The 251019-nt window shown below is 39.1% G+C and overlaps 2 protein-coding genes across 2 annotated transcripts in view; both read right to left on the bottom strand.

The window, feature by feature from the left end:
- Positions 1-9278: 9278 nt before the first annotated feature.
- On the bottom strand, positions 9279-170264 carry LOC128640482 (RRP12-like protein; the record flags this gene model as incomplete). Its single annotated transcript, XM_053692960.1, is given in 29 exon segments — positions 9279-9378; positions 11469-11638; positions 12189-12350; positions 14974-15065; positions 19118-19275; positions 33074-33181; positions 34605-34710; positions 36473-36553; positions 54687-54845; positions 54942-55035; positions 70552-70619; positions 98201-98355; positions 102692-102854; positions 103178-103242; positions 124507-124628; positions 127504-127646; positions 127766-127880; positions 129319-129419; positions 131329-131440; positions 144426-144517; positions 148074-148162; positions 149441-149605; positions 151787-151925; positions 152047-152163; positions 154646-154751; positions 155207-155283; positions 163217-163300; positions 164750-164982; positions 170087-170264. Coding segments are annotated over 29 exon segments (3515 nt in total), but the record flags the coding sequence as incomplete, so codon positions are not given.
- Positions 170265-250520: 80256 nt separating this feature from the next.
- The window catches only part of LOC128640481 (zinc finger B-box domain-containing protein 1-like), a 2421-nt gene continuing 1922 nt past the window's right edge, over positions 250521-251019 (bottom strand). The window contains exon 2 of the mRNA XM_053692959.1: positions 250521-251019. This exon is cut by the window's right edge and continues 518 nt beyond it. Coding sequence (XP_053548934.1) covers positions 250521-251019 — 499 coding nt within the window.

Below are 251019 nucleotides of genomic sequence, written 5' to 3'. Positions count from 1 at the left end.
ACGCGAAGACGCGCAATCCTGTAACGAAAGGCACAACACTCCCCAAGGCGGAAGGCCTGGGACAATAGGGCACGAGCACATTTTCAAATAAACGTCTGGACTCTGCAGACGAAAAATCGCCAACATCATGTGGAAGCGAAAATGTGCTGCAACCTCTGGGGGAGGGGACGCCACCCTGTATGGAGGAATGAGAAACTGGGTTACCCGCATGTGCAGAAGTATGAATTGGTAGGGAACTCGCCTCTCGGAGGACAGGACCCCAGAGGCGGATGGCTCAGCTGTCCCTTGATTCCCTCGAGCCCGAGGAACAAGGCACCCTAAAATGGCATACGGAACAAAACTGGTAGACGTGCCAACGAAGCCAGTCCGGATTAGTCACCGGACACAGAATCTGAAATCAAAATAGTTTCAGTATCAGAATCCTCCATAACTAAATCTGAAATTAGCACAGTCTCAGCATCAGAATCCTCCATAACTGGTAGAGGATATATAAATATGGACTAAAGTAGTAAAACAAAAATAGCACCTGACACCCACAATGGCTGGGGCACTCACCACCTCCTATGACTAGACCCCTGCGGACTAGAATATTTCCTAGTCCAAAAAAGCGCGCCCAACCAAAAGGCTGCGTCACATCCAAAGGCCTCAATGTTCCAACCCCAGAGCCTATAAACATCACACATAAGCAGGTTAAATCACATAAACATGATTATAAACCCCCTTGTTCAATAACCCCCCTCAGGAGATATTAACCCTCGATTACAAGATACTAAAAGAGACTCACTGAGACCCTTGTAATAAGATAGACCCACAAGGTGGTAGCCTCTCGGGAAAACATTCACATTACAGTACATTGAAAAATAAAGTAAAATGAAACTATCTTACTGGAATCTACGCCATGGAACAGGAACACGGCCTTGCCTCCGCCATGGACGAAAGCAGACAGCAGAGCGAAGTTAGACAAAGCCGATTGCTTGAGAAGCTGTTAACATGAGCCGGGATAGTTTCGGACTCCAAGCCCTCACTGAGAGACTGACAGGACTACTTAAAACCGTCCCATGCCAAGTACTACTCTCTATAAGAGACACAAAACTAAAATAAAAATTCTGCCACTTCTCTGCCATCCTCCTGGGACGAAAGGCAAAGAATGACTGGGGGATGAGGGGAGTGGGAGGAGTATTTAAGCCTTTGGCTGGGGTGTCTTTGCCTCCTCCTGGTGGTCAGGTTCTTATTTCCAAAAAGTAATGAATGCAGCTGTGGACTCTTTCCATTTAAGAAGAAAACAAAGTAATTTTAGGAATACTTCTTAGGTTGTTACAAGTAATAATAGAATTAAATTACTCAAAGCCAGTTTCAGATGAAACAAACTAAACTAAAAAAAACAGAATTTATGTTTACCTGATAAATTACTTTCTCCAACGGTGTGTCCGGTCCACGGCGTCATCCTTACTTGTGGGATATTCTCTTCCCCAACAGGAAATGGCAAAGAGCCCAGCAAAGCTGGTCACATGATCCCTCCTAGGCTCCGCCTACCCCAGTCATTCGACCGACGTTAAGGAGGAATATTTGCATAGGAGAAACCATATGGTACCGTGGTGACTGTAGTTAAAAAAAAAATAAATTATCAGACCTGATTAAAAAACCAGGGCGGGCCGTGGACCGGACACACCGTTGGAGAAAGTAATTTATCAGGTAAACATAAATTCTGTTTTCTCCAACATAGGTGTGTCCGGTCCACGGCGTCATCCTTACTTGTGGGAACCAATACCAAAGCTTTAGGACACGGATGAAGGGAGGGAGCAAATCAGGTCACCTAAATGGAAGGCACCACGGCTTGCAAAACCTTTCTCCCAAAAATAGCCTCAGAAGAAGCAAAAGTATCAAACTTGTAAAATTTGGTAAAAGTGTGCAGTGAAGACCAAGTCGCTGCCCTACATATCTGATCAACAGAAGCCTCGTTCTTGAAGGCCCATGTGGAAGCCACAGCCCTAGTGGAATGAGCTGTGATTCTTTCGGGAGGCTGCCGTCCGGCAGTCTCGTAAGCCAATCTGATGATGCTTTTAATCCAAAAAGAGAGAGAGGTAGAAGTTGCTTTTTGACCTCTCCTTTTACCGGAATAAACAACAAACAAGGAAGATGTTTGTCTAAAATCCTTTGTAGCATCTAAATAGAATTTTAGAGCGCGAATAACATCCAAATTGTGCAACAAACGTTCCTTCTTTGAAACTGGTTTCGGACACAGAGAAGGTACGATAATCTCCTGGTTAATGTTTTTGTTAGAAACAACTTTTGGAAGAAAACCAGGTTTAGTACGTAAAACCACCTTATCTGCATGGAACACCAGATAAGGAGGAGAACACTGCAGAGCAGATAATTCTGAAACTCTTCTGCCAGAAGAAATTGCAACTAAAAACAAAACTTTCCAAGATAATAACTTAATATCAACGGAATGCAAGGGTTCAAACGGAACCCCCTGAAGAACTGAAAGAACTAAATTGAGACTCCAAGGAGGAGTCAAAGGTTTGTAAACAGGCTTAATTCTAACCAGAGCCTGAACAAAGGCTTGAACATCTGGCACAGCAGCCAGTTTTTTGTGAAGTAACACTGACAAGGCAGAAATCTGTCCCTTCAGGGAACTTGCAGATAATCCTTTTTCCAATCCTTCTTGAAGGAAGGATAGAATCCTAGGAATCTTAACCTTGTCCCAAGGGAATCCTTTAGATTCACACCAACAGATATATTTTTTCCAAATTTTGTGGTAAATCTTTCTAGTTACCGGCTTTCTGGCCTGAACAAGAGTATCGATAACAGAATCTGAGAACCCTCGCTTCGATAAAATCAAGCGTTCAATCTCCAAGCAGTCAGCTGGAGTGAAACCAGATTCGGATGTTCGAACGGAACCTGAACAAGAAGGTCTCGTCTCAAAGGTAGCTTCCAAGGTGGAGCCGATGACATATTCACCAGATCTGCATACCAAGTCCTGCGTGGCCACGCAGGAGCTATCAAGATCACCGACGCCCTCTCCTGATTGATCCTGGCTACCAGCCTGGGGATGAGAGGAAACGGCGGGAACACATAGGCTAGTTTGAAGGTCCAAGGTGCTACTAGTGCATCCACTAGAGCCGCCTTGGGATCCCTGGATCTGGACCCGTAGCAAGGAACTTTGAAGTTCTGACGAGAGGCCATCAGATCCATGTCTGGAATGCCCCACAGCTGAGTGACTTGGGCAAAGATTTCCGGATGGAGTTCCCACTCCCCCGGATGCAATGTCTGACGACTCAGAAAATCCGCTTCCCAATTTTCCACTCCTGGGATGTGGATAGCAGACAGGTGGCAGGAGTGAGACTCCGCCCATAGAATGATTTTGGTCACTTCTTCCATCGCTAGGGAACTCCTTGTTCCCCCCTGATGGTTGATGTACGCAACAGTTGTCATGTTGTCTGATTGAAACCGTATGAACTTGGCCCTCGCTAGCTGAGGCCAAGCCTTGAGAGCATTGAATATCGCTCTCAGTTCCAGAATATTTATCGGTAGAAGAGATTCTTCCCGAGACCAAAGACCCTGAGCTTTCAGGGATCCCCAGACCGCGCCCCAGCCCATCAGACTGGCGTCGGTCGTGACAATGACCCACTCTGGTCTGCGGAATGTCATCCCTTGTGACAGGTTGTCCAGGGACAGCCACCAACGGAGTGAGTCTCTGGTCCTCTGATTTACTTGTATCTTCGGAGACAAGTCTGTATAGTCCCCATTCCACTGACTGAGCATGCACAGTTGTAATGGTCTTAGATGAATGCGCGCAAAAGGAACTATGTCCATTGCCGCTACCATCAACCCGATCACTTCCATGCACTGAGCTATGGAAGGAAGAGGAACAGAATGAAGTATTCGACAAGAGTCTAGAAGTTTTGTTTTTCTGGCCTCTGTCAGAAAAATCCTCATTTCTAAGGAGTCTATTATTGTTCCCAAGAAGGGAACCCTTGTTGACGGGGATAGAGAACTCTTTTCCACGTTCACTTTCCATCCGTGAGATCTGAGAAAGGCCAGGACAATGTCCGTGTGAGCCTTTGCTTGAGGAAGGGACGACGCTTGAATCAGAATGTCGTCCAAGTAAGGTACTACAGCAATGCCCCTTGGTCTTAGCACAGCTAGAAGGGACCCTAGTACCTTTGTGAAAATCCTTGGAGCAGTGGCTAATCCGAAAGGAAGCGCCACGAACTGGTAATGTTTGTCCAGGAATGCGAACCTTAGGAACCGATGATGTTCCTTGTGGATAGGAATATGTAGATACGCATCCTTTAAATCCACCGTGGTCATGAATTGACCTTCCTGGATGGAAGGAAGAATAGTTCGAATGGTTTCCATCTTGAACGATGGAACCTTGAGAAACTTGTTTAAGATCTTGAGATCTAAGATTGGTCTGAACGTTCCCTCTTTTTTGGGAACTATGAACAGATTGGAGTAGAACCCCATCCCTTGTTCTCTTAATGGAACAGGATGAATCACTCCCATTTTTGACAGGTCTTCTACACAATGTAAGAATGCCTGTCTTTTTATGTGGTCTGAAGACAACTGAGACCTGTGGAACCTCCCCCTTGGGGGAAGTCCCTTGAATTCCAGAAGATAACCTTGGGAGACTATTTCTAGCGCCCAAGGATCCAGAACATCTCTTGCCCAAGCCTGAGCGAAGAGAGAGAGTCTGCCCCCCACCAGATCCGGTCCCGGATCGGGGGCCAACATTTCATGCAGTCTTGGTAGCAGTGGCAGGTTTCTTGGCCTGCTTTCCCTTGTTCCAGCCTTGCATTGGTCTCCAAGCTGGCTTGGCTTGAGAAGTATTACCCTCTTGCTTAGAGGACGTAGCACCTTGGGCTGGTCCGTTTCTACGAAAGGGACGAAAATTAGGTTTATTTTTTGCCTTGAAAGGCCGATCCTGAGGAAGGGCGTGGCCCTTACCCCCAGTGATATCAGAGATAATCTCTTTCAAGTCAGGGCCAAACAGCGTTTTCCCCTTGAAAGGAATGTTAAGTAGCTTGTTCTTGGAAGACGCATCAGCCGACCAAGATTTCAACCAAAGCGCTCTGCGCGCCACAATAGCAAACCCAGAATTCTTAGCCGCTAACCTAGCCAATTGCAAAGTGGCGTCTAGGGTGAAAGAATTAGCCAATTTGAGAGCATTGATTCTGTCCATAATCTCCTCAAAAGGAGGAGAATCACTATCGACCGCTTTTATCAGATCATCGAACCAGAAACATGCGGCTGTAGCGACAGGGACAATGCATGAAATTGGTTGTAGAAGGTAACCTTGCTGAACAAACATCTTTTTAAGCAAACCTTCTAATTTTTTATCCATAGGATCTTTGAAAGCACAACTATCCTCTATGGGTATAGTGGTGCGTTTGTTTAAAGTGGAAACCGCTCCCTCGACCTTGGGGACTGTCTGCCATAAGTCCTTTCTGGGGTCGACCATAGGAAACAATTTTTTAAATATGGGGGGAGGGACGAAAGGAATACCGGGCCTTTCCCATTCTTTATTAACAATGTCCGCCACCCGCTTGGGTATAGGAAAAGCTTCTGGGAGCCCCGGCACCTCTAGGAACTTGTCCATTTTACATAGTTTCTCTGGGATGACCAACTTGTCACAATCATCCAGAGTGGATAATACCTCCTTAAGCAGAATGCGGAGATGTTCCAACTTAAATTTAAATGCAATCACATCAGGTTCAGCCTGTTGAGAAATGTTCCCTGAATCAGTAATTTCTCCCTCAGACAAAACCTCCCTGGCCCCATCAGACTGGGTTAGGGGCCCTTCAGAAATATTAATATCAGCGTCGTCATGCTCTTCAGTATCTAAAACAGAGCAGCCGCGCTTACGCTGACAAGTGTTCATTTTGGCTAAAATGTTTTTGACAGAATTATCCATTACAGCCGTTAATTGTTGCATAGTAAGGAGTATTGGCGCGCTAGATGTACTAGGGGCCTCCTGAGTGGGCAAGACTCGTGTAGACGAAGGAGGGAATGATGCAGTACCATGCTTACTCCCCTCACTTGAGGAATCATCTTGGGCATCATTGTCATTATCACATAAATCACATTTATTTAAATGAATAGGAATTCTGGCTTCCCCACATTCAGAACACAGTCTATCTGGTAGTTCAGACATGTTAAACAGGCATAAACTTGATAACAAAGTACAAAAACGTTTTAAAATAAAACCGTTACTGTCACTTTAAATTTTAAACTGAACACACTTTATTACTGCAATTGCGAAAAAACATGAAGGAATTGTTCAAAATTCACCCAATTTTCACCACAGTGTCTTAAAGCCTTAAAAGTATTGCACACCAAATTTGGAAGCTTTAACCCTTAAAATAACGGAACCGGAGCCGTTTTAAACTTTAACCCCTTTACAGTCCCTGGTATCTGCTTTGCTGAGACCCAACCAAGCCCAAAGGGGAATACGATACCAAATGACGCCTTCAGAAAGTCTTTTCTAAGTATCAGAGCTCCTCTCACATGCGACTGCATGCCATGCCTCTCAAAAACAAGTGCGCCACACCGGCGCGAAAATGAGGCTCTGCTTATGCTTTGGGAAAGCCCCTAAGGAATAAGGTGTCTAATACAGTGCCTGCCGATATTATTATATCAAAATACCCAGATAAAATGATTCCTCAAGGCTAAATATGTGTTAATAATGAATCGATTTAGCCCAGAAAAAGTCTACAGTCTTAATAAGCCCTTGTGAAGCCCTTATTTACAATCGTAATAAACATGGCTTACCGGATCCCATAGGGAAAATGACAGCTTCCAGCCTTACATCGTCTTGTTAGAATGTGTCATACCTCAAGCAGCAAGAGGCTGCACACTGTTCCCCCAACTGAAGTTAATTGCTCTCAACAGTCCTGTGTGGAACAGCCATGGATTTTAGTTACGGTTGCTAAAATCATTTTCCTCATACAAACAGAAATCTTCATCTCTTTTCTGTTTCTGAGTAAATAGTACATACCAGCACTATTTCAAAATAACAAACTCTTGATTGAATAATAAAAACTACAGTTAAACACTAAAAAACTCTAAGCCATCTCCGTGGAGATGTTGCCTGTACAACGGCAAAGAGAATGACTGGGGTAGGCGGAGCCTAGGAGGGATCATGTGACCAGCTTTGCTGGGCTCTTTGCCATTTCCTGTTGGGGAAGAGAATATCCCACAAGTAAGGATGACGCCGTGGACCGGACACACCTATGTTGGAGAAAGTTATATTAGTACAAAAATTTTAAAGGAACATTTTAAAGCAAAAATAAAATGATCTTAATTCATCAGAGTATGCAATTTACACAGAAGTCAAACACATAGGCAAAGACATGCTTAGGATCTGTAAGCAGTCAGTGAGCTATAATCAAATCCCAATTTTCTGCCAATACTCAGTCATGTCCTGCTACTCTTAAGGCTCTTTATCTATGTGCTTATTGCAGAGGTCAAAACATAGTGAGCTAGAGTAAGACAAAATTATATGTTCTAAATTAGAGCATGTATTTTTTTGTTGCAGCATTAAGCAAGTTTGGTTAAAGGGACATGAAACCAAAAAATTTTCTTTCATGATTCAGATAGAGAATACAATTCTAAACAACTTTCTTATTTACTTCTATTATCTAATTTGTTTCATTCTCTTGGTATCATTTGTTGAAGGAGCAGCAATGCACTACTGTTTTCTAACTGAACACATGGATGAGCCAATGACAATTAGTATATATATATGCAGCCACCAATCAGCAGCTAGAACCTAGGTTCTTTACTGCTCATGAGCTTGCCTACATAAACCTTTCAGCAAAGGATAACAAGAGAATGAAGCAAATTAAATAATAGAAGTAAATTGGAAAGTTGTTTAAAACTGTGCATGTACTGAACATCAATGCACTACTAGGAGCTAGCTCAATACATATCTGGTGAGCAAATGACAAGAGGCATATATGTGCATACACCAATCATCAGTTGTCAGTAGTGCATTGCTACACCTCAGCCTCCCTAGATATTCTTTTCAACAAAGAATTACAAGAGAATGAAGCAAATTAGATAACAGAAGTAAATTGGAAAGTTGTTTAAAATGGTATGTTCTGTCTGAATCATGAAAAAAAATAAAAAATCTGGGTTTCATACCCATTCAAGTAGCTACTAACATCAGAATGTTGTTCTGTTTTAACAGATATGTTAATATTCTACAGGTGGGTCTTTATTCCTACAAACTTTTCTACATAAAATGTATGTTTAATTAATACATTTTATTTGACAGCATTGGTTTTGAATCCAAAATCCTTAAAGGGACACTAAACCCATTTTTTTTCTTTCAGGATTCAGATAGAGCTTGACATTTTAAGCAACTTTCTAATTTACTCCTATTATCAATTTTTCTTCATTCTCTTGCCATCATTACTTGAAAAAGCAGGAATCAAAGCTTAGGAGCCGCCCAATTTTTGTTTCAGCACCTGGGCTGCACTTGATGATTGGTGGCTACATATATCCACCAATCAGCAAGCACTACCCAATGTGCTGAACCAAAAATAGGCCGGCTCCGAAGCTTAGATTGCTGCTTTTCAAATAAAGATACCAAGAGACTGAAGAAAAATTGATAAGAGTAAATAAGAAAGTTGCTTAAAATGTCAAGCTCTATCTGAATCATTAAAGAAAAAAAATGGGTTTAGTGTCCCTTTAAGTAAAATTGATAGTAGTACAATATAAAAAAAACAAATTGAAGAATTTATGTAAATAATATTTTTTTACATTGTTGGATCTGGTTTATGTAATTCACAGAACATCACACAAACTAATGCTAGTTTGAAGCTCAAAAGCTATAACAGCTGTTAACATATAGCGGTAGATTTATCAAAGGCTTTCGCCAACCTTTAAGCCCCTACGGCTGCAGATTTTCACAAGAGAACCTGCTCGCCGTATTTAACAAGCAGCAGTCATGAGACCATTGCTTTCCTAATCTTTCGCCACCTCTGAGATGGCGAAATTCAATCTCTACGGTCTAGTCTGACCGGGGAGATTGACAGCTCCTGCCCGCGCACAGCCAATCACGCGTGGGACTGAACGTGAGCACAAAATAGCACTCATGTGCAATGGTAAATTCCTTCGGGGAAATTCACCCGCCAGAGGCGAGCTGCGGCGGACAGGGGAGCGTATATGCGCCCCTGTGCGCCTCAACTTGATAAATCTAGCCCATAGTGTTAGAGCTGGCATTGCTGTCTGTACATTATCACAAACGTTTGCCAATGATACCTTTTGACTTCTTTTCTTCTGCATCATCATCTGGAATAATAAGACGGCCATCTGATGAGGTTTTGAAGTCGTGCTTTAGTTTTGCGTTCTTTAGGCCGGGTTTTGTGGCTGTGAAACAAAAACAACATCTCAGTATATTTCTATACCAGTTTCATAAATCAACTCTGGTTAGTAGAAGAATGTGAAAAATTACATAAATAGCGACAGCTAATCGTTGAGGCCCAACTGATAAATTTGTGTTTTAAAGGAATCACTGATCTGCTGTATTCTAGCTATTTAATGCTTTGGACTTACTCACCATGTCCTGTAAAGGGACATTTTTTATTATGCCATTAAAAAAGTGTCAAGTAAAATATTAAAAGAACACTAAAGTCAAAATGAATCTTAAAGAGACAGTTTACCCTAAAGTTTTCTCCCATTTAATTTGTTCCCAATGATCCATTGCTGGAGTACATAAAATGGTTTAGAAATAGCACCTTTTACTTTATGTCAGCATTTGAAATAGCTGATTTTGCTTGTGGTATCCCTACCTATACTGAAAGTATTTATATTTAAGTATAGGCAAAAGAAAAGCTGCGTTAACAGAGCTAGCTGAACAAATTACACTCCCAGTGGGTGGTAAAAAAAGATTAAGATGTTCTCTTCAACTACTGGGCTTTGGTATACAGAATATAAAGAAGCATGTTCACGTACACAAAGTGATTAATTAAATCTGATTTGCCTGCAAGCTCAATCCAATTTAATAGGTTGTGGTTTCAAAGAAAATCCCCCCCCAGCTATTTCATAAGCAAAGATAAACTAAATAAGCAATGTCTCACATGTTATACGCTGCAGCTGGTGTAACAAGTCATTTAAACACATTAAGGACACGGTCCCTTTAAACAAAAGCACAAAAACATGTGACTGGTGTCTGAGTAAGCTCATTTACTGCCTTTATTTACAATAATGTGTGTGCTATACTACTCTATGTAGAGTAAAACATTAATATGTAATGAGTCAGATACAGCATGCCATTTTTAAACACTTTCCAGGATCAAAATGTGCAAAATCTTTTTATATGCATATTTTCTGAGGCACCAGCTTATGCTGAGCATGTGCAGGAGTCCAAAGTGTGTGTGTGTGTGTGTGTGTGTGTGTGTGTATATATATATATATTATATATATATACACACATACATGAGTGTGTGATTCGCTGAGGTCTGTCACATGATACAGGGGATGGGAAAACTAAAGGAAATTTCAATATGTTGAAATATGTCAGAAAAAAAAAATCTACTGCTCATTTAAAATCCAGAATAAATGCTCTTTAATTGTCTTTTATATTATACACCATATTCTATTGTTCTAATCTTTTAATGAAGAAAGTTTCATCAAAGTCAAAGTGATCAACAAGGAAAGTAACAGGAAACACATTTGTGTACAACACACACTTCGGTCTCAACTGACCTCATATGGAAAACTAGTTTAATATATGGACAGGGACATAGACATGAACAAAATATTCATCATCTGTTTAAAGAAATACAGACAATACCTCATTGTTTAGATAAAAGAAGAAAATGTCCCTCTAAAATTGACACATTAGTTAAGTTACCAGAAAAGCCAAAAAACAATAAAATGACAGAATTCCGCTGGGGTAATCTTAGTGCCTGCAAGTGTCATAAAAAGGGACAGTTTACCTAAAATCTTTCTCCTCTTTATTTTGTTCTCCATGATCCATTTTAACTGAGTGTATGAAATTGTTTACAGGTAACTTATCTACCTTTATTTCAGCATAAGAAATATAGCCGATTTAGCCTGAGGTATCCCTACCTATACTGAAAACTGTTATACTTAAGCATAGGCTATTGAAAAGCTTTGTAGACACAGCTAGCAGAAGAAATTACACTCGCAGTAGGGTGTAGAGATAACATTTTAATTTTCCAAAGTATTGGCTTTGGTTTACAGATAGGTTCTAAGACAAGAAAGCATGTTTGTGTAAAAGTGATAAAACAAATATTTGATTTTACCTGCAAGCTCAATCTATTTTAATAGGTTGTGGGTTCAAAGCACAAGACTAGCTATTTCATATACACAAATAAAGCCATTTATCATACATGTTATACTGTGCAGCTGATATAACAAATCATTCTAAATACATTAAAGGAAAAACAAATTTTACTGTATACTGTCCCTTTAAACAAATTACAGGGTCTTACCTAGGACTCTCTGAGCTGCATTTGAATCCAGGAAGTTCAGGGGCTCATCTTCCTCGCCTTCCTTAAGCCATGCGTGACTTTTCCGCTTGGCTTGCTTCTTCTGCTGTTTAGTTTTCTTTACATCTTCTTCACTATCTTCATCATCGGTATCAGCTAGGATGTCATCGATACTAAAAACAAATTTAAAAGAAAACAAAAAAGGTCTGGACATTTGTATCATGGACTAAAATAGAGAATACAGATTTAGAAGTCCTTAATTACATTTTAAACTAAAAAGTTATTAAAGGGACAGTCTACTACATAATTGTTATTGTTTAAAAAGAAAGATAATCCCTTTATTACATATTCCCCAGTTTTGCATTTTAGCCAATTAGTGCTGTGTTGTGCCAACTCTTAAATAACTGCACGGGTGTGAGCACAATGTTATCTATATGGCTCACATTAACTAGCACTCTCCTGTTATGGAAAGCTAATAAAAAAGCATGTGATAAGAGGCTGTCTGAAATTTAGAGGTTTAAAGGTTATAAAGTATATTAATATAACCATGTTAGTTGTGCAAAGCTGGGGAATGGGTAGTAAGGGCATTGTCTATCTTTTTAAACAATAACAATTTTGGTGCTTACTGTCCCTTTAATGAAATAAAAATATATATCTGTAATAAAAAATAAGAAGAAAGAAAATCAAACAAGGAAGTGTCAGCAAGTAAAATAGAGATGTTACCTATCACCCTTAGGCTTTGTAATATCCTCGTCATCTTCAACTTCACCCTCATCTGCTGCTTGTTTCAGAGCCTTCTGTTTTTTGGTTCTGGACTCTGCCTTACGGATATTGATCAGGACCTTATGGTACTCCTCAGGTAGCATGTTTTTCACCACATCAAACCTAGGGATAGAGTAGAAAACAAGATTTTATACTCACTACCCAATCCCCTTCTTTACACGAGGGCCAGCGAATAAAGCAGGAGGTGATTCAAAACTAATATGTTAAAGGGATACTTTTCTCTTTCATGATTCAGATAGATCATGCAATTTTAAGCAACTTTTTAATTTACTCCAATTTTTTCTTAGTTTTTTTTATATCTTTATTTTAAAAGCAGGAATGCAAGCTAAGGAGCCAGCTCATTATTGGTACAGCACCTGGGTTATGTTTGCTTAATGGTGGCTTCATTCAGCCGCCAATCAACAAGTTATATCCAGTGTTCTGAACCCAAAATGGGCTTTCAATCCAGCTTTTTCAAATAAAGATACCAACAGAACAAAGAAAAATGAATAGGCGTAAATTAGAAAGCATCCCTTTAAGAATAGAGAAGAGAGACTTTAAAACAAATTTACACTGGAATCTCTCTTCATCTCACCTATTTCCAGCTTCCTCTAGTGTTTACATTTAAGGGAGGATCAGAGGTGAAGGGAAATGAAAGACAGACCAGAAATGCAAAGATATTGAGGTTCTTTATGTGCCGTCACTCAGAATGTGTTTTCTCCCAAGTTTATAGTGATGGCCCATGAAGCAGTTGGTGATTCACAACAGGTTTGTACAAAAGTATGAATCACCTGCTATGGATAGAAACTAACGTGTGCCTGCTAGATCAAATGATAAATGTTCTTCCAAAATCTGAAGGTCTGAGAAAAATAATAACAAAAACAAGGTGAGAAACCATGTAAAACAAGCACCCAAATAGGAACAAAATAAATGTGAGTGGATAACAAATAAAAAGGAGTACAATAACATTTTCTCCAGAAAATGCCTTAAAAAGTTAGGTCCTCCAGGAGGTAAAATTACCTAAAGATGGAACCAAAGAAGAGGCATAAAGAGTGAATTACTGTCAGGTAGACAGTTCAATGTTGGAAAACAAACCTCACCCCATATATGATGTGATGGGGATAATAAATTATAATTTATTTATTATTTTTTTGAAAAAGATGAGAAGTGAAGCTATATCAAAAACATAAAGCTGACCCTGTGAATCCATATAGTCTCAAAACACTCAAGGATACAGAGATCTCCAGTTAGAGAAGACATTGAAGCTGTCTACCCCATGTGTGCCAGTGTCTCGAGACATCACTCTAAAAATGCCCGGGAAGTAACAAAAAACCTCTGATATCTAATGGAGGCAACTGCAGTTGTTTTACCTCACTGCAATAGTACAATGTGGCCAGCTATTGGGTCTTGCCAATATAATAGCTCAACCAAAGTGCATGCCATCTGCATTAACAAAAATCCAACTAATGAACTTAGCTTGGAGGTCTAGTGCAAACTATATATTATGGCACCACTATACAAAGGATGCAAGGTTTTCTAGAGGAGCAAGTAGCTAATGGAAGCCAAGTTAAGATCCATCCCATTACTTCAAATGGGATAGAAAGAGCTGTCTTAGCAATGAGCTTAATGGTCCTCTGAATAACGTGAGCAAAAGTAGGCCAGAAAAAAAACAGCATGTGAACCAGAGGGAGAAATGTTTGCAAAAGGTGAAGAATTCCTGAATCTGGAAAAGTCAAATGGTAGTGGAAATAAACATATATGGCAATAGATAAGGAGGCAGAAAAAAGTTACACAGATGCCCTCATTGGTGTGGTGGCTAGTTTGCAAATCCAGGCAAAACATCAGGGGAAAAAAAAAAAGAGGAATGTGCTGGACATGAAAAGTTGCAAAAGGCAAAAAGGGAGTGGGAGTGAGAGACACACTTACAGAGACAGTGTCGTAAGGGCTGCACTGTCTTATGCCCATGGACAAAAGGACCCATGCCCATCCACCACCTGGGATATATGAGGTAGTTATAGTATTTGTACTTAAAAAGCATTATTCAGTAGTCTTAGATAAAGTATTCAACATGTGTTGATTGATAAGGCTGAAAATCTAGTTACATGTGTATTATATTCATTGTGACAATGCTGACTGTATTTTCTGACTGCAAATTATCTGTATTTACAGTGCCTAGAAGAGAGTCTGTAGAGACATCATGGGTTTTGTAACGTGGTATGGGCAAGGAACCAGTATGAAAACCTGCAAAGCCAGAATCTTTTGAGCATCCATATGAGATATATAGGGGGCACTTATTGGTATCTTGGGGACTGTAAACCTGGGTGCCAGGGCCTAATTTTAAGGCTCAAGTGGCTCCCTGGTGCCCTGGGTTTTGTGAGCCCTGTATTAAACACTAAAAACATTTCATACATCTCCCTCTAATTGTGGGTGCCACCATTTTGAAACTTAGGTTACACTGCAGGTATACAAAGGAGAGTTGCTGAAAATGTGCAAACATGTCCGCTCTGTAATGCAATGAAAGCTAGATTTGAACAAACAGAAGCACCTATTACTAAAGGGGGGCAGGGGATAACCTCAATACTCTGCTTTTAAAATGTATTCAGTATATAATGTCCCTTTTATTAAGTTCTACTATATCATCAAACTTACAAGAATAAAGTTAATAAATAACCACGCACGCATTAGGTTTCATCTTTTAGAATAACAGTATTTCCCAGTTACCAGCAAGATAAGTAGTTTCTCTTACCCAAACTTTCTTATTAACTTTGTGAAGATAGTTCTGAGCTTCATCCGGAAGTGTCGCCTCATATCACCGTTTATATTTCCTATTGATTCCACCTAAAAGAAGGGGAAAAAATAAAAAATAATAATAATAAAGAACTGTAAAATAAAAAAGCCCAAGATCCATTTGGAAATGTGATTGCAAACATTTTAGCTTTACTTTCATACAGGATGTGAATTTTGATGCCTTTGAATTCATGGCTATAAAAATACACATTCTACATGACAGCAATGATATACATTAAGATTTAACAGGTAGAGACTGACTCCAGATTGCGTAGTTTAGAAAACAAATATTTGTGGGGAAAAACAGGGTAAACATTTGTCAATAAAGATTGCAGGAACAAAAACAGACTCTTCATTGAGCTTTTTTGACAGTGAGACACTACTATTAGGCGCATCACCAATGCATATTTTGCTTACTCTGTACTAATCATGAGAATTAAAGGGGGAAAAGAAAATGTCTGTTGTAGGCCTTATTGGTTTCTATGGTATCTGCATTACTTAAATATATTCTTATTGTGACTAAAAGTATGATCCTGTGCCTTTAAAATGGTTTCTTTAATACCTTACAGGGCACATCAGTTGTTAAGGTGTTAAACATAACCAGTGCCACCATTAAATGAAATAATCTAGAACGGAGCATTATTTCAAAGGTGTATGATGTCTGACATGTTTAACAACTATTAATTAAGATTATGTCTAGTTTGCACTTTTTCATACTCTAATAGTCTTCTGCTGGTTTATCTCTATGATTAAGTGCCTGTGAGGCATAAAACGCATCAGGATGCAACGGCTGTCTCTGATTTTATGAAACTGAAATAAAAGCCAAGTTTTATTTTTGAAAGGTGCATTTTGTGCTGTTTTTTTTTTTTCAAATTGCCTGTGTTGTGTTTACGGCTTACTCGTCCGGTTTCTGGAGTGCACCCCTCACAGCTGTGTAAGGACGCTGTTATTACCCTTGAGTTTCCAGCTACACTCCGAGGATCAGTAAGGCTCTGCAGCAGCAATTTCCTTGTTCTGCTAACTTATTACCTTATCATGAAGAAAATCTTTTATACTACCTAAAGCCAATGTTATGGTGCAGGAAATATGTGTGCGTATAACACATGTGCAAATTTTAAAGTTATGTCTATTTCCACTTCACCTGTATCATGTGACAGGCATCAGCCAATCACAAATGCATATACATATATTCTGTAAATTCTTGCACATGCTCAGTAGAAGCTGGTGACTCAAGAAGTGTAAATCTAAAAAGACTGTGCACATTTTCTTAATGGAAGTAAATTGGAAAGTTGTTTAAAATTGCATGATCTATCTGAATCATTAAAGTTTAATTTTGACTAAAGTGTCCCTTTAAGACGGAAGCTATTTAATGATACTTAACTATTACTTTATCACCAACAGTGATGACATTGACACACCACATGTCTTTATCAACATGTGTTCTATTATTCTATTTTAATAGAAACAAGCATCCAACGAAAAACACAAGCACAAGAAATTAAAAATATTATATAATGGGAGGCTAGGACAGTGTTCTTCAACCCCAGACTTAAAGGGATATGAAACCCAAAAATGTTCTTTTGTGAATCAGACAATTTTAAAAAACTTTCCAGTTTACTTATATTATCTAATTTGCTTCATTCTCTTGTTAACTTTTGTTGAAGAAGCAGCAATGCATTACTGTGAGCTAGTTAACATATTGGGTGAGACAATAAGATGATGCATATATTTGCAGCCACCAATAAGCAGCTCTTGAGCCTAAGTATCCTATTCAACAAATGATAAAAGGAACAAAGAAAATTAGATACTAGAAGTAAACTGGAAGGTTGTTTAAAATCACATGCTCTATCTCAATCATGAAAGAAAAACATTTCGGTTTAATGTCCCTTTAAGGGCACACTAACAAAACAAATTTTCATGATATCTGAATTAGAGCACAAGAGAAAATCAGCTGATGGGTGAGTGCAGGTTAGTAACCATGGTTACTGATTAGCTAATTTCCACCTTTGCTCTAGTTCAGATATCATGTAAATCTGGGTTGTTAGAGTACCTGCTTATTGGTGGCTGCAAATATATGCATCATCTTATTGTCTCACCCAATATGTTAACTAGCTGAAGTTGAAAAACACTTGTCTGGGGGGGGGGGTAGTCATAGCCCAAGCTTCTCTGTAGTGGCAGTAAAATAGATATAAAAACGGTTACACGTATATTTGGCCTAGATACTTAAAGGGACAGTCTAGTCCAAAATAAACTTTCATGATTCAGATAGGGAATGTAATCTTAAACAACTTTCCAATTTACTTTTATCACCAATTTTGCTTTGTTCTCTTGGTATTCTTAGAGGAAAGCTAAACCTAGGAGGTTCATAAGCTAATTTCTTAGACATTGAAGGCCGCCTCTTATCTGAAGGCATTTACAGTTTATTACTACTAGAGGGTGTTAGTTCATGTGTGCCATATAGATACGACTATGCTAGTGCAGAGAGTTACCAAGGAGTCAGCACTAACTGGCTAAAATGCAAGTCTATCAAAAGAACTGAAATAAGGGGGCAGTTTGCAGAGGATTAGATACAAGGTAATCAAAGAGGTAAAAAAGTGTATTAAAGGGACATTAAACACTTGACTGCAAAAAATCATTTAAACTAACTTCTACTGAATAATAATAAAAAACCGAGTACAGCTCTTTATGCTGTAGCTTCAGCTTACACAAAACATTTCAAGAAAATTTTTTCTAATAGTATACATATCCAGGGCTTGATGCAGCTATGTATGCCGCCATATTTTACCAGCACAGGAGTCACATGACACGCTTTTCATACTGTATCTCCCTATAATGTACGCATAAAAAAAGCACAGCAGCAGCACTCAATATTATGCAGACAGAGCTTGTGCTGCAGTTTAGTTACTGAAATAAAACATTTTATTATTATGCTTTTCTATGTAAAAAAAAGCTTACTTTTCAAACATTACCACTCTGACATTCCTAAGTGTGCATGAATGCACGGCACTCAGCAGGGTTATAAATATAAATCTGACAAGCTCCGGTCTGGAGAGGGAGGGGCCGAGGGGGGAGAGAGAGCAGAGAGACTCCAGTCCATGGGAGAAAAGACTGAATAACTCATGCTGTAAATACTTTTTCCTGGAGATTTGTTCAATACAATTTTTAGTTTTATTTTCATACATCTACATTACAAATATACATATATTACTGTATATTTGTAATGTAGATGTATGAAAATAAAATATTGTATTGAACAAATCTCCAGGAAAAAGTATTTGCCTCATGAGTTATTCAGTCTTTTCTCCCACGGACTGGAGTCTCTCTGCCCTCTCTCCCCCCTCGGCCCCTCCCTCTCCAGACCGGAGACCGGAGCTTGTCAGATTTACATTTATAACCCTGCCGAGTGCCGTGCATTCACAGTGCACACTTAGGAATGTCAGAGTGGTAATGTTTGAAAAGTAAGCTTTTTTTTTTATACATAGAAAAGCATAATAATAAAATGTTTTATTTCAGTAACTAAACTGCAGCACAAGCTCTGTCTGCATAATATTGAGTGCTGCTGCTGCTGTGTTTCCTATATGCATGCATACATTATAAGGAGATATGAAGTGCGTGCCATGTGACTCTGCATTGAGTCACATGACTGTTGTGCCCCAGTGTAACGTGCGTTCTAATATGGCACCTTACATGGGACAATCAAGCACCTTATTAGCATTCATCTACAAATCAATTATTTTCAACACTTTGGTAGTGGTTACTTGATTTGAATTCATAAGAAAACATTCTTTTTAATTATTTTTATCAGGTGTTAAGTGTCCCTTTAATATAACAGTGTTGGTTATGCAAAACTAGGGAATGGGTAAAAAAAATTGATCATCTTAAAACAATAAAAAATGTTGTGTAGACTGTCCCTTTAAAAAGAGTATCGCAAATAGGAGATAACAGAACACTAAGATACAAAAAAGGTTTCCTATGCTCACTAAACCGAATTGTTCCTTCTATAGAAAACAAAGTATTCATTTCAACCAGGTTTAGCAAAGACAGCTCTATCTTACAAAGGCAAATTTCTCAATGTTTTTACAGTTACAAGTTATGTTTCTTACCATTAATTGCAGATGTTTGGAAAGGACCTTCATGTCCATAATGAAGAGGATAACTTTAATGAAGCCCAGCCCTGCTTTCACAATTTCTCGTGTTCTGGCGGTCAATAGAAGGCAGACATTTTCCAGCAGCGGCTCAATCACTTCCACGCCCATTTGATCTGGTAAAATAAAAATTAATATTAAGCGGCCATGGAATTAAAGGGACACAAGCAATATTTTCTATTGAATGTTAAGGGACATTTAAAAAAATCTCTTTCATGATGCAGATAGAACATACAATTTAAAAAAAACTTTCCTATTTATTTTCATTATCAAACTTGTTTAATTTTCTTGGTAAAGGTTTTTAAGGAGCAGCAATGCATCATTGAGAGCTAGCTGAATACATTAGGTGAGCCAATAAAAAGAAGCCACCAATAAACAGCTAGCTCCCAGTAGTGCATTGCTGCTTCTAAGCCTACCTAGGTATGCTTTTCAGCAAAGGACACCATGAGAACCAGACAAAATACGTAAACTGGGAAATTGTTTAGAAACTGGAAACTCTATTTGAATCATGAAAGAAAAATTGTGTGTTTCATTCCACATTACTCAATATTGTCTTATCTGACAAACGCAGAACTGCTCTGAGCCCCTAAATATGCAGCCAGTAAAGACCCCCAATAAAGGATTAATCCACAGAAATGCTCTTCCGGATGTTAGTGGAAACTAGCTTTGGCGCTGTAAAAAAATCAGTATTTGTTTTTTTTCCAAAAAGTATCTTCTCTTTATAAAAATGCCAGGTTTTACATTCGGTTACACTTTTTATTATACCGTTTATATTGCTGCTCGCCTGCTACATTTTTCCATGAGAATGTACAAGTAATCATTCGCTTCTCAAGACTAGGGGAAATAAAAATCACATTCAACAAATGGCTTTTCACAATAAAGAGTAATGTTTTTGCTAATAACCTGGCTGCATCCACCCCATAAAGGGGATTGCGGTGTTTAACCCCTCAATGACTACGTATGCTGGGGTTAAAACAGTACTTGGAAGCAAAAAGCGTGAAATATTGTATAACTAGTTTGCATATATTACCCAGAGTTCCCTGATGCATTGCTAACAGTGTATACAGAGCACTCTGGGGAAAAGCAAGTGGGGATACTAGTCTAGATTTGCTAATTTCCTATAAAATAATTATATGTCCCTTGCTAGTAAAGAAACGTGAAAACAAATCTATGGTTGAAGATGTTAATTTTGAACTTGAATATTCTGGATGAAAATACAAAAACAAAGTCATGCAAGTTATAAAATTATCGGATTTTATAGATTTCTGCCTTCATTTCCAAAGCATTACCTCATATGATCTAATTGTATTAGTAAGTAAATAAACCCTTTGAATTATTAAAGGGATGCTGAACCCAATTTTTTTCTTTCATAAGCAACTTTCTCATTTTCTCCTATTATCAATTGTTCTTCGTTCTCTTGCTATCTTTATTTGAAAAAGAAGACATCCAAGCTAAGAAGCCAGACAATTTTTGGTTCAGGCCCTGGACAGCACTTTATTGGTGGGTGAATTTATCCACCAATCAGCAAAGACAACCCAGGTTGTTCACAAAAAAATGGACCGGCATCTAAACTTACATTCTTGCTTTTCAAACAAAGATACCAAGAGAATGAAGAAAATTTGATAATAGGAGTAAATACGAAAGTTGCTTAAAATTGCATGCTCTATCTGAATCACGAAAGAAAAAATCTGGGTTCAGTGTCCCTTTAAGAGGCAGTTATTTAGATTAGCATTTATTTCAAAGAAAACAGAATTTATGCTTACCTGATAAATTACTTTCTCCAACGGTGTGTCCGGTCCACGGCGTCATCCATTACTTGTGGGATATTCTCCTCCCCTACAGGGAAAGGCAAGGAGAGCACACAGCAGAGCTGTCCATATAGCTCCCCCTCTAGCTCCGCCCCCAGTCATTCGACCGACGGTTAGGAGAAAAAGGAGAAACTATAGGGTGCCGTGGTGACTGTAGTGTATAAAGATAAAAAAAATTTCAACCTGATTAGGAAAACCAGGGCGGGCCGTGGACCGGACACACCGTTGGAGAAAGTAATTTATCAGGTAAGCATAAATTCTGTTTTCTCCAACATTGGTGTGTCCGGTCCACGGCGTCATCCATTACTTGTGGGAACCAATACCAAAGCTTTAGGACACGGATGAAGGGAGGGAGCAAATCAGGTTACCTAAATGGAAGGCACCACGGCTTGCAAAACCTTTCTCCCAAAAATAGCCTCCGAAGAAGCATAAGTATCAAATTTGTAGAATTTGGCAAAAGTGTGCAGAGAATACCAAGTCGCTGCCTTACATATCTGATCAACAGAAGCCTCGTTCTTGTAGGCCCATGTGGAAGCCACAGCCCTAGTAGAGTGAGCTGTGATTCGGTCAGGAGGCTGTCGTCCGGCAGTCTCATAAGCCAAGCGGATAATGCTTTTTAGCCAGAAAGAGAGAGAGGTAGCAGTAGCTTTTTGATCTCTCCTCTTACCAGAGTAAACGACAAACAAAGATGAGGTTTGTCTAAAATCTTTTGTTGCTTCTAAATAGAACTTTAAAGCACGAACAACATCTAAATTGTGTAATAAACGTTCCTTCTTTGAAACTGGTTTCGGACACAGAGAAGGAACAACTATTTCCTGGTTAATATTCTTGTTGGAAACAACTTTTGGAAGAAAACCAGGCTTAGTACGCAAAACAACCTTATCTGAATGGAAAACCAGATAGGGTGGATTACACTGCAAAGCAGATAATTCAGAAACTCTTCTAGCAGAAGAAATAGCACCCAAAAACAGTACTTTCCAAGATAATAACTTAATATTTATGGAATGTAAAGGTTCAAACGGAACCCCTTGAAGAACTGAAAGAACTAAATTTAGACTCCAAGGAGGAGTCATGGTTCTGTAAACAGGCTTGATTCTAACCAAAGCCTAAACAAAAGCTTGTACATCTGGCACAGCTGCCAGTCGTTTGTGTAACAAGACAGATAAAGCAGAAATCTGTCCCTTTAGAGAACTAGCGGACAACCCTTTATCCAAACCTTCTTGGAGAAAGGAGAGAATCCTTGGAATTTTTATTTTACTCCAGGAGAATCCCTTGGATTCACACCAACAGATATATTTACGCCATATTTTATGGTAAATCTTTCTAGTCACAGGTTTTCTGGCTTGGACCAGAGTATCTGTCACAGAATTCGAAAACCCACGTTTGGATAAAATCAAGCGTTCAATTTCCAAGCAGTCAGCTGCAGAGAAACTAGATTTGGATGTTCGAATGGACCTTGTACTAGAAGATCCTGTCTCAAAGGTAGCTTCCATGGTGGAGCCGATGACATATTCACCAGGTCTGCATACCAAGTCCTGCGTGGCCACGCAGGAGCTATCAGAATCACCGAGGCCTTTTCCTGTTTGATCCTGGCTATGAGCCTGGGAAGGAGAGGAAACGGTGGAAACACATACGCTAGGTTGAACGACCAAGGCGCCACTAATGCATCCACTAGAATCGCCTTGGGATCCCTGGATCTGGACCCGTAACAAGGAATCTTGAAGTTCTGACGGGACGCCATTAGATCCATGTCTGGAATGCCCCATAATTGGGTTAACTGAGCAAAGACCTCCGGGTGGAGTTCCTACTCCCCCGGATGGAAAGTCTGACGACTCAAATAGTCCGCCTCCCAGTTGTCTACTCCTGGGATGTGAATAGCAGATAGATGGCAGGAGTGATTCTCTGCCCATTGGATTATCTTGGTTACTTCCTTCATCGCTAGGGAACTCTTTGTTCCCCCCTGATGATTGATGTACGCAACAGTCGTTATGTTGTCCGACTGAAATCTTATGAACCTGGCTTTCGCTAGCTGAGGTCAAGCCAGGAGCGCATTGAATATTGCTCTTAGTTCCAAAATGTTTATCGGGAGAAGCGACTCTTCCCGAGACCATAGGCCCTGAGCTTTCAGGGAGTCCCAGACCGCGCCCCACCCCAAGAGGCTGGCGTCGGTCGTGACAATGACCCACTCCGGTCTGCGGAAACTCATTCCCTGAGACAGGTGATCCTGGGTCAACCACCAGAGAAGTGAGTCCCTGGTTACCTGGTCTACTTGAATTTGGGGAGACAAGTCTGTATAGTCCCCATTCCACTGATTGAGCATGCACAGCTGTAATGGTCTTAGATGAATTCGAGCAAAAGGAACCACGTCCATTGCTGCGACCATTAGTCCTATTACTTCCATGCACCGAGCTATGGAGGGTTGAGGAATAGAATGAAGAACTTGACAAGCGTTTAGAAGCTTTAACTTTCTGACTTCTGTCAGGAAGATCTTCATTTCCATTGAATCTATTATTGTTCCCAGAAATGGAACCCTTGTGGACGGTGACAGTGAACTCTTTTCTATGTTCACCTTCCACCCGTGAGATCTGAGAAAAGCCAACACAATGTCTGTGTGGGCCCTCGCTTTGGAAAGAAATGACGCTTGGATTAGGATGTCGTCTAGATAAGGTGCTACAGCGATGCCCCTCGGCCTTAGGACCGCTAGAAGGGACCCTAGCACCTTTGAGAAAATTCTGGGAGCGGTGGCTAAACCGAATGGAAGAGCCACGTGAAGGATGGAACTCTGAGGAAATTGTTTAATATCTTTAAATCCAGGATTGGCCTGAAAGTTCCCTCTTTTTTGGGAACCACAAACAGGTTTGAGTAAAAACCTAGACCTTGTTCCCCGGAGGGGACTGGGTTTATCACTCCCATCTTTGATAGGTCTCTTACACAATGTAAGAATGCCTGTTTCTTTATCTGGTCTGAAGATAAGTGAGACAGGTGGAATATTCCCTTTGGAGGAAGTCCCTTGAACTCTAGCAGGTATCCCTTGGAGACTATTTCTAGTACCCAGGGATCCGGAACATCTCTTGCCCAAGCCTGAGCGAAGAGAGATAGTCTGCCCCCTACCAGATCCGGTCCCGGATCGGGGGCTACCCCTTCATGCTGTCTTGGTAGCAGCAGCAGGTTTCTTGGTCTGTTTACCCTTGTTCCAGCCTTGCATGGGCTTCCAAGCGGGTTTGGGCTGGGCCGCGTTACCTTCTTGTCTAGCGGCAGTGGAGTTATTAGCCGGTCCGTTCCTGAAATTGTGAAAGGAACGAAAATTAGACTTGTCCTTAGCCTTAAAAGGCCTATCCTGTGGGAGGGCATGGCCCTTACCCCCAGTGATGTCTGAAATAATTTCCTTCAATTCCGGCCCAAAAAGGGTCTTACCCTTGAAAGGAATATTAAGTAACTTAGTCTTGGACGACACATCTGCCGACCAGGATTTTAGCCAAAGCGCCCTCCGCGCTACTATAGCAAAACCTGAGTTTTTCGCCGCCAATTTCGTTATTTGAAAAGCGGCATCCAATATAAAGGAATTAGCTAACTTTAATGCGTGAATTCTGTCCATGACTTCTTCATAGGAAGTCTCTTTCTGGAGCGACCTTTCTAGTTCCTCGAACCAAAAGGACGCCGCTGAAGTGACAGTAATAACACACGTAGCTGGTTGAAGGATGAACCCTTGTTGAACAAAAATCTTTTTTAAGCAATCCTTCCAATTTTTATCCATAGGATCTTTGAAAGCGCAACTGTCCTCTATAGGAATAGTTGTGCGCTTCGCTAGTGTTGAAACAGCTCCCTCAACCTTCGGGACCGTCTGCCATGCGTCCCTTCTAGGGTCTACTATGGGAAACATTTTCTTAAATATAGGAGGTGGGGCAAAGGGTACACCTGGCTTCTCCCACTCCTTATCCACTATGCTCGCTACCCTCTTGGGTATTGGAAAGCGTCTTCGTGCACTGGGACCTCTAAAAATTTGTCCAATTTGCACAACTTCTCTGGTACTACTACAGAATCACAGTCATCCAGAGTAGCTAATACCTCCTTAAGCAAAGCGCGGAGATGTTCTAGCTTAAATTTAAATGCTACTATATCAGGTTCTGCCTGTTGAGAAATTTTTCCTGAGTCTGAAATTTCACCCTCAGACAGCCCTTCCCTCACAGCCAATTCCGATTGATGTGAGGGTAAAATAGATAAGGCATCGTCAGCGTCTGATTGTTCATCCTTTTTTTATCTGTATTTAAAACTGAACAATCACGCTTTCTCTGAAATGCTGGCAGTTTGGATAAAAGATTTGCTATAGAATTATCCACTACTGCTGTTAATTGTTGCATAGACATAAGCACTGGCGCGCTAGGTGTCGCCTGCGCGGGCAAAGCTGGTGTAGACACAGAAGGAGAGGATGTAGAATTATCCTCACTACCTTCATTAGATAAATTATCTTGGGCAACATTATGAAATGTAACAGAGCTGTCCTTATTTTGTTTGGACGCTATGGCACAATTATCACAAACACTCAAAGGGGGAACACATTTGTCTCTACACACACAGAACATAGGTTATCTGATGGCATAGACATGTTAAACAGATTTAGGCCTAGATTTAGAGTTCGGCGGTAAAAGGGCTGTTAACGCTCCGCGGGTTTTTTTCTGGCCGCACCATAAATTTAACTCTGGTATCGAGAGTTCAAACAAATGCTGCGTTAGGCTCCAAAAAAGGAGCGTAGAGCATTTTTACCGCAAATGCAACTCTCGATACCAGAGCTGCTTACGGACGCGGCCGGCATCAAAAACGTGCTCGTGCACGATTCTCCCATAGGAAACAATGGGGCTGTTTGAGCTGAAAAAAAACCTAACACCTGCAAAAAAGCAGCGTTCAGCTCCTAACGCAGCCCCATTGTTTCCTATGGGGAAACACTTCCTACGTCTGCACCTAACACTCTAACATGTACCCCGAGTCTAAACACCCCTAACCTTACACTTATTAACCCCTAATCTGCCGCCCCCGCTATCGCCGACCCCTGCATATTATTATTAACCCCTAATCTGCCGCTCCGTAAAACGCCGCCACCTACGTTATCCCTATGTACCCCTAATCTGCTGCCCTAACATCGCCGACCCCTATATTATATTTATTAACCCCTAATCTGCCCCCCACAACGTCGCCGACACCTGCCTACACTTATTAACCCCTAATCTGCCGAGCGGACCTGAGCGCTACTATAATAAAGTTATTAACCCCTAATCCGCCTCACTAACCCTATCATAAATAGTATTAACCCCTAATCTGCCCTCCCTAACATCGCCGACACCTACCTTCAATTATTAACCCCTAAACTTCCGATCGGAGCTCACCGCTATTCTAATAAATGGATTAACCCCTAAAGCTAAGTCTAACCCTAACACTAACACCCCCCTAAGTTAAATATAATTTTTATCTAACGAAATAAATTAACTCTTATTAAATAACTTATTCCTATTTAAAGCTAAATACTTACCTGTAAAATAAATCCTAATATAGCTACAATATAAATTATAATTATATTGTAGCTATTTTAGGATTAATATTTATTTTACAGGCAACTTTGTAATTATTTTAACCAGGTACAATAGCTATTAAATAGTTAAGAACTATTTAATAGTTACCTAGTTAAAATAATAACAAATTTACCTGTAAAATAAATCCTAACCTAAGTTATAATTAAACCTAACACTACCCTATCAATAAAATAATTAAATAAACTACCTACAATTACCTACAATTAACCTAACACTACACTATCAATAAATTAATTAAACACAATTGCTACAAATAAATACAATTAAATAAACTAGCTAAAGTACAAAAAATAAAAAAGAACTAAGTTACAGAAAATAAAAAAATATTTACAAACATAAGAAAAATATTACCACAATTTTAAACTAATTACACCTACTCTAAGCCCCCTAATAAAATAACAAAGCCCCCCAAAATAAAAAATTCCCTACCCTATTCTAAATTAAAAAAGTTACAAGCTCTTTTACCTTACCAGCCCTGAACAGGGCCCTTTGCGGGGCATGCCCCAAGAATTTCAGCTCTTTTGCCTGTAAAAGAATAAATACAATACCCCCCCCCCCCCAACATTACAACCCACCACCCACATACCCCTAATCTAACCCAAACCCCCCTTAAATAAACCTAACACTAAGCCCCTGAAGATCTTCCTACCTTGTCTTCACCATCCAGGTATCACCGATCCGTCCTGGCTCCAAGATCTTCATCCAACCCAAGCGGGGGTTGGCGATCCATAATCCGGTGCTCCAAAGTCTTCCTCCTATCCGGCAAGAAGAGGACATCCGGACCGGCAAACATCTTCTCCAAGCGGAATCTTCGATCTTCTTCCATCCGGTGCGGAGCGGGTCCATCTTGAAGCAGGCGACGCGGATCCATCCTCTTCTTCCGATGTCTCCCGACTAATGACGGTTCCTTTAAGGGACGTCATCCAAGATGGCGTCCCTCGAATTCCGATTGGCTGATAGGATTCTATCAGCCAATCGGAATTAAGGTAGGAATTTTCTGATTGGCTGATGGAATCAGCCAATCAGAATCAAGTTCAATCCGATTGGCCGATCCCATCAGCCAATCAGATTGAGCTCGCATTCTATTGGCTGATCGGAACAGCCAATAGAATGCGAGCTCAATCTGATTGGCTGATTGGATCAGCCAATCGGATTGAACTTGATTCTGATTGGCTGATTCCATCAGCCAATCAGAAAATTCCTACCTTAATTCCGATTGGCTGATAGAATCCTATCAGCCAATCGGAATTCAAGGGACGCCATCTTGGATGACGTCCCTTAAAGGAACCGTCATTAGTCGGGAGACATCGGAAGAAGAGGATGGATCCGCGTCGCCTGCTTCAAGATGGACCCGCTCCGCACCGGATGGAAGAAGATCGAAGATGCCGCTTGGAGAAGATGTTTGCCGGTCCGGATGTCCTCTTCTTGCCGGATAGGAGGAAGACTTTGGAGCACCGGATTATGGATCGCCAACCCCCGCTTGGGTTGGATGAAGATCTTGGAGCCAGGACGGATCGGTGATACCTGGATGGTGAAGACAAGGTAGGAAGATCTTCAGGGGCTTAGTGTTAGGTTTATTTAAGGGGGGTTTGGGTTAGATTAGGGGTATGTGGGTGGTGGGTTGTAATGTTGGGGGGGGGGGGGGTATTGTATTTATTCTTTTACAGGCAAAAGAGCTGAAATTCTTGGGGCATGCCCCGCAAAGGGCCCTGTTCAGGGCTGGTAAGGTAAAAGAGCTTGTAACTTTTTTAATTTAGAATAGGGTAGGGAATTTTTTATTTTGGGGGGCTTTGTTATTTTATTAGGGGGCTTAGAGTAGGTGTAATTAGTTTAAAATTGTGGTAATATTTTTCTTATGTTTGTAAATATTTTTTTATTTTCTGTAACTTAGCTCTTTTTTTATTTTTTGTACTTTAGCTAGTTTATTTAATTGTATTTATTTGTAGCAATTGTGTTTAATTTATTTATTGATAGTGTAGTGTTAGGTTAATTGTAGGTAATTGTAGGTAGTTTATTTAATTATTTTATTGATAGGGTAGTGTTAGGTTTAATTATAACTTAGGTTAGGATTTATTTTACAGGTAAATTTGTTATTATTTTAACTAGGTAACTATTAAATAGTTCTTAACTATTTAATAGCTATTGTACCTGGTTAAAATAATTACAAAGTTGCCTGTAAAATAAATATTAATCCTAAAATAGCTATAATATAATTATAATTTATATTGTAGCTATATTAGGATTTATTTTACAGGTAAGTATTTAGCTTTAAATAGGAATAAGTTATTTAATAAGAGTTAATTTATTTCGTTAGATAAAAATTATATTTAACTTAGGGGGGTGTTAGTGTTAGGGTTAGACTTAGCTTTAGGGGTTAATCCATTTATTAGAATAGCGGTGAGCTCCGATCGGAAGTTTAGGGGTTAATAATTGAAGGTAGGTGTCGGCGATGTTAGGGAGGGCAGATTAGGGGTTAATACTATTTATGATAGGGTTAGTGAGGCGGATTAGGGGTTAATAACTTTATTATAGTAGCGCTCAGGTCCGCTCGGCAGATTAGGGGTTAATAAGTGTAGGCAGGTGTCGGCGACGTTGAGGGGGGCAGATTAGGGGTTAATAAATATAATATAGGGGTCGGCGGTGTTAGGGGCAGCAGATTAGGGGTACATAGGGATAACGTAGGTGGCGGCGATTTGCGGTCGGAAGATTAGGGGTTAATTATTGTAAGTAGCTGGCGGCGACGTTGTGGGGGGCAGGTTAGAGGTTAATAAATGTAATACAGGGGTCGGCGGGGTTAGGGGCAGCAGATTAGGGGTACATAAATATAACGTAGGTGGCGGTCGGCAGATTAGGGGTTAAAAATTTTAATCGAGTGGCGGCGGTGTGGGGGGACCTCGGTTTAGGGGTACATAGGTAGTTTATGGGTGTTAGTGTACTTTAGGGTACAGTAGTTAAGAGCTTTATAAACCGGCGTTAGCCAGAAAGCTCTTAACTCCTGCTATTTTCAGGAGGCTGGAATCTTGTCGTTAGAGCTCTAACGCTCACTGCAGAAACGACTCTAAATACCGGCGTTAGAAAGATCCCATTGAAAAGATAGGATACGCAAATGGCGTAGGGGGATCTGCGGTATGGAAGAGTCGCGGCTGAAAAGTGAGCGTTAGACCCTTTAATCACTGACTCCAAATACCAGCGGGCGCCCAAAACCAGCGTTAGGAGCCTCTAACGCTGGTTTTGACGGCTACCGCCGAACTCTAAATCTAGGCCTTAGGCAGGCAAACAATGCAATAAAAACGATTTTAAACAAAAACGTTACTGTCTCTTTAAATAATAACATTACACACTTTATTTCTGAATGTTCAAAAAACTATGAAGGCAATATCCGATTTTTATGAAATTTGGACCCCAGTGTCTTAATGCTTAGAAAGTATTGCACAGCAAATATGGAGACTCTAGCTCTTAAAACAAGCAAACCAGAGCTAATTGTTGGATTTAACCGTTTTTATACACTACAATCCCTGCTACAGTATTGCTGCAGCATTTTACCTTCCTTAGGGGTCAATCATCCACAGAAATAAACCTTCTGGAGTCACTTTCTGAGTCACAGGACCCTCTCACATGAAAACTGCATGCACTGCCTTGAAATAAACTGCACAGCTGAGGCTTCCTCCCTCAGCACACTAGAGTGAAGGGGCCTTCCTGACTAGATTTAGGTGTCTAAAACATGCCAGATCAATAAAAAACGTCCCCAAGTGTATATGAGCTTATAAAACAGTTCAAATGCCATGATATTGTAATAAAAACCAATCGATTTTGCCCCTAACAGTGTCTACCAGCATAAAAATCAAAAAGGGGAAGCCTGTTATCTTTTTTGCTGAGGTGAAAGAAAAATGGCTTACCATTTTCCCTGAGGGGAAAAATTACTGTCATCTAGCATTAGCCTGTGTTGTTAGAAGGAGACTAGTCATACCTGAAGCAGATGAGTCTGCAAACTGTTACCCCCAACTGAAGTTCTCTTGTTTCAACAGTCCTGCGTGGTAACAGCAATGGATTCTAGTTACTTGTGCTAAAATCATATTCCTCTTAACAGAAATCTTCATCACTTTTCTGTTGTAGAGTAAATAGTACAAGCCAGCACTATTTTAAAATAACAAACTCTTGATAGAAGATATAAAAAACTACAACTAACACCACAAACTCCTCACCATCCCCGAGGAGATGCTACTTGTTCAGAGCGGCAAGGAGAATGACTGGGGGGCGGAGCTAGAGGGGGAGCTATATGGACAGCTCTGCTGTGTGCTCTCCTTGCCTTTCCCTGTAGGGGAGGAGAATATCCCACAAGTAATGGATGACGCCGTGGACCGGACACACCAATGTTGGAGAAATACATAATAAAAATAATTATATAACAAGGTAGTTACTGAATTAAATATCTTAATGAATAAAAATAAGTTGTTGTACCACCTCATTAACACTTATTCCTTGATACTTAAAGGGATACTAAACCCAATTTTTTTCTTTCATGATGATTCAGATAGAGCATGCAATTTTAAGCAACTTTCTAATTTACTTCTATTAATTTTTCTTCATTCTCTTGGTATCTTTATTTGAAAAAGCAAGAATCTAAGCTAAGGAGCCGACCCATTTTTTATTCAGCACCCTGGATAGTGCCTACTAATTGGTGGTTACAACCCAGCGCAACCCAGGTGCTGAACCAAAAATGGGCAAGCTCCAAAGCTTACATTCTTGCTTTTCAAATAAAGATAGCAAGAGAACAAATAAAAATTAATAGGAGTTAATTAGAAAGTTGCATGCTTTATCTGAATCATGAAAAATAATTTGATTTTAGTATCCCTTTAAGCAGCATTAGACAATGAATGATAAAAGGAACAGTAAACACCTTGAGATTTGGTATAGTTATGCATAATGATAAAACTTTGCCATGTATTTTTATTATGTATTTTGCCCCCTTTTCGTGTAGTTTAACACTGATTTTTTTTTTCTTTTATGAGATAGAGAATACAATATTAAATAACTTTCCAATTTACTTCTATTATCTTATCTGCTACTATGTGTTTAATATCCCTTTAAATTTTATTTATGCATAATAAAAAAAATTGCAATAAACATTCATTTTTTATTTCACTTGGGTTTCCTGTAACTTAAAAGGACACTAAAACCAAATTTGTTCTTTCATGATTCAGATAGAGCAAACAATTTTAAGCAACTTTCTCATTTACTCCTATTATCAATTTTTCTTTGTTCTCTTGGTATCTTTATTTGAAAAAGCAGTAGTCTAAGCTAAGGAGCAGGCCCATTTTTGGTTCAGCACCTGGGTAGCGCTTGCTAATTGGTGGCTACATTTTGCACAGATCCCAGCATGCTGCACTTTAACAAGCATAAACGTGGCTCTGAAAAGAGCAGAATGCTGCTGGCAGCCGCTGCCTTCCTGATTCGTATTATCACAAACTGCACAAATGTACATACCTTATAGATAATCCCTTTATTACCCATTTCCCAGGTTTGCATAACCAACACGGTTATATAAATATACTTTTTACCTCTATGATTACCTGTAACTAAGCCTCTGCAGACTGCCCCTCACCTCAGTGCTATTTTACAACATTGCATTTTAGCCAATTAGTGCTGGTGCTTGTATAACCATTATTCTCCACAGAGTGAGCACAATGTTATCTACATGGTACACATGAACTGGCACTGTCTGGCTGTAAAAAGCTAATAAAAGGCACTGAGATAAGAGGTGACATGCAGGAGTTTAGAAACAGGCAGAGGTTTAATTAATCAGTTGTAATTAAAATGCACTTTAACCTACTTGTTGCATTAAAATTCTAATACCCCATGCTCCGGCCGCCCATGTCAAAAGCATATTTTTTGGGGGGAGCTAATGGTTCACCATTTGGCGTTCTAGCCATACAGCACTTACACAATTTTTTATTTTTTAGCTAGAGGGTCGATAGGAGAACAGATAAAACCGTTCGCTCACAAAAAAAAAAAATTACTTGTGAAATGGGTAAACGAAGCGCAAGATATTAGTATTGCAGCTCTACATTAAAAAGGAATTTAAAGTGCATCTTTATTACAACTAATTAAAATCTTTCTAAAATATCGCTAAGATTCCAAACTGTTAATACAAAGGGGAAAGTTTACCATCACTAACTCTGAATACTGTAGTGATTCCACTCCCCTTAAAGGCTGAAGTGTATTCCATGGAATTCAGAACCTTTACACACCAAAATGACACAGTGACTGACTAATATAGGCAGGAGCTCATTTATACTCCCTTCTAATTGGACACAGCGAAGGAACATAAACAAGATTCAAAATTTACTTTAATGTCCCTTTAAGAACATTCTTCCAATTTTCCCCTATGTATTTTTCCCAGAATTTATTTTAATAATCTGCACAATTCAGATTTTAAACAGGTTTCAGTGAATTAGATTGTAGTGATGTCATAGAAAGAGGGTTCACTGATGACCTTAAAAAAAATACAAAAAGGTTTAATTTACCTTTGAATTCAAATAGGAGCCTTGTAAGTGCCAAAACGGTACAGCTGATCATAGTGACTGAGCCTGTCAGTCCAGCAAACACCACAGCAAGGTAACACTGCATGGCCTCTGTGAAAGCAACATAAAAACACCATGAGAACATGCTGCAGGGAATCAAGTGTACCGTTAATACAGAAATATTACACGGGCAGTAACACCATGAGAACATGCTGCAGGGAATCAAGTGTACAGTTAATACAGAAATATTACACGGGCAGTAACACCATGAGAACATGCTGCAGGGAATCAAGTGTACAGTTAATACAGAAATATTACATGGGCAGTAACACCATGAGAACATGCTGCAGGGAATCAAGTGTACAGTTAATACAGAAATATTACAAGGGCAGTAACACCATGAGAACATGCTGCAGGGAATCAAGTGTACAGTTAATACAGAACTATTACACGGGCAGTAACACCATGAGAACATGCTGCAGGGAATCAAATGTACAGTAAATACAGAAATATTACACGGCAGTAACACCATGAGAACATGCTGCAGGGAATCAAGTGTACAGTAAATACAGAAATATTACACGGCAGTAACACCATGAGAACATGCTGCAGGGAATCAAGTGTACAGTAAATACAGAAATATTACACGGCAGTAACACCATGAGAACATGCTGCAGGGAATCAAGTGTACAGTAAATACAGAAATATTACACGGCAGTAACACCATGAGAACATGCTGCAGGGAATCAAGTGTACAGTAAATACAGAAATATTACACGGCAGTAACACCATGAGAGCATGCTGCAGGGAATCAAGTGTACAGTTAATACAGAAATATTACACGGCAGTAACACCATGAGAACATGCTGCAGGGAATCAAGTGTACAGTAAATACAGAAATATTACACGGGCAGTAACACCATGAGAACATGCTGCAGGGAATCAAGTGTACAGTAAATACAGAAATATTATGCAGGCAGTAGTAGAACCAATGCAGCAAAACGCAAGACGTTTTAAATGAAGTTGCACAAGCTCCCATAACTAACATTGTTTCACACTTTAATTATCTGATTAAATCGGCCTAAAGTAAAGGTGTATTTTAACATGAAATAGATGTATTTTCTGCAATAATTCCAGTAGCTAAAATGCTTCTTGCAAAAGTTACTACTGGTTTTCTGCGGCATACTCACATATCCTACGAGGGCTTGTGCACTAGTATTCAAATACCTCACCTGCTCAGAGGGTCCGCAGTAGCTTGTATAACACAAATTACATCTTCACAGAAGCAATACACACCAGTGCCAGCTCTCTGAGCTTAAATACAAGTGCACAGGCCCGTACAGGATATATGCGTATACCAAAGAAAAACAGTAATTACTTATTAGAAGCATTTTTGCTAACGGAAGTATATTGCAAAACATGCTTTTTTTTTAAATACAGATGCATTTATGCACATTTCAATTTTGACCTTTTTATCCCTTTAAAGGGGAAAAAAAAACATTTTTTCCTTCAGAACTGAAACAGTCTGGCTTACCTTTCTTATCTTCATTAAAGCGCAGAAAATAATGTCCAATCTCTGCAATTAGGGTATATGCATTCTTTCTTGCTCCAACAGACACCTCCTTGGTGCATATTACAACCTACAATTTTAAAGATTTGAAGAGAAATATATTATACAAGATTAGTATTTGTTTTAATACATTCACATTTAAAAATGTCTAGCTTGCTAATGTAAACTCAAAGAATGAATTAACGGGACTCTCTTATGAATAAATCCACCACCTAGGTGTTAAATACAAAGGTAAAAGTACCACATGGAGATGTAAGCATTGGTAATGCTTGTGCATGACACGGCCAAAAAGCCAATCATAACTGGATGTCGCACAACCCACCAACCACAAGCCATGTTCAGAATGGGAACTGTGATGCTCAATGCCCCTGTGTGTGACTTTACTTATGTTTTTAACCATTTTACAGGGGTTAAAGACAGTTATGTAGGTGAAGTCATGCAAAAAACATGCTCTGACAAACAGAACATGAAATGCAAAAATCTCCTGTTCTAAGAGCTTTAGCTTTTAGTTAACAAATCTGTATAATAATAATAAAACATTTTTTTAAAAGTATGAAAAAGTGCATATAAAATATACATTTGTGTTCTTTAATGTGGAATCAAGTTATTAAAATTAGAGACACAAATGGGGAAAATTAATTACACTAAATGTCTACCTATAACTTCATTTTAAAATGTATGTCAATAAGCAACTCCTTAAAGGGACGTTAAACAGTAAATACAGGCTATACATAATGATGTATTCAAAGCAAAAATTAGTCTTAGAATAATATCTAGATGCATTTTTACAATTATATTAGTTGTCTAAATATAGAAAATAAGCAAATTTTCGTTTCTATAAATTACTTTAGTTTCTGTTCAGTAATGGACGCTGTCATGTTTGAACTACTTTTCTCTCTCTATTTGTGCAAACAAAGCTGTGTGGAATCCCTTTTAGGACAGTCTAATTGCCTGTTTATATCTGTTCCTATTTTTCTTCAGCAGGAGAAAAAGATAAGCGACACATTAAAGGGACATGAAACCCAAAAAATTTCTTTAATAATTTGGATAGAACATACAATTTGAAACAACTTTCCAGTTTACTTCTATTATCAAATTTGCTTCATTCTCTTGGTATCATTTGTTGAAGGAGCAGCAATGCACTAGTGGTTTCTAACTGAAAACATGGATGAGCCAATGACAATGGGTATATATGCAGCCACCAATCAGCAGCTAGAACCTATGGTCTTTGCTGCTCCTGAGCTTACCTAGATAAACCTTTTAGCAAAGGATAACAGAAAGAAGCAAATTGGGAAGTTGTTTAAAATTGTATGCTTCCTCTAAATTATAAATGTCTAATTATGACTTTTCTGTCCCTTTAAGTTCAAACATGGCGCCACCCGTTACTTTATAGAAACTGTGGAATTAAGAAAACCATCAATTTTCAGAATTAAATTACAGGAAAGGGGAACAAAATAAATAATGAAAGTATATTGCAAAGTTGTTGTGTGTTTTTACTACACAGAATTATATTTTTTATATTACAATCTCATACTGGTTTAATATCCCTTTAAGATCCAGTTTTTAAAATACCAACAGGAGACTGGCAAAACATACATTTAACAGAGAACAGTATAGCACAAATATATTCCTGGAAGATCGATCTGATAAATGTATTTCTGCAGAGCACATACTATTTATTCCTAAAAGACTCTGTACCTTTGAAAAGCAATCTGAGGAGGTGAGGGATAAATGCACCCGTATGGTATACACTGGAGATTACTAACAGAAAGGAACTGGTGAACTGGGGCCGCATATAGGTACCAATACATCAAAGCACAAGAAGCTCTCACCTCAGGAATAATGGCGGTTATGAATTCTTCATGATGGGCCGCAAGCTGCTGCACAATGTGGATCAGACATTTCAAACGTGGCTGTCAAGGGAACAAAAGAACAAAAGGTTGGACAATCTCATTCTGCAGTCAACCAACAAGTTCCATTAACTAAATGGCAGATTAGAATTTCTTTGTAAAACATAAAGAGGTCATGAACTTAACATCCATACAGCATCTATGGATTAAATATTTTTTTATTACTTAATATGCAATCTTAAACTCTACACTGAATGCAGTTAATTTAGAATGTAGAAGAAAAAAAAATAGAAGTAAATGATATCAAACACAAAAAAACGTCAAAATACCATTAAAACAGTAATACTGAATACTGGTAGAGAGTGTCAAATAAACATGTCCAATAAGAGTGGGTACCCAAAAATGCCAAAGCTTGTATCATTTCCAATTTACCTTTTGTTAGTAAAATGTGCATGGTATGGCGACTATGGATAAACCCCATTAAACCATCTTTAGTATCTTTCCTGTGGCTGTTTTAGTGCCTGAAAAATGCCCACCTGCAAATTAGTTCCTGCAATATTCTTAGCAATTACTTTGTACCATGTTGCAGTCAGTTAAAAACTATATGAACCTGCAGTATTGAAGTGTCCTCTATAAGGTGAAAAGGCAGATTTAATGGACAATTAAAAAAAATAGTTATTAACATTTATTTTGTATGCAGATCTTTTGTAATGCAGATCCTAAACTCTGACATATATCAGCTGCTTAAAAGGACATTAAACCTAAACATTTTCTTTCATGATTCAGATAGAGAATAAAATTTTAAACATAATTACAATTTACTTCTATTATATAATTTGCTTTATTCTTTAGATATCCTTTGTTGAAGAAATAGCAAGTGAGCCAATCACACAAGGCATCTAAGTGCAGCCACCAATCAGCAGCTACTGAGCCAATCTATATATGATTTCCAGCGAAGAATATCAAGAGAATGAAGCAAATTAGATAATAGAAGTAAATAAAAAAGTGGATTAAAATTGAATTTTATTTCAAAATCGTGAAAGATTTTTTTTTATTTCATGTCCCTTTAAAGTGATCAAAACAAAAATGAATAAACAGTTTGACCAGAGAAGCCCAGTGTAATTGATTTTATGAAGTTTAGCTATTACATTTAAATTTAATGGAATTTGAGCAAAGGTCATTTTTATCAATGAATCATGAAGGAAGGAAAACAATGATGTAGAGAGCTAATTAAAAACTTCTTTACACACATTTAAATATTGACTTCACTAGCAAACATTTATTTAAAGTGCGCAGAGGGGATTGTAAAATAACAATTTATGTAAGAACTTACCTGATAAATTCATTTCTTTCATATTAGCAAGAGTCCATGAGCTAGTGACGTATGGGATATACATTCCTACCAGGAGGGGCAAAGTTTCCCAAACCTCAAAATGCCTAGAAATACACCCTTCACCACACCCACAAATCAGTTTAACGAATAGCCAAGAAGTGGGGTGATAAGAAAGGAGCGAAAGCATTAAAAATAAGGAATTGGAATAATTGTGCTTTATACAAAAAAATCATAACCACCACAAAAAGGGTGGGCCTCATGGACTCTTGCTAATATGAAAGAAATGAATTTATCAGGTAAGTTCTTACATAAATTATGTTTTCTTTCATGTAATTAGCAAGAGTCCATGAGCTAATGACGTATGGGATAGCAGATACCCAAGATGTGGAACTTCCATGCAAGAGTCACTAGAGAGGGAGGGATAAAATAAAGACAGCCAATTCCGCTGAGAAAATAATTCACAACCCAAATCAAAAAGTTTTAATCACATAATGGAAAAAAACTGAAATTATAAGCAGAAGAATCGAACTGAAACAGCTGCCTGAAGTACTTTTCTACCAAAAACTGCTTCAGAAGAAGAAAAAACATCAAAATGGTAGAATTTAGTAAAAGTATGCAAAGAAGACCAAGTTGCTGCTTTGCAAATTTGATCAACAGAAGCTTCATTCCTAAAAGCCCAGGAAGTAGAAACTGACCTAGTAGAATGAGCCATAATCCTTTGAGGCAGGGACTTACCCGACTCTACATAAGCATGATGAATCAAGGACTTTAACCAAGATGCCAAGGAAATAGCAGAAGCCTTCTGACCTTTCCTGGAACCAGAAAAGATAACAAATAGACTAGAAGTCTTTCTAAAACATTTAGTAGCTTCAACATATTTCAACGCTCTTGCTGGACTTCCTGTTGGAGGCGGGACATGCAGGTGGCTGCAGGTAGCTGCAGGTGCTGAGGACGCTCCGTGCCTCTGAGAGAGGCCCAAATCAACTTCCAACATATGCATTGGTCTCCCTTGGCCATATTCAGGCTTGGGAATATGGACTGTGATCCAGCATGGGAAGTCCGAGTTGCAGCCTAAAGTGCACGGTGGCTGGTGCACACCATTTCTATAAATATTCCCAACCATCAAGCAATCATTATTTCAAGATTTCAAGATAAGCCCTTTGGTATATGCAGGCCAGTATCTGACAACCCCTCTACCTATTATACTTGTCACCTGAAAGGTGTTTGTAGAGAGGGTCTAAACGTATTCGCTCAAGACCTGTCTTATCGACCGAGTAGATCCACGCTGAGATACCCTGATATACAGGGCACGGATCAAGGATCCTGACACTCACCTGGTTGAGTGGACTGTGCGCTGGGTGACGGCCTCTCCGCTCGTTGGCGGTGTTGTATGCGGCAAGTGGCAATTGGAGTTCCGGTGTAGGCGAGGAGGGAGCCTCTTTACAGGGTTGAGAGTGGAGCGGTGGCGGCTTGGAGACCGCCGCAAGGAATTTCGGGCCCCCTGGTTGGGCATACAGTGTAGCTGATTCCGCCCCCTTCAACCTGAGTCATCCGGAGGCGACGCAGCACATCGGCCCTGGTTGCTGTGTGCCTTGACCCCCCCTCGCCGAAGGCCGGCACCGCAGCTGAGAGGGAGGTGTGGCAAAGGCACACGCTGGTCTGGCCGCAAGTTCCCACTGGCGTGGGCGCACTGAACCCCCCTCGCAGAGGATCGCCTGCTTGGGAAACCTTGGGGGTTTGTTTTGAGCCCAGGGCTTCGAAAGGGCTGGAATCCAATAGCGGCAAGGTACTGTGCGTTATTATTTCTATACATGCTGGTCCGGATTAATCTTTTCTGGGTTCATCGGCCATAGCTACACAGCCTGATTAAGTACTTTTAAACTTTTTGATTTCGCCACATTAGGCCATATGGTTGGAGCTATAGAGCAATTTGGCAGCTCAAGATCGTTTGAACAGGCTGACTGTAAAAGCAGTAAAGACTTGGCTGCAAAAATATTACTATTTGAACTGAAGTGCATTATATGAAAAGTTATTTTTTTTACTGTGTGGACTGTATGTATATGCTTCCTTAACACAAAGCTTTTTCTACCTAGGTGTTTTGGTGTTACCTATATATACCCTGTAGTAATAACAATTTCCCTCTGGTTTCATGTTGCCGTTTTCTTTTTTTTTATTACAAGTTGTGGGGGGATACTATGGGCAAGTAAGGGTGACTGCTGAAGGTTTAATAGATAATAGACTGTAATGGCGGCTATATGAAATGCTTTCTTAGTGACCAGCAGATGATTGTGTTTTCTTTTTTTTTTTTTTTTTTTTTTTTCAAACAGAGACATAAATGTCTGAGACACACAATATAGAGTAAGTTCCGAGTTGAACTCATGGTGATAGATTTATACCACTAAGGCTCCTATAGGTGTATCTTTGACGAATCTATAGTCCTAAATAATAGACATCGGTCTATATCTCATCAAATTAAGTCTAGAATTATATATTGGAGTGTCCATACATACACATGTTATATTTGGTATCACCCACTGTGTTGTTCTAGGTCTGAAGCTGAGTTCTTACATTGATACATTTATTTTTTTGTTGTTTCTTTTTCTTTACACTAAGCTCGGGTAAAAATAAGGTACTATCACTGATCTCTTACCTATCTGTTTTTGCTTCATTAAACTAAAAGGTCTAGAAATAAGGAATAATTCCTCCACATGTTGGAATAGACCAAAACACAGAGTTTTGAAGATTAGTAGGGACTCTTGAATTAAAATATTGTATCACTTTCTGGTGAATAAAGTGCTGTAATTTATACGAAAAGCTAGTATTCAAAGTAGGGCTTCACAAAGAGTTTCACTTAAAGATAATCCAGTAAGATATTATCAGGTAATTTTTATTTTTTTTTCTCTTCCCTCTCCCGTGCTAAATCCTTCAGATAAATATCTAGTGTTTCTTAGATAAACACTAGCTTGGCCCTGTTCATGGATAAGTACATGCAGCAAAGGTCTTCTCCTTCCAATATGCCTCCCAAAAAAAAAAAAAAAAGGGAGCAGCAGGAACTTGGACTCCAGTGCGGTATCCCCGCTGGATAAAAGTGTCTCCAATCCTTCCCCCAATAATTTCACGGAATTTGCAGCTGAAGTAGCTAAAATATTGACGCCGCAATTTGATATGATCAAACAGGAGATCAGAAATGAGATATCAAGCCTCACTTTGGAGGTTAGACAGTTTTCAACCAGACTAGATGAAATAGAAAATCGAATCTCAGATTTGGAAGATAGACTTAATGTTAGTGATCAGATAATGGATACACATAACAAATCAATTCTCGCGTTGCAAGCCAAGGTTGAAGATCTTGAGGATCGATCGAGGCGTAATAACCTCAAAGTAATTGGCTTGCCTGAGTCTCCTGAGTTTCAAGATTTGATGAATTTTGTCACTGTTACATTACCACAAGCCTTGCAGATCCCAGTTCCTGCTGCTCCCTTCCTGATTGAAAGGGCTCACAGGATAGGTCAAAGGCGTGAACAGAGTGGGCTATCGAGACCTAGGCCAGTAATTTTTAAATTTGTCAATTTTCAGGACAAATTAACATTCCTTATTCATTATAGGAAATGTGGTTCTCTCTCTCTGGGCTCACATAAATTACTATTGTTCCAGGATTTCTCTTCGGAAACATTAACTAAAAGAAGAGATATGTCCTTTTTTATGGGAGGCTACAGAGAGAGAACTACAATATTAGGTTAATTTACCCAGCAAAACTAATAGTGCAGAAAGATGGCAGGACACAGACACTTAACAATGTTATGGAGGCTGAGAACTTTTGTAGAGAGGCAGGGGTTCCATGATTATGTCCCTACCACAATGAGTAGATGGTTTCGAAGTCAGAAGCTGAATATTTTTTTAGAGAGAACGAAATGGGTAATATGTTTTTGAATTTAAGAATAGGATAGTTTTAGAAATTGTGTTTTTTATGTGTGTCACAGGGGGGGTGGGGGGTGTCCCTTTTTCTTTTTTTCTTCTCTCCCCTTTTTTCTCTCTCTCTCCCCCCTTCATCCTCGCTCCCCGGGTCTTTGCTATGGTCCATTATGAGGACGGGTCTCCATTGCTTTGTGATGAAAATTAGTGTGAATCCTTTTTACTCCCCTTGATGGATATTAGATTAGCAAAATGAATAGTACTGATGATGTTTAATCTTAGTTTTTTGTCTTGGAATATAGGGGGCATCAACTCACCTATTAAAAGGAAATCTGTAATAAAACATTTGGGTAAATTCAATCCGGATATAGTCTTCCTACAAGAATTACATCTTGATGCTAGGGAAATACCCAAACTGAAATCTAAGTGGGTGGGGGAAGTAGTGGCGGCTCCATTTACCTCTAGGAAGAGGGGGTGGCAATATTATTGAATCGTAAATTAGAATACAGGATAGGTAATGTTGAACTTGACTCCAAAGGGAGGTTTTTAATATTGGAGTTGGCAATTAAAGGTATTAAATATACACTCTGCAATATATATGGCCCTAACCAAGTTGACCAAAATTTTTGGTCTGTCCTATTGGTAAAACTACACAGTTTCATAGGAACAAATTTAATTATCGCAGGTGATTTTAACTTACTAGCAGACCCCTGTCTGGATACTTCTAATAATAAGATGTTAAACAGTAGAGGTAGAAAAATGAGAATATTTCAGAGATTATGTTTCCATCTGGGGATGGTTGATTTATGGCGAGTTCAAAATCCGGATGTCCGCTCTTATACGTGCATTTCTCATGCGCAGAGATCTTTCTCTAGATTAGACTATTTTTTGATTTCAGAAACCATGCTAACGCAGAACTGGATAACCAGAATCGAAGATATAGTTATTTCTGACCATGCGGTTATTATATTGGGACTTAGGGCCGCAGGTAGACGGCTGGGTCAGAACTATATTTCCTTCCCTAGATATCTGTGTAATAATATAAAATTTCAGAACCATCTCCGATTGAAATGGGCTGAATATGTTAATAATAATCATAATTATATAGACAAGGTTGAGATATTTTGGGAGGCCTCTAAAGCTGTCTTGCGCGGAGAGATTAAGTCCTATACATTATACTTGTCAAAAAGCAGTAGTTTAGGGGCCAGACAATTAGCCAACCGTGTGAGGAATACATATAGAGCGTATATTGCCTTGCGCACGAAAGAATGTTGGGATGCCTATGTTACAGCGAAGACACTCCGGGACTCATTTCTGAAACAGATTAGTGCTCAGGAAGAACTCAGAATGAAAGCAAGGTATGGAGGGTTTACGGGTAGATCTGCAAAGTTCCTAGCTAGGCTAGCTAAAGCTTCTCCTAGATACGCAATTACCTCTATTAAACAAGGAACCTTGAGATACACAAACCATACTAATATAGAAAAAGTATTTTTTGACTTTTATCAGGATCTATATACCCAAGAGCCTATTAACCTACAGAAAAAAAGAGACATTTTGGGACAAGATTAAAACCCCACGTATATCCATAGAAGCCAGAGATGCCATCAATGCTCCGATCACGGAAGAGGAAATAATAGGGGCAATTAAGAACGCGAAATCCAATAAGGCAGCTGGTCCAGATGCTCTCCCCATAGAATATTAGAGAACCCTCCAACCCCAGTTGCTTCCTGTATTAGTCGTAATTTAATTTTTATTTTTCAGAAAACATGAGTTGTTCCTCATCTTTTACAGCCGCAAATATTTCACTGATCCTTAAAAAAGGGAAAGATCCCGAATTACCAAGTTCCTATAGACTTATTTCGGTATTAAATACCGACTATAAGCTGCTTGCATCTATCATAGCCTCACGATTAAAACCTTATATGGGCGATTTAATTCATGAGAATCAATCTGGCTTTATGCATGGTCGTAAATCGACAAGGAACATAAGGAAATTACTTATCCTGATTGAATCCTTCTGGAATATATATAAATCTAAGGAATCCTACAGAAGTATTGATAAGGCTATTTTAACGGTTGATGCGGAAAAGGCTTTCGACAGGGTCAGTTGGAATCATTTGTTTTCTACGCTAGATGAATTCGGGTTTTCGGGCTCTTTTAACAATTATATACGTTTAATTTACAGCACTCCCTCCTCCGCGGTAATTATTAATAACACCTCCACCCAGAGATTCAATCTATTTAGAGGGACTAGACAGGGTTGCCCACTTTCCCCCTTCTTGTTTAATCTCAGTATAGAACCTCTGGCCATTCTAATACGGCAAGAATTGGAGGGGATCTCATTAGCGAGGGAGAAGCTGATTCTCCTTCTCTATGCGGATGATCTCCTCCTATTCCTATCTAATCTAACAGTGTCATTACCTATCCTACAGAGCATTAACCAAGAGTTTGGGGATATCTCAGGGTTCAAGATTAATATAGCTAAATCTGAGCTTATGTGGATAGATAAAAATCCTGCATTGCACCTGGACCACCCCTTCAGGGAGGTCCTGCAGATTACATACCTGGGCTTACGACTATCTAGAAACCCGGAGGAATGGTATGGTCTAAATTATAGGTCTATAATGGACTCCTGTAAGAGTAAACTAGAGGAATGGACCAGGCTTCCTATCTCATTAACAGCTCGGGTGACTTTGATTAAAACAATCATCTTCCCAAAGCTTCTTTATATTATGCAAAACATCCCATGGTTCCTACATAAGAGAGATATCACCATATACAATAAGGCTTGTTCCAAATTTTTATGGAATGGCAAAAGACCGCGGATTGCCGCAGGTAGGCTCATGAATTCTAAGACATCAGAAGGTTTGGCACTCCCCGATATTCAGACATATAATCTGGTTATAATAGCTAGATTTGCATTCGACTGGTTAACGGGGAAGGAGCAAATTACATCATTTATGTGGGAATCACAGCTGGTGGCCCCATTTAAACTGAAAGCCCTGTTACATTGCCCTCTTACCTCACTTCCCTCTAATATATTCTATCTAGATACTCTGAAGAATGTCATTATCGCCTGGCAAAGACTCTGTACAGACATGGGCAACTCGCCCTATGTTTCACAATATCTACCTATAGTGGGTAATCCAGAATTTAGTCCTGGTCTCTCGAATCGGATATTCATAGATTGGGAAGCTAAAGGTCTTCGAACCTTATCTCAGATGCGTGATATGGGAGGGCATATATTATTATTCCAAGAAATTGTATCTCGGTTTGGTATAGGGCAACGACATATGGGAATGACTGGTCACTGGGTGAGCTGCAGACTAGGATCTCAATGTACGCACCAGGAATATATGCAATTTCCCCCCTATATGCACTACTAAAACAGAAATCATCAAAAGCACAAGCAGACGAGATGGTAGTTAGATGGGCTATCCCATTCCCGAACATAGATGAGCAGATTATCACAGAGAGCTTTAAAATAACGCAACAGTCCTGGGTCCCGACATCTTGGAGGGAGTCCCAGATAAAAATCGGGCTACAGAGATATCTTACGCCGGCTGTGTTAGCCAAATGGTATAAAACCAAAGCTCTTTGCCCTAGATGTTCAAATACTGGTGCTGACCTCTTACATTGTCTATGGAGTTGCCCTAAGGTATCGCAATATTGGGGGAAAATCATATTTTGGATGACAGTTGTCTTGAAGGTGGACTATAAAATATCCCCTATTGAGATCTTTTTTCTGGTAAAATATAGGCACACAATTAAGAATCATAATCTGATAAATACCATCATATTAACTGCACGGAATCTCATTTTTAAGACATGGAAAGCGACAGCTTCACCCACAATGGCACAATTCAAAAGGGCTTTGACTGATCAGTTCATAATAGAACAGATTAACCTACCTTACCCCACAAGAAAAACATCTAGTAGTATTTTTCAAGAAATGGGAAATATTTTTAAGATCATTACCCCTATTGCTTCAAAAAAAGTTAATTAATTAAACCATTTAGTAACTCGGAATATCTGCAGATGAATATATTGGCAGGTCATTTCCCTGGCGAATGGGCAATGGACGAGTGAGTGCTTGGGGGTGAGGGGGGGTGGGGGACGGAGAGGAGCGTTTCCTTTTTTTTTTTTTTTTTGTTTGTTTGTGTTTTGTGGTGTCATGTTTGGGGTTGGGGGGGCTGGATCCTGGCTATACTGCATATTGGGTATTGTTCATACAATGCGGGGATAGAATATGAGAAATTATCTGAATCGAAGAAAGTATAGCTAGTCCACTTAGGGCCAGCAGGTTACATTACACAATTTTACCTAAAGCTGAATGTTCACTTTACAAGATGGCAGTAAGATCTGTCTTCAATTAGTCACAGACACTATCGGCGCACTGGTCTGGTTCACCTTGATTGTATCTAATTATGTGTGGATTTGTGTATAATCACTGTTTCTCATTACCTTTAGTTTAAGAATGAAGATAATTTTTTTTTTTCTTTTAATTACAAATGTTTTCTCATATTTTAATATATAGACATATAGGTCTTTGCATAAGGGGTTTTTAGTGGATGTTTACACAGCACATTATTTATTATTCCCCACAGAGGATTTATGACGATTATGTCTTTTCTTGGTTTTTCAAATTGTATAGCTTAGGATGCACTATATTAACTCGAATATTGTATGTATGGTTTTTTTCTTTTTCCTGTGTCATTGTATTTGGACAAAGTATCTGTTTGTAATTTTTTTCTGTGCAACCTCAATAAAAAAGAAAAAGAATTTTTCCAAGAAAGTAATTTAATATCCAGAGAATGCATAGGCTCAAACGGAGGAGCCTGTAAAGCCCTCAAAACCAAATTAAGACTCCAAGGAGGAGAGATTGACTTAAAGACAGACTTGATGCGAACCAAAGCCTGTACAAAACAACGAATATCAGGATGATTAGCAATCTTTCTGTGAAAAAGAACAGAAAGAGCAGAGATTTGACCTTTCAAAGAGCTTGCAGACAAACCCTTATCCAAACCATCCTGAAGAAACTGCAAAATTCTAGGAATTCTAAAAGAATGCCAAGAGAATTTATGAGAAGAACACCAAGAAATGAAAGTCTTCCAGACTCAGTAATAAATCTTTCTAGACACAGATTTACGAGCCTGAATCATAGTATTAATCACTGAGTCAGAGAAACCTCTATGACTAAGAATCAGGCGTTCAATCTCCATACCTTCAAATTTAATGATTTGAGATCCTGATGGAAAAATGGGCCTTGAGATAGAAGGTCTGGCCTTAACGGAAGTGTCCAAGGTTGGCAACTTGCCATCCAAACGAGATCCGCATACCAAAACCTGTGAGGCCATGCTGGAGCCACCAGCAATACAAACGAACGTTCCATTAGAATTTTGGAAATCACTTTTGGAAGAAGAACTAGAGGCGGAAAGATATAAGCAGGTTGATAATTCCAAGGAAGCGACAACGCGTCCACTGCTTCCGCCTGAGGATCCCTGGATCTGGACAGATACCTGGGAAGTTTCTTGTTTAGATGAGAGGCCATCAGATCTATTTCTGGAAGTCCCCAGATTTGAACAATCTGAAGAAAAACCTCTGGGTGAAGAGACCATTCGCCCGGATGCAACGTCTGGCGACTGAGATAATCCGCTTCCCAATTGTCTACACCTGGGATGTGAACCGCAGAGATTAGACAGGAGCTGGCTTCCGCCCATACAAGTATCCGAGATACTTCTTTCATAGCCTGAGGACTGTGAGTCCCACCTTGATGACTGACATACGCCACGGTTGTGACATTGTCTGTCTGAAAACAAATAAACGATTCTCTCTTCAGAAGAGGCCAGAACTGAAGAGCTCTGAAAATCGCACAGAGTTCCAAAATGTTGATTGGTAATTTCGCCTCCTGAAATTCCCAAACCCCCTGCGCTGTCAGAGATCCCCATACAGCTCCCCAACCTGAAAGACTCGCATCTGTTGAGATCACAGTCCAGATTGGACGAACAAAAGAGGCCCCTTGAATTAGACGATGGTGATTCAACCACCAAGTCAGAGAAGATCGAACATCGGGATTTAAGGATATTAATTGTGATATCTTTGTATAATCCCTGCACCACTGGTTCAGCATACAAAGCTGGAGAGGTCTCATGTGAAAGCGAGCAAAGGGGATAGCGTCCGATGCAGCAGTCATGAGACCTAGAATTTCCATGCACAAAGCTACCGAAGGGAATGATTGAGACTGAAGGATTCGACAAGCTGAAACCAACTTCAGACGTCTCTTTTCTGTTAGAGACAAAGTCATGGACACTGAATCTATTTGAAAACCCAAAAAGGTTACCTTTGTCTGAGGAATCAAGGAACTCTTTGGTAAATTGATCCTCCAACCTCCTGTCTTTGAAGAAACAACACAAGTTGATTCGTATGAGATTCTGCAGAATGTAAAGACTGAGCAAGTACCAAGATATCGTCCAAATAAGGAAATACCGCAATACCCTGTTCTCTGATTACAGAGAGAAGGGCACCGAGAACCTTTGAAAAGATCCTTGGAGCTGTTCCTAGGCCAAACGGAAGGGCCACAAACTGGTAATGCTTGTCTAGAAAAGAGAATCTCAGGAACTGATAGTGATCTGGATGAATTGGAATATGAAGATATGCATCCTGTAAGTCTATTGTAGACATATAATGCCCTTGCTGAACAAAAGGCAGAATAGTCCTTATAGTCACCATTTTGAATGTTGGTATCCTTACATAACGATTCAATATTTTTAGATCCAGAACTGGTCTGAAGGAATTCTCCTTCTTTGGTACAATGAATAGATTCGAGTAAAACCCCAGACCCCGTTCCAGAACTGGAACTGGCACAATTACCCCAGCCAACTCTAGGTCTGAAACACATTTCAGAAACGCCTGAGCCTTCACTGGGTTTACTGAAATGCGTGAAAGAAAAAATCTTCTCACAGACGGCCTTACCTTGAAACCTATTCTGTACCCTTGTGAAACAATGTTCTGAATCCAAAGACTGTGAATCGAATTGATCCAAATATCTTTGAAAAATCGTAACCTGCCCCCTACCAGCTGTGCTGGAACGAGGGCCGCACCTTCATGCGGATTTGGGAGCTGGTTTTGACTTTCTAAAATGCTTGGATTTATTCCAGACTGGAGAAGGTTTCCAAACGGGTCAGGCTTCTGTTCCTTATTCTGACGAAAGGAACGAAAACGATTAGCAGCCCTGTATTTAACTTTAGATTTTTTGTCCTGAGGCAAAAAGGTTCCTTTCCCCCCAGTAACAGTTGAAATAATAGAATCCAACTGTGAACCAAATAATTTATTACCTTGGAAAGAAAGAGAAAGCAAAGTTGACTTAGAAGTCATATCTGCATTCCAAGATTAAAGCCATAAAGCTCTTCTAACTAAAATAGCTAAAGACATATACCTGACATCAATTCTAATGATATCAAAAATGGCATCACAAATAAAGTTATTAGCATGTTGAAGAAGTTTAACAATGCTATAAGCATTATGGTCTGACACTTGTTGCGCTAAAGCCTCCAACCAGAATGTTGAAGCTGCAGCAACATCAGCCAAAGAAATAGCAGGTCTAAGAAGATTACCTGAACATAAATAAGCTCTCCTTAGAAAGGATTCAAGCTTCCTATCTAAAGGACCCTTAAAGGAAGTACTATCCGCTGTAGGAATAGTAGTACGTTTAGCAAGAGTAGAAATAGCCCCATCAACTTAAGGGATTTTGTCCCAAAATTCTAATCTATCAGATGGCACAGGGTACAATTTCTTAAACCTTGGAGAAGGAGTAAATGAAGCACCCAGACTATTCCATTCCCTAGAAATTACTTCTGAAATAGCATCAGGAACTGGAAAAACTTCTGGAATAACTACATGAGGTTTAAAAACCGAATTTAAACGCTTAGTAGATTTAGTATCAAGAGGACTAGACTCCTCCATATCTAATGCAATCAACACTTCTTTAAGTAAAGAACGAATAAACTCCATCTTAAATAAATATGAAGATTTATCAGTGTCAATATCTGAGGCCGAATCTTCTGAACCAGATAGATCCTCATCAGAAACAGATAAGTCAGAATGATGGCGGTCACTTCAAAATTCATCTGAAATATGAGAAGTTTTAAAAGACCTTTTACGCTTACTGGAAGGAGGAATAACAGACAGAGCCTTCCTAATAGAATTAGAAACAAATTATTTTACATTAACAGGGACATCCTGAACATTAGATGTTGAAGGAAAAACAACAGGTAAAAGATTATTACTAATGGAGACACTATCTGCGTTAGAAAGTTTATCATGACAACTAACACAAACTACAGCCGGAGGAACAGATACCAAAAGTTTACAACAAATGCACTTAACTTTGGTAGAACCAGCATCAGGGAGCGTCTTTCCAGAAGTAGATTCTGATCCAGGGTCAGGTTGAGACATCTTGCAATATGTAATAGAAAAAACAACATATAAAGCAAAATTATCAAATTCCTTAAATGACAGTTTCAGGAATGGGAATAAATGCCAAATAAACAAGCCTCTAGCAACCAGAAGCAATGAAAAAGTGAGACTTAAATAATGTGAAAAAAAGGTGGAGACAAGAATGGCGCCCACATTTTTTGGCGCCAAGTATGATGCCCACATTATTGGCGCCAAGAACAACTCCAATATTTTTTGGCGCCAAGTATGACGCCACATCCTCTGACGCCAAAAAAACGACGCCCACATTTTTTGGCGCAAAAAACGTCTGTAACACATATACGTCAAAAATGACGCAACCACGAACAAACATCCGGCGTCAATTAGAGCGCCGGAAATGACAAAATTTTGCGCCAAAAAAGTTCGCGCCAAGGATGACGCAATAAATTGAAGCATTTTCAGCCCCCGCGAGCCTAACAGCCCACAGGGAAAAAAGTCAATTGAAAATTTTTAAGGTAAGAAAAAATATTTATTCATATGCATTATCCCAAGTAATGAAACGGACAGTCTGAATGAAGGAATACTGATTATCCTGAATCATGGAAAATATAAGTTTAAACACATATATTTAGAACTTTACATATAAAGTGCCCAACCATAGCTTAGAGTGTCATAAATAAAATAAGACTTACTTACCCTAAGACACTCATCTGCATATAGTAGATAGCCAAACCAGTACTGAAACGAGAATCAGTAGCGGTAATGGTATATAAGAGTATATCGTCGATCTGAAAAGGGAGGTAGGAGAAGATATCTCTACGACCGATAACAGAGAACCTATGAAATAGATCCCCTAGAGGAAGACCATTGTATTCAAATAGGCAATACTCTCTTCACATCCCTCTGACATTCACTGCACTCTGAGAGGAAAACCGGGCTCCAGCCTGCTGCGAAGCGCATATCAACGTAGAATCTAGCACAAACTTACTTCACCACCTCCATGGGAGGCAAAGTTTGTAAAACTGAATTGTGGGTGTGGTGAGGGGTGTATTTATAGGCATTTTGAGGTTTGGGAAACTCTGCCCCTCCTGGTAGGAATGTATATCCCATACGTCACTAGCTCATGGACTCTTGCTTATTACATGAAAGAAATATTATTTTGCTAAAAAGCTCACTAGCATCCATGATCTGATCATCTGCTAGCTCTGAACAACTAAAAAAAGAAAAAACTAAATTTATGCTTACCTGATAAATTAATTTCTTTTACAATATGACGAGTCCACGGATTTCATCCTTACTTGTGGGATATTAACCTCCTGCTAACAGGAAGTGGCAAAGAGCACCACAGCAGAGCTGTATATATAGCCCCTTCCCCTCCACCCTCAGTCATTCGGCCGAAGGTATAGGAAGAGAAAAAGGAAAGGCTAAAAGTTGCAGAGGTGACTGAAGTTTACAAAAAATATAAAGAAAAACTGTCTTAAAAAGAACAGGGTGGGCCATGGACTCGTCATATCGTAAAAGAAATTAATTTATCAGGTAAACAAATTTACTTTTCTTTTACAAAGATATGACGAGTCCACGGATTTCATCCTTACTTGTGGGAAACCAATACCAAAGCAAAAGTACACGGATGAAAGGGAGGGACAAGACAGGAACCTTAACAGAAGGCACCACTGCTTGAAGAACCTTTCTCCCAAAAATAGCCTCAGAAGAAGCAAAAGTATCAAATTTGTAAAATTTGGAAAAAGTGTGAAGGGACGACCAAGTCGCAGCCTTACAAATCTGTTCAACAGATGCATCGTTTTTAAAAGCCCATGAGGAAGCAACAGCCGTAGTAGAATGAGCCGTAATTCTTTCAGGAGGCTGCTGTCCAGCAGTCTCATGTGCCAGGCGGATGATACTTCTCAACCGAAAAGAGAGGTAGCCGTAGCTTTCTGACCCCTACGCTTTCCAGAATAAACAATGAATAATGAAGATGATTGACGGAAATCCTTAGTTGCCTGTAAGTAAAACTGTAAGGCACGTACCACATCCAAACTATGCAACATACGCTCCTTCTTAGAAGAAGGGTTAGGACATAAGGAAGGAACAACAATTTCCTGATTAATATTCTTATTTGAAACAACCTTAGGAAGAAATCCAGGTTTGGTACGTAAAACCACCTTATCAGAATGAAAAATGAGATAAGGAGAATCGCACTGTATAGCTGAAAGCTCAGAAATTCTTTGAGCAGAAGAAATAGCAACTAAAAATAGAACTTTCCAAGATAACAATTTGATATCCATGGAATGCATGGGTTCAAACGGAACCCATTGAAGAACTAAATTCAAACTACAGGGAGGAGTAATGGGTCTAAATACAGGCTTAATTCTAGATAGAGCCTGACAAAAAGACTGAACATCTGGCACATTTGCCAAACGTTTGTGAAACAGAATTGACAAAGCTGAAATTTGTCCCTTTAAGGAACTTGCTGATAACCCTTTCTCCAATCCTTCTTGGAGAAAAGACAGAATCCTAACTTTACTCCATGAGTAACCCTTGAATTCACACCAATAAAGATATTTACGCCATATCTTATGAAAGATCTTTCTAGTGACAGGCTTTCTAGCCTGTATCAAAGAATTGATGACCAAATCAGAGAATCCTCGCTTCGATAAAATCAAGCGTTCAATCTCCACGCAGTCAGCTGCAGAGAAATAAGATTTGGATGTTGGAAAGGACCTTGAATGAGAAGGTCCTGTCTCAATGGAAGTTTCCACGGTGGCAGAGAGGACATGTCCACTAGATCCGCATACCAAGTCCTGCGTGGCCACGCAGGCGCTATCAGGATCACTGAAGCTCTCTCCTGTTTGATTCGAGCAATCACGCGTGGGAGGAGAGGAAACGGTGGAAACACAAACTAGGTTGAACAACCAAGGCACTGCCAAGGCATCTATCAGTTCGGCCTGAGGATCCCTTGACTGGGGGATCCTTATCTTGGAAGCTTGGCATTTTGTCGAGATGCCATAAGATCCCATTCCGGTCTGCCCCATCTGAGAATCAATGAGGCAAATACCTCCGGGTGAAGTTCCCACTCCCCCGGATGAAAAGTCTGTCGACTTAGAAAATCCGCTTCCCAGTTCTCTACTCCTGGGATGTAGATCGCTGACAGATGACGAGTGGGCCTCCGCCCAACGGATTATCTTAGATACTTCTATCATCGCTAAGGAACTCCTTGTTCCCCCCCTGATGATATATGCCACAGTCATGATGTTGTCCGACTGGAATCTGATGAATTTGGCCGAAGCCAACTGAGGCCACGCCTGAAGCGCATTGAATATTGCACCTCGCCACAGCACTGCTGTGGCACCTACCTGCCCCCAGGGTACTTCGAAACGAACAGCCAACACTCCAAGCCAGAGACTACTGTCCAGGAGCAACCGGAGTTACTGCTTGCTGCTCCTGTCAGAAGGAAGTGCGCATCTGAGCATGCGAAGACAAGCCCCGCCCCTTATGGCCGAAGTTGGAGTAGGCCCAAACACAACCGCATGGGAAGCGGTTTATCATAAAACTAAGTGGAACACAAAACACACCCCAAACACATCCAGCAAGTCATGCTGGATACATAATAAAAAATAGCTCAATCGTTTAACTGCTTAACGATCTAAAGCCCTTATGCCTCTCCCTGAGTGTCATATCATGCCCTTATGTCAGAAATACAAAATAATAAAAGGGATTCCAGTAACATCCTTCTGTGAAACAGGTCTACTGCTTACCCCCTTCCCATATAGGGAAATAAATGCCAGCCAGTTCTGATATATCAAGTTTCTTCAGAAATAAAAGGCTGCACATACCTTAATGCTGCTTGTAGCATAAAACCGGTCTCCCCACTGAAGGTGTCTCATGTGTTACCTTCAGAAGTCTTGTGGGAACAAGCGTCGATCTTAGTTACAACTGCTAAGATCATCAACCTCAGGGCAGAAATCTTCTTCCATAACCCCCTGAGGAAAATAGTACACATCGGTACCATTTAAAATAAAAAAACTTCTTGATTGAAGAAACTAAAACTAACACCTCACTTTACCTCTTCCTAGTATAACACAGGCAAATAGAATGACTGAGGGTGGAGGGGAAGGGGAGGCGCTATATATACAGCTCTGCTGTGGTGCTCTTTGCCACTTCCTGTTAGCAGGAGGTTAATATCCCACAAGTAAGGATGAAATCCGTGGACTCGTCATATCTTTGTAAAAGAAAACAGTAATAACTTTCACTAGAAGCATTTATGGAAGTATATTGAAAAAAAAAGGTTATTTTTCAAATTGAAATACATCCATAAACATATTTTTGACCTATCACTTTAAGTTGTGATTATTTTATATTTGCCTCTTCTGTGTTAAACAACATTTTTCACCAGTTACAGTTAACATATATGCTGTCAAATAACCTGCTTGCCACACATGACAGCTGTTCTTGATTGGCACAAAATTATCCCTAGGAAGAGTAAGATCTTGCATGATTTAACATGTCTAGGTAACTCACCTTTTTGGCAGGTGAAGATGCACTTTTTAAAGAACGCAGCAGAGTTGTTTTCAGTTCCTCTAAGTTCTTATCCACAAACTCTTTACAGGGAGTTCTCTCCCCCCCACATATTTCTTCCAGCACTCTGTATGCTTTCTTCTGCAAACTATGATTTTTTTCCTACAAAAGTAAGAGTCCTAATTATTCCGGAAAAACAAACAACAAATTAAACAAAAAGAGTGAAATTAGTTTTATTAATTCTTATTGTCAACTCACCTCCAAGTAAGGCAGAATAGTTTGATAAATCTTGGTCATAGAAGGCTCATCTGCATAAGGAGCCATGGCTATTATCAGATCCAGCATTGCCAACCTATACAACATAAAAGGCACAGTTTAACATAAAAAAAGGTAAAAAGTTAAAATAAAAGCTAAACAAAACAACTAACAATGGTTAAAAAATAAGAAAAACATATTTGAAGAGTAGTAGAATAATGAGCTATTCATGATAGATTCTTGTTCAACCATGGGGGATGTTAAAATAGATGGCAATTTAGGGAAAATCAATAGAGAATAATGAGTGTACGTAAACTGCCAAAGCAGGTTGTTAAAGTATCCTTTTCTGAAAACAGACAATTGTGATTTAAATTATACCTAATACAATATATAGATATATAAAAATATATATAAAATGAAATTGTACTATAACTTGTTTAATTATGTGTAGCAAACACAACAACTTTGCATTATACTTTATTTATTAAGACCCCTCTCACATGATTTAATGTAATTTGGAATTATACACTGCAGACGTTATAGGCCTAACATTGCTACACACATCTATACCCAAAATAACACGTTATACAAATCTTGGAATTACAAGGTTTTTATATATTAATTTACAAAACTACTGAAAAAAAATATATATTTATGTATAAAACAGAAATAAGGAATATTTTTTTTAATGATTTAAACAGTCTGTACAATTAAAAAAATTGTATATACACACACACACACATATACACACACACACCTACCTGCTTATATAAAGTAATTATAACGATGCTGATTGTGTATGCTTAATAGAAAGAAAACATTTATGCTTAGCAGATAAATTCCTTTCCTTCCGGATAGGGAGAGTCCACGGCTTCATTCCTTACTGTTGGGAAATACAACACCTGGCCACCAGGAGGAGGCAAAGACACCCCAGCCAAAGTCTTAAATATCCTTCTCACTCCCTCACTACCCCAGTCATTCTGCCGAGGGAACAAGGAAAAGTAGGAGAAACATTAGGGTATAAATAGTGCCAGAAGAATAAAAATAAATAGGGGATTGCCCATTAACGAGAAAATACATGCGGGGGGGCGTGGACTCTCACTAAACCAAAAGGAAAGGAATTTAATCTGGTAAGCATAAATTATGTTTTCCTTCCTAAGATAGGGAGAGTCCACGGCTTCATTCCTTACTGTTGGGAAAACTATACCCAAGCTCCAGAGGACACAATGAATAACAGGAGGAAATAAAAAGGAAGAGGCGGACCCTATTCTGAGGGCACCACAGCCTGCAAAACTTTTCTTCCGAAAGCTGCTTCAGTCGAAGCAAAAACAACAAACTTGTAAAATTTTGAAAAAGTATGTAAGGACCACCATGTAGCCGCCTTACAAATCTGATCCATAGAGGCCTCGTTCTTAAAGACCCAAGTGGAAGCCACCGCTCTAGTGGAATGAGCCGTTATCCTCTCAGGAGGACGATGTCCCGCTGTCCAGTAAGCTAAGCGGATAACATTACTTAACCAAAGAGATAGGGAAATCGAAGTAGCCTTCTGCCCCTTACACTTCCCCGAATAGACAACAAAGAGTAAGATTGTCTAATCTCCTTAGTAGCCTGAAGACAGAACTTCAAGGCTCGAACCACATCCAAATTGTGAAGTAAGTGTTCCTTCGATGAAGAAGGATTAAAACACAAGGTAGGAACCACAATCTCCTAATTGATGTTGTGATCTGACACAAACTTAGGAAGAAAACCCAATTTAGTACATAAAACTGCCTAATCTGCATGAAAAATCAGATAAGGGGGCTCACATTGCAAAGCAGAGATCTCAGAAACTCTGCGCGCAGAGGCAATAGCCAATAAAAAGAGAACCTTCCAAGATAACAATTTAATGTTGACGGAATGCAGAGACTCAAATGGAACCTGTTGCAAAACCTGAAGAAGATGATTTAGGCTCCAAGGAGCCCCAGATCTAAACACAGGTATGATCCTAATCAGAGCCTTAACAAAGGAATGCACGTCTGGAAGCTCAGTCAGTCTCTTGTGCAATAAAACCGACAGGGCTGAAATCTGTCCCCTCAGGGAACTAGCAAAAAGGCCCTTCTTCAGCCCACGGATCTCATCCTTACTTGTAGGATATTCACCTCCTGGTCAGCAGGAGGCGGCAAAGAGCACCACAGGAGAGCTGCTACATATAGCTCCTCCCTTCCCTCCCACTCCAGTCATTCAACCGAAGTTAGGAAGAGAAAGGAAAAAGCCAAGGTGCAGAGGTGTCTGAAGTTTATAAAAATTAATAACCTCCACCACGCAATCTATGTTTGGGCTGCCAGGTTATAATACTTCTCTTTGTCATATAGGATGCCTTGTCATTATTAAGCTGATGACCTGTTTCTGATGTTTTTTTTTATGTCTTACTTTTGTAGCCTACTAGAGCTTGCAATGTGCTGGAAGGAAGGGGTCTACTGGGAGGTACGTGACAGTGTGAAGACTTTTTATTTTATTCTATCTTATCTATTTTATGTCGTTTGGTTTCATGTTATTTTATGTTTAATCCCTCTCCCTCCCTCTTTTTTTTTTTTCCCCTCCTCTCTCTCCCTGTCTCTCACAAGGTGTCCTATCTAAGACTATAATTTAATATATACACTTGGAACGTGGGGGGTGTCCATTCCCCTATTAAGAGAAAAACAATACTAACTCAGTTGAGGAAAACAAAGGCTGACATAGCGTTTCTGCAAGAGACGCACCTCTCTGATACTGAACATGCTAAGCTGGAAAGGGATTGGGTGGGGAGAGTGGAATTTGTTTCATACAAGAGTGCCAGTAGAGGAGTGGCAATCCTTTTTGGGAAGAAGTTAGAACTCTCAGACACTATAGTGACGAAAGACACAGACGGACGGTACATTATAGTACAGACTACGATAGCCAACAAGAAGTACGTTCTATGTAACATTTACGCCCCGAATCAAAAAGACAGGACCTTCTGGGAAAATCTGACTGACGTTCTGACCCCCTTTTTGGGCTCTGCTCTCATTATTGGAGGAGACTTTAATCTGGCCCCCGACACAAAACGGGACAGGCTTAGAGATACATCAGGGGTCAAGTCTGGAATGCAGGTTAAATCCGAGGGTAAATTTGAATCTGAGATGTTCCAGGCTCTGACCTCATCGTTAGATGTAGTTGATATTTGGTGCAAGCTAAATCCGAATGGCAAGGACTATACCTGTGTCTCCCGGGCTTTGCCCACGATGTCCCGCATTGATTTGTTCCTTACCTCTAACTCCTTGATCCCAAGGATCATTGATTCCAAGATAGGAGAAGTGGTAGTATCCGATCATGCCCCTATGGGGCTTTTCCTTGATGCCCTGGACCCACCTAGGGATCGGCGGACCTTTAGGTTCCCACTGTACTTAGTTACATCCCAAGAGTTTCAACAATATATGGTCACTAGTTGGGATGACTTTTGCTGTACCAACGCGCAACACCTCGCAACCCCTGAACTCTTCTGGCAAACTGCGAAGGTGGTACTTGCGGGGAACATTTTGGCCTTCCTATCCTGCAAAAAAAAAATGCATGCAGAAAGACTGGAAAAGCTCAGAAAAGAGCTAAATGCCTCTTATTTAAAATATTGTAATAGGCCCACAAGATTACACCACCAAACATACATATCTACCAAAAAAGAATATGATGCGCTTCTGGCTTATCAGGCGTCTCAGACTCTTTTAAGGAGTAGGGGAAAATACTAAAGATATGGAGATAAATCAGGTAGGCTCTTGGCCTCCCTGGTCAATCTTAAGACCTCAAGGCGCTTTGTACCTGCGCTCAGGGATGGGGACAGAGTGGTCAGAGATCCCAAGCCTGCTCTGACGAGACCCTAGAAGATTTCTGGGGCTCTATTAAATTACCACAGATCTCGGAAGAACAATTGAATAAATTGAACGCTCCTATCTCTAAAGAAGAGGTAGACAGGACGATTTCGTCTTTGGCACTGGGCAAAGCGGCTGGTCCTGATGGGCTGCCCATTGAATTCTATAGAATGTTAAAACCTCAGGTTGTTCCAGTGTTAACTGATCTGTTCACGAAATACTTCTCAGCAGCAGACAAACCAGCCAGTTCGTTTTCAGCGGCATACATTACTCTTATCCCTAAAGCGGGAAAGGATACTCTTTTCCCTGAGTCTTATAGGCCGATATCGCTGCTAAATGCGGACTATAAGATTCTGACAAAACTTCTGGAGGAGCGTCTTAAATTTATTTTACCGGAGCTAATCCACGAGGACCAGACTGGCTTCATGTTTGCGAGGTCATCGGTGGTTAAGATCCGCCGAGTATTGCATCTGACGCAATACTTCTGGAGTAGAAATCAGGCGGGTTCGAATAGGCCACTTCCGGAGGCCTTCCTGCTGTCCTTGGACGCAGAGAAGGCCTTCGACCGAGTGGAGTGGAGTCACTTGTTCCACACTATGACACAGTTCAACATTTCGAGCCCCTTCATGTCCTTTCTTAAAAGCTTGTATTCCTCCCCCGCCGCCAACATTTGTGTAAATAACATGTTCTCTAGTACTGTGACTCTTGGGCGAGGCACCAGACAAGGCTGCCCCTTATCCCCGCTGCTATTTAATCTGGCACTGGAACCACTGGCGACAAAGTTACGCCAAGTCTTCCCTGGTATTGATATAGCAGGTGACCCCCAACAGTTGGCACTTTATGCAGACGACATGATGTTGTTTGTACAAGATCCGAGCATACATATCCCGTCCATTTTACGAACGCTCCACGACTTTGGCTCCTTTTCGGGGTACAAGGTCAATATGCAGAAATCGGAAATCTTGTGGTTGAATAAAAAAAAAGGAATCATGCATGACTACCCGTTTGCAACAGCCTCCCAGAGTTTAACCTACCTGGGAATCCATATTCCTGTCAACCCTAACAAGATATACTCTATGAACCTAACTCCCCTATGTGTCAAGCTCTGTAGCTTGATGAGAAGCTGGAGGTCTCTCCCTGTGTCGTTGTCAGGTAGGATCAGCCTGGTGAAGATGGTGATCCTCCCGCGTCTCCTATACCCATTACTCATGCTACCTTTGTTGCTGACTAAAGCGGATGTGAAGATGCTAAATGCGGCAACCAGATGCTTTGTCTGGAGAGGGGGCAAACCCCGAATATCTGCAGACAAGCTATCCATGCCTTATCTAAAGGGGGGCTTCTCCTTGCCAAACTTCAAGCTTTACAACTGGGCGGCGTTGATACTATTGGTGGTGGACTGGCAGGTGGGCACACGACACTTTTATAAATCCAGCTTGGAAAATGCTGCTTTGGGGGAAATCTCCTTAGCTTATTTTCCACATATGGCAAAGACGGGAGCGGCTAAGTCAGTAGGTTTAAACTTCCTATATCGTGACCCCCTAAGAGCCTGGCAGTTTCTGAAGAAGAGCTGCCATAGCTCTGCCTTTCTTCCGTTTCATCATAATCCAGATTTCCCAGCAGGAGCTGATATGAAGCCCTTTGACCACTGGGACAAACTGGGTTTGCACTCAGTGGGGTCTTTGTTGGAACCTTTGACCAGATCCATCAAATTCTTTTCCATGCTGCAAAGGGAGTTTAATCTCCCGAAGGTTCACTTTTATGCCTACCTGCAGGTGCGCCATTATGTGGATACGCTGCTTAGAAACAATCCGAACTTCTGGGACGGATCCCCTTTTCGATTAACGCAGTCACTTTTTAAGATGGGTAGATTTTCTCTGTCAGAAATATACCAAGTATTCCTACAGGACAGACTGCTGAAAGTGCAGTCTTCGGCCATAAAGGGATGGGAGAGGGAGGGAGTCACAGGGATTACGGTGGATGGAGCCCGGGGGGCACTGGAAAAAGTCAGAAAGACCACTCTCTCGGCAATTCTCAGAGAAACACAAACAAAATTCCTGCATAAGACCTATTTGACCCCTGATAGACTGGCTAAGTGGGTACCAGATCACCCTAATAAATGCTCTAAATGTTCAGTGGAGGCCTCCGGCCTACTGCACTGTATATGGGAGTGCACGGTGATAAGGCAATTCTGGCAGCAATTACAGTATTGGATTAACAAAAAAAATGAAAGTCCCAATTTCTCTTAAGCCCACTGATATCCTTTTTCTGGCCTGGGATGCCCAGTACAATCAATGTGACCTGGAACTGACCATGATTATTTTACTCGCACGAAAATGTATTCTAAATCACTGGACTAAAAAGACAAGACCTACTATAGCATACTTTCGCAATCTTTTGAAAGCACAACTATTTATAGAACAGACACACACTAGGGTAGCTGTTGGTAACAGGCTTAACTTGTTCCTAAAGAAATGGCGAAGACTGATACTGACCTTTGAGCTGCAGATTCAGAGGCAGATATTACTGCCGTTTCGACACACCAAGGTATTTTTGGAAGGCTCTTTGAGGGGTGAATGGACACGCATATTTCCCTTCAATGACTCCTAAAATCCAGTAGGAAGGGGAGGGGAGACGGGGGGAGAGAGAGGGGAAAACTTCTCCACTCCCCCCCCTTTTTTTTTTTCTCTCTCGTCACACTGTGCACCAACAGGAGACTCAATAGATTACTCTAGTAGGGCCTTAGGATCTAAGTTGTAGGATGGGGGAGGGATTTGGGATTTGTTATTTCAAGTTGGTAGAGTTGGGAGGGGGGTCTTGGGAAGGTTTATAAAAATTCAAAATTCAAGAGTTAACTCCTGGTGAATACTACTTGTTCCATATGTATTTGAAAGACATTTGGGCTACTGTAATGATGAGAGATATTGGATGATAATGTTCCCAACTGCGTTTGGGCTTGACCCGTACTCAACAGATGTAAATGTTGCTTTTCACCTATGTTACTCTTAATAAAAAGATTTAAAAAAAAAAAATTAATAACCTGTCTCAGAGAACAGGGCGGGCCGTGGACTCATTGTGTCTAAAAAGAAACAAATTTATCAGGTAAGCATAAATTTTCTTTTCTTTTTAAAGACACGATGAGTCCATGGATTTCATCCTTACTTGTGGGATACAATACCAAAGCTAGAATACACGGATGATAAGGGAGGGACAAGACAGGGAACCTAAACGGAAGGCACCACTGCTTAAAGAACCTTTCTCCCAAAAACAGCCTCAGCCGAGACAAAAAATTAACAAATTTAGAAAAAGTGTGAAAAAAAGGACCAAGTTGCAGCCTTGCAAAGCTGGTCTACAGAAGCTTCATTTATGAAAGCCCATGAAGGAGCAACAGCCCTAGTGGAATGAGTCGTAACTCAGGAGGCTGCTCTCCAGCAGTCCCATAAGCAGAACGGATGATACTCTTCAGTTAAAAAGAAAGAGGTAGCCGCAGCTCTCTGACCATTACGTTTCCCACAGAAAACGACAAAGAAAACGACAAAGAAAACGACAAAGAAAACGACTGACGAAATCCCTTAGTCGCTTGTAAATAAAATTGCAAAGCACGGACCACGTCCAAATTGTGCAAAAGACGTTCCTTTGGAGAAGAAGGATTAAGACACAAGGAAGGAACCACAATTTCCTGATTAATGTTCCCTGTTTGAACAACCTTAGAAAGGAACCCTAAGTTAGCACGTAAATCTACCTTATCCGATGAAAAATAAGGTAAGGAGAATCGTATTGTAATGTCGAAAGTTCAGACACTCATCGAGCTGAAGAAAAGGCAATAAGAAATAAAAAACTTTCCAAGATAACAACTCAATATCTAAGTAATGCAGAGGCTCAAACGGAACCTCTTGAAGAACTTTGAGAACTAAATTCAGACTCCATGGGAGGAGTAATTGGTTCAAACACAGGCCTGATTCTGACCAAGCCTGACAAAAGGATTGAACATCTGGGACATCCGCCAGACGTTTATGTAACAAAATAGACAAGGCAGAGATCTGACCCCTTAGGGAACTTGCCGATAAACCCTTCTCCAATCATTCTTGGAGAAAAGACAAAATTCTAGGAATCTTACTTAACTCTATGAGTAGCCCTTGGATTCACAACAAAGAAGATATCTACGCCATATCTTATGGAAAATCTTTCTAGTAACAGGCTTACGAGCCTGGATCATGGTCTCTATGACCGAATCTGAAAACCCCTGCTTGGATAGGATTAAACGTTCAATCTCCAAGCTTTCAGCTTCAGAGAAACTAGAGTTGGGCGAAGGAAGGACCCTTGAATGAGAAGGTCTTTCCTCAACGGAAGTTTCCAAGGTGGCAGTGATGACATTTCCACCAGGTCTGCATACCAAATCCTGCGAGGCCACGCAGGAGCAATGAGGATCACAGATGCCCTCTCCCGTTTGATTCGAGCAATGACTCGAGGAAGAAGCGCAAACGGAGGAAAAAGGTATGCAAGATTGAAGGTTCAAGGAACCGCCAGAGCATCTATCAGTTCTGCCTGGGGATCTCTAGACCTCGCCCCGTATCTCGAAAGCTTGGCATTCTGGCGAGATGCCATGAGATCCAACTCCAGCCGACCCCATTTGAGAATCAGGTTGGAGAATACTTCCGGATGGAGTTCCCACTCACCCGGATGAAAAGTCTGTCTGCTCAGAAAATCCGCCTCCCAATTGTCCACCCCTGGGATATTAGCGCTGCGGAATCTGTTGGCGCTCTACAAATAACCGATAATAATAATATGGATCGCTGACAGATGGCAAGAATGGGCCTCCGCCCACTGGATTATCTTGCCTACCTCGGTCATCGCTAAGGAACCCCTCGTTCCTCCTTGTCGATTGATGTAAGCCACTATCGTTATGTTATCCGTCTGAAATCTGATGAACTGGGGCTAAAGCCAACTGAGGCCAGACCAGAAGAGCATTGAAGATCGCTCATAGTTCCAGGATGTTGATAGGAAGAACAGACTCCACCTGAGTCCACACTCCCTGAACCCTTATGGAACCCCAGACAGCTCCCCACCCTAGAAGGCTGACATACCCAGGATGGTCTGTGAAAGCATGTTCCCTGGAATAGATGATCCAGAAACAACCACCAAGAACAGAGTCCCTTGTCTCCGGATCCAGAGGGATTTGAGGAGACAAGTCCGTATATTCTCCATTCCACTGCCTGAGCATGTCTAACTGCAGAGGTCTGAGATGAAACCAAGCAAACGGAATGATGTCCATTGCCGCCACCATCAGTCCGAATACTTCCATACACTGGGCCACTGACGGCCGAGGATTGGACTAAAGGTCTCGACAGGTATCTAGAATATTTGATTTCCTGACTTCTGTCAGAAAAATCTTTATAGATATAGAATCGATTAGAGTCCTTAAGAACGTCACCCTTGTCTTTGGGACTAAGGAACTCTTTTCCAGATTTACCTTCCACCCTTGAGTTCTCAGGAACTATAGTACAATGTCGGGATGAGACCTTGCTTGTTAACAAGACGGCGCCTGGATTAGAATATCGTCCAGAGAAGGCGCCACCGCAACGCCCCAAGGTCTTAGAACCGCCAGCAAAGACCCCAGAACCTTTGTGAAAATTCTGGTAACCGTGGCCAGCCCGAAAGGAAGAGCCACAAACTGGAAGTGTTTGTCCAGAAAACCAAACCTGGAAGAATGGTACAAATAGTTTCCATCTAGTTTCCATCTAGAACGACGGAACTCTGAGAAACTTGTATAGAACCTTGAGGCCTAGGATAGGTCTGAAAGTTCCCTCCTTTCTGGGAACTACAAACAGATTTGAATAAAACCCCTGCCTGTGTTCTTGTGCAGGAACGGGACAATCACACCCAGGGAGGAGAAGTTTCTTATACAATGTAAGAACGCCTCTTTTTATCTGGGCTGCAGATAATTTTGAAAGAAGAAATCTTCCTCAGGGAAGAAAATTTTTGAATTTCAGTTTGTATCCCTGGGTAACTAATCTATAGCCCAGGAATTCTGAACATCTTGAACCCGAGCAAAGAAGAAAAATCTGCCCCCTACAAGATCCGGTCCTGGATTAGTGGCATGACCTTCATGCATGCTGTGTTTGAGTCAATAGCAGGCTATCTGGGTTCTCTTTTTTTTTTTTTAATCTCTAGAAACTTCAGAAGAGAATATATCCGTCAAGCCAGATCCCAACAAGGTCCTTCCCTTGTAAGAAATCGCTAGAAGGTTAAACTTAGAGCACACATCCGTAGAACAAGGCTCCCACCATAATGGCTTGTGAGCTGGATGCTCCCAACTGAAAAATCTGAAATAAAGGAATTAGCCAACTTTAAAAGCTTTAGACCTAATCTGGATTTCATCCAGGGGAGTTTCCAATTTATTATCATCAGACAACACAAGCAATATGCCGTTGCACTAGCGACTGTATCAAGGTACACAGCTGGTTTCCATTGTAAGCCCTGGTGTACATCCCCCTTCTATTCTTTGTCCATAGGACCTTTGAGAACCCAACCATCCAAATGGGTATAATAGTTCTCTTAGTTAAGCCGGCAACTACTACCTCCACCCTAGAGAATGAGTGCCCCGCCTCCATAGCTGAGTCGGCTATGGGAAACATGTGAATGCTGTCCAAAGTAATGGAACACAGTTCATTGACCTCAAAAGCCAAAGGGCTGCATCAACCCTGCCGGATATGAAACTTTTGTAGTCAGGACCGGTACCAACTAAACTACCTCACCGGATCCTTATAAGTTGCTGATGAAGGATGGAACAACAAGTTTTATTTAAATATTTTCTGCTGTTTATCTAACAGCCAAAATACCATACTGTCACTTTAAATGTTAAAACTTTAACTTTTTTACGGTTGCAGAAAAAAATATGACGGCCCACAAATAGACAACCTCAGAGAAATCTCGCTGAGGTGCCCTAATACACGTTCACCGTGAAAACAAATCCGGAGCGCAGTTGTAGCGCTATCCAGACTCACAGAGATGAAGAGTAATGCGTCAGCAAAGGAAACCGCTCTCTTCCAAGAAAGCGGGTGCAGCCTAAATCGGCCCCAAGCTCCGCCCCTCATGGGCGTGAGAACACATCCAAGCATACAGATATTTTAATTGCGCTGCTGAGAAAAATGGGCACCAAACATAACCCCGCCCTTCGTGGGCGTAATATACACACTCTCCCGGTCGCCATATTTATATCATATACAAACCAACGGGAGTTAACTGACCCCCTTTGACAAAAAGTATGAAGGAGCCTTACACATAAAATTATACAGCAGTCAGAATGAAAGGATAAAAAGTGAACATCATTCAGATTAACCTTCTCTGTATAATGGGCATATAACCTGAACCCTATTAAATCCGTTCAGTGCAAATGCCCCCAGAAGCCCCACTCCTGAGCCCACGTGCATGCACCCAGAAGCCACACTCCTGAGCCCACGTGCCTGCCATTACCATGCTGTCGTAGAATCCTCCTTTATGTATATAAAAAGAGATATTTGTCCCAGAAAAGTGCTACAATTCCTCTGTCCTGAATCTTTCCTTGTTGCTTCAGACCCAGAATAAAAATGTCAGTGCTTACCTTAGTATTCTGTCCGACAGCAGGGCAGCACATCAGGTTTAGGAGGTCCTCTCCCTCCCATAGCTCTGTGGAATAAGATAAGCCTGAGTTAACTGTGCTTAGGCTATCCAGATTAGGGAAGCATAAATGTATAGGAGGCGCAGTGAGAACTATGTCCCACCAGTTCCTATTGCTTTAAAGCCACCAATAGCTCTACTACAGAGACTAATATGGACTACAGCTACACCCTAGAACAAAGCAGCACACTCTGGCACTACTTTAAAAATAATAAACTCTTGATTGAAAAATCTATACTAACACCTCACTTTACCCCTTCCTATCGCTAACGTAGGCAAAGAGAATGACTGGAGTGGGAGGGAAGGGAGGAGCTATATATAGCAGCTCTGCTGTGGTGCTCTTTGCCTCCTCCTGCTGACCAGGAGGTGAATATCCCACAAAATGAAATCCGTGGACTCATCGTGTCTTTTAAAAGAAAGATAAGATCTTGGCAACCTTAACTCTGTGCCAGGAAAAACAATGCTCTTCACACGAGAGTAAGTAGGTCCTCCACACCTTGTGGTAGATACGCTGAGTAACTGGTTTACGAGCTTGAATAAGAGTATCAATGACACTCTCAGAGAAACCTCTCTTGGCCAAGATTAAGCGTTCCATCTCCACGCAGTCAGCCTCAGAGAATATAGATTTTGATGAACAAAATGGACCTTGTATCAGCAGGTCTCTGCGACAAGGTAACTTCCAAGCAGGAGATGAGGACATCCCCACTAGATCCGGAAACTACGTCCTTCGCGACCACAAAGGAGCAATCAGGATTACGGATACCCGCTTCTGCTTAATGGGGGCCACCACTCAAGGAAGAAGCGGTAATGGAGGAAAAAGATATATGAGCTTGAACCTCCAGGGCACTGCTAGTGCATCTATTAGAGTCGCTTGGGGATTCCTCGCCCCGTATCTGGGTAGGTGGTATTGAGACGGGACGGCATGAGATCTATTTCCGGCGTTCCCCCATTTGCTGCATATCTCTGCAAACACCTCGGGATGGAGAGACCATTCCCCTGGATGGAAGGATTGCCTGTTGAGTAAATCTGCCTCCCAGTTGTCCACATCCGGAATGTGGATCGCTGACAGCGAACAGCTATGGGCCTCCGCCCACTCCAGAATCTGAAATACTGCCTTCATCACCAAGGAACTTCTCGTTCCCCCTTGATAGTTGATGTAAGCCACCGAAGTTATATTGTCTGATTGGAATCTGATAGACTGGGACGAACACAGAAGTGGCCAAGCCTTCAATGCCTTGAAGATTGCCTGTAGTTCCAAAATATCGATCGGGAGGGAGGACTCCTAAATCTTCAACCCCTGTGCCTTCCTGGCACCCCAAAAAGCTCCCCATCCGGATAGGCTTGCGTCCCAATCTCCCAGGATGGTCAGGAGGGCAAGACATGCCGAAGTTAGCTTGCAACGTCTCTGGTCTGTTAGAAATATCCTCATGGATAAGGAGTCTATTATAGTACCAATGAATTCCACCCTGGTACTTGGGATAAATTAACTCTTTTCCAAGTTTATCTTCCATCCATGTGATCGAAGAAGACTGAGAAGGGACTTTGAGAAATCTTCCGCAAGACGAAAGGATGGTGCTTGCACTAGAATATCGTCCAAGTATGGGGCTACTGCAATACCCTGAGTTCTGGCAATGGCTAGAAGAGCCCCCAGAACCATCGTAAAGATTCTTGGAGCAGTAGCTAGGCAAAACGGAAGAGCAATGAACTGGAAGTGCTGGTCCAGGAATCCGAACCTCAGGAACTGAAAAAGTGTTCCCTGTAAATTGGAACATGAAGGTAAGCGTCCTTCAGATCTATAGTGGTCATAAACTGGCCTTCCTGAATTAAAGGAAAGATGGACCTTATCTCCATCTTGAAGGGACACAGAAATTTGTTTAAGCACTTTAGGTCCAGAATTGGGCGGAAAGTTCCCTCCTCCTTTGGGGCAATGAAAAGGTTTGAATAAAACCCCAAACCTCTTTCTTCGATAGGCACCGGGACAACTCCTCCTAAGGAGGATAGATCCACAACGCACCCTAGAAAGGTCTTTTCTGGTCTGGTAGACAGATTCGAGAGAAGGAATCTGCCCCTTGGCGGATGAGATTTGAAGCCCTTTTGTATCCCTGAGATACCACCTCCAAGACCCATGGATCCAGTACGTCCTTGAACCAGGCATCTGAAAAAAAAGAGAGAGTCTCCCCCCTACATGCCGATTTGTTTTTGGCAGGCTTCTTATTCTGCTTGGATTTATTCCAGGACTGAGCCGGATTCCAAGTACTCTTGGGTGGCTCTGGCTTGGAGGAGGATTGTTGTCGTTGAGATTTGTCAGAACCAAAGGAACGAAAATTAGAAGCTTGTCGTCCCTTAGACGACTTCTTATCTTGTGGTAGGAAGGCACCCTTGCCTCCGGTAACCATAGAAATAATGGGAGTCCAGGCCTAGACCAAATAAAATCTTTCCCTTGAAGGGAAGAGAAAGGATTATGGACTTAGAAGTCATATCCGCAGACCAAGACTTTAACCAGAGCGCACAGCAGGCTAGGACCACAAAGCCAGAGGTCATTGCATTTAGGCGAATCATTTGCATGTTCGCATCACAGATAAAAGAGTTAGCAATTCTAAGAGCTTTAATTCTGTCTTGAATATCCTTGAGGGGAGACTCCACCTCAATGAGTACCGACAAAGAGTCGCACCAGTAGGTAGCTGCTCCGGCAACCGTGGCAACTGCAGCAGCCAGTTGAAACAAAAAAAAACGTATGTTGAAACATCTTTCTCAGAAAGGTTTCCATTTTCTTATCCATCAGCTCTCTGAACGAAGAACTATCCTCAAGAGGTATAGTTGTATGTTTAGCAAGTGCAGAGATAGCACCATCCACTTTAGAAATGGAGTCTCTGAATCTTCTGACACTTATCTGCCACCTCCTAACATGACGAAAGGCAAAGAATGATTGGGGTAGTGAGGAAGTGGGAGGGATATTTAAAGTGAAGGTAAACTTTGGTGAATTAAAGACCGTTTTTTAAAAATACTATTAAAAACAGGGGCACTTTCACTCATCAATGTTTACAAAGCAGCCGTTTTGATTAAAAACATACCTTTTTTTATTTTCATTGCTACAGCAGCTTCCCCCTCCTGGAAATCCTCTCTTTACAAGTCAGCAATGACTAATCCGGCTTCCTCCAATCACAGCATGGCCTCAGGCAATGACTACCCTGGGGGGAAGCCGTGATTGGAGGAAGCCGGATTAGTCATTGCTGACGTGTGAAGAGAGGATTTCCAGGAGGTGGAAGCTGCTCTGGCTGTGAAAAGAATAAAAGGTTTTTAATCAAAACGGCTGCTTTGTAAACTTTGGTGAATGAAAGAGCCCCTGTTTTTAATAGTATTTTTAAAAAATGGGCTTTCATTCACCAAAGTTTACCTTCACTTTAAGCCTTTGGCTGGGGTGTCTTTGCCTCCTCCTGGTGGCCAGGTGTTGTATTTCCCAACTGTAAGGAATGAAGCTGTGGACTCTCCCTATCTTAGGAAAAAGGGGGGAAAAAAGCAAAATATATTGTAATTTCTGTACTTCTAACAGATGGGCACAGAGTTCAATTAAAAAAAAAAGGGGGGGGGCGACACTGAGAATATGTTTTGACTTTTTATAAGAGTAACTGGCTTTTTATGGTTACATTCCTGTTAAACACGACCACTAAACACAGCAGAACTGCATAATCAATAAATGCATAATAAAGATACAATGCAAAAGCACTGTTTGAAATTCAAAGAAGTAGAATATTTTTTTCTGATAAATATCAGTTACATTTTCCTTCATAATGCATCATGTGACAGTCATCAGCCAATCACAAAATACATATATGTATATACTATGAATTCTTGCACATGCTCAGTCAGAGCTGGTGCATCAGAAAGTTTGTATATAAAAAGATTGAGCACATTTAGATAATGTAAGTGAACTGAAAAGTTGTTTAGAATTGCATGATCTATGTAAATCATAAAAGTTTAATTTTGACTCAACTGTACCTTTAATTCTACAGTGACAATTTGTAAAATTAAATCTTGAACACATTCATGAAGTTAGTTTCAAGAAAAAAAAATACATAGTTCAAGTACTGAAGATGCAAGCTTACCTCATATACTCAGAGCTCTCCGCTTCTCTCAGTTTGTCACTCGCTTTGTCTAAGAAACTGCTGACCATCTGCATATAATCAAATTGACAAGAGTTGTAACTAATGTGCAATTTGTAAATGAGTACTTTAAAAAAATAAAAATCAATACTACTGCCCTTTACAGGTAAGCAAAGCAAAAGTGGATTGAAGTGTTCCATATTATTTTTTTTCTTTAATTTGACGGTAAAGATTATTGAAAGAGGATTGGGAAGAGTATGACATTTAAACAGCTTTGCAATTTACTTCTGTTATCAATATTGCTTAGTTCTCTTGGTATCCTTTGTTAAAGAGTAATCCTAGGTGAGCTCAGGAGCGTGCATGTGTCTTTAGCCATATGCTACTAGTGTCTAACAATTTATAGCAATATTATACAGCTGCAAACACTGCTGTCATAGACTGCTTTAGACATGTGCACGAACCTGAGCTCCAATTAGCCTACCTAGGTTTTCTCTTCAACAAAGGATATCAAAGGAACAAAGCTCATTTTATATTAAGAATAAATTAGGAAGATGCTTAAACTGCATGCTCTATCTAAATCATGAACATATTTGGACTTTACCATCCCTTTAAAATGAGACACCCTAAGGCATACTTACTTATGTAATGTTATATTTATTGCCTAACAGTCTAGTTATAATCCAATACCCAATTAATGGGACATTAAAGTTAGGTTTTAAAAAAAAAAACAACAAAATAATATTCCTATGGAAAAAAAAAGTGTTTATAGGGACAAATTAGGAATATGAAACTCAATTTTTTTCCTTTCATGATTCAGATAGAGCAATTTTAATCAACTTCTTCATTTTCTCCTGCATTTAGCCACCAATCAGCAAGCACTACCCAGGTACTGAACCAAAAATGGGCCGGCTCCTAAGCTTACATTCCTGCTTTTCAAATAAAGATACCAAGAGAACAAAGAAAAATTGATAAGAGGAGTAAATTAGAAAGTTGCTTAAAATTGCCTGCTCTATCTGAATCGTGAAATGGAATGAAAATGGGTTTCATATCCCTTTAACTTCAAACCATGATTTCCAGGAAGCCTATTTAAAAGAAAACTAAATACAGTAGAATTGGATATTTAAAAAATACACAATAAAAAGACAATGCGCAATAGCTCTTCGCATTTCAAAATCGGCACTAGAATATTTTCAGGTAAATTACAAAGTTAAAAGGGATAGTAAAGTCCAAATTAAACTTTCATTATTCAGATAGGGCATTTCATTTTAAACAACTTTCTAATTTACTTGTATCATCAAATGTGCTTTGTTCTCTTAGTATTCTTGGTTGAAAGTTAAACCTAGGTAGGCTCATATGATAATTTCTAAGCCCTTGAAGGCAGCCTCAAATTAATGCATTTGACATTTTTTTTCCACAGCTAGAGGGCGCTAATTCATGTGATTCATATAGATAATGTGCTCATGCACGTGACGTTATTTAAGAGTCAGCATTAATTGCCTGAAATGCAAATCTGTCAAAAGATCTGTGGAGTGAGTTAGCAGAAGCTTAGATACAAGGTAATCACAGAGGTAAAAGGGATTATCTATCTTTTTAAACAATAACATTTTTGGTGTTTACTATCCCTTTAATTCCATTTTTCCTTCCCCTGTATAATGTGATAGCGATCAGCCAATTACAAAATGTATATGAGTGTATACTGTGCACTTAGGCACATTCTAAGTAGGAGCTGGATCTTTAGAAAGTGTGCACATAAAAATGTGCACTTTATTAATAATGGAAGTATATATATTTTTAAATTGTTTGCTTAATCATTAAAACTTAAATTTTTACTTTAGAGTCCCTTTAAATAAAGCACTCTCCAAAAGAAGTGTAAAACAATCTGAAAGGAGAAGAGACTGTTCATATCATATGCAGCATAGAAACTCGCCTAAGTACATCCGAAATGGCAGTAACTTGTAAGTATACAAAATACGAAGTGTAAGTTTCAACAGCTTTCACATAAAGCAAACAAAATATGTCTTTATCCTCTATCCAGGTTAACAAAACAAAATGTATGCTTACCTGATAAATGTCTTTCTTTCCAGGCATGGAGACAAAAATCATTCCAATTACTAGTGGGATATTCACTCCTTGCCAGCAGGAGGCGGCAAAGAGCACCCCAGAAAAGCTGTTAAGTGTCACTTCCCTTACCCATAATCCCCAGTCATTCGGCCAAAGGAAAATGGAAAAAGAAGATAAGGGTATAGAGGTGCCTGAGGTTTATACCAAAAACTATGCCGTCTTAAAATAAGGGCGAATTGTGGACTCTCCATGCCTGGAAAGAAAGAAATTAATCAGGTAAGCATAAATTTTGTTTTCTTTCCTATGGCATGGAGAGTCCACGAAATCATTCCAATTTCTAGTTGGAACTAATACCCAAGCTAGAGGACACAGAATGAAAGGGAGGGAGAACAAGACTGGCAGACCTAAACAAAAGGCACCACTGCTTGAAGAACTTTCTCCCAAAGATGCCTCAGCCGAGGCAAAAGTATCAAATTTGGAACATTTGGAAAAAATATGCAATGAGGACAAAGTGGCCTCCTGGCAGATTTGCTCCACAGATGTTTCATTTTTGAAAGCCCAAGAAGAGACAGCCCTAGTGGAATGAGCCGTAAGTCTCTCAGGAGGCTGAAGTCCAGCAGACTCCTATGCTAAGCTGATAACACTTCTCAACCAGTGAGAAAGAGAAGTAGAAGTAGCCTGCTGACCCTTACACTTGCCAGCGAAAACAAAAGGGCAGAAGACTGCCGAAAAACTTTAGATGCTTGTAGAAAAAAATTGAGCACCCACAACATTCAGGTTATATAACAGACTTTTATTCTGAAAAAAGGATAGGGACAAAAAGGAAGGAAGAACAATTTCTTGATTGTTACGTTCCAATACCACCTTGTGAAGAAATCCCAAATAAGTATGAAGGACCGCCTTATCTGCATGAAAACTAAGATAAGGGGAATCACACTGCAGAGCCGAAAGATCGGAAACTCTATGATCAGATGAAAAAGCAAGTAGAAATAAAACTTTCCACAATAATTTAATATCAACCGAATGCATAGGCTCAAACGGAGCCTGTTTCAAGTTTAAAGAACAAGGTAAAGGCTCCAAGGAGGAGCAACAGATTGAAACACAGGCCTGAATCTGACCAAGGCCCGAACAAAAGATTGAACATCTGGCAGATCTGCCAGACAATTGAGCAAAACAATAGACAGTGCAGAAATGTGACCCTTCAGAGTTCTGACTGACAAACCCATCTCCAGGCCCTCCTGAAGAAAGGAAAGAATGCGAGGAACCCTCACTCGACTCCCATAGAAAATTCTCCGATTCACACCAATACAGGTAATTACGCCATACCTTATGATAACAAGTAACTAGCTTACGAACCTGAAACATATAGTCTCAATGACTCTCTCAGAAAGCCCACGCCTAGCCAAGACTAGACATTCAATCTCCAAGCAGTCAGCTTCAGAGAATATAGATTTTGGAGGAATGGACCCTGAATTAGACGGTCCCTCACCAGAGTCAACCACCAAGGGTTAAGAGATGACATCTTCACCAGATACGCGAACCAGATCCTGCGAGGCCAGGCATGAGCTATTAGGAGCACAGACGCCCTCTCCTATTTGATACAAGCAATAACTCGAAGGAGAGCAAACGGGGAAAACAGGTACGCCAGACTGAAGTTCCAAGGCACCGCCAGAGCGTTTATCAGTGTGACTAGAGGATCTCGTGATCTTGAACCGCACTTTGGAAGCGTGGCATTCAGACAAGACTATCATTGTGAAAACCTCAGGGTGGAGAGCGGACTCCCCATAATGAAAGGTCTGCCTGCTCAGAAAATCCGCTTCCCAGTTGACCACCCCTGGGATGTGGATGGCAGAGAAGAGGCAGTCGTGAGACTGCACCCACTCTAGAATGCAAGACACCTCCTTCATTGCTAAGGAGCTCCACGTTCCACCCTGGTGATTGATGTACGCCACCGAGGAGATATAGTCCGATTGGAACCTGATAAACCGGACTAAAGCTAGTTGAGGCCAAGTTATGAAGGCATAGTAAATAGCTCTAAATTCTAAAATGTTTATGGGAAGAGAAGACTCCTCCCAAGAACAAAGACCCTGAGGCTTTAGTGTACCCCAAACCGCTCCTCAGCCTAAAAGGCTTGCGTCTGTGGTCACAAACACCCAGGAAGGTCCCAGGAAGCATGTACCCCGAGACAGATGGTCCTGTGAGATCCACCAAGATAGAGAGTCTCTAGATAAGGGATTCAGAGTTATCCTCTGAGATAGGTCCAAGTGTTCTCCGTTCCATTGTCTGAGCATGCATAACTGCAGAGGTCTCAGATGGAACCGAGCAGATGGAATGATGTCCATAAAAGCAACCATCAGACCAATTACTGTCATACACTGAGCCACAGATGGACGTGTAGAGGACTGAAGAGAAAGGCAAGAATCCAGAAATGTGGATGTTCTGACCTCCGTCAGAAAAATCGTCATGGACAGAGAATCTATAATCGTTCCCAAGGGAAAGAAGGACAGACAACTCTGAATGAGATTTTGCAAATTTAAAAGATGGCACTTGAACCAAGATGTTGTCCAGAAAAGGCGCCACCGCTATTACTTGAGATCGACCACCGCCAAAAAAAAGGGCCCCCTAGGACCTTGGTAAAGATTTGAGGAGCTGTGGCAAGACCAAAGGGATGAGCACCCAACTGGAAATGTTTGTCTTGAAAGGCAAACCGAAGGAATAAATGATGTTCCCAGAAATGGGAACATGCAGACACGCATCCTTCAGAACAATGTTTGTCATGAACTAACCTCCCAGTACCAAGGTTAGGATGGAACGAATAGTTTCCATCTTGAAGGACGTAACCTTGAGGAATTTGTTGAGACACTCTAGGTCTAGAATGGGATGAAAAATTACCTCTTCTTTTGGGAACCACAACAAAATTTGTATAGAATCCTTGACCCTGTAGCCCTACGGGAACTGGAACAATCACTCCCAGGGAAGATAGTTCCTTTACGCAGTTTAAGAAGACCTCTCTCTTTACCTGGTTAACAGATAACCTTGACAGGATAAATCTGCCCCTGGGGAGACAAGACAGGAACCCTAACTTGTTTCCATGGAATACAATTTCCACGGCCCAAGGATCATGTACAACGCGGATCCAAGCCTGTAGGAAAAAAGAACAGTCAGCCCCTACATGATCCAAGACTGCTTGCCTCTGGAAGAACAAATTTAGATCCCAAATCGCATCCCTGGGAGACTACATCCACTGCACAAGGATCAGAACATCGCAAAACCACCCACAGAAGGAATTAAATCCTGCCCTACTAGATCCGAGATTGGACTGGTGCGTATTCATGGTGATTGTTCTCAGAGGAAAAAAAACTTGGATTGCAACTCCTGTTCCAGGGCTGAGACCTCCCAAGGGATAGGACTCCTTACCACCTGGAAAAAAAAAATGTAGCCAGACCGGGACACCTATAAAAGAAAAGGTCCCTAAGACAACATAGGATAACAATTAAGAACCTATGAAGATGAAAGCTAACAGCAATCTGAAGGAGAAAATAATATTGTATTTCTATAATAAAAAAAGAGATAAATACAATATGGATATAAAAACACCAACTAGGAGACATGAACTATACATGTCTCAGATGCAGCAAGTATCCCTCAAAAAGAGGGAGATAAAAATGCACGTTATAAATAAAACCTAGAAATAGATTATGATACATGAAATAATCTATAATGAAAAAGGAATTCCCCAGAAATAAAATAGATATATTAAAAGGACATTAAATTCCCCTCAATATGAGGGCGATTAATACATGGAGCCCCCCCAGACAGGGTAACATAATATGTATTAATATATATGCTAAGATGAAAAAAAAATTGCAAATACAGGATGCAATAGTAAAACTTTGACATGCAACCAATAGCACATCAATCTCCATATGAAAGAGATGCAATGCAAAAGGAATACACAAAAAACATTTAAAAATGTGATTGATCCTTTACTGAACTGCCACCAGATGGCGGCAATGTATCACGAGAGTTATAAAAGTCATATTATATTCCTTCATGCCGTGTAATATACTAATACATGTGGGCAAAAAATATAAAGGAGGGAAAACTGGCATTTAGTAGTTACCAGCCCCCATTGACATAAAGACTCATTTTGAAGATCGATAAGATTATAGGGACACTGAACCTAATTTTTTTCTTTCATGTTTCAGATAGAACATTCCATTTCAAGCCACTTTCTAATTTACTTCTATTAATTTCTCTTCGTTCTCTTGCTATCTTTAATTGAAAAAGAAGGCATCTAAGCTAAGGAGCCAGCAAATTTCTGGTTTAGGACCATGGACAGCACTGGTTTATTGGTGCTGTCCAATCAGCACGGACAACTCAGGTTGTTCACCAAAAATGGGCATCTAAACTTACATTCTAGCTTTTCAAATAAACATACCAAGAGAATGAAGAAAATTTGATAATAGGAGTAAATTAGAAAGTTGCTTAAAAATGCATGCTCTGGTTCCGGTGGAGGAGGAGCATGTAACTTCTGCTGTGCTCTCTGCTCCAGTCCCTTCAGCTGTTGGCGGTAAACCCTGCGCGCCTCACCCCAATTACTGGGGCTGCTACTTGGACAGTTAGAAACACCGCTCTTGGAACCCAACAGTGCCCTTACATCGCACTGTTTCTACTACAAGCCTTGCTGGCTTGGACTTTGCCACCCTGATTAACTTTTTGTCACTCACCACAAATTCCCAGTGACTATAATTTAATTCCTTCAGCCCCCCCCTGGACGTCTCTATTTTCTCCAGTAATTTTGAGAGACACTTTATTTTTTCTAAAAGTTCCTGCCTCTGTTCCCTCTTCTCCCTTGGTACTCTTCACCTTCCCGGTCTTAAAATCCCCCACTGCCTAGCCGCACCTGTTACTGCTGAAAGAGATTGTCTTTGCCTAACGGAGATGTTGATCACTCACTCTCCGGCTGAATCTGCTGACACCTTGTTCCCGGCTTCCCGCTGAGCCCCGGCTGTGCACCTGTGCTTGAATTCCCCATCTCCCACCGGTGCTGCGAGAGAGGGGGTGAGATCGAAGCCTTCTGTTATCCCGAGGTAACGCGGGAACACCGACACACTTGCACACTCTGCTCCACCTACCAAGCCGCTTTCTACAACCGGCAGCCTGTGTCTGTCCCTCCTCTCCCACCGGTGCTGCGAGAGAGGGGGTGAGAACGAAGCCTGCTGCTATCCCGAGGGAACGCGGGAACACCGACATACCTGTACACTCTGCACCACCTACCAAGCCGCTCTCTACAACCGGCGGCCTGTGTCTGTCCCTCCTCTCCCACTGGTGCTGCGAGAGAGGAGGTGGTATTGATTTTGACGAGCGGAGACCATTCCACGGAGGAGAAAGACAAGGCAAAGGCATCCGTATCGCAGAATTCCTTGTACTTGGAAGTTCCAGCATATACTCGGTGGCAGTGGGGAAGAAGCGGCCGGTGCAAGGTGAGCTGATTGGGACTGTGTTTTGAGCTTGGTGGTTGGAGAAGAGGGGTTAAAAGTGGACTAAGCCCTTAAAAATTTGTTTCAAGGGGACAGAATCATAGAACTCTTCCTCACTTGTTGTATAAACATTGACTCTACATAACTTTTATTCTCGCTTCTTCTTCCCCCTACAACACTAACTGCAATATTACACTCAATGCCAAATAATATATTTTGCTGTAACAGCAGGTTGTAATACAGAAACGCAGGACAGAAAGATATAGGAGGGAAAAAAGGAAACACCTAAGAAGACAAAACCTGCTTACACAACAAGGAATGTACAGAAAGCATAAAACAGTTAAAAGGTTCGAAGAAATAGGAGGGAATAGAGCTAGGGGGAAGAAGAAATAGAGAAGAGGGGAAGAAGAAACTGAAGCAACAAGAAATACAAGTCCTAGAACTTTTCAATTCTTTTTTTTTATATAAAACTTATTCTTTATTTGATTGAACTATACTTGCTTGCATTGTGGTCAACAAAGTAATATAAAAACTAACATTATCTCTTAGATGTATTAATCTAAGCTAGTAACATCCTAGGGGGAATGTAGCCCCTCACCCCTTCTTCTTATAGGGATCATTTCTCTCTGCTCCCTTTTTCCTGCTGCCTCCTTAAAAAGTGTATTCCCTTTCACTCCCTAGGCAAATCTACTCATTTTTCTTTTAGGCCATTCTATCATTAGGTTTAATTGTCTCAACTCTTAAAATTAAATTATTATTAGGTTAACTTTATGCAAGTTTTTTGAGTAATACATATACAGTGCCTTGCTAAAATTTGTAACTTTCCCTCTTTAATGATCTCTGTCCTTATTATTGTGGCTGTTTTTTGTTTTTTTTTTCTCTCCAGGCTTAATTAATCAGCCTTTTTCCCCTCTGATGGTAAGAGAGGGATTAAGAAAATTGTTACAATTCTCTAGAACATATAGTAACATAAAAACTAACATTATCTCTTAGATGTATTAATCTAAAGTTGTAACATTCTAGGGGGAATTTAGTCCTTTACCCCTTCTTTTTTATAGGGACCATTTCTCTCTGCTTCCTTTTTTCTGCTGCCTCCTTAATATTAGGTTTAACTGTCTCAACTTTTAAAATTAAGTCATTATATTTTAAAAGGTTAACTTAATGCAAGTTTTTTGAGTAATACATATACAGTGCCTTGCTAAAATTTGTAACTCTCCCTCCTTAATGATCTCTGTCCTTATTATTGTAGCTGTTTTTTTCCCCTGGGCTTGACTGATCAGCCTTTTTCCCCTCTGATGGTAAGAGGGGGAATGGGAGGATCAGTTTAGCTTAGAAACGCTAATTGAAAGGGAAGGAAATAGAAATAGGAAGGTGGGGTAGGGAGAGGAAGAAGGGGAGATAGTAAATCCGAGTCCCTCTTTCTCTGACACATCTCTAGATACCCTTGGGAGGCTATTGTAAAAAAGGGGAAGAGGAAGAGAAAAAGGCTAGAAGGGAGAGGGAGAAAAAGGAGAGGAAATAGTTCTGCTGGAAGAATTAGGCTTTGTTAGAAAAATTCCTCCCCCTTAGAGGAACATTCCCCACTCAGACTTTGGATGTTCCCTGCTTCTGGATAAAATAAAGCTACCTCAATATTTCATCTCATAGATATTAAGGTCACCTGAACCCAACCTCTTTCCCTCTGCCAGGTCTAAGGAGAATTTTTATAAACCTTGCACTGGTCCACACAGCTCTTTTTCACGCTTCCTCCCTCTTCACTTCCTCACGTCACAAAAGGGGGTAGTCTCCCCCCAACCCTTCCTTGAGTGTTACTTTTTCCCTTTTTTTTCTTATAATTATAACATCCCCTATTGGGTACTCACTAACCCTCTTAAGTAATAACTAACCTACACTTAACTTTCTTCACCTCACCCCACAATCGGATATTCACCCGGTAATCGTTAAATCACGTCACCTTATATGGATAAATTCCTACACGGGCACCACAAGACTTCTCCTGCGACCATGACAGGGAGACAGAGAGATAAGAAGAACAAAACTGCTCCTGAAACTCTACCTGATACAGGTATGTCTGTATCACCTCGGCCAGCTACCCCAGAACAGTTAGATATACACTCACTAGTCTCTAAAATTTCAGAAGCACTAACCCCAAAATTCGACCTGCTGGAAAAAGAGATTAGACAAGATATTGCCTCTTTATCCAATGAGGTAAAACAGTTCGCCTTTAGAATATCTGAGGCTGAACAAAGAATTTCTGATCTGGAGGATCTAACCTCTGATTATAAAGATAATCTTGAATCCACAAATAATATCATTTTGAAAATGCAAAGTAAAATCGAAGATCTAGAGGATAGATCAAGAAGGAATAACCTTCGGATTATAGGGGTTCCCGAAGCAGGGCAATCTGAAGACCTCGAGAAACTAATAACCATAACCTTGCCTAGGTTACTGCAGATACCAGAATCTCACTCACCTATTATCATAGAAAGGGCCCATAGGATAGGCCCAATTGACACATATAGAAATAGTACCCGGCCAAGGCCTATTATAGTAAAATTTTTAAATTTTCAGCATAAGGTTATGTTATCTCAGGCATTTCGCAAACAGCAACCCATCTTTTTAGGTGAGGCAAAAATCTACCTATTCCAAGACTATTCTGCAGGTACAGCCGCCAAAAGGAGGGACCTCGCCCCTCATTGCACAAATTTTTATTAATAAAGGCATCCAAGCAACCCTGCTGTACCCGGCCAGGTTGAAACTCCTAATTGATGGTCAAGTACATTTTTTTTGAAACTGCACAAGATGCAGCCAAATTCTATGCTGAATCCTTTCCTCAGAATAAAAACTGAAAGGAGTTAACTAATTTATCAAGATTTAACCCCATAATTGGACACTTATGAGTAGACTCATAGTGTATGGTCGAGGATCGGGAGGCAAGCCCAAACTTTTTAAGTTGCTTGTTCTAAATGGGCTTACAGGGTTAAAAATTTTATTTAGGGTTTTTGTTTTTTTTTTCTCATTCTCTCTCTTCTCTCTTTCTCTCCTTTTTTCCTTCTCTCTTTTCGAGAGCTCTGTGAAAAATGGCTGGGGAGGGTAACCTAAAATTGACCTCCTGGAATATAGGTGGTCTAACCTCGCCTATAAAACGAAAGGCAATACTTTCCCAGTTAAGAAAAGACAACACTGACATCGCATTTTTACAAGAGACGCATTTGAAACCTGAAGAAGTATTAAAACTTAAGACCTCTTGGGTTAAAGAAGTTTTATTCTCTTCTACCACAAAAAGAAAAAGTGGAGTAGCAATCCTCTTGGGGAAGAAACTCTCTTACGAGGTTATTCAGGTGGATACGGATCAAGAGGGGAGATATCTGATGGCTAAAATCAAAGTTTTAAAAACGTTATACACATTTTGTAACGTATATGCCCCCAACGTTTTCAGCCTTCCCTTCTGGGAAACGTTACAAAATAAACTTCTTTTATTTTCAGAAGGGTACTTAATACTTGGAGGTGATTTCAACATGGCCTCTCAATATCCGGCTGATAGGCTTAGGCAAAGCTCTGTTCCCTATAAAACCAAAAGAGACAATCTAGAGTCAAAACTGTTCACTAAATTGTTTAGTAATTTGAAACTTTGCGACATCTGGAGGATCCAAAACCCTGATCATAGGGAGTTTACATGTCACTCCAGAGCACATAAAACCCTTTCAAGAATAGATCTAATTCTGCTAGATGAAAGAGCCTGCAAAACGAAGATGGTGGCTGGGATCTTACCCATCACCATCTCAGATCACGCCACGATCACCCTTGATATTCAATTAAACTCTCCAAGTATCAGGAATTCCGGTTTCTTCTTTCCACATTTCCTAGCAACTGACCTCAAATTCAAAAACTGGCTTATCTCTAGGTTCCGTGAATATGTATCTTTTAACAAAGAACATATTCCTCAGCCCGATTTATTTTGGGAGACTGCTAAGGCAGTTCTCCGTGGGGAAATTATAGCTTATTCCATCTCCAGATCCAAAAAACTTAAAAGAAGGGAAAGCGAAGTATTAAAGGCAGTTATGAATGCATATAACCGTTATATTTTTCAAAAAACCTCTGAAAACTGGTCCAGGTACATTAAGGCACTAGCTGTCAGGGACTCTTTTACTTTATAAATCGACCCAGAAAGACCTTAGGCTACGTGCCAAATTATACAGATATGGTAACAAGACCGGGAAGCTCTTGGCAAACTTGGTTAAGGCTGATAGATCTTCCTCCACAATAAAGTCTATTACCCAGGGTACTAAATCTCTTACCTCCTCAGAAGAAATATGCAAGGAATTTGAAGAATATTATAAGACATTATATTCCCATAAGGTTTCCAATATTATTCAGAGGGAAAGTTTCTGGAATAAAATAGTGGTACCAACTTTAACCCCCGACTTAATAGAAACTTTACAATCCCCAATTTCTGAAATAGAAATCTCTACAGCAATCCAAAGGCTAGCCCTTAACAAAGCTCCGGGACCGGATGCGCTCCCGAATGAATTCTATAAAATATTGGCACCAGAAATTACATGTTATCTAACTTCACTCTTTAACGATATTTATATCACTGGTAGAAGCCCCACTAAAGAATTTGTCGCATCATATACAACTCTCATACTCAAGCAGGGGAAAGAACCAAACAAAAAGGAATCATACAGGCCCATTGCACTTCTAAACACAGATTACAAGCTTTTCACAGCCATCCTCGCACACAGACTTCAATCATTCCTTCCCACTATCATACATAAAGATCAAGCTGGTTTTATCTTGAAGCGAAACTCTTCAGCTAAGATAAGAGAGGTTTTCTTGACCATAGAATATTTTAGGAAGATGGAGGAATCAGGAGGGCTGGGGGGGGAGGACACCTCTGATAGGGCAATCATCTCTATAGATGCTGAAAAGGCATTTGACTCGGTACATCATGATCATTTGTCCTTTACACTACAGCAGTTTGGTATAGGAGGTAATATGCTCCGTTTATTCAATAACTTATACAGGAATGCCTCCACAAAAATCTTAGTAAATGGTGATATGACTCAAGATATAAGACTCGAGAGGGGAACCAGGCAGGGGTGTCCTCTCTCTCCTCTTCGATATGGCCATTGAGCCTCTTGCTATACAGATTCGACATCAATTGCAAGGGATTAAAATAAAAAAAAAAGAACTGCAAATCGCATTATACGCAGATGACGTATTGGTATATATATCGGATACAGCTAGAAACATCCCTAAACTTCTTGAAATTGTGGAGCAGTTTGGCTCATTTTCTGGCTATAAGGTGAACATCTTAAAGTCTGAGTTATGCTGGCTTAAACAAACTAAAGACTCTTGTCAAAATATTCCGTTTTCTATAGTTCAGAATGCATTCAGATACTTAGGTATCTTGGATCTCTCCTAATCCTAATGCCTGGTATGACTTAAATATTGCACCCGTTCTAAATAAAGTTAAACAAGCTTTTAAAAACTGGCAGAATCTCCCTCTGTCTCTATCAGGACGAATAGCACTTTATAAAATGTCTCTGTTACCTAAAACCTTATATGTCCTCCAGAACACTCCACTTGTCTTGAAAATAAAAGATATACTATCTTTTAACTCCGCTCTTCACTCTCATCTGGCAGAACAGGAAACCAAGGATCTCACTGTCTAAGTTAGTGCTTCCCGTAGAATTTGGGGGACTCTCTTTACCAGATATTAGGCTATACAATGCAGTGTTTCAGGCCAGAGTAGCTATGGATTGGCTAGCTAACTCTAATTATGTAACAAGTTTTGATCTGGAAAGTAACATAGCCTCTCCATGCTCCCTGATAGCCTTATTACACTGTAATAATAATATACTACCGCCTGAAATAAAAAAGATAAAATCTATCTATAATCCAATTCAGATGTGGAAGAAGCTATGTTCTTTGTTACACATTGAATTTAGGATCTCAAGGTATTTACCACTTTCAAACAACCCACAATTTCAACCTGGGATACAATCTGCTCTCTTCACCAAGTGGAAATCGCTCGGTCTTATAAATATTTCTCAGCTGTTAGACTTCGAAAGAAGGTGCATTAAAACATTTAACTCTCTTAAAGAGGAATATCACCTAACAAAATTTTTTATGCTTATCTCCAAGCGAGACACTATGCTCTTCAATTAACAAATGACTTTGGCTGGGATTGGTCTTTAGGTCTCCTTGAAAACTGGCTTACGTTAGTTAAAAGTGGTATAACTTCGATATCATACATCTATCAAAAACTTATCTCACTTAAAGGTCCAGATATAATAGAAAAGTTGCAGGCCAAGTGGGCAGCAGCTCTACCGGAAACTTCATTGCAGGCAAATGTTGTAACCTCATCATGTCAAGCAGTCTTGCGAGCTATTCTCTCTGCCTCATGGCGTGAGGCACATGTAAAATTGCTCCACATGACATATTTTACTCCAGAAAAAGGGACTAAATGCCGAAATCCCAGCTTTAACAAATGCCCAAAATGTTCATATATATCGGCTAGCCTTATTCATATGTTTTGGCATTGTCCAAAAATTAGAAACTTTTGGCTAAAGATACAGTACTGGTTAAGAAACATGGTGGGTGTCCCCTCCTTGATATTATCTCCTCCAAACATAATCTTTCCTCTCACAGATCTAGGCCTGCCTCAGGATAAACTCAAAACAGTCACCTTGGTAATACTTGCGGTTAGATATTTAATCTTGAAAAAATGGAAGCTGAAAGCAACCCCGAGTATTTCAGAGGTAAAAAATTGTTTAAAAAAGCAATGCATTATCGAACAAATTGATACCGATCTACATAGTGACATAGACGTGAAGAGTTTCTTCTCTAAGTGGTCGAATTTTATTAAAGCTTTATCCCCTAGCGAGATTGAATACTTAATATATCCATTCAAAGATACGGAACTGGTCCTTTTGGGATTATGGTGACCCTCCTCAGCCAAAAGCTATAGTCATGGAGGGGGAGGGAGAATAGAGAAATAATTTCTTTTTTTTTTTTTTTTTTTGTGTTTATTTAAATTTATGAGTGTTCAATTGGGTTTGTTTTTTTTATTTAAAATTAGAAAAATCCCAACTAGATGTACAAATACTTCATATAAGGGAATTAGTAATTTGGTATGTGAAATGTGAAATTTTCAATTTAAAATTGTCTTGCTTTGCAATATATTATGTTTTACCTGGCCCTGCGAGGCATAAGAGGTTGAATTTATTTGATTGTACACCTTGTTGGCTATAAATAAATAATTAAAAAAAAAAAATGCATGCTCTATCTGAATCGCAAAAGAAAAAATTTGGGTTCAGTGTCCCTTTAAGCGACCATTTCACTTTGCACTCTAGTGTGAACTGATAAAGTCCACTAGACACATCATAGTGTAAAAACATTTTCTCAGCTGTTCTAATACAGATAGGGTAAAAGCAAAGTCTCAACCTAAGAGAGTTGCAAGGAGTGACAACACATGGCGCTAAAAAGCGATTAAATGACACTGCAACACAAGCCGCCATAACTACAGCCTAGCTGTCAACATGAGAAACTGGCACCGCCATTTTTAACATAAAAGCGCATTCGAAAGAAAACATTTTTTCCTCATACTGCCTTTCTGAAAACCGTTATGCTATTGCTCAGTTACCAATAAGCATACGGACAAAAACTCATGTAAAGAGTAGCTATACACTTTTCGGTCTGCGCTGTCGTCCTGTGAGGTATACAGTCGAGTTAAGGCCCTACAGAGTGGAATAGACAAATGGCGCCAATCTATTCTCAGCTGCGTAACTATCTGCCGTTCACGCAGAGAAAAGTTACATACTGAGAAAAGATCGCTAAATAGGAAAATACATTATCAAAATAAGGTGGATAAAACAGTAACGGCTGCTTTCCACGCCAATAAAGGCTCTACAAGGAGGGATATGTATAAATGAACCCACACTAGGAGTATAGCATAAAACACCCCTAAAACAAAATTTCCGAGATCACACGCTCCATTTCCTCACATAACATGGAATGCATAACAGTCAGCGGCAGTGTCCTGTCATATTATAGCCGGAGGTGCCACTGCTGCAAAAGAGGAACAGAAAGAAAAATGTAATGGAGGTAATTGTAGATACTCCATAATAAGTATCCCCACATAATAAAAAGGCTGACTCTAATGGGGGAACCGGATCCTGCTAAGGAGATGCCGGATAGATAAAAGCTCCTCTTTAATCACCGATATCCCCAGCCGGGGATATAACCAAGTTTCCAGATCCATATTATAGGGCAATGGATGTGCCAGCTGGTCACCGTTAAATGTCCACCCTGTCTCTGATGACAGTAACACTTATCTGCCAAGGGAAGGATTTAAATAAGAAATATAAAAGGACTTACCCTCCAGGGTCTTCTGCTGTGGAGCAGAAAACAGCACCTCCAGGTGTAGCCAGCTTCATCAGCTCACTGACAGGGACCTGGGTAGAAAAGAAAAAACAGAGTAACCAACCCTGGTTTTCTAATTAGGGGTAGCATACTTATTGGAAGGTAAGCAAAGACTGCCTCGCCGTCTTCCAACTGCTAAAAGCCACCATTACTCTTACTAAAGAGATGACATGGACACAGCATAGCCCCAATCCTTGCTTGCAGGGAAAAGTACTTGTAAAAGGATTAAATATCTTCAGACACCTTCTTCGCACATCCTCCCTTGACAGAGGCAAAGAGAATGACTGGGGGTTATGGGTAAGGGAAATGACACTTAACAGTTTTGCTGGGGTGCTCTTTGCCGCCTCCTTCTGGCCTGAAGTGAAAAACAAAATTTATGCTTACCTGATAAATGTATTTCTCTTGTGGTGTATCCAGTCCACGGATCATCCATTACTTGTGGGATATTCTCCTTCCCAACAGGAAGCTGCAAGAGGATCATCCACAGCAGAGCTGTCTATATAGCTCCTCCCCTAACTGCCACCTCCAGTCATTCAACCGAAGACAAGCAAGAGAAAGGAGAAACTATAGGGTGCAGTGGTGACTGTAGTTTAAAAATAAATAAAAAACACCTGCCTTAAAATGACAGGGCGGGCCATGGACTGGATACACCACAAGAGAAATAAATTTATCAGGTAAGAATAAATTTTGTTTTCTCTTGTAAGGTGTATCCAGTCCACGGATCATCCATTACTTGTGGGATACCAATACCAAAGCTATATGACACGGATGAAGGGAGGGACAAGGCAGGAGCTTAAACGGAAGGCACCACTGCCTGTAAGACCTTTCTCCCAAAAATAGCCTCCGAAGAAGCAAAAGTATCAAATTTGTAGAATTTAGAAAAAGTATGAAGCGAAGACCAAGTCGCCGCCTTACAAATCTGTTCAACAGAAGCCTCATTCTTAAAAGCCCATGTGGAAGCTAACGCTCTAGTAGAATGAGCTGTAATTCTTTCAGGAGGCTGCTGGCCAGCAGTCTCATAAGCTAAGCGGATTATACTTCTTAGCCAAAAAGAAAGAGAAGTTGCCGAAGTCTTTTGGCCTCTCCTCTGTCCAGAGTAGACAACAAACAATGCAGATGTTTGACGAAAATCTTTAGTAGCTTGTAAATAAAACTTTAAAGCACGAACCACGTCAAGATTGTGTAATAGACGTTCCTTCTTTGAAGAAGGATTAGGACACAGTGATGGAACAACAATCTCCTGATTGATATTCTTATTAGATACCACCTTAGGTAGAAAACCAGGTTTGGTACGTAACACTACCTTATCTACGTGGAAAACGAGATAAGGGGAATCACATTGTAAAGCAGATAACTCCGAAACTCTTCGAGCCGAGGAGATAGCTACTAAAAACAGAACTTTCCAAGATAAGAGCTTAATATCTATGGAATGCAAAGGTTCAAACGGAACCCCTTGAAGAACTTTAAGAACTAAATTTAAACTCCATGGCGGAGCAACAGGTTTAAACACAGGCTTGATTCTAACCAAAGCCTGACAGAACGCCTGAACATCTGGAACCTCAGCCAGACGTTTGTGCAAAAGAATAGACAGAGCAGAAATCTGTCCCTTTAAGGAACTAGCTGACAAACCCTTCTCCAATCCTTCTTGTAAAAAGGATAATATCCTAGGAATCCTGACTTTACTCCATGAGTAACCCTTGGATTCACACCAATGAAGATATTTACACCATATCTTATGATAGATTTTCCTGGTTACAGGCTTTCGCGCCTGTATTAAGGTATCAATGACCGACTCGGAGAAACCACGCTTTGATAAAATCAAGCGTTCAATCTCCAAGCAGTCAGACGCAGAGAAATTAGATTTGGATGGTTGAAAGGACCCTGAAGTAGAAGGTCCTGTCTCAGCGGCAGAGTCCATGGTGGAAAGGTTGACATGTCCACCAGATCTGCATACCAAGTCCTGCGTGGCCACGCAGGTGCTATCAAAATCACCGAAGCTCTCTCCTGCTTGATCTTGGCAATCAGACGAGGGAGCAGAGGAAACGGTAGAAACACATAAGCCAGGTTGAAGGACCAAGGCGCTGCTAGAGCATCTATCGGTGCTGCCTTGGGATCCCTGGACCTGGATCCGTAACAAGGAAGCTTGGCGTTCTGACGAGACGCCATGAGATCCAGTTCTGGTTTGCCCCAAAGTTGAATCAACTGCGCAAACACCTCCGGATGGAGTTCCCACTCCCACGGATGAAAAAGTCTGTCGACTTAGAAAATGCGCCTCCCAGTTCTCTACTCCTGGGATATGGATAGCTGATAGAAGGCAAGAGTGAACCTCTGCCCATAGAATTATTTTTGAAACCTCCAACATTGCTAGGGAACTCCTTGTTCCCCCTTGATGGTTGATGTAGGCTACAGTCGTGATATTGTCTGACTGAAATCTGATGAACCTGACTGCAGCAAGCTGAGGCCAAGCCTGAAGAGCATTGAATATCGCTCTTAATTCCAGAATGTTTATCGGAAGAAGTGCCTCCTCCTGAGTCCATGAGCCTTCAGGGAGTTCCAGACTGCACCCCAGCCCAAAAGGCTGGCATCTGTCGTTACTATTGTCCAATCTGGCCTGCGGAAGGTCATACCCTTGGACAGATTGACCCGAGATAGCCACCAGAGAAGAGAATCCCTGGTCTCTTGATCCAGATTTAGTAGAGGGGACAAATCTGTGTAATCCCCATTCCACTGACTGAGCATGCAGAGTTGCAGCGGTCTGAGATGTAGGTGGGCAAACGGCACTATGTCCATTGCCGCTACCATTAAGACGATTACTTCCATACACTGAGCCACTGAAGGGCGAGAAGTAGAATAAAGAACACGGCAGAAATTTAGAAGTTTTGACAAACTGGCCTCTGTCAGGTAAATCTTCATTTCTACAGAATCTATTAGAGTTCCTAGGAAGGAAACTCTTGTGAGAGGGGAAAGAGAACTCTTTTCTTCTTAGTTCACTTTCCACCAATGAGACCTCAAGAATGCCAGAACAATGTCCGTATGGGACTTGGCCATTTGAAAAATCGACGCCTGTATCAGAATGTCGTCTAGGTAAGGGGCTACTGCTATAGCCCGCGGCCTTAGGACCGACAGGAGTGACCCCAGAACCTTCGTAAAGATTCTTGGTGCCGTAGCTAACCCAAAGGGAAGAGCCACAAACTGGTAATGCCTGTCTAGGAAGGCGAACCTGAGAAACCGTTGATGATCTCTGTGTATCGGAATATGAAGATAAGCATCCTTTAAGTCCACGGTAGTCATATATTGACCCTCCTGGATCATAGGTAGGATTGTTTCGAATAGTCTCCATCTTGAAGGATGGGACCCTGAGAAATTTGTTTAGGATCTTGAGATCTAAGATTGGTCTGAAGGTTCCCTCTTTCTTGGGAACTACAAACAGATTTGAATAGAAGCCTTGCCCCTGTTCCTCCTTTGGAACTGGGTGGATCACTCCCATAACTAGGAGGTCTTGAACACAATGTAAGAATGCCTCTATCTTTATCTGGTTTGCAGATAATTGTGAGAGATGAAATCTTCCTTTTGGGGAAGAAGCTTTGAAGTCCAGAAGATATCCCTAGGACACAATTTCCAACACCCAGGGATCCTGGACATCCGTTGCCGGATCGGGGGCTGATCTTTCATGCTGTCTTAGAGGCAGCAGCAGGTTTTTTGGCCTGCTTTCCTTTGTTCCAAGCCTGGTTAGGTCTCCAGACCGGCTTGGACTGGGCAAAATTTCCCTCTTGTTTTGTATTAGAGGAAGTTGAAGCTGCGCCACTCTTGAAGTTTCGAAAGGCACGAAAATTAGTCTGTTTGGTCCTTAATTTGTTGGACCTATCCTGAGGAAGGGCGTGACCTTTTCCTCCAGTAATATCAGAAATGATCTCCTTCAGTCCAGGCCCGAATAGGGTCTGCCCCTTGAAGGGAATGTTGAGAAGCTTAGACTTTGAAGTAACGTCAGCTGACCAGGATTTAAGCCATAACGCCCTACGCGCCTGAATAGCAAAACCTGAGTTCTTAGCCGTTAGTTTGGTTAAATGAACAACGGCGTCAGAAACAAATGAATTGGCTAGCTTAAGAGATTTTAGCTTGTCAAGGATATCATCCAATGGGGTTTCTACCTGTAGAGCCTCTTCTAGAGACTCAAACCAGAAGGCCGCAGCAGCAGTGACAGGGGCAATGTATGCAAGGGGCTGGAGAATAAAACCTTGTTGAATTAACATTTTCTTAAGGTAACCCTCTAATTTTTCATCCATTGGATCTAGAAAAGCACAACTGTCCTCGACGGGGATAGTTGTACGCTTAGCTAGGGTAGAGACTGCTCCCTCCACCTTAGGGACCGTTTGCCACAAGTCCCGTGTAGCGGCATCTATGGGAAAAATCTTTTTAAAAACAGGAGAGGGAGAGAACGGTACACCTGGTCTATCCCATTCCTTAGTAATAATTTCTGAAAACCTCTTAGGTATTGAAAAAACATCAGTGTAAACAGGCACTGCATAGTATTTATCCAATCTACACAATTTCTCTGGGACTATAATGGCGTCACAGTCATCCAGAGTTGCTAAAACCTCCCTGAGCAACACGCGGAGGTGTTCAAGCTTAAATTTAAATGTAGACATATCAGAATCAGGTTGAAGTGTCTTCCCTGAGTCAGAAAAATCACCCACAGATAGAAGCTCTCCTGCCTCAGCTTCTGCAATTTGTGAGGGTATATCAGACATAGCTACTAAAGCGTCAGAGAGCTCTGTAATTTTCTTAGCCCCAGAGCTGTCTCGCTTTCCTTGTAAACCTGGCAGTTTGGACAATACCGCTGTAAGGGTATGATCCATAACTGCCGCCATGTCTTGTAAGGTAAACGCTATGGGCGCGCTAGATGTACTTGGCGTCCCTTGAGCGGGAGTTATAGGTTCTGACACGTGGGGAGAGTTAGTCGGCATAACTTCCCCCTTGTCAATTTCCTCTGGTGATAAATCTTTTAAAGCCAGAATATGGTCTTTATAACTTATAGTAAGATCAGTGCATTTGGTACACATTCTAAGAGGGGGATCCACAATGGCTTCTAAACATAATGAACAAGGAGTTTCCTCTATGTCAGACATGTTTAACAGACTAGTAATGAGACCAGCAAGCTTTGAAAACACTTTAATGTGAAAAAGCAGAATATAAAAAACGGTACTGTGCCTTTAAGGGAAAAAAAAAAAATCACATAAACTGCAAAACAGTGAAAAAACAGAATTTAGGCTTACCTGATAAATTACTTTCTCTTGTGATGTATCCAGTCCACGGATTCATCCTTTACTTGTGGGATATTCTTCCTAACAGGAAGTGGCAAAGAGAGCACACATCAGAGCTGTCCATATAGCTCCCCCTCTAGCTCCACCCCCCAGTCATTCGACCGGAGGTTAGGAAGAAAAAAGGAGAAACCATAGGGTGCAGTGGTGACTGTAGTTTAAACAAAAAAATCTACCTGACTTAATAGCCAGGGCACCACAAGAGAAAGTAATTTATCAGGTAAGCATAAATTCTGTTTTCTCATGTAAGGTGTATCCAGTCCACAGATTCATCCTTTACTTGTGGGATACCAATACCAAAGCTTTAGGACACGGATGAAGGGAGGGAACAAGACAGGTACCTTAAACGGAAGGCACCACTGCTTGTAAAACCTTTCTCCCAAAAATAGCCTCCGAAGAAGCAAAAGTATCGAATTTGTAAAATTTGGAAAAAATATGCAGCGAAGACCAAGTCGCTGCCTTACAAATCTGTTCAACAGAAGCCTCATTTTTAAAAGCCCATGTGGAAGCCACTGCTCTGGTAGAGTGAGCAGTAATTGTTTCAGGAGGCTGCTGGCCAGCAGTCTCATAGGCCAAACGGATGATGCTTTTCAGCCAAAAGGAAAGAGAGGTAGCAGTCGCCTTCTGACCTCTCCTCTTACCAGAATAGATAACAAACAATGAAGTTGTTTGTCTGAAATCCTTAGTTGCTTGTAAATAGAACTTTAAAGCACGAACCACATCAAGATTGTGTAACAGACGTTCCTTCTTCGAAGAAGGATTAGGACACAGAGAAGGAACAACAATTTCATGATTAATATTCTTATTAGACACAACTTTAGGAAGAAAACCGGGTTTGGTACGCAAAACTACCTTATCTGCGTGGAACACCAAGTAAGGTGAGTCACACTGCAAAGCAGATAACTCAAACTCTTCAAGCAGAAGAGATAGCTACCAAAAACAAAACTTTCCAAGATAAAAGTTTAATATCTATGGAATGTAAAGGTTCAAACGGAACCCCTTGCAGAACTGAAAGAACTAAATTCAGACTCCATGGCGGAGCCACAGGTCTATAAACAGGCTTGATCCTGACTAAACGCTTGAACGTCTGGTACCTCTGCCAGACGTTTGTGTAAAAGAATAGACAAAGCAGATATCTGTCCTTTTAAGGAACTAGCTGATAATCCTTTCTCCAATCCTTTTTGGAGAAAGGACAATATCCTAGGAATCCTAATCTTACTCCATGAGTAACCCTTGGATTCGCACCAACAAAGATTTTCGCAAAATCTTACGGTAGATTTTCCTGGTGACAGGCTTTCTAGCCTGAATCAGGGTATTGATAACCGACTCAGAGAAACCACGCTTAGATAGAATTAGGCGTTCAATCTCCAAGCAGTCAGACGCAGAGAAATTAGATTTGGATGTTTGAAAGGACCTTGAAGTAGAAGGTCCTGCCTCATTGGCAGAGTCCATGGTGGAACGGATGACATTTCCACTAGGTCTGCATACCAAGTCCTGCGTGGCCACGCAGGCGCTATTAGAATCACAGACGCCCTCTCCTGCTTGATTCTGGCAACCAGACGAGGAAGGAGAGGAAACGGTGGAGACACATAGGCCAGATTGGAGGACCAAGACGCTGCTAGAGTATCTATCAACACCGCCAGGGGATCCCGGGACCTGGACCCGTAAAGAGGAAGTTTCGCATTCTGACGGGACGCCATCAGATCCAATTCTGGAGTGCCCCATAGCTGAGTCAGCTGGTCAAATACCTCCGGGTGGAGTTCCCACTCCCCCGGATGAAAAGTCTGACGACTTAAAAAATCTGCTTCCCAGTTGTCTACTCCTGGGATGTGAATTGCTGAGGTGGCAAGAGTGATCCTCTACCCACCTGATTATTTTGGTTACTTCCATCATTGCTAGGGGACTCCTCGTTCCCCCTTGATGGTTGATGTAAGCTACAGTCGTGATGCTGTCCGACTGAAATCTGATGAATTTGGCCGCAGCTAGCTGAGGCCATGCCTGAAGAGCGTTGAATATCGCCCTCAGTTCCAGAATGTTTATCGGGAGAAGAGCTTCTTCCCGAGACCATAAGCCCTGAGGTTTCAGGGAGTCCCAGACAGCACCCCAGCCCAACAGACTGGCGTCTGTCGTTACGATGATCCACTCTGGTCTGCGGAAACACATTCCCTGAGACAGGTGATCCTGAGACAACCACCAGCCAAGAGAATCTCTGGTCCCCTGGTCCAAATGTATTTGAGGAGACAAATCTGCATAATCCCCATTACACTGTTTGAGCATGCATAGTTGCAGTGGTCTGAGGTGTATCCGTGCAAAAGGGACTATGTCCATTGCCGCTACCATTAGTCCGATTGTCTCCATGCACTGAGCTACAGACGGCCGAGGAATGGAATGAAGAGCTCGGCAAGTAGTTAGGAGTTTTAACTTTCTGACCTCCATCAGAAATATTTTCATTTCTACCGAGTCTATTAGTGTTCCTAGGAAGGAAACTCTTGTGAGGGGGGAGAGAGAACTCTTTTTGATGCTCACTTTCCACCCGTGAGACCTCAGAAAGGCCACTACGATTTCCGTGTGAGACTTGGCTCTTTGGAAAGTTGACGCCTAAATTAAGATGTCGTCTAGATAAGGCGCCACTGCTATGCCCCGCGGTCTTAGCACCGCCAGGAGGGACCCTAGCACCTTTGTGAAAATTCTGGGAGCAGTGGCCAACCCGAAATCGAGAGCCACAAACTGAAAATGCTTGTCCAAGGCAAACCTGAGAAACTGGTGATGATCTTTATGGATAGGAATGTGTAGATACGCATCCTTTAGATCCACGGTAGTCATATATTGACCCTCCTGGATCATTGGTAAGATTGTCCGAATGGTCTCAATCTTAAATGATGGGACTCTGAGGAATTTGTTTAGAATTTTGAGATCCAGGATTGGTCTGAAAGTTCCTTCTTTTTTGGGAACCACAAACAGGTTTGAGTAAAATCCCAGCCCTTGTTCCGCAATTGGAACTGGGTGGATCACTCCCATTGGATGTAGGTTTTCTACACAGCGTAAGAACGCCTCTTTGTCGTGTCTGTAGACAGACGAGAAATATGGAACCTTCCCCTTGGAGGGGAGTCCTTGAATTCTAGAAGATATCCCTGGGATACAATCTCTAAGGCCCAGGGATCGTGTACGTCCCTTGCCCAGGCCTGAGCGAAGAGAGAGTCTGCCCCCTACTAGATCCGGTCCCTGATCGGGGGCTACCCCTTCATGCTGTCTTGGAGGCAGCTGCAGTCTTCTTGGCCTGTTTACCCTTGTTCCAGCCCTGGTAAGGTTTCCAGGCTGCCCTGGGTTGTGAAGTGTTACCCTCTTGCTTTGCAGCAGGGGAGGATGAAGCGAGACCGCTCCTGAAATTTCGAAAGGAACGAAAATTATTTTGTTTGTTCTTTGTCTTAAAGGACTTGTCCTGAGGGAGAGCATGGCCTTTTCCCCCAGTGATTTCTGAGATAATCTCTTTCAAACAGGCTTAGAAATCACATTAATCAAGCAAAAACACACTTTGCAAAAAAACGTTACTGTGCCGTTAAGAAATAAAAAAGGCACACAATTTTCCAAAACAGTGATAAATGCACCAAACTTTCTGAAATTTTCACAGTATGTACCTAAGGCATTGGTAAGATTGCACAACTAGCAAAAAAATAACAGACCGGTTAAAACAAATTTAGCACCTTGCCACAGCTCTGCTGTGGCCCTACCTTCCCTCAGGAGTCGGATTTATGGGGAAAAAAGCTTCTTATGGGTCCTCAAACTGTAGCAGGAGCCACCATGTGAACACAGCCTGAAGATCTAGTCAATCTAAATGCGCATCTGAGGCGCGAAAATAGGCCCCTCCCACCTTACTCCGGTGCTGTGAGGCCTAAAGAAACACTCCTAGGAGTTATAAAATTAGCCATGTGGGTAACAACCCCTGAAAGAAACCCAAAGGGACCTTCTAAGTGTCTCAAAAACAATGTTTATAAGTAAAAACCGTTTGCCATAAAAAAGTGTCAACCCATAAAAAAGTGTCAACCAGCATAAATTAGCCCTGTTATGTAAGCTTGTAATTCCATACTTAGTCTCTGAATAAAGCTTACCCTTCCCTCATGGGGATCTTATCAGTCCTTTTCTAGCATTATCACAGTCTTGTCTAGAAATAAATGACTGAACATACCTTATTGCAGCCTAATCTACAAACCGTTCCCCCCAACTGAAGTTTTCTTGTACTCCTCAGTCCTGTGCGGGAACAGCAGTGGATTTTAGTTACAACATGCTAAAATCATCTTCCTCTCTGCAGCAATCTTCATCCTTTTCTGCTGGAGAGTAAATAGTACAAACCGGTACCATTTAAAAATAACAAACTTTTGCTTGTAGAACAAAAACTACAAATCTAACACCACATTCACTTTACCCTTCCGAGAGAGACCCTATTGCTTAGAGCCGGCAAAGAGAATGACTGGGGGGTGGAGCTAGAGGGGGAGCTATATGGACAGCTCTGCTGTGTGCTCTCTTTGCCACTTCCTGTTAGGAAGGAGAATATCCCACAAGTAAAGGATGAATCCGTGGACTGGATACACCTTACAAGAGAAAAGCAGTTAACTATGAAATTTTTACAGTGTATATACTAGACTAAAATAGCATTGCACCCACTTGCAAATGGATGATTAACCCCTCAGGCTAAAAAATAAAGCAAAAAAACGATAAAGCCGTTATAACAGTCACAAGCAAACTGCCACAGCTCTACTGTGGCTCCTACCTTCCCATAAAACGACTTTTGTAGTCACAAAAACACTTTACAGAGGTCCAATATGTCAGGGGACTCCTTCAGGGAAGCTGGATGTCTCAGAATGTAAAAATAACTGCGCAATTAGAGCGCGAAAATAGGCCCCTCCCACCATGCACTCAAAGTCAGAGGGCCTTAAAAACTACTCCTAAGAGTAAAATAACAGCCATGTGGAAAACTAGGCCCCCAAATAAATATTTATCACCCTTAGTAAAAAACGTTCTTTATAAATCTTGTAAACGTTTAACATACTAAGCCATAAGAGAAAGGAACATGAATATTACCCTTTACTGAAAGCATGATGCCAGTCGTTTATTAAATCACTGCAATCAGGCTTACCTTAAATATATCAGGCACTGTCAGCATTTTCTAGACTTCTTATCTCTCTAGAAAAAAATATACTGAACATACCTCAGGGCAGTTAATTCTGCCAGCCGTTCCCCCAGCTGAAGTTTTCCCATACTCTTCAGTTATGTGTGAGAACAGCAGTGGATCTTAGTTACAACCTGCTAAGATCATCGAAAACCTCAGGCAAAACTCTTCTTCTAATTTCTGCCTGAGGTAAAAACAGTACAACGCCGGTACCATTTAAAAATAAACTTTTGATTGAAGATAAACTACACTAAGTCACCACATATCTCTAGCTACTTCCCTTTCGAGAGCTGCAAGAGAATGACTGGAGGTGGCAGCTAGGGGAGGAGCTATATAGACAGCTTTGCTGTGGTTGATCCTCTTGCAGCTTCCTGTTGGGAAGGAGAATATCCCACAAGTAATGGATGATCCGTGGACTGGATACACCTTACAAGAGAAATCCAACTAGTAATTGGAATGATTTTGTGGACTCTCCATGCCATAGGAAAGAAACACTACAAAGATCACAGACCATCTTATAGAAGTCAAAACAGTAATTTAATTTCTTTAGACATTAAAATTATTTTAAAATATTTTTACAACAAAAGGAAAATGTTAGATTAATTGTATTAATCAGATTCCTTTTTAAATAGGAGCATTAAACTCCATTGTATTCCTCATACAATTTTTATTGATACATAAATAAATAATTTTTTAAAATCTTTGCAATGCAGTTTCATAGTTCATTTTGCCTGCTTTTTCTGTAATTTAACTCTATTTTAGCATTTCCAATACCCCGCTAAAGTGCATTATCTGGAATGCAGACACTCTAACATGCTGCCCAGGAACTGGCCGATATGTGCAGCAGCGCGTTTATATCGGTTTCTAACTGCCTACAGTAACGTAAGTCAGATAAACATCCAAGACGCATTTCAAAGGGTGTGTCCTGAGACTACAAAGCAGTGGAACCTTTTCTAACAAAATCCATTAAAAATATTAATTTTCTTTGCAGACCTAATGCAATGCAGTGAAATTTTCTGCTGCAAAATTAAATAAAAAGCTAACTTTAATATCCCTTTAATATACACAAATTGAAAATGTCATAAAAACAAACATTTTATCGCTGATCATGTAAAAAACAAACAAACAAAAAAATCACAAAAAAAACAGCTGTGGGAAAAAATAAAGTTATCAGCGTCAATAATGAAATAATTCACCTGTTCATCAGTGATTGTGAGATAGGACTTGACAGTGTCCAACACTGGAAACTTGGAAGCAGCTCCCTCTCCTGGTGCTGGCTGCTGACTGTACAAGTTGAACAGGATTGGAAGGAAGTTCTTAGAAAAGCGGCTTACTTCAGCTTTGTCAGCTTCTATAGCAGGAAGAAAAAACACACATGTCGAGGATTATGCTAAATGAGCAACAAATCATTCTATTCCGCATAACCTTTAATCCCAAAGAATTAAAGCAAGAAAGGGATTTGAATAAATTCTGCTTTGATTACCACCTCAGCTAAAGCTTATAAAGGGAAAAAACATATTTATGCTTTGATTACCAACTTAGCTAAAGCTTATAAAGGGAAAAAACATATTTATGCTAAAATGACAACCTACTGTTCATTGGTCTATAGGAAATAGTTTGAAAAGAAATTGTGATGATAGAGCTATAGGACAAAAGGAAATACGCAAGAACATAAATGACGCAGGAAATATGTTGCGCCAATGCAAAATATCTGTACCCAGAACAATACTGCTGAGATAATGTTTAATCTGCAATAATATCACCAGCTCAAAAGTTACATGGTTAAACTTTTGGTTGCCAGAGAAAAAGCTGCAACATGTTGCAATCAAGGAGAAAGCACAACTTGCTTCACCCACATTATTTTCAGCAATATTCATAGTGGCAATGATGCTAAGCTGCTCGTTTTTATTCTTTTCTTGATACAACCAGGGATTAACAGAACAGAATAAGGACCATGGCAAGGTTTCTACAGGGCACCAAATCAGTTGAAGGATGATTGCTTGATGCAGTTCTAATTTAGTAAGTATACGAGACTTTGTGCTCTCTCTGGTGATGGATATGCGTCCAGGAACATTATCAAGTATATAAAAACATTTTGAAATAGTTTAAAACTTTATTTGCATGAAACAAGCATTAAGCTAATACTGTTTAGTTTGATTCTGAAACTAAACAAATGCATGTGTGCATATATCTTGTCTGAGATAGAAGCTCATTTGCTGATCAGGAAGACTGCCACAGCTATATTAGTGAACACATATAGCATAACCCCTTAACAACCAGCAACATACCCTGTACATCTCTGTACGTCTTTCTAAATGGCTTGTTTAGAAAAATCAAGTTTAGTAAAGACCGTAGCTCCCTTGAGGCGGTCAAAGAGTTCTGTAATGAGCGGAATAGGGTAAGCATTCTTAATGGTAAGACGATTAAGACCCCTATAAATCGATGCATGGTCTTAACTCGCCACCCTTTTTTTTCACAAAGAAGAAGCCAGTCCCTGCAGGAGAGCAGGATATGCGGATTATCCCCCGCGACAGAGCATCGGCAACATACTCCTCCATAGCACAATTCTCCGCAACAGACAGAATGTAAACCCGGCCCAAGGAGGAATGGCTCCGGGTTGCAGGTCTATGGCACAATGGTAAGACCGGTGAGGAGGCAACGTACCGGCACGCACCTTGTCAAAAATGTCTAGGAACTCTCGGTACTCCTCTGGCAAATGAGATAACGAAGAAGTGCACAAGACTAACTGTTTTCTGAAGACAAGTGGAAATACATTGCGGAGACCACGACAAAATTTCGGACCTATGCCAGTCGAGACTGGGATTGTGCTTTTGGAGCCAGCGATAACCCAGAACAACCGGAAAATGTGGAGAGTTTATCACCTGGAACTGGAGGGTTTCAAAATGGAGAGCCCCAACCGCCATGGATAACGGAGCAGTTTCGTGAGTAACGAGTGCGGGCTGAAGGGACCTGCCATCAATGGTCTCAATAGCAAGCGGAATGGACCGAGGTAAAACAGGAATGGAGTGCTTTGATACAAAAGCACTGTCAATGAAATAGCCCGCATCGGAGTCAACAAGAGCCTGGGTGACTATGGAGGAGTCCACCCAGGAAAGGACAACCGTAACCAAAGGTTTCTCCTTTAGCGGTTCCGGGGACGAGGACAAACCACCTAAGGTCTGCCCCGACAGGACCTTAGGTGTGAGCGTTTCCCGGCCGTATAGGACAAGACTTCAAAAGGTGGCCCTGTAACCCAAAATAGAGGCAGAGCCCCTCCCTCCTCCTAAAGGCCCTCTCCGCCGCGGAGAGACGTGTGAATCCCAAATGCATTGGCTCAGCAGTACCTGGTGACTCGGGCCAGGAAGCATGGGAGGAGAGGGAGGCATGGGTGGGAACGAAAACGTAGGAGACAACGGAATAGGAGGCTTCCGCAAGCAATCCTTGAAAGAGCTGTGTCAGAGTAACGAGATGAGAAATCCCACCATATAGCTCTGTCAGAGGGAAAAGCCTGTGGTACCATCTCAAAGTAAATGCCCACCTGGTTCAAAAACCCTCTGCACTGATTAGGATTGCCTCCATAACGCTGAGGTAGAGGTGCAGAAGCGTACATGCTCCTGGTAGAACTAGGTGCAGCAGCGGAAACAGGAGCAGCCATAACGTGCAGGACACTTTGGTCCAAATGTGCAGTGCGAGTCAGCAGGGTTTGCAGGGCTAGTGCAAATTGATCCAAGCAGTGATCCTGTTCATCCATCCTGGAAATTATGGCAGGTAAATGAGGATTATTAGCACCATCAGGATTCATGGCCCTTGCATAATGTCAGGGTGCCAGGAAACAGACTGAGACAAGAAGTGCAAAAATAATCACACCTTTATTAAAAGCAAAACATAATAAAAAGTCCACAAGTCAAATAAGCCAGGAATCAAAACCAGAGCTGGTAGTCAGACGAGCCGAGTAAGGAGCCAAAGCGAATAGTCAGACAAGACGGAATCAGGAACAAGGAGAACAGCAGAGTCAGGAACAAGCCAGGGATCAGGAACCAGGAGGGACGTCAGACAGCCAGGTAATACACAGGAGCTCTCACAAACAGGTCTGAGACAACGCAAGGGCAAAGCATACTGAACAGAGGCCCTTTAAATAATAAGTGATGACATCACAATTCTGAGACTGCATCCTGTCTCACACGGATGATGTACACCAGTCTGGCCATAAAAGGAAGTGCAGGAAATGAGCAGCATCACACAGTATGCACCAGAGTCAGCAAAAGAGTCGAGTAAAATGGCTGCCAGCAGCACATGGCAAACCAAGCAGGAAAAAACCCTGACACTAATTTACTACTGCACGGGATGCAAACAAGACAAAAAATGAAAAATTACAAAAATTAAACTATTATTTCACGATTACTTGTGTATAACTGTGTTTAGCCCCTGCAAATGCGTTTTAAACATATAGTTAAAAGGGAAACTCAAGTCAAAATTAAACTTTCATGATTCATAAAGAGCACACAATTTAAAGAATCTTTCTAATTTACATCCATTACCAAATTTTGTATACACACTTTTTTAAGCACCACCTCCTACTGAGCATGTGCACAAGCTCACAGGGTATTACCTATATTGGTCTGTGATTGGCTGACATCTGTCACATGGTACAGTGGGCCAGAAAATGGAAGAAAAAATAAATGTATCCACTTGTTATAATTATGCAATCCTACTGTATTTAGTGGTCCTTTAAAGTGAATTCCAGAGCAGCAACACACTACTATGACAGAACTGAACAAATCTAGGGAGTCAATGACAAGAGGCATGTGTTTAATCACCAGCAAGTTCACAGTAATGCACTGCTGCTTCTTAGCTTACTTAGGTTTGCTTTTCAAAAAAAGCATAACAAGAGAACAAAAGTATTTGATAACAGAAGTAAAATTGAAAAGGGTCTTAAAATGTCATGTTCTATCTATATCATGAAAGTTTGTTTGATTGTTTCCACTTTAAATAAGGACTTTACTAGCTAATCAGTAAATGATAAATTCAAAGCTGACATTTAATAAAATTAAAATATATGTAATTTTTGTTTAGTGATTAGTAATCACTAGATATGAGATAACAAACTACATCAGGTGTTTATTTTGCATTTAAAGTTACAGTATACATCAAAATTGTTATGGTTTAAAAAGATAGATAATTCCTTTACTACCCATTCCACAGCTTTGCACAACCAACATTGTTATGTTAAGATACTTTATAACCTTTAAACCTATACATTTCTTCCTGTTTCTAAGCCACTACAGACAGCTCTTATCACATGCTTTTTTATTAGCTTTTAACAAGAGGAGACGGCTAGTTCATGTGTGCCATATAGATAACATTGTGCTCTCTCCCATGGAGTTGTGCATGATACAGTATTAATTGGCTAAAATGTAAGTCAATAAATAATAGTCATGTGATAAGGGGGCTATCAGACGATGATTAGATACAAGGTAATACGAGGTAAAAAGAAAAATTAATATAACCATATTGACTGTGCAAAACCAGGTAACAAAGATTATCTATTTTTTTTAAATAAAAAAAGAAAATTGGAGTAGACTGTCCCTTTAAGACAGAGGCAGGAACTAGTCAACACAATTACAGCACATTAACAATTCTGAAAACAAAATATAATTGGTAACGAAATCCCAAACCAGTCTCAGTACCTGCTTCGCATCCCTTGCTAATCAGAGTTCGAAGAGCCTGGCACACAGTGAGTCTTATGTCAGGACGGTCACTGATTGCCATTCCCAATGTACGTGCAATACCCTTAAAAGAGGCAGCTGTGTCTGTGGGATTAGTGCAGAACCCAGGTAACATGGTCCAGATCTGAAAAGTAAAAAAAAAAAAAAAGGAACACATATTCAAAACTTTATTTATAAACTGTGTGTGTGTATTGTACAGACAGAATCATTAAGATGAAAACATGTAAACCCAGGTTACACAAGAATAAGGAAAACATTTTCGCCAAACCATAATGTATTAAGAGAAACAAGACCATATTAAGAATCTAAATTGTTTAGTTTTACTAATTACATTTTCTTATTGCTCTAATCTGATCACCAATTCAAAATAACATAAAAATGTAATTAATGTATAATTGGAAATAAAAAAAAAAATCAGAAAACAGAACACAAGACATATTCACATACTTGCCACTGAAGAGTCTCATAGATTTTTGCTTCAAGGTTTCTCCCGTCATTTGCCAATTCACCAGCTAGAAGAGCAACGTGTGAAGAATTAATAGAGCTATATCATGAACAAGTTGACTATGTTTACATGAGCAATGTTTAAAAGGTCACGAAACTTATTTCTTTGTAATCCTTCCAAAATGACAATAAAACGGCCCATCTTGATCTGCAAAATTTGAAATCTAAGTTCTTGGTTCATTCTTCCAGATCTCAGACAACACACAAAAGAAAAGCAGTCACATAAATATGGTTTGTCAAGCAACTGATTTCACAAACATCTCCAAATGTTGGAAATCTGAGTTTATAATTGAAAATTTTTACGTAAAAAAAAAACATCAGAGAAATATGAGATCTGAAAAAATATCAGCCATATTTCCTTATAAAGGAATGGGTGCAGACATGTTGAAACCTAAGTTTCCTTTTATCTATAAAGACTTCTGCTAAAGACAATTAGATACATATATAAAATAGTCAACAAAAATGTGTGGATCTCTTATTAAAGGACAGTCTACTCCAAAATATTTTTAAAAAAAATCTCTTTATTGCCCATGCCCCAGTTTTGCACAACCAACACTGTTATATTAACATACTTTTTACCACTGCGATTACCTTTTATCTAAGCCTCTGCAGACTGCCCCCTCTATCTCATGGCTATTTACAGCATTTTAGCTAAATAGTGATGGTTCCTGCACAACTCCACGGGAGTGAGCACAATGTTACCTACATGGCACACATAAAAGGCTGTCTGTAGTAGCTTAAATACAGGCAGACATTTAGAGGTTTGAACATTATAAATTATTTTGGTTGTGCAAAGCTGTGGATGGATAGTAAAGGAATTATCTTTTTTTAAAATAAACATTTTGGAGTAGACTGTCCCTTTAATCATTTGCACACACACTTTCATTGACTGCTTTATATCTGTCCCAGTTTGTCCCCTGCAGAAGAGGCATGAGAGGAAATATAGATTTTAACAGTGTTCATTACTTTATAGAAGCTTAAGTACTTAATAGAAACTAAAACTTTACACTTATATCTTCAAAATGTAATTAAAACTAATATAAGTTACTATTCTCATGATAAACTTTACCTTTAATAAATCATTTTTAGCATTTAGTTACTGTTTAATGTCCTTTAAAATTACAAATCAGACAACACTAACAAAATTCTTGTACATTTAAAAATTCCAAGAATTGGTGTGAATTAAATTGTTCAATATAGCTTATTAGATTTTTGTAAACTATATTTGCACATCAAATCTACACACAAAAGCCCAAAGGTGGACAGAAGTTCAAAAAGGCTTTACTTCTTATCAGTGTTAAAGGGACGTGAAATCTAAATGTTTTCTTTCATGATTCAGAGCATATAAATTTTAAACAACTTTACAAATAACTTATATTATCACATTTGATTCATTTTCTAAGTATCCTTTGTTGAAGTAATGTAAGTTCACTACTGGAAGCTATCTAAATACATTGGGTGAGCCAATGACAAGTGGCACGTATGTGCAACAACCAATCTGGAGCCAACTCCCAGTATTTCATTGCTCCTAAACCTACCTAGGTATGTATGACTTTCAAAAAAAGATGAGAGCATAATGCAAATTAGATAATAGAAGTACATCCGAAATTTGTTTAAAATTGTATTCTCTATCTGAATCATTAAAGTGTAATAATGACTTTACTGTCCCTTTAACATAACAGATTGCCTGGTCTTCATTGCGAACACATCAATTGCTGCTGAAAAATGAGGAAAATACAACTGGTACAGAATTTTACAACAAAGCCGATTAACTTTCCTACAGAGTTAAATTGATATTAAACTAATCATGTAGCTCCTAACAAAAAACTAAATTATATGCAGTGGGGGGGGGGGGGGGGTGGCACGGGACTCTGCAATGCACTTAAATTTTTATTCTTTTTTTTTTTCTTTTCTATAATTAAATTCGGAAAACTGCCCCTAGAGTAGCTGGAGAGCATTCATGACCAAACCTCCTACAAATATTGCAACCAAAATGAGTGTTTTAAATTTGTTTTAATTATTTTGTATGCAGAGCATTTGGAATGTAGTTATTACTAAAGTGCGTGTATATACAGTTGTGCTCATAAGTGTACATACCCTGGCAGAATTTATGATTTCTTGGCCATTTTTCAGGAATGTGAATGATAACACAACAACTTTTCTTTCACTCATGGTTAGTGTTTGGCTGAATCAATTTATTATCAATCAACTGTGTTAACTCTTTTTAAATCATAATGACAACAGAAACTTCCCAAATGACCCTGAATAAGTTTACATACCCTGGGTGATTTTGGCCTGATAACATGCACACAAGCTGACACAAAGGGGTTTGAATGGCTATTACAGGTAACCATCCTCACCTGTGATCGGTTTGCTTGTAATTAGTGTGTGTGTATAAAAGGTCAATGAGGGGGGCGTGTCTAAGCCGCAGCCGTGACTAGAAGTGTAAAATGGTTGCTCTGCTTACATTCTAAATAATCTTGGGATTATATCAACTATATTACTGCATCTCAACTTATGCTGCTAAACGTCAGCTACTGAACTGTTCTGGACCAAAATTATTTCAACTCTTTTACGTTTTTTGCAACGAGGTGACCTAAATTAAGCTACAACTCAGACTGCGGCCTATGATTCATTTACACCCCCCCCCCTTCCCCCCGGCTTGGTAGATAGCCGGGTGAAATGACTAGAATGTATTTAACCATATTGGAGACCTCATTTGACTGAACGGAGAGGAGGGTTTCTGTGGAAGCAAACTGGTTCCTTTACCACATGACTATAAAATGGAAGCTAAAGTAATAGCCCTCCTGCAGCGGCTGACTCACAAGCTGGAGAGCAACACGCATCCCTCACATGGCATCTGAGAGCGGTATGGAGGGACAAGCACATCTCTTCTATCCCATATTCGGAAATTACAAATCACCTGGTTACGCTAGATGAGAGTCAGGAGGGGGATCAAGTTTGCTTAGGAGAGTCTACCGACAATTGCACTACCAGACATAGATGGATTGGCCCTTTCAGGTATTGCTCTTAAGACAACAGCCCCGGGTAAGTGCACTACCACGGGTTCTCTACTAGAAGAAAAGAGGCTTGTGCTGGGCTCCCTAGAGATACAGCCGGTCAAAGGGGAGTCTGGAGCAGGCCGCAAACTGAAGAGCATGGAGGGTCAGATACAGAGATCTGTGCGAGCTGTAGCAGGATATGCTAAGACTTTCCAGCCCCAATACACTGACCCTAGACTGACAGCACCGGACTATACTGTGGAAGCCTTGTCTAAGGCATGCATTGCTCTGCTCGCACCGGGAGTATTCATCAAGAAAGGCTCAGCGTGTCAAAGGAACATGAACTCTCCCATACCGGCAAGAGGGATAGGATAGTGATGCAAAGGGATTTTGGACTCCTGTATGGGGACAAAGGTTAATCACACTGATTAGATGACGACTGCTAGCAGTCTGAGATGAGCCTTTAATTGTATTACATAAGGTAGTGGGTTGCTATGCTTCTTGCAGTTAGAGGGGGTTAAGTTTACATTTATTTCTTAAGACACTTGGTAACTGTTTATACGATACCTCCCTTCTCTCCCCTTTTGTCCTCTGGGCGGCTCTAGTATTAACTTATTAGATAATTAAGTATATGTCAGTGTACAGATGATAGCAGCAGAATATTCAGCATTTATGTGTTTACATCACCCATCTTTTAGGTTTGCATTAACTATTCAGACATGTATTTGGAGAAGTGGCCTTAGTAAGGGCAGGTGATGTAGGTGGAATTAGATCACCATATGCTCAGTATAGGTATCAGGGCACGCATTAAAGGAATTAGCCATGTTTCACTGGCCTCTCTCATAGCTGAGGTGTTCCATTACTTATACAGAAGGGGAATATATGTTAACTATCCTTACTACTATAAGCATGTTATATATTATCCCAATACATAGCCCCATAAGGAGCGGTATATGATGTCAGGGTAGCGTCAGAACACTATAACTCCATTATGGATATTGTATTTTAAAACTGCGCCCTATATTTTTCAGGTATAGTCTATATATCTTTTTGAGCCCATCCTCTCCAAATACTCCATAGTAGCAATGATAGAGCTTGAAGTGGGGATTCCAGACTCATGGTTTATACTATTTCATTAATAATACATTTATATATTTTATTATTCACCCAATTTGGTGAATTTCTCAGCGGTATTTATCCGCTACCTTGCGCCTACACATACAAGCAGGGCATATGAATAGACCGGTCCGATCGCCAATGGCGACCTAAATTTCTTGCGGGCAAGTAAAGTTTTTAAGTTACCAGCCGAGCAGCGACCTGACATTTTAAGTGGGATATAAGAAGCAATAATAAAAAATGTCAAATTGCCTTTCACATATGCGCGCACACATGGGAAAGGAGGGTAGAAAGGGGAGGTACTTTCTGTTAAATGCATTCAAAGACCTCCCCTTATCTCCATGGCTCTTGGTCTCTTCCTTGTCAGTTGCTACTTCCCACCCCTAAAGTTGTCTGCGCGGGAAGACATCCTGCTAGAGGGGTGAGTGTTTCTTCTCTGTGTATGAATGAAGTATGGGTTAAAGTGACTATATAGTTATGGTAGGCAGCTTGTTCCCGTACATTATGTTGACGTACTCCAGGGTCCTCTGCAGTACTTCAGCACAATGTACACAATCTAGCTGCCTACCATAACAATATAGAACAGTGCACAATTTTTCTGGATGCTATTAATGCTCCAAAAACTGACTTTACCAATTAGTAGAGAACATACCATTCTCCATGGACCCAGTCAAATCTGCTAGCGTGGCACTGACAGTGCTAGTAGTTGAAAGGCAGCTGGGCAGAAAGGGGGGAAAAAGTATTTTTAAAATGCTCGTTCTGTCACTGTTCATTGTCCAGATAAATGCAGTACCGCTCACAGCACTATAGGGTGAAGGGTGGCAGCATTAAATATACTTAGTCAATCATAACCCCCCACATATGCTGAAGAAAAGAAAAAAAAAAGCTCAATTATATATTTTTTTCCTTAGGGGGGGGAAATGTCAAGACGTGCATACAGTATTACAAAGATAATATCCCTGTTTTTTTTTCTACCTAGTGATAGAAAAATATTTTCTAAAGTTAAAGCCTTTTTATTAAGTCCCAAATATTAAGCAGCTTGCAGGGCATTCAAATTGGGACCTCTGTCAGCAATTCTTTGTGGGATTACAATAACACTATTTATATTGCCTTTTTACATAAGATATATACACACTACATGCAGATACGCACGGGCGACTAAAGTTTCTTGCGGGCTGGTAAGTTTTGTCATTTACTCGCCCGATGGGCGAGGTGAGTTTTTTGTATTCATAGGCCCTGTACAAAACTGTAAAAATGTGTCACCTCCCATAAAAAAAAAAGAGCATGTCATAGCTTTAAAGGGCCATTATAAAGTATCTCTCTATTAGGCAGCAATTCACGTCTAGGAGGTACTAATATTAAGCTATCCTATAAATTAAAAAGGAGGTATCAATTTACTATTTTTGCACTCTAAGTTTTGCATTGTTATTAGAGGCAATGTGGTTCACTATATTTTATAAGTATCTTATATGTTGTCTCCAGTTCTGTCAAACAGGTAATTTTCTTTTTGTTTTTGGAAAAGTGTCTTTTGTTTGACATGATAGTTTTGAACTTCTCTTATTAGCATTGTATAAGAACTAAAGCACAAAATGTATGTTATTATCCGAAATACCTCAATAAAAAAACTTTGATTTAAAAAAAAAAATGGTCAATGAGTTTCTGGACTCCTGACAGACCCTTGCATCTTTCATCCAGTGCTGCACTGACGTTTCTGGATTCTGAGTCATGGGGAAAGAAAAATAATTGTCAACGGATCTGTGGGAAAAAGGTAGTTGAACTGTATAAAACAGGAAAGGGATATAAAAAACAGAATTTATGCTTACCTGATAAATTACTTTCTCCAACGGTGTGTCCGGTCCACGGCGTCATCCTTACTTGTGGGAATATCTCTTCCCCAACAGGAAATGGCAAAGAGTCCCAGCAAAGCTGGCCATATAGTCCCTCCTAGGCTCCGCCCACCCCAGTCATTCGACCGACGGACAGGAGGAAAAATATAGGAGAAACCATATGGTACCGTGGTGACTGTAGTTAGAGAAAATAATTCATCAGACCTGATTAAAAAACCAGGGCGGGCCGTGGACCGGACACACCGTTGGAGAAAGTAATTTATCAGGTAAGCATAAATTCTGTTTTCTCCAACATTGGTGTGTCCGGTCCACGGCGTCATCCTTACTTGTGGGAACCAATACCAAAGCTTTAGGACACGGATGAAGGGAGGGAGCAAATCAGGTTACCTAAACGGAAGGCACCACGGCTTGCAAAACCTTTCTCCCAAAAATAGCCTCCGAAGAAGCAAAAGTACCAAATTTGTAAAATTTGGCAAAAGTGTGCAGTGAAGACCAAGTCGCTGCCTTACATATCTGGTCAACAGAAGCCTCGTTCTTGAAGGCCCATGTGGAAGCCACAGCCCTAGTGGAGTGAGCTGTGATTCTTTCAGGAGGCTGCTGTCCGGCAGTCTCATAAGCCAATCGGATGATGCTTTTAAGCCAAAAGGAAAGAGAGGTAGAAGTCGCTTTTTGACCTCTCCTTTTACCAGAATAGACAGCAAACAAAGAAGATGTTTGTCTGAAATCTTTTGTAGCCTCTAAATAGAATTTTAGAGCACGGACTACGTCCAAATTGTGTAACAAACGTTCCTTCTTTGAAACTGGATTCGGACATAAAGAAGGTACAACTATCTCCTGGTTAATATTCTTGTTAGAAACAACCTTTGGAAGAAAACCAGGCTTAGTACGCAAAACCACCTTATCTGCATGGAACACCAGATAGGGCGGAGAACACTGCAGAGCAGATAACTCTGAAACTCTTCTAGCAGAGGAAATAGCAACCAAAAACAAAACTTTCCAAGATAGTAACTTAATATCTATGGAATGTAAAGGTTCAAACGGAACCCCTTGAAGAACTGAAAGAACTAGATCTAGACTCCAGGGAGGAGTCAAAGGTCTGTAAACAGGCTTGATCCTAACCAGAGCCTGAACAAATGCTTGAACATCTGGCACAGCTGCCAGTCTTTTGTGTAGTAAGACAGATAAAGCAGAGATCTGTCCTTTTAGAGAACTTGCAGATAATCCTTTCTCCAAACCTTCTTGTAGAAAGGAGAGAATCTTAGGAATTTTTATCTTATTCCATGGGAATCCTTTGGATTCACACCAACAGATATATCTTTTCCATATTTTATGGTAAATCTTTCTAGTTACCGGTTTTCTGGCCTGAACCAGAGTATCTATCACAGAATCTTAAAACCCACGCTTTGATAGAATCAAGCGTTCAATCTCCAAGCCGTCAGCTGGAGGGAGACCAGATTTGGATGTTATTTGGAGCTATCAAGATCACCGAGGCCCTCTCCTGTTTGATCCTGGCTACCAGCCTGGGAATGAGAGGAAACGGTGGAAAAACATAAGCTAGGTTGAAGGTCCAAGGTGCTACTAGTGCATCTACTCGAGTCGCCTTGGGATCCCTGGATCTGGACCCGTAGCAAGGAACCTTGAAGTTCTGACGAGACGCCATCAGATCCATGTTCGGAATGCCCCATAATTGAGTTAGTTGGGCAAAGATCTCCGGGTGGAGTTCCCACTCCCCCGGATGGAATGTCTGACGACTCAGATAATCCACTTCCCAGTTTTCCACACCTGGGATGTGGATCGCAGATAGGTGGCAGGAGTGATCCTCCGCCCATTGAATTATTTTGGTCACTTCTTTCATCGCCAGGGAACTCCTTGTTCCCCCCTGATGATTGATATACGCAACGGTCGTCATGTTGTCTGATTGGAATCTTATGAATCTGGCCTTTGCTAGCTGAGGCCAAGCCCTGAGAGCATTGAAGATCGCTCTTAGTTCCAGAATGTTTATCGGGAGAAGAGACTCCTCCCGAGACCATAGTCCCTGAGCTTTCAGGGATTCCCAGACCGCGCCCCAGCCCACTAGACTGGCGTCGGTCGTGACAATGACCCACTCTGGTCTGCGGAAGCTCATTCCCTGGGATAGATGGTTCAGGGTCAGCCACCAACGGAGTGAATCTCTGATCTTCTGATCTACCTGAATCATTGGAGACAAGTCTGTATAGTCCCCATTCCACTGTTTGAGCATGCACAGTTGTAATGGTCTTAGATGAATTCGTGCAAAAGGAACTATGTCCATTGCTGCAACCATCAACCCTACTACTTCCATGCACTGCGCTATGGAAGGACGTGGAACAGAATGAAGAACTTGACAAGTGCTTAGAAGTTTTGACTTTCTGACCTCTGTCAGAAAAATCCTAATTTCTAAGGAATCTATTATTGTTCCCAAGAAGGGAACTCTTGTTGACGGAGACAGAGAACTTTTTTCTATGTTCACCTTCCATCCGTGTGATCTGAGAAAGGCCAGAACAATGTCTGTATGAGCCTTTGCTTTTGACAGGGACGACGCTTGTATTAGAATGTCGTCCAAGTAAGGTACTACTGCAATGCCCCTCGGTCTTAGAACCGCTAGAAGGGACCCTAGTACCTTTGTGAAAATCCTTGGAGCAGTGGCTAACCCGAATGGGAGGGCCACAAACTGGTAATGTTTGTCCAGAAAGGCGAACCTTAGGAACTGATGATGTTCTTTGTGGATAGGAATATGTAGGTACGCATCCTTTAGATCCACGGTAGTCATAAATTGACCTTCCTGGATAGTGGGTAGAATCGTTCGAATGGTTTCCATTTTGAACGATGGTACCCTGAGAAATTTGTTTAGGATCTTTAAATCCAGAATTGGTCTGAAGGTTCCCTCTTTTTTGGGAACTACGAACAGATTTGAGTAAAATCCCATTCCTTGCTCCGTCATTGGAACGGGGTGTATCACTCCCATCTTTAACAGGTCTTCTACACAATGTAAGAACGCCTGTCTCTTTATTTGGTTTGAGGATAAGTGAGACATGTGGAACCTTCCCCTTGGGGGTAGTTCCTTGAATTCCAGAAGATAACCATAAGAAACTATTTCTAGCGTCCAGGGATCCTGAACATCTCTTGCCCAAGCCTGAGCAAAGAGAGAGAGTCTGCCCCCCACTAGATCCGGTCCCGGATCGGGGGCTACTCCTTCATGCTGTTTTGTTAGCAGCGGCAGGCTTCTTGGCCTGCTTACCCTTGTTCCAGCCTTGCATCTGTTTCCAGGCTGGTTTGGACTGTGAGGTATTACCCTCTTGCTTAGAGGATGCAGAATTAGAGCCCGGTCCGTTCCTGAAATTACGAAAGGAACGAAAATTAGACTTATTCTTGGCCTTGAAAGGCCTATCTTGTGGAAGGGCGTGGCCCTTTCCCCCAGTGATGTCTGAGATAATCTCTTTCAATTCTGGTCCAAATAGAGTTTTACCTTTGAAAGGGATGTTAAGCAATTTTGTCTTGGATGACACATCCGCTGACCAAGACTTTAGCCAAAGCGCTCTGCGAGCCACGATTGCAAACCCTGAATTTTTCGCCGCTAATCTAGCTAATTGCAAAGCGGCATCTAAAATAAAAGAGTTAGCCAACTTAAGTGCGTGAACTCTGTCCATAACCTCCTCATATGGAGTCTCTCTACTGAGCGACTTTTCTAGTTCCTCGAACCAGAACCACGCTGCTGTAGTGACAGGAACAATGCACGAAATGGGTTGTAGAAGGTAACCTTGCTGTACAAAAATCTTTTTAAGCAAACCCTCTAATTTTTTATCCATAGGATCTTTGAAAGCACAACTATCCTCGATAGGAATAGTAGTGCGCTTGTTTAGAGTAGAAACTGCCCCCTCGACCTTAGGGACTGTCTGCCATAAGTCCTTTCTGGGGTCGACCATAGGAAATAATTTCTTAAATATAGGGGGGGGAACAAAAGGTATGCCGGGCTTTTCCCACTCCTTATTCATTATGTCCGCCACCCGCTTGGGTATAGGAAAAGCGTCGGGGTGCACCGGAACCTCTAGGAACTTGTCCATCTTACATAATTTCTCTGGAATGACCAAGTTGTCACAATCATCCAGAGTAGATAACACCTCTTTAAGCAGTGCGCGGAGATGTTCTAATTTAAATTTAAATGTCACAACATCAGGTTCAGCTTGTTGAGAAATTTTTCCTGAATCTGAAATTTCCCCATCTGACAAAACCTCCCTCATGGCCACTTCAGATTGGTGTGAGGGTATGACAGAACAATTATCATCAGCGTCCTCCTGCTCTTCAGTGTTTAAAACAGAGCAATCGCGCTTTCTCGGATATGTAGGCATTTTGGATAAAATATTTGCTATGGAGTTATCCATTACAGCCGTCAATTGTTGCATGGTAATAAGCATTGGCGCGCTAGATGTACTAGGGGCCTCCTGCGTGGGCAAAACTGGTGTAGACACAGTAGGAGATGATGTAGTATCATGTTTACTCCCCCTCATCTGAGGAATCATCTTGGGCAATTTCATTATCTGTGGCAGTACTGTCCTTACTTTGTTTGGACGCTATGGCACAATTATCACACAAATTGAAATGGGGAGACACATTGGCTTTCATACATATAGAACATAGCTTAGCCGAAGGCACAGACATGTTAAACAGGCTTAAACTTGTCAATAAAGCACCAAAAACGTTTTAAAACAAAACCGTTACTGTCTCTTTAAATTTTAAACAGAAAACACTTTATTACTGAATATGTGAAAAAGTATGAAGGAATTGTTCAAAAATTACCAAAATTTCACCACAGTGTCTTAAAGCATTAAGAGTATTGCACACCAATTTTCAGAGCTTTAACCCTTAAAATAACGGAACCGGAGCCGTTTACAAATTTAACCCCTATACAGTCCCAGCTATAGCCTTTGCTGTGACCTAACCAAGCCCAGAGGGGAATACGATACCAAGTGACGCCTTCTAGAAACTTTTCCAGCTACTTTCAGATCCTCACACATGCATCTGCATGTCTTGCTCTCAAAAACAACTGCGCAGTAATGGCGCGAAAATGAGGCTCAGCCTACAACTGGGAAGGCCCTCCCTGACTGGAAAAGGTGTCTAACATAGTGCCTGCCGTTAAAAAACGTTCCCCAAGTTTATAAATGTGAATTATCAGCATAAACATGTATAAAATGCCCAAATAAAGCAATCGATTTAGCCCATAAAAGTGTCTACCAGTTTTATAGCCCATATTAAGCCCTTTATTCTGTTTGCTTGACTAAGAAAATGGCATTACATGGTCTTGTTAGAAATATAGCTAGTCATACCTTAAGCAGAAAAGTCTGCTAACTGTTTCCCCCAACTGAAGTTACTTCATCTCAACAGTCCTATGTGGAAACAGCAATCGATTTTAGTTACTGTCTGCTAAAATCATCTTCCTCTCACATACAGAAATCTTCATCCTTTTCTGTTTCAGAGTAAATAGTACATACCAGCACTATTTTAAAATAACAAACACTTGATAGAAGAATAAAAAACTACATTTAAACACCAAAAAACCCTTAACCATCTCCGTGGAGATGTTGCCTGTGCAACGGCAAAGAGAATGACTGGGTGGGCGGAGCCTAGGAGGGACTATATGGCCAGCTTTGCTGGGACTCTTTGCCATTTCCTGTTGCGGAAGAGATATTCCCACAAGTAAGGATGACGCCGTGGACCGGACACACCAATGTTGGAGAAAGATATCCAAGGAATTGAGAATGCAAATCAGCAGTGTTCAAACTCTAATCAAGAAGTGGAAAATAAGGCGTTCTGTTTGATAACATACTGCATTCATCTTGCCATCAACTCTGACCAAATTTCCTGTGCCTTTGTAGCTCACACATGCCCAAAACATCAGCGATCCACCTCTGTGTTTCACAGTAGGAATGGTGTACCTTTCATCATAGGCCTTGTTGACTCCTTTCCAAATGTAGCGTTTATGGTTGTGGCCAAAAAGCTCAATTATGGTCTCATCACTCCAAATGACTTTGTGCCAGAAGGTTTGAGGCTTGTCTTTGTGCTGTTTGGCGTATTGTAAGCGGGATACTTTGTGGCATTTGCGTAGTAATGGCTTTCTTCTGGCGACTCGACCATGCAGCTCATCTTTCTTCAAGTGCCTCCTTATTGTGCATCTTGAAACAGCCACACCACATGTCCTGTATTTCCCCTGAAGTTATTTGTAGGTTTGTCTTTGCATCCCGAACAATTTTCCTGGCAGTTGTGGCTGAAATATTAGTTGGTCTACCGGACCGTGGTTTGGTTTCAACAGAACCCCTCATTTTCCACTTCTTTATTAGAGTTGGAACACTGCTGATATGCATTCTCAATTCCTTGGATATCTTTTTATATCCCTTTCCTGTTTTATACAGTTCAACTACCTTTTCCCACAGATCCTTTGACAATTCTTTTGCTTTCCCCATGACTCAGAATCGTCAGTGCAGCACTGGATGAAAAGATGCAAGGGTCTGTCAGGAGTCCAGAAACTCATTGACCTTTTATACACACATACTAATTACAAGCAAACAGATCACAGGTGAGGATGGTTACCTTTAATAGCCATTCAAACCCCTTTGTGTCAACTTGTGTGCATGTTATCAGGCCAAAATCACCAGGGTATGTAAACTTTTGATCAGGGTCATTTGGGTAGTTTCTGTTGTCATTATGATTTAAAAAGAGTAAACACAGTTGATTGATAATAAATGGCTTCGGCCAAACAATAACCATGAGTGAAAGAAAAGGTTTTGTGTTATCCATATTCTCTGAAAAATGGCCAAGAAATCAAATTCTGCCAGTGTATGCAAACTTATGAGCACAACTATATATATATATATATATATATATATATATATATATATATATATATATATATATATATATATATATATATATATATATATATATATATATATATATATATATATATATATATATATATATATATCTTTTTAATGACACAATGAGTCCACAGATCATAATTACTAATGGGATATTCACCTCCTGGTCAGCAGGAGGCGGCAAAGAGCAGCACAGAAAAAAGCTGTTAAATATCACCTCCCTTCCCTACCAACCCAGTCATTCTCTTTGTGCCTACGTTAGTGATAGGAAGTGGTAAAGTGAGGTGTTAGAAAAGATTCTTCAGTCAAGAGTTTATTATTTTTAAAGTAGTACAAGATTGTGTTGCTTTGTTCTAGGGTGTAGCCGTAGTCCATCTCAGTCTCTTCAGTAGAAAAGTGGTGGCTTTAGAGCAATGAGAACTGGTGGGACATAATTCTCACTGCGCCTCTCAGATTTCATGCTGCCCTGATTGTGAAGATCTGAGGAGAAATACTCCGTCTCTTTTATTCCACAGGCCTATGTGAGGGAGAGGACCTCTCAAGCCGGGTGAGATGCCTTGCTGTCGGGCATTGGTCAGGTAAGTGCTTACTTTATTTCTGGAGGTGACACAGTTTTCACATATCAGAAAGAGTGGGCACTATATTTACTTGAAGAAAGAAAGGGTTAATAATCTCTTTATTCTCAAGTGGGACATTTATTTTCTCCTTTCTAAAGGAGATTTGGCAGCATAGCAGGCACTGGGGCTGGAGATGCTGTGTAGATAAAAACTTTTTTGGCGGTTCCACTGAACTCCTGGCGGTTTTTACATGAATAATACCGACCGGGAAGTTGTTAGACGCCCACGAGGGGCGGGGCTTAGTGTGACGAGAGTATGAGCGTTGCGCGCAATTTCTCTGGCATATACGGAGGTGACTCAGCTACACACGGACTAGAAACGCTTGGTTTTCTAGGAGCAAGCGTTTCTAGGAGCGGTTTTTCACATGGTTTTTCTGCTGCTCTACGGATCATGCCTTTTGCTGGTGGGACTTATCTCCGGTGTTGTGGGCATGTAGGCACCTCAGCAGACAGCTGAGGTGTGGAGTTTGTTTGGTCTAAATATTGTTTTAACCGCATTCTGCAGTTTATAGTAAAAAAAGTTAGTTTAAATCTTAAAGTGACAGTAACGTTTATTTTGCCAAGTTTAATTTTATTAAAATTTTTACTTTTGAATTGCTAGTTCTAGTCATTAAGAGTAATAATGGACCATGAGGCCTTGCAAAATGTCACCTGCACTTTATGTTTTGATGCCAATGTGAAACCCCCAATCCCTTTTTGTTCCTCTTGTATTGAGAGGATTATAAATTACAGGGATTCAATTTTTTCTGAGCCAACATTCTCTAAGGAGGATGCGGGTCAGGAATCTAATGACAATGCTCCATTTATGCCGCAGCTTTCTCCTCAAGCGTCCCAAATTTTCCGCCCCTCACATGCAGTGCCCTGCGTTTCCTCAGTGGCTCCAGTTGGGGTTACTTTAAAAGACATCGCCTCTCTCATGTCCTCTACAATTTCAGATGCATTGTCCGCTTTTCCAATATTGCAGAGAAAGTGTAAGAGGAAAATCAGACATTCAGTAGGTGAGGTTTCTGACGCAATTGTTGCTATTTCAGATGCCCCCCTCCCAGAAGCCTGAAGGTGGAATTTCAGATTCGGACACTAATTCCTCTTGCTGATACTGAAGTTTTATCTTTCAGGTTTAAGATAGAATACCTCCGTCTTTTACTTAAGGAGGTTTTAGCGACTCCACGGTCATTGTTGTTCCTAAGAAGTCCAGTAAGCTGAACAAATATTTCGAGGTAACTTCCACAATAGAGTTTTTTCCGGTACCAGACCGAGCTTCTGAGATCTTTGCTAAGGAGTGGGAGAGACCGGGTATTCCTTTCTCCCCATCCCCTATATTTAAAAAGATGCTTCCCATAGCCGACTGTTAAGGAGGCTTGGCAAACAGTCCCCAAGGTGGAGGGAGCCATTTCCACCTTAGCTGCGAGAACTACTATTCCCATAGAGGAAAGTTGTGCTTTCAAAGATCCTATGGACAAGAAATTAGAAGGGTTACTCAAAAAGATGTATGTACACCAGGGCTTACAATGGCAGCCAGCTGTGTGTATTGCTACCGTCACTAGTGCGGCGGCATATTGGTTCGATGCGTTATCTGACACTATCAGAACAGAAACCTCCCTGGATGAAATCCAGGATAGGATAAAAGCTCTTAAATTGGCTAATTCCTTAATTACGGATGCTTCCCTTCAAGTTATTAAACTGGGAGCAAAGATTTCAGGTTTCTCTATTCTAGCTCGCAGAGCCTTATGGTTCTGTGGATGTGTCCTCTAAGTCTAAGCTTTTAGCAATTCCTTACAAGGGAAAGACCTTGTTTGGACCTGGCTTGACTGAAATTATCTCTATCACGGGAGGTAAAGGTCATATTCTTCCTCAGGACAAGAAAAACAAACAAAAAGGACAACAGAGTAATTTTCGTTCCTTTCAAAATTTCAAGGAAAATTCTTCCTCTTCCACCTCCAAGCAGGAACAATCTAAACCTTCATGGAGACCCAATCAGTCTTGTCCTAAGGGATAACAATCCAAGAAGCCTGCTGTTGAGTCAAAGACAGCATGAAGGGTTTGCCCCCAATCCGGGACCAGATCTTGTAGGGGGCATACTTTCCTTCTTTGTTCAGACTTGGGTTTGAAATGTTCAGGATCCCTGGGCAATAGAAATAGTGTCCCAGGGATACAAACTAGAGTTCAAAAGTTTTCCTCCCAGAGGCAGGTTTCTGCTTTCAAGATTATCTGCAGACCAGACAAAGAGAGAGGCGTTCTTGCACTGTGTAAGAGACCTCTCCGACCTGGGGGTGATAGTTCCTGTTCCGATTCAGGATTTTATTCCAATCTGTTTGTGGTTCCCAAAAAGGAGGGAACTTTCAGACCTATTTTAGATCTCAAGAGTCTAAACAAATTTCTCCGAGTACCATCCTTCAAGATGGAAACTACTTGTTCCATGCTTCCTTTGATCCAAGAGGGTCAATTCATGACAGTGGATTTAAAGGACGCTTAACTGCATGTTCCCATTCACAGGGATCATCACAAGTTCCTAAGGTTTGCCTTTCTAGACTAGCACTTCCAATTCGTGGCTCTTCCCTTCTGTCTTGCCACAACTCAGAGAATTTTCACAAAGGTTCTGGGATCTCTGTTGGCGGTGCTTCGCTTACGGGGCATTGCCATGGCGCCCTATCTGGACGACATCCTTACAACAAGCAAGATCCCACACAGACACAGTGTTATCCTTCCTGCAATCTCACGGGTGGAAGGTAAACTTGGAAAAAAGTTCCTTGGTACCAAATACAAGGGTAACTTTTTTGGGAACCATAATAGATTCCCTATCAATGAAGCTTTTTCTGACAGAAGTCAGGAAATCACAACGTTTTTCGATACTTGTCTAGCTCTTCAGTCCACTCCTCGGCCATCCGTGGCTCAGTGCATGGAAGTAATTGGGCTGATGGTGGCGGCAATGAACATCATCCCGTTTGCTCGATTTCATCTCAGACTTCTGCAGTTAAACATGCTCAGGCAATGGAACAGAGATTATATGGACTTGTCTCCTCGAATACTACTGGAGCAGGAGACAAGGGATTCTCTTCAATGGTGGTTGTCTCGGGACCATCTCTCCCAGGGAACCTGCTTTCGCAGACCATCTTGGGTGATTGTGACAACAGACGCCAGCCTTCTAGGATGGGGAGCAGCCTGGGGCTCCCTAAAGGCTCAGGGAGTTTGGACTGTCAGGTTAGGAAAAGTCCAGAAGAAGACCCAAATGATAGGGTGAACTTAAACAACACCCTTGCACTCTGAGTTTAATCCAGGACGTGACCCCACGACAACCTCTAAAAAAACAATGTACTTATGATATGGAGCAGGGTTAGCCTGAGTCCAAAGTAATTCAAGATATCAGCCAAATAGACTTCTGAGTAAGGAACTGGTTTCAGGAAAAGTCTTCCACAGAATCAGGAGAGCAGGGATAGTCCACTTATACTCAGACAGAGGAAGGGTAAACAAGAAACAGTTAATAATGTAGGAGTAGGTAACTTATCAGGCAGTTTGAGGGTTAATACTGTGTAGTCAGTCCTTGAAGAGTTTGGCAACAGGTTATCAGGCAGTTTGTAGGTTTATACTGCATAGTCAGTACATGCAGAGTTAGATAACAGGATAACAGGTAGTTTGAGGGTTAATACAGATTAATCAGTACTTGTAGAGATTGGCAACAGGTTGTCATGCAGTTTGAGATTTTCACAGAATAGACAGTTCTTGCAATGTTTGGCAATAGGATATCAAGTAGTTTGAAGGTTTACACTGAATAAACAGTATTTGCAGAGTTTGGCAACAGGTAAACATGCAGTTTGAGAGTTTCACAGAATAAACAGTTCTTGCAATGTTCGGCAACAGGTTATCAGGAAGTTAGAGGGTTAACCCAGGATAGTCAGTTTTTGCAGAGTTTGGCAGTTAGAGAGTTTCCACAGTGAAGTCCTCACAGGAGCCACAAAGAGTAACAAACAAACAAACGGGCACTGAAGAAACATGAAGCCCGGAGTTAAAAGCCTGGTAGTGACATCATCAGGAGGGGGCGGCTCAGACTACCTGTCAATCAAGCACACAGAGAGGACAGCTGGAGCTTCCCAGCGGCCGAGCATGATAGACTCAGTCATAATCTGTTCTTCCTATAAACATTCTGGAGCTGAATCAATAGATTCCATATTGCTCCTCTGTCTGAAGGTTTAAAAAGCCTTATAATAGACAAGCAATAGACACTTCAATGCTCTTCTGGCCTGGCCCCAGTTAGCCTCGGTCCAGTTTATCAGGTTCCAGTCGGACAACATAACTTCAATGGCTTACATCAATCATCAGGGAGGAACAAGGAGTTCCTTAGCGATGACAGAGATAACCAAGGTAATTCAGTGGGCGGAAGCCCACTCTTTCTGTCAGGAGGTGGACAACTGGGAGGCAGACTTCCTGAGCAGGCAGACCTTTCATCCGGGGGAGTGGGAGCTCCATCCGGAAGTGTTTTCCAGCCCGATTCTCAAATGGGGTCAGCCGAGGTACGGGTCGAGTTCCAGGGATCCTCAGGCGGTACTGATAGACGCTCTGGCAGTACCTTGGACCTTCAATCTAGCATACCTATTTCCTCCGTTTGCTTTTCTTCCTCAGGTCATTGCTCGAATCAAACAGGAGAAGGAGTCGGTGATCCTCATTGCACCGACTTGGCCTCGCAGGATTTGGTATGCAGACCTGTCATCTCTGCCACCGTGGAGACTTCCGCTGAGGAAGGACTTTCTAATTCAAGGGCCTTTCCTTCATCCAAATATATTTTCTCTGAAGCTGACTGCTTGGAGATTGAACGCTTAATTTTATTCAAGCGGGGCTTCTCAGCCTCGGTCATAGAGGCCATGATTCAGGCTCGTAAGCCTGTAACTAGAAATATTTACCATAAGATATGGCGTAAATATTTCTATTGGTGTGAATCCAAGGGCTACTCTTGGAATAGTTAGGATTCCTAGAATTTTGTCTTTTCTCCAAGAGGGTTTGGAGAAAGGTTTATCGGCAAGTTCCCTAAAGGGTCAGATCTCTGCCTTATCTATTTTGTTAAACATCTGGCAGATGTTCCAGATGTTCAATCATTTTGTCAGGCCTTGGTTAGGATCAGGCCTGTGTTCAAACCAGTTACTCCTCTATGGAGTCTGAATTTAGTTCTCAAAGTTCTTCAACGGGCTCCGTTTGAGCCTATGCATTCCTTGGATATTAAGTTATCTTGGAAAGTTTTATTTCTGGTTGATATTTCTTCTGCTCGCAGAGTGTCAGAGCTCTCGGCATTGCAGTATGAATCCCCTTACCTTATTTTCCATTCAGATAAGGTAGTTTTACGTACTAAATTAGGATTTCTTCCTAAAGTTGTTTCTAATAGGAACATTAATCAGGAGATTGTTGTTCCTTCCTTGTGTCCTAATCCTATTCTCAAAAGGAACGGCTTCTGCACAATTTGAACGTGGTTCGTGCTTTAAAGTTTTACCTGCAGGCGACTAAAGATTTTCGTCAGTCTTCTGCTTTGTTTGTGGTTTTCTCAGAAAAACGTAAGGGACAGAAAGCTACGGCTACTTCGCTTTCTTTTTGGCTGAAGAGTATCATCCGTTTTGCATATGAGACTGCTGGACAGCAGCCTCCCGAGAGTTTTACGGCTCATTCCACGAGGGCTGTTGCATCCTCATGGGCATTCAAGAATGAAGCTTCTGTGGAACAGATTTGCAAGGCTGCAACTTGGTCTACTCTTCTTCAAAGTTCTATAAGTTTGACACTTTTGCCTCGGCTGAGGCCACTTTTGGGAGAAAGGTTCTTCAAGCAGTGGTGCCTTCCATTTAGGTTACCTGTCTTGTCCCTCCCGTATCATCTGTGTACTCTAGCTTGGGTTTTGATTCCCATTAGTAATTAAGATGATCCGTGGACTCATCGTGTCATTAAAAAGAAAACAAAATGTATGCTTACCTGATAAATGTATTTCTTTTTTGACACGATGAGTCCACGGCCCGCCCTGTTCTTTGTAAGACAGGTCGTTCGCTATTATAAACTTCAGACACCTCTGCACCTGGTTACTTCCTTTCTCTGCCTTACTTTGGTCGAATGACTGGGTTGGTAGGGAAGGGAGGGGATATTTAACAGCTTTGCTGTGGTGCTCTTTCCCGCCTCCTGCTGACCAGGAGGTGAATATCCCATTAGTAATTAAGATGATCCGTGGACTCATCGTGTCAAAAAAGAAATACATTTATCAGGTAAGCATACATTATATATATATATATATATATATATATATATATATATATATATATATATATATATATGCGCAAGAATCTAAAAGAACAAGCGCACAGATACACTATTCATAGTGCAAATCAATTTAATATTATAAAAGCATATAGCATATATTCAACATTTAGGAGTGAATCCTACTCACAAAGGAAACCCCAATCATATGAGGTAAGTTATGGCTGTCGGATCCTTAAAGTGTCCCCACTTATTAATGGCAACAGTCAGAAAGAAGTGTCCCCACTTGGTATAAACCGGACCAAGGCTAATGGGTAAATGAATGCTGCAAACCAGCGTGGGTCTGTAAAAGAACAAGCGCACAGATACACTAGGCCTCTGATGAAGTGGATGTTTCCGTGAAACGCGTAAGGCCACGCCCACCTTACGTCACTTGCAAACTACACGCCAACAGGAGCAAACAGGAGCTCTGTTCTAGATGCTGCTACGCGGATTTACAGACCCACGCTGGTTTGCAGCATTCATTTACCCATTAGCCTTGGTCCGGATTACACACTATAGGAGCGGTAAGATTGACTGGACATTTATGTTAACACCAACCGCTACCTTTATTCATCCTTGAACGGTACTGAGGACTTTTCCAATAAGGAGATTCTCCTATTTTACTGGTACTTGCTTGCTAATACCAAGTGGGGACACTTCTTTCTGACTGTTGCCATTAATAAGTGGGGACACTTTAAGGATCCGACAGCCATAACTAACCTCATATGATTGGGGTTTCCTTTGTGAGTAGGATTCACTCCTAAATGTTGAATATATGCTATATGCTTTTATAATATTAAATTGATTTGCACTATGAATAGTGTATCTGTACGCTTGTTCTTTTAGATTCTTGCAGCTGTATTTCTTTCACTCAAATTGAACCTTGAGTGGTATTCCAACGAGCAGCACGGACACACCAAGCAGTTTGAAATTTCATCACATCAGACCCTCAGAAGGACATTATTGTTCTCTTTCTCTCTCTCTCCTATTCCAGGGATATTGCAGAGTGTGATAAGTATACTTTTACTATTGTACTATTTTCTTGTATGCATTAATTTGACTGCTATATATTAGAAATCAGTCCTAATACATTACCTTCTTAACAGTGATTGTGGTGTTAAGATCTCATAACAAAAAATCTCTTACAAGTGTGCGCAGCCTTGGATCCCAGTAGTGATACTCATTTTTTGAGTTCACCACTGTGATCTTATAGTATATATATATATATATATATATATATATATATATATATATATATATATATAAAAATACTATTCATATCAAGAATCAATAGATTCCTTATTGCTCCTCTGTCTGAAGGTTTAATAAGCCTTCTAATAGACACAGTAAAGCAGTCACCAAGTGTATTATCTACAGTACCCATTCCAATCTAAAGAATAACTTTCAGCTTATATACTATTTTTATACATATTGTACAGCAAAACTGATTCTATTCAAAATGCAATTTTTTGTCCTATTTAAGTCCACATTAATTTTCTGGAACTCTGTTCCCCACTACAGGTGCACATTCGTGTTCAGTTACCTCGAGTCTTTATGTTAGAAGCCAAAGGTAGGAAGTACCTCGTAAAGAAACCAAGCTCGGTGTTCTTCACGTTATCCCTGATCACCGGCACAAGCCAGCTTCGCTGAAAATCACCGATGTCTCTGACAAAAGAAGAGGCTGTTAATTAAAGCCCATTTCACTTCACATATAGTCAGTCATTTTCTACTACAATTGTATAATCGACAACTAAAAACATGCATTAACCTGAGAAGTTACACTGACAGGCTATCCACACAAAAAGCTTTATCAGACTTGTCATTTCACAAACGAGGAATAAATTTACCATAGATTACATTTTAAAAGCAGAATACATTTTCTTCAATTTCACTAATAAGCAATACAAATTAGATAAACAAGCAATTAAAAACAAAACCTCATTAAACAACATTCAACTACTTAAACTTATGTTCTAAGCAACAGCACATGAAGCGAGAGAGATTACCATTACTTAAAGGGACATGAAAGTGAAAATTAAAAGGCCATTAAAGTAAAAAAAAAAAAAAAAAAACATGCTCTAATACGTTAGAGCATGTCATTTTCCCGACTATCGACCCTGTTCTACGCTCAGTAGAGGTTCCGCTCGGGACCTGTGTTGCACTGTTGGTCGAGAGAGAAACCTGCCGTTGATCCAATCAGCAGCACAACACAAATGTTTAACTAGCACTGCTTAGTCCAAAGCAGAACTTCAACTGTGCGTTTAACCCCTTTGCGAAGATTATATACACAGTAGAGCAGGGTCGTTAGTTGAAACATATGGTCTAACGGATTAGAGAATGTACTTTTTCCCCCCCAACTATAATAGTCCTTTACATTTTAATTATTCCAGTTTATTACTATTTTCAGATTTAGTTTTTTTTCTCTTAGTATCTTTAGTTGAAATATAGTTCCTTTCCATGAAAGCATACAGAAGTAGGCTTAGGGGGAGTGGACGAGTCTTAAGCACATTGCAGCAACAATGTTTGTAACAATGCTGTACATGAAGTGTTCAAGATAGTCCTGAGCCTACCTCTGAAAGCTGGTCACAGAATGGAGCTAAATTTTAAAAGATCCAATAAAAAAAAAAGTATATTTGTAATAGAAGTAAATAGTAAAGTTTATTTTTGTATGAACTCTGTATCTGAATTATGAAAGATTAAAAAAGGCAGCTAACCAGTTTTGTTTCTATACACATACATATATATACATACACACACATATATATATATATATACAGTATTAGAAGAAAGAAAAACGAGGAACTTTTCCAAAGTGGTTAGTTTAATGAGCAGACAAGTGAAAGACACAGTCACAGTGTGCAGGGCTGGATCCATATATATATATACATATGTACATGTACAAGTCTAAAAATAATGGCCTTAAAGGGACACTGAATCCAATTTTTTCCTTTCGTGATTCAGATAGAGCATGCAATTTTAAGCAACTTTCTAATTTACTCCTATTATCAATTTTTCTTCATTCTCTTGCTATCTTTATCTGAAAAGCAAGTAATTTTAGAAGCCGGGCCATTTTTGGTTCACAACCTGGGTTGTGCTTGCCGATTGGTGGCTAAATGCACCCACCAAAAACAAGTGCTGTCCAGGGTCTGAACCATACATTGTCTGGCTCCTTAGCTTAGATGCCTTCTTTTTCAAATAAAGATAGCAATAGAACGGAGAAAAAATGATAATAGGAGTAAATTAGAAAGTTGCTTAAAACTGCATGCTCTATCTGAATCATGAAAGAAAATGTGGGTTTAGTATCCCTTTAAATGCTGTAAAGCCTTCTCTTCCTTTCCTATTTTCAGGAGCTGAAAATGGATATGAAACCCAACATTTTTCTTTCATGATTCAGATGAGAATGCAATTTTTAAACAACTTAACATTTTACTGCTTTTATCAAATTTGCTTCATTCTCTTAGAATCTTCTTTTATTGAAGAGTAAAACTAGGTAGAGGCTCATAGGAGCTCAGGAGTGTGCACGTGTCTTTAGTACTCTATGGCAGCAGTGTTTTGCAACATTGTATACCAAAGCTACAAATAATGTTGCAAATCACTGCTGCCGTACTAAAGACACGTGCACACTCCAGATCCTACCTAGTTTTACTCTTCAATAAAAAGATATCAAGAGAACAAAGCAAATTTTATAACAGAAGTAAATTTGAAAGTACTTTAAAATAGTATGCTCTATTTTAATAAGGAACGTTTAATTTTGACATTTTTAAGTTTATTTTTGGTTTAGGGGTTTGTTTTTTTAATACTTCAACAGCTTTATTCATGATTTCGCTACATAATATATAATAGGGAAAGTATTTACATTGATTTATTGCTTAAACATTAATCTAAAATGTCCTTTTAAGATTTACTACTCCTGTAATCCTCTTTGTGTGATATTCTGATACCTTATGTAGGTGCTTTTGTTTGTAGGACTAGACACTATTTTAACCCTACAATATCGGTAGTTTGATTACCTAACACTTAATAAACGTGAATCAAACATACATATTTGTGTAGTAGTTCTGTACCAAAATCCTATTTTAAAAAAGAAAATCTAACAAAAGATTCTCACAAATTCATAAAGGGACAAAACTCAATTTTTTTCTTTCATAATTCAAACAGAGCATGCAATTGTAAGCAACGTTCTAATTTCCTCCAATTATACATTTGTCTTCGTTCTTGCTACCTTTATTTGAAAAAGCAGGAATGTAAGCATAGGAGCCGGCTCATTTTTGGTTCAGAACCTGGGTAGCACTTACTAACTGGTGTCTAAATGTAGCCAACAATAAGCAAGCTCTACCCAGGTGCTGAACCAAAAATGGGCCGGCTCCTATGCTTACATTCCTGCTTTTTCAAATAAAGGTAGCAAGAACGAAGACAAATGTATAATAGGAGGAAATTAGAAAGTAGCTTAAAGTTGCATGCTCTATCAGAGTCATGAAAGAAAAAAATATGGGGTTTTGTGTCCCTTTAAATCAATGCATACAGTAAAACATATTCTTACTCTTTGCCATCAATCTGAAGTGGAATGGCTTTTAAGACAACCTCAGGTCCCATACTTGCTACTGCTGCACCCACAGCCTGATCCAGTTCTGCAGTGTGTGGGAAATGAGCAGAAACCCGCAGGTCAGCAAGAGACTGCAAACACTAAAATATAAAATGGTAAGTAAGTGGCCTTTGTTCGACATGAATGCTTAAATAATGCAGAAGGATAGCCAAGAAAAAACATAATTAACGAGGACTACATATTGGTAATGATTACAAACCTTTTTCATAAATGGGTGGCACTTCTTTCCAGCAACCTCAAAAAATGTCTTTAGAACTTGCAGGACAAAGGCCCAGGAAGAATGGAACTTGTACGATAAACCCTCTTCAACAACTCTACAATCATAAAAGACATAAGCTAGATCTTGTAAATCTAAAGTTAGCCCAAGCATTCTATGCTAAAATCATTTATAGATCATGAATAATTGTCAAGCAATTTATATCAGTTTACATATTTTTTTATACGTGAAAATATTTTTTTTAAGGGCATAGGATCATTTTTAGACCAAGGTTAAAAGGGGCAGTCTAGGCCAAAATAAACTTTCATGATTCAGATAGAGCATGTAATTTTAAACAATTTTCCAATTTACTTTTAACACCAATTTTGCTTTGTTCTCTTGGTATTCTTAGTTGAAAGCTTAACCTAGGAGGTTCATATGCTAATTTCTTAGACCTTGAAGCCCACCTCTTTCAGATTGCATTTTAACAGTTTTTCACCACTAGAGCGTGTTAGTTCACGTATTTCATATAGATAACACTGTGCTTGTGCACGTGAAGTTATCTGGGAGCGGGCACTGATTGGCTAGACTGCAAGTCTGTCAAAAGAACCGAAATAAAGGGGCAGTTTGCAGAGGCTTAGATACAAGATAATCACAGAGGTTAAAAGTATATTAATATAACTGTGTTGGTGATGCAAAACTGGGGAATGGGTAATAAAGGGATTATCTATCTTTTAAAACAATAACATTTCTGGTGTAGACTGTCCCTTTAAGCCAAAATTACAGCACATATGACATTTAAAATGGAAATCACTTATATGGTTTATAGTTTTCCTAGCTTGGTTTGGTATTTTGTTTACCATTAGATCAGAAGATATAACACTCAAGTAACACTAACAATCACAAAAACAAGAACACAGTATGAAATGTATTCATACTTTGTTTTGTTTTTTTAAATCAGATTAAAACAGATCTAGAAAAATTTTACTAAAGCACCAGAGATATTTCCCCACTTATGATTTGGTGCAGCATTTTGGGGAAGCACAGACTAAGTTTCTAATTTCTACTTAGTACTGAAATTTAAAGAGAAATTATACTTTAAAACGATCATGAACATAAACCACAGCATTAAAACGTGTACTTAATTCTATATATAAAAAAAAAAAAAAAAAAAGTTTAAAGTAAAAAGATGGCTGATAAACAACTCTTATAGCTCTACTGGTTATCAAGGAAGAAGCTATACATGCATGGAAATAAAATGTTGCTTTATTCAGCAGTGTAATAAGCAATTTAAAAAGACAAATTATATGGTGGGAAAAATTCAATGCGCCTGAAAACCAAAATAATTTGGGTAATTTAATACTAAATAATATACAAAATATCCTGAAATGAAATGCCCTGTTGTCACATTATCTTCTCATCATACAAAATTTATTCAGCTTTTTATCTCACACTCTATAATGTGACATTGTTTGTCGTTAACCGCACACCTCTGTCGCAACATCAAATAATGTTTTCATCTTTGCATAAAATGCTCATTTTGCATAGTTGCTCACCTAAACATTTTACAGATGTGACCAGCAATTCCAGATGTTGGAGATGAAGAAACAGATTCAGTGTCAGCTATGTTAGGTGTAATGCATTCTGTAAGGAGAGACTGAAAGAAAAAAAAGTCTATTAGTCTAATTCAATCGACTCTTTACTCCGAAAAACTTAACAGTAAAATATGTATTGTGAAAAGAAGCAAAATTATTATTTAAAAGGATATGAAACCCAAAAATGTTCTTTGGTGATTCAGGCAGAGCATACAATGTTTAAAAAGTTTCCAATTTACTTTTGTTATCAAATTTCCTTTGTTCCCATTGTATTCTTTGTTGGAGAGATACCTAGGTAGGCATCTGGAGCACTACATTGCAGGAAACAGTGCTGCCATCTAGTGCTCTTGCAATTGTATAACATTCTTGCAAAACTGCTGCCATATAGTGCTCCAGACAATGCACGCTCCTGAATTTATGCCCCTGCTTTTCAACAACGGTTACCAAGAGAACAAAGATAATTTGATATTAAAAGCAAATTAGAAAGTTGTTTAAAATGATATCTAAATCATGAAAGAATACATTGTGGGTTTCATGACGCTTTAATGGAATAAATGCTACAGTTACAAAATTTCCTTTCCAAGGGCTACACCAAAACACATTACACACATTTCAAATAACAAAAGCAGAGTGCTTTGTTGCAATATTCAGTCAGTGTATTATAAAACAATCCATTGTTAAAGGGACAGTTCACCCAAAAAAATTCTACCCTTTAAATTATTCCCAATGATCCTTTTAACCTGCTAGAGTGTATTAAATTGGTTACAAGTAGCTCCTTTACTCCTATTTCAGCATTTGAAATAGCTGATTTAGCCTGTGGTATCGCCACCTATACTGAACAAATTAATACTGGAGTATAGGCTATTGAATAGTCTAAGTATACACAGCCAGCAGAAGAGATTACACTCTCAGTGGGATGCAGGATAGTTAAGTAATAAAATGATCATTTTTCATTGTTCTCTCTATGTATTGAGCTTTGGTGTTCCAGACAAATAAAAGACAAGGAAGCCAGTCTGTGTACACAAACTTAGAACATAATGAGATCTGATATCACCTTTAAGTTCAACCCATTGTAATAGGCTGTGGTTTCAAAGCACAAAATCAGCTACTTCATATACACAAATAAGCATGAAAATAGAATTTCTCAAATATTTTATACTCTGCAGTTGGTATAACAAGTCATTTAATATACATTAATAGAAAAACTATTTTACAGTGTACTGTCCCTTTAAGTGCCTGCAAAATGCCAGTGTAATCTATATGTATGCTATTAATCAGCTGTCTCTACTAAAGATGATGCAGTATGAATTAGTCAAGTACCAGATCAGATTTTATAATCTCCCTACCAGCAATTAGATATAAAATTTCCAAATTACAGTAACCTCTTGTGCGGTTATCACACTTCAAAGGTTCAGTACACACTTGTACTTGTGATTGCAATATAACATTTTTAATTATTTGTAGAAAAAAAAGCTTTGCAATTTACAATCATTTGCCGCATTTTCTGTAATCCAAATCCAAGAAATACAGCAGCACCCTTTTTATCCAAATGAAGTAAATATTTATTGAAGTATAGACATAAAAGCAAACCACCATGACGTTTCGGTCAAATGACCATAATCATGTAGCATACATCAATCAAATAACTATACACGAGCGAGCACAATGTTATCTATATGACACACATGAACTAGCTTAGCTGTAAAAAAAAAACAGTCAAAATGCAGTGAGATAAGAGGCAACCTTCCCAGGGCTTAGAAATTAGCATGAGTTAACCTAGGTTTAGCTTTCAACCAAGAATTAGTTATGTATATGCACATTTGAAAAATAAGCCTTAAGATAAAAAATTAAACTGCTTTTAGAAATAAAGAGCACAAACCTTATGCAGATGAAGACGTCACACATCATATGAGACAGGATTCCTCTAACACTTTTTCCCCAGGCACCACAACACACAATCTGAGTACATACCTTCAAGGTCTGTGCAGCTGCAGACACAACTTGCTGGTGAGAAGACAAGAAACAGTTCATGGATGTTGAAAAAAGACGGGGGAGGTGACCGAAACACAGCCCGCTCTGCAACCTTAATTTAAGGAAGAAACAAAGCAGAAAGTGTAACATGGAGTATTCACATTACAAGAACATTGTTCGTTTTAAAGAGACATGCACAAATAAAATGTTGCGTTATATACAAGCAACAGTGCAATAATAAAATGCTCTATATAAAGGCTTTAAAATCCGCTCCACAGCAGCAGTGCACTACTGTGACCTAGCTAAAAAAACATAATTTATGCTTACCTGATAAATTCCTTTCTTCTGTTGTGTGATCAGTCCACGGGTCATCATTACTTCTGGGATATAACTCCTCCCCAACAGGAAATGCAAGAGGATTCACCCAGCAGAGCTGCATATAGCTCCTCCCCTCTACGTCAGTCCCAGTCATTCGACCAAGAATCAACGAGAAAGGAGTAACCAAGGGTGAAGTGGTGACTGGAGTATAATTTAAAAGATATTTACCTGCCTTAAAACAGGGCGGGCCGTGGACTGATCACACAACAGAAGAAAGGAATTTATCAGGTAAGCATAAATTATGTTTTCTTCTGTTATGTGTGATCAGTCCACGGGTCATCATTACTTCTGGGATACCAATACCAAAGCAAAAGTACACGGATGACGGGAGGGATAGGCAGGCTCATTATATAGAAGGAACCACTGCCTGAAGAACCTTTCTCCCAAAAATAGCCTCCGAAGAAGCAAAAGTGTCAAATTTGTAAAATTTGGAAAAAGTATGAAGCGAAGACCAAGTTGCAGCCTTGCAAATCTGTTCAACAGAAGCCTCATTCTTAAAGGCCCAAGTGGAAGCCACAGCTCTAGTGGAGTGAGCTGTAATTCTTTCAGGAGGCTGCTGACCAGCAGTCTCATAGGCTAAACGTATTATGCTACGAAGCCAAAAAGAGAGAGAGGTAGCAGAAGCTTTTTGACCTCTCCTCTGTCCAGAATAAACGACAAACAGGGAAGAAGTTTGGCGAAAATCTTTAGTTGCCTGCAAGTAGAACTTGAGGGCACGAACTACATCCAGATTGTGTAGAAGACGTTCCTTCTTTGAAGAAGGATTTGGACACAAGGATGGAACAACAATCTCTTGATTGATATTCCTGTTAGTGACCACCTTAGGTAAGAACCCAGGTTTAGTACGCAGAACTACCTTGTCTGAGTGAAAAATCAGATAAGGAGAATCACAATGTAAGGCTGATAACTCAGAGACTCTTCGAGCCGAGGAAATAGCCATTAAAAACAGAACTTTCCAAGATAACAATTTTATATCAATGGAATGAAGGGGTTCAAATGGAACACCCTGTAAAACGTTAAGAACTAAGTTTAAACTCCATGGCGGAGCAACAGCTTTAAACACAGGCTTGATCCTAGCTAAAGCCTGACAAAAAGCCTGGACGTCTGGATTTTCTGACAGACGCCTGTGTAACAAGATGGACAGAGCTGAAATCTGTCCCTTTAATGAACTAGCTGATAAACCCTTTTCTAACCCTTCTTGTAGAAAGGACAATATCCTAGAGATCCTAACCTTACTCCATGAGTAATGTTTGGATTCGCACCAGTATAGGTATTTACGCCATATTTTATGGTAAATCTTTCTGGTAACAGGCTTCCTAGCCTGTATCAGGGTATCAATAACCGACTCAGAAAAACAGAATTTATGTTTACCTGATAAATTACTTTCTCCAACGGTGTGTCCGGTCCACGGCGTCATCCTTACTTGTGGGATATTCTCTTCCCCAACAGGAAATGGCAAAGAGCCCAGCAAAGCTGGTCACATGATCCCTCCTAGGCTCCGCCTACCCCAGTCATTCGACCGACGTTAAGGAGGAATATTTGCATAGGAGAAACCATATGTTACCGTGGTGACTGTAGTTAAAGAAAATAAATTATCAGACCTGATTAAAAAAACCAGGGCGGGCCGTGGACCGGACACACCGTTGGAGAAAGTAATTTATCAGGTAAACATAAATTCTGTTTTCTCCAACATAGGTGTGTCCGGTCCACGGCGTCATCCTTACTTGTGGGAACCAATACCAAAGCTTTAGGACACGGATGAAGGGAGGGAGCAAATCAGGTCACCTAAATGGAAGGCACCACGGCTTGCAAAACCTTTCTCCCAAAAATAGCCTCAGAAGAAGCAAAAGTATCAAATTTGTAAAATTTAGAAAAAGTGTGCAGTGAAGACCAAGTCGCTGCCTTACATATCTGATCAACAGAAGCCTCGTTCTTGAAGGCCCATGTGGAAGCCACAGCCCTAGTGGAGTGAGCTGTGATTCTTTCAGGAGGCTGCCGTCCGGCAGTCTCATAAGCCAATCGGATAATGCTTTTAATCCAGAAGGAGAGAGAGGTAGAAGTTGCTTTTTGACCTCTCCGTTTACCAGAATAAACAACAAACAAAGACAAAGTTTGTCTGAAAACCTTAGTAGCTGCTAAGTAAAATTTGAGAGCACGAACTACATCCAAGTTGTGCAACAAACGTTCCTTCTTTGAAACTGGATTAGGACACAAAGAAGGCACAACTATCTCCTGGTTAATGTCTTTGTTAGAAACAACTTTTGGAAGAAAACCAGGTTTAGTACGCAAAACCACCTTATCTGCATGGAACACCAGATAAGGAGAAGAACACTGCAGAGCAGATAATTCTGAAACTCTTCTAGCAGAAGAAATTGCAACCAAAAACAAAACTTTCCAAGATAATAACTTAATATCAACGGAATGTAAGGGTTCAAACGGAACCCCCTGAAGAACTGAAAGAACTAGGTTGAGACTCCAAGGAGGAGTCAAAATTTTGTAAACAGGCTTGATTCTAACCAGAGCCTGAACAAAGGCTAGAACATCTGGCACAGCTGCCAGCTTTTTGTGAAGTAACACAGACAAGGCAGAAATCTGTCCCATCAAGGAACTTGCAGATAATCCTTTTTCCAATCCTTCTCGAAGGAAGGATAGACTCTTAGGAATCTTAACCTTGTCCCAAGGGAATCCTGCAGATTCACACCAACAGATATACCAAATTATGTGGTAATTTTCTGGTTACAGGCTTTCAGGCCTGAACAAGAGTATTAATAACAGAATCTGAGAACCCTCGCTTTGATAAGATCAAGCGTTCAATCTCCAAGCAGTCAGCTGGAGTGGGTCGAACGGACCTAGAACAAGAAGGTCTCGTCTCAAAGGTAGCTTCCATGGTGGAGCCGATGACATATTCACCAGATCTGCATACCAAGTCCTGCGTGGCCACGCAGGAGCTATCAAAATCACCGACGCCCTCTCCTGATTGATCCTGGCTACCAGCCTGGGGATGAGAGGAAACGGCGGGAACACATAAGCTAGTTTGAAGGTCCAAGGTGCTACTAGTGCATCCACTAGAGCCGCCTTGGGATCCCTGGATCTGTACCCGTAGTAAGGAACTCTGAAGTTCTGACGAGAGGCCATCAGATCCATGTCTGGAATGCCCCACGGTTGAGTGACTTGGGCAAAGATTTCCGGATGGAGTTCCCACTCCCCCGGATGCAATGTCTGACGACTCAGAAAATCCGCTTCCCAATTTTCCACTCCTGGGATGTGGATAGCAGACAGGTGGCAGGAGTGAGACTCCGCCCATAGAATGATTTTGGTCACTTCTTCCATCGCTAGGGAACTCCTTGTTCCCCCCTGATGGTTGATGTATGAACTTGGCCCTCGCTAGCTGAGGCCAAGCTTTGAGAGCATTGAATATCGCTCTCAGTTCCAGAATATTTATCGGTAGAAGAGATTCTACCCGAGACCAAAGACCCTGAGCTTTCAGGGATCCCCAGACCGCGCCCCAGCCCATCAGACTGGCGTCGGTCGTGACAATGACCCACTCTGGTCTGCGGAAGGTCATCCCTTGTGACAGGTTGTCCAGGGACAGCCACCAACGGAATGAGTCTCTGGTCCTCTGATTTACTTGTATCTTCGGAGACAAGTCTGAATAGTCCCCATTCCACTGACTGAGCAGGAACAGTTGTAATGGTCTTAGATGAATGCGCACAAAAGGAACTATGTCCATTGCCGCTACCATCAAACCTATCACTTCCATGCACTGCGCTATGGAAGGAAGAGGAACGGAATGAAGTATCCGACAAGAGTCTAGAAGTTTTGTTTTTCTGGCTTCTGTCAGAAAAATCCTCATTTCTAAGGAGTCTATTATAGTTCCCAAGAAGGGAACCCTCGTTGACGGAGATAGAGAACTCTTTTCCACGTTCACTTTCCATCCGTGAGATCTGAGAAAGGCCAGGACAATGTCCGTGTGAGCCTTTACTTGAGGAAGGGACGACGCTCGAATCAGAATGTCGTCCAAGTAAGGTACTACAGCAATGCCCCTTGGTCTTAGCACCGCCAGAAGGGACCCTAGTACCTATGAGAAAATCCTAGGAGCAGTGGCTAATCCGAAAGAAAACGCCACGAACTGGAAATGCTTGTCCAGGAATTCAAACCTTAGGAACCGATGATGTTCCTTGTGGATAGGAATATGTAGATACGCATCCTTGAAATCCACCTTGGTCATGAATTGACCTTCCTGGATGGAAGGAAGAAGTGTTCGAATGGTTTCCATCTTGAACGATGGAACCTTGAGAAACTTGTTCAAGATCTTGAGATCTAAGATTGGTCTGAACGTTCCCTCTTTTTTGGGAACTATGAACAGATTGGAGTAGAACCCCATCCCTTGTTCTCCTAATGGAACAGGATGAATCACTCCCATTTTTAGCAGGTCTTCTACCCAATGTAAGAATGCCTGTCTTCTTATGTGGTCTGAAGACAACTGAGACCTGTGGAACCTCCCCTTTGGAGGAAGCCCCTTGAACTCCAGAGAATAACCTTGGGAGACTATTTCTAGCGCCCAAGGGTCCAGAACATCTCTTGCCCCAGCCTGAGCGAAGAGAGAGAGTCTGCCCCCCACCAGATCCGGTCCCGGATCGGGGGCCCGCATTTCATGCTGTCTTGGTAGCAGTGGCAGGTTTCCTGGCCTGCTTTCCTTTGTTCCAGCCTTGCATAGGTCTCCAGGCTGGATTGGCTTGAGAAGTATTACCTTCCTGCTTAGAGGACGTAGCCCTTGGGGCTGATCCGTTTCTGCGAAAGGGACGAAACTTAGGTTTATTTTTGGTCTTGAAAAGACCTATCCTGAGGAAGGGCGTGGCCCTTGCCCCCAGTGATATCAGAGATAATCTCTTTCAAGTCAGGGCCAAAGAGTGTTTTCCCCTTGAAAGGAATGTCAAGCAATTTGTTCTTGGAAGACGCATCCGCTGCCCAAGATTTTAACCAAAGCGCTCTGCGCCACAATAGCAAACCCAGAATTTTTTCGCCGCTAACCTAGCCAATTGCAAGGTGGCGTCTAGGGTGAAAGAATTAGCCAATTTAAGAGCACGAATTCTGTCCATAATCTCCTCATAAGAAGAAGAATTACTAATAATCGCCTTTCCTAGCTCATCAAACTAGAAACACGCGGCTGCAGTGACAGGGACAATGCATGCAATTGGTTGTAGAAGGGAACCTTGCTGAACAAACATCTTTAGCAGACCTTCTAATTTTTTATCCATAGGATCTTGGAAAGCACAACTATCTTCTATGGGTATAGTGGCGCGCTTGTGTAGAGTAGAAACCGCCCCCTCGACCTTGGGGACTGTCTGCCATCAGTCCTTTCTGGTGTCGACTATAGGAAAACAATTTTATAAATATGGGGGGAGGTACTAAAGGTATACCGGGCCTGTCCCATTCTGTACTAACAATGTACGCCACCCGCTTGGATATAGGAAAAGCTTCGGGGGGCCCCGGGGCCTCTAAGAACTTTTCCATTTTACATAGTGGTTCTGGAATGACCAGATAATCACAATCATCCAAATTGGATAACACCTCCTTAAGCAGAGCGCGGAGATGTTCCAACTTAAATTTAAAAGTAATCACATCAGGTTCAGCTTGTTGAGAAATGTTTCCTGAATCTGAAATTTCTCCCTCAGACAAAACCTCCCTGGCCCCCTCAGACTGGTGTAGGGGCCCTTCAGAAACCATATCATCAGCGTTCTCATGCTCTACAGAATTTTCTAAAACAGAGCAGTCGCGCTTTCACTGATAAGTGGGCATATTGGCTAAAATGTTTTTGATAGAATTATCCATTACAGCCGTTAAATGTTGCATAGTAAGGAGTATTGGCGCACTAGATGTACTAGGGGCCTCCTGTATGGGCAAGACTGGTGTAGACGAAGGAGGGGATGATGCAGTACCATGCTTACTCCCCTCACTTGAGGAATCATCTTGGGCATCATTTTTACTAAATTTTTTTATGACATAAAATACATATAGTTAAATGAGAAGGAACCTTGGTTTCCCCACAGTCAGAACACAATCTATCTGGTAGTTCAGACATGTTAAACAGGCATAAACTTGATAACAAAGCACAAAAAACGTTTTAAAATAAAACCGTTACTGTCACTTTAAATTTTAAACTAAACACACTTTATTACTGCAATTGCGAAAAAGTATGAAGGAATTGTTCAAAATTCACCAAAATTTCACCACAGTGTCTTAAAGCCTTAAAAGTATTGCACACCAAATTTGGAAGCTTTAACCCTTAAAATAACGGAACCGGAGCCGTTTTTATATTTAACCCCTTTACAGTCCCTGGAATCTGCTTTGCTGAGACCCAACCAAGCCCAAAGGGGAATACGATACCAAATGATGCCTTCAGAAAGACCTTTCTATGTATCAGAGCTCCACACACATGCAGCTGCATGCCATGCTGTCCTCAAAAACAAGTGCGCCATACCGGCGCGAAAATGAGGCTCTGACTATGATTAGGGAAAGCCCCTAAAGAATAAGGTGTCAAAAACAGTGCCTGCCGATATAATCATATCAAAATACCCAGAATAAATGATTCCTCAAGGCTAAATATGTGTTAATAATGAATCGATTTAGCCCAGAAAAAGTCTACAGTCTTAATAAGCCCTTGTGAAGCCCTTATTTACTATCTTAATAAACATGGCTTACCGGATCCCATAGGGAAAATGACAGCTTCCAGCATTACATCGTCTTGTTAGAATGTGTCATACCTCAAGCAGTAAGAGACTGCACACTGTTCCCCCAACTGAAGTTAATTGCTCTCAACAGTCCTGTGTGGAACAGCCATGGATTTTAGTTACGGTGCTAAAATCATTTTCCTCATACAAACAGAAATCTTCATCTCTTTTCTGTTTCTGAGTAAATAGTACATACCAGCACTATTTTAAAATAACAAACTCTTGATTGAATAATAAAAACTACAGTTAAACACTAAAAAACTCTAAGCCATCACCGTGGAGATGTTGCCTGTACAACGGCAAAGAGAATGACTAGGGTAGGCGGAGCCTAGGAGGGATCATGTGACCAGCTTTGCTGGGCTCTTTGCCATTTCCTGTTGGGGAAGAGAATATCCCACAAGTAAGGATGACGCCGTGGACCGGACACACCTATGTTGGAGAAAACCACGTTTTGATAAAATCAAACGTTCAATTTCCAAGCAGTCAGCTTCAGAGAAGTTAGATTTTGATGTTTGAATGGACCCTGTATCAGAAGGTCCTGTCTTAGAGGTAGAGACCAAGGCGGACAGGATGACATGTCCACTAGATCTGCATACCAAGTCCTGCGTGGCCATGCAGGCGCTATTAGAATCACTGATGCTCTCTCCTGCTTGATTTTGGCAATCAATCGAGGAAGCAGCGGAAAGGGTGGAAACACATAAGCCATCCCGAAGTTCCAAGGTGCTGTCAAAGCATCTATCAGAACCGCTCCCGGATCCCTGGATCTGGACCCGTAGCGAGGAAGTTTGGCGTTCTGGCGAGACGCCATGAGATCTATCTCTGGTTTGCCCCAACGTCGAAGTATTTGGGCAAAGACCTCCGGATGAAGTTCCCACTCCCCCGGATGAAAAGTCTGGCGACTCAAGAAATCCGCCTCCCAGTTCTCCACTCCCGGGATGTGGATTGCTGACAGGTGGCAAGAGTGAGACTCTGCCCAGCGAATTATCTTTGATACTTCCACCATTGCTAGGGAGCTTCTTGTCCCTCCCTGATGGTTGATGTAAGCTACAGTCGTGATGTTGTCCGACTGAAACCTGATGAACCCCCGAGTTGTTAATTGGGGCCAAGCTAGAAGGGCATTGAGAACTGCTCTCAATTCCAGAATGTTTATTGGAAGGAGACTCTCCTCCTGATTCCATAGTCCCTGAGCCTTCAGAGAATTCCAGACAGCGCCCCAACCTAGTAGGCTGGCGTCTGTTGTTACAATTGTCCAGTCTGGTCTGCTGAATGGCATCCCCCTGGACAGGTGTGGCCGATGAAGCCACCATAGAAGAGAATTTCTGGTCTCTTGATTCAGATTCAGAGTAGGGGACAAATCTGAGTAATCCCCATTCCACTGACTTAGCATGCATAATTGCAGAGGTCTGAGGTGTAGGCGTGCAAAAGGTACTATGTCCATTGCCGCTACCATTAAGCCGATCACCTCCATGCATTGAGCTACTGACGGGTGTTGAATGGAATGAAGGACACGGCATGCATTTTGAAGCTTTGTTAACCTGTCCTCTGTCAGGTAAATCTTCATTTCTACAGAATCTATAAGAGTCCCCAAGAATGGAACTCTTGTGAGAGGAAAAAGAGAACTCTTCTTTTCGTTCACTTTCCATCCATGCGACCTTAGAAATGCCAGAACTAACTCTGTATGAGACTTGGCAGTTTGAAAGCTTGAAGCTTGTATTAGAATGTCGTCTAGGTATGGAGCTACCGAAATCCCTCGCGGTCTTAGTACCGCCAGAAGGGCACCCAGAACCTTTGTGAAGATTCTTGGAGCCGTAGCCAATCCGAATGGAAGAGCTACAAACTGGTAGTGCCTGTCTAAGAAGGCAAACCTTAGATACCGGTGATGATCTTTGTGGATCGGTATGTGAAGGTAAGCATCCTTTAAATCCACTGTGGTCATGTACTGACCCTCTTGGATCATGGGTAAGATTGTCCGAATAGTTTCCATTTTGAACGATGGAACTCTTAGGAATTTGTTTAGAATCTTTAAATCTAAGATTGGCCTGAAAGTTCCCTCTTTTTTGGGAACCACAAACAGGTTTGAGTAGAACCCTTGTCCTTGTTCCGACCGCGGAACGGGATGGATCACTCCCATTATTAACAGATCTTGTACGCAGCGTAGAAACGCTTCTTTCTTTATCTGGTTTGTTGACAACCTTGACAGATGAAATCTCCCTCTTGGGGGAGATAATTTGAAGTCTAGAAGGTATCCCTGAGATATGATCTCTAGTGCCCAGGGATCCTGAACATCTCTTGCCCAGGCCTGGGCGAAGAGAGAGAGTCTGCCCCCCACTAGATCCGGTCCCGGATCGGGGGCTCTCGGTTCATGCTGTCTTTGGGGCAGCAGCAGGTTTCCTGGCCTGCTTGCTCTTGTTCCAGGACTGGTTAGGCTTCCAGCCTTGCCTGTAACGAGCAACAGCTCCTTCCTGTTTTGGTGCAGTGGAGGTTGATGCTGCTCCTGTTTTGAAGTTCCGAAAGGGACGAAAATTAGACTGTCTAGCCTTAGCTTTGGCTTTGTCTTGAGGTAGGGCGTGGCCCTTACCTCCTGTAATGTCAGCGATAATCTCTTTCAAACCGGGCCCAAATAAAGACTGCCCCTTGAAAGGTATATTAAGTAATTTGGACTTAGAAGTAACATCAGCTGACCAGGATTTTAGCCACAGCGCCCTACGTGCCTGTATGGCGAATCCTGAGTTCTTAGCCGTAAGTTTGGTTAAATGTACTACGGCCTCCGAAATGAAGGAATTAGCTAGTTTAAGGACTCTAAGCCTGTCCGTAATGTCGTCTAGCGTAGATGAACTAAGGTTCTCTTCAAGCGACTCAATCCAAAATGCTGCCGCAGCCGTAATCGGCGCGATACATGCAAGGGGTTGTAATATAAAACCTTGTTGAACAAACATTTTCTTAAGGTAACCCTCTAATTTTTTATCCATTGGATCTGAGAAAGCACAGCTATCCTCCACCGGGATAGTGGTACGCTTAGCTAAAGTAGAAACTGCTCCCTCCACCTTGGGGACCGTTTGCCATAAGTCCCGAGTGGTGGCGTCTATTGGAAACATCTTTCTAAATATTGGAGGGGGTGAGAACGGCACACCGGGTCTATCCCACTCCTTAGTAACAATTTCAGTTAGTCTCTTAGGTATAGGAAAAACGTCAGTACTCGCCGGTACCGCAAAGTATTTATCCAACCTACACAGTTTCTCTGGTATTGCAACAGTGTTACAATCGTTGAGAGCTGCTAAGACCTCCCCTAGTAATACACGGAGGTTCTCCAATTTAAATTTAAAATTTGAAATATCTGAGTCCAATCTGTTTGGATCAGAACCGTCACCCACAGAATGAAGCTCTCCGTCCTCATGCTCTGCGAGCTGTGACGCAGTATCAGACATGGCCCTAGCATTGTCAGCGCACTCTGTTCTCACCCCAGAGTGATCACGCTTGCCTCTTAGTTCTGGTAATTTAGACAAAACTTCAGTCATAACAGTAGCCATATCTTGTAATGTTATCTGTAATGGCCGCCCAGATGTACTAGGCGCCAAAATATCACGCACCTCCCGGGCGGGAGATGCAGGTACTGCCGCGTGAGGCGAGTTAGTCGGCATAACTCTCCCCTCGCTGTTTGGTGAAATTTGTTCACATTGTACAGATTGACTTTTATTTAAAGTAGCATCAATACAGTTAGTACATAAATTTCTATTGGGCTCCACCTTGGCATTGGAACAAATGACACAGATATCTTCCTCTGAGTCAGACATGTTTAACACACTAGCAAAAAACTTACAACTTGGTTATAATCTTTTTTAGCAAAAAACGTACTGTGCCTCAAAGAGGTACTAACGATTAAATGACAGTTGAAATAATGAACTGAAACACAGTTATCGCATCAAACTTTAAAATAACAAAACTTTTAGCAAAGGTTTGTTCCCATTAGTAAAATAACAATAATAAAATTTGACATAAAAAATACAAAGCAACGTTTTTATTCACAGTCACTATAAGAATTCTCACAGCTCTGCTGAGAGAATTTACCTCCCTTCAAAGAAGTTTGAAGACCCCTGAGATCTATCAGAGATGAACCGGATCATGCAGGAAATATAAAAGTAACTGACTGGTATTTTTTGATGCGTAGCAAAGAGCGCCAAAAACGGCCCCTCCCTCTCCCACACAGCAGTGAAGAGAAACGAAACTGTCACAATTAAAGCAAAAAAACTGCCAAGTGGAAAATAATGCCCAAATATTTATTCACACAGTACCTCAGCAATGTAAACGATTCTACATTCCAGCAAAAACGTTTAACATGATAAATAGTTATTAAAAAGGATTAGTGACCTTTAACAGAGTAGTTCCGGTGAAATACCATCCCCAGAATACTGAAGTGTATACATACATGTCATTTTAACGGTATGGCAGGATTTTCTCATCAATTCCATTCAGAAAATAAAAACTGCTACATACCTCAATGCAGATTCATCTGCCCGCTGTCCCCTGATCTGAAGCCTTTACCTCCCTCAGATGGCCGAGAACAGCAATATGATCTTAACTACTCCGGTTAAAATCATAGTAAAAAACTCTGACAGATTCTTCCTCAAACTCTGCCAGAGAAATAATAACACGCTCCGGTGCTATTTTAAAATAACAAACTTTTGATTGAAGTCATAAAAACTAAGTATAATCACCATAGTCCTCTCACACATCCTATCTAGTCGTTGGGTGCAAGAGAATGACTGGGACTGACGTAGAGGGGAGGAGCTATATGCAGCTCTGCTGGGTGAATCCTCTTGCATTTCCTGTTGGGGAGGAGTTATATCCCAGAAGTAATGATGACCCGTGGACTGATCACACATAACAGAAGAAAAACACCAGTGAACACCAGCTAAGCTCCTAGTAGTGCATTGCTGCTCCTGAGCCTATCTAAGTATGCATTTTAACAAAGGATTCCAAAAGAACAAAGTGTATTTGATAATAGAAGTAAACTGAAAAGTCTCTTAAAATTATATGCTCTAATCAACGATAAAAGTTTCATTTTTTATTTACTTTCCCCTTTAATAGATTTTGGACAGACTTTGCAATAAAAAAGTTGCTTTAGTTTTTTTTTTAATTATTCTTTTAAACATTGAGATAGGTACTGCAAGTGCTGAATAATCAGCATACCAGGTGCATGTGTGAGGTGTCAATATGAAATGCTAAACCAATCTCCTTTTGCACAGTGCTACTGCCACAACACACTCACGTTAGTTATTTAATGAACTTCACTAACAAAACACTGTGCTAAAAAAAAAGTACTAGAAGGGGGAAAAAAAAAAAAAAAACATTCTTAAAAGGGACATTACAGCCAAAATTGGGATCCACATGGACGCATTTCAGTTTTGAATAGAAGCATTTTTGTAATATAAATTAGCAAAAATTGTTCTAATAAAAGCTATAGCTGTTTAAAAAGTGTATTTAAGTATGCACAAGCATTTTAAACACAGCTCTCAGAGAGCCTAAGGTGCCGGTCCCATCTAATGACTCAATTTGTTAATTGCTGACATGATACAAGCCCCACTGGTGCTCTGAGCAGCTGCAGTATTTAAAATGCTGGTGCACTGGAAATATCTAGCTATGCCTCACATGCAGAGAAAAATGTTAACACTAAACCAGTGATAACTTTTACTAGAAGCATTTTTACCAATACATATATATTTCAAATGTGTTTCTATTCAAAGTTGTAATTTATATATGTGCATTTAAATCTTGACCAGAATATCCCTTTAATGTTTGATGGTTACTAAAATGTGCAAGTATTTTATTCATTGTACATGGCAAGATCACTTGTCTCAACAACTACACCCCTTTTTGTTTCCTGGCACGTTACTGGTCATTACCCAAGCTCACAGGCTCTACAAAAGAATACTACTTTTTTACTTGAAAATCCTACAAATGAAATATGAACTTCACAAATCTCAGTGTTACTTTGCTAAGTTGATGTGAGCTTTCTCCATGACGGTTAGCCATGCCAACAGAGGCTGAAGGTCATTCTCACTGGGCAGGTAATCATACAGAGCCTGTCAATACAAAAAAAAGAACTTATTTTCACTAGTTCAATCATATATATATATATATATATATATATGTACTATATTTTGATAACAATTACAAATAAGTTATAAAAAGAAATCTTAGCTAATACTTCTTTACATAACTACTTTTTGAAACCATTTAATAACAAAGCCTGCATAGTTGGGTTAAAGGGGTATTACAGAGTATGATAATGTAATAAAATATTTAGTTATGTGTAGTTAAACTTACAATATACTTTCATTATTTATTCTGTCCTCTTTTCCTATAAAGTAACTTGTTTATAGGGATAAAAAGTCAAAAAATTAAATGTGCATTTCAATTTGAAATAAGTATTTTTGCAATATACTTTCATCAGCAAAAATGCTTCTAATAAAAGTTATTACTGTTTTTTTGCGGCATACGTACATATTCTGTGAGAGCCAATGCACCAATAAACAACATGCCTGCTCCGTTAGCTGCCGGTTGTGTGTATTGTTTCTGTAGAATTCATTTGTTTTATACAACGCACAGCTGACTATCTTAGCAGGCACAGTGCACGTCCCTCATAGGATATTTGCGTATGCCACAGAAAAACAGTAACTTTTACTACAAGCATTTTTGCAGATTAAAGTAAATTGCAAAAAAGTTTTTTCAAATTGAAATGCCCCCATGCACATTTTAAAGTAAAGTGTTTCTATAAAGTAATAGGTGCTGCCATGGTTTGAACTGAAACGGACATGAAAACAATTTTTTTCTTCCATGATTCAGATAGAGCATGTGATTTTAAACAACTTTCCCATTTACTTCTATTTTTAAATTAGTTTTTCTCTTTTGGAATCCCTTGTTAAAAAGGATACCTAAGTAGGCTCAGGAGCTGCTGATTGGTGGCTACACATGTCATGTCATTTGCTCACCCGATGTGTTCAGTTAGCTCCCAGTAGCACGCTACTACTCAGGTCCACTGAGTTTCTATACATAATGGTGCTGCCATGTTTGAACTTAAGATGACCCTTATCTGTTTCACCAGCTGACTATAATTAAAGGACAAATGTAAAACAGGAATTAAGTGATCAAAAAGAGATACCACACAGCTTTTTTTGCACTTTATAGAAACTAAATCTTACACTTATATTTTCAATGTTACTTCTGCATTTGGAGGTATGCACATATCTAGTGCAAACAAAACTGTGTGGAACATAAGTTTGTTAAAGTGAATGTAAAGTTTAATGAATAAGTGCCTGGTAACTAAAAATACTCTTAAAAACAGGGCACTTTTATTCACTAAAAATTACAATGAAGCTTCTTTTTTTAAATACTTACCTTTGTTTTATGGAAAACAGACCAGCGATCCTCCGCCCGCAGCTCCTGCTGAAGTTAGCACAGCGATGACGACTCCAGCTTCCTCTAGTCGTTGTGTGCCTCATGAGCTGGACGCCAAAGGGGGACACGCAGCGATTGGAGGAAGCCAAATTAGTCATAGATCTTGTAACTACAGTAGGAGCTGTGGGCGGAGGGTCGCCGATCTGCTTTCCATAAAACAAAGGTATTTTTAAAAAGAAGCTTCATTGTAAAGTTTAATGAATGAAAGTGCCCCTGTTTTTAAGAGTATTTTTAGGATACCGGGCACTGATTCATTAAACTTTACATTTACTTTAAAGGGACACTGAACCCAAATTTTTCTTTGTGATTCAGGTAGAGCATGCAATTTTAAGCAACTTTCTAATTATCAATTATCTAATTATCAATGTTTCTTCATATCTCTTGATATCTTTATTTGAAAAAGGCATCAAGGCTTTTTTCTTGATTCAGGACCTCTGGACAGCATTTTGATTGGTGGATGAATTATCCACCAATCAGCAAGGACAACCTAGGTTGTTCACCAAAAATGGGCCGCATTTAAACTTACATTCTTGCATTTCAAATAAAGATACCCAAGAGAAATTATGAAAAATTTGATAATAGGGAGTAAGATTAGAAAGTTGCTTAAAATGTCATGCTCTATCTGAATCACGAAAGAAAAAATTTGGGTTTCAGTGTCCCTTTAAAGTAATTATCTAACTGAGTTTCCAGACAGCCTGGATTGCAGACTCACTTATTGCCCCCTGCAGAAAAGAAAAGAGGTAAAAAGAAAACAATTACAATAAATATACCAAATATCACAAAGAAAAAAAAATGTGAAATAAATGTGATAACAAAAATCATAAAAGGAAAACCAAATAAAGTTCTGAATAAAGATATGTCTGTGTCTCTGGATGAGTTTTCAGCTTGTTAGCATTCCTCAGTGAGATCCCATAAAAAAGGAAACAGAAAATTGCAACATAGTGTGAATCTGTAATGGCACTTTGAGGAAGTAGTTGTTTTGTAACAAATGACTACTCACATTGTTGAGCTTTTCCACTAAGCACAAGGATATGCGCACTCCCACTTTATACGTGTGAGGGGGGGAAAACAGTACACTAGCAAAACTTGGATACAAAGTTATTTTAAAATATATAAAAGCGTCACATAAGCCTTGATAACACCACAATGTAAGGGTACAAAAGCAGATATGCTGAGATAAATGCTTCAAATCGCCAAACTTGCAAAGAGTAAATGGATCAGCAGGAGGTGTGACCGCCGCAAACCAAAACCTCTTATTAGCAAGACAGTAGCGCTAAGCCCCCAGGTGTCCTGGCTAGTGTAGAGACTGATAAAACTCAATATAGAACAGTTCAGTTCCGACGTACTTTTCGCAGGTTCGCATACCTGCGAAACGTACATCGGAACTTGAAACTGTTCTATATTGAGTTTTATCACGTCTCTACACTAGCCCAGGACACCTGGAGCTTAGCGCTACTGTCTTGCTACTAAAGAGGGTTTTTTGGTTTCGGCGGTCACACTCCTGCTTGATCCATTTACCTCTTTGCAAGTTTGGCGATTTGAAGCATTTATTACAGCATATCTGCTTTTGTACCCTTACATTGTGGTGTTATCAAGGCTTAGTGTGACGCTTTATATATTTTAAAATAAATTTGTATCCAAGTTTTGCCTAGTGTACTGTTTTCCCATCAGTATAAAGTGGGAGTGCGCATATCCTTGAGCTTAGTGGAAAGCTCCAACAAAGGTGAGTAGTCATTTGTTACAAAACAACTACTTCCTCAAAGTGCCATTACAGATTCACACTATGTTGCAATTTTCTGTTTCCTTTTTTAGGGATCTCACTGAGGAATGCTAACAAGCTGAAAAACTCATCCAGAGGACACAGACATATCCTTTATTCAGAACTTTATTTGGTTTTCCTTTTATGATTTTTGTAAAAAGAAAACAAGTTTAAACATGGTGGTGCCGATTACTTTACAGAAAAACTAAATGAATTGCTTTAAATACATCATTATGTCTACATATTTACTATTTAATATCCCTATGCAAAGGAAACCATTATAGTCACAACCTGCTATAAAAATGCAGAACAAATTATTAACATTTGAACAATGTTCAAGAAAAATACATTTAAAAGAAAATGACAAAAACAAAGTTCATAAAAACCACTTATCAAAATCATTGCATGTTTTGTCTACTCACTGTTATGATCTGGGCATTAAGCTCAGCGTCAGCGCAGAGGTGTTTGAACTTGAACTGAAGAGAGCGTGAAACGCTTGGCATTGCACATGCTGTGAGTTAACGCAGATAACGATAAAACAAATTAACCCACAGAAACATGAAACTGTATGAATGTGTGAATTAACCTACAATAATTATAATATAGTGAAAGGAATTTGTAAGGATGAACTTCTACAGATACTAGAAAATTCTCTTTTACATTGTACATGTAAAGTATAATATTATTATATATATTTATTATTTTTTATTTCCCCAACCAAAGCTTAAGAGACTAATTGGCATGTTTCCACAATTACCGCGTTATACATAATAATTACAAAGAAGCTTCTACATTCAGATTATTATATTTTCTCCATTCTAAGCTTAGGCAAGTACTGCCAATTAGTAACGGTTTAATTCAAAAGAAAAACTGCGGCACCTGCCAAGTTACTTCCTGCCTAACAATGAGTCCTGTCAAGATGTAGTGTGACAAGAACAACTTGTGTAGCACATTACAGCTTGGTGCTCACATGCAGCCGTTTACTGTGACTTTCACAAAACATCGCTGACCACACACAAACTTCAATGTACTGTACAAGTGCCATTCGTTTTGTATGTGTCCAAGTAACTGCTCTAAACAAATAGTTCACAGGTGCAGGAACATTTTCCATCTTTTAATACAGAAAAGTTGGTACTAGGTCAGTCTGGTTGTATTGCACAAGCTTAGACAAACAACTATTACCGGGTGGGACCTGACAACTGGCTGGCAGAATCAGCATGTTGTGCACATAATTATGCAAATTGTAACAAGCTATTTACAAACTAATTCAGCTAATTTAATATTGATTGGTAAAACACTTTACATAAATTTTATGCAGAGTCCAATGTGTCTTTAAAGACATTTCACACACACACACCCCATTCTGTAATACGTTTTTATACATTTAAAATATCTGGTCTCGTCCAACCAGGGAGATTAACAGCTCCTGCCTGCGTGTGATTGGCTTGCGCGGGCAGGGTGGCGGCGTTGCACAAGAGCACAAAATTGGGTTCTTGTGCAATGCTGAATTTCGGCGGTGGAATCTGGCGGGCTGTGGCGGACAAGGGCGCGTATGTACTTCCCTGTCTGCCTTAGCTTGATAAATCAATCCCTTTATGCCACTTTCCTATATAGGTCGCAGAATCAAAATATGGTCCTATGGATGACCAGACCATTGCAGACTTTGCAAGTTATCATAGATATAGCAAATCCAACCTGAGTACTGTAAACAGAAGGAAGTAGAAACACATAATATGGGGTATTGAGCCTCTACAAATAAGGATGCAGAGGATTGTGGGAAATGTAGTACAATGAATGGATAGGTAACTATTTGGTCTTGTGCTTACCACATGGCTTAACGTCATGACCTTCAGCAATGTCTCACAGCAAGTTTTCACCACACTGACTGGAAAACAAGGCAGCAAGTCCTTGAGCAGCGTTAGCATGTGTAGGGTTGTAGTAGCTTCTTTACTCCCTAGCAAACAAAATGTCATTTATTAAACATAATGTTAATGGACAACTAAAACATGAATTACATTCTACATTTAAAGGTACTTTATGATCATGAAGACATGATGTCATTTGATAAGCACAATAGTGAAGAAATGTCTAATAAATATCAGGTTTTCCACTTATTTATTAAATTAATCTAATGCTTAAAGGATCAAACTCTCTGTTCTGTTTAGAACAAATACACGTTACAATGCTTGGGCTCCTTAAAGGGACATTAAAACCTTTTTCTTTCATGATTTAGAGTGTGCAATTTAAAACAACTTTCTAATTTACTTCTATTATCTAATTTGCCTCATGTTATTGTGTTACCTAGTGCATTTCCGTTTCTTCAACAAAGTATTCCAAGAGAATGAAACAAATTAGATAATAGAAGTAAATTGGAAAGTTGTTAAAATTGTATTCTCTATCCGAATCATGAAATTTAGATATCATATCCCTTAAATCTCCTCCCATTGTTAGGCTGCTCCATGCTGTCCTAACTGCGCTGGGCTTTAGCGCTGTTAGGACGGCATTGATCGTCCTAGCCGTTTGGCTGCCCTGAAGCCATAGAAGCTTCCTAAATGGGATCACGGACTGGAGGGCGTGCCTAGCATCACAGGCACTCCCCCCCCCTGGCCTGATCCCATCATTTAAATCACACGCTCACATGATTTCAATTTATACTTATTTGTTTACATCAAACTTGTTTTACCAGCTGCAGTAAAAAATGTATGATAAATTGCTTCTTTATGTCTATTTTGGTAGATTAAATTGTTTATTAAAAGGGACAGTCTACTTGAAAAGTTGTATTGTATAAAAAAAATAGATAATCTCTTTATTACCCATTCCCCAGTTTTGCTCAACCAACAGTTATATTTATACACATATTACCTGTGATAATGTGATAACCTTGTATCTAAGCCTCTGCTGAATGCCCCCTTAACTCAGTGCTTTTGACACATGCAGTTTAGCCAATCAGTGCAGACTCCTAAATAATTCCATGGGAGTGAGCATGTAATCTATATGACACACATGAACTAGTACTGTCTAACTGTGAAAAACTTTAAAAATGCTCTGAGCTAAGAGGCGGTTTTCTACGGTTTAGAAATCAGTTTGAGCCTACCTAGATTTATCTTTTCAAAAATACCACCAAGGTAACAAAACAAATTTGATAATAAAAGCAAGTTGTAAATTTGTATAAAATTGCATGCCCTATCTAAATAATGAAAGTTTTGACTAGACTGTCCCTTTAAATAGCTGGGTTGAGCTTGCAGGGAAATCAAGCCTACTTATTTTAATCACTCACTGTATACACACACACACGTCTTTATATTATCTCTGTCTGTAAACCAAGGCCCACTAAGAGAAAACAATTGAAAATTAACATTACTTCTCTCTCTACCCCCCACTGGGAGTGTAATTTATTCTGCTTACTATGTTTACACAGCTTTTCTATACTGTATACTTAAGTATATAAACTTTCAGTATAGGTAGGGATAGCACAGACAAAATCAGGTATGTCAAATGTTAAAATAAAAGTAAATGAGCTTTCCTAGAAGTGCAAGGATGACAGCATTTCCTACTATACTGACTTGCTTCATCCTTTCTACAGTCAGACATAAGCCACAGATATAATTCATCGAGAACATTATTTTGCATAGCACAAAATGGTTTCATTTAATTTCTAAAGCCACTACAGAGAAGGAAAATCACCCTCTTTTTGCCAACTTCAGCTGTATAAATGAGTAATGTGCTAAAGCACTATGTGACGCAAGTGCAGCAGAGCAGGCACACAGATGGGGATTTTTCCTTCTATACCAGCATGTAACCAAACATTGCATATAAATAGATTTGTTTGGCATTAAATCCAAGAACAGGTGTGATAAATGATTCAGACAGCGTCATTATACTCAATGAAAAAAGCATCCTAAATCAGCACTCACTTTGAAAGGGAGAACACGGTTCCTAGTTATAACAGATCCCTACAATACGGAAAGATACTAAAATATAATACTGCAAATTAAACATCCAATTGCATACAAAGTAAGGAGAGAGATAGGGGCAGTGAACATTTTACACAATGTGACCAACAAGATGATATATTTAGCGACCTTCTTCGCTAGACAATCAAACATATAACAACATGATCAATATCACTCCCTACCTCCAGATTTCTCAATTTCTTGGATGCAAAATTTAGCTGTAGACTGAGCAGCCGGATGGTGGCTGGGAGCATTATCACCAAACATGAACTCACTGCCTTTCAAGACGGAGCATACACCAAGCTGGGCTGCTTTTCGGATCTAAAAATAACAAAAGTTTAAAGGGGGGAAACAAAAACTGAGCCAAAACAACTTTTACGTTTGTAAAAAAGAGAAAATCCTATGCTGATATGTCGGGTGTAGTGCTGTAGAACGTGCTTACTTTAGGTTTCGCATGGACCGTGAAGCTAAGCAGGCCGTGGTACACCTGCAGAGTAGAGGGGTAGCTCCAAGCTGACAGATCTTGTTTCCGGAGCAGAACAGCAATACAGGACACAATCTATTAAGAATAAAAATATATTACAACAGGCTTTCTAGAACTATTGCATAAAGGTTAAATGAAAAGGGATGTGAAACCCATTTTTTTTTCTTTCATGATTTAGACAGAGCATGTGATTTTAAACAACTTGTTAAGTTAGTCCTATTATCACTTTTTCTTCCTTCTCTTGGTATCTTTTGTTGAAAAGCGGGGATGGAAGCTTAGGCGCCGGGCCATTTCTGAAGCACTATATGGCAGCAGTTTTGCAAAGATTGTATCCATTTGGAAGCGCACCAGATGCCTACCTAGGTATCGCTTCAACACAGAATATCATGGGAACAAAGCAAATTTGATAATAGAAGTAAATTGGAAGCTGGTACTCTATCTGAATCACAAAACAAAATGTGAGGTTTTCGTATCCCTTGAAGTGACTTTGCTTCTAGTTTCAAGAAAAGCTTTTACAGCATAAAAAGTGAAAGTAAAGCTATGATACTTAAAGGGACAGTCAACACCCAATGCAACTTAACTCCATACCTTAGATCAGGAACAGAAGATGCAGTTGCACCACATCACATGTTGATTAGCTCTAATGGTATTGGAGTAACGACCCAATAATACATGCGTTTATTCCATGTTGATATGGCCGCCAAACTCCTCCCCCTGCTCCTTCTGTCATCTTTTCCATGCTTGTTCATGTTCTAAAGGGTGACGTTGCTGTTTTGATAATGCGCATGTGCATTATTCTTCTGCCCGCTTGCAAACGCAAGCCAACATTAAATCGAAATCTATTGCGCATGCACGATTTGCCATGAAGGAGTGTTAACAATCCAACCGAGGATTTGATTATGATTGGAGAATTGTTTAAAAAAGAAAGTAAATATGTAACAGTGGGGGGAGTTTGGCAGCCATATCTACATGGAATAAACATATGTATTTTGGGTGAAACTCCAACACCGTTAGAGCTCATCAACATGCGATGCAGTGCAGCTGCATCTTCTATTACTGATCTAAGGCATGGAGTTAAGTTGCATCGGGTATTGACTGTCCCTTTAATTTCATAAACTGAACAGTATACACACTATATAAAAAAGTATGTTTTTTCTACCAAAATATATAGTAAATGAACCAGGTACACACAACTTGTAACAGTTCAAGTAAAATAGACTACATTTAGATAATATAATTTGTGTCATTTAAGGTACTGTAGCTTGGAGATGATATATATATATATATATATATATAAATATAAATGAGATATATATATATATATATATATATATATATATAGATATATATATATATATATAGATATATATATATATATATATATATATATATATATATATATATAGATATATATATAGATATAAATATATAGATATAGAGATAGATATATATAGATTATATATACATATATATATATATATATATATATATATATATATACATACACACACACACATACATACACGCCCAAATATTATTTTAGTGTGCTATACAGCTGTAAAGTAGAGTTTTATTTTGTGTAGCATTCAACCCCTCTGTAGCTACAACAGGAAAAATATGGGGGGGGAGTCTTGAAATTTTAAGGAGGGGGGAAATAATTGTGACTAATGAAATTCAAGTAAATTAGCAGATTTAAATATATATATATATATATATATATATATATATATATATATATATATATATATATATATATATATATCCCTCATTTTTTTAATGATTCAGACAGAGCACACAATTTTAAGCAACTTTCTAATTTACTCCTATTAATTTTTCTTTGTTCTCTTGCTATCTTTATTTAAAAAGCAGGAATGTAAAGCTTAAGAGCCGTCCCATTTTTGATTCAGACCTGGGTTATGCTTGGGTAGCCACCAATAAAGCCAGCGCTATCCAGGGTGCTGAACCTAAAATGGGCTGGCTCCTAAGCTTTAAATTACTGCTTTTTAAAAAGATAGCAAGAGAACAAAGAAAAATTGATAGGAGTAAATTAGAAAGTTGCTTAAAATTGCATGCTCTATCTGAATCATGAAAATTTGGGTTTAGTGTCCCTTTAAGTACTTCCAGTTTGCAACCAGATTAACGCGAACATACTAAACACATATTACAGGGGTTGGAAAATCATTATCACTAAGACGGTTATAGATTTTAATGTAACCGGCTACCTATATGGCCGCACACAAGCTCTTCTGAATCCTTCTATTATTCAGTACCTCACGCACCCTCAACATGATGAATGCAAAAACACGAGCTTGTGGCCTATAGCTAATCAGCTGCAGAACATATGAACATTAAAAGCTATAACCGTGATAATGCAACAGAAGTATTTGTAATGTCAATGAAAAAAAATATTCTGAATTTGAAATACAATGGTGCGAATTTCAAATATAATGTAATTGTGATTTTAGAATTTATCATTAGGACATTCACAAATTGAGTTCATTTCAAGTTGTTTTTCCTAACACCTGTATAAATCTCCCGGATTAATAAAGACACCTACCCATCGAACAGCAGATGTGCTGCCACTGTTGGCATACGTAGCCATGATATCCATAAAAGCCTTGGACGTGTCAGAAAACTTCTTAATCAGCACAGGACCTGGAACCCTAGAAAATAAGATAATGAGCAATAATAAGGAACTGGTTAGCTGAACTCAAAAGTGTTTCCTTAAAAAAGGCATTCAAGTTAAAATATACTTCCATTTGCTGAAAAGCATACCTACATAGGCTCAGAAGCAATGTACTATTGGGAGCTAGTTGTTGATTGGTGGCTACATATACAGTATGTCTCCTAGTGGTCATTGCTGCTCTAAACTCTAAAGCTGATTTTAACTGTGTGTTTAATCCCTTTGCAGGCGGTAAACACACAGTTATATGCAAGATATAGTACAATGATAACATGCTCCTAACATATTTAAACATTTTCTTTTTGCACTTTGTCCATTTAATGACAGACATTATATAGCAAAATATGGGAAAATCTTTATTTCGTAAAAATGAAACCATGAATGTTGTTTAAAATCATTAATGTTAGACATAGCAAATGCTATCACATTACTGACCTTTTTAGAACCAAGTTAAGCAGGTAAGCGACAGCTGCTAGTGATTCCGGAGAATCCACCGCTTCAAGCGTCGTCATCTGGTGGGAAGGACAAGTGAAATGCAGACATAAATAACTTATCACCGGCTTCAGAAAACAATGCATCCCAAATATAAGGTAAACAAACAAATACCTCTGTGCCAACTGTAACATTTCAATACTTGGCCAGTAAAGGGGATTGGTAACATTATAGCAGTGCTGCCCCCACCCTAGAACACTATATAGCTTTTTAAACAAATCTGCTAGCAATCTTTTAATTGTGCTGCAATGGTATAAAGTGCTATAAAGTAGAAAACAGAGGAGCGCCTCATGTGTAGATTAAAGGATTACTTTCTGTTATAATTTTTAAGCTTAACAACTAATTAAAGTTAATAAACGTTAATTAAAACCTCCTGACCTATATTTTCTCCAAAACGAAGTTTTATAACGTTCTAAAAGTTATTTCTTTCATGTAATTAGCAAGAGTCCATGAGCTAGTGACGTATGGGATATACATTCCTACCAGGAGGGGCAAAGTTTCCCAAACCTTAAAATGCCTATAAATACACCCCTCACCACACCCACAATTCAGTTTTACAAACTTTGCCTCCGATGGAGGTGGTGAAGTAAGTTTGTGCTAGATTCTACGTTGATATGCGCTCCGCAGCAAGTTGGAGCCCGGTTTTCCTCTCAGCGTGCAGTGAATGTCAGAGGGATGTGAGGAGAGTATTGCCTATTTGAATGCAGTGATCTCCTTCTACGGGGTCTATTTCATAGGTTCTCTGTTATCGGTCGTAGAGATTCATCTCTTACCTCCCTTTTCAGATCGACGATATACTCTTATATATACCATTACCTCTGCTGATTCTCGTTTCAGTACTGGTTTGGCTTTCTACAAACATGTAGATGAGTGTCCTGGGGTAAGTAAATCTTATTTTCTGTGACACTCTAAGCTATGGTTGGGCACTTTGTTTATAAAGTTCTAAATATATGTATTCAAACATTTATTTGCCTTGACTCAGAATGTTCAACATTCCTTATTTTTCAGACAGTCAGTTTCATATTTGGGATAAATGCATTTGTTTCAATCATTTTTTCTTACCTTAAAAAATTTGACTTTTTCCCTGTGGGCTGTTAGGCTCGCGGGGGCAGAAAATGCTTCATTTTATTGCGTCATTCTTGGCGCTGACTTTTTTGGCGCAAAATTTTTTTTCTGTTTCCGGCGTCATACGTGTCGCCGGAAGTTGCGTCATTTTTTGACGTTTTTTTTGCGTCAAAAATGTCGGCGTTCCGGATGTGGCGTCATTTTTGGCGCCAAAAGCATTTAGGCACCAAATAATGTGGGCGTCTTTTTTGGCGCTAAAAAATATGGGCGTCATTTTTGTCTCCACATTATTTAAGTCTCATTATTTATTGCTTCTGGTTGCTAGAAGCTTGTTCACTGGCATTTTTTTCCCATTCCTGAAACTGTCATTTAAGGAATTTGATCAATTTTGCTTTATATGTTGTTTTTTTCTTTTACATATTGCAAGATGTCTCACGTTGCAACTGAGTCAGAAGATACTTCAGGAAAATCATTGCACAGTGCTGGAGCTACCAAGCTAAGTGTATCTGCTATAAACTTTTGGTATCTGTTTCTCCAGCTGTTGTTTGTATTGCATGTCATGTCAAACTTATTAATGCAGATAAAATTTCCTTTAGTACTGTTACATTACCTGTTGCTGTTCCGTCAACATCTAATTTTCAGAGTGTTCCTGATAACATAAGAGATTTTATTTTTTAAATCCATTAAGAAGGCTATGTCTGTTATTTCTCCTTCTAGTATACATAAAAGTCTTTTAAAACTTCTCTTTTTTCAGATGAATTTTTAAATGAACATCATCATTCTGATACTGATAAATCTTTGTATTTGTTCAAGATGGAATTTATTCGTTCTTTACTTAAAGAAGTGTTATTTGCATTAGAAATAGAGGATTCTGGTCCTCTTGATACTAAATGTAAACGTTTAGATAAGGTTTTTAAATCTCCTGTAGTTATTCCAGAAGTGTTTTATCTCCCTGATGCTATTTCTGAAGTAATTTCCAGGGAATGGAATAATTTGGGTAATTTATTTACTCCTTCTAGACGTTTAAGCAAATTATATCCTGTGCCATCTGACAGATTAGAGTTTTTTGGGACAAAAATCCCTAAGGTTATGGGGCTGTCTCTACTCCTGCTAATGTACTACTATTCCTACGGCAGATAGTACTTCATTTAAGGATCCTTTAGATAGGAAAATTGAATCCTTTCTAAGAAAAGCTTACTTATGTTCAGGTAATCTTCTTAGACCTGCTATATTTTTAGCGGATGTTGCTGCAGCTTCAACTTTTTGGTTAGAAGCTTTAGCGCAACAAGTAACAGATCATAATTTTATAGCATTATTATTATTCTATAACATGCTAATAATTTTATTGGTGATACCATCTTTTGATATCATTAGAGTTGATGTCAGGTATATGTCTCTAGCTATTTTAGCTAGAAAAGCTTTATGGATTAAACTTGGAATGCTGATATGTCTTCTAAGTAAACTATGCTTTCCCTTTCTTTCCAGGGTAAATAATCATTTTCGTTCCTTTCCTCACAACAAGGAACAAAAGCCTGATCCTTCATCCTCAGGAGCGGTATCAGTTTGGAAACTATTTCCAGTTTGGAATATATCCAAGCCTTATAGAAACCTATAGCCAGCTCCTAAGTACCTATGAAGGTGCGGCCCTTATTCCAGCTCAGCTGGTATGGGGCAGATTACGTTTTCTTCAAAGAAATTTGGATCAATTCCGTTCTTAATCTCTGGTTTCAGAAACATTGTTTCAGAAAGGTACAGAATTGGCTTCAAGTTAAGGCCTCCTGCTAAGAGATTTTTTTCTTTCCCGTGTCCCAGTTAACACAGCAAAGGCTCAGCATTTCTGAAATGTGTTTCAGATCTAGAGTTGGCTGGAGTATTTATGCCAGTTCCAGTTCTGGAACAGGGGCTGGGGTTTTATTTTATCTCTTCATTGTACCAAAGAAGGTCAATTCCTTCAGACCAGTTCCGGATCTATCATTATTGAATCGTTATGTTAGGATACCAACATTCAAGATGGTTACTGTAGGACTATCCTGCCTTTTGTTTAGCAAGGGCATTATATGTCTACAATAGATTTACAGGATGTGTATCTGCATATTCCGATTCATCCAGATCACTTTTAGTGTCTGAGATTCTCTTTTTAGACAAGCATTACCAGTTTTGTGGCTCTACCGTTTGGCCTAGCCTCAGTTCCAAGAATTTTTTTCAAAGGTTCTCGGTGCCCTTCTTTCTGTAATCAGAGAACAGGGTTTTGGTATTTCCTTATTTGGACGATATCTTGGTACTTGCTCAGTCTTCTCATTTTCGAAGAATCTCATACGAATCGACTTGTGTTGTTTCTTCAAGTTCATGGTTGGAGGATCAATTTACCAATCAGTTCATTGATTCCTCAGACAAGGGTAACCTTTTTAGGTTTCTAGATAGATTCAGTGTCTATGACTCTGTCCTTGTCAGACAAGAGAAGTTTAACATTGATATCAGCTTGTCAAAACCTTCAGTCACAATCATTCCCTTTGGTAGCCTTATGCATGGAAATGTTGGGTCTTAGGACTGCCGCATCAGATGCGATCTCCTTTGCTCGTTTTCACATGCGACCTCTTCAGCTCTGTATGCTGAACCAATGGTGCAGGGATTACTCAAAGATATCTCAATTAATATCTTTAAACCGATTTTACGACACTCTCTGACATGGTGGACAGATCACCATCGTTTAGTTCAGGGGGCTTCTTTGTTCTTCCGACCTGGACTATAATCTCAACAGATGCAAGTCTTACAGGTTGGGGAGCTGTGTGGGGGTATCTGACGGCACAAGGGGTTTGGGAATCTCAGGAGGTGAGATTTCCAATCAATATTTTGGAACTCCGTGCAATTTTCAGAGCTCTTCAGTCTTGGCCTCTTCTGAAGAGAGAGTTGTTCATTTGTTTTCAGATAGACAATGTCACAACTGTGGCATACATCAATCATCAAGGAGGGACTCACAGTCCTCTGGCTATGAAAGAAGTATCTCGAATTTTGGTTTGGGCGGAATCCAGCTCCTGTCTAATCTCTGCGGTTCATATCCCAGGTATGGACAATTGGAAAGCGGATTATCTCAGTCGCCAAACGTTGCATCCGGGCGAATGGTCTCTTCACCCAGATGTATTTCTTCAGATTGTTCAAATGTGGGAACTTCCAGAAATAGATCTGATGGCTTCTCATCTAAACAAGAAACTTCCCAGGTATCTGTCCAGATCCCGGGATCCTCAGGCGGAGGCAGTGGATGCATTATCACTTCCTTGGAAGTATCGTCCTGCCTATATCTTTCCGCCTCTAGTTCTTCTTCCAAGAGTAATCTCCAAGATTCTGAAGGAATGCTCGTTTGTTCTGCTGGTAGCTCCGGCATGGCCTCACAGGTTTTGGTATGCGGATCTTGTCCGGATGGCCTCTTGCCAACCGTGGACTCTTCCGTTAAGACCAGACCTTCTGTCTCAAGGTCCTTTTTTCCATCAGGATCTGAAATCCTTAAATTTACAGGTATGGAGATTGAACGCTTGATTCTTGGTCAAAGAGGTTTCTCTGACTCTGTGATTAATACTATGTTACAGGCTCGTAAATCTGTATCCAGAGAGATATATTATAGAGTCTGGAAGACTTATATTTCTTGGTGTCTTTCTCATCATTTTTCTTGGCATTCTTTTAGAATACCGAGAATATTACAGTTTCTTCAGGATGGTTTAGATAAGGGTTTGTCCGCAAGTTCCTTGAAAGGTCAAATCTCTGCTCTTTCTGTTCTTTTTCACAGAAAGATTGCTATTCCTCCTGATATTCATTGTTTTGTACAAGCTTTGGTTCGTATAAAGCCTGTCATTAAGTCAATTTCTCCTCCTTGGAGTTTGAATTTGGTTCTGGGGGCTCTTCAAGCTCCTCCATTTAAACCTATGCATTCATTGGATATTAAATTACTTTCTTGGAAAGTTTTGTTCCTTTTGGCCATCTCTTCTACCAGAAGAGTTTCTGAATTATCTGCTCTTTCTTGTGAGTCTCCTTTTCTGATTTTTCATCAGGATAAGGCGGTGTTGCGAACTTCTTTTGAATTTTTACCTAAGTTGTGAATTCCAACAACATTAGTAGAGAAATTGTGGTTCCTTCATTATGTCCTAATCCTAAGAATTCTAAGGAGAAATCGTTGCATTCTTTGGATGTTATTAGAGCTTTGAAATATTATGTTGAAGTTACTAAGTCTTTCCGAAAGACTTCTAGTTTATTTGTTATCTTTTCCGGTTTTAGAAAGGCCAGAAAACTTCTGCCATTTCTTTGGCATCTTGGTTGAAATCTTTAATTCATCTTGCCTATGTTGAGTCGGGTAAAACTCCGCCTCATAGGATTACAGCTCATTCTACTAGGTTAGTTTCTACTTCCTGGGCGTTTAGGAATGAAGCTTCGGTTGATCAGATTGCAAAGCGGCAACTTGGTCCTCTTTGCATACTTTTACCAAATTCTACCATTTTGATGTATTTTCTTCTTCTGAAGCAGTTTTTGGTAGAAAAGTACTTCAGGCAGCGGTTTCAGTTTGAATCTTCTGCTTATGTTTTTCATTAAACTTTATTTTGGGTGTGGATTATTTTCAGCAGGAATTGGCTGTCTTTATTTTATCCCTCCCTCTCTAGTGACTCTTGTGTGGAAAGATCCACATCTTGGGTAGTCATTATCCCATACATCACTAGCTCATGGACTCTTGCTAATTACATGAAAGAAAACATAATTTATGTAAGAACTTACCTGATAAATTCATTTCTTTCATATTAGCAAGAGTCCATGAGGCCCGCCCTTTTTTGTGGTGGTTATGATTTTTTTGTATAAAGCACAATTATTCCAATTCCTTATTTTATATGCTTTCGCACTTTTTTCTTATCACCCCACTTCTTGGCTATTCGTTAAACTGAATTGTGGGTGTGGTGAGGGGTGTATTTATAGGCATTTTAAGGTTTGGGAAACTTTGCCCCTCCTGGTAGGAATGTATATCCCATACGTCACTAGCTCATGGACTCTTGCTAATATGAAAGAAATGAATTTATCAGGTAAGTTCTTACATAAATTATGTTATCTTATTCGCCGATGATGTCACGTTATCCTGCCCACTATTTTCAGCACTGCATGTTCAAAATACTTAAACCAATGAAATTGTGTTTAAAGCGCCATTTTGAAACCTAGGTATTGTAAACGGATTGGTAAAGAGCAAAGGATACCCGCAGAGTGGGTTTGGAAAACAATTAAATTTGCAGACAAGATTTCTGATATAAGGTAGACAGATGTTAATGAAATGCTATTGATAAAAAGCGTATTTGGGGTAGTTAGTTAGTAACAGGCATAGAAAATATTTACTTACAGTGGCCCTTTAACTGTTTTAGTTGATCTACACATGAGGCACCCCTCTATGTTTTCTACTTTATAGCACTTTCTGGAGATTCCAGTGAGGAGGAGAGCAGACATCATCTCATCCCCTGGGGAAGATTTATATAAATGTACTGCTGGTGCATAGAACCTGTCCCTGCAGGGGACCATTATAATATCTATGAAAATTTGTATAAATATAATAGTATCTGTATTTTTGCTCATAATATTTCTTGTATAGCGCCCACTCTATTTTTATTTTATACATTAAGAATGGTAGAAAGTGCATGCTAAAATTGGTTATTTTTTTCTTGCAAGATTCTAGTTAAATTTTAGATTTAAAATATCAAATTATACATCCTCACATAATATATACAGATTCAAGTAGAAGAACGTATATGTAAGGAAAGGCACAACAGTTAACAAAAAAAATGCTTATTTCTCAACATATAAATACAAAGCGAACACAGTTTCTTGCAATATTACATGCAGAAGTCGTCCCAACATTGAAAGAATCTTATGCCAAAAAAAACACACGGTCTGAAGAACCCCGAAAATGTCAAATCCTGAGAGTGCCTTCTTGGATAGAAAATCTATATATATGCTTTATCCAATCGTTGCATGCCCCCTTTGGCGTCCAGCTTGTGGGACACTCAACAATTGGATGAAGCCGGATTCGTCATCAATCAGCAAAATAAAGTATGAGATGCGGCCGGAGGAATGGCACGATGTTTACCATCACTAAATGGTAATTATTTTACAAATTAAGCGTCTTTAAAAAATGTAATGAATAAAAGTGCTCCTGTTTTTAAGTATAATTGTATATACTGTGCATTACATTGCCAAACTTTACAATAACTTTAATAGATTTAAAGGAATATGAAAACCAAAAAAAAATTCTGTTATTCAGAGAATATAATTCTAGCGCTCTTGCAAATGGACAATTCTTGCAAAACTGCTGCCATATAGTGAAGCAGACATGCACACTCCTGAGCTTACGATCCCACATTCCAACAAAAGATACCAAGAGTACAAATAAAACTTGGTAATATAAGTAAATTACAAAGTTGTTTAAAATGGCATGCGCTAGCTGAATCACACAACAAAAATGTTGGGTTTCATGTCCCTTTAATGAAATTAGGTTTGTTCCGTTAATGACAACTCCATCATGAACATATAAACACATCATCAGCATCAATTTAATTTAGATTTTTCTCTTTTGGATTTTAATTGAATCTTAAATTATTATTATTTTTTTCTTTAACAGTTGTGCTGATAGATGCTCTCATCACTATCCATAAAATGCAGGTTTATATTATATATTTTGTTTTCTGGATTTAGGTTATTATGTAAAAGATAAAGCTTTTAAAAATAACAAATGTGATTCACTACCATTCTCCTGCATACACCTTAGTAACATTTTACATTCACAAATGTAGAACATTTTCTTGACAGCACATTCCTAAATAAAATAGTGTTCTGCTATTATTCCTACATACATATAGGACACTGAAAACTCACAAGTGCCGCAAAATATTCAGTCTCCGTCTCCTTCCCTCCCTGATTTCGGATCACTTCAGTTACAGCAGCCAGTACAGCACAGATCTGCAGAGAAATTAAATTGTATTGAAATCTTCCAGCAATGAGATACCGGTTATATAAGAATACAGGACAATATTACAACCAGGGCCTGACATTTCCCAGATGAAAGGGAGTGACTGTCCCAGAATTCTACTTCGGTCTCCTAAAGATTATTCTAAATGTATGTATTAAAAGGGACATTAAAGACAAATTGTAAGCTGCATAACCATGTACCTTTATATTTGATGCGAAGAAGCGCATCTACGCATGCGCGAAACGCATCAGGCTTTTTCAACTGTGACCTTGTTTGTACCCAACTTTTGGATTGTTCAATAAACATTATTTACTACAGCAGATACTACGTCCCATTGGTGCATTCTCTTCTGACTTTGTGTATATATATATATATATATATATATATATATATATATCAGTCTCCAATGCACACAAGTTAATCGCCTTAAAAACATAGTACTCAATGAATAAACTATAATGTATTCATTCAGTACACAGCGTATGCTGTCTGTATTTATCGATGTCTTGTGGACATGATCCGCTATAGCGGATCATGTCCGCCAGACATATGATCAATCGGGTCCAAATTGTGAACTACATGAATTTGAACATTCATATCTAAGAATAATTTTGCAATGAAAACTGTAGCCTTATCTTGTCAAATTAGTATATTGTTTTATGTTTATTCTTTTCACTGATTTCCCTGTCCCCAGAACAAAAGAACCCTTGCTAACCAATCACAAATTAATATTCAGATATAGCACAAACTCTGTTTGCACATGTGCAGTTGAGAGGCTGAGGCCCTTATCTCTACCCTTAAAGGGACATGAACCCCAAAAATTTTCTTTCATGATTTAGATAAAACATGTGATTTTAAACAACTTTCTAATGTACACCTATTTTCTAATTAGCTTCATTCTCTTGATATTCTTTGCTGAAAAGCATATCTAGATATGCTCAGTAGCTGCTGATTGGTAGATGCACATAGATGCCTCGTGTGATTGGCTCACACATGTGCATTAGAATTCATTTGGAATGTTATTTAAAATTCTATTCTCTACCTGAATCATGAAAGAAAATGTTTGGGTTTAGTGTCCCTTTAAGGTGGTTTAGCATTTATTCAACTTAGTTACTATTGCAAAAAATGCTTCTCCTATCATGAGTGTTGATGCAAAACTGATAATCCACATTTTACAAACATGTGACCGCTGAGAATTTTAGGGGGATGGGTGAAGTAAACAAAAGCTTACATAAATTGCCTAAAAGTATTAACCCAAAGCTCCCTGGGAGAAAGTGAAACAAACAATGTTTAGATGTATTTTACAGCAAAAGGCAGCAAAATAAATAAATGAATGCATATTGCAATAATGAAATATTTTATACGTTGTTGAAATGTCAAGTTTAATGGTCCTTTAACACAAACTAAGGAAGCTCTCAAGTGTCAAAATAAGGACTTACTTCCTTGTGGGCAGCAGAGTTGGACTCCCAGTATCGTTGCACTTTGCCAAATGTAACGTTAGTGCAGTCAGAAAGTCCACTCAGAAAACTGGCACCAGATTTCTCAGTTATTGCCATTTCATTCTCATCTTCCATGTGATCTTGGGAGATCTCTGGCTTTTTCTGAATGGACAAGGATCCTGACTGAAGATCATTGTGAAGTTTCAGAGCATCAACTGTCAAATCACTTTTTCCTATTAAAAAAAAAAATACTGCAGATCAACATGATGTAAATATGAACTAGGTAATTTAGTTCTTATATGCAAGAAACAATGAAATAAAATGTTCTCTACCAATCAGCAGCTAGCTACATGTTCAGTTCTGCTTCTAGGCCTACCCAAGTATGCTTTTCTAATAAAGAATACTAAGAATTAAAGGAACATGAAACCTAATATATTTCTTTCATGATGGAGATAGAGAATACTATTTTAAACAACTTTCCAATTTACTTCTATTATTTAATTTGCTTCATTCGTCAAATATCCTTTGATGAAGAAATAGCGATGCACATGGGTGAGCCAATCATACGAGGCATCTATGTGCAGCCACCATTCAGCAGCTCATGGGCATATTTAGATATGATATTCAACAAAGGATATCAAGAAAATTAAGTAAATTATATAATAGAAGTAAATTGGAAAGTTGTTTAAAACTGTATTCGGTCTAAATCATGAAATAAAAAAATTGGGTTTAAAGTCCCTTTAAGTAAATTTGATAACAGAAGAAAACAGAAAGGTCTCTTAAAATTTCATAGGCACCCAGCTGTTGATTGGATCAGCAGCAGGTCCCACTCGGGAACCGCAGTTCTCTGCAGCTCCTGAGCAGTATTCTAAATATGGGTCAATTACAATCTTTTAGAAAAACGAATCAAATGATTTATCTACAAAACTCCCCATAGACTTTAATGGTGATTTTCTGTTGATAATCATTTGGGGTTTTTTCCCCCTAAAGGATTGTGATTGACCCCTGTGCGTTTAATCCCATTGCGTGGGCTAAATGCATAGACTCTCAGGGTTGCTAGTGCTAAAATTACATGCTCTGACAAATCAAAATATGAGATATATATATATATATATATATATATATATATATATATATATATATATATATATATATATATATATATATATATATATATATATATATATATATATATATATATATATATATACAAAACACGGAAGGGAACTGCACTCTCATACCGGACCGGGTACACATCTTATGACCCTGCAACATGCCCAGCCCTGGGTGCCACTGGCACTCACAGGAAGCTGTGCTGTCCCCAGAGCCACAAGCAGTTAACCCCAGACAGGTGCAAGAAGTTCCCTATGGTTCTTGCACCCAGACCTGTCTGGGGTTAACTGCTTGTTGCTCTGGGGACAGCACAGCTTCCTGTGAGTGCCAGTGGCACCCAGGGCTGGGCATGTTGCAGGGTCATAAGATGTGTACCCGGTCCGGTATGAGAGTGCAGTTCCCTTCCGTGTTTTGTATATGTCTAGGGTGATTACATATTCCTGTGCACCCTTTTTTAGTTTTCAGTTTGTTTGGATTTGAAAGCTTGCATTGTGTGGCTGTTATAGGGTCTCCGGTATTTGGAAAGGACCTTGACGTAGTACCTGAGCTTGTCCCATTTGGCCAGATGCGGTGACTAACCTTTCCAGTTTTGCTTTTAAATCTTAGCTGAGAGCTTGTAAGTGAGTGCTGGGTTTTCTCTGTGTATATATATATATATATATATATATATATATATATATATATATATATATATATATATATATATATATATATATATATATATATATATATATATATATATATGTGTGTGTGTGTGTGTGTGTGTGTGTGTGTGTGTGTGTGTGTGTGTGCGCGCGCATATGTGTGTGTGCGCGCATATGTGTGTGCGCGCATATGTGTGTGTGCGCGTGTGCGCATATGTGTATATATATATGTGTGTGTGTGCGCATATGTGTATATATATATGTGTGTGTGCGCATATGTGTATATATATATGTGTGTGTGCGCATATGTGTATATATGTGTGTGTGCGCATATGTGTATATATATGTGTGTGTATGTGTGTGTGTGTGTGTGTGTGTGTGTGTGTGTGTGTGTGTATGTGTGTGTGTATGTGTATGTATGTATGTATGTATGTATGTATGTATGTATGTATGTATGTGTGTTGCCACATAGTGCTCCAGAAATGGGCCAGCTCCTAAGCTTATATCCTAGCTTTTCAACAAGACATACCAAGAGAACGAAGAAAATGTTATAATTTAAGTAAATAAGAAAGTTGTTTATAATTGCATGCTCTATTTGAATAATGAAAGAAAAATTTGGGGTTTTATATCTCTTTAACAGAATTAAAAGAACTATTGCTTTGCAGTCCAGGGGTTTTTGTGAAACAAATAAAAAAAAAAAAAAAAAAAAAAAAAGAAGATCAAGTTAGACAGTAAAAGTTAAAAAAACAATCCTAAATGCTGTGTATGCTTTTAATCAACTGAAACAAAACCCAGCACCTTTAAACGGACCCTGAACCCAAATTTTTTCTTTCATGATTTAGATAGAAAGTTGCTTAAAATTGCATGCTCTAATTTACTCCTATTATCACATTTTCTTCATTCTCTTGCTATCTTTATTTGTAAAAGCAAGAATGTAAGTTTAGAAGCCGGACCATTTTTGGTGCATAACATGGGTTGTGCTTGCTGATTGGTGGCTAAATTCACCCACCATTAAACAAGTGCTGTCCAGGGTCTGTACCAAAAATTGGCTGGTTCCTTAGCTTAGATGCCTTTTTCAAATAAAAAGATAGCAAGAGAATGAAGAAAAGTGATAATAGGAGTAAATTAGAAAGTTGCTTAAAATTGCATGCTCTATCTAAATCATAAAAAAAAATTGGGTTTACTATCCTTTTAAACCAATTTAAATCTATAATAATATTTACAAGTCACTTAATGAAGTACAGGATACAGCAGTGTAGTGCTTCTTTCCAGCTGTCTATACATAATGTATCTTGAGTGCACAGCTTAATTAAAACAAATCCATTAATTCAGAAACTAAATTCAGGACTTAACATTACGTTTACGCTTGATTGAGAATTTAAACTGTGGTATTAATGAAGGTTTTTTGCTATTGGATATCCAAATTCTTAAAAGGGACATTATACACTTGTTTTTTTCTTTGCATAAATGTTTTGTAGATGATCTAATTATAATGCCCATAAAGTTTTTTTTTTTTGTTTGTTTTTTAATGGATAGTTTTGCTTATTTTTAAATAACTGCTCTGATTTTCAGACTCCTAACCCCAAAGTTTTAGGAGAATACCGACATATACCTACTCCAGCTTGCTTCTGTTTGTGTATAGGGTCTTTTCATATGCAGAGGAGGGGGGGAGGGTCTGATATTTCCCACTTGCAGTGGGTGTTCCAGTAACCTTTTAAACAGAGCTAAACTGGAAGCTTCTAAGTAAGTATATAAACAGTTTTATACTGGATTTTTATATCAGTATCTGTGCATATTATTCTCTATAGTAGTGTCTATTACATGCAGTTATATGAAAATTGGTGTATACTGTCCCTTTAAAACGTATTTAAAAAGTCAGGAAAGCTGTCACTCTTTGGCTAGAGGTAAAAAAATATTTTATCAAGGTCTGAAAACCCTCTTGTTTACAGAGAATGATGTGACATATACAGAATGGTAATCTTCTTTTGGTTTCTGTGCCTCCGATAGCCCATGTTTAGTCTCTGGAACAGATGTCATTGCTAAAATTACAAACACACTTATGTAGTTGCTCCATTTAGAATTAAAGGAACAGTCTACTTCACAATTGTTCTAGTTTAAAAAGATAGATAATCCCTTTATTACACATTCCCCAGTTTTGCATAACCAACACAGTTATATTAATATAATTTCTACCTCTGTGAATAACTTGTATCTAAGCCTCTGCAGACTGCCCCCTTATTTCAGCTCTTTTGACAGACATGCATTTTAGCCAAACAGTGCAAACACAAATAACTCCACGGGAGTGAGCACGATTATCTATGACACACGTGAACTAGCGCTGTCTAGCTGTGAAAAACTGTCAAAATGCACTGATATTAAGCAGCCTTCAAAAGGGTTTAGAAATTAGCATACGAGACTACCTAGATTTAGCTTTCAACAAATAATACCAAAAGAACAAAGCAAATTTGAAGAGAAAAGTAAATTGGAAAGTTGTTTAAAATTGCAAGCCCTATCTGAATCATGAAAGTTTAATTTTGACTAGACTGTCCCTTTAAATATGTATGGCACTGTACTACTCACTCATGGCATTTTGGCTGACAGATGCCTGCTTACAAGTGCCCTCACAGTTTACATGTCACAAATTCCAATAAACTTATTTACAGTTACCTGTTCCCAAGCACCTTTGATCAATACATTTCACCAAACACATGCATACTAAAGCAAACCATTAACAATTGCTTGTAACACTGTACACTTGCAGTTCATATTTGCTTGCATCCAACTGGTCTCACTATTTACAATTACCTACACCCACATAGCTACAAGTGCAATAACTATTCGCTTTTCCAAAAAATCAAGTGATGATGTTGATTACTGTTACCAAGCTCCAAAACCTATAGGACTAGGATAGGTTTGTTTGTTTTTGTAACAAATGGTATACCTTAAGTCAGTGGTCTTTGCCTGTAACTAACCAGGTGTTCCCTTTCTTTACACGAATCCCTTTGCATGCCAGACTACATTATCTGTCATCTCATCAGTAGTCCTGCTTTTTAAAGCTACCCACTTCCAGGTGTTCACCCCCCCTGCAGCATCCGTTTCCCAAACCTATTTTTTTTAACTAATGTTCAAACAATGTTACAAAAATTGTTGCTACGAAAAGATTATTCATAGAATTTCATAGATATTACATAATATACAACTGAGATATATGTGCTTGACTACAGGGTGAACAAAGCCTATGTTAATAAGAGATTTAAATCCCTATACTGTATATTGTTTTTATATTGCCTCGTCAGCAAATAAAATGCATACTAATATTAGCACTGTATTCTAGCTCCTTTGTACTTTAGAAGACAGACCAAAAATTATTTAGAACGCCAGAAACGTTAGTCTGTGTCCTGGATGCTTTTTTTTTTCCCCAATTTTCATGATTTTTTTTTTTTTGAGAATGTCTTTATTTGACCTCGCCATTTTACTTTGCCCTTGTGCATATAAAATAGTACTTGGGGTGACAGTATGTCTGACTCCTGTCATTAACCCAGTTAAATCTAACCTAAAGTTAACCCATTACGTTTGTCACCTGAGGGGCGGCTGAAGAAGCGGCTCCTCGCTGCGACACGGTGCTGCCGGACCTCGGGGTTAGAGTCGCTGCTGTGTCCCTTCTTCCATCGTTTGACTTTACTCGCAGAGCCAGATCGTAACTTCCCAAACTTCCCCATCCCCGAAGCCCAAAAACAGACACACTGCACCCACGTGTGGCCTCACACACAGAATGAGCTCACTTCCGCTCTGCCCCGGTCGCCACGCTCTCTATGGTTCGTGTACAAATGTTCCTTACAATGACACATCGCCCCCTGCAGTATTGCACGGATCAAAACTTGAAAACGCTTCCTAGAAAAGCTTTTAGCCTGGATTTTAGTTATGTACAGAGAAGATAAAAAGAAAACGGCACTGTTTAGATTATCCCAAATTCTAAGGGACATGAAAGCCCCGAACATTATTTAATGATTCAGATAGGGCATACAATTTTTACTTTTATTATCTAATTTGCTTTGATCTCTTTCTCTTTGTATCCTTTGCTGAAAGGAATACTAAGGTGTAGGCTTACCAGAAGTCCCAGTTTGACTGGGATTGTCCCTGTTTGGAGGAGCTGTCCCAGTGTCCCACCCAGTTGTTTATTCTGTCCCAGTAGGGTTGCCACCTCCAGGTTTCAAATAATGTGTCTGGGTTTCAGACCACCTGAAACCCGGACACATTATTCAAAATGACCTGACTGTGAGTCTGTGCTGTGGCTCTCCAGCACAGTTGGATGCTGATACTTTGTTACATACAGCCCTGCTTAGCTTAACGTTCGTGCTCTTCAAAGTTCCTATTTAGTAATACAGGCTGAGTGAGCAGCATAGGTTTTTTTAATTTTGTAGTACTACTTTGTTTATTTTTCTAGTAATTTGACAACCCCCGACCCCTGGTGACATCACCGGTGATACACGTTTATGAGAATCATGTGGGTATGACGAAGAAGTGCAGACAGGCAGTATTTTTGGCGTGGATCTTGCTTTACTTCATGCAGCATAGCACTTTAGCAGTTATGTGTTTCTTTTTGACTTATTTCATTCACATACTTGCCAACTGTCCCGTTTTTGCCGGGACAGTCCCGGAATTTGGGACCGGGTCCCGGCCTTTAAAATGTCCCGGACTGTCCCGGTAAGAGTAGCAGGCTGCAGCACTTTTTGAGTTAGCTAGCGCGATCGTGCCACTCTGAGGCCCTCCTTTGAATTTTTAATTCTCCAATCTCGCGCGGTCAGCAGCAGCGACGAGCAGAGGTGATGTCACCAGGCATCTCACGTGACCACCCCGCGTTGCCGCTCACTAGACTCATCACGCGGCAGCAAGCAGGAGGGACACAGTACTGTCTGACAGAGCAGCTGAGAGTGTCACTACTGTCGCACACACGCCCGGGGCCTAATCCTCTGACTTGAGCCGATCTGGACCAGAGAGGTGAGACTCCGCCCTGCATAAATGAACCGGCTCAGCTCAAGCTGCAATAAAAGGTTTAAAGCCAGCTCAGTTGCTACTGCTAATACCAACCGTGAAAGACCAGAATTATTTAAAAAACTATTAATAACATTTTTTGGGACTTATTAGTTTTATTTGTCAGACTGAAACACCAATGAATTATTTTAAAAAAATATTAATAACATTTTTTGGGACTTATTAGTTTTATTTGTCAGACTGAAACACCAATGAATTATTTTAAAAAAATATTAATAACATTTTTTGGGACTTATTAGTTTTATTTGTCAGACTGAAACAGTACACCAATGAATTATTTAAAAAAATATTAATAACATTTTTTGTGACTTATTAGTTTTATTTGTCAGACTGAAACAGTACACCAATGAATTATTTAAAAAAATATTAATAACATTTTTTGTGACTTAAGTTTTATTTGTCAGACTTAGTCTGTTATGCTAGGAAAAAAAGGGTAATAACAAAATGACAAACTATAAACTAACTGTAACAACCAGCAGGTAGATAATTTGCAAATCTGAGGGGTAATTAAAAAATAGTAAAGCTTCTTAATTTTTTAATTACCCTGGCTGATATTAGCAAATGATCTGCCACTGTTATAATATACAGAGTTTATTTGTTATTATCTGTTGGTTCTGTAAGTACAGATGTAGCAAAGCTTCTGAAGCTTTACTACAAAATATCTGTACTTACAGAACCAACAGATTAGATAACAAATAAACTGTATACAGTGGCAGATCATTTGCTAATAATATAGCCAGGGTAATTAAAAAATTAAGAAGCTTTACAGAAAAATATCTCTACCAGCAGATATAACAAATAAATCAACAGCTTAGTGGCAGATTATTTGATAATAGCATTGAGATAGGCATTCCATGCCCCCCCTAAATAATAATATATAGCCCCCATGTGTCACCCAGCATATAATATATAGCCCCCATCCCCTTCATAATATTTTGCCCCTTAGTGCTAACCCTGCATAAATATCTGCCACCCATGTGCCCCCTCTACATAATATCTGCCCCCCATGTGTCCCCCTGCATGATATCTGTTCCCCATGTGCCCCCCTGCACAATGTCTGGCCCCCATATGCCCCCCCTGCATAATATCTGGTCCCTAATGCGCCCCTTGCAAAATGTTTGTCCCCTATGTTCCCCCCTGCATAATTGCTGGTCCCCATGATGTGCCACCTTCCTAATATCTGGTCCCCACGTGACATGGCCCCTGCATATTATCTGGTCCACATGTCCCCCCCTGCACAATGGCTGAACCCAATGTTCCCCCTGCATAATATGTAGTCCCCATATGCCCACCTCCACAGTGTCTGGCCCCTATGTGCCCCCCTGCATAACATATGGCCCACTTGAGCCTTGCATCACACAACTAAAAATCCCACACTCTGCAAAATGTTGGCACTTCCTGCAGCAGAGGGCAGGAAAATGTGTATAGCCAGAGTGACAACTGTTTGTACAGGGTGTATATAACCAGTCTGCTGGTGATATAACTCCTTATTAGCTGCTCTAGATTTCTCCCTGTAGAAACAAATGCTACATATAATCAGTTGTCTCTTTATAACACACCGTGCTATAAATATTCATGTTATAGCTTTGCTTATTATGACCACCTCTTCTCTCAGGGCATTTTGACAGTGTTTCACCCCTAGAGGGTGTTAGTTCATGTGTGTCATATAGATAACACTGTGCTCACGCTTGTGGAGTTCCAGGGAGCCAGCTCTGATTGGCTAAAATGGATGTCTGTCAAAAGAACTGAAATAAGGGGGCAGTTTGCTGAGGCTTAGATACAAGGTATTTACAGAGGTAAAACGTGTATTTTTATAACTGTGTTGGTTATGCAAAACTAGGGAATTGGTAATAAAGAGATTATCTATCTTTTAAAACAATGCAAATTCTGGTGTACACAGAATTGGAATGTTTTCAACACAATGAGATAGCAGTAGCATATGATGCATGGGCCATTTATTTAATTAATTCCATTCTGTACATTCTACTTCTATTTTCATATTTTAATTTTATATATATATATATATATATATATATATATATATATATATATATATATATATATATATTCTGCACCATAAATAAATAGGCAGAGCTAAATTCCATTCTGTACATTCTACTTCTATTTTCATATTTTAATTTTATATATATATATATATATATATATATATATATATATATATATATATATATATATATATATTCTGCACCATAAATAAATAGGCAGAGCTAAATTATGCTAATTATGTGGGTTTGGCAAAGTGGGCGGGGCTTTAGGGCAGGGGGGGTGGTTAAACATTCCATGCAGGTAATTGATAGCTGCAAAGTGTCCCTGGAAATTTTTTTCAAATGTTGGCAACTATGCATTCAATGTATTTATACCTTATCTGTATCCAGTTCTGTTCCTTAATTAGACACATAAAACACATATTAGACTGCAGATATTAAATTGTGTGCTGTATATGCTTTTCACTATTTTATGAAATTGGTAATTATGATTGATGTTTGGCATTATTTAGAATCTGAGATTAATATGAATGATTTATTTGCTCATGTTGTGTATGGGTTGCCATTTTTAGTCTTAGAGGTAGCGCATAAAGCACGGACTGCTTATCCTATATTATAAAAGACAAGAGTTTGTCTGAAGCCGTCATGCGCAGTTCAGACAAACACTTGGCCTTAGACAGCAGCTGATCGCACGCGTAGGGGTGAATGACAGCAGCGCGAGGACCCGGCAAGTGGAGGAGGAGAGGGCTGATCGCACGCGCAGGGGTGAATGACAGCAGCGCGAGGACACGGCAAGTGGAGAGGGCTGATCGCACGCGCAGGGGTGAATGTCAGCAGCGCGAGGACCCGGCAAGTGGAGAGGGCTGATCGCACGCGCAGGGGTGAATGTCAGCAGCGCGAGGGCCCGGCATGAGGAGAGAGAGAGAGAGAGAGCGGGAGAGAGAGAGAGAGAGAGAGAGACAGGGGGGAGAGAGAGAGAGATAGAGAGAGAGGGGGGAGAGAGAGAGAGATAGGGCAGAGAGAGAGAGAGAGAATATAAAAATAAAAATAAACCACACGGCCCGTGTGAACGGGCTTTAGGACTAGTATGTTATAATTGTAACAATATATAGACTATTAGTCAGAGTTATATTAATACAATATTTATTATAGAACACAAATAAAATAGATATATTGATTAATAAGGGACGTCTCCCTGTAGCAATTTAAAACCGATACTTCAAAGTGCACCTGATTATAAAAATATACTTTGTCTAAAAACAAATATTTTCACGTGTATATAAAAAATAATTTCATCAGCCTGAATCATAGGTGAAACAAACGGCAAGTGTCCACCAAACAACAAAGCACCACCAATGAGCAGGGATTTGAATAGTTAGTCAATGCGTCTCAGATATTTCATGGTTATATTAACCATTGATACAATGTACCTTGCACCTCAGACAGAGGCGTAAATGTAGATGTTGCAGTTTAGCTCCTCTCAGCGGTCCTGTCCGCGTTAAGAAGGAGAGGCGAGTTGCGCCTCGTGTCGATGGGTTGCCATAACAACGTAATGGTGCCTTTTTAACTAGGGGTGGTGTTACGGTCTATTCAAACTGTGTGATTCACTTGTTGTTTGACTGAGAAAGGGTAGAGTATCCACGAAACATTACACACATAAAAGCTACTACTTTAAAAGGACCGGTAATCTCTATGCCCCCTTGACCACACCCCCACTGGCACCGCACCAGGTGGTCCCAGTTTCACCTCTAAAAATGATGGTAACCCTACTAAGGTGGGCTTAGGAACAGAGAGCTAAATGCTGATTGGTGGGTGAAAATGTATGCGTCTTGTCATTGGCTTACCAATATTTTCAACTAGGTCCCAGTAGTGCATTGCTGCTCCTTTAATAAAGGATACCAAGAGAATGAAGCACAATTAATAACCAAAGTAAATTGGAAGGTTTTTTACAAATGTATGCTCTATCTGAAAGAAAAAAAAGGGGTTTAATGTCCCTTAGATTCACTGAGGGTTGGAGAACACTCATACTTTATTATTATTATCGGTTATTTGTAGAGCGCCATCAGATTCCGCAGCGCTTTAAACATAGGCGGTATACAAGGAAACATTTATAGGGATCAAATGGGTAGAGGGCCCTGACAAAAGTCGCACTGTTGTAGTCAGCTCTTATGAAGGTGATCTACAAACAGCTGGGCTCTTAGGCTTACATGCTAAGGGGGTTCAGGGGATAGTGGTGGAGGAGAGGAATTGGTATAAAGAAAGGTAAGTGTAGGTTGTATGTATCCCTGAACAGTATAGTCTTTAGGGAGCGCTTGAAGCTTTCAAAACTAGGGGAGAGTCTTGTGGAGTGAGACAGAGAGTTCTACAAGATGTGAGCCAGTCTGGAAAAATCCTGTAAACGGGAGTGTGATGAGGTAACAAGAGAGGAGGAGAGTAGGAGGTCATGAGCAGAGTGAAGGGGACAGGAGGGAGAGTATCTGGAGACAAGGTCGGAGATATAGGGGGGAGCAGTGCATTTGAGGGCTTTGTATGTCAGAGTGCAAATTTTGTGTTTAATTCTAGAGGCAAGAGGAAGCCAGTGAAGGGATTGGCAGAGAGGTGCAGCAGATGAAGAGCGACGTGTAAGGAAGATGTGCCTGGTAGAGGCATTCATTATGGATCGTAAAGGAACTAGGTGGCAGCTAGGGAGACCAGAGAGAACAGAATTGCAGTAGTCAAGGCGGGAAAGGATGAGAGAGTGGATTCAAATCTTAGTTGTGTCTTGTGTAAGGAAATGTCTTATTTTAGAGATGTTTTTTAAGGTGGAAGCGGCAGGATTTAGCCAAGGACTGAATGTAAGGAGTGAAAGTAGGATCTGAGTTAAATGCGACCCCAAGACATTGGGCATGCGGTGTAGGGGTAATGATGGAATTGTCGACAGTTATAGAGAGACTGGGGGTGGAGATTTTGGAAGAAGGGGGGGGAAAAAAGGTGCTCAGTTTTGGAGAGATTTAGCTTGAGGTAGAGAGGACATCCAGGAAGAGATGTGAGAAAGACAGTTAGTGACACGGGTTAGCAAGGAAGTAGATAGGTCTGGTGCAGAGAAGTAGATTTGGGTGTCGTCGGCATACAAATAATATTGGAACCCGTGGGACTTTATTAGGGAACCTAATGATTATGTGTAGATTGAGAAGAGAAGGGGACAGAGGACAGGGCCTTGCAGTACCCCAACAGAAAGTGGTGACAGGGCAGATGAAGCCCCAGAGAAGGCTACACTAAAGGTACGGTTAGACAGATAGAAAGAGAACCACAAGAGGGCTGTGTCACAAATGCAGAAGGATTGGAGAGTTTGGAGCAAAAGAGGGTGGTCAACAGTATCAAATTCTGCGGACAGATCAAGGAGGATAAACAGAGAGAAGTGGCCTTTTGATTTTGCTGTTAGTAGGTTGTTGGTAACCTTAAGGATTGCTGTCTCTGTGGAGTGATGGGGACGAAATCCAAATTGCAGTGGGTCAAGGAGGGAGTTTAATGTAAGGAAATGGGATAGGCGTGCATATACTAGCTTTTCGAGAAGCTTTGAGGCAAGAGGGAGAAGGGAAATTGGACGGTAGTTGGATGGGGAGGTTGGATTGAGAGAAGGTTTTTTTAGGATAGGTGTGACCAGTGCATGAGGGAGAGGTTGAAAATGTGTGTGAATATAGGGGTAAGGGTAGAAGAGAGGGAGGGGAATAGCTGTGAGGGGATAGGGTCAAGGGGACAGGTAGTGAGGTGAGAGGACAGTACAAGTGCAGAAACTTCTTCCTCAGTAACAGGGAAGAAAGAGCTAAATTTATGGCTATGTGGGTTGGGGTTGATTGCGAGCATTTGAGGGGGTGAGAGAATGGAAGTATGTTGAGAGCTGATTTCGTTTCTGATGGACTCAATTTTGTTATTAAAGTGGCTGGCAAAATCTTGAGCTAACAGATAAGTTGTTTAAGGAGGTGGGGGTGGGCACCCCATGTGCAATGCACATCCCAAACTAGTGTTAAATATATACAGGCAGGGCAGTCAGCTGGGTCCACTAAATTAGTTGATTGCTAAGTCAAAGACAATTTAAAAGGCCAATAGATTCTTGTCTGGTCGGGGTGAGATAAGTTAAGTAAACAGACAGTAACATTTGGAGGAGGCTGAAGCTATGGCATACAACAGCTATACATTTAAGAATAATAGAAAGTATTGATAAGGATTGACCATCACATGGCAATTAACAAACTCACACACTAACATTTTGTTTATCCTACCTTTGTGACAGAATAATGTAGATATTAAAGACCCTGAGACAAATACATTATTTTACTGCTAAATGCAGCCTTTACATATTTAGACATAATTATAATAATAATATCTAGTAAAAACATGGAATTAAATTGTTAAATATAACATGAAAAAACACAGAATAAATAACACACTGGACAGAGCAGGGGTCAAGTCCAGCAGGAACGCATGGGAACAGAGTTCCTGCACTATTTTTGCAGGAGGAACTAAGTTCCCCCTGGACAGAGAACAGAAACACTTCAGTAAACACTGCTGCTGCTGGTGAGAGGAGCTGGAGCTCATTCTGACCATTAGAGGGATAGTCAGATCCTCTAGTAATGGGCAGTAATACTTCCTACAATACACTAAATGCAAGCCTGTCAATGGTCCTGCTGTGTGATCACCCGCACTGTGTGGAACACATGGTGCTTACATTTCTGTATGGCTTGCTCTGGGGTTATTTAGCTCCCCTCAGCAGACTATTGCACTTTAAGTGGGTGAGACTCTGTGACAGAGGAAGAGTCTGGAGTTGCTGTCATACACAGAGGTCTCAGCCCGCCCCTGGAAGGGAAGGAGAGGGGAGGAAGGAGGGTGTGAGGAACTGAAGCTAAGTTGGCTATGCACCATGTGAGTTAAAAACAATGTAAGGGCACCCTGGATCTTGACATTAAACAGTTATTCATGTGTGTCTAGTTTAGTTATTTTAAAGTTGTTTTAAAAAAAGTTCTGAGATTCACCAAAGAAAAGATTTACTCATCAAACAGGAAAAATTATGCCCTTCCAGCTTCCTGCTTTATTTCTGATTGGAATTCCTTTTAGTTCTTCCAGAGATAACTGGGATGAGGTTTGCAAGAGAAATACACATGTACACACAAAGGAAAATAGTCCTTACAATTAAAGGTGTTTGTGAAACATCTTAAAGTAGATTAAGCCCAATTACTTTATTTTATACACCAATAGTATGTGCAGTCTGTTTAATTATGTTGGTGTCTATGTATATCAATTTATGGTCGGCAGGCCAGATTCTCTGCAAAATGCTGACCTGTGCTAGATAATGTATTTTCTGCAAAACCTTACCAGTTTTATCCCAAAGTACAAAATGACTTGTTATACATTTAGTGTTATTGTGCCCTCATGCCTCCTGCTTCCACTGCCAGTATTACTTGCTTCACATTTACTTGGTATATGCAGACATCCCAACTCTCCCGGAAGTTCCAAGAGTCTCCCGCATTGCTATAGCAGCTCCCTGACGCCCACAAGATAGATAAACTATCCTGGAAATGCCTAGATGCAGCTGTCACATAAGCAAGTTTATGGGGAGAGAGTTTTCAGGAGAAAATTGCAAGATCAGCACACATTCTCGTAACGCGGTCTGCAGGAAACCTCTCGTTCTGGTGGCTAATAGTAATAGTGGCAGCAAGCAAGTTGCTGTCACATGGGTGGAGAGAATACTACGGTTATGTGAACATTATATCTACTCGAGCGCAGTTATTCATTTCCCCCATGAGGGTGCAGCGTTGCTCATACAACTTTCGGCTTTATACTTCTGGGAAGTGACAAAATGAAATTTCTCTCTGAAGGTTATGGCGGCGAGCAGTATGGACAAGGGGGCTGGAGATTCTGCGGGGTCACCGGGCTGGATTGGGGGCTTTTACAGATTTATCACAGACAAGAACGACTTCCGTAGGTTAGTAAGATCACATGTGTGCAATTATATATATATGTGGTACACGTGTGCACTTGTAACTGCATAGAGCCCAAGCGGTTTGCGGATTTATATTAGCATCGCTTTTAATTTGGAGCCACTCTATATAGTGGGGTTTTATCAGAAAGAACACAACACGTAAACACGTTGTTACACAAATGGTTACCATCATCTTTTTTTTTTTGTGGGGGGGGGGGTTCCGGAGGGTAGGGGTCAGAGGGGGGGGGGGGTACCTCCCGGAAATGAGTTTTTTGCAGGTTGGGATGTTTGTATATGTGTTAATGGTAAAAGAAAATGACACTCAGACTCAGGGAATTACATCTCCTAAAATTTTACTAAGGCTCTTAGTTTTTTTAGATTATTCAACATCATCTATATACAAATGCCCTTTCATGTGTTCTAAAAAGTGTGTGTACGGTTTCTCAGTATTCAGTATCGGTTGAATCCTAAATTACAAATAAAAATGTCACCCCTGTCGTGTAAAAATGTAACCATGAGTGTCCATCCTCAGGCCCAAAGGCAGCCATTCAGCCCTTCATTGGTTTTAATTTCCTTTCATTAACCAGAGTATATATAGATTATATACATATAAATACAGTGTTTGTGAGTATAAAACAATATTAATTGTGAGGAGGGGGTAGAAGTCTTGGTGAGCTCCCACACTTTTTTTTGTACGACTTGACCCCTGGGACAGAGCATTAACCAATGGGGAAGCTGAACTGGACACTGGAGAGATAAAGGATCAAGCAGAAGGCCAGAAGGTGACCAGTAGTCAGCAGTTCTCTTTGCGCAAAGAAAGAGAAAAGAAAAACAATAAGAGCAAAGTCCCCAAAAGAGACAATCCAGGATAAACGTTAAAATCCAAAAGAATGTTGAAGCAAAAAACTTGTTTGAAGATAAACTGGAATCTACTTGGAGATAATTTTGAAGACAAAATAGGAATCTGTTGGAGATGAGCAGAAGGAGCCGTCCTCTGGAATATGATTCTCACTGGAGATTCAATAGAATTTATTGAAGAAATAGTATTTGTCATCAGATGGTGCTGAAAAATAAACAAGAATGGTTACAACAGTTAAAGGGACATTAAACACTTTTTGAGATATTAATATAAAATGTTTAATTGAAGGTAGTTAAACAACTTTGCAATATAATTGTATTATTTATTTTGTTCCCATTTTCTGTAATTTAATTATGGATATTGTGGGCTTCCCAAATTCCTGTAAAAGGGGAAGTGCAAACACAGCTGTAATCTACATAGTCATTGGTTGCACACTCTAGTAAGCCATTTATAACTGATACTAATTGACCTTAGAAGAAAAGAAACCTAAGTTTCAGTATGGCAGTGCCCACTGCTTTATGGATATTAGAATGTTACCCTTATTTTTTTCAATAAAAGTCAAACAATGGAAGAAGGGGCACAGCAGTGACTCAAACCCTGAGGCCCCGCAGCACCGTGTGGCAGCGAGGAGCCGATTCTTCATATTATGTATGTTGTTACATATATATATAGGATACTGTTTAGTTTGACATTTATGTTATGTATTGTATCAATGGATCGCAATTGAGATTCACACACCCTTTTTTTGTTTATGTACTCTGATTGGTTGGTGCTGTATTTAAATAGTACAAACAAGCATGGCTTGTTATGCCTGATGAAACAGCTTTGTGCCGAGAAACGCGTTGCATACTTTTGGGAGCATTTTCATTCCCCCTTTTTATATACTGCTTTGATTTTAATTTGCACTTTTAAAAAAATAAATAAGGGATTTTACAAGCAGTTTTCAAGCCTTTTCAATACAGCAGAGTACCTCCTGATGCTTTGAAGGAACCCTTGGGCAGTTCCGGCTACCAGGAATAGGTGAGCTGATACCCCTGAATATATCAGCTTACAACTACCAGCACATAAGGGTGCTCTTACGAAATGTGGGTAACCCTTTGTTATGCGCATTATCTCTTTCCTTATTGCAACTGATTGATACGCATCAACCTAGCAAAGCGGTTCCCAATAAATTGTTATGTCTTGTGGACTTACCGTTAAATGGGGGGTGATGCCACTTGCCTGGACAACCATCTTTGAATTGTGACATCACATATGCTTTGGACCTCCTTTGGACAACAAGAGGAGACCAGTCTCTAAAATGTGTGCAACACATAAAGATTATACCTTAACAGCATTGTTTGTCACTAATGTTCCAGACATCTCCAATACAGATCCTGCACAATGGATCCGCAATCCCTTGGCTATAGAAGCTGGTGACTCTGTATATGTGTTTAAAATTGGGCTTCAAGGAGGTCCTGTTGCAGCAAACCAAGAACACACTAAATTCCTCAACTAGGCCACTAGCATGATACTCTGATAATGACACATGCAGGATTTTCTTCACTATTTTTCACAGTGTGATTACCCATCTTCACATTTAATTAATCTTTAGTCTGTATTTGTTTTATGCTCACATAATTATTGTTAATCTTTAAAGGGCCATAATACCCAAATGTTTAAACACTTGAAAGTGATGCAGCATAGCTGTAAAAAGCTGACTAGAAAATATCACCTGAACATCTCTATGTAAAAAAGAAAGATATTTTACCTCAAAAGTTTCTCAGTAGCCACATCCTATTGTAAAGGACTTCTAAGCAGCAAATCAGTATGTCTGCTCTGAGGCGGCGGACAGAAATCAACAGAAATCAACAGAAATCAACACGATCGAATACAATCGGGTTGATTGACACTCCCTGCTAGCAGCCGATTGGCCGCAAATCTGCAGGGGGCGGTATTGCACCAGCAGTTCACAAGAACTGCTGGTGCAATGATAAATGCAGAGAGCGTATGCTGTCAGCATTTATCGATGTGCAGCGGAGATGATCCGCTATATCGGATCATGTCCGCTCACACCATCATAAATAGGCCCCTATATATTGTTTGTTTCCTTTAAGAATCTAATTTTTAATAAGATAATCCACTTGCTGCTTCGGGATACAAGAAAGTAGTATGGACAGTGAGTCAGCAGTAGTAGATACAGCCACAGGTAGGACAAACCAGGCAACATGGCAGAAAGGACATACAAGAGACATGTCAAGTTCCGGCACAGGCTTTTAAACTATCTGGCAGCATGGTACAAGAGGATAATCCGAAAGAGTAATCAAAGTTTAGGCTGAGGTTCATAATGTTCTGACAGTGAGGTACAAGAGATAATCCAAAGAGTAGTTGAGAGTCAAGCAAAAGGTCTAATATTCAGGATATCATGCAACTTAGTGCGCACCTACTAGAATACTACAACAATCGGGGTAATAAACTACATGGAAAGCCAGACGAGATAGACACAGCCGTGTTGGAAACACCAAGCAAATGGAACAGCCCAAATGAGAAAAAATGGATGCCAACACACCACAAAGTAGGAAAATGATGATGATGTAAATAAACCCAGCATCAAATTATCCTATGATACCCGCCAACCAAACAGCATAATAAGCACATTGACATAGATGTTTTTCAGAGTTTTTGAAAATCTTAGTGACAGGCCAAAAGCTCTCGATTGCATAAAATGTGATGGAAAATGTGCTTCCATGTGATTTCATGAGATTTAAATCCAACAAATATCTCTTCCGTAGCTTGTAAGTTTTAATTCAACAACACAGGTATAACTTGAGATTCATATTTCCAGGATGTACCATGCCCAGTAGGATCACATCACCCAAGGAATGATTGTTGATATTGTTCACATCAGCTAGTGCAGGTCAGTGGATAAATAGAGTGATACTATAATATAGCCCCTGTGTATATCATAACAACCATAACACATGGTGTCAATTTAGTAAATAGAAAAATCTTCCTCTTGTCAGTCACTTAACAAGTTTTTTTTTTCAGAAGAAATACTAAAGACTAAGTAGCTTGAAAATCTGCATCCAGAAAAAACTGCCAGTTATAAAGACAGACTCTCTATCTCAGCTAATGTGCAGCTTCAACAAAGCCAGCATGAGGATATCATCTAAGTAACAGAAGGTGAGAGGAATGGCCCCTTGTCTGAAGGGAAAGTGTTATAGTTGGGTAGGACACTTAGCAACATAACAGAGGTTTTGTTTGCTTGAATTTTACTAATTTATTTACGTTCCTTTGGGCCAATGCTGAAGCCACATATGACTCTAGGAGCCAAGGACATGACAAAATAGTATCTTTTATTTCTTTAATTTGATGGCACTGGAATGATAATATGCTGGAGAGGAATCAAATAGATTGTGACCAGGGCTTTTCTTGATGTCCAAAATGCATCCCCTTTAGGGTATAACTATGAGGTACCCTTAACTTCAAAGAAGATTTCAAGTTCCTTGCTAAAGATTGGACACAATACAGTAATATACTGTAATTCAATTGTGTGGGTCTTCAGTTATTTAGCACTGAGTAAATATAAATGTTTAAAAGAAAATGTGCAGCTTAATTTATGACTGCATGGTATATATCTGCTGTTCAACAATACACTTTAAAAGACCCACATACAAAATTAATGTTTTAACATCATTGGAATTATAATTTTAATAGCAAAATGTACATTGTTTTGTTGTCCTGGGACATACACTTTTAAAAGCCACTTCTATCTTCTGCTGAGGCCATTTAAGGACACATATAAATGAGATACTACAGTGATCAAACACTCACTGTGCAGAATGTAGTAGGCTATTCACTTCCAATTCTCACAGGAATTTACAAAATGTTAAATTTTATTAAAATGGGTTATAATATATAATTAAAGTATACCACAATTGTTTGTGGGGGGATTTTGGTGTTTTATGTCCTTAAAAAAAAAACAACAACAAAAAAACAACAGTGTTGTCTTGTGTAAGAGTTCTTCTATTGAACACATTCAAAAACATCTCATGGAACTGAGCACCACATAGTGGACATCTTAACTAACTGCAAAATATTTATCTGGTAAGCCTTTTTTATTTAAATCGACATGAAACCCCTATATTTAATTTTATTAAATATATTATTCAAATAAAGCAATTTTAAAAAACTTTCCAATTTACTTCTTTTTTTTAATTTGCTTTGTTCTCTTGGTATCATTAATGTAAAAGCATACTTAGGTAGGCTTAGGAGCCGTGAGCTAGCTGCTGATTGGTGGCTGTACATATATGCCTCTTGTTTATTCTTACCAATGTGTTTAGCTAGCTCCCACTAATGCATTGCTGCTCATTCAATAAAGGATACCAAGAGAATGAAACAAAATGGATTATAGAAGTAAATTTGAAAGTTGTTTAAAAAATGTATGCTCTAATCTCCCCGGTAGTCCTTTCAATCGAGCAAATATTATTTTTAGTATCCTCTGAATTAAAACAAGTACGGGCTAATTGTAAAATAATTAATCTAGCTATTCTTGCAACTAGGTACACAATTTTTAAGAAATGGAAAGGGAGAGCAACACCAAGCATACCTGAGATTAAGAACTGTATAAAGAAGCAATGCATATTAGAACAGATAGACATAGACTCACATGAAGAGGAAGATGTAAGGAAAAAATGTATGCTCTATCTGAATCATGTCCATTTAAATACCAAACACTCACACACACACACTTTATTATTATTATTATTATTATTATCGGTTATTTGTAGAGCGCCAACAGATTCCGCAGCGCTATTAACAAAGGCGGAGTACAACAAAACAATTATAGGGATCAAATGGGTAGAGGGCCCTGCCAAGAGTTACATTGTTGTAGTCAGCTCTTGAGAAGGTGATCAACAAACAGCTGGACTCTTAGGCTTACATGCTAAGGGGGTTCAGGGGATAGCAATGGAGGAGAGGAACTGGTATAAAGAAAGGTTAGCATAGGTTGTATGCATCCCTGAACAGTAGAGTCTTTAGGGAGCACTTGCAGCTTTTAAAACTAGAAGAGAGTCTTGTGGAGCGAGGCAGAGAGTTCCACAAGATGGGAGCCAGTCTGGAGAAGTCCTGTAAACGGGAGTGTGATGAGGTGACAAGAGAGGAGGAGAGTAGGAGGTCGTGAGCAGAGCGAAGGGGACGGGAGGGAGAGTATCTGGAGACAAGGTCTGAGATATAGGGGGGAGCGGTGCAGATGAGGGCTTTGTATGTCAGAATGAGAATTTTGTGTGTAAGGAAGATGAATCTGGCAGAGGCACACACACTCATTACAATAATTTTGCAATTTATTCAAAAACTATTTTTTATTTTGTATTTATTTATTTTTACCAAAAGTGAATTAATCTTCAGCATATAACCCTGAACACCCTGTAGCTGTTTGGGTTGGTTTATTGGGGAAAAAATATAACAGTGTGCAGACCATATACTGCATTAAATAATTGTAATCCCTGGATATCTAAGAGACAGCACACATATTGTACAGATGTTTTTAAAACTTAAACTGGAAGATTAATTATACATGGGTCAGTTGTGGTGTCTTGTGTTCCTCATACAAATTACATATTTGATTCATAGGAAATATATATTCTACCTGTGATGATAGATTTGTAAGCTATTTTATGAGACTTGTGGAAATTCTACCTACACATAACACATACATTTTTTATTTGTTTATTTTTGAGAGTATTACTTACAGAGGAAGAGTATGGTGATGGGGCAAAATTTGCCCTATTATATGCAAAATTATTTTGGGTCTGTTATGAGGAAATCTAATCTTCTCTAATGCTGAGTCCTTAAAGGGACATAATACTCATATGATAAATCACTTGAAAGTGATGCAGCATTACTGTAAAAAGATGACAAGAAAATATCACCTGAGCATCTCTATATAAAATGGGAAGATATTTTACCTCAAAATTTCTTCAGCTCACCAGAGTAAGTGCTGTGTAAACTGTTATACTTCAGCTTCTGTTCAGCTGCAAGTTGAAAAATATAAAAAAATAGCCGATCTGCATCAGCAGTGCTGAGGTAATGCTTTGCCTTTGCTGTGATCTCATGAGATTTCATAGAATTTACTTAAACTGAATAAGAAAATAACATGACTGTGCCTTCACATGCCAGATACACACTCCCTAGCTTGTCCTGGGACAAGCATCCTGACTGGCTGATTAAAGTCTCTTTACAATGGAGTGTGAATACTTAAGAAATTTGGGGTAAAATATTTTCCTTTTTTACATAGAGATGTTCAGGTGATTATTACTAGTCAGCTTTTTACAGTTATGCTACATCAGTTTAAAGTGTTTCAACATTTGGGTATCATGTCCCTTTAACAACAATTTTGTATTTATATTAGGTTAATTGGTGACCTGTTGCCAGTGTGGAAAGGAATGCAGCTTCTGTGTCCTTTAGACCGTTGGTTCCAAAATTCTCTGCCACCTCAAAGTCGGTAAATAAACCTTGCGTTCGCATTGCAGGGAAGCTTTACTCTCACAGGAACACTCTTCCATTGGCTCCAATGGGAGCCTCGTTCTGATGCCGACAGATACAGCAAGGAACTGAGCGCAGTTCACAGGCTAAGTTGCACAGAGTTGCGCAGCTAATTACAAATATATATGTATATAAATATATGCATGCATATATATTTATATGTTTATATGTGTATATACACTGATTAACACATAAATATATATTTGTATTAGCATATACATGTATATTTAAAGTGAAATCACAGCCCTCATAGGCGCAATGAAAAGGCACTTTTCAGTGCCAATTTTTTTTTTCTAACACCCCACATCCCTTCACTGTAACCCATTATAACTGCTTTGTGCAGTTATTTTAATTTAAAAAAAAAAAGATGCCCATATTTTATTTTTTTAAGAAACTAACTGTAAACTTTTTTTGGGGGGGAGAAATTGGGGGACATCTTTTTTCATTAATCAGAGATCTGATCGCTGCTTAATTAATTTAGAATCAAAGTGCTACAGTGAGCTTGCTGTAACATTAACCAGCCACTTGTAATGGTTGGTTATTTAACATGCACATGTTACAATTACTCTCCACTTGTAATCTAGCCCAAAGTGTTTCACTGCTGGGCTGCTTACAAGACTTGCCTTAGAGGGAACACTACTTATAATTGTTTCCAACAGCTATACTGAGTGTGCTGATTTAGCAGTATGTTTAAAAGGGATATAAAAAAAAAAAATGAAATTAAAGTAAACGTAAAAAAAAAAGATTATGTTAAAAAAGCAAAAAAATACTTGCTTTCTTGCCAAATTAGCACTAATATAACTAACTGGTATAACTAACTGGTCTATTAAAGGGACAGTCAACACCAGAATTGTTGTTGTTTAAAAAAGATAGATAATCCCTTTATTACCCATTCCCCAGTTTTGCATAACCAACACAGTTATAATAATATACTTTTTTACCTCTGTGATTACCTTGTATCTAAGCATCTTCTGACAGCCCCCTGATCACATGACATTTTATTTATTATCTATTGACTTTCATTTTAGACAATTAGTGCAGTGTCTGCCACAAGCCACGGGTGTGATCACAATGTTATCTATATGGCTTACATGAACTAGCTCTCCCCTGTTGTGAAAAGCAAATAAAAAAGCATGTGACAAGAGGCGGCCTTCAAGGGCTTAGAAATTATCATATGAGCCTTCCTAGGTTTAGCTTTCAACTAAGAATATCAAGAGAACAAAGCAAAATTGGTGATAAAAGTAAATTGGAAAGTTGTTTAAAATTACATGCCCTATCTGAATCATGAAAGTTTTTTTTTGGCTTGACTGTCCCTTTAAGTGATCGAGTTTAGTATTTCCAAATTCTAGTAACATTTAGGACCAGATTACAAGTGGCACTCTAAAAAAATAAATAGCGCACCACTTGTAATCTGACCCATAATGTGACAAATCTATGTATATTTAACTGATCTGATTTATTCCCACTGGGGTTAGCAAGAAGTAGGGGTAAGGTGGAAAACACTAGTAGATAAATTAGGAATTATTTGTACAGTCTGTAGCCAAATTGAGAAAGTGTCTGTGATAATCAAATAATCTTTCAGTACCCCTACTAGGGTTACCACCAAGCTGGTATTTTACCAACGCTGCCGGTATTTTTTAAGGGATATGAGACCCCAAATTTTTCTTTCAGACAGAGCATGCAATTTTAAACAACGTTCTAATTTACTTCTATCATCAATGTTTCTTTGTTTTCTTGGTATCTTTTGTTTAAAAGCAGGGACATAAGCCTATGAACCTGCTAATTTCTGGTGCACTATATTGCAGCAGTTTTGCAAAAATGTTATCCATTTACAAAAGCACTAAATGTCAGCACTATTTCCTGCCATGCAGTGCTCCAGATGTCTACCTAGGTATCTCTTTAACACAGAATATCATGAGAACTAAGCAAATGTGATAATAATTTTAATAAAATTGTATGCTCTGTCTGAATCACAAAATAACATTTTTGGGTTTCATATCCCTTTAAGGTTCAGGTCAAAGTGAAAATGAAGAATAAATATAGAAATAAAGATGATATCACAAGGAAACTTATTCTAAGTGTGTTAGAATCTCATTGTAAACCAGTGATTATTAAATATTGGTAATTTTAGCTTTAGTTATGCTATATAATTATTTATATAAATTTATACTAATGAGCATGGCCAATATTTTTTTTCCAGAAAAACATAATTTATGTAAGAACTTACCTGATAAATTAATTTCTTTCATATTGGCAAGAGTCTATGAGCTAGTGACATATGGGATATATAATCCTAACAGGAGGGGCAAAGTTTCCCATACCTCAAAATGCCTATAAATACACCCCTCACCACACCCACAATTCAGTTTAATGAATAGCCAAGTAGTGGGGTGAAAAAGAAAGGAGTAAAAAGAATCAAAAAAGGAATTTGGAAATAATTGTGCTTTATACTAAAAATCATAACCACCATAAAAAGGATGGGTCTCATGGACTCTTGCCAATATGAAATAAATGAATTTATCAGGTAAGTTCTTACATAAATTATGTTTTCTTTCATGTAATTGGCAAGAGTCCATGAGCTAGTGATGTATGGGATAGTAATACCCAAGATGTGGAACTCCACAGAAGAGTCACTAGAGAGGGAGGGATAAAAATAATTACAGCCATTTTCCGCTGAAAAAATTAATCCACAACCCAAAATATAAGTTTATTCTCATAAATGAGAAGAAAAAACTTAAACATAAGCAGAGGAATCAAACTGAAATGGCTGCCTGAAGGACTTTTCTACCAAAAACTGCTTCCGAGGAAGCAAATACATCAAAACGGTAGAATTTAGTAAATGTATGCAAAGAAGACTAAGTTGCTGCTTTGTAAATATGATCAACTGAAGCTTCATTCTTAAAAGCCCATGAAGTGGAGACTGATCTAGTAGAATGAGCTGTGATTCTCTGAGGCGGGGCCTGACCCGACTCCAAATAAGCCTGATGAATCAAAAGCTTTAACCAGGATGCCAAGGAAATGGCAGAAGCTTTCTGACCTTTCCTAGGACCAGAAAAGACAACAAATAGACTAGAAGTCTTCCTGAAATCTTTAGTAGCTTCAACATAATATTTCAAAGCTCTTACAACATTCAAAGAATGTAAGGATCTCTCCAAAGAATTCTTAGGATTAGGACACAAAGAGGGGACAACAATTTCTCTATTAATGTTGTTAGAATTCACAACCTTAGGTAGAAATTTAAATGAAGTCCGCAAAACGGCCTTATTCTGATGGAAAATCAAAAATGGAGATTCATAAGAAAGAGTAGATAATTCGGAAACTCTTCTAGCAGAATAGATGGCTAAAAAGAACAACACTTTCCAAGAAAGTAGTTTAATGTCCAAAGAATGCATAGGCTCAAACGGAGGAGCCTGTAAAGCCTTCAAAACCAAATTAAGACTCCAAGGAGGAGAAATTGATTTAATATATATATAATGGCTTGATACGAACGAAAGCCTGCACAAAACAGTGAATATCAGGAAGCTTAGCAATCTTTCTGTGAAATAAAACAGAAAGAGCAGAGATTTGTCCCTTCAAGGAACTTGCAGACAAACCTTTATCCAAATCATCCTTAAGAAACTGTAAAATTCTAGGAATTCTAAAAGAATGCCAGGAAAATTTATAAGAAGAATACCATGAAATATAAGTCTTCCAAACTCGATAATAAATCTTTCTAGAAACAGATTTATGAGCCTGTAACGTAGTATTAATCACTGAGTCAGAGAAACCTCTATGACTAAGCACTAGGCTTTCAATTTCCATAACTTCAAATTTAATGATTTGAGATCCTGATGGAAAAATGGACCTTGAGACAGAAGGTCTGGTCTTAAGGGAAGTGGCCAAGGTTGGAAACTGGACATCCGAACAAGATCCGCATACCAAAACCTGTGAGGCCATGCTGGAGCTACCAGCAACACAAACGATTGTTCCATGATGATCTTGGAGATCACTCTTGGAAGAAGAACTAGAGGCGGGAAGATATAAGGTACCTGGGAAGTTTCTTGTTTAGATGGGAAGCCATCAGATCTATTTCTGGAAGACCCCATATATGAACAATATTAGAAAACACATCTGGATGGAGCGACCACTCCCCCGGATGTAAAGTCTGACTGCTGAGATAATCCACTTCCCAATTGTCTACACCTGGGATATGAACCGCAGAAATTAGACAGGAGCTGGATTCCCCCCAAGAAAGTATCCAAGATACTTCTTTCATAGCTTGGGGACTGCGAGTCCCACCCTGATGATTGACATATGCCACAGTTGTGATATTGTCTGTCTGAAAACAAATGAACGGTTCTCTCTTCAACAGAGGCCACGCCTGAAGAGCCCTGAAAATAGCACAGGGTTCTAAAATATTGATTGGTAACCTCGCCTCTTGAGATTTCCAAACCCCTTGTGCTGTCAGAGATCCCCAGACAGCTCCCCAACCTGAAAGACTTGCGAAGTGATCTAACCACCAAGTCAGAGAGAGTCGAACATTGGGATTTAAGGATATTAATTGTGATATATTTGTATAATCTCTGCACCATTGATTCAGCATACAAAGCTGGAGAGGTCTCATATGAAAACGAGCAAAGGGGATCACGTCCGATGCTGCAGTCATGAGACCTAAAACTTCCATGCACATAGCTACTGTAGGGAATGATTGAGACTAAAGGTTCCGACAAGCTGAACCCAATTTTAGTTGTCTCTTGTCTGTTAGAGACAGAGTCATGGACACTGAATCTATCTGGAAACCTACAAAGGTGACCCTTGTCTGAGGAATCAAGGAACTTTTTGGTAAATTAATCCTCCAACCATGTCTTTGAAAAAACAACACTAGTTGATTCGTGTGAGATTCTGCAGAATGTAAAGACTGAGCTAGTACCAAGATATCGTCCAAATAAGGAAACACTGCAATACCCCGTTCTCTGATTACAGAGAGTAGGGCACTGAGAACCTTTGAAAAAATTCTTGGAGCTGTCGCTAGGCCAAATGGAATAGCGACAAATTGGTAATGCTTGTCTAGAAAAGAGAATCTCAGAAACTGATAGTGGTCTGGATGAATCGGAAAATGAAGATATGCATTCTGTAAGTCTATCATGGACATATAATGACCTTGCTGAACAAAAGGCAGAATTGTCCTTATAGTCACCATTTTGAAAGTTGGCACTCTTACAAAACGATTCAAAATTTTCAGATCCAGAACTGGCCTGAATGAATTTTCTTTCTTTGGGACAATGAATATATTTGAATAAAACCCCAGACCCTGTTCCTGAAACGGAACTGGTATGATTACCCCTGAAAGCTCCAGGTCTGAAACACACTTCAGAAAAGCCTGAGCCTTTACTGGATTTGCCGGGATGCGTGAGAGAAAAAAATCTTCTCACAGGACGTCTTACTCTGAATCCTATTCGGTACCCTTGAGAGACAATACTCTGAATCCATTGATTTTGGACAGAATCTGCCCAAATGCTTTGGAAGAATCTTAATCTGCCCCCTACCAGCTAAGCTGGAATGAGGGCCGCACCTTCATGCAGACTTGGGGGCTGGCTTTGGTTTCTTAAACGGCTTGGATTTATTCCAACTTGAAGAAGGTTTCCAATTGGAACCAGATTCTTTGGGGGAAGGATTGGGTTTCTGTTCCTTATTTTGTCAAAAGGGACAAAAACGGTAGAAGCTTTAGATTTACCCTTAGGTCTTTTATCCTAAGGCAAAAAAACTCCCTTCCCTCCAGTGACAGTTGAAATAATTGAATCCAACTGAGAACCAAATAAATTATTACCTTGGAAAGAAAGAGATAGTAATCTAGATTTAGATACCATGTCAGCATTCCACTATTTAAACCACAAAGCTCTTCTAGCTAAAATAGCTAAAGACATAGGCCCCTATTTAAGAAGGTCTGGCGGACCTGATCCGACAGTGCGGATCAGGTCCGCCAGACCTCGCTGAATACGGCGAGCAATACGCTCGCCGTATACAGCATTGCACCAGCAGCTCACAAGATCTTTTCCCAAAACTCCAAACTAACTGCTGGCAAAGGATACAATTTTTTAAACCTTGAAGAAGGGATAAAAGAAGTACCAGGCCTATTCCATTCCTTAGAAATCATATCAGAAATAGCACCAGGAACTGGAAAAACCTCTGGAGTAACCACAGGAGGTTTATAAACAGAGTTTAAACATTTACTAGTTTTAACATCAAGAGGACTAGTTTCCTCAATATCCAATGTAATCAACACCTCTTTTAACAAGGAATGAATATTCTCAATTTTAAATAAATAAGTAGATTTGTCAGTGTCAATATCTGAGGTAGGATCTTCTGAGTCAGATAGATCCTCATCAGAGGAGGATAATTCAGTATGATGTCGGTCATTTGAAAATTCATCAACTTTATGAGAAGTTTTAAAGGGACAGTTTACTCAAAAAATTTCTCCCCTTTAATTTGTTCCCAATGATCCACTTTACCTGCTGGAGTGTATTAAATTGTTTACAAGTAGCTCCTTTACCCTTATATTGGCATTTGAAATTGTTAATTTAGCATGTGGTATCCCCACCTATTCTGAAAGTTTGTGGCCGCGCGTACCAGCTATAGATAAGCTTTGTAAACACAGCCAGCAGAAGAAATTACACTCCCAGTGTGATAAAGCAGAGATAAGGTAATAAAATGTTGATTTTCCATTGTTCTCTCAAAGTATTGGTGATTGTTTTAAGGACAGATATAAGATAAAGAAGCAGGTATATGTGCACAATGTGATACAGTAATGAGATCTGATTATACCTACAAGCTCAACCTATTTTATTAGGCTGTGGCTTCAAAACACAAAATCAGAGCTTTAATATACAGAAATAAACCTTAAAAAGCTAATTTTCATACATTTTTTACTCTGCAGTTGGTAAAAAAAGCAATTGTAAACACATTAAGGGAAAAACTATTTTACAGTATACTGTCCCTTTAAAAGACCTTTACATTTATAAGAAGGCAGGATAGCAGACAAGGCCTTCTGAATCGCATCAGCAATAAAATCTTTTATATTTACAGGGATATCATGTACATTAGATGTTGAAGGAACAACAGGCATTGTACTATTACTGATGGATACATTCTCTGCATGTAAAAGCTTATCATGACAACTATTACATACCACAGCTGGAGATATAATCTCCACAAATTTATAACAGATACACTTAGCTTTGGTAGAACTATTATCAGGCAGCAGGGTTCCAACAGTGGTTTCTGAGACAGGATCAGATTGAGACATCTTGCAAATGTAAGAGAAAAAAATATTAAAATATAAAGCAAAATGATCAATTTCCTTATATGGCAGTTTCAGGAATTGAAAAAAATTGGAAACAGCATAGCCCTCTGACATAGAAAAAGGCAAGAGGCATATAGGAATGAGGTTTTAAATAATGAAATTATTTGGCACCAAGTATGACGCACAACGCAAACTGAATTTTTTTTGGCGCTAACAACATCCGGAAATGGCACACTCGCGTCATTGCAGACACACCTTGTACAAGGAACTCGGCTTCAACTAAGACACCGAAAAAAGTTATCGCGCCAAGAATGACACAATAAACATCAGCATTTAGTGAAAAACCAGTCAATTAAAAAAAAAGACTAAACCCCAGGTAAGAAAAATATTTTCCTAAATATGTTTTTTCCCAAATATGAAACTGAATAGTCTGCAAAAGGAAATATACATAAACCTGACTCATGGCAAATATAAGTACAATACATATATTTAGAACTTTATATTAATAGATAAAGTGCCAAACCATAGCTGAGAGTGTCTTAAGTAATGAATACATACTTACCGAAAGACACCCATCCACATATAGCAGATAGCCAAACCAGTACTGAAACAGTTATCAGTAGAGGTAATGGTATATGAGAGTATATTGTCGATCTGAAAAGGGAGGTAGGAGATGAATCTCTACGACCGATAACAGAGAACCTATGAAATAGATCTCCCGCGAGGAAAACCATTGCATTCAATAGGTGATACTCCCTTCACATCCCTCTGACATTCACTGTACTCTGTACTCTGAGAGGAATCGGGCTTCAAAATGCTGAGAAGCGCATATCAACGTAGAAATCTTAGCACAAACTTACTTCACCACCTCCATAGGAGGAAAGGTTTGTAAAAACTGAATTGTGGGTGTGGTGAGGGGTGTATTTATAGGTATTTTGAGGTTTGGGAAACTTTGCCCCTCCTGGTAGGATTGTATATCCCATACCTCACTAGCTCATGGACTCTTGCCAATTACATGAAAGAAAGGTGGCAACCCTAACCCCTGCTCATCTACAAAACACTATTGAATTTGGCTTCTCTTTGAAATAAATAAAATACAAATAATAATAATAGTGGGGGGAAAAGTTTTACACCATCATAACCTCTAGCTTTTGTACATATGCTTAGCATAAGAGTTTCTGTGTCCTTTTTTTTTGCATCTTAAAGGGACAGTCAAGTCAGAATTAAACTTTCATTATTTAGATGGAGCATATAGTTTTAAACAACTTTCCAAATCACTTCCATTATCTAAAATATGCACAATCTTTTCATTTGCACAGTTTCTGAGACACCAGCTCCTACTGGGCATGTGCAAGATTCACAGAATATACGTTTATGCATTTTCACCTAGATTACGAGTTTTGTGCTAAACAGGGTGCGAAACTAACGCCAAAAAAGTTGCGTTATTTCACCCTCCACATAGTGCTGCCATTACGAGTTACTGAAAAGCCTCTTTGTGCGTGCGATATGGTGGCGTTAAGCTCCATACCGCACAAAAGCCAAGTGTTGCTTTCACGTGCTCATGCACGCTTTCCCCCATAGACATCAATGGGGAGAGAGTGTTAGAAAAAAACCTAACACCTGCGATTGCGGAATGGAGATCGCCGTAACGCAACCCCATTGATGTCAATGGGTGGAAAGAAACACCCTAACATAAACCCCGAGTCTAAACACCCCTAATCTGCCGCTCCCCGACATCGCCAACACTATAATAAAGCTATTAACCCCTAATACACCGCTCCCCGACATCGCCGACACTATAATAAAGTTATTCACCCCTAAACCTCCGGCCTCCCACATCTCTGCAACTAAATAAACCTATTAACCCCTAAACATCCGATCTCCCACATCTTTGCCACTAAATAAACCTATTAACCCCTAAAATGCCGCATTGCAAAACACTAAATTAAACTATTAACCCCTAAACCTAACACCCCCCTAACTTTAAATTAAAAATACAATATAACTATATTTAAATAAATAAAATAAAAACTTACCTGTGAAATAAAAATAAACAAAAATTAAACTATAAATTAACCTAACCTTACTATTCTAATAAAATAAAAAATACTACCAATTAATAACTCTAAATTACAAATAAAAAAAAAAAATAACACTACGACAAAAATAAAAAAAATCTAAAATTACAAAAAATAAAAAACACTAAATTACGAAAAATAAAAATCACTAAGCTTGCAAAAAATAATAAATGAAATGATCAAAAATAAAAACAATTACACCTAATCTAATAGCCCTATAAAAATAAAAAGCTCCTGCAAAATAAAAACACCCCCTAGCCTACAATAAACTACCAATAGCCCTTAAAGGGGCCTTTTGTAGGGCAAGTTAAACAGCTCTTTTACCTGTAAAAAAATACAAAGTCCCCCCAACAGTAAAACCCACCACTCAACCAACCCCCCAAAATAAAAAACCTAACTAAAAAAAAAAACTAAGCTACCCATTGCCCCTAAAGGGACATTTGTATGGGCATTGCCTTTAAAAGGGCATTTATAGTGTAACTAGTCCTAAAGCCAGTGTACACGGGCCAATTTTTTTAAGTACCGCGGTTCCAACCCTTGTTCCCTCTCTCTCCCCCCTCTCTTTTGAGCTCTCTCTCTCCCCCCCCTCTTTTGCGCTCTCTCTCCCCCTCTTTTCCTCTCTCTCTCCCCCTCTTGTGCTCTCTCTCTCCCCCTCTTTTGCTCTCTCTCTCCCCCCTCTTTTGCTCTCTCTCCCCCCCTTCTGCTCTCTCCCCCCTCTTTGTTCTCTCCTCCTCTTTTGCTCTCTCCTCCTCTTTTGCTCTCTCTCCCCTATTTTGCTCTCTCTCCCCCCTCTTTTGCTTTCTCTCCCCCTTGTTTGCTCTCTCTCCCCCCTCTTTTGCTCTCTTTCTCCCCCCTCTTTTGCGCTCTCTCTCTCTCCCCCCTCTCTTTTGCTCTCTATCCCCTCTCTTTTGCTCTCTCTCCCCCTCTCTTTTGCTCTTTCTCCCCCCCTCTTTTGTGCTCTCTCCTCCCTCTCTTTTGCTCTCTCTCCCCCTCTCTTTTGCTCTCTCTCTCTGCTCTAATTTGCTCTCTCTCTCCCCCCTCTTTTGCTCTCTCTCCCCCTCTATTTTGCTCTCTCTCCCCTTCTATTTTGCTCTCTCTCCCCCCCCCTCTTTTGCTCTCTCTCTCCCCCTCTCTTTTGCTCTCTCTCTCCCCCTCTCTTTTGCTCTCTCTCTCCCTCTTTTGTTCTTTCTCCCCTCTTTTCCTCTCTCTCCCCTCTCTTCCCCCCCTCTCTTTTGCTCGCTTTCTCTCATTCCCCCCTCTCTTTTGCTCTTTCCCTCCTCTCTTTTGGTCTCTCCCCCCCTCTCTTTTGGTCTCTCTCTCTCCCCCTCCTCTCTCCTGTCTGTTTTTCTCTCTCACTTGACCATGCTGCTGCCACCACGGCTGCTCCCGTCAGCCGCGCTCTTCATGCGCGTTCCCGTCCGGACACGCCCCCTCTCCCACGCCCCTATCATGGCAGGTCCGGCCACGCCCCCATCACGGCAAGCCAGGCCACGTCCCCACCAGGCAGCTTCTGCAGTGCGCACTCCTCTGCTGCTCAAGGCCTGGTATGTTTGTCCTCGTGCAGTCTCTACTGCGCATGACTGCATCTGACAAACATACCTGGACTTTTATTATATAGGATGTTAGGTTTATTTTTATTTCACAGGTAAGTTTTTATTTATTTAAATATAGTTATATTGTAATTTTAATTTAAAGTTAGGGGGTGTTAGGTTTAGGGGTTAATAGTTTAATTTAGTGTTTTGCGATGTGGGGGGGGTCAGCGGTTTAGGGGTTAATAGGTTTATTTAGTGGCAGAGATGTGGGAGGCCGGAGGTTCAGGGGTTAATAACTTTATTATAGTGTTGGCGATGTCGGGGAGCAGTGGAAAAGGGGTTAAAAGGTTTTTTTTTAGTGGCGGTGATGTCGAGAGCTGCAGATTAGGGGGTAATAACATTATTTAGGTGGTGACGATGTCGGGAGCGGCGGAATAGGGGTTAATCATTTTTATTAGGGTCGGTAATGTCAGGAGCGGCAGATTAGGGGTTAATAAATTTATTTAATAGTCGCGATGTGGGTGAGGTGCAGATTAGGGGTTAATAAATGTATTTAATAGTTGCGATGTGGGTGGGCAGCAGATTAGAGGGCGGCGGTTTAGGGGTTAATAGGTAGTTTATGGGTGTTAGCGTACTTTGTAACACTTTAGTTATGAGTTTTGTGAAACATTTTTGTGGGGCAAAACTCATAACTACTGTTCTCAGATGGCGGTATGGATCGTGTCGGTATAGTCTGTAATGCAAGCATTTTAGCCTCACTGCACAACTTGTAATACCAGCGCTATGAAAATCCCACGCAAAAACAGAATTTATGCTTACCTGATAAATTACTTTCTCCAACGGTGTGTCCGGTCCACGGCGTCATCCTTACTTGTGGGATATTCTCCTCCCCAACAGGAAATGGCAAAGAGCCCAGCAAAGCTGGTCACATGATCCCTCCTAGGCTCCGCCTTCCCCAGTCATTCGACCGACGTAAAGGAGGAATATGCATAGGAGAAATCATATGATACCGTGGTGACTGTAGTTAGAGAAAATAATTCATCAGACCTGATTAAAAAACCAGGGCGGGCCGTGGACCGGACACACCGTTGGAGAAAGTAATTTATCAGGTAAGCATAAATTCTGTTTTCTCCAACATAGGTGTGTCCGGTCCACGGCGTCATCCTTACTTGTGGGAACCAATACCAAAGCTTTAGGACACGGATGATGGGAGGGAGCAAATCAGGTCACCTAGATGGAAGGCACCACGGCTTGCAAAACCTTTCTCCCAAAAATAGCCTCCGAAGAAGCAAAAGTATCAAATTTGTAAAATTTGGTAAAAGTGTGCAGTGAAGACCAAGTCGCTGCCTTACATATCTGATCAACAGAAGCCTCGTTCTTGAAGGCCCATGTGGAAGCCACAGCCCTAGTGGAGTGAGCTGTGATTCTTTCAGGAGGCTGCCGTCCGGCAGTCTCATAAGCCAATCGGATGATGCTTTTAAGCCAAAAAGAGAGAGAGGTAGAAGTTGCTTTTTGACCTCTCCTTTTACCAGAATAAACAACAAACAAAGAAGATGTTTGTCTGAAATCCTTTGTAGCCTCTAAATAGAATTTTAGAGCACGAACTACATCCAAATTGTGCAACAAACGTTCCTTCTTTGAAACTGGATTCGGACACAAAGAAGGCACAACTATCTCCTGGTTAATATTTTTGTTAGAAACAACTTTCGGAAGAAAACCAGGTTTAGTACGCAAAACCACCTTATCTGCATGGAACACCAGATAAGGAGGAGAACACTGCAGAGCAGATAACTCTGAAACTCTTCTTGCAGAAGAAATTGCAACCAAAAACAAAACTTTCCAAGATAATAACTTAATATCTACGGAATGTAAGGGTTCAAACGGAACCCCTTGAAGAACTGAAAGAACTAAATTGAGACTCCAAGGAGGAGTCCAAGGTTTGTAAACAGGCTTGATTCTAACTAGAGCCTGAACAAAAGCTTGAACATCTGGCACAGCCGCCAGCTTTTTGTGAAGTAAAACAGATAAAGCAGAAATCTGTCCCTTCAAAGAACTTGCAGATAATCCTTTCTCCAAACCCTCTTGAAGAAAGGATAGAATCTTAGGAATTTTTATCTTGTTCCATGGGAATCCTTTAGATTCACACCAACAGATATATTTTTTCCATATTTTATGGTAGATTTTTCTAGTTACAGGCTTTCTAGCCTGAATAAGAGTATCAATGACAGAATCTGAAAACCCACGCTTTGATAAAATCAAGCGTTCAATCTCCAAGCCGTCAGTTGGAGTGAGGCCAGATTCGGATGTTCGAACGGACCTTGAACAAGAAGGTCCTGTCTCAAAGGTAGCTTCCATGGTGGAGCCGATGACATATTCACCAGGTCTGCATACCAAGTCCTGCGTGGCCACGCAGGAGCTATCAAGATCACCGATACCCTCTCCTGTTTGATCCTGGCTACCAGCCTGGGAATGAGAGGAAACGGTGGGAACACATAAGCTAGGTTGAAGGTCCAAGGCGCTACTAGTGCATCCACTAGAGTCGCCTTGGGATCCCTGGATCTGGACCCGTAGCAAGGAACCTTGAAGTTCTGACGAGACGCCATCAGATCCATGTCTGGAATGCCCCACAATTGAATTATTTGGGCAAAGATTTCCGGATGGAGTTCCCACTCCCCCGGATGAAATGTCTGACGACTCAGAAAATCCGCTTCCCAATTTTCCACTCCTGGGATGTGGATTGCAGACAAGTGGCAGGAGTGATTCTCTGCCCATTGAATTATTTTGGTCACTTCTTCCATCGCCAGGGAACTCCTTGTTCCCCCCTGATGGTTAATATACGCAACAGTCGTCATGTTGTCTGATTGAAACCTTATGAATTTGGCCTTTGCTAGCTGAGGCCAAGCCTTGAGAGCATTGAATATCGCTCTCAGTTCCAGAATGTTTATCGGTAGAAGAGATTCTTCCCGAGACCAAAGACCCTGAGCTTTCAGGGGTTCCCAGACCGCGCCCCAGCCCACCAGACTGGCGTCGGTCGTGACAATGACCCACTCTGGTCTGCGGAAGCTCATCCCTTTTGACAGGTTGTCCAGGGTCAGCCACCAACGGAGTGAATCTCTGGTCCTTTGATCTACTTGTATCGTCGGAGACAAGTCTGTATAATCCCCATTCCACTGTCTGAGCATGCACAGTTGTAATGGTCTTAGATGAATTCACGCAAAAGGAACTATGTCCATTGCCGCAACCATCAAACCTATTACTTCCATGCACTGCGCTATGGAAGGAAGAAGAACAGAATGAAGTACTTGACAAGAGCTTAGAAGTTTTGATTTTCTGGCCTCTGTCAGAAAAATCTTCATTTCTAAAGAGTCTATTATTGTTCCCAAGAAGGGAACTCTTGTTGACGGAGATAGAGAACTTTTTTCTACGTTCACCTTCCACCCGTGAGATCTGAGAAAGGCTAGGACAATGTCCGTATGAGCCTTTGCTTGTGGCAGAGATGACGCTTGAATCAGTATGTCGTCCAAGTAAGGTACTACTGCAATGCCCCTTGGTCTTAGCACCGCTAGAAGGGACCCTAGTACCTTTGTGAAAATTCTTGGAGCAGTGGCTAATCCGAATGGAAGTGCCACAAACTGGTAATGTTTGTCCAGAAAGGCGAACCTTAGGAACCAATGATGTTCCTTGTGGATAGGAATATGTAGATACGCATCCTTTAAATCCACCGTGGTCATGAATTGACCTTCCTGGATGGTAGGAAGAATTGTCCGAATGGTTTCCATTTTGAACGATGGAACCCTGAGAAATTTGTTTAGGATCTTGAGATCTAAGATTGGTCTGAATGTTCCCTCTTTTTTGGGAACTATGAACAGATTGGAGTAGAATCCCATCCCTTGTTCTCCTAATGGAACAGGATGAATCACTCCCATTTTTAACAGGTCTTCTACACAATGTAAGAATGCCTGTCTTTTTATGTGGTCTGAAGACAATTGAGACCTGTGGAACCTTCCCCTTGGGGGTAGCTCCTTGAATTCCAGAAGATAACCTTGGGAGACTATTTCTAGCGCCCAAGGATCCAGAACATCTCTTGCCCAAGCCTGAGCGAAGAGAGAAAGTCTGCCCCCCACCAGATCCGGTCCCGGATCGGGGGCCAACATCTCATGCTGTCTTGGTAGCAGCGGCAGGTTTCTTGGCCTGCTTACCCTTGTTCCAGCCTTGCATCGGCCTCCAGGCTGGCTTGGTTTGAGAAGTATTACCCTCTTGCTTAGAGGACGTAGAATTTGAGGCTGGTCCGTTTCTGCGAAAGGGACGAAAATTTGGTTTATTTTTAGCCTTAAAAGACCTATCCTGAGGAAGGGCGTGGCCCTTTCCCCCAGTGATATCTGAAATAATCTCTTTCAAGTCAGGGCCAAACAGCGTTTTCCCCTTGAAAGGTATGTTAAGCAATTTGTTCTTGGAGGACGCATCCGCTGACCAAGACTTTAGCCAAAGCGCTCTGCGCGCCACAATAGCAAAACCTGAATTTTTCGCCCTAATCTAGCTAATTGCAAAGTGGCGTCTAAAGTAAAAGAGTTAGCCAATTTAAGAGCTTGAACTCTGTCCATAACCTCCTCATAAGAAGATTCTTTATTGAGCGACTTTTCTAGTTCATCGAACCAGAAACACGCTGCTGTAGTGACAGGAACAATGCATGAAATTGGTTGTAGAAGGTAACCTTGCTGAACAAACATCTTTTTAAGCAAACCCTCTAATTTTTTATCCATAGGATCTTTGAAAGCACAACTATCTTCTATAGGGATAGTAGTGCGTTTGTTTAGAGTAGAAACCGCCCCCTCGACCTTGGGGACTGTCTGCCATAAGTCCTTTCTGGGGTCGACCATAGGAAACAATTTCTTAAATATAGGGGGAGGGACAAAAGGTATGCCGGGCCTTTCCCATTCTTTATTTACAATGTCCGCCACCCGCTTGGGTATAGGAAAAGCTTCGGGGGGCACCGGGACCTCTAGGAACTTGTCCATCTTACATAATTTCTCTGGAATGACCAAATTGTCACAATCATCCAGAGTAGATAACACCTCCTTAAGCAGAGCGCGGAGATGTTCCAATTTAAATTTGAATGTAATAACATCAGGTTCAGCTTGTTGAGAAATTTTTCCTGAATCTGAAATTTCTCCCTCAGACAAAACCTCCCTGGCCCCTTCAGACTGGTGTAAGGGCATGTCAGAACCATTATCATCAGCGTCCTCATGCTCTTCAGTATCTAAAACAGAGCAGTCGCGCTTTCGCTGATAAGTGGGCATTTTGGCTAAAATGTTTTTAATAGAATTATCCATTACAGCCGTTAATTGTTGCATAGTAAGAAGTATTGGCGCACTAGATGTACTAGGGGCCTCCTGTGTGGGCAAGACTGGCGTAGACACAGGAGGGGATGATGCAGTACCATGCTTACTCCCCTCACTTGAGGAATCATCTTGGGCATCATTTTCTTTAAATTGTTTGTCACATACATCACATCTATTTAAATGAGAAGGAACCTTGGCTTCCTCACATACAGAACATAGTCTATCTGATAGTTCAGACATGTTAAACAGGCATAAACTTGATAACAAAGTACAAAAAACGTTTTAAAATAAAACCGTTACTGTCACTTTAAATTTTAAACTGAACACACTTTATTACTGAATATGTGAAAAAGTATGAAGGAATTGTTCAAAATTCACCAAAATTTCACCACAGTGTCTTAAAGCCTTAAAAGTATTGCACACCAAATGTGAAAGCTTTAACTCTTAAAATAACGGAACCGGAACCGTTTTTATATTTAACCCCTATACAGTCCCTGGTATCTGCTTTGCTGAGACCCAACCAAGCCCAGAGGGGAATACGATACCAAATGACGCCTTCAGTAAGCTTTTTCTGTGTATCTGAGCTCCTCACACATGCATCTGCATGCCTTGCTTCCCAAAAACAACTGCGCATTAGTGGCGCGAAAATGAGGCTCTGCCTATGATTAGAAAAGGCCCCCAGTGAAAAAGGTGTCCAATACAGTGCCTGCCGTTTTTTTAACATAATTCCCAAGATTAAAATAACTCCTCAAAGCTATAATCTATTAAAAATGCTTATAAAGTAATCGTTTTAGCCCAGAAAAATGTCTACCAGTCTTTAAAGCCCTTGTGAAGCCCTTTATTCTTGTTAAGAAAAATGGCTTACCGGATCCCATAGGGAAAATGACAGCTTCCAGCATTACCAAGTCTTGTTAGAAATGTGTCATACTTCAAGCAGCAAAGTCTGCACACTGTTTCCCCCAACTGAAGTTACTTCATCTCAACAGTCCTGTGTGGAAACAGCCATCGATTTTAGTAACGGTTGCTAAAATCATCTTCCTCTTACAAACAGAAATCTTCATCTATTTTCTGTTTCAGAGTAAATAGTACATACCAGCACTATTTTAAAATAACAAACTCTTGATTGAAGAATAAAACTACATATAAACACCAAAAAACTCTTAACCATCTCCGTGGAGATGTTGCCTGTGCAACGGCAAAGAGAATGACTGGGGAAGGCGGAGCCTAGGAGGGATCATGTGACCAGCTTTGCTGGGCTCTTTGCCATTTCCTGTTGGGGAGGAGAATATCCCACAAGTAAGGATGACGCCGTGGACCGGACACACCTATGTTGGAGAAAACGTCATTTTTTTGAGTCCGGAATGGATGTTGCGTTACAGGCTAAAATGCTTGCGGTATCGCTATACCAACACGACTCGCAATAGCTGCGTTACTGCTTTTACGTTGAAATTGCCATTTTTTCAGTGTTAAAAGCTGTAACGTAAAACTCGTAATCTAGGTGTCAGTGATTGGCTTATGGCTGTCACATGATGTAGTGGGAAGAAAAATAAAACTAACTTTTATCAGAAAGAAATCTACTTAAAATTCAAACTCTTTTTATTAGGCATCTACCGACTATGGTCCTCTAATGTCTTTCTTTCTCACCATGCTTGTCTGTAAAAATGTTCCCAAAGGTGATTCTCATTTTACTTCTGTAACATATGGTTTCTGTATTATCCAGCCTATTGTCACAGGATCTCTGCCTGCCTATAATTTCCCCGCTCTACCTCCCACCTGTCGGTATCACTCTTCTGAAGGTGTTAATTATCTATGCACATGTCATCACAGTTGCTATGTATATAACCTGATCTTTATAGGGTCACTATCTTGTGTGAGGAGGGAGGGAGCCTGTTACAGGAGGGGTAGACTACATATACAGCCCTATTCAAAATCAAGTGTATAGACAAATCAATTAAAGGAACATGAATCCCAACATTTTTCTTTAAAGATTCAGATAGAGCATACAATTTTAAACAGCTTTCTGATTTATTTATATAAGCAAAGCAAATTAGCTTTGTTCACTTGGTGTCCTTTGTTAAAGGTGCAGCAATGCACTACTGGCAGCTAGCTGAACACAATGAATTAGCCAATAACAAGATACATATATATGCAGCCACAATTAGCAGCTAGCAACCAATAATGTTTTGCTGCCTCTGAGCCTATTTAGGTATTCTTTCCAATAATGTATACCAAGAGAACAAAGCAAATTAGATCATAGAATTAAACTGAAAAGTTGTTTAAAATTACAAGTTCTGTCTAAATCATGGTAGAAACATTTTGGGTTTCACATCCCTTTAAATAATAGTTCACTCCTATTTGTAGGTGTGAAAACCACTTAAAGGGATACTGAACCCAATTTGTTTCTTTCATGATTCAGATAGAGCATGGCCACGCCCCCATCTAATGTACTCCTTTCTAAAGGACAGCACTGTATTTTCAATAGCTGATGTGGAGTTTTGTTCGTTAAAATAAATTGATGCTATTTTTGGCACTTATGTTAAATGCTGATTTTTGATGGCCCTACCTCATTGTTTCAATTGAAGCACTCTTTATTTTTAAATGTTTGTGTGATTTTAATGTAAAGCAAAAATAAAGTATTTAATGTTTAAATATCATTTGTTTCCATTTTTTTTATGTGCCACTCTGATTAAACACTGGCCCCACCTTGGCCCCCCCAGTAGAATTTGTCTAGAACCGCCACTGTTTGGTGCTGCTGATTATCTATTTATTTACCTTTCTTTGGGTATTATTTAGGACTAACCTATCAGATAAGATTGAGCTGATATCTTATTAGCACTGGGATTATTGTAAAAAGTTATAAATGGGTCACTAGAGCGTGCAACTAGTGACTGTGGGGAAATCCGAAAAGGGGACAAAATAAGTAATAACTTGGTCTACTTTATATAATTTAACGTTATACAGGTATATTGGAATTTACAATCTGAAAGTTTTTATTGTCACTTTAAATCATGAATTTAAATCTATTTATGGCTGGAATGTTTTTGCAAATTTGAAGATGACCATTTGTAAAAAATAATAATAATAAAAAAAAATCATAATACATATATATTTGTTGTAATTAAAGGGACAGTAAAGTTAAAATTAAACTTTAATGATTCAGACAGAGTTTCAACTTGTAATTTATTCAACTTATTCAATATACTTCTATTATCTAATTTGCTTTCTTCTCTTGGTATCATTTGTTGAAAAGCATACCTAGGTAGATTCACAAGTAGCAATGCAATGCTGGAAGCTAGCTGCTGATTGATGGCTGCACATATATGCCTCTTGCATTGGCTCAACAGATGTGTTCAGCTATTTCCCAGTAGTTCATTGCTGCTTCTTCAACAAAGGATACCAATAAAATAAAGCACATTTGATAATAGAAGTAAGTTGGAAAGGTGTTTAAAGTAGCATGCTGTGTCTGAATCATTAAAAAAAGGTTTAGGTGCCATGTCACTTTATATTTGCTAATTACTATAGCCAACAGAGGAAGCAAATCAAATCATTCAGATTATTTTGACACAATGGGGCCTATCTATCAAGCTCCGTATGGAGCTTGATGCCCCGTGTTTCTGGCGAGCCTGCAGGCTCGCCAGAAACAGCAGTTATGAAGCAGCGGTCACAAAGACCACTGCTCCATAACCTGTCCGCCTGCTCTGAGCAGGCGGACACACATCGCCACAATACAACCTGATCGAGTACGATCGGGTTGATTGACACCCACTGCTGGCAGCCCATTGGCCGCGAGTCTGCAGGGGGCGGCGTTGCACCAGCAGCTCTTGTGAGCTGCTGGTGCAATGCTGAATACGGCGAGCGTATTGCTTGCCGTATTCAGCGAGGTCTGGCAGACCTGATCCGCACTGTCGGATCAGGTCCGCCAGACTTTCTTAAATAGGGGCCAATCTCTTCTCTTCAATTATGAACGCAATTTAAACTACATTTATACACACACCTCCTCTCTTTTCCTGTTAATAGTCTCTTCTATTGAGGATTCTTTTCATTAAAGAAAATGTGTATCAACACTAATTAGTTTTATTTTGAAGCTGATGTTTCAGATTAGGTAAAAATCTGCTCAAAACTGATCCACCCTCTCTTTAGAGAAAATATGGTAGAGGTAAAGCAAATAATCCTCTGAGGTAAAAATCCCCTAAACAAATACTAGCACCTAGATTACGAGTTTTGCGGTAACAGGGGTGCGGTGCTAACGAGCAGTTTTCCCTCACCGCTCACCTACAGACAACGCTGGTATTACGGGTTTTTAGAAACCCGGCGTTAGCCGCAGAAAAGTGAGCGGAGAGCAAAATTTTGTTCCAGATCTCACCTCAATACCAGCGCTGCTTACGGTAGCGGTGAGCTGGCAAAACGAGCTTGTGCACGATTTCCCCATAGGAATCAATGGGGGAGAGCCGGCTGAAAAAAAGTCTAACACCTGCAAAAAAGCAGCGTTCAGCTCTTAAAGCAGCCCCATTGATTCCTATGGGGAAACACATTTTATGGCTACACCTAACACCCTAACATGAACCCCGAGTCTAAACACCCCTAATCTTACACTTATTAACACCTAATCTGCCGCCCCCGACATCGCCGACACCTGCATAATATTATTAACCCCTAATCTGCTGCTCCGGACACCGCCGCCACCTACATTATACTTATGAACCCCTAATCTGCCGCCCCCTATGTTGCCGCAACCTACCTACATTTATTAACCCCTAATCTGCCGTCCCCAACGTCGCCGTCACTATATTAAAATTATTAACCACCTAACCCCCCCTAACTTAAATATAATTTAAATATATCTAAATAAATATTCCTATCATTAACTAAATAATTACTATTTAAAACTAAATACTTACCTATAAAATAAACCTTAAGCTAGCTACAATATAACTAATAGTTACATTGTATCTATCTTAGGGTTTATTTTTATTTTACAGGCAAGTTTGTATTTATTTTAACTAGGTAGAATAGTTATTAAATAGTTATTAACTATTTACTAACTACCTAGCTAAAATAAATACAAATTTACCTGTAAAATAAATCCTAACCTAAGTTACAATTACACCTAACACTACACTATAATTAAATTAATTACCTAAACTAAATACAATTAAATACAATTTAAAAAAATTATCTAAAGTACGAAAAAAAACAACACTAAATTACAGAAAATAATAAAATAATTACAAGTTTTTTAAACTAATTACATTTAACCTATTGCATTAGCCAATAGGATTTTTCTACCTTAATTCCGATTGGCTGATAGAATTCTATCAGCCAATCGGAATTCAAGGGACGCCATCTTGGATGACGTCATGTAAAGGAACCTTCATTCTTCAGTTGGACTTCATTTGAAGAGGATGCTCCGCGTCGGATGTCTTGAAGATGGAGCGCCGGATGGATGCAGATAGAAGATGCCGCCTGGATGAAGACTTCTGCCCGTCTGGAGGACCTCTTCTTCCCGGCTTGGATGAAGACTTCTGCCCGTCTGGAGGACCACTTCGCCCAGCTTCGTTGAGGAAGGTAAAAGAGCTGATTACTTTGGGGCAATGCCCCGCAAAAGGCCCTTTTAAGGGCTATTTGTAATTTAGTATAGGGTAGGGCTTTTTATTATTTTGGGGGGCTTTTTTATTTTATTAGGGGGATTAGATTAGGTGTAATTAGTTTAAAAAACTTGTAATTATTTTATTATTTTCTGTAATTTAGTGTTTTTTTTTTCATACTTTAGATATTTTTGTTAAAATTGTATTTAATTGTATTTAGTTTAGGTAATTAATTTAATTATAGTGTAGTGTTAGGTGTAATTGTAACTTAGGTTAGGATTTATTTTACAGGTAAATTTGAATTTATTTTAACTAGGTAGCTATTAAATAGTTAATAACTATTTAATAACTATTATACCTAGTTAAAATAAATACAAACTTGCCTGTAAAATAAAAATAAACCCTAAGATAGATACAATGTAACTATTAGTTTTATTTTAGCTAGCTTAAGGTTTATTTTATAGGTAAGTATTTAGTTTTAAATAGGAATAATTTAGTTAATGATAGTTATATTTATTTAGATATATTTAAATTATATTTAAGTTAGGGGGTGTTAGGGTTAGGGTTAGATTTAGATTTAGGGGTTAATACATTTAATATAGTTGCGGTGACGTTGGGGCGGCAGATTAGGGGTTAATAAATGTAGGTAGGTTTCGGCGATGTTAGGAACGGCAGATTAGGGGTTAATAAAATGTAACTAGTGTTTGCGATGCGGGAGGGTGGCGGTTTAGGGGTTAATATATTTTTTATAGTGGCGGCGATGTCCGGTTCGGCAGATTTGGGGTTAAAAAATATTTTTTAGTGTTTGCTATTTTTGGGGGGGGGGGGGGGCTCGGATTAGGGGTTAATAGGTAGTTTATGGGTGTTAGTGTACTTTTTAGCCCTTTAGTTAAGAGTTTTATACTACGGCGTTAGCCCATAAAACTCTTAACTACTGACTTTTAAATGCGGTATCAGTCATGACAGGAGAGGCTGTACCGCTCACTTTTTGGAAGACTCGTAATACCGGCGTTATGCAAGTCCCATTGAAAATATAGGATACGCAATTGACGTAAGTGGATTTGCGGTATTTTCGAGTCTGATCAAAAAAGTGAGCGGTACACCTGTCATTTCAAGACTCGTTATACCAGCGTTGGGACCTCTCAACGCTGCTTTTTAAGGCTAACGCAAGACTCGTAATCTAGCCATAGACCATAGACCATACCATCAAAAGATTATACTTTATCTCGCCACTTACTAAACATTTCATTTAAAGGAGCAATTAAAACAGCAAAATTTTCTTTCATGATTTAGTTAGAACATACAATTTTAAACAACTTTCCAATTTACTTATATTATCAAATTAGCTTAAAGGGACAGTAAAGTCCAAAAAAATCTTTCATGATTTAAATAGGGAATGTAATTTTAAACTATTTTCTAATTTACTTTTATCACCAATTTTGCTTTGTTCTCTTGGTATTCTTAGTTGAAAGCTAATTCTAGGAGGTTCATATGCTAATTTCTTAGACCTTGAAGACTGCCTCTAACCTGAATGCATTTTGAACATTAGAGGGCATTAGTTCATGTGTTTCATATAGATAACATTGAGCTCATGCACGTGAAGTTACCCTGGAGTGAGCACTGATTGGCTAAAAAGCAAGTCTGCCAAAAGAACTGAAATAAGGGGGCAGTTTGCAGAGGCTTAGATACAAGGTAATCAAAGAGGTAAAAAGTGTATTTCTATAACAGTGTTGGTTATGCAAAACTGGGGAATGGGTAATAAAGGGATTATCTTTCTTTTTAAACAACAACAATTCTGGTGTTGACTGTCCCTTTAATTCTATTGCTATCCTTTGCTGAAAGAACAGCATTGCACTACTGGCATCCAGCTGAACACATCTAGTTAGCCAATCACAAGAGACAAATGTGTGCAGGCACCAATCAGCAGCTACTCCCACTAGTATAAGATATGTGCATATTCTTTTTCAACAAGGGATACCAAGAGAACAATTTGAAAATAGAAGATGAATTTAAAAAGGGTCTTAAAATTACATTCTCTATCGGAAACATGCAAGTTTAATTGTGACTTTCCTATCCCTTATCTCTCTTGTAGTAAAAAAGAAAAGTATGCAGAATACTTTCATTGTTTATTTTTTCCCTTTTCATGTATTTTAAAATTCCCTTGAGTTTCTATAACATAAAACTGCTATGTTGAAACCTAAATTCCTCTTATCTAATCTCTTCTTCTGAGGAATACAAACTATATAAACCACAGCACACAGCCATTGTTTACATTCTGTATCTGTCCCAACTGGTCCTTGGCAGTAGAGATTAACTAAGGGAAAGTAAAGCTACACCATGGTGGCACCCATTACTTTATAGAAGAGGATGTCATTTATAGAAACTATACACAACTTTCCAAATTATTTGTGTTATCAAATTTGCTTTGTTCTCTTGGTATCTTTCATTGAAGAGTAAAACTAGGTAGGCTCATAAGAATAGAGTACTAGACACGTGCACACTCCTGAGCTCTTATGAGCCTACCTAGTTTTACTCTTAAATAAAAGAATAAAGCAAATTTGATAACAAAAGTAAACTGGAAAGTTGTTTAAAATTGCATGCCCTATCCAAATCATGAAAGTGTAATTTTAACGTTACTGTCCCTTTAATGTCTCTTTAACCAGGGCATAGGGTGTGGTGGAAAGGTTTGTTTACAGTAAGGAGAGAGATAATGGATAATTTGCAGGGGGCAGGGTAATGATCTTTAAGGGATTGAGTTTTGCCTCCTTTCTTGGAAAGACATTTTACATTCTAATTAACATAAGAAAGCATAAATAATTATGCTACAGAGCTCAGAAACTAAAGTTGCTATGATGAATTTAACTGATACATTTATTTCAAATTACACACATTCCATTATAATTGGCCCTTAAAGGGTCCTCACAGCATATGTGCATATGCCGCTTAAAAAAAGTAAGAACTTTTCATAGAATTTTTGCTAATGGAATGATAATGCAAAAATGCTTCTATTAAAAACTGAAATACATCCATGGTTTTCTATTCCATCAGTTCTATATTTAGTAATATTATTTTGTTTATTTTACCTGAACTGTAAACTCCATTCTGGGTGGAAACCCTAAGAGGATATTTACATAGATTATAAACTCTCTAAAGTTGAGTAGTGTGACTTGGCTGCCCAGTCCAGTATTCCAGGAGAGGATTTACATAAGTACAGAGGCATAAGGGGGGGGGGGTTCTTTCTTAAAGGGACATGAAACAAAACTTTTACTTCATGATTCAGATAGACCATCCCTTTTTAAACAACTTTCCAATTTATTTCTATTATCAATTTTGCTTCATTCTCTTGATATCCTTTATTGAAGTAGCAGAAATGCACTACTAAGAGCTAGCTGAACACATCAGTAATCCAATAACAAGAGGAACATATTTGCAGCCACCAATCAGCTGTTAGCTTCCAGCTTCTTTAGCCTACCTATGTATACTTTTTCAACAAAGGATACTGAGAGAACAAAACAAATTAGTTAATAGAAGTAAATTGGAAAGTTGTTTAAACGTGCTTGCTCTATCCGAATCATGGGGGAAAAGTTGAGTTTCCTATCCCTATAAAGCAAATACAAGTTTGAGTTTTAAATATAAAAAGTAAAATATAAATGTAAAATATGTGTACTCTAGCCTAGATATTCTTTAGTTTGTGTATGTATTTACATATTGATTTATTATGTCTTATGTAACTGGGGTCTTTTGAGTTTCATGGTTGTTACAAAGTACAATAGTTATATAACCCCTTATCTAGACTATGCTCTTTAAAAAAAAATTTAGGATAACTTGCAATGTATTTCTATCTCTATCTGCAGTATACACAAATTTTCATATAACTGCATGTAATAGACACTACTATAAAGAAGAATATGCACAGATACTGATATAAAAATCCAGTATAAAACCTTTTAAAAACTTACTTAGAAGCTCCCAGTTTAGCACTGTTGAAAATGTTAGGCTGGAACACCCACTGAAAGGAGCTGCAAAGCAAAAGACCCTTTACACAAGCAGGAGAATGCTAGAGTAGGTAGACAACAGTCTACTTCTAAAACATTGGGGCTTGGTTAGGAGTCTGAAAATCAGCACAATGTTATTTAAAAATAAGTAAAACTACACATTTTTACAAAAATACCTGTATGGGATATATAAATGGATCATCTACAAAACAGTTATGCAAAGAAAAATCTAGTGTACAATGTTTCTTTAAAAGTCTTGCCTATGCACTAGTTACAGGGCTGTAGTGTTCTATAGCTCACTATAACATGGAGTAAGTAGGAAAGACCCAAACTGTCTCAAATTAAATTCCGTTATAGTTTCCTTAGCTGTGTAATCCCTCCCCCTAAACAGGATCAACAAGGAGCTTTATTCTCTCAGACAAGAGTCTTGTTTGAAACCTGACAACTAATCAGCTGTCTCCTGCCCAGCTTGTTGTAGATACAATTACTAAGGCAGAGCGTATGCCGGAGAGGGACATTTAAACAAGCATCAGATGAAAGGCTGTGCTGGGAAGGGACTCCAAATATAAATACTGAGTATTTAAATAGCATTTTTTTTTTTATTGAAACTATAAAGAATACATATTACCTGTACAGAATAAGAAGTAAAATGTCTTATACTGATGCTGAGGAAAAGCAAGTTAATAGGGATACCCTGCAAGAGTTGAGCTTCAGAAGTGACTCAGGGTGTTCAGATAGCAGTCTGGATGAAAAGCTGACATTATCCCCAGACCTGGGATTTTCTCCTGTACCCAGCTGGTCTATTAACATGAGCTGCAAGAACAGGTAATGTATTATTTATTTATGTACTTATTTGTACATTGAAAGCAAATGACAGAAATATAAAGCATAACTACACAATTTCTCTTTGGTTACATCAAGTTGAGTTTTACCTCTTTAATGGTTAGAGACATAAGCAGTACCTACCTGTGAAAGGCTATAAATATAATTATAAAAAAAAATGAAGAACAAAAAAGCTTGATTCTTACATTGTTTTTTTTTTTGCTGTTATTATAAAGAAATAGAAAAATATGTGTAAAATAAAATGTTTTATCAGGAATACATTATATTAATGTTAAATTAGGTTTTGTATGAAGAAAACAGCAGGGCATGCAAACTTTGAAAATATATAGAAAAATATATATCTAAAATCTAATATATATATATATATATATATATATATATATATATATATATATATATATATATATATATATATATATATATATATATACATAAATATACATACAGGGTTGCTTGTATCTCACAGTTACCAACAGACAGTGAGAAAGCTGAGTGCCGCCCAACATATTACTATATTCTGTTTTCCTAGTCAATGACTTTAGTTTAATAATATATATTATATATGCATTTGTATGATTATATTTAAAACAATATGCTGCTGTTTTATATACCTTATTTTAATTTTTTTATTTATATCTATCAAAATGTTTGTATTTTAAAACCAGTATTTCATAAATAACTACAGTACTTATTTTACCAAGTATCCTTTGCAATTATGTTACAAATTGTATTTATTACACTATACATTTAAAATATTACACATAAATTAAAATACACAATCTTTAATATGTTTTGCTTTCTAGAAAATAAAAATGCAGATATTACTGAAAACAAAGGTTAACAATTAAACACAGAGAATTCTAATATTAATATTTTTGAATTTTGTAAGAATCTGATTTCATAAGTATAACATCCTATTTTGGGTTTTCAAGGAACACTAAAGAAAGTACAAATTTAAGTGTAATATGCACAGTAACCTTCTTTGCTACATGGTATAAATGAAACCTGCAGTGTAATTCAACTTTCAAGGGTACAGTGTATAATGAATAAATATTTTTAACTATTTTTCCACTAATCTGAGATACCCTATCCATTATTCTCACAATAACTATCTGGTACGATGAAGTCTGTTACCTAATGACAGCTGAATATCCTTTGTTGTAGGTTATCCAACATCACACCAAGGTGCAAATTAAAACTTTCTCCAGATTCCCAGAATGCAAGCCCTAACGACTTAACCAGCCTGAATCAAGGTACCGTGGAAACAACAGTTTGTACATGTCACATGGTATACCCCTTAGAGACTAAACATCTTTGCACCACAAGTGCAAAGTGCATGAGGCTATAAACTTTTTTTTTTTTTTTTTTAATAAAAAAGACTGATTTTGAACATACAGATACCTAATTGCATTTGGTTTATATATTGATGCATGCAGATGGGAAAAAAAATCTCCCTAATGGGATATAAAAGTAAATTCAAAATGCACAGCATTGCATTACAGATTCACTTTTTTGGAATAATTTTAGCATATTTTTTGTGAGTTTTCAAAAATACTTCCTAAAAAGCTATCATAAGTTTTATAATAACCAAGAAAATAGTAGTAGGCTATGTATACATGGAGGAGCATGACTGAGATTCAGATGCATGCTGTGCATTTCAGTCCACTTTTAAGTCCCTTTAAATGGAGATTGACACCTCAAAATTCTAATTCAATTTGAAGTTACTTGTGAATTAAAAGGGAATTCAATTTAACATTTTGTTTATTGTGCAAATTAAATAGTACTCATTTAAAACAGTTTTTCTTTCCATGAAAAAGGGTTTAGATTGGTGTTAAAGCTAACAGGAAGTGCTCACCTGAACTGTGAGATTGATACTCTTACACATCCGCTCGTGAACATAGATACACTTCACAAGCATAAAAAGAAAAAAATGTGTATTTTTTCGGCACAGGAACATCTTTTAAGAAAAACTTAAACATTTTATATATATAAAAAAGGTTAATCTTGTAGATATAATAAAGAAAAATAATATAATGTCCCTTTAAACCACATTTACTTTAAAAAAAGAGAATCATTTTGCAAGGAAAGCGGACAAAGTTCACCTTAGATTGATTGATCGATTGATTGTGATTGTCTGGGAAGTTAAGGAAAATAATGCAATGAAGGAAAAGTCCTTGTACTCTGGGATACGGGTAAATTAACACTAATTTTTATTTAATTAATTTAAAAACCTGATAAACACACAAACAGGATATGTCAGAATAACTTACGCATTTCACACTATACACAGCACTTAATGATAGGTTAGACAGTCACTAATAGAACTGAATAAAAAAAAAGTCTTTATAAAGCCTTTATAGATACTAAATGAGATTAAAGATACATCTCTAGCAACATGTGCTACCAAGTTATTTTCATACATATCAGTGCTAATTTATAATCTAAACCTATATATGACTTTGCTTTAGCTCATTAGCAAGACATATGTAATGTAGAAATATCAGATGTTTGGCAAAGTATGTCACAATTTTGGAGTAGGGGAAGAATCAGCGCTAGTTATAACCTAAAGCCAAATACAAGTAGGGACCCTCTCAAGAAATCCCTTGGGTGTGTGGCTACAGAAAAGTGGAAGTATTGGCGCTTACAGCTAGGATAGATCTATATTTATATGAAAATACGAATAAATAATACAAAAAATATATATATATATATATATGAGCAAGAGATAATAAAGATATATTAAGGGGCTTCTAAGAGATTGCTTAAAATGATACAGCACTCAAGAAAAGATATCAAGAATTTAATATTAGTAAATAAATAAATACAATTGATAAAGAACAATGTCTAAAATATCAAGCACAATTACAATATAAAATTTAAAGGGAAGGGGTATGCAGGGCAGTAAAACCTAACTCTAAAGACTAGCTCAAACAAGCAGATTACAATAGAGAGGTACAATGTCAAGCAGAACGATTCCCTATTCCTAAATACACACGTGGATAAGAGATGGCCTCAGTGATGTAAATATAGCACTCGATAATAAAACACTGAATAATAAAACACTTAATAGTAAAACATTCAAATATAGAATCTGGACGTCCAGTATTAAAATAATAGGGATAAACGTGCAAAAGAAAATAGTCTAAAAGGGTTAAATATAAACAATGATCAGAATAAAAATGATCAGAGTAAATTGTCCCGTGAGAGCAAATATATATATAGGCTCAGTAAGCAACGATGGTATTGTATATCACCAGTATGTCTATTGGAGCTTAGTCTATTCACTTTATGCTCTCAAATGTAGTTGATCTTGCTCATCGAGTATTGGATCAAACTTACACACATTTGAGAGTGGTACCTTAAGCTTTGTTAAGAAGAGAGAAGGCAGCTGTCTGTAGTAGAGTGGATCGATCTTTTCTGTCTCTATTCAGTAGTCGGTCTGTGTCCGATAACCGCCTCTTCAAAATCACAAGAGCAGTGTATCCAATAGCCAGCTTAGGCTTTGCTGGCGTCTTCTGTTTCTGCACGGCCAGTCACGTGATGTTGTGTCAGCTGTCAGGTAACGTGTAGCCGTATCAGCTGTTTTTACCGGTGTCCGTGCACTCTCTGCTTTCAGTGAAAGCTAAGTCGGTATATTCAGAATTGGTGTGTTGGAAGTTCCTCCTTCCAGGCTTACAGCTGAGGGTGAACTCTTCTTAATGGAAAGTAGCACCACTCCTCTTTTAGATAGAAATAGAGGGTGATGTGAATGTCTCAAGGTGGATGGTAGTAAACAACTTCAACGCGTTTCTCCCCTTCCTGGGGCTTTTTCAAGAAGTGTTCACCTGTCTTCTAGGGCTCCTTAATATACACCTCATAGGTGTCTCATTGGTCAAAAGTCCTGTGGGTGTGTGAATCAATTACCAGGTGATATTTAAGGTGGTAATTTTTCGTTCTATGCAATAGATTATAGTTCAATTTCTTAGGGATATTTAAGGTGGTATCCTTTGGATCTCATCAGTAGTGATTTTACAGACATATACTGCATAGGTTATACAACATTCTCCATATATATATAAATTATAGACATTTGGATAATTATCATAGATTAATATTAGTGTAAGAGATATAGTTAGACTCAGTATATTTTACTCTAAAAAGATGAAATTATTAAAATTAAAAAACAAAGGTTGAAAAGGATAATATTTTTAAAAAAAAAAAATTTAATTTTTTTTTTTAAAAATTCTTAAAAATTTTTAAATTTTTTTTTTTTTTTTTTTTTTTTTTATTTTTAAAAAAACCTTCAAAAAATTTCCAAATTTCTTTAATCATACATAAATGGGCTTAGATCCAGTTCTGAGTTTAAACCCAGGGGGTGTAAAGTTTTCATATTGTATATTAGCTCAGCCTCTCTTTTGAGTAGTTTAGTCTCGTAATTTCCCCCTCTCCAGTCACGTTTAACTTTCATTATTCCCCAAAAAGAGAAATCTTTAAGTTTATTGTTGTGGACATTCCTAAAGTGACTATACAGATGTGTGTCCATCTTTCCCTTTTCTATTATGCACAGGTGTTCCCTTATTCTTTCCCTTAATGTTCTTGAGGTCTCACCTAGGTACTGTTTTTTACAGCTACACTGTATTAAATAGATGATCCCTTTATCAGTGCATCGTATTGTATCCGTAATGGGAAATACTTCACCCGTTTGTGTGGAAGAGTACTGTTTTATTTTATTGCTGTAGTTACATGATCTGCAGCAGTGACAGGGGTAGAAACCTTTTAGTGTGTTCCCTAAAAGATCCTGTTCTTTTAGGGGGGGTTTTGTCTTAAATTCACTTGGCGCTAGTAGTGTTTTTAGGTTTCTAGATTTCCTGTATATAAATTTTGGATTTAGGGAGATTTTATCCCCTATGATTGGATCTTCTCTCACATGATGCCAGTGTTTCTTGATTATTTTTTCTATCTTTTTGTGTTCTCCATTAAAATTTGTGATAAATGGAACTGATATTTCATCTATTGGTTGTATTTCAAGATTAGTTTTGTCTTTATATGTAAGTAGTGTTGCTCTATCTATGTGTTTAACTTCTTCATAATTTACCTCTATTAGCTTATCTTCATAGCCTTTTTCCCCAAATTTTTTGCTCAGGATTTGTGCCTGTTCTTCGTAATCTAATATGTTTGAACAATTCTTTCTTATTCTTAAGAACTGTGCTCTAGGGATATTGGTTTTCCATTTGGACAGATGGCAGCTATCCGCATGTATAAAATTATTAGCGTCCACTTTTTTGAAAAATGTTTTAGTGGTAAATTTATCTGTTTCTACTGTTATATCAAGGTCAAGAAATGAGACCCTTTCTTTGCTTATTTCATATGTGAAATGTAACCCTCTATTGTTTGTGTTCATATCTGAAAAGAATTCAGTTAGTGTAGTATCATTCCCTTTCCACAATATAAGAATATCATCTATGTATCTTTTATAGGACACCAGGTTTTTCGCCAAGCTATTCGAACCTAGGAAATCTGATTCCCAGTCTCCCATAAATAGGTTCGCATAGCTTGGCGCAAACCTGGTGCCCATTGCAGTGCCTTTTATTTGCACATACATTTTTTGATTGAAGGAGAAAGTATTATTCACCAGGATAAATCTAATGCTTTCTAAGATAAACTCTCTTTGTTCTTTATCGATAGTGTCATCTTTTGATAGAAAGTTGGAGACTGCTTTAATGCCTAGATTGTGTGCAATATTGGTGTACAGTGATGTTACATCACACGTAGCCAGTAATATATCACCCTCTATTTTTAGGTTATCTAGTAATTGTAGGACTTGGGTTGAGTCTTTTAGAAAAGATGGTAGTTTTTTTACGTATTTTTGGAGAAATCTGTCTATGTACTGTGATAAATTAGAAGTAAGTGATTGAATACCTGAGATTATTGGGCGACCGGGAGGTTGTTTGAGATCTTTATGTATTTTAGGTAGAAAGTAGAAAATTGGTATTTTGGGGAATTCTGGGTATATATAGTTATATTCTTTCGTGTTCAGAATGCCCTTCTCTTTTGCAGCGTCTAAATGCATTTTCAAAAGAATTTGGTCTACCCTGGTAGGATCTCTTTTAAGTTCTTTGTAGGTTGATATATCTTTTAATAGTCTTTCTGCCTCTTGTACATAGTAGCTCTTATCCATTATCACCACTCCTCCCCCTTTGTCTGCTGGTTTTATAATAATATCTTTGTTCTTCTTTAACTTTTGTAGAGTAGCATTTTCAGATTTTGTCAGATTCTGGGGTAGTTTTCTATTATTTTTATATTTTTCAAGGTCTTTCTGTACTAGTGTTTCGAATAGTTCTATATTTTTACCCTTGTCTTGTGTGGGGTAGAATTTGGATTTCGGTTTTAGTTCAGTGTGAGTATATTTTGCAGTGGTTATTGCTGGTGGTTTGGGGGTAAATTCTAATGGGTGTTTAAGGAAGTGTCTTTTTAGTGTCAGTTTCCTTACAAATTGTGTTACGTTTATGAGGGTTTCAAATTTATTTAATTGAGACGTGGGTGCAAACGATAGACCACGTCCTAGTACTTTATTTTCCTCATTACTTAGTTCTGTTTTGCTAATATTAAAAATTCCATGATTTTTTGGTTCTACCACATCTCCCTTCTCTCTCTGGGCCTCTTTAGTATTTCTCCTCCTTCCTCCTCTCTTTCCTCTAACATTCTTTTTCTTTGACCCATTAGTGGAGCTAGTTGGACTTTTTCTATAATGGTGCCCCTGGCATTTTCTGCCCTTGGGTTGTCCCCTAAAAAATGAGCCCCTTGGGCTATTTCAGTTCTTTCTATTTGATGGTCATTGCCTGGTTTATGTGATAATGGTTGGAATCTGTTTCTCAGAGGTATTCTCCAATTCTTATCATTCTTGTAAATTGAGTTATGTTGCCTATCAGTGTGTGGTCTTTCTTTATTTCTCTCGTTTCTCCAATTTTGGTTAGAGTAACTTTGGTAATGATTATGATACTCTATGTCGAATCTAGGGTTATTCATTGTTTGATTTGCATACTCTCTTTCAGAGTAGTGATACTGTCTTTGTCTATTATTCGCGTCATAATCATATCTCCTACGTGGTGCCTCTTGCCATCTATATTCTCCCTCGTAGTGATTATCTCTCCTTTGTATGTTGGGTGTATTATGTGTTGATTTATTTCTATGTCTATAGTCTTCCTGTCTCCTATAGTTATTTGGTGTGTTTTGATTAATGGATATTTCGTTATAAGTTTGTTTTTGCATTCTGTTTTGTGCCAGGTTGCTATTCCTCTGTTGGGGTAGTGTATCTTTATCTATTTCATTTTCTATATTACCCATTGCATAGTCATCTTTATCTCTTTTCAGTTTTTTCTTTTTTATTATTTGTAATTCAGTATTAGTCTTTTTTAGAGATTTTATTATTTCTGTCTGTTTTTCTTTAAATGTGTCAGAGTCTTTTCTACTCTCCAGGCTCTCTTTTATCTCATTTACTCTTCTATCTATTTCTGTTAGGCTTATATTTCTAGCCTTCTTAATAATGTTGATGAGTGTAAATGATGCTTTTTCTAGAGAGGTAAACCATTCCTCTTGTAGGATATCGTTGAGTTCAAATGTACATTTTTTCTCTAATCTTAATCCCCTTGGGACTATGTTAAGGGCTATATATTTCTCTAGATAGTTCATCTCTGTTTTTTGTTTTAGTTCTTTAATTAGTAGTTTTTCAAGTTCATTCATTAGCTCTTTTGTACTAATATTTGTATTTTGTCCAGTTTCTATTTCTGTGTTTATGTCTGCGTTATCCAATTCAAGTAAGATACTGTTTCTTGTACTAAAAAGATCCATAGTGATGTGTATCTATAAGATAATAAATATTTCCCTTTAGGAAAATGGTTAATTATACCAATGATCTGTATAAAAAGCAGCTAGATTCAAAAGAGAGTCAGACAGTTTTGGAGTAGGGGAAGAATCAGCGCTAGTTATAACCTAAAGCCAAATACAAGTAGGGACCCTCTCAAGAAATCCCTTGGGTGTGTGGCTACAGAAAAGTGGAAGTATTGGCGCTTACAGCTAGGATAGATCTATATTTATATGAAAATACGAATAAATAATACAAAAAATATATATATATATATATATGAGCAAGAGATAATAAAGATATATTAAGGGGCTTCTAAGAGATTGCTTAAAATGATACAGCACTCAAGAAAAGATATCAAGAATTTAATATTAGTAAATAAATAAATACAATTGATAAAGAACAATGTCTAAAATATCAAGCACAATTACAATATAAAATTTAAAGGGAAGGGGTATGCAGGGCAGTAAAACCTAACTCTAAAGACTAGCTCAAACAAGCAGATTACAATAGAGAGGTACAATGTCAAGCAGAACGATTCCCTATTCCTAAATACACACGTGGATAAGAGATGGCCTCAGTGATGTAAATATAGCACTCGATAATAAAACACTGAATAATAAAACACTTAATAGTAAAACATTCAAATATAGAATCTGGACGTCCGTCCAGTATTAAAATAATAGGGATAAACGTGCAAAAGAAAATAGTCTAAAAGGGTTAAATATAAACAATGATCAGAATAAAAATGATCAGAGTAAATTGTCCCGTGAGAGCAAATATATATATAGGCTCAGTAAGCAACGATGGTATTGTATATCACCAGTATGTCTATTGGAGCTTAGTCTATTCACTTTATGCTCTCAAATGTAGTTGATCTTGCTCATCGAGTATTGGATCAAACTTACACACATTTGAGAGTGGTACCTTAAGCTTTGTTAAGAAGAGAGAAGGCAGCTGTCTGTAGTAGAGTGGATCGATCTTTTCTGTCTCTATTCAGTAGTCGGTCTGTGTCCGATAACCGCCTCTTCAAAATCACAAGAGCAGTGTATCCAATAGCCAGCTTAGGCTTTGCTGGCGTCTTCTGTTTCTGCACGGCCAGTCACGTGATGTTGTGTCAGCTGTCAGGTAACGTGTAGCCGTATCAGCTGTTTTTACCGGTGTCCGTGCACTCTCTGCTTTCAGTGAAAGCTAAGTCGGTATATTCAGAATTGGTGTGTTGGAAGTTCCTCCTTCCAGGCTTACAGCTGAGGGTGAACTCTTCTTAATGGAAAGTAGCACCACTCCTCTTTTAGATAGAAATAGAGGGTGATGTGAATGTCTCAAGGTGGATGGTAGTAAACAACTTCAACGCGTTTCTCCCCTTCCTGGGGCTTTTTCAAGAAGTGTTCACCTGTCTTCTAGGGCTCCTTAATATACACCTCATAGGTGTCTCATTGGTCAAAAGTCCTGTGGGTGTGTGAATCAATTACCAGGTGATATTTAAGGTGGTAATTTTTCGTTCTATGCAATAGATTATAGTTCAATTTCTTAGGGATATTTAAGGTGGTATCCTTTGGATCTCATCAGTAGTGATTTTACAGACATATACTGCATAGGTTATACAACATTCTCCATATATATATAAATTATAGACATTTGGATAATTATCATAGATTAATATTAGTGTAAGAGATATAGTTAGACTCAGTATATTTTACTCTAAAAAGATGAAATTATTAAAATTAAAAAACAAAGGTTGAAAAGGATAATATTTTAAAAAAAAAAAAATTAATTTTTTTTTTTTAAAAATTCTTAAAATTTTTTAAATTTTTTTTTTTTTTTTTGGGGAAAAAGGCTATGAAGATAAGCTAATAGAGGTAAATTATGAAGAAGTTAAACACATAGATAGAGCAACACTACTTACATATAAAGACAAAACTAATCTTGAAATACAACCAATAGATGAAATATCAGTTCCATTTATCACAAATTTTAATGGAGAACACAAAAAGATAGAAAAAATAATCAAGAAACACTGGCATCATGTGAGAGAAGATCCAATCATAGGGGATAAAATCTCCCTAAATCCAAAATTTATATACAGGAAATCTAGAAACCTAAAAACACTACTAGCGCCAAGTGAATTTAAGACAAAACCCCCCCTAAAAGAACAGGATCTTTTAGGGAACACACTAAAAGGTTTCTACCCCTGTCACTGCTGCAGATCATGTAACTACAGCAATAAAATAAAACAGTACTCTTCCACACAAACGGGTGAAGTATTTCCCATTACGGATACAATACGATGCACTGATAAAGGGATCATCTATTTAATACAGTGTAGCTGTAAAAAACAGTACCTAGGTGAGACCTCAAGAACATTAAGGGAAAGAATAAGGGAACACCTGTGCATAATAGAAAAGGGAAAGATGGACACACATCTGTATAGTCACTTTAGGAATGTCCACAACAATAAACTTAAAGATTTCTCTTTTTGGGGAATAATGAAAGTTAAACGTGACTGGAGAGGGGGAAATTACGAGACTAAACTACTCAAAAGAGAGGCTGAGCTAATATACAATATGAAAACTTTACACCCCCTGGGTTTAAACTCAGAACTGGATCTAAGCCCATTTATGTATGATTAAAGAAATTTGGAAATTTTTTGAAGGTTTTTTAAAAAAAAAAAAAAAATTTAAAAAATTTTAAGAATTTTTAAAAAAAAAATTAAATTTTTTTTTTTTAAAAATATTATCCTTTTCAACCTTTGTTTTTTAATTTTAATAATTTCATCTTTTTAGAGTAAAATATACTGAGTCTAACTATATCTCTTACACTAATATTAATCTATGATAATTATCCAAATGTCTATAATTTATATATATATGGAGAATGTTGTATAACCTATGCAGTATATGTCTGTAAAATCACTACTGATGAGATCCAAAGGATACCACCTTAAATATCCCTAAGAAATTGAACTATAATCTATTGCATAGAACGAAAAATTACCACCTTAAATATCACCTGGTAATTGATTCACACACCCACAGGACTTTTGACCAATGAGACACCTATGAGGTGTATATTAAGGAGCCCTAGAAGACAGGTGAACACTTCTTGAAAAAGCCCCAGGAAGGGGAGAAACGCGTTGAAGTTGTTTACTACCATCCACCTTGAGACATTCACATCACCCTCTATTTCTATCTAAAAGAGGAGTGGTGCTACTTTCCATTAAGAAGAGTTCACCCTCAGCTGTAAGCCTGGAAGGAGGAACTTCCAACACACCAATTCTGAATATACCGACTTAGCTTTCACTGAAAGCAGAGAGTGCACGGACACCGGTAAAAACAGCTGATACGGCTACACGTTACCTGACAGCTGACACAACATCACGTGACTGGCCGTGCAGAAACAGAAGACGCCAGCAAAGCCTAAGCTGGCTATTGGATACACTGCTCTTGTGATTTTGAAGAGGCGGTTATCGGACACAGACCGACTACTGAATAGAGACAGAAAAGATCGATCCACTCTACTACAGACAGCTGCCTTCTCTCTTCTTAACAAAGCTTAAGGTACCACTCTCAAATGTGTGTAAGTTTGATCCAATACTCGATGAGCAAGATCAACTACATTTGAGAGCATAAAGTGAACAGACTAAGCTCCAATAGACATACTGGTGATATACAATACCATCGTTGCTTACTGAGCCTATATATATATTTGCTCTCACGGGACAATTTACTCTGATCATTTTTATTCTGATCATTGTTTATATTTAACCCTTTTAGACTATTTTCTTTTGCACGTTTATCCCTATTATTTTAATACTGGACGTCCAGATTCTATATTTGAATGTTTTACTATTAAGTGTTTTATTATTCAGTGTTTTATTATCGAGTGCTATATTTACATCACTGAGGCCATCTCTTATCCACGTGTGTATTTAGGAATAGGGAATCGTTCTGCTTGACATTGTACCTCTCTATTGTAATCTGCTTGTTTGAGCTAGTCTTTAGAGTTAGGTTTTACTGCCCTGCATACCCCTTCCCTTTAAATTTTATATTGTAATTGTGCTTGATATTTTAGACATTGTTCTTTATCAATTGTATTTATTTATTTACTAATATTAAATTCTTGATATCTTTTCTTGAGTGCTGTATCATTTTAAGCAATCTCTTAGAAGCCCCTTAATATATCTTTATTATCTCTTGCTCATATATATATATATATATATATTTTTTGTATTATTTATTCGTATTTTCATATAAATATAGATCTATCCTAGCTGTAAGCGCCAATACTTCCACTTTTCTGTAGCCACACACCCAAGGGATTTCTTGAGAGGGTCCCTACTTGTATTTGGCTTTAGGTTATAACTAGCGCTGATTCTTCCCCTACTCCAAAACTGTCTGACTCTCTTTTGAATCTAGCTGCTTTTTATACAGATCATTGGTATAATTAACCATTTTCCTAAAGGGAAATATTTATTATCTTATAGATACACATCACTATGGATCTTTTTAGTACAAGAAACAGTATCTTACTTGAATTGGATAACGCAGACATAAACACAGAAATAGAAACTGGACAAAATACAAATATTAGTACAAAAGAGCTAATGAATGAACTTGAAAAACTACTAATTAAAGAACTAAAACAAAAAACAGAGATGAACTATCTAGAGAAATATATAGCCCTTAACATAGTCCCAAGGGGATTAAGATTAGAGAAAAAATGTACATTTGAACTCAACGATATCCTACAAGAGGAATGGTTTACCTCTCTAGAAAAAGCATCATTTACACTCATCAACATTATTAAGAAGGCTAGAAATATAAGCCTAACAGAAATAGATAGAAGAGTAAATGAGATAAAAGAGAGCCTGGAGAGTAGAAAAGACTCTGACACATTTAAAGAAAAACAGACAGAAATAATAAAATCTCTAAAAAAGACTAATACTGAATTACAAATAATAAAAAAGAAAAAACTGAAAAGAGATAAAGATGACTATGCAATGGGTAATATAGAAAATGAAATAGATAAAGATACACTACCCCAACAGAGGAATAGCAACCTGGCACAAAACAGAATGCAAAAACAAACTTATAACGAAATATCCATTAATCAAAACACACCAAATAACTATAGGAGACAGGAAGACTATAGACATAGAAATAAATCAACACATAATACACCCAACATACAAAGGAGAGATAATCACTACGAGGGAGAATATAGATGGCAAGAGGCACCACGTAGGAGATATGATTATGACGCGAATAATAGACAAAGACAGTATCACTACTCTGAAAGAGAGTATGCAAATCAAACAATGAATAACCCTAGATTCGACATAGAGTATCATAATCATTACCAAAGTTACTCTAACCAAAATTGGAGAAACGAGAGAAATAAAGAAAGACCACACACTGATAGGCAACATAACTCAATTTACAAGAATGATAAGAATTGGAGAATACCTCTGAGAAACAGATTCCAACCATTATCACATAAACCAGGCAATGACCATCAAATAGAAAGAACTGAAATAGCCCAAGGGGCTCATTTTTTAGGGGACAACCCAAGGGCAGAAAATGCCAGGGGCACCATTATAGAAAAAGTCCAACTAGCTCCACTAATGGGTCAAAGAAAAAGAATGTTAGAGGAAAGAGAGGAGGAAGGAGGAGAAATACTAAAGAGGCCCAGAGAGAGAAGGGAGATGTGGTAGAACCAAAAAATCATGGAATTTTTAATATTAGCAAAACAGAACTAAGTAATGAGGAAAATAAAGTACTAGGACGTGGTCTATCGTTTGCACCCACGTCTCAATTAAATAAATTTGAAACCCTCATAAACGTAACACAATTTGTAAGGAAACTGACACTAAAAAGACACTTCCTTAAACACCCATTAGAATTTACCCCCAAACCACCAGCAATAACCACTGCAAAATATACTCACACTGAACTAAAACCGAAATCCAAATTCTACCCCACACAAGACAAGGGTAAAAATATAGAACTATTCGAAACACTAGTACAGAAAGACCTTGAAAAATATAAAAATAATAGAAAACTACCCCAGAATCTGACAAAATCTGAAAATGCTACTCTACAAAAGTTAAAGAAGAACAAAGATATTATTATAAAACCAGCAGACAAAGGGGGAGGAGTGGTGATAATGGATAAGAGCTACTATGTACAAGAGGCAGAAAGACTATTAAAAGATATATCAACCTACAAAGAACTTAAAAGAGATCCTACCAGGGTAGACCAAATTCTTTTGAAAATGCATTTAGACGCTGCAAAAGAGAAGGGCATTCTGAACACGAAAGAATATAACTATATATACCCAGAATTCCCCAAAATACCAATTTTCTACTTTCTACCTAAAATACATAAAGATCTCAAACAACCTCCCGGTCGCCCAATAATCTCAGGTATTCAATCACTTACTTCTAATTTATCACAGTACATAGACAGATTTCTCCAAAAATACGTAAAAAAACTACCATCTTTTCTAAAAGACTCAACCCAAGTCCTACAATTACTAGATAACCTAAAAATAGAGGGTGATATATTACTGGCTACGTGTGATGTAACATCACTGTACACCAATATTGCACACGATCTAGGCATTAAAGCAGTCTCCAACTTTCTATCAAAAGATGACACTATCGATAAAGAACAAAGAGAGTTTATCTTAGAAAGCATTAGATTTATCCTGGTGAATAATACTTTCTCCTTCAATCAAAAAATGTATGTGCAAATAAAAGGCACTGCAATGGGCACCAGGTTTGCGCCAAGCTATGCGAACCTATTTATGGGAGACTGGGAATCAGATTTCCTAGGTTCGAATAGCTTGGCGAAAAACCTGGTGTCCTATAAAAGATACATAGATGATATTCTTATATTGTGGAAAGGGAATGATACTACACTAACTGAATTCTTTTCAGCTATGAACACAAACAATAGAGGGTTACATTTCACATATGAAATAAGCAAAGAAAGGGTCTCATTTCTTGACCTTGATATAACAGTAGAAACAGATAAATTTACCACTAAAACATTTTTCAAAAAAGTGGACGCTAATAATTTTATACATGCGGATAGCTGCCATCTGTCCAAATGGAAAACCAATATCCCTAGAGCACAGTTCTTAAGAATAAGAAAGAATTGTTCAAACATATTAGATTACGAAGAACAGGCACAAATCCTGAGCAAAAAATTTGGGGAAAAAGGCTATGAAGATAAGCTAATAGAGGTAAATTATGAAGAAGTTAAACACATAGATAGAGCAACACTACTTACATATAAAGACAAAACTAATCTTGAAATACAACCAATAGATGAAATATCAGTTCCATTTATCACAAATTTTAATGGAGAACACAAAAAGATAGAAAAAATAATCAAGAAACACTGGCATCATGTGAGAGAAGATCCAATCATAGGGGATAAAATCTCCCTAAATCCAAAATTTATATACAGGAAATCTAGAAACCTAAAAACACTACTAGCGCCAAGTGAATTTAAGACAAAACCCCCCCTAAAAGAACAGGATCTTTTAGGGAACACACTAAAAGGTTTCTACCCCTGTCACTGCTGCAGATCATGTAACTACAGCAATAAAATAAAACAGTACTCTTCCACACAAACGGGTGAAGTATTTCCCATTACGGATACAATACGATGCACTGATAAAGGGATCATCTATTTAATACAGTGTAGCTGTAAAAAACAGTACCTAGGTGAGACCTCAAGAACATTAAGGGAAAGAATAAGGGAACACCTGTGCATAATAGAAAAGGGAAAGATGGACACACATCTGTATAGTCACTTTAGGAATGTCCACAACAATAAACTTAAAGATTTCTCTTTTTGGGGAATAATGAAAGTTAAACGTGACTGGAGAGGGGGAAATTACGAGACTAAACTACTCAAAAGAGAGGCTGAGCTAATATACAATATGAAAACTTTACACCCCCTGGGTTTAAACTCAGAACTGGATCTAAGCCCATTTATGTATGATTAAAGAAATTTGGAAATTTTTTGAAGGTTTTTTTTTAAAAAAAAAAAAAAAAAAAAAAAAAAAAAAAAAAAAATTAAAAATTTTTAAGAATTTTTTAAAAAAAAAATTAAATTTTTTTTTTTTAAAAATATTATCCTTTTCAACCTTTGTTTTTTAATTTTAATAATTTCATCTTTTTAGAGTAAAATATACTGAGTCTAACTATATCTCTTACACTAATATTAATCTATGATAATTATCCAAATGTCTATAATTTATATATATATGGAGAATGTTGTATAACCTATGCAGTATATGTCTGTAAAATCACTACTGATGAGATCCAAAGGATACCACCTTAAATATCCCTAAGAAATTGAACTATAATCTATTGCATAGAACGAAAAATTACCACCTTAAATATCACCTGGTAATTGATTCACACACCCACAGGACTTTTGACCAATGAGACACCTATGAGGTGTATATTAAGGAGCCCTAGAAGACAGGTGAACACTTCTTGAAAAAGCCCCAGGAAGGGGAGAAACGCGTTGAAGTTGTTTACTACCATCCACCTTGAGACATTCACATCACCCTCTATTTCTATCTAAAAGAGGAGTGGTGCTACTTTCCATTAAGAAGAGTTCACCCTCAGCTGTAAGCCTGGAAGGAGGAACTTCCAACACACCAATTCTGAATATACCGACTTAGCTTTCACTGAAAGCAGAGAGTGCACGGACACCGGTAAAAACAGCTGATACGGCTACACGTTACCTGACAGCTGACACAACATCACGTGACTGGCCGTGCAGAAACAGAAGACGCCAGCAAAGCCTAAGCTGGCTATTGGATACACTGCTCTTGTGATTTTGAAGAGGCGGTTATCGGACACAGACCGACTACTGAATAGAGACAGAAAAGATCGATCCACTCTACTACAGACAGCTGCCTTCTCTCTTCTTAACAAAGCTTAAGGTACCACTCTCAAATGTGTGTAAGTTTGATCCAATACTCGATGAGCAAGATCAACTACATTTGAGAGCATAAAGTGAATAGACTAAGCTCCAATAGACATACTGGTGATATACAATACCATCGTTGCTTACTGAGCCTATATATATATTTGCTCTCACGGGACAATTTACTCTGATCATTTTTATTCTGATCATTGTTTATATTTAACCCTTTTAGACTATTTTCTTTTGCACGTTTATCCCTATTATTTTAATACTGGACGTCCAGATTCTATATTTGAATGTTTTACTATTAAGTGTTTTATTATTCAGTGTTTTATTATCGAGTGCTATATTTACATCACTGAGGCCATCTCTTATCCACGTGTGTATTTAGGAATAGGGAATCGTTCTGCTTGACATTGTACCTCTCTATTGTAATCTGCTTGTTTGAGCTAGTCTTTAGAGTTAGGTTTTACTGCCCTGCATACCCCTTCCCTTTAAATTTTATATTGTAATTGTGCTTGATATTTTAGACATTGTTCTTTATCAATTGTATTTATTTATTTACTAATATTAAATTCTTGATATCTTTTCTTGAGTGCTGTATCATTTTAAGCAATCTCTTAGAAGCCCCTTAATATATCTTTATTATCTCTTGCTCATATATATATATATATATATATTTTGTATTATTTATTCGTATTTTCATATAAATATAGATCTATCCTAAAAGTATGTCACAATGACAGATTCCTCATTTTACAGCTGTTTTTCCAGTTGTGTCTCTGAGTATGTAGTTACTTTTGATGTCTGATTTCAGCAGTGTCATCTGAACAGCAGGAACTCCTTTATAAGTACATGAAACAAACAATTAGGTAATCTGCATATTGTCAAGGATACATAAGGAGTTTACTGGCTACTTTCATTGTTTACCAGGTGTGCCCAAAAGGTAAATTAGTATCTGTCAGTAAATCTGTAAGTGCTGACTAGGAGATCTCATTGTTTTCCTGTGATTTCCCATCATCCTCCTCAACTAACAGTGATGCTATGGACTCATGTTAAAAGAAAAGTATATTCAACACTGCAACAAGGGTAAACATCAGTTACTTTTTATTAGTAAATTTTGATTCAGTACAAAAATATTAGAACACTATTTGTGTGTGATGTGTATGCTCAGATTTCTTTATGTTTAGACCAGTGACTGGTAACCTTTCCTTAGGAATGGGCAAATGTTGTGAAAGTACAATTCGCTTAGTAGAAAAAATAGTCCTGCGAACATTTGTTTTGGACAATCAAATGTTGATAAGAATGAAAATTCATTAAAATTCTGTAAAATAATTTTATTTCCGGTCTTGGAATGTTACTTTCATTTTAGAATGTTCATAATTAGATTGAATATCCACATTTGACATTTCAAATACAACATTCAATTTAACAAAAACTATTCAGAAGTTCAATAGTTCATGTGGTATGAAAATTAGTACATTGATACATAATAGATACAAATATGTAGATTCAAAATTTTCTATTTCGAATATTGCACTAAAGTGATGGTAAATCCAAGCGTTTAACAAACGCTAGGATTTACCATCACTAAAAATAAAGTGGACTTTAATTGATCAACCATGTAAAAAAGGGTGCCAAACTCACCCTTTCTGTGCCGTTGCACAGTGTTAAAGTCAGCGTCTCCTGCCGTCCACGGCACATCAATCTCCATCAATGAGGTGACTTTTGCACCTCTGAACCAATAGCCGTGCGTGTCAACTGACAAGTGTCTGTATGCATGCACGGCTATTGGTTTAGCGGTGCAAGCGACACCTCATTGGTAGAAGATCAATGTGCCGTAGGTGGCCGGAGCCGCTGAGTTTAGGACTGTGCAACGGCACAGAAAGGGTACGTCCGTAATCAGCTTGGCTAGGTCACTTGAATGTTCACAGTCGGCGTTCGATATCTAAAAATAGGTATTAAACTGATCCTCTTGAAAAAGCCTGCACGCATAGCGGGAGAAACACGTTGAGGTGTATGGTCCTACCAGAGCCACCGTAGTTGTAGCAGTCACGCTAGCAGGCACCTTGTAACAGCGATTTATTTTTGGATATCGAATGCAGACTGTGAACATTCAAGTGACCTAGCCAACCTTTCGATTGGAACAGTTATTTTATGTGCTTGTTATCAGTTTTTATCCTGTAAGTACATTAAATGTTATGTACTTACTGTATATTTAAATAAATAACGTGAGTCAGAGTTTGCGCTGTGTTTCTATCTTTTCAGATATCTGTTTTTACCATCACTTTAAAGAGAGCATTAGAAATACTTTTGCAAATATATTGATTCAAATTTTTCAAAATTGAATATTGCATTATTTGATTTAAATTGTGCAATATTCGAATTAGAAAACATTGAATGAAATATTATAAATACTATTACATTAAAAAATGTTAGAATGGGCAAATATTTGAAACTCAAAAAGAACTAAATGTGCTGAAGTAATACCTTGAAGTGACCAGCTGTGCAAGCCTCATTTGTTTAATTAGGTTTGATAACGAATTTAAAAAAATGTCTATATTTTAGAATAATATAAGCAAAAAGAAAATAACCACTAGCCATGCAACCCTTCTTTTTTTTTTAAATATTTATTTTTTCACGTATACACAGTCATCTAAATACAGGCCATGAAACAAAATTACAAACAATGTTCTTTACAGAGGCGAGACAAGTCTTGACAAGTTATAGAGCAAAAAAAACGAACACAGCTTATCAGTAAAAGATACAATAATGTCCCAAAAACTCTGTGTTAGAAGGGGTATGGCCAGAGAAAGTTATAGGCTGTGTAACACATAATTTGAATTTATCCTGGAGAATATATAAAGCAAGTCTCTATAAGGACATAAGAACATTAATATCTGTCCTAGGGTGGATTGAACCTACTTATAAAAGATATCAATACGGGGGGGGAGAGGGGGGTGAAAAGAGGTGGGGAAGGAAGACCCAGAAAAGAGAGGAAAGGAACAAAAGAGAGAAAAAAAAAAAAAAAAAAAAAAACAACAACCCTGCAATACCCCCCCGCCCACTCTGCTCCTACGCTATTCGGCCCAAAATGCTGGGTATCTACCCGCATTAATCAATTCCAAAATGTAGGCCGATTGACTAAGTGGCTTAATTAATTGTTGCTGTGCCTGAGAGGGAAGTGACAATATTACTGGGCCCCATTTTTCTAGGAATCTCTTTATATGGGCCTCATTATACTTAGATATTGCATATTGTTCCACCATACATTGTTTCAATACTTCTTTTTTGAATTTTATGAAAGAGGGAAGGTGGGAGAGCTTCCAAGATGTCAGAATCACATTCCTGGCTAGTAGAATTACGGTGTTAATTAGCTTATAATTCTTTTGTTGTTGTGAAAATTTAACTAAAAAAATGACCATTTGGGCTTCTAACCTAATTTCTGTATCTAGGATTTTATTCAACCAAAAGTTTATTTTCAGCCAGAACTGGTGGACTTTGGGGCATAACCAGATACAATGTAAGAGATTTGCTTGTTGAGCCTGGCATTTCCAACACCCGATAGTTTTTCTATACCATTTAGACAGTTTGTCCGGGGTAATATATGTCGCGTAAAGCATTTTTAAATGCCTTTCGCGCCATGCTAAGGCATTTCCTGTTTTATTCAACAAGTTCAGGCTTACTTGAATTTGTTGAGGCCTAAGCTCTGGAAAAGTATTATTCCAAATAGATACTATTTTCTCCAGTTGGGCCTCGTGTTTGGAAAATGACATCAACCGGTAAAATGCAGAGATTGACGAAGCCCCGCTGGTATATTGATTCATTAAGGTCCTTAACGGGACATATGTCCAATTAGAACCGAATCTAAGTTTAAGATCTGTAATGTAATGCTTTATTTGTAAGTACGCAAAGTGATCAGTTTGAGGAAGCCCGTATTCTGCTCTGATGTCGAGAAATGTTCTAATTATTGTAGTGGGAGTAACTAGTTGTTTTAAGAAGGTCAGCCCTTTCAGTTTCCACCTCTCAAAAACCTTATAAGTGAAACCTGGAGCAAATCCTGGACATCCCTGAATTGGGAGATATTCTGAAACAAATGGGGTTGTGCCAATTTCTACACAGAACTTCTGCCATGCCAGGATCACGTTTTTGAACGTCGGCATTTTAACAATTAAAGGAGGAAGTTGTGACATTGGACAATGTAAAAGAGCTTTCAAATTGAATGGGTGGACAAGGTTAGCCTCCCCAGCAAGAACAGTAAAAAATTCTTTCTCTGAGATCCAATCGGCCGCTAGTTTTGCGATTGAAGCAATGTTATAGTAAGTAATATTCGGGAAAGCAAGACCAGCCGACTCTTTAGAGAGTGATAATGCACTTAATGCAATTCGGGGTCTTTTTCCTTTCCAGATGAATTCAGTAGATATTCGGTTAAATAATTTTATATCTGCCTTATGTAGTAAAAAAGGTATATTTTGGAACAGATATATTAACTTAGGTAAAAGTATGATTTTAATAAGCATAATCCGTGCAGAAAGAGAAATAGGGAGAGAGGCCCAGTCATTCAATTTCTGCTTACAATAATTGAACAATTTAGCATAATTCAACTCATACCATTCATGTGGAGCTTTTGACATTATTATTCCTAAATATTTTATTTGAGTAACTTCTCTAAATGGGTGATCTAGTGCATGGCAGGAAGTTCTGTGTATCCATAGTAATTCGGATTTTTGAAGATTAATTTTATAGCCAGAAAATGACGCGAATATTTGCACTGATTCTAATAGCTTAGGAAGACTTTCTTTTAGGCCGGCTAAAAAGAGAAGTAAATCGTCAGCATACAGAGCAAGCACATATTTTTGTTTACCAATCTGGATACCTTCTAGCTGTTGCCTAAGAAGGATCGCCAAAGGTTCTAATGATATGTTGAAGAGGATAGGGAAAAGGGGACATCCCTGCCTAGTGCCTCTCTGGAGATTAAAACGCTCCGTAATAGTACCATTGATAAATATTGCTGAGGATGGATTATTGTAAATAGCCTTCACCAAATTTATGAAATTTCCAGAAAAGCCAAACTTTTCCAAAGCCGAAAAAAGATGGTCCCAACAGATATAGTCGAAAGCCTTTTCGGCGTCGACTGTTAGAATGGCAGCATCTTCTTTTTTTAATACTTTCTTACTATTCCGCAGATAGTCCAATACCAGCATAACCTTACGGATATTTTTTGTCGGGCTTCTCCCTATCATGAAACCCGCCTGGTTATCATGTATAATATTATTTAAGTGGGGGGCCAATCTTTTTGCAATTATGGATGTAAGAAGTTTATAATCAAAATTTAACAGGGAAATAGGGCGATATGAAGAAGGAATTTCAGGATCTTTTTCTTTTTTAAGAACTAAGGCTATATTGGATGCCGCAAAATATTGAGAACATGGGATATCTGCGGAATAGTAAGAATTAAATAGTTTATGTAAAATAGGTGATTGGAGGTAAATCTGTTTTTCCCAGATCTAATTGCCGTAATATAATTAGAAGATCTCTTTTTGGTAATTTTAACGAGATATTTTGCTGCTTTCCCTGAATAGCCACCATAAAGTGATTTCTTTCTTATGTCTTCAGATATCATTTGTTGTTTAAGAAAGATATCCCTTTGTGTTTTTAAATTTGTATATTTTTCTCCCAGCTTTTTGGAGGGAACAGCTATGAACGCATTGTATGCGTTCCTCACACTATTAGAGAGTTGAGTTTCTTTCTGTAAATATTTTTTTTTAAGAGCACACATATGCGCCTTAATGTCCCCACGTAACACAGCCTTTCCAGACTCCCAAAGTATTTCTGGCTTATCCTTATAGTCATGATTATAACTCTCAAATTCCCTCCATTTGTTTGCTAACCAATTTTGAAAATGTAAGTTACTATGTAAATGGTTGGGGAAAAAGAAATTATTATTCGGTCTGGGTGTAAGAGATTTAGAATTAAGTTCTAAAGCTATCACCGCGTGGTCAGAAAGGACTATATCTTTAATATCGGCCTTTACTTCCTTACCACTTAAGTTTTCAGAAATTAAAAACATATCTATGCGCGACAACGCTTGATGTCCTTTTGAAAGACAGGTAAAAGCTTTAACATCTGGGTTCAAACTTCTCCAGATGTCGTATACACCTACTTTATGGCAGAATTTTTGTAGTGTTCGTGTTTTCTTCACTCGCTTAGTACTTTTCGATCTACCTAGTCTGTCTAAATTGGGATATGCTGTTAAATTGAAATCCCCTCCAATCACGACATTACGTCCTCTGTATATTACTAATTCTAATGCTAAATCCTCCCAGAACCTGACATCAGGCTGATTAGGGCCGTAAATGTTACAGAGAATAAAGGAGCTTTTCTCTATTTCAATATCAAGAATTTGATAGCGGGCCTCTGGATCAATTTGGCTCTTATTTATTTTATATTTTAAATTTTTGTTAATCAGTATTGCCACGCCTTTCTTCCTAACCTGTGACGGGGCAGCGATCACCTCCCCCACCCATTTAGATTTAAGTTTATCAATTTCATCCCTTTTTAGATGAATCTCTTGGAGCATAGCAATACCAGGCTTATGTGAACCCAATAATTTTATTACGGCTTTCCGTTTGATAGGGGAAGTAATCCCACCCACGTTCCAGGAAAGAATTTTAATCGACCCTATGCCCGGTCCAATTTTAGTAAGATATAGCAAGACATTTTAAAGCAAGCCATCAATTTATACCATAACAAATAATTACAGGCCATAGGAATATAATAGGACGTAAAAGCAGAGGGGTGGGAGGGATGCAGGGAATGGCAAAAGAGAAAAAAGGAGAGAGAGGAGAAAAAAAAAAAAAAAAAAAAAAAAGGGGGAGAGGGGGGGCCCCTCCCCGTTTGTATAACAAAAATTGGAATACATCTTTGCATACATACTCCTGAAAAGACCTTTTCAACAATAATTTTACATTAAAAGAGTTGCTCATCATCCAACATAAAAATGACTTCAAACAGTCAAACCCAACCTTAACATTCAGGGGATGCCATTATCTAAACAAAACTTTTGCGCTTCTATAGTATTATTTAATATACTTGTTTGACCCTCAATAATCATGATTAATCTTGCCGGATAAACAAGCCTAACATTATAATTTGCTTTCAAAAGTCGAGAACAAAAGGGAGACATTTCTTTCCTTTTGTTCGTAGTTTCGGAGGAAAAATCTTGAAAGATTAATACTTTTTGTTGCTCTAATATTAATGGGTTAACTTTTCTGTAGTATCTAAGAATATTAATCTTGTCCTGGAAGTTTAGCATTTTTACCAATATGGGTCTAGGTCTAGTGATACCTTCAGAGTTTTGCCGTACTGGGCCCACTCTGTGAGCTCTTTCAATAATCATAGGCACCAGGGGAGCTGGCATTTTTAATAATTGAGGGAGTTTAGTTGAGACGAAAGCAATTAGATCTGAGTATTCTGTGGATTCGGGGAGACCAATAATTCTTAAATTGTTCCGCCGCGAGCGGTCCTCTAGGTCCTCTAATTTGGCTTGTAATACAGCTATTTGCGACCTAGATTCTTTATTGGACTGCTCACATTTATATAATCTATCTTCAGAGTCTGAGATTCGAGTCTCAATTTCCTCCAATCGAGCTGTAAACTGCCTCACTTCCAGGACAATATTATTTATATCTTGTTTAATTTCTTGTTTAACAACATCTAATTGCGGGGAGATCATCCTTGAAATCTGTTCAACTAATTCCGAAAAGTCAGAATTTGGGCCTATACCATTATATTGTTCTTGTGAAACTATTAAAGAGCTCTCAGATAACTTAGTGGATTTCTTGTCTTTGTGTTTGGGGGGCATAGCCGGAGATGTTTGTTTATGTTGTGTAACAAATCTATCCATGTATGGTGTACTTATTGTTCAAGTTAAGAGAAGGAACGATATAGCAGTATAAGGCGGAAGAGAAAAAAAAAAAAAAAAAAAATTTAAGGGGGGGGGGGGGGGGAGGGGGATTTGAAAGTGAGGGGGGACTCCGACTGTCACTTATTATCCCTCAATGTGACAGAATGTAATGTAGTGAGTAAGGACTTATTAGTGTGCAACACTTAAAGGTGGAGATGTGATGTGTGTGAAAAAGGTAGAAAATTAGTGAAAAAAAGGAAAAGTGTACTCTGTGATGAAAGGTGGGAGTGTATTTCCAGCTGTCACTTGTTTCCCCTAAGCGTGGCAGTGGATACTATCGTGAATGAGGACTTGTGTTATAGTGTAATAAAACATAGAGGTGTGAAACGTGCGCAACACAAAAAAAAAAGAAAAAAAAAAAGGCAAGTTCTCTAGCCCAGAGTTGAACTGCTTAAGTATTATTGTATTTATGAGTCATGCAACAGTATTATCAGTGCTTACTATCACTAATCGGCTTGCCTAGCTTCTATTTATCACAACGTTATCTAACTTAATGCAGAGAACCATCAACATAGGGAAACTGTTGAGAATGGATCTAAGGACTCTCTTAAATATCAGATGGTCTTGCGTGGCCTGTTTCCAGGGAACTCTTAAAGTCCATTAATATTAACAATAGACCATTTCATCCCAAAAAAAAAAAAAAAAAAAAAAAAAAAAAAAACACAGGATAGGATAACTTTTGCGGGCTACCAGGCACACTGTACAATGATTATATCTATAGGAAAAAAAGGATGAAGGGGAAAAAAAAGAGAAAAAAAAACAGTCTTAGTTGTAATCCACACGATGGCCAGACAAAAAATCATACAGGAAAAGATACTTCTATGGACATCCAACCTTCCTTTGTTCAACCTCCTTCACTTTAGCCCTATTAGGGCAAATACAGTCTTAATGATAGAATGTGTATCCGCAGTAGTGAGCGAAACTAGTGTCAATGATATATTTCTACTCTGTAACAATGTTGTGAGACACTTGTGCTGAGTTTCCCTCTTGGACTTCTATTTAGAAAAAAAGATGGCCTGAGGATACCATTTAGAAATTGATGAAGAGCTTCCGACAAAGTGTGTGGTAATAGCCCTTAGGTGGAGATTGGTATCAGGATTATGTTCCTACCCTGCAGCAGGGTCCTGGGAACTGTTACTAGGCTATCAGATTATTAAATCCATTTACCATGGAAAAATACCAGTATAGGCCCTGTGTTCATTATCATCAGCGGCCGGGCTTATTACAGGACTTCGTAGCCCAAAATGAAAGTCGGTCCCTTTAATGGGGGGGGGTAGTGTTCCTACCCTGTGTCAAGGTCCTGGGGACTGCTGATCACTTTCTATTGCCAAATTTCTTTTACGGCCTTTGGATGTATTCTGGAGGTCCCAAAAAAGGCAGCACCACTGTCACCCCTTGAGTTATTTATTGTGCGATGTGGGTAATGGTGACAATCTGGTAGCAAATCTTAAAGGCACTTTTTCCCAGCTTTGAATCTCTCTGAGACCGACCACTTTTCACATCTGTTAGAACTTTATGTAGCGCCCATACCGCTGTTCTTAAGTGACAGAATTAGTAGAATATAGCCCAGCTAGATATACCCCAAATAATGAGCATGAATAGACAGGGGGTCCAGACAATGTAAGTCTTTTAGTACTCACAACCAGTCTTCCAACCGGATTCCAGTGTAGCGATTCCTGACTTTTCTCGCTAAGTGTCTTTTCGTGAGGGGTGACCCTGGGGGATGTATACCAAGCTCTGCTACACGTCTCAGGAATTTTCTCGCAGAGTTCCACTCACTGCGTTCCCCTCACAAGCTGGACTGTGTGAGAAAAAGAAAGTAGGTGCCGCGCCAGGGCGGCGTTGCTTCCACAACGAAGCTGCTTCTGTCTTGTGACTTCGGTCACGCTGATAGCCTTAGGCCAAGTCTCCGGTCTGCAGAAAAGAGTTGCAGCGCAAGGAGGGTTAGCGTAGGGGCGATGTAGCAGGCCCTGTATTTTCGGCGCGCGAAGCAGCAACCAACCACCTCGCTCCGCCTCCAAACCGGAAGTCCCATGCAACCCTTCTGTAAGTCATGTACCTGCATTCAATAAGACTTCCTGATAGGCACAATTTTGAAAAGTTTAGAACCAAAAGCCATGTCACCGTTTGATTCAGCACACTGAGTACTAATAAACAACCCTGAGTGCCACACAGAGCATGCATTCACAGGGTGCAAACCCCTGAATTAGAGCACACTGACAAACTTCAGGGGAACAAATTTATCTTCTTTAATTTTCTCTCAATGATCCATTTTAGCTGCTGAAGTGTATTAAATTGTTTACAAATAGCTCCTTATCCTTCATATCGGCATTTTAAATAGTCGATTTTGCCTGCAGTATACCTACCAATGCTGAAAATTTCTATACCTAGGTATAGGCTATTGAGAAACGATGTAAACACAGCCAGCAGAAGAAATTACACTCACAATGGGAGGTGGAAGAGATAAAGCTCTACAATGTTCATTTTAAATAGCTCTTTTTTAATTTTGTATTGAGACAGAGATAAGAAAGGGAAGCATTTGAGTGATAAAATAATGAGATGATAAGATCTGATCGCACTGCAAGCATAGCCTATTTTAATGGGCAGTGGCTTCAAAGAGCAAATTCAGCTATTTCTTTTGTAAAATAAGATGCATAAATGAGCAATGTCTTATACGCTGCAGCTGGTATAACAAGTCACTGGGAACACATTCAGGGAAAAACAATTTTACAGTGAACTGTCCCTTTAAATGTATGCATGTTATTCAAACAGATTTTAGTCTTGCACACTGAAATAATGCATTAGTTATAACTGATAATCTAACACACGAAAGAAGCAGCTCTACTGGGTTTGAAAGCAAGGGAAAAAATAATTTTAAATATAAATTTCTCACAGAAGGCATTTCATTTGAGCTTTCTGGAAATTCCCTGCACACAAGAAAATGTTATACAATTATAATGCAAGCCAACATCTAACCCCCGGATGGCAGAAATACCTGAAATTACCCATACCCACTCCCTCATCATCCAAAAGATTAATTGTACTTGAAGGGGGTTTTTCACTGAATTATACTGTACACTATTGTAGCATTGGCTTATTTAAAGGGACAATTACAATAGCTTTGTCACCTTATTTATTCTTCTGCCTGATCACATTTGCAGCTTATTTGTTCTTTACATGTAAACAGAAACAAGTGAGGCTATTACAGTAAAACAGAGTGAGAAAAACAAACAAGATAACCATTTGTTCTAACCAAAGCACATTAGGCTAGATTACAAGTGGTGGGATATTTAGTGCTGTCGCTCAAGCATTAAATCCGAATTTTTAAAAATGTGTTCAGCTAGCTGCCAGTAGTGCAATGTTGTTCCTTCTGCAAAGGATAAAAAAGAATGAAGCAAATTTGATCATAGAAGTATATTGGAAAGTTGTTTAAAATTGTATGTTGTATCCAAATCATGAAAGAAAATATTGGGGTTTCCTGCCCCTTTAAGGGGAAACAATGTTTAAATTACAGTGTTAATGAGAAAATAAAAGGGAGTAGCCTGGTGCTCTCTTGGTTAGACCTCCAGACGACACAAGAGGATCAGCCAATAAGCATCAGCAAGCAAGTTTTTTTTTTATTCTTCAAATAGAACTAGCTGTCCAGACAGGACATAGTTTATTAAAAAAAACATAATTTATGTAAGAACTTACCTGATAAATTCATTTCTTTCATATTAGCAAGAGTCCATGAGCTAGTGACGTATGGGACACACATTCCCACCAGGAGGGGCAAAGTCTCCCAAACCTCAAAATGCCCATAAACACACCCCTCACCACACCCACAATTCAGTTTAACGAATAGCCAAGAAGTGGGGTGATAAAAAAGTGCGAAAGCATATAAAATAAGGAATTGGAATAATTGTGCTTTATACAAAAATCATAACCACCACAAAAAAAGGGTGGGCCTCATGGACTCTTGCTAATATGAAAGAAATGAATTTATCAGGTAAGTTCTTACATAAATTATGTTTTCTTTCATGTAATTAGCAAGAGTCCATGAGCTAGTGACGTATGGGATAATGATTACCCAAGATGTGGATCTTTCCACGCAAGAGTCACTAGAGAGGGAGGGATAAAATAAAGACAGCCAATTCCTGCTGAAAATAATCCACACCCAAAATAAAGTTTAATGAAAAACATAAGCAGAAGATTCAAACTGAAACCGCTGCCTGAAGTACTTTTCTACCAAAAACTGCTTCAGAAGAAGAAAATACATCAAAATGGTAGAATTTAGTAAAAGTATGCAAAGAGGACCAAGTTGCTGCTTTGCAAATCTGATCAATCGAAGCTTCATTCCTAAACGCCCAGGAAGTAGAAACTGACCTAGTAGAATGAGCTGTAATCCTTTGAGGCGGAGTTTTACCCGACTCAACATAGGCAAGATGAATTAAAGATTTCAACCAAGATGCCAAAGAAATGGCAGAAGCTTTCTGGCCTTTTCTAGAACCGGAAAAGATAACAAATAAACTAGAAGTCTTTCGGGAAGACTTAGTAGCTTCAACATAATATTTCAAAGCTCTAACAACATCCAAAGAATGTAACGATTTCTCCTTAGAATTCTTAGGATTAGGACATAATGAAGGAACCACAATTTCTCTACTAATGTTGTTGAAATTAACAACTTTAGGTAAAAATTCAAAAGAAGTTCGCAACACTGCCTTTTATCCTGATGAAAAATCAGAAAAGGAGACTCACAAGAAAGAGCAGATAATTCAGAAACTCTTCTGGCAGAAGAGATTGCCAAAAGGAACAAAACTTTCCAAGAAAGTAATTTAATGTCCAATGAATGCATAGGTTCAAACGGAGGAGCTTGAAGAGCCCCTAGAACCAAATTCAAACTCCAAGGAGGAGAAATTGACTTAATGACAGGTTTTATACGAACCAAAGCTTGTACAAAACAATGAATATCAGTAAGATTAGCAATCTTTCTGTGAAAAAGAACAGAAAGAGCAGAGATTTGTCCTTTCAAGGAACTTGCGGACAAACCTTTATCTAAACCATCCTGAAGAAACTGTAAAATTCTTGGAATTCTAAAAGAATGCCAAGAAAAATGATGAGAAAGACACCAAGAAATATAAGTCTTCCAGACTCTATAATATATCTCTCTGGATACAGATTTACGAGCCTGTAACATAGTATTAATCACAGAGTCAGAGAAACCTCTTGACTAAGAATCAAGCGTTCAATCTCCATACCTTTAAATTTAAGGATTTGAGATCCTGATGGAAAAAAGGACCTTGCGACAGAAGGTCTGGTCGTAGCGGAAGAGTCCACGGATGGCAAGAGGCCATCCGGACAAGATCCGCATACCAAAACCTGTGAGGCCATGCCGGAGCTACCAGCAGAACAAACGAGCATTCCTTCAGAATCTTGGCGATTACTCTTGGAAGAAAAACTAGAGGCGGAAAGATATAGGCAGGATGATACTTCCAAGGAAGTGACAATGCATCCACTGCTTCCGCTTGAGGATCCCTGGATCTGGACAGATACCTGGGAAGTTTCTTGTTTAGATGAGAGGCCATCAGATCTATTTCTGGAAGTCCCCACATTTGAACAATCTGAAGAAATACCTCTGGGTGAAGAGACCATTCGCCCGGATGTAACGTTTGGTGACTGAGATAATCCGCTTCCCAATTGTCTATACCTGGGATATGAACCGCAGAGATTAGACAGGAGCTGGATTCCGCCCAAACCAGAATTCGAGATACTTCTTTCATAGCCAGAGGACTGTGAGTCCCTCCTTGATGATTGATGTATGCCACAGTTGTGACATTGTCTGTCTGAAAACAAATGAACGATTCTCTCTTCAGAAGAGGCCAAGACTGAAGAGCTCTGAAAATTGCACGGAGTTCCAAAATATTGATCGTAATCTCACCTCCTGAGATTCCCAAACTCCTTGTGCCGTCAGAGATCCCCACACAGCTCCCCAACCTGTGAGACTTGCATCTGTTGAAATTACAGTCCAGGTCGGAAGCACAAAAGAAGCCCCCTGAATTAAACGATGGTGATCTGTCCACCACGTTAGAGAGTGTCGTACAATCGGTTTTAAAGATATTAATTGAGATATCTTTGTGTAATCCCTGCACCATTGATTCAGCATACAGAGCTGAAGAGGTCCCATGTGAAAACGAGCAAAGGGGATCGCGTCCGATGCAGCAGTCATAAGACCTAGAATTTCCATGCATAAGGCTACCGAAGGGAATGATTGTGACTGAAGGTTTCGACAAGCTGAAATCAATTTTAGACGTCTCTTGTCTGTTAAAGACAGAGTCATGGACACTGAATCTATCTGGAAACCCAGAAAGGTTACCCTTGTCTGAGGAATCAATGAACTTTTTGGTAAATTGATCCTCCAACCATGATCTTGAAGAAACAACACAAGTCGATTCGTATGAGATTCTGCTAAATGTAAAGACTGAGCAAGTACCAAGATATCGTCCAAATAAGGAAATACCACAATACCCTGTTCTCTGATTACAGACAGAAGGGCACCGAGAACCTTTGTAAAAATTCTTGGAGCTGTAGCTAGGCCAAACGGCAGAGCCACAAACTGGTAATGCTTGTCCAGAAAAGAGAATCTCAGGAACTGATAATGATCTGGATGAATCGGAATATGCAGATAAGCATCCTGTAAATCTATTGTGGACATATAATGCCCTTGCTGAACAAAAGGCAAGATAGTCCTTACAGTTACCATTTTGAACGTTGGTATCCTTACATAACGATTCAATATTTTTAGATCCAGAACTGGTCTGAAGGAATTCTCCTTCTTTGGTACAATGAAGAGATTTGAATAAAACCCCATCCCCTGTTCCAGAACTGGAACTGGCATAATTACTCCAGCCAACTCTAGATCTGAAACACAATTCAGAAATGCTTGAGCTTTCACTGGATTTACTGGGACACGGGAAAGAAAAAATCTCTTTGCAGGAGGTCTCATCTTGAAACCAATTCTGTACCCTTCTGAAACAATGTTCTGAATCCAAAGATTGTGAACAGAATTGATCCAAATTTCTTTGAAAAAACGTAACCTGCCCCCTACCAGCTGAGCTGGAATGAGGGCCGCACCTTTATGTGGACTTAGAAGCAGGCTTTGCCTTTCTAGAAGGCTTGGATTTATTCCAGACTGGAGATGGTTTCCAAACTGAAACTGCTCCTGAGGATGAAGGATCAGGCTTTTGTTCTTTGTTGAAACGAAAGGAACGAAAACGATTATTAGCCCTGTTTTTACCCTTAGATTTTTTATCCTGTGGTAAAAAAGTTCCTTTCCCACCAGTAACAGTTGAGATAATGGAATCCAACTGAGAACCAAATAATTTGTTACCCTGGAAAGAAATGGAAAGTAGAGTTGATTTAGAAGCCATATCAGCATTCCAAGTTTTAAGCCATAAAGCTCTTCTAGCTAAAATAGCTAGAGACATAAACCTGACATCAACTCTGATAATATCAAAAATGGCATCACAGATAAAATTATTAGCATGCTGAAGAAGAATAATAATATTATGAGAATCATGATCTGTTACTTGTTGTGCTAAAGTCTCCAACCAAAAAGTTGAAGCTGCAGCAACATCAGCCAAAAATATAGCAGGTCTAAGAAGATTACCTGAACACAGATAAGCTTTTCTTAGAAAGGATTCAATTTTCCTATCTAAAGGATCTTTAAACGAAGTACCATCTGACGTAGGAATAGTAGTACATTTAGCAAGGGTAGAAATAGCCCCATCAACTTTAGGGATTTTGTCCCAAAATTCTAATCTGTCAGACGGCACAGGATATAATTGCTTAAAACGTTTAGAAGGAGTAAATGAATTACCCAATTTATCCCATTCTCTGGAAATTACTTCAGAAATAGCATTAGGAACAGGAAAAACTTCTGGAATAACCACAGGAGATTTAAACACCTTATCTAAACGTTTAGAATTAGTATCAAGAGGACCAGAATCCTCTATTTCTAAAGCAATTAGTACTTCTTTAAGTAAAGAACGAATAAATTCCATTTTAAATAAATATGAAGATTTATCAGCATCAATCTCTGAGACAGAATCCTCTGAACCAGAAGAGTCATCAGAATCAGAATGATGATGTTCATTTAAAAATTCATCTGTAGAGAGAGAAGTTTTAAAAGATTTTTTATGTTTACTAGAAGGAGAAATAACAGACATAGCCTTCTTGATGGATTCAGAAACAAAATCTCTTATGTTATCAGGAACATTCTGCACCTTAGATGTTGAGGGAACTGCAACAGGCAATGGTACATTACTAAAGGAAATATTATCTGCTTTAACAAGTTTGTCATGACAATTAATACAAACAACAGCCGGAGGAATAGCTACCAAAAGTTTACAGCAGATACACTTAGCTTTGGTAGTTCCAGCACTAGACAGCGATTTTCCTGAAGTATCTTCTGACTCAGATGCAACGTGAGACATCTTGCAATATGTAAGAGAAAAAACAACATATAAAGCAAAATTGATCAAATTCCTTAAATGACAGTTTCAGGAATGGGAAAAAATGCCAATAAACAAGCTTCTAGTAAGCAGAAGCAAAGAAAAAATGAGACTGAAATAATGTGGAGACAAAAGCGACGCCCATATTTTTTTGGCGCCAAATAATACGCCCACATTGTTTGGCGCCTAAATGCTTTTTGGCGCCAAAAATGACGCCACATCCGGAACGCCGACATTTTTGGCGCAAAAGGACGTAAAAAAAATGACGCAACTTCCGGCGACACGTATGACGCCGGAAACAGAAAAGATTTTTTGCGCCAAAAAAGTCAGCGCCAAGAATGACGCAATAAAATGAAGCATTTTCAGCCCCCGCGAGCCTAACAGCCCACAGGGAAAAAAAGTCAAATTTTTAAGGTAAGAAAAAATGATTGATTCAAACGCTTTATCCCAAATATGAAACTGACTGTCTGAAAATAAGGAATGTTGAACATTCTGAGTCAAGGCAAATAAATGTTTGAATACATATATTTAGAACTTTATAAAAAAAAGTGCCCAACCATAGCTTAGAGTGTCACAGAAAATAAGACTTACTTACCCCAGGACACTCATCTACATGTTTGTAGAAAGCCAAACCAGTACTGAAACGAGAATCAGTAGAGGTAATGGTATATAAGAGTATATCGTCGATCTGAAAAGGGAGGTAAGAGATGAATCTCTACGACCGATAACAGAGAACCTATAAAATAGACCCCGTAGAAGGAGATCACTGCATTCAAATAGGCAATACTCTCCTCACATCCCTCTGACATTCACTGCACGCTGAGAGGAAAACCGGGCTCCAACCTGCTGCGGAGCGCATATCAACGTAGAATCTAGCACAAACTTATTTCACCACCTCCATAGGAGGCAAAGTTTGTAAAACTGATTTGTGGGTGTGGTGAGGGGTGTGTTTATGGGCATTTTGAGGTTTGGGAGACTTTGCCCCTCCTGGTGGGAATGTATATCCCATACGTCACTAGCTCATGGACTCTTGCTAATTACATGAAAGAAATAATCTACTCAGATGATATAGAACTACTTTTTTCCATTTATGTCCCTTTATTTTTAGTTTGTGCTTTGAAATCAGATAATTAAAAATATCTTTTTTTTAAATTAACTTTACTTCTATTTTACAGGTCTCCTGACTGAATTAACCCCAAAATGGAATCAACAAAATTGTAGCTCAAGGTAAATGTGCTGACCTTTGAAAGCAATCTGTGATGTAAAAAGTTATATCATATCAAAAAGTGTCAATCATTCCGACCGTATCTGATCGGGGTGATTGCTGTCCGCCACCTCAGAGGTGGCGGACGAGTTAAGGAGCAGCGCTGCTTCTTAAAGGGACAGTCAACACCAGCATTTTTGTTGTTTAGAAAGAAAGATAATCCCTTTATTACCCATTTACCAGTTTTGCATAACCACCAGTTATAATAATGCACGTTTTACCTCTGTAATTACCTTGTATCTAAGCTTCTGTTGATTGCCCCCTTATTTCAGTTATTTTGACAGACATGCGGTTTAGCCAATCAGTGCTCACTCCTAGGTCACTTCACGTGCATGAGCTCAATGTTATCTATATGAAACACATGAACTAATGTCCTCTAGTGGTCAAAATGCATTCAGATAAGAGGCAGTCTTCAAGGTCTAAAAAAATTAGCATATGAACCTCCTTTGTTTAGCTTTCAATTAAAAATACCAAGAGAACAAAGCAAAATTGGTGATAAAAGTAAATTTGGAAGTTGTTTAAAATTACATGCCCTATTTAAATCATGAAAGGTTTTTTTTGGACTTGACTGTCCCTTTAACTCCTGATTCCGGCGAGCCTAAAGCCTTGCACGGAATAAGCAGCTTGACTGCTTAATAATTCTTCCCCAGTGAATCTACAACATAGGCTTTTTTATTCCATAAGCTTCATCTATTAATATAAAACATGTTTATTCAGTTGAACACTGGCTAGATGAAATTAACAGTATACTGTAAAATTGGTTTAATCTTAATGTGTTTACAATGACTTGCAAAGTTTAAAATGTATGGGAAATTATTTATTTAGGTTTATTTTTGTATATGAAATGACATTCTCTGCTAAGTGAAACCTCAACCTAATCAAATAGGCTGAGCTTCTAGGGAGAGCAGACCTCCTTAGCTTATCTCTCAATATTTACACAAAATCCTCCTTATATCTGTATATGCAGTGAGATCAATAACAATGGTCTTATCAAAAACTCGCCAACATGGAGAGAAATGACACATAATCTTTGGGGGTTGTTTTTGAGCATTATATTGTAATGCAAGTGTCTTTCTTTCACATCTAGAATTCTGTATTGCTAGATAAACAGTTCTCAAGCTAAAATTAGCTTTTCTAAAATTGTTTTACCTCACAATACTGACAATACTGCTTAGAGCAGAGAGCTTTAGATCAGCGGGCCCTTAGATAGGACTATGGAAAACTAACGGCTAGATTACGAGTTTGGTGTTAGCCTTAAAAAGCAGCGTTAAGGGGTCCTAACGCTGCTTTTTAACGCCCGTTGGTATTACGAGTCTGGCAGGTACAGGTGTACCGCTCACTTTTCTTCCGCGACTTTTCCATACCGCTAATCCCCTTACGTCAATTGCGTATCCTATCTTTTTAATGGGGTTTTCCTAACGCTGGTATTTCAAGTCTTGGAAGAAGTGAGCGGTATCCTAACGCATATAAAAGTCAGTAGTTAAGAGTTTTATGGGCTAACGCCGGAACATAAAGCTCTTAACTAAAGTGATAAAAAGTACACTAACCCCCATAAACTACCTATTAACCCCTAAACCAAGGCCCCCCCACATCACAAACACTATAATAAAATTATTAATCTGCCGACCGGACATTGCCGCCACCTACATTATACCTATGAACCCCTAATCTGCTGCCCCTAACATCGCCGACACCTACATTATATTTATTAACCCCTAATCTGCCGCCCCAACGTCGCCGCCACCTAACTACAATTATTAACCCCTAATCTGCCGACCGGACATCGCCACCACTATAATAAATGTATTTACTCCTAAACTGCCGCACTCCCGCCTCGCAAACACTATAAAATTTGTTATTAACCCCTAATCTGCCGTCCCTAACATCGCCGCCACCTACCTACAATTATTAATCCCTAATCTGCCGCCGCTACTATATTAAATGTATTAACCCCTAAACCTAAGTCTAACCCTAATCCTAACACCCCCTAACTTAAATTTATTTTTAATAAATCTAAATAAAATTACTATAATTAAATAAATTATTCCTATTTAAAACTAAATACTTACCTATAAAATAAACCCTAATATAGCTACAATATAACTAATAGTTACATTGTAGCTATTTTAGGATTTATTTTTATTTTACAGGCAACTTTGTATTTATTTATTTTTTATTTTTATTTTTTTTAATTTTTTTTTCACAGCAAAGTCAGCTTTATTAGATGACATTTCAGAGATGTAAACTCTCATCAGATCAAAAGTATATATACACACATATATATATATATATATATATATATATACACACACATATATACATATATACACACACAAACATACATATAGATACACACACAAACATACATACACACACATGACTGATTAGAAACTAAGCAAATTGATACATAATGTATGAAGGTACCACAATTTCTCTGACATTTTGAAGTTAAAGGCTATTGCAGAGACAACACATTAAGTTTATCATGCAGACTCTCTTTATCATCATCTGATTCCGTTTCTACGTCGCAGCTTTGCAGAGATTCCATAGCACGCTTGGGTAACCAATCTGTGTTTGTGTGTTCCTTTACTTGTTTCTTTTGACTAAATTCTGTAAATGTTTTGCTGGACCTGACAGATGAAACAAGCTCCTGAGGCTGTTTTTTATTTTTATCCAAGTCATCTCTTAATGCATGCAACTCTTTTTCTAGGATGGACAATGTTTTTCTTTCTTCATGATCTTCAAATAATGGGTCATCTTGCTCTGTTAAGTCAATGGACTCTATTTCTGAAATCTCACTTGCTGCTCTTGATACTGGTCGTGTTATGACGTTCCTGGTATGTGAAATTTGGCACAATTCTGACCTCTTCTGGGAACGTGTTTTGGATGAATAAGATCTTGGTGATTGACTCACTGTTAGTGGCTTTTGCATTCTCTGATTAGCTTGCATAGGG

The sequence above is a fragment of the Bombina bombina genome, chromosome 9 (assembly GCF_027579735.1).
Source record: "Bombina bombina isolate aBomBom1 chromosome 9, aBomBom1.pri, whole genome shotgun sequence".
NCBI classification, from domain to species: domain Eukaryota; kingdom Metazoa; phylum Chordata; class Amphibia; order Anura; family Bombinatoridae; genus Bombina; species Bombina bombina.
The sequence above is the reverse complement of the archived record's forward strand: the minus strand, read 5'-3'. Positions and strand labels throughout refer to the sequence as shown.